The sequence below is a fragment of the Solanum dulcamara genome, chromosome 11, assembly GCF_947179165.1.
Source record: "Solanum dulcamara chromosome 11, daSolDulc1.2, whole genome shotgun sequence".
NCBI classification, from domain to species: domain Eukaryota; kingdom Viridiplantae; phylum Streptophyta; class Magnoliopsida; order Solanales; family Solanaceae; genus Solanum; species Solanum dulcamara.
This window is the reverse complement of record NC_077247.1, coordinates 55,314,548-55,555,347: the sequence shown is the minus strand read 5'-3', so window position 1 is coordinate 55,555,347 and position 240,800 is coordinate 55,314,548. Positions and strand designations below refer to the sequence as shown.

Below are 240,800 nucleotides of genomic sequence, written 5' to 3'. Positions count from 1 at the left end.
AGGATTTTTCCAGACTTTTCAAAAACACTTTTACAAAATGTAATGCAACACAAAATATGTGAAAAGATATTCCGAAAACTTTACCCTCATAAAGTTTTATTATATTTAAAACAGAAACTTACATTTAAATTTATAACAATTTGTTTTTATGCTATATTTAGAATGCTATTACTTTCAAATTTAGAGTTTCAATATACATTTAACATACTACATTGATAATTGAATAATTTAATAATTAATAACTTGTTAATTTGTGAAAGCTTTACCGTCTGAGAGAAAAAAATGCAGATTATTTATTGAAGAATATATGTATTTAACCCAAATTAGAATCAATTAAAGATTAAATGTATCTAATTCAAATTATAATAACTAAAATTAAAATTTATCAATAGCTAAAAGTGTAATGTTTCATAACAAAAAAATGATAGCACGTTTTCTCCTTTTCTGTATTAGTCTGTAAAAATATAATTTTTTTCTAGACATAAATTTATACTTTCATATTATAATATTTTTAAAATTATATCTAACATGACTTCAACTTTTAAAGAATGACCAAAGGCAAAACATAGATTTTCTGTGCTCGACCCATGCTAGGGCGGATTTTCGAGCGCAATGTCAATGTATAAAAATTAAAGTCATGTTACCCATAAAAATTTATAGATTGACATTGCGCTAGACCATGCTAGCGGGGGCTTTATCTCATCTTGTACCTGTACGCATAACTTGTAGTATCCGATAAAAGAAGAAGAAAATAATATAATCTTTGTCTACAAAATAATGATTGGCAGCATTACCCTGTTTATCCTATGCAGTTAGGATTGATATCTTTGTCTTTTCTTCCTAACTTTTTAATGTTATCAACGAGATATTCAAAAGCATTGAATGATGAACCTCCTTCTCCAACACTAATTTTTGCCAACATAGATAACTTGTCAACCGATTTCTTGAACTTATCCTTATTTGTTACCATCAAATCTTTCACCACCTTCTCAATAATGTATCTGTCACATATGTCTTTCATGTCCAACCCAATTTTCCACACCTCACCCACAAATCTACTTGTGACTCGCTGGTCCACATAAACAGCCCAACAGATCATTGGCTTTCTTTCGACAATACTTTCCATAGTCGAGTTCCATCCACTGTGAGTTAAAAAACCACCAATAGCAGGATGGGATAGTACTTTCTCTTGTGGAGCCCAAGTCACTATGCAAGCTCTTCCTTTGCATCCGTCCGTTAGCTCCTTCACAAATTGGTGGCTAAACTCCTCTTCCCTTAATAAGTTGGACCTCATGACCCACAAAAAATTGATTCCACTATTTACTAACCCATGCCAAAACTCCAAGATTTCCACCTTTGTCAAAGTTGCAAGACTTCCAAAACTTACATAGATTACTGATTCTATGGGCTGTGCATCGAGCCATTGAATTGAACTGTGATCTTCTTCCCACAAACTATTTGAAGAGGACATTCTTTTATCAGGAAGCCTAGTTTTGAGTTGCAAGTGTAGTGGCCCAATAGCATACGTTTGTGGACAATGAGAGCGAATGAGAGAGAGTAACGGACCGTCTAAATCTTCAAATGTGTTTAATATGAGTCCATGGGATCGAGGTATACTTTGAATTTCCTTCAGAGCAAGTTGGCAATACAGGTCCGTTGCACAATTGGTGAGGCGATAGAATGGAAAATCGCGACGCCTTAGAAGACCTTCCATGCCAGGTACATTTTCTATCAACATGTCCAACTCATTTCCTTGATAACATAGGTAAATTTTTGCTTGTTAGCTGGGTCATAAATCACTAACATAACTCCAAATATAATACCAAAAGTTCATCCAAGAAGATAAGTAAAATGAAATTGTTGCATCTTTTTCGTTGATGTTTTCTACTTCGAAGAAGCTATATATTGGTGTCAAGTGTAATAAAACATACTAGATGTATTACTAAACTCTAGATTTTGCATCAAATTTTGAAAATATATTTTCAAATATATGTTGTCTTGAAAAAAAATTCGAAGTTCCTGAAATTAATTTGGGACTTTCAAATCCAAAATCTATGTCAAATGGGAGAAAAATTTTATAGTTCTTTTACCTCCAATGTCAAGTGTATTTAACTGAACTTCCATCAATATATTACTCGGTCCATATAAGCAGATCATCCGTCCATTCTCCGATCAATATGAGACTTTTTATAACCTCCCTTCACCCTCAGGTCCCCCAATTGGAGCATAGAGCAGCAGCCAAAACAGAAAATGGATCTGGCTTTGATACCATGTAAATATCACCTGTGCCTAACTAAACCCCAAATCTAGCTGAAGGAAGGATTGACTAAGTCGATACATGCAGACCACCATTGGCCTATCACTTTTTACCCACTCTAACAATCAGTTGCAATATGATATAAAAATTTGATGTAAGAAATGAAAAGTACCTTTGAAGGGAATATCTCCAGCTTGAATGAGTTTGGGGAAACAGAGGTAAACCCAGAGGCAAGAGGGACTAATAGTATCAAAGGAGATAACTGAAACTCCGACCTCATTACAAATATCGACTGCATAATAAAATAAGCCATCTGGTATAACACACGTGACAGCAGGCTCTGTAACTCCGAGTAACATTTCTCTAAGGAAAGGCTCTGCCACAGCTTGCAAGGAACTAATAAGCTCTCCAAATAGAAGAGACGACCGGGGATGATCCTTTGGAAGGCCATCAGAAATTGTCCGGAATTGAAATTTGGGATATTGCCTGAATCTTGATTCGACATTGGTGTGACGGTAGAGAAGCTGTTGATTGTGATTTGTGTTGAGGAAAGTGACTTGTAAACCGGCGAGGCAAAAGAGCTCCGCAAGTTGAAGCATGGAGTTGATAGGGCTTTGTATTGGAAGTGGGAAGAGGAGCACATGAGGAGAGATTTTTGCTTCTACTGTGTTGTTGTGATGCTCCATTACTTCTAAGTTCTTGTGAGGAATGGGAGATAAGATAGAGATAGATAAATATATAGCTGCTCCTTGCTTTTTACTACTAGTAAGTTTTTAAGAATGACGACAGAAAAAAGATTTGTCAAAGATACTCAGCCTAGGATTTGTTCCATTAATAAATGGAGTTGGTGCAACTTTCCTTGTTTCTAGTTCAATTCATTAATTCCACTTATCTACTTTTTCCTCATTCAATCAATTTGCAAAGTTTTCTATTCTTTTCTAAAGTGTATGATCATGAAAATCTATTTACTTTACCATGAAAAATGCCTTTTCTATGGTTTAAAAATAGACATTTTTCGTTATACAAAATGAATTGCACTACTCTATCGTCAGGGATTTTATTTTTTTTGGTTAATGCAATCTAGTCAAGGATTTTTTAATTTTTTTTTGGGTAATACAATCTAGTAGGTAAACAAAAAGGATCTGAGTCAAATTATGGATTTCAAATTACAATTAAAAAATAAAATGAATTATCTTCAGGATGAAGCACAACCCATTCCAGCAAATTTTTTCACTAGTCCACCAGTACTTCTCTTAACTTATCCCTTGGACAAGAGTCTAAAGCTTCACAAAAAGAACACTCATTTCAACTAATAACAACTCTTTTTTTTTTTTTACTAATTTTATGCACTCTATATTTTCTTATTTTCAAATCAAAGTAAAATCATCACTATTTAAATAGTGAGAAAGTCTTCCTTACGATGAATAGGAAGATAATAAAAAAATAAATGGTTTGAGGTTACTTCAAGATATAACGGTAGAATAGCAGAAAGAAATAATGAGTGTAAATGCCACCAACGGCTAAGAGACTCTGCAAGGAATGGATTTGTAATAACAGAACATAAGCACTAATTACTCCAAATGGAGTAAAGCTGGAGTAAAGCAGCAAATAAATGTCCACTAACGGGCAGCAGAGGAATTGCTATTACTCCCAACGTTCTGCAGCATAGCATAGTTAAGGCAGAATGCCAAATTAAGCCTAGGACATTATGAGACAATTTAATAATAAACAAATATTAAAATGCTCAAAAGACTAACACCTTGTAATACCAAATTTAGTTTGTTTTTATGCATTCAGTACTCAGTAGATTCCAACAAGTTGTGGTAATGGCAACAACACCAACAACAAATCGAGAGTAATTCCCAGGTGAGATCTGAAAGTGGTAAAATCGAGAGTAATTCCCAGGTAGGTAAGATCTGAAAATGATAAAGTGTAAGCAGACAATAAATTTTAATACTCTTTAAAAAATAAAAATATTATTTTTTAATAAACTCTTCGCTCAAAGTTACGGCAAAACTGAAAAAGAAAATCCACGTAGTGACGCTGGTGCCAGATAAATTTGGACACAGAGAAAAAAACAAAAGAGAAGTGGCACGGATAAGGGCTACAAGAATATAGCTGTCATCCTTGACGAATGGTCTGAAATGATCTCAATCCTCAGCTAAACCACCAAATTATCCATCTTATTTTTCCTACACACTTAATCCTCTTGTAACAGAGGGAAAAAAAAGTTAAAACACAAAAGACAAAAAGTGAACAAAGAAGATCAATACTTATAACAACATTACCAGCAAATAAACAGTTGTGTTTTTTAAAAGAAAAAAAAAACAAGCAGAAGTTCCTGTAAAACTATATGCAATTCTTGAAACTAAATTTGACCCTAGAGCAAACCAATTAAGCAAAAAAAAAAAAAAAAAACTAACAGTCATAACTGGAATTGGGCATACAAAGATCCATAATTTTCTCAGCCACCTCTGTTTCATCTCTGCTTTCTTCAATCAACTTTTGTACTACACTTCTCGGCAGCTTCATCTTCATCTGAACTACAGCTCCATTACTACTCGGCTTCGAAATCGATAAATCCGAAGCCGATCTTCGGCTCAGCATAAGGCATTCCAGCCGGTCCTGTGCGCTCATATGAACAGCAGATTTCACCCTTCTTGTAACCTTACTAGTAGTAATTTCCTCTTTAGGAAACATAGGCAATTCTACAAGAAAATATATTTTGCTCGGCTTCAGCTGTTGTTCTGGCTCTAATGGCTTAGCTCTAATACCAAATTTCTTCACTTGTTCATATTCCAATAAAACATGACCTGGGTAATCTTTAACTACGTCTGAGGTTGTTATTGGTGTGTTCAGTTTCAAGATTTCGCCGTTCATCTTCATCACCTTTGTCTTCTTCTTAATTCCTCCTATGTTGTTCCCCATTCTCTTTTCTTTTTTCTCTTGATTATTTTTTTTTGGTTCCATGCTCCTCCACTTATATTTTGGTATAATTATGTGGACCAGGAACTAACCTTTTTTGTTAGTGCGTGTGGGTGTGCGTGTGAATTTGTGGAAATGTACTAGAAAAGGCTTTATTTAGTAGTGTATAATTAACCGGTTTAACTGAATTTAAACATATTAAAATTTGAAGTCGTAATTTTAAAAAAATAGTTAAAGTCATAAGGTTTGTTTTTTCTTCTTCGAAGTTCACTTGTGAAATCACATGTTGTTGATATAGTTAAGTGGTAAGAACTTAAAAATTGATAATGGAGAAATCAAAAATTTCAAAGTGTTCAAGATTTTAAATTAAATGTATAAAAACATATTATTGAACTATATACATGGTCTAATTTTCGAAAAGATGTTCAATTGATCACCTCTTCATCTCTAAAATTGAACCTATCAATTTTAAATATGAACGCGCCACGAATTATTTAAAATTACTATTAAATTCATGATACGACATCTTTTTATAATACTATAAAAAAATTATTTGACATGCAAACTAAATTATTCTGAGTTTATAATTTTTGGATTAATTTATTTCATGTGATCATGCCTTATAAATTCAATCTTGAAATATTTAACTTTTATCCTGCGTACCAAATAATTGGTATTGTAATATGTGTGTGTGATGATATGGACCTTATTATGGCAAGATAAATATTTTTCTAAGACGAAGTGGGAAAGGGGGTTATTCAATTCCATCACGACAAAATTCTATCTGGCTCTGAATAGAAAGCAAGAAAAGGAAGCCGACTTTTGTTGTAAAATATTCACATTGGAGGCAATGGGAGTTGGGATAATCTAAGGCTAGTGGGACTGGGTTTTTTTGGCGTGGTCTGAATACGATTTATGGGAAGATTAAATATTATATGTATAGAATTTCAAGTCTAATTTAGTTACTTGTAAAATTGGCAACTGTATATAGTAAACATTATTTGATAACGTAAGAAATGTATAAGTAAATAACATGTTATACGCCATGTTAAATAAATTGTTTGTATATATGACTTAAGTATAAACGGCCTTAAGTTTAAGATTATCACAAAGTCCCAACCAAATTGCTATCTAGATGTCGACAGCAGAGCGTTTCCAAACTCAAAGTCGTAATCATCATTTCTGTGCGTTGTTTAAAGAAATGTTTGCTTCTGTCACAAAGAATTTAAAATTTAGCATGTTGTTTTTTCATAGAAAAGGTCCAAGGAGGATAAGATTTTTCAGTTAGACTTGCAATTGCTATTTAAATGAAAGTATCAATTGATGTTATTTATAAGTTGACGCCAAAGGAGAAAACAGGCAAAACAAACTTTTCACAATTATTTACTGCATCACACAAAAGAGTGGTGATGCCTTGCCTTTGGTGATGACGGAGATAAGCTCTCTAAAATAAGGCCAATGGGCATGTTCAACTCCACTCTATTATTCTATAAAAAGGTGTTAATACAATCTTATTAGTCTAAAGATATGGGCTGACGTTTGTGGTGATGCTTGAAAATTCTGTTTAGAGTATTCAAGATTAGAATGAGCTTGGCCTGAAAAAGTACATCCCATTTTGGCTCTCAAACAAATAATGTACTCTCTACATCCCATTTTATATGACATTGTTTGATTTGACATGTTGAAATTTTATTTTTTTTTGAAACTTTAGTTAAAACAATTTTTAGATTTTTGTGTGACATCATTTCATTAAGGTTAAAAAAAAATATTTCTAATTATAGTAAGATAATATTTTTATCTAAGGTTACAGGATAATATCTACGTACTTCTCACCCTCGCAGAATTTTCTGAGTATGTTGTTGTTGCCAGTTGCCACGGAAATTCACAATACCAAATTGAAGTTGTGCGAGAAAAGCCAACAACAGGATAAAGAGACTGGTTTCCGACAACCACATCCCATGGAATGAGTTTATTGAAACAAGAACAGGAAAGGGTGAGAGGTTAAGTTGGAGATGCCAGGAGAATTAGATTTTTGGTCTCCTATTTGGACTGCAAAAGTAAAGCCCCGGGAGGGATTCCCAGATTTATAGAGATCACAGGGAATCATGAAACTAGGATAGCTGAGAATTATGAATAAACTAACAGTCATAAAGTTGGGACAAAACATTTTAGAAGAGAATGTAATGATTGTGAAGTACACTAGATCTATGATCAGCTTGCTTTAATCTGTATCAAGTAAGTGATGCCAAGACAATTGTGGGGATATGTTCATGGAGAAGTAAATCCTAACCCCCTTAAGCAACTCCTATTAACTATTGGTAAATGGCAATAAAGAACCTTACTTTTTTAGAGTCTTTTATTTAACTATGACACGGAACTACTTTCTTGACCTTACAGAGTTTGAAATATCAACTCAAATGTGATGCACTTCAAAGTCCTACTATAGAAACCCATCTCCAAAGGGCTAACCCCGTGTGCGGACCAGCCTTCATGACTGTAAGAACAGTTGCGGGGATATGTTCATGGAGAAGCCACTCCCCTAACACCTTTAGCAGCACTTCCTATTAATAACAATTGGTAATAAATAACCTTATTATTATCTTTTTGATGACCATGGTGTCCGGTAATAAATAACCTTATTATTATCTTTTTGATGACCATGGTTGTCCGGTAGTAAAGAACCTTATTCTTAGTGTCTTGCATTTAACTGTGCCACAAAACCACTTCCTTAATTTTGCAGAATTTGAAGTATCAACTCACGTGTGCTGCACTTCAATGTACTCCTATATAAACCCAACTAAAGGGCTTTCCCCGTGAGCAGACCCACCATCATTATTGTAAATGACTTGCAAGCCTACTCAGCATACTCTAATACCTGAAAGAAAAACATGCCAACTACAGCTTTCATCTATAGTTTTTATCACGTTTCAATCTTTAAGCATCATATTTGCATTTCTACATTCAATACCTATTGATCTTCACATAACTGGAAGAGCTGTAGCTGTGACAAACTGCATAAGTTGCAAAAAAAAAAGGAAACAACACATAACTTTCAACAATGTTTAAAGAGCATTTCATTCACTTATGAAAAGATCCCCATCAATTATTTTCACAGTAAAGCACATCTACTTAAGACTTAAGAATAAATAGGAGCTAATTACAGTCTACAAAAACTCGGAAGGTGAAGGAGCATCTGGCTTCCCACTATCACTCAAACCGCCGGAATGCTGCAAGTTCTGCAAAACTTGAGCTGACAATGTCCCCAAACCACCCCCTAATCCATCATTGGCCGAGCCAAAAAATTGACAGACCAGTCGAGCCATGATCCCAAGCAAATTCGTTTGGTTCTGGCAAGCATCAGCATGCATTTGCATCATTTGCTTTTCATGTTCAATCTGCATATTCACCAAACGCTGCCTCCACTCCATTTCTTCCTCTTCCCATTTCTCCTCCAACTTCATTCTTCGCCTCTTCTCCTCATCAAATTCCATCTCTAGCCTCAACCTTTTCTCACACTCCCTCTTTGCCCACCTCATCTGTCTTTCTTCCAACATCAATCCCTTCATCTCTATATCCTCACTCCTCTCATCATCTCTTCTTTCCTTACACAATTCCATTTCTTTTCTTCTTTCTTCTCTATCGAACATACCCTTCTCCCTACTCCACTCTCTCTCCCTCTTCTTTTCTTCCCTCCTCAACAAAACATCCCTCAATTCCGAAACTTGCCCACCTACCATCCTAATCCTCCTACCACAAAACCCTTTCCTCATTTTCCTTCCACGCATCCAAACACTATCCTCAGTTTCCTCTCCCTCCCCACTTCCACCATCTTCGTCATCTTCCTCATCATCCTCCAATTCCTCACTGTCGATCCCAAATCCCAAACCCAATACACCATCATCTCCATAAAGCTCAATCATATCGTTATTGGGGGAATTCTCTTTGATATCCAATTCAACATCCCCAAACACTTCCTTATACTTCAAGAAATTTTCCCAGTGGTTTTCTCCATCTTTCCAGGTGAAGTCGTTGCTTGAGGTTCTGATTTTCTGCTTGACACCCAGATACTGATGACGCATGTTTTGAACTTTGATGGATACATCACGCCATGACCATTTGAAGGGGAAGTGAAGTGGGTCTTGCAAGTGATGTACGGAATTGACATGGTCAGCAATGGGTTTGAATTTTTTCTCTCTGGTTTTGAGCTTGGCTAAGGTGCCGGAATTGAGGAGGTCTGAGTACTTTGTGAGCAGAGTTTGTTCTTCCAATTCAGACCATTTCTTGCGCTTCATCTTCTTGATCAACTGTAAACGGGTTGGGAGTTAGGGTTACGCCTACATTCGGGTCATTTGTTGGACAAGAAATGTAGGTAAAGTTTACACTTTTTGGGTCGTTTTGTATTCTGGTGTGCAAAATTTTATTTATTTTATTTAACTTTGCTTTTAAAATCAAATTTTTCTTTTAATTTTGATAATAATCAAACTCCTCCTTTATCATATACATTGTCCATTTTACATTTGTTATATCACATATATTTAATATCTCTTTATATTATATATAATTTATTTTTTAACATGTATATTTATAACTTTTTCTTTAAGTTTTTTTAACATTATAAGTAGAATAATATTTTTTTCAGAATTTATCACAAAATTTAATATTATTCTTATGACCGTTATTTCAATATAATATGCATTAAGTGTGTGTTTATGTATGTATACATATATTTTTTCTTTTCTCCAATTGTTTACTCCATGCATTTCATATTACTTGATTCTTCTTGATATATATGACATCCCGTAAAAAAATTAATTAGAGGTGTATTTTACTAAATTAACATTATTAATAATATTTTGAAATCTTAAGTGTGACCATTACTGCTTTATGCGGTTATTTAATACTAAGGATAAAAATAAAAAAATATTTAAAATTTCTTTAATTTCATAAATTGGATAATTAAATTAAAACAACTATTTTTAGAATGAGAGACAAGTAATATAAATGGAGGTGGATATTCTCTTCCATATAAATAAACAAGTTTTGATTGACATTGATGGAATATTACGTAAATTATAATCTAAAATAATTCAGAATCTAAATAATACAATCTTTAAAAATTTGCCCTTGATTAAATTAATTATTTGTATTTCCTACATTGAAATATATTTGTATAATTATTATTCTCTGTTATTTTCATTTGTATAAATAATATATTAGAGTTTTGATTATTATTAATAAAATTAATTTTCTCGTAATGTTAGTTTACTTCATTATAGAACATCATTAATTTATATACTTAATTAGTATTTTTACTTTTTTTGTCCAAAAAATAATTTTTATGTTTTTATGAGAAATTCATTACATTAAATAAATAAATAAAAATATCATGACTTCTAAAAAAGTAAAAAAATAATTAATAATGAAAAGATATAATAGGAAAAAAATTGATAATGAAAAGATATAGAGCCCGTTTGGATGGACTTAAAAAAAGTAACTTTTATGTATGAAGTGCTTTTAGAACTTTGAAGTGCTGGAAGTTATTTTTATAAATAAGCAGTTGAGTGTTTGGATAAAAGTGCTTAAATGAGGAAAATAATGTAAATTTTAGGGATTAAAAGAATAAAAAGGGTAGTTTGGAAATTTAGTTAAAATATAAGAGATATAAAAGTAATTTTCATGATCAAAGAAAATGACTTTAAGCACTTAAAAAAAGTTAGGAATCCTAACTTTTCATTTTTGACTGACTTTAAGAACTTTATGGCTTAAAGTTAGCATTAGACAAACACGTCCAAAAGCTAAAAAGGGGTTTTAAGTTGATTTTGACCAACTTAAAGCCAATCCAAACAGGCTCATAATAGGCATTTTAAAATCTTAATTAGAATAAAGAGGGAAATTTGATTATTGTTCAAAATTGAGAGAAGTTTTAATTTTAAAAGCAAAGTTGGGGGTGAAAATAATTTTCACCCTTTTATTTACATTTGGAAAAAATTATAATAAATACTTGTCTTTAAATTTATCCAGAAATCTTTCTTACCCAATATTCCTCATATCTCAATTTGTATACGATACACTTTTTATTTTCGTCGATCTAAAAAAATAAAAAATAACATACTATTTTCCTGTTTGAAAAATATTTAGCGATACTATCTAAGAGTGAAGCTAGAATTTTCACCTTATGAGTTCTAAAATTTATAGTGACAATTTCAAGCTTCGCCTCTAACACTCGTACCCACACTTTTAGCTTCGCCTTTGACAATGTCAATTTTTTATCCATGTTGAGTCTCATTTATTTGGTAAAAAGTCCACAAATGTTTACTCTCCCATTTAAAAAAGAATGACTTACTTTTTTTTAGTTTATTAAAAAAGAATGACCATTTTTTTTGCAACACTTTAATTTCAGCTTTACACATTACATATTCAAGGCCACAAGATTAAATGACATTTTGATAAATTTCACATGACTTTAATTTAGGATCACAAGATTGAAACTTCTTCTTTATTTTTCTTAAATTCTCTGTCAAATCAAACTGGATTTTTCTTTTTTAAACAAACATTTTTCTATTTAAAATTTCATTTATTGTAGGGATAGTAGTTTGAAACATTGTAAGGTTTTTGTATATTTCGTAAATTTTACGTTGAGTTAAATTATATCGTGTGCTTGATCAAATTTTTAAAATTAACTTATTTTAAAAAATATTAATTAAAGTATTTTCGGCAGTAAGCAATTAGTATTTGATCAATACATTTAAAAAAAAAATACTTTTGAGCATCAATTAATGTTTGGCCAGAATTTTAAAAAATACTTTCAAGTGTATTTATTTTTCATATTTTTATGAAAAAAATAATTTTTTTTAGTTTTTGAAAAACAGTTCTTACTACTCTCCAAAAACATTATTTTCTCTCTAAAATTTGGTCGAACAAAATTAATTGTTGCATATTAGAAATTATCAAGTTGGCTTAATTGGTAGACCGGACGCAACCTCTGATTTCCACCTTCCTATATTTGCCGCAACCCTAAAATATATTTGATTCGTTAGTCATCTCCATCTCAAATTAAATACTGATTACACCAATTCAGATTCACACTCACCTAACCGAGTCGGTCAGAAAATCTACCTATCATCAAATCTCCAAGTCACATTAATTTAATCCAAAAAAATACTAAGAATTGCAAGGTGTTGGAGACTAATACAGTATTAATTTAATGCTAACAACATTGAATTTCAAAGCTTAATCTTCGTTATATATATGTTTGTTTCTCCACTTGTCGCTCGAATTGGATCCAGTTCAATCCGAAGCTTGTCAAATTTCATGTGAAGTTCATACCCTGAATATATGTTTGTATTACTAGTGTGTTTGATTTTTGGGGAGATTAATTTTAAGTATTTTTTGCAGACCCAGGTGCTCAAAGCAATTGCTCATGGCCCAACCACCGATCCTTGCGTTAGCACTGCCATCGGACACCGGTCGTGTCCTCAGCATTCAGTCTCATACTGTTCAGGTACCTCCCTCGATCCCAAATTTAGTTGGAGTTAGTAGACTAGATGGAGCCATGTTCATCGCACTAGGCTTACCATTATTTCATTTCAAAGAACATATACATTAACTAAATGATCAGCTATACCACGCCACGTATCATCCACTTGAGCCGAGGAGCGCATTGCTCAGATTTTAAACATAACTTATATTTCCTACAGCTAGCTAATGTGATATGTACACCAATTTCTGTTATCAGCTCTTTAAATAGGTGAAGTAGTCTAGGATATTGCTAGAAACTTTCACCCTTGTTTTCAGTGGCAGATTCAGGATTTTCATTAAGTGGGTTCGAAAAATAAAAATGTAGTGCCTGCGATTTGAACTTGGAACATCACTGTGACCCCCTTAACCACTGAGCCAACTTCTGCCCTTTTGTTCGAGGGTTCAAAATTTCTATATATACACTAAAATTTTAAAAAATACTATTTTTTGCCGAGGGGGTTTGGGTGAAAAAATCTCTCCCCCTGCTTGTTTTGTACAATTACTTGTCTGTGCAATAACTGGATCTCGATTACTTCCGTGAAAGTAACTGAATGTTGAAGTTTGTCATGCACGAGTATCATAGCTTGCATTGCAGCACATGCTACCAGTCTTGAAGCCAATTTTTGTACATTATGATATCTTATTGTTGAGATGATTACTTAATTTTGTACACTGCATTCTATGTGAACTAAAAGTCACATTGTTCCAATGTGAATCTGTATCGGTTATTTGTCTTGACAGGTTTACATGATTAATATTGTTGCTTGACGAGCGCAAACACAGTATAAGTTATGTGCTCTGCTAGCCAAATATAGTATAGTATTAAAATCATATCCCCATGGATTAGCTCAAATAATTTATCAAACAAAACTTGCTAACTATTATTTTGAGGATAAAAACTTGAATTTATGGTGGTTGAAAACCATGATTAATGACTATTAATGTAAAATAAGACAATCGATCACAAGAGCAGCAATTACTATCAATCTGATAAGTAAGGGTAGTAGACAAGACAGATGGAAGACAATAATTTGGATATGATTTTGTTCAATATTCATGTCTACAGTCCTATCGTTTCTCACAAATTCGATTGTTAATTAGAGTATTTCTTAAGGTTCAAATTTCTCTTTCGATTAAATCTAAACTATAAATAAGAATTAGTTAAAGCACAATGAATTTAGATATGCATGAACACGGGTAAGGTTTAGTCTTAAGGAAAAACGTCTTTCGAATATTTTTCCTCTTGATTCAATCAGCGATTTTAACAAGTTTTTTCGATTACTTGGAAGAAATAATAAATCAACCAAACAAGATAGTGCAGATATATTCACTAATTTATTCCTCTTTCGATCAAACAAAATAATGAACAAAGCCGCAATTTAATTCTTCGGGGTAGCCCAGTGGTTTGGGCTTGGGACTTCCATGTTGGAGGTCTCAAGTTTGAAACCCCTTGCCAGCGAAAGCAAGGGTTTGCCTTCTAGGTCGAGCTCGTCGCACTGAGCTTGCCTAGTGTGGGTTATCTCTCCTGTGTGGTTTGCGAGCTGTTGCATAGGAGTGGAGGTTTTACTCTGTGCACACACAAAGGGTAGAGCTGTGGGTTGCCCTTTGTCATAAAAAAATAAAAAATTCAACTCCAATATCGAGTTCAAGCATAAAAACAAGAATCAAAATCTACAATAATTTAACAATACACCATATCTGTCAAAACCCTACAGTAAGCTACTCCATAATAACAGAAAAGAACATAGAAGAATAAGTATGAGTAAACATTACCACCAACGGTTGATCCAAACTTCTGTATTGAATCGAATCGTGTTGGAAAGTAGTGACTTCCGGAAAAATCAGTCCAAATTGTCCTGGTGCAACACAGGCCTGGTAGCATGGCCGTGTGTTCTAGTAGTCTTATTTCGCTGCTTCAGATAAGTCCTTTTTCTCACAATTTCAATTGTTGCCATCTTCTATTCATGACACGTAGACAATTCCTGAATTGTTAAAATTTTCAAAGTTCCAACTAATCATCAACACAATCGTTATGTTCCATCTTTGTCCTCTCTTCTTTTTCCTTCTTTTTCTTTCTGTTTTAATTCGTTTTTGCTCCTAATCTCTCGATCTTCACATGCTTTATTCATCAACGATCCCGATTAAATCCTCTTGGACCTCTACTCAGACTTCAAAGTGCCAAGGCATCTATTTTAGCTTCAAAATTGCTCAAAAAACTTGGAAACAAGTCCTACAATCAAAACACATGTAATAAGGATAAAGCATAACATTATAGTTCGAACACAACCAAAGGGCAGTAAGGCAAAATGTAGCTAAAAACTCATATTTCTGGACTACCATCATTACCTAAATCTCTTTTTATGTAAGCTTCCACCTAAAGGTTTCTATGAATAGGATTTTAGTTCATATGGTGTTTAATTGAGACTCCTTTAAGTTGGAGTGGGCCTGAGCTGGTAGTTTTTTGATTTTCAACAGGTATTCTCTTTCTCTGAACTGCCAGAATTTGAATATAATTGATTACATAGCACAACGTAACATAAACTCTAAACCAGTAAGGTTCCCACATCTCTGCCACAGTAAAGTGGGGCCATCTAAAAGAATCATTTGACATGGAATCTCCTTCTGTTTCATTCTTCATTTGACATGGAGTCTTCTTCTGCTTCATTCTTAGTGATAAGTAAGATTTTGGTATTTCATTTTAATGTTTTTGCTCAAGCAATGAGTAAGCAGTTCTCAGAATGCATCTGATTCTCTACTAATTCAGACGTCTGCTTGTTTACAGCTATGCATCTTTAGGAGCCATTTGGTCATTCTAGGAGTTTGACCTTGACATCCATTTAGCCTCCATATCTTGCAAGGTGTTAATTAAACACCTGCATGCTGGTTGATTTGTTAAATTGAAATGTCGCTCACAGAAGAATAGAAACTCTCTTTTATAATTATTGTAGTACTTATCATCAAAACTTTACCTCATCAGAGAAAAAGAAAAGAAGAGAAGGATAGAAAACCTTGATCTTTTAACTATTGACTATGAGTCTATGATGTTAGATTATTGATACTCTTTTGGTACATAATTATGTATATTAATATTTGATCAGGAGGTTATTTTCCAAAATTTTCTTTTAATTAGGGATATGTGGGCAACAAGTCAGCAGTATTCCCCCTCCAACTGTTGGGCTATGATGTGGACCCAATCAATTCTGTACAGTTCTCAAATCACACAGGCAAGCTGCTTATATCACTTTCAGTCAAAGAATCTGAGGCCTTAAATACGGTGCGAGGTCATCTGTTAACCTGTAAAATCATGTTAACTGGATTATGTTGTGGTTAATTAGCTCGAGAACTCTGCAGGATACCCAACCTTTAAGGGCCAGGTTTTAAATGGAGAACAATTGTGGGAATTAATAGAAGGTCTTGAAGCCAATGATCTATTATATTATACTCATCTGCTGACAGGTAATTTGAATGAGTAAATATCCTGCTCCATAATGTTTTTCTTGACATACATTCATGCTTATGCTTGAAGACTCTGATACCAGAACTTACAATGTCAGCAAACTTTCAAATTTAGCAGTTAAAAACATGTCTTCTGCTCCTTCATCTATAGCTTCCAGTGCGTATAATATGAACTTACAAAAAGAGTTTTGGTTACCTTGCATAGACTAGTTACCTGCTATGTCTTGTGTCAATCCAATGATCTGTCATGTGTTTGGGCTGCATTTATTTACCATTATAAGAATTGGGACTGCTTTTAGTTTGATCCTTCTTCTTTTCTATTGACAGAAAATTTTCTTTTCTTTTTCTCATAGTTTTCCCTCTTTTGTTCGTATGAAATGCTTTGTTGGGATCAGATGCTTATATTGACTCACTCTTGTAGGTTATATTGGTTCGGTCTCCTTTTTGAACACAGTACTGAAAGTCGTTGATAAACTTCGGTCTGTCAACCCCAAACTTAAATATGGTAAGCATTTAGGAAGATAAATTCTTTCAAAATTACTGTATTTACCATGTAGTCAAGTTTCTCCTTATTTCATTGTTATTATCTTACGGCTTTGGAGAAGGTGCATTTCAATGTTGTAATTGTTGGTGAGGTGCAATGCTATTTTAGGTAGCTACTAACTAGGCTGTTATATCAAATTGCCTCGCTTTCTAGATTATGTAGATAGATGTATACATATTTCTTATGTTTGTCCCTTCCAATTCTCTGTATAATTAAGTTTTCTTTGTCAGTTTGTGATCCTGTGATGGGTGATGAAGGTAAGCTATATGTCCCTCCAGAACTGGTGGCAGTATACCGTGAGAAGGTATTTCTTTTTAATTTCCTTAAAACAACATCAATGTGGATAGATCATAACTGGCAGTTAAAAGGATCCATCCATAAACATTGTCTTGATCGACCAGGGTTAGAAATGGATGAGGACCCAAACATTTTACTGCTCAGTCAATCAGTATGCTCCTAGCTGCTTTGTTGTGATAACTTCAGCATGTTAAGGGACTGAGCTTGTCTTATTATTAATAGTTTGTATCTCGTGACAGTATATTGCCCACAACATTATATGACTGTCTTCTTGCAAAGGCAATGAGTTTTCTTTATTTAATGTTTTATAGCAGACAATAAACCCTTGTGGCCAGCCCTTCCCCGAACCCCGCGCATAGCGATAGCTTAGTGCACGTGACTGCTTTTTTCAAAAAAAAATGTTTTATAGCACTATTTTGTGTTTGTGGACCTTTTGACATTTATAGCTTGTATCATTATGGAATTTTCTTACTTGCATTGGGTTGGTGAACGTTGATGATAAGACTTCTTATGGATGAGAAAAAATCCTCCTTTTCTTCTTTTTAATTTTTTGACTAGACATGCCGACTTAGATCCAATTATATACCTGCATTAAGGATCGGAACGTGAGGGTGTCTCCAAATAATGAATTGGTGACTGAATAAGTGATGCTGTGTGTGTTTCTTTAACTAGGTTGTCCCTGTTGCTTCAATGCTGACGCCTAACCAGTTTGAAGCAGAGCAGTTGACCGGGTCCAGGTAACATTTCTAGGCCTTGTTACTTATCCCTAGTGGAAAATAGCATTTCCAGGGTGTTTCAGCTGAATGAACACATGTAGTCTTATGATGGTAGACTTGACTCTCAAGTGGTATGACATTTGTTTGGGTGGGGTGGGGTGGGGGGTGGGAGTATGTCAAAAAGTGCTGATTATAGAGCTATAGGTCTGTAAAATGTGAAAGGTTCATCTTTTATTTGAAATAGCTATCTTGTCTAGGTTTGCTGGTTAATCTACTTATTCCCGACCAGCTCCTCTCTTTCATGCACTGCCTCAGGTGTTTTAAGGTTTTGGAAGCTTTAACTTGAAGCTTGCTTAAATGATGTATTTTTTTCTTGTGAATGCACATGATATGGAAGCAAGGTTGATTTTGTCTTATTCTTAATCTTATCATATAGATAGAAACTTTTGACCGAGTAATATCAGTATTATCCTGACTCTTACTAGTTTCAATTGACTATTGTTAGTTCTATAATGTTATTGGAAGTTGTTAAAGAAGAGTGAAACTTCACTTTGCGAAATAGAGAAGAATGACTTAATCTTTTGCTTTTCATTTATTTTCTTGCAATACTTCTCCCTTCTTAAGAAGGATTTTCTTTTTACAGTATCACTTCTGAAAAAGATGGGCAAGAAGCTTGCAACATGCTGCATGCTGCTGGGCCATCAAAGGTATCTTGACATACTTGGAGATCTAAATACTCTTAGAAAGCTTTCTAATGCAGTCGTATTTATAGCAAGAACATTTCCCAGGGAAGTTTTTCTGTTGCTTATCTAACTTTTGAAATTACTTTTTCTCCTTAGCGCGTCCCTTAACCGTAGTGCATTAATCACTATGACGCACCCCGAGGTGCTACTTAACCTCAATGCTCGTTGCCAGTGAGAATCACCTAACCAAGTAACTTATGTTTAGCCTTGGATTATTGATTTTGGAGCACTTCATGGGAGTCTTCTTGTGGGGAACCTTGTGTAATAAGAGATGAACATATATCTGATATTGACTTCCTATTAAGGATTTGCTCCTAAATTCAAACTCTGTCAATGCTGAATGTATGGTCTAGAGGATTGCTGAACTAATTGTCCCAGATAGTGCAAAGAGGAAACTAACTAAAATTGGAATCAAGATTTTCAGTCCTTGTACGTCTAGTCTGATAATTTTGGAGTGGTCTTTGGATCAACTGCTTTATGCTCCTCGGCAACTTACAAGTGAAACATTTTTTTTTTACTGAAGCATGTTAACTTTTGATCATTTAAATAACTTCTCCTCCCCCTATCTTTTTATCTCTTTCTGAAGCTTTCCATGAGTGGTAAAAATGTCTGCTACACAATTCCATCATCACTTTTTTGATGACCCACTATGTCTTTTCTTCAATTTTGAATTTGAGTTACCTTGAAACTTGTGGAGGATGGGTTCACTTTTTGTTATGCTTAATCTCAATTGTTCCTTCCCAGGGTAGAAGGGGGATGTGGCATCACCTGAAATAGGTTGATGAGCCTTAAGGGTTAATACTTAGGCTTTTGACTCTAATCACTTTTTCCTGGAGCTCACGCGCAATTGCCACTCATTTAAACTTGCCTATTCTGTTATTTAATATGGTGCTCATAGTTTCTAACTCGAACATGAAAAACAAAAGCTCTAGAAAAAAGCATTTTGGAGTCGGATAAAAGTAACGATTGGTTTTTAAAAGAGAAGAAAAGGAGCAGTCAGCAGCTCTGACTGTTGGATAAAGCTATTTATATGCTGGAATTCTACAGTTATACATTTTGTAGTCTTTTATGTGGAAATGCTAGTCACAGAAGTTCACCTTAGTTCCAGTGACTCTAAATATATATTTTTCCAAAGACAAGTGCATCATGCATGTATATTCTGTTTGTGGAATGAAAAGGGCCTAAATAGAGCGTAATAGATATAGATGATGGTATAGCCCTTCTCCAACTTGTTAGGGATTGTTGAGGAGGAGTTGACTGATTCATTGTAGTTCTATTTTGTATATCTTATCTTTAGTTAACTGTTGATGACATTAGCAAAGGGTTAATCAATCATAGTACTATGCTAGTGCTGTTACCAAGGTGACTGTCCTCTGTTAGTTTCATGTTTAAACATTCGTTATATGAAGAAAATGGAATTAATATCAAGGGAAAAAATAGGGAAAATTTGTTCCCATTTTTTCCTTAAAAGCTAAATAGATGTAGATGTTGTAGTATTGCATTTTCTGTAATCTTACTTCGTTCAGGCCTTTGTGCTTTTGTTTTGCATGTAATTTGTATCATTCAGGTCTTTGTGATCTATGTCAGGTTGTTATTACTAGCATAAACATTGATGGCACTCTTCTCCTTATTGGCAGTCACCAGAAAGAAAAGGTAAATGACATGATTGCATATCATTTGATATTGGGTACCTTCCTAGAGTATATTCTTTTATGGAAGTCCCAAAAAATAGTGTCCATTTCCTTATAAGATCAGCTTTTATTACATTTTTAAAGCAAAAGTCTTGTCGATCCAATTTTATTTCTCTCAATACAGTTTTTCCTCTGTTGTATTATTCAACAGCAAAGTTGACATGTGATTCTACATTGTTTCCCAAATAATAACTAAAGCACTCAGAGTTCAAGTTTCCCCGCTTAATACTCTCTCCGTTCACTTTTACTTGTCCAGTATAATAAAAATAGATGCCAATTTTTTACTTGTCCAGTTTAGAAAACCAAGAGATAATTTATCACCTAGTTCCTAATTTACCATTATTATTACAAGAACTATAGTCATTTCCCAATGCATTTTTCAAGCATTGAATTTATTGTAGTGAAAGGGCGATATAGTAAAATTGTCTGAATTAAACTGGGACTGAGGGATAATATTTCACATTGGATTTAGATTTGTCATTTGATGAGCATTTCTTCCATTCTATGAGGTCTTGCAAATTGGACATAAAATTTGCATGTGAACTTTCTTAAGATTGTGATGCAGTTAGTTTATCCCTACTATTACTCCCATGAAACTGGTTAATGAACTGAGTTTTAAGCATCACTGCTCTTTTTTTATTTAGGAATGATTTTGCCACTCATTTTTATTTTTGCTAAAAAGTTACATGATACGGATATCTAATTTGACAGGGTCAATCTCCTGAGCAATTCAAGATTGTGATACCGAAAATTCCTGCATATTTCACGGTATGTGTCTTGCAGCTAAATAATTAAAGAAGTTTGGCTTTGGAGGGAAAATTTTTGCTTTGTTTTTCCTCGAAACTATTGTATCACATAAACCAGTGCTTTGTTGGAATAATTGATGCTTATATTATCCTTTTCTTTCTGGGGTTCAAAGAGAAACATCCCCACATAGATTACAAGTAGTGTCACCAACATGTACCTTCTCAAAAGAAAATGTCATCAACATGTTTCTCGTTTTTCTGTTGTGGAATAAGTTCCATGGAGAAACATTGAAACGACATTTGTTACTTTGCAAAAATCTGAGCATCCAATCCAAAAATTTGAGTTAATCATTGGAGCGGCCCAAGACTCTTATAAATTCCTTTGAAATCTTTAGACAATTTATGCGGGATGATTTGTTACTCAATCCCCCCTCACACGTGTAACCTGGTCTTACACTTCACAAGTGAACTTTAATGCGTACTTACGGGTGGAGAAGGGACTTTCCAAATCTGTCACGGTGTGAAAGATATGTGCATCCAACCCAAACAACTCTAAACAATGGGTAGAACGGAAAATCTTCATAAATCCGTCAGAAGCCCGTACACAATCCATGTAGACAATTAGTAACTTCACATTTCCAACTTCTTAATTTGTCAGAAATCCTAGGTATGAAACTTTAGTTTGTCCAAGCATTCTTTCATTGTTTAGGAGTTCAATGCTTATTTTTTTAGTTTTTGGGTGATGTGAGCTCCTGCTAAGAGGGAGGAAGGGAGAGAGCTGGCATAGAAGCTATGCATCCAATTATTAGATACGTCTTATTGTGCTGGCGTCCAACATGATTATTCCTGTTAATTAGATATACGAGGATTATGCCTATTTATTAAATGGTATCTGGTCTATCAGATCATTCAATTTTCAGTTTAAAAAAAATCATTTTGTATGACAAGGTTGGTGGTGTGCACTTTTTTCAGCAATATAGAAATGCTAGAAGTTGTTTTTTGTTTCTTATGTTAATGCTCATTCACCTGCAACAGTTTCTCTATATATATTTGCCCTTGTATATTCATTCAATGTGCATTGCATGCTTGCAGGGAACGGGGGATTTAACGACTGCTTTGTTGCTTGGATGGAGCAATGTAATGTTTGACTCATTTAAGACAAGGTTTGAGCTTTATTTCCCACAATAATCTGTTCTGATCTTAGTTTTTTATCTCATACAGAAATATCCCAATGACCTCGACAAAGCGGCAGAGCTTGCTGTCTCAAGCGTACAGGTACTAGTGTGCTTCCCTGTTGTTTGTGAACATTCACTCATGTAAGTCTTGGACGTGGAGACTGAATCAGCATGTTGAATAAGTTATTATGATGGCATCCATAACTAGTTTGATTGCATTGTCATGATTTAAGAAATTTGTTTCATAAACCTATGCATTATCAGCTTTTGCACTTCATTAGTACCAGGAAACAGCTATGAGCATTCTGTCGGATACACTGAACAAAAATATATGCACATGCTGTTATATACTTGAAGGTTAAAACAGCTGCTTGTCTTGACTTGTGCCAAGAAGAACAAATATATTGGAAATCTTCCTTCTTTTTTTTTTAATGTATTTTGATGCAACCTAGTAGTTTGTTTAATCAAATTTGGGTACAGTGTACACTGCACATTCAACTGTCCAGAATGTTCATGCTGTGATGAACATTAGTTGTTTGCTCTTTTTCTTAAATCAACCAATTTTGTTGCTTGATGCAGGCACTTTTATTGAGGACACTGGCAGATTATCAAAAGTCTGGCTATGACTGCCAATCAAGCAGTTTGGAAATCCGGTTGATCCAGAGCCTAGATGACATCCGCAACCCAGAAGTTAAATATAGAGCTAAAAGATACAACTAAAATTCTGTTGTTGTCTGGTCCATTTATTCCTTTAGGATAGTGTCAGTATAATATGAAAGAGTTTCATTTGTACACAATGTAGAGTGGACCCATTTAGCTCTTGTTTTAACTTGTAATCAGACGGCAACAGATAATACTGAGGAGCATTTTGGGAAAAGAGGGTGTGGCCTGTGGCTGAAGGCTGTGTGGCAGTTCTCTTCCCTTTGCTTTCATTTGTTTGTCTTTATCCTTTTGGCTATTCTGCAACTTGAGAGGGAAACACTTCTACTCATTATCTCACCTAAAAGTCATAAAGGAAAAATTACAGAAACAGGTTTTGGTATTTTGATTATATAGACGCCTTGCTCCGTTCTTGCAGCCTCTTGGATCAACGAACTGAGGCACGAGTACCTAATTGGCTGGAACAAAGCAATCATTTCCATGTTATGGTGGGTTTAATCAACATCAACCTTCACTGATTTCGAAAATAAAGAAGATCACCAAGTCGACCAGTTGGGGGTAGATCATCCATTATGGCAAGCATTCAAATAGGACGAGTAGAAACCCTCTCAATAAGGGGTTTGTTTAACCACAGTAGCTCAATTACACACAAGTTGAGGTGACTCTATATATACTCTACGTGACCTTTTTAATCTAAGTGGTGTTTGGACATAAAAATTGTAAAACTTGAAGAAGAAAAAAAAAATGAAAATTGGAGTACTAGGGCTTTTGAGTAAGGGATCTAAAAAACCCCTATGTGTTTTTCAATTGAGCTTATCACACGCTTACCTCTTTTGTATGATTTGCAGGCTATTACATTAAAACGAAGTTTATTTTGTGCGAACCCAAAAACTAGCAATCACAGTTCCCTTGTCATTAAAAAAAAAAAGTACTAGGCCTTGATCTAAACATTGATATCTGGACTCGATTGGAAAAGGTATACGTACTAGTTTTCCCAAAAAAAGAACTTATTGTGATGGGGCTAATTAGAATTTGGCGGACAATGAAGGGTAAGTCGCTGTAAATTGTAATTACTTTACTCATAATGGTCAATAAGCAATTTTGACAAGATTGAGGGGTAGAAGTTGCAATTTTCGCTAAACCTCGTCGGAACGTTTAAAGAGGATTCTCGAACGTGGGCTCGCGGGAAAGCCCGTTTCAGTAACAAGAAAGAGAAATAAGCGAAGTTTTTTCCAGAATAGCTTGGAGAGTACCCAGACTGCGAAAAAAATAATGGAACCTGAAGCAGCGTTAGGGCTAGTCAAGCATGGCGCTACCTTGCTACTTGTAGATGTTCCTCAAAACACCCTCATCGGTATTGATACCAAGGTCTGTTTTAATTTTTGTAATTTGCTGTTCGATTTTTCCTAATTGATTGATTTCGTTTAAATTTTAAGTAGTTTCGTTATTTGCAGATGTTTTCCTCTGGGCCTTATTTCAAAGGTGTGAAGATGATTCCTCCTGGTGTTCATTTCATCTATTACAGTTCATCCAACAGGTGCTTTTTGTCCCATAACATCTCGTTTTCTTCACGAATTAATTAAGCTTCTAGGGTTGTGGAGTACGAAGTACTTAATTATAAGTTAAAAGTGCTGGAAATATTAGTAAGCTGCTTATTTACTCAACTGATTTTCAATTTCATAACTGTAGATTATAGCTTAGAAATGTCAAATTCTGTACTCCAGTTTTCTGTTTCTAGCACCCACTTTCCTTTTAGCATTTTAGGTTCCTGCTTGTTCCATAAGAATCCATTGTTGTGCTAAACCTTTTTACTGATATAGGCTACTCATTTCAATATCATCACTATAAAGTTTAGACCTAGAAAGATCCAAATAAATTCTCCTTGTTTCAAGTGAATGAGCAGCTCTGACCTTCCTCCTGACAGCTTATCATTCATTTGTGTTGTAAGACTCCTGTTCTGTTGCCAGACCTTTTAATTTTTGTACCGTATTGCTCTTTTTTGCCATTGTTTGTTGCTGTTTTGGTTTCTTTCTCTCTGTAGTAAACAATATGATTAATCAACAACTACTGTTGTCTTTTCTTCTTCTGGGTGCAGAGAAGGGAATGAGTTCTCACCAATAGTTGGTTTTTTTGTTGATGCGAGCCCTTCAGAGGTTAACAAATAATCTCATTTGTCACTTCTGCATTTATTTGTTGATCCAGTCATGTTTATGATTGTTCGGAGCTCTTCTAATGTTGATAGCTAGATAGTGTTTGTGTCGTTTTATGTTGCCAAACCATAGACACAGATGCAATTATATTATCATAGATTCGTTATATGCTATTCTCTTGCTTTTTTTGCTGATTGCTTTTTTTTTCCCATGTTTGAACAATTGTTCAATTGCCATTGATGTACTAAATGCGTCTTCTTTTCTTTTATGTCTAAGTATGCTGAAAAAAAATGTCAAAATATGTTGGGAAACTTAATCTTTTCTTCCAACCATACTTGAGCAGGTAATTGTTAAGAAATGGGATTCAAAGGATGAGCGATTTGTCAAATTATCCGAAGAAGAGGTGAGTTCTCCGAAGAATTTTCCTTATTCCTCTTTCTCTCTTTTCTTTTCCTTTTCTTTTTTTTTTCCTTGTTCGTGATTAGTTATGTGTGCAGAGAAATCTTCTCTGATCCAGCATGTTAAAAGCTAGCCCATAACATGTTAGCTAATAAGGTGGAGCCCATAACTATTTTGGATGTTATTGGAATTATTTCCATGGTTACTTTCTTTGCTAGATAAAGGTAATGTAATTGTTTCCATGGTTATGAAAGTAAATAAATTGATGAAGATTACTGTCTAAATTAAAGAATTAATCTTCAAAATTAAGAAATACTAATACTTTCCCATTCCTACCTCATGCAAAAACTTGGAGACGACTTGAGAGGGATGGAATCTGTTAGCTGGTTTCTTACCTCTGTTAGTCTTAGTGAGCATGTTGTCCATTAGTTCATCCTACTCAATTAGATGAACTTAGATGCACATATAAGAGAACAATTCTTTTTCTGACATGATTTTGATGCATAATTTCACTTGCATATTAATTTATATTTTCTATAGAACAATTCTTTTTCTGACATGATTTTGATGATAAGAGAACAATTAATTATTAAAGGACTAGTTTTTTTTTATTGATGAAATTAGTAAGGGACTAATTACTGACTTGTTTGACTGGATAACTGCAAACTGTTGGTGCTATAGTGCAAGGTGAGCTCTTCCATTAGTTACATGTTGATTTTCTGTGTATTGGTTAATAGGGAGTTTTCCGTGACCGTGATCCTATGTTGGAACTGATTTTCATTTAATGCAACATTATTCTTAAACATATCTATGGTGTGCATTTTATTGCTTTAGAAGATTTGTTTCCTTTTCAAAAAATGATTATTTCCGGTTTGTTTGAAGGAAGAGAGATATGCTCAAGCGGTGAAAAAATTGGAGTTTGACAGACAACTTGGCCCTTATGCATTGGATCAGTACGGAGATTGGAAGCGCTTATCTAACTTTATTACGAAGAGTACCATTGAAAGTATTGGTAAGTATGTTACTTTTCACATTGTCTCTTAGTGTTTTGACAATGAGAACAGAGGACAGCATCTGAGCCAAAGTGTGGGATCCTTGGTTGAGTTGATTATAAAAGAGTTGCCAGCATAAAGAGGTAGCAAGTTTGAGAATATTTGGGAGCAATGTCTCACAGCCCTTGTGTTTTTTGCAATTAGATGGTGCCTGTTATATGATGACACTTAATCCCATTAGTTGTGCGCCTACCGGCCTAGGGATCCCATTGGTAATGTGATAACATAATTAAGCCCATTAATTGTTACATGATGTCTCAATCCCTCCTAACGTGAGATAATGATACTTGAATTCATATTAAAATAAAGAACCTTATTGTGAGCCCTTTTTTCTTTTCTTTTGAGATTGTTAATTGTGAGCCCTTGGTTTCTTTGACAGCTAGTAAGCTTCATGTCATGGATAATTGGTTATCTACTTATCTCTCCCCCAGTAAATCAAAACATGAGTTACTCTTGTGTGTGTGATCGTTGCTCTGCTTGTTATCCTTTTGATATACGCTTCACCAGTTTCATCATTTGGCAGAACCAATTGGAGGAGAAATCACCATTATTTCTGAATCTGAAATGGTTGAGAATCTTCATAAGACAGCCATGGAGAAAGTCTTGGCTGAGCAGTTGCAGAGTAGCAAGTTCTCGAAGCCTGATAAGAAGTCGCCAGGTAACGATTGTTATTACACCCCAATTCCTCGTGTTATGAAGCTAAAGGGAGCTGCAGGACAAGATCTTACTAACATGAATCTTGACAAGGTAGATGCTTAAATCTGCGTAGTTTCTATAAAATGACTAGTCTTTCTATTTTTCTTTTCTTTTACTTTTGAGAATAACTTTAGTTTTTACCTTCAATGCAGACACACATATTGGAGACCATTCTGACGAAGCAATATGGTGGTTCAGAAGATTCACTTCTGGGCGAACTACAATTTGCCTTTGTAGCGTTTCTGGTATCAGCCAGCAGTTTCAACTTTTCTTTGCTCTTAAGTTCTTTATGTGATGAACCAACTTAATTGAGAAGACAGTTGTTGAAGTTTAATATGTGAACTATTTACAGATGGGACAGTCACTTGAAGCTTTTCTGCAGTGGAAGCATTTAGTCAGCCTATTACTTGGCTGTACAGAAGCTGTAAGTATACATCAATCTCTTTGCTTATATGTGGCTAGGAAAATCTTCCTTTCTACTGGCATTTCCATATGCAATAGGGACCTAGATAATACAACACACCCTCTCTCTCTCTTATTTCTTGTGAGCAGTGTTGATACTAATATGCTTTCAGATAAATCATAAAACTCTAAGTTGCTTTTGACTATAATTTCCATGCCCAGTTTATGTGGATTTCTTTAACAACCTACATCATAATCCTAGGTCTACTTTAAAGTCAAGTTTATGTCTAGTCTGACCATTAATTTCTTTGCAGCCTCTCCACAAGAGGACTCAGCTATTCACCAAGGTAACTTTCAAGTTTCAAAGAATATATCCTTTCTGTGCATGCTATCTTATAGAAACGTATGTAACTTCCAGCTCTGTGTCGGGAAGCCTGGGCCTATTGAATAATACAATGATTTTATCATTGCATTTCTACAACTCCGTCCAACATAAGATGAAAATGAGAAATCCTATCAGTTAATATGGAAGGTGAAAACAAGAAATCCAGTATGTCTATAAGGATTTATTTTGTTTCACTTTATAAGGAGTTCCTTTATCGTAAGATTGATCTTATTGTAGAGGCATTTTAAGCAATGCATGGCTTATGAGTTATGTGATCTTTTTACTCTGGTTAATGAAAAACGAGAATAAGTGTGGCCAATGGTTTGGTACTATGCTTCTTGGTCTGAAGTTGGGTAAAAGAACGTAGTGAACGTGTGGTTCCATCGTGTTAAACTTTGTATTTAGCATCAATAACAATGTGGTGCTGCATGTAACGGGTAAATTATGGTACCTGCTTTCTCTAGTATATAGGGTGAAGAATAGTGTGTATCATTTATTTTGATTTTTTTCATCCTTTTAGATTCATACATACTGACTCTTGCAATCTGTATTTATCATCAGTTCATCAAAGCAATATATTATCAGTTGAAAATTGGATTTCAAAAGGATAGTAAGGATACTAGCAGGGCAGAGAAGGGTGCAACAACATTGTTGGACGAGTCTTTGTTGTCTGCTGATAACTTCATGCGCCACCTTTGTAAGGTAAAATCCAGTTCACATAGCAGTGTATGGTACTAGAGTGTAGGTAAATGATCTTAATATAACTCCCTGGTTTGTTTCGAAACTGACATGCTCACTAGATGTAAAAACTTTTTGACACATCTTAGAAATGTTGTTTTTAATGGTGAATGTCCATGCCTGCTTGTGCATCTCGACTATTCCAAAAGGGACCTGCTACCTCTAAGCAGCACAGGCTTTCCACCAAGGCTTGGGTACATGGGAAAAAGTCACCTATCTTATTGAGCCATCTTTACAATTGGTTTCAGGATTTCTTCTCATTGGTGCTTGATGCCCCCATGGTTGATGGAGACCTCCTGACTTGGGTATGCCTCCAGACTGTTTGATTCCTTTTGATTCTTTGAAATAAATTTAGGATTTATTTTCCTAACGCAAACGCCAGTGAATAGAATCAGAAGCATTCCTTGTAATGGACCCTGCAAGTCTTTCTGCAAAAGTATAGGTTTATGCAAAAGATTACTCTCAACTCAAATGAGAGTCTATATCTGTCCTGTTTTGACCATGTCTCCAGTGAAATCAACTAGTGAAGATATCTACTATCTTAAAGTGGATTACTTCTTTGTCAAATAGGCAAATGGGATGTCAACTTCATACTTCAATTTCTTCACTAGGAAGAATAATCAACATTTCTTTTTGTCCTTTTTCCTTTATGTGTGTGTGTGTATATATATATATATATATATATATATATATATATATATATATATATATATATATATATATATATATATATATATTTATTATTATTATTATTATTTATTTATTTATTTATTTAGTTATATTGTTGTATTTATTCCTATGTGGTATATGGAACGTGCGCAGTTGATGTGCATTTATTTTAAGTATTCTATAAAAATCTTTTATGCATTTCTGTTCTTAAGCATTCATGGTACTGTTTTGACATTGTTTTCTTAATAATCTGCTTGAGTTAATATTTCATGGCAAATGTAATCCACCTTCTGTTCCTTTAAACGTGCAATTCCAGATTCACTGAACAACTGATTGAAATGCAAGTAAATGAGCGTTTCTTTTTAATTCCCTATCTTGAACACATTACAAATTGGTGGGTTTTTCTTCTTGTTTGAATGATAGACTAGAAAATTGAGAGAGCTGCTTGAGCAGACTCTTGGATGGAACTTCCAGCTGAACAGTGCAGTTGATGGAATGCATCTTGAGGAAGATGATGAGGTTTGGAAAAATCAGATGCTGGTTCTCTCTTTTTCCTTTTTATTTTTGGCTTCTTCCTTCTCATTAGGTCTTTCGACTTCTGCAGTTTGCTCCAGTGGTGGAGATTCTAGACGATCCAGATCACTGAAAAACACAAGCAACATGAATATGTGACGTGATCCAAATGTAATTAGCCGTTTGTCAATACTGATATATCCTGATTTCGAAGAGCTGCTGTTGAAAGATTCTGATCCAATAGGCTAACACCTTCTACTTATGTGACAGCTCAATTAACATGAATGGTGTATGCGTTCAGGCATATATATGAAAGTCAAATGTTGTATCAGAAAGTGGTGTTTTGCTGCTCTATGCTAAATCATATCAAAGTATTGAGATCATGGAACACCATTAATTTCGCCTTGTGTAAACTTATCATTACAGAATCATGTAACTATTAATCTGTACACAACTATAACCACTAGAAAGGGCAGCTACTCGTTTTCACATGTGAAGATGAGCATGTAATGAGTATGAGAACTCTGAACATGATGGAACTGAATGACGTCTTATTTACTCTTTAAGTTGTTTAATCTCAGAGATGAGTACCTTTATGTTGATGTTGAACACTCTGTCATGCAGCAGCGGCTCAAGCTAATTAGTGGCCTAAAATCAAAAATAAATCGGAGGCCTTAAACTTTTAAATTATATATGCAAAGTTATTTTTTTTTAATTTAAAACTTTACTTTTTCTATAAATAGTATTCTATTCGTTTTAATATTTTGTCCGATTTTGACTTGACATAAAAAAAAAATTAAAAAATTAAATCTTATGATCTTAAACGGATGATATATATACCAAGATGTCTTTTAATCTTGTGGTCTTAAATATGTTAGGTGAAAAGTTAAATTTAAAAATTGACAAAAGAGAAAAAACATTCGTTAATGTTTTTTAAAAAAAGATTTTAGAACCTTATGATCTCAAACTATATATATATATATATATATATATATATATATATATATATATATATATATATATATCAAGATGTCTTTTAATCTTGTTGTCTTAAACATGTTAGGTGGAAAGTTAAATTTAAAATTGACAAAAAAGAAAGACACATTCTTTAATGTTTCGAAACGCACAAAAAAAAAGTAAGAAAAATAAATTAAAACACACAGTATAATTTTTCCTTAAAAAAATTTATAATAATTTTATAATTATTGAAAAACGGGATCCCTAAAATTTGGTGCCTAAGGCGGATACCTCATATTTAAAGGCATTGAGCCGCCCTTGACTCTAGTCCATATCAATTGAATTGTTGGGGTTAAGCACATTTGTCAAGAATATATTTAAGGACATAAATTAATAAAGAATACTTTTCACTATTGCCCTTTTGATTATTTACAAACTATTTTATTAGAAAATGTAAAAGAGTTAAGAACCTCATTAAAAGAAGGATAAATATATATAAAAAAAAAAGGTCCTGACAATTTACTTAAACTTTAAAAAAATCACTTATTTTGAATTATAAAAAAATTTCAACAATTCACTTAATATGAACTAGAATGAGTACTTGACAAGTAAAATAAAAAATATCACTCTAAAATATTTACATGTAATCCTAATGAATAACGAACTTGGTAAGAAGTTTATTTTTTTCTACTATTTTGATTACGACAATCATATTTTTTTGTCATTTTCAAGCCATTTAATTAAATGCCATGTAACTAATTAGTGGATCAGACATATCCCATTGAGAGGGGAGGGTCTATATAAATCACTCTTCCTCTTCCTTTTTCAGTGACTTGAGTCTTTTCTAAATACAATAATTTTTTTGTGTTTTTCGAAATAGTAAAGAGAGAAAACGGGAATGCGGCGGCGGTGAGGATAGTTGTACTCCAAATGAGTTACGTTACAGAGGTGTAAGTAAGAGGCGATCTGGGAAGTACTCAACTAAAATTACAAACATCCACTGGCTTGGGACATTTGATACGGCGGAAAATGCTGCTAGGGCTTATGATAGAGCACCGAGGATGTATCGTGGCCATGAGGGTAACCTCGAAAATGCTAATGATTTTATCCGCGGCGGAGGTGGGGTTCAGGATCAGCCACCAACCAACAATGCGGAGGCTCTCCATCTTGAGCTCACCCTTGCCCCGCCAGGGAGCATGTGAAATAGTATAGCATTTCTTAGAAGAAAAATAGTTTAATTTCTCTTTTAGATTTTTATAAGGAAAAAAATATATATATAGGAATCTTTTCTCATATCTCCTGATGATAAAAGTAATGGAGTAGTATTAATTTAGAGAATTTTAATAATGTCTTGTTCCTAGTATCATTTTTCTTTCTTTATTGAATTCAGTTGAATGAAAATTTATTTGCTTGCATTGTTTCTGTACTCAGTTGAATAGATTTGATACAACGTTTATTCTGTTTGCAAGTACATATATAATATGTGAAGTGATATGAGTATAAAGAAGTCAGTATTGGTCAAGAATGTGGTTATTATTGTTTCATTCTTTTGTTTCAGCAGTGACTTTAGCATAAAAGAGTCTCTTATATGTGAGCATTTGATACGCAAGTTCTCATCTATACACTCTTCTTTGAGGATCATTTTGTTTGTTTATAAGTTATAAGTTTATCGAATGTCAAATGATCAACTCAAAACCCTTTGGAAGTTTCAGAATTTATATAGATCGTGAATAGAGCTAGATAGGTAGAAATGTAGGTCCAGAAATATTTTAATAATCATATATATATATATATATATATATAGGAGCGGTTCAAGCTAATCAGTGGCCTAAAATTAAAAATAAATTGGAGGCCTTAAACTTTTAAATTATATATGCATAGTTATTTTTTTTAATTTAAAAGTTTACTTTTTCTATAGATAGTATTCTATTCATTTTAACATTTTGTTCGATTTTGATTTGACGCGAAATTTTAAAAAACTAAAAAGATTTTTGAAACTTATAATCTTAAACGAATGATATATATACCAAGATTTCTTTTAATCTCGTGGTCTTAAACATGTTAGGTGAAAAGTTAAATTTAAAATTGACCAAAAAAAAACATTCGTTAATGTTTTTTTAAAAAATAAAAAAGATATTAGAACCTTATGATCTTAAATTAATAATATATATATATATATATATATATATATATAATCAAGATGTCTTTTAATGTTGTTGTCTTAAACATGTCAAGTGAAAAGTTAAATTTAAAATTGACAAAAAAGAAAGAATGTACACACTAAAAAAAAGTAAGACAAATAAATTAAAACACACAGTATAATTTTTCCTTCAAAAAAATTATAATAATTATATTATTATTGAAAAACGGAATCCCTAAAATTTGGGACATATGAATAACTTTACTTTTAACTAGATGTATCGAATTTGAAAATATAAAAAAAAAATCATATTGGAAGCATCACCACACGGCGCCTCTATAGCTTGCAATTGTTTCACCAAATTATATATATATATATATATATATATCAACTTATGTAAAACGGGACATGAGGAAAAAAAACTACAATTATTTATTATTTCAAATGATAATAAACAACTTAAATATTAATGTTCATGAGAAGCAATTTGTTTCATATATCTACAAATAATATTCTCCAATAATCAATACAAATTCTCCTGAATTTTTGTTTTACCCTAAATCATATTTGGAAAATACTTATATAGGAAGTGTCCCTAAATGATATGTAAGAATTTCCCATTATTTCCTCAACAATATATTTTAAAAAAATTAATAAAAGACAACTGACACTATATCACTATATGTTTGGCTAATTAAGCATCAAAATGAAATTGTAAGAGGGGTTGCATGAAGGAATTGATCTCATTAAAGACCAGATCCTCTCCTTGGTCATGACCAAAGTTACCAAATTATTGAGTATCAAAATAAGTTTTTATATCCTCAGGGAAGCTACTGTTTTGTGGTGGATCCGGGTCGGATAATTCGACCCGTGCAGGCGCGCCGCTAAGGTCATTTTCATCATTTCGTTGAACTTGGTAGATTGGAGCAGTAGTCGATGTGGCAGAAGATGAGACATCGTGAATAGGGCGTGTTTGTAGTAAGAATAAACAAGAGTCGCAGAGGATGAGGTTGTTGTCGTGGTCAATCCATTTGGAGTAGGGATCTTGTTAGTTTCAACACTAGGGTTTGATTGATTCTTATTATTATTGTTGTTAGGTTTTAGCAAATATTTTGATTTCAAACTGTATTAGTTTCTCCTTTAAAGAAGCTGACCCGGAATTGGGGTTGAGTTGTATGGTCTTTTCCCTGCACAAATCGGGGAAATGGCTCGAAGGTTTTCTCGTCTTTGTACGGTTGCCTTCATGTCCAGATCAATTACTGGAGCCATGTTACAACCACCAATCTTACCCAGCACATTCCAGTCTCATCCACACACTGTACCCCATGGCTATTTTTATCCTATGCTCCAATTGCAAGGTTAGTTTTCTGCACGCCTGTCAATCTAATTGGTAAAGTGATAGGGCTCGAAGCAGACTTTACCTTCCTATTTTGTATTACTGGTGTTTGTAAGGCACCACTTTGGATATTCAAGAGTATTATAAGTGGTGGAGATGAGGCTTTCTTTTCATGTGGCCAATCTGTTTGTAAGAGTTCTCAAGGACAGGATAAATTATCAGAATTTTAGTGCTGGATCAGATTCTGAATAAGGGTTGCTCAGTTGTAGGAGTAACAGTTTCAAGTTTAAGGACTTTTTGAGTTATGGGTGGACTTTTTTCTTAAGTTTCTGTCCTGTTATGCAGTGTGTATAATCTCCTATCAAGTGAATCAGTTTTAACCTAGCATTGAGTTGCCTAGTGAATATTTGTTGGTTAATATTTTTACAACACATCTATGTTTCTACCTCAATATTTGCCTCTTTAAGTGCTACTACTTCTGCCTCTGCTGTTGAACCATGGCCCTGGACAAGAATCTGTGTTTTGCCTTTCAGAATTCTTCTGAACTGTTTTTTCTTTCGACTAGTCTGCTACATGTATGTGTATGGGATTGTCGCCTGTAATAGACTTCTTCATGACCATTCACACCTCTGGTTTCAAGATAATTTTCCCGAAACTAATTCGCATGCCTTTCTTGTGATGGGGTTTTGCAGATACTCTATCAATTGATATTTGCTGATGATAATCACATGTTCAGTCGTAAAAAGACCCTTAAATTCTAACATTTCTATAGTTATCTGAGAATCTTTGGGCTGTGTTTCCATTATTGCTATCTTTTAGGCAATCCATACTTCACCTGTTGATAAAATTGCAGCTCGCCTTAAAATTTACTTGCTTTTATGTGTCTGCCCCAGTGCTTGAGCACTTCTCCTTTCATAAGTGCTTTTCAGTTGGGCAGTCTGATTGTTTCTTGGAGTTGTTTCTTCTGTTCTTTGAATGAAACTAAACCATATCAATTTGGAAGATTTTTGTTAATGATTCGTTTTCTAGGTTTGTCTTACATTGATAGAATATATTAGTGTTTGTGCCACATGATTTGACCTCTTTTTTCCCCTGAAATTGCATCCAATTTTTAAGATTCATCTTTCCCTGAAGTGGCCACAATTTTTTTAAAATTTAGTCCCTGGACTTGATTTGCATCTAACTTCTTGATATAGGCCAGAAGTCAAAGCATCTAGTTTTAATACTGTAATACAGAGTACTTTATGCACACAGCATTTTGGCTTTTTTCTTCTTGCAAGTATAATAACTTGCAAACAAAATTCAAGAGGTGCTATAATTGGTGCAGCTTTGAGATCATATGCACATAACAGACGTTCCGACTATGATCTATTTGGCGGTGGTATACCTAAACCAGATGAGTTTAAGAAAGCGTGGGCAAAACAAATGGATGACGAAGAGAGCCGTCTTTGGACAGCAAGTGAAGATGAAAGCGACTCCGATAAAGGTGATAGTCATCGCCGTCTCAGAAAAGAGATTAGGAAAGCCAAACAGCGAGCAAAAGAGCAAGATGGTCCTATTGATGCAGATGATAGTGACGAACTGAGAAGTCTGTGGTCTGAAAGTGATGATGAGAAGACATTATGGACTGGTAGTGAAGGAGATGATGACGATGATATTCCGACTGACCCATACCCAAACAAAAAGAGTGATAGTTACATTGATAAACTGTTTGAGTTTGAGGAAAAACCTAAATATAGAACACTCTCTGAAGCCTTGAAATCTGAGCAGGAACCTGAAGAGTTATCTCCGGGAAAGCAAGCTAGAAAAATTGCAGTGGAAAATGCCCTTAAGAAATTGAAAAAGGGTCCTGATGGGCGTTTCATTAATGTTTGGGAGGTTATGAGCGATTTGGACATTCTGATTGGTGCTTTTGAGAACATCATTTCCGGACCAGAATATGCTGAATTGAGACAGGGAGGACCTAAGAAATTGAATATGCAGTTTTTCAAAGACATACAAGCTCGTATGAGAGATCCAAACTTTGAGTTCTCTCCTGAAATAAAACTGAAACCAAAGAGCAAATTGGTACGTAGAAAGAAATGGCAGAAAACAGAATCTAGGCGTAGGAAAGCACGGAAACGATAGCTTCATGATGCCGCCTTTCTTTTTTGCATCTAAACACTGTACCAGTAGATTTGTTTCTTAGTGGCTGATTCCAAGTTTCTTCGACTATTGGATCCGAGATAATTCATGTCCAGAAGATGTGTCAACTGTTGATGGACTTGCTTACTGCTTTCTGTAAATTATTTATGATTGCTTTAGGTAGACCATTTACTTTCGATTACTAATTCTTGCTATTGATTACTGAATGGGAACTAAGATTTCGTAACTAACACTTTGAGATAAGTTAATTGCTCTATACCTACTTTTTGAGTTTCACATTAATGCATGTTTACTGCAATTGTGATTTCTCTATAATCTATATTGCAAAGCAGCTATCAGGAATAAAGGCTAAACAGTAGCCTTTAACTGGAATTTTGCCTTTGTCTGAAATTAGGGAGTACCGCTACAACGTTTGAATGCATATAAGGTAGACTTAGTAGCTTGGCAAATAAAGCATGTTACCTATTAGGCTATTACAATAGGTTATAATACTAGGATAGTGTTAACAAAGTTTTACAACGTCATGTATAAAAGTGAATTTACTCGTAACAAAGAAAAAACACAAGAAATGAAAGTCGTTTATATGTGAAAGCTGAAATCTAAACTATATATATATATGTAGGTACGAATGGTAAGTTTCTCAATTGTTATAGTTATTCATGTTCCAAGTATGGCTGTAATTGGGTGGGAAGACACCATAGGGTGTCTGATAGAGAATCCTTCCTGGTTGATATGTGTAAATATCACTGGTGAAGTTGTCAATGCCATTGCCATGGCTGTTCTGCCTGTAAGAGTTCATCATTGTTGAAGGATAATCTAAAAAAGACGTCATTGTTGAAGCTGGATATTTGTAATGGTAAGCCTGCCTGTCATTCATCTCACTGAATGGCCTTGGTTGATATCCATATGCCCCTTGACCAGTGTGTAAGTTTTGTAGTACTGAATCTTCACTTCCCAAATCAGCAAAACGGGAATTAATACTTCTGAGACCTTGGTTTGGAGCAAAACTAAGATTATTGTTTCGGAGACCTTGAAAATCAACCATTGAATTTCTTCTACCTTGTAGACTTTGGAGATCTCCAAATGAAGAAGTTCTTCCGAAAACTGCATTGTTAATGATGCTTTCTTCCTGAACATTATATGGATAATCCATGTTTCCTAGTGCACAAAGGTTCTGATTTGCCTCAGCTGAGAGAGAGTCAATTCGGATACTTTGGTCCAGAAACTGTTTGTTGTTCCAATGATCGAAGCCTCGTTCAATAGGGGCACACATAGGACTTCTCTTGGAGGTTCCAAGAGAGTTGTATGATCCGTACATTTGGTTTTGATGCTTGTTATTATTGAGCCAGTTAAGGAGTGCTCTGTTTTGAGTCTTCTCATCCTCACACCAGTTTAGAGCTCCCTCGTTTTGGTGAAAGTCATCATTGAACCAGTTATAGAGTAGTTCTGCTTTTTGGTTTTCCATTGGGTTCTCTGATAAAAGCTCTGCATGTTTCCCAGATTTGCTTAGCTTCTTGATCAGTGTTGCAGAGTCCACATTCCCAGATACTATGACAACTTGTTCATCAACATCCATTTTCACTTGATAAACCCCTGAAATCAAATGTTTTAACATTTTATTCTGAAGTATGAACTTTCTTTGTTCTTTTGTTGAAAGTACATAAATGGTTTGATACTGATTTTTATTTTTCCCTGGTGTGCATGTTGGAGAAAGGTGGTGGTAGATATTACTAGTATAACTTATAGTAAGTGAAAAATGAGAGTACCTTCAATTCTTTTAAGCAGTTTCTTCACCTTCCGCATGCATCCATGACAGTTGATCTGAACTTTAAGAACATGAGTCTGTAAACAAAGAATGCAAAGCATTAGTTAAATAAGGCAGAAGACAATGCTAAAGAGAACAATACTAAGCAAAAATGAGGACCAAGTAAATGACCTGAATTCTCACAAGCTCAAAGTCATGGGCAGTAGCAGACATTTTTCAGGTAGGTAGCAGTGTTTTAAGTTTGTTCTCTTTTGTCAAATGAAGTTGTAACTTATTTCTATTTTAAGGCTTAAGAATAACTTACCTCAAAAGGATCACCCTACAAATGGCTAAATATCAGCCACAGTAACACTAGTAACAGAGGCACCAAATACATGACTCAGAAACAGCTGCAGCAAGAACATGGGGCACACTAGCTAGCTAGTCCTTTCATCTCAGTACAAAACACAAAAGACCTCCAGAAATGTCAGTGTGTGGAGTGTTTTTGTGTTCTTTAGATAGGAGGTTTGGGGTGGGGGGGTGTAAGAGAAGTGTGATTTGACCAGTTGAGTACTTCAGAGAAATGAGGATTGACAGTTCAGATAAAGACAGTAAGGCAAAGTATATCATTTTTCCATATAGAGGCAACTGCCAAGTAGTAGTGTCAGATTCTTTTTATTTTAGTAGCATGACTATGTGCGTGGAAGTAGTATGATTTGATCCTAGTCAGAAACTTTATTTTGAATCTGATATTATAATCTGAAAAATAGGTTCGAGTATAGAAATTTTTACACTACACATTACTTAAAACTAATGATTTTATACAACATTTTTTTTACTACAAACTAAAGAAATCAGGACAATAAAGGGCCTGACTTTGCCAATATCAATCTTTCATTTAGGCCCAACAAATTTTCATGAAGCCCATGGTTGGATCATTTTTGCTGAGTGTTACAATTTTGGTCCAGATAGCCATGAGCCATCTACAGGCAATGCATATTCCTTTTAAGATTATTTGTTAATTTTGGGCCTCAAACTTATGTTGGGAATGCAGGAAATTACGCCCAATTACTTGTCTCAATCCAACCTTCAAGGTCGAAAGTAAATATTTGAAATTTTGTTCATAGGGCAAGTGAATGTAAAAATTCAAGGACATTATTGCAAATCAACATGATGGATCGTATTTGGGAGGCAACTGGCTCCAATATGTAATATTAATTAAGGGAAATCACAGTTAACATAAGAGTATCTGCAAATGACATGTTATGTTTTACATTTCGGAATTGTAAATAAATAATTCTTTTTAAAATAAACTGTGTGTTAAAAGAAAATGGTCGTTGTTGATTTTTATACCCAGACGACTAATGTATAGCCAAAGCAGGGACACTTGAAAATTTTATGTAGACTCCTTACACTTTAATTTGACACTCCATAAATTCGCTTTTTCTTTATTTCTTTCTTATATTTAAATTAAAAATGAATAAAGAAGGATCGTGATTAATAAAGGTCTTTTTCTATGTTTTTGTTTCAATAATGCCTTATTTTAAAAATATTTTTGCGGTTAATGTGGGGCAATTTTTTCCCAAAGACACACAAATCATGGTTAAGGTAATTGTCATTAACTGATATAAACGGCGGAATTAACATAAAAATGTTCACAATTTTTGTTTTATCCAATCACTCAATTTCTAAAGCACTTAACATTGTCATTTTCTCTGTTGTCAGGATTTAAATACATAAATAAATAATAGTGGGATAAAATTTCTATCTTTTTTAATAAATTGGTCGGTGTTATAGACTTGCTTTTTTGAAAACTTGACCATGTAATGATGGAGTACCTAATTTTTAAAATTTTACTTTGTTTCTTTTCGTTAAGATTATGTTGCCCCATCTTTGTTGTCACTGCTCAACTTTTTAAAAAGAGAAAAATTGATGAGAAGATTTTTAAGGACTTTAAACTACAGATTGAAAATTGAAAGATGAATGAGGAAAAGGTAATAAGAGTAAATAGTTTATTATATTCCAACATAGTGGTAACAGGTAACAATCTACTAATCAAGATTTATTAGGATAAGATATATCATAACTTAATCATCAGTACGAATTAATTTTTTTATATCTAGAGCCTAATTCTTAATAAGTGGGATTACATTGATCACTTTTGTCATGTTAAAAGCCAGAAATTGAGGATACATCAAAATTCAAAAGTAGTTTACCATCTTGATTAGGTTAATTAATTGCGAATGGCTCCTAGAAATTTTAACAGTTTTAACGAATACATGATATTTTTCTTCTGCTGGTAATCAAAGCCTACTTTTTCTTCTTCTTCTGGTCCTTAATTCTTGTAATCTTTAAGCACTTAAAAAGCAACATAAATTTCGTCATCATTCATGCAACTTAAATTTGTGGGTCAAAATTTAAACTTTCTAATGAGGTAGCAAATTTATTAATTTGTAATTTCAAATACACAATAACAAGGGGGATATCCAGAGGCCAGAGTTGCAACAACTATAGAGGTATCAAGCTTCTAAGCCATACAATAAAAGTGTGGAAAAAAGTGGTGGAGATGAGGGTTAGGAGAGGCGTCTATTTCAGAGAATCCGTTCGGATTTATGCCGGGACGCTCAACTAAAGAAGTCATCCATCTTATGAGGAGACTGATGGAGCAGTATAGGGAGAGGAAGAGGGACTTGCATATGGTATTCATCAATCTAGAAAAGGCTTACGATAAAGTTCCACGAGAGATATTATGGAGATGTTTGGAGGCTAAAGTTGTACCTGTGGCGTACATCACCAAAACCAGGGTTAGGACAGTAGGAAGGGACTCAGAGCACTTTCCAGTTGTGATGGGGTTGCATCAAGGATCAGCCCTTAGTCCATTTTTATTTGCCTTGGTGATGGATGGATTGACGCGACAAATTCAAGGTGAGGTGTCATGGTGTATGCTTTTTGCGGATGACATAGTCCTGATTGATGAGACTCGTAGTGGAGTTAAAGCTAAGCTGGAGGATTGGAGACATACCTTGGAGTCTAAAGGGTTTAAGCTGAGTAGGACCAAGACAGAGTACTTAGAGTGCAAGTTCAGTGAGACACCTCAGGAGGTTGGCGCGGAAGTTAAGCTTGGTGACCAGGCCATCCAAAAGAAAAGTAGTTTCAAGTACCTTGGGTCTATCATGCAAGGCAGCGGAGAGATTGACGATGATGTCACACATCGTATTGGGGAAGGAGGGATGAAATGGAGGCTCACTTCTGGTGTGCTATGTGACAAGAAGGTGCCACCACAACTTAAGGGCAAGTTCTACAAAGTGGTGGTTAGATCAGCTATGTTATATGGGGCGGAGTGTTGGCCAGTTAAGGTCTATCATGTTCAAAAGATGAAAGTAGCCGAGATGAGAAAGTTGAGATGGATGTGTGGGCATATCATGAGCGACAGGATTAGAAATGAGGCTATTCGAGACAAGGTAAGAGTGGCCTCGGTGGAAGACAAGATGCGGAAAATGCGACTGAGATGGCTTGGGCATGTGAAGAGGAGAGACAGATGCCAAGTGTGGAGGTGTGAGAGGTTGGCCATGGATGGTTTCAGAAGAGGTAGGGGTAGGCCGAAGAAATATTGGGGAGAGGTAATTAGACAAGACATGGCGCAGTTACAGCTTACCGAGGACATGACCTTAGATAGGAGGGTGTGGAGGACTCATATTAGGGTAGAAGTCTAGTACATAGTCTCGTTATTCTTCCGTATTAGTAGGCCCATTAGTGCACTATAATTTCTTGTGTTCTGAATTTTGTTATTATCTTTCTATTACTTTTTGTACTTTGATTACTCTATTTTATCTGTGTTGCTTTCGTTATTGGCGTTATTCGTTATTTGCTTTTCCATAACGCTTTGAACTTCTTAGCCTTATCTGACCTCTTTTTATGCTTTTTTTGAGCCGAGGGTCTCTCGAAAATAGTCGTCCTGCCTTGGTAAGGTCTGCGTACACTTTACCCTCCCCAGACCCCACGTTGTGAGATTTCACTGAGTTGTTGTTCAAATACACAATCAAGTGCATAACTTTGAAGGAATTAACTAAGGATTGGGAGAGTTGTTAATTGTTATATATTTTATGATGCCTTCTCCCACCGAAGAACCAGGTTATTCAGTATTTAAACAAGATTTTAGGTGAAAAAACTCTTCTTCTAGAAATAAAAAAATCACGTCTCTTTATTTTAATTTATTTATCTTTCCTTCTAAACGTTTAAGGTGGTAAATTAATTCGCTCGATAAAAGATTTAAAAAAGAAATACTACATAGTACTTAAAGAAGCAAAAATATGATAACTTTATTATGTAAAATAACTTGTACAAGACCCTTGTGCTCATCACACGCCATTTCACGAGCGGATGACAACTTTGACGACTGGCTAAATTCCAAGAGACTAAATTGGAGGTTCCTTAATTTTAGAGATATATAGAAAATACCTATGAGTTCAGAGACGAAGCTATGATTTCAATTTTATGGGACGTTCTCTGAATTTTACTGACGATTTAAAGTGATAACAATTAGATTTTAAATGTAATATTTATATATATTTAATAAATTCACTATTTCAGTAAAAATTTACGCCAAACCGCTTGTGGGCTACTAGCTCTGCCCTGCCTATAACATTAAATAAAATGCCGCAGTAAAAGGCTATAATTTTAAAAATGTTATGTAAAGTGCTATTGTGATTATTTAGCAAAATTTAGAAATAAAATGAGGGTATATATACAATAATAGATATTTGCTTCTTCAAATTCAAGCAAGGCACAAAAAAACGTTGTGCTCGTTACACAAACTTAATTTCCCATCGTTGAAGCTATTAGTTCTATCTCTTAATTACATGAGACAAGCACATAATATAAATTCCTAAAGACCAAGAGGAAGAAAAAAAACATGATCGATGTTGGAAGTAGGTAGGTAAAAAAGAAATGTTAAACATCACATAATAGAACAAGCATTGGGATTATCATCACTAAAAAGATGAGTAATCCTTTCTTCAGTAGCATTAGGGGTAATTTGTGCCTGTGGTACATTTTTAACAAAACCAGCAGGTGCCTTTTTGTCATATGCCTGAGCTACATATGGATAAGACACCAAATTATATGGAACATATGGCCACATTTCTGCTCTTTTTCCAGTGCTTTTTATTCTATTCAACACTCTTTGTGGATCAACATACCCACTCACTATCACCCTGTTTTGTTTTCTAATCACTTCCAATGTTTTCACACCTGAAAATAAATTAAATTAAATTAAATCACAATAATTCGCGGTCGAAAATAATATACGTACATCCAATGTTATATCAAGCTCATAAAGTGATGAATATAATGTTATTTCACTTAACTAAAATAGTAGTAGCATTTCCATTACTATGCTTTTATTACAAAATATTATTCGTCACCTTTCATCATTTATCGACTATTGATTTACTCTAAAAAAAAATAGGTGTTAACCTCATAGAGTTATTAATAAAAAGAAGAAGTTCGATAACTCCACACATGGGAGTACTTAATTATATATATATATTAGTAGGAAAATATGATAGTAAAAACCTTTCATGCGTCTAACTGCATTCTTGACTCTTCTTTCACATCCATCACAGTCCATCTTCACTTTTATCTCCACTGTCTAACAATTTCACCAAAAATAATATCGTCAATGCCAAGAAAATAATATGCGCAAAATTAGGTTATCAAATTAATTAAAGAGCATATATATATATATATATATATATATATATATATATATAACATGAATTAGAAATTAAAGTACCTGCAATGGTCTCCTTTTGGTACGTCGTCTTGTGCTAGTAACGGTGCAAAAATTTGATAAATAATCAAGAACACCCATATTATAAAATTCTCTCTATCGAATTTCACTTATCTTTGGGAGAAAGCAAGTAATGAACAAATATATAAAGAGAGACTTGTGTTGTGAGTTTTATGGGGAGGGGGAATATTATAACAAGTTGGTTAGGTGGATATGGGACAATGACAACTAAAGCAAGACACTATATATCGTGTCTATGAAAAAGGAGTTTAACTTAAATATATTTTCGTTATAGTATTAGTGTAATTTAGTTACCTATTTACTATACAATAACTATTACAATTCAGTTCGAAATAAGTTGAAGTCGACTATAAAAAAAAAATTAAAAAAAAGTGAAGTAATGGCGGTAGATTGTTTGATTTTCATTCTGCTAAAGAAATCGTCCACAAAAGATGCAAGTGTGCCAAGAAATGATGATTCTTTATGTAACTCCTTATTTGTTTATTGTGATGTGTTATTAGTAATTGGAAAATTGTTGTAAAGTACTTTTATGTCTTCCTTTCATTTTTGTTCAGTGGGTGTGGCTTTGCCTTTTTCATTTATTTATCAATTAACGCCCCTAATTATTGCCTTCCAATGTCCCATGATCCTAAATTCGTGCACAAAACATCTGGATTTCATTTTGGACTATTTCAGTTTCCTATTTCTTTCTATACAATAATAATAAAAAATCATTCCTCCAAATTATATTTTGTTGGAAATCCCAATATAAATATTTGAACTTGGGAGTTCATTACTTTTGTTTTATTCTGTATTTAATCTCAGACCTCACTTGTGAAATTATATTTCTATTATTGTATGTAAATACTATTTTATCGGGTACATATCTTATTACTTAGTATTATAGAAATTGTCATGGACGAAAACATAAAGAGTATGAAGAAACTAACATGCATGTTAACGTTTAATCTGATTAGTTAATCAAGTCAAGATTATTACACTATTAGAAATATAGTGCAAACTTTGGTATACATTAAAAGCATCAATAAATTGAGACAGTTGGTACATAAATTCAATTTTTGGGTTGGAGAGTTTGGAATATTTTCTTGAATTTTGCTCCATGATTGACAAACGTCCTTTGAGACCTTTCTTCTATGTAGGGCAACCTATTTTTGAGTTGGAAAAAGTTATTAAAAAAAGAAGGAAAGAAAAGTAGGTTCATAGAATATTTTTTTTATCCCCACAAGTAAAGAGATGAAACTAGTTATAATTGGACTGAAATTATTTATCTAAAAGAAGAATCCCAGGTCTCAAGGCATAACGTAAATCATTATGGTGCATCAACTTTTAGTATCGTTAAATTAAAATTTAGGATATATATATATATAAAGTATAACTTACAGTTATGAAAAAATCGTAGTAAAAAGACTAATATTTAACTATCTGGTATAATGATACTTTTCAATAAAAGAAATGATGAGTTCCAAACCAATTATAGGATATTTATGTTGTCCTCTTTTTAGTTTGGGAGTCAAATTGTAGGCCATGGGAACCTTATTAGTCACTTCAGCTTCAAAAATAGAATCATATTTTGGTGATTGAAGAGAATACATGTATCAGTTCCAACTTATCTGCAAGAAAAAGGGGATTTTAGCCATACAAAAAACAAAGGAAAATTTGTTTTTTTTCCCACTAAATTCAGCTTTACATATCAGTTCAAATCCACATAAGCAAATTCAATTATTTTCTTGAAGCTGGAATATCTTGTATAACAAATGATTTCTTTTAGGACACTTCCTAGAGAGGTCAGAACTATCCCGAAAACAGAAAAGATACCGACAGGAATCAGAAGCATCCAGTCATGTATTCTGTTAGCTTTGCATCATATGATCAGATAATGTAATGAACTCTCCAGAACAATGACATTTGGTACAACTTGTCGAGTGGCTGCTGCAATCAAAACAAAAGCATCAACTTTTCTATTATGCTCTATGGATAATGCTTTAACATGCTTTTTGATTGCCAAGTCCTTTGGTTTACACACTGTAAAAAGACTAAGGAGCATATATTCCATATACCACCAGTTTGTGCCTTTTGGTATCTCAAAAGCAGCATTTGTCATCATTCCAAATCAATTCATCCTAACGTTGTGTATGTTTTTACACATTTGCCAACATACTTCAACTGAATTAAACTAGCTTACGATCACAGAAATAATTCAAACAATTCCATTTTTCTAATAAGTTTCCCCTTTACCACATGCTAATCTGCAGCCTTAATTGTTCCTAGTTGTCGCAGAAAGGTAGATGACTCGTTTTTCTATAATATAGGTCTCTCCAGAAGTCAGTGATAAAGAACACCTGAATAACTCTAGATCATGTATTATAAGCTGAAAGGGAAGAGGAAGAGGGGTGGGGAGGAGTGTTGGGCTAGGCCAGCCTATAGATACTATTAATATGGAGAGATTTCGGGCCACAACCTGCATGGTTTTCCCAGAAGTCTTCACAATGTCCCTACACTTTATATGTAACTTCTTTTCCTTGTTAACTTCCAATGTGGCACTTTGTTTTCACACCCAACAATTTCCCCCTTGAACCAAGTGCCACTGACCAATCACCAAAAATTGAGGAACAAGACAAACAAAAGGAACATTTTCAAAAAGAACACAGATAATCAAGTTAATTACTAGGGATGCATAACAAAAATATTGTCATTTTGGGAATTCCATTGAAGCATAAAAAGAAAAAAAAAGGGGGGGGCCATCAAGAGAAATGCACATGTGGCAGCCGCTCCGAAATCCATTAAGACATAAGAAAGTGATGAAGGACTTACAGAATATTTCAGTCTTACATTTTGATGTCGTTGACTGGCTTAGTGATCACAACTTTTTCAGCATTTGGCCTCTTAAACCATTCCAAAATGCAGCTGCATTAACAGCTCTCTTGCCAGGAAGTTGAATTTCCAAAACCTGAAATACCAAAAAAAAAATTAGCATTATAAAGATTTCAAAATCAGTGTAACATACCAAGAAAAAGAAGATGCAGTCAACATGAATATCAACCTCTAATATCAGAACTGCCCATTTTAGAAGATCTATCTACAGAAAAAGAAGTGTCCATGCTTTGCAGACAACTAATCCTCCCCCCCCCCCCCCTCCCTCCTCTCTATATCTATCTCTCTCCACAAAAGATTCAAGACAAATAACATGAGGAAATCTTGAATGGACTCAGATAAATGTGTATGCACACAACCAATGTATTGATAGTAGAGCTGTTAATTTAGATGAACAAAATCATACCCAACCCTCAGTTTACTGGATAACCAAGAAACAACAAATTTTAATTTGAGTCATCATGGAATATTAAAGGTCATTGTACATACATAGAAAGCCGGCGTCAATGGTGGATCTCGTGTAATTTTCCAAATTTAGGACAATATGAAAATAGGACTATAAACGCTGATAGACCTTGCAGCTTAAATAAAAAAATACTCATGAATTTTAAGGTACAAAATCTTCTCACCTCCAGTGCCGTGCCCCCACCACAAGGAATTACCAGCGAACCTTTGGTGAAAAGCACATCATTGGCCTCTATATCTTGACTTCTGATACCACCATAAATCCGAGTAGTGATAATTTTAAGCTCTACAATTCTGCTCTCGCTGCTGCTAGGGTCAATAACATTAAGTCTAGCTCGGGTTCCTGGCCATCCTGCAAATGCCCGAACCTAAAAGCTACTGTGTCATGATCACTCAGCCTGATTAAAAGACAATGAGAAGAATACCTTGTTATGAAGCATTTGAGCATCTTCATCAAAGGATAGCCATGACTCCTCAGGAGTTATCTGCAAGAAGCGAAAATCAGAGTCTTATTGCCAGAATTTGATTGAAAGGTTTATCTGAATTTTGATTAGCCAAGTCGAAACATAAAATCTGCATAAATGCATTGAATGGTGTTTGAAGAAAATAATTATTTAGAGATTGTACAAAAAGAACTATCTTGTGCTACAGTTGAGACCCATTATTGGTGTCACTCCAACAGTGATGTCTCATTTTTTAGATGGACTCACTTCTCATGTAAGCCTACCTACCCATTGATAGTGAAGCATGGAACAAAGTTTCAAATTGGGACGATCTTACTTTCAGGAGCACTAAACATTTAAGCAATGGAGGAAATATGTTTTGTGAAATAGGATCCACTGTATGCCTGTGATAATATATGCTTAACCTTCATTCGACTATTCTCTAATTATTTTAAAAAAAAAAAACAATGATTTGTCTGGTGAAATATGCTGACAAGCAAACAAATATGGCTAGCAATATGAGGGGAAGTGAATCCTGAGTTCCTTATGTTTCATGAACAGGATATGCAAGACTTTTCAATTTTGAGCTAACTCCTCCAGTGAAAATGGACCTAGGCTATTTCAGCAGTATCCGGCTTATGGTAAACGAAATGGTGAATAAATCATAGAGGATATGTGGCCACCAATCAGGTTCTAACATGTGTCATTGTGCTCCAGAAGTTTACCTTAGGGCACCAATAATTGGATGCTGATTTAACCTCTGTACTGTAAAGGATCCACCCCCGGGGAATACAAATGCTACCCTTCATTTATATTTCATATCTAGGTTCTGAATTGAAACGTGGCATTCGTTACTTCAAAGTTCGAACTAACTTGACCATCAGAGTAACATGTTTAGTGCCCATCTCGGCCCTATTTATCTCCCAGATACTTTGAAATCCTTCAACTAGACTCCACCCTGAACCCCAAGCACTGATCCTTCAAGGTAACTACAATCAATATAAGGTGTATTTGCACAACATACCACGAGACTATTCCAGAGTCATATTCCATCCATAAGCAGGGCCTATTATCTTCCTTTGTTTTTCGTGAAAAGGTAATAAATTGTATTTATAAACAGCACGAAGTTCGTGCTGGAGTTTATGTACAGTGAGAAAAGACACCAAACGTATGGCCCTCTTTTAATCCTAGAGAGCCTTTATGAGTTCTAGCAAAGCTTCTGCCTTTTCTTCTCGATAACCATTGTGTCAAGGTCGGCTTGCGTGCACGACTAATTCTACGGAGTACCTGCTAGTCTGCTACCTCCCACTAGCACAGATACAGGGTGACTTTGTCCACTTAAGCTTGGACAAATGGGAAGAAATCACCTGGTGTTTTTGCTTCCATTTGGATTCGAACCTGAGACCTCACAGTTGTCAACCTTTTTCATTGACCAGATACATAGCGAAACTTCTGCCTTGTTTACATAGTCCTTCTTACACCAAAATTGAAATAACATAATACACTCTTTAATTAATCCACTGGACTGATATATGTTTCTCTTCAAAACATCTTGAGTTTCTTTCTATCCAAATCACCTACAACGGGCAAATGGAAGCTAACACCTTTAAGTAATACACTTTCTGGTACTAATAATTATGAGAGGTTTCTAGGTAGATAACAGGCATATCCGTCCTGGCTATAAAATGTCCAACCATAAAACTTGAAATGTTTGTTATGCAGGCCTGTGCTTAAGCCTTCCCTTAAATTCAGTATACAATACTGGGGCATATATCCTGGCAAGATGGCTAATATCTTAACCTTCTCAGGACCTCAGAATGTTGCTGATACAGGAAAATTTGTGTTGAACGCCACGATGTTCTATGCACCCACCTCTCCATTTTGTTTAACATTACACTTAAAACTGAGAAGAAATGCAACAAACGGAGGAAACACTGTAGGGGGATGATTTTTACCTTGGGAGCCAGGGTAGCTTTAGAGTCATCTTGCTCTTCTGCTCTTCCACTTGCAGACCCATCAAATATGGATGGAAGTTCACGAATTAGAAGTTTAGAACCTGAATGGAATAAAAGGCCATGAGCTATTGAAAAACGGAATCTGAATCTTGCCAAATATTCGACATCCCAATATCTTCACATAGCACAGACAACAACACTGATTCTAATTTGGTCACATGAATTTCGAAAGAGCAGAGTGACAATATCACACTGGAATACCACCTCTTTAAACCCTGCCAAAGATTCTCCAACTATTACACAAATAACTTGCAGTGACCAAAAATAAAAGCTAAAATAAATTATGTTCTCCAATTCTACAGGCCAAACAATACATTCAATATCACAGACAGAAAAAAAGGTTGCTGTTAAACTAAGAATACACATTTCATCCAGGAAGACAAGCATTATAACACTGAAATTTGCAGTTAGTAAAGAGCAGGGAGTAGAAGATAAGAGTAACAAACCTAGATCAAATAGTAAGTCAAGTAAATCTGGAGCCTGCAAAAAGATATTATAATATCAGTCAGAAATTTCATTAAAAGATGAGGGTACTTCCCAGAAGTGGGCAGTTCACACACATATATCTCCCAGGGTACAAATAAGTCAAGGAGCAACTATGTGGTTTAATTAGTACTCTGACACATTTTCATGTATCTGCGTCATTATACACCAACCATAACTGTTTGACCTTACCTAGCAAGGAAAATTGAAAAAATGGAATAATCACAGGAATTTTTTACCAAAAATAGCAAGCACTGGGAATCAGTTTTTTGCTGCATCCAGAACAATGGACTTGCAGAACTTAATCAAGCATTTACCCATGATGAAAAAAAACAATCAAAAACAACATTTCTGGAAGGAAATCATAAAGACCTTTATTTGATCATCAATTGTTACTCTTTCACGAGCAATAACTGGTCCAGCATCCAATTTACGAACTGTGTAAGCTAATGACACCCCTGTTTCTTTAACATCATCCTGAAATTATTTATATAATTCCAAAAATCATAAATCCATCGGACAAGTAACTCTCATAATTTCCATGAGCTTTCAGGAGAATGAAACCTGCAATGCTCTTTGTACAGGAGCTGCACCACGGTATAGAGGCAGTAAACTTGGGTGTATATTAACTGTTCCTGCTTGATTGGATCAAAAAGACTAAAGCGCATTCAGATAATTGAGCTTAAGCAGGAAAAAAGTATTTGTAAACAGTTGCATGATGCGAGGGAAACCCCTATAATTAGTGCTGCCATCCTCTTGGTTTTAACTCCAAAATATGCAGTTAATCATTTTATGCGTCAGCTATTCAGAATCCCTCTAGACGGCTAAGCTTTAGTAATTAAATTACATTGACATCCTTTCTTTCTTAGTGTACAATTTTCCACTAAGAATGTTAAAATGTACTGACACCCAGCGGCTGTCGTAGATTCTCCATTGTGAATCACCAAGGAAATGCACTGAATATAAATATTAGAATTCCAGGCTTTCACCAGCAAATTTCCCTGACTTAATTCTGTAGAAGATTCTTTAGGAAAGGTCTTCTTAAAACAAAAGAAATGCCAAATACGAGAATGATGTGGTTAAAGTATATCATGAGCTAAAGTAAGAAACTAAGAACTCCCCATCAAGTGAAAAATGGTTCTAACTCTGATAACTCCCAAACTCCAACACTTGAAAATTATGAAAATGCAACATTAACAAAGAGTTAGGGACCTACAAAATAGAATTGCATAATAATTAGCAGTCTATTGCATAACCTTTTGATGGAATATTCAGAAACTTTGTGGGTAAAATATTCCCATATGCAGCAGTAACACAAAGCTCTGGCTCCAAAGATTTAAAGTTAAAAAGAAATGCTTCCTGCACTACAATAACACAGTTAATAAGATGCATAATGGAACCAAGTCACTATAATTTTACAAACTTCTGAAGATTGATCAGCACAATTGACATTCAGACATAGGATCTTTCAGCAGGCACAAAAGCATAGAAATGCATCAAGGAAGCTATTTGTTTTTTTTCATAGTTTCATAACTAAAGCATCATTTTAACTTGTTACGAAAAATCACTGGTCATCAAAAGAAACATCGCCTTCTAATTTTTTACTTTTCTCGCTACCCTAGAGAATGTATCTGATTTCATGTCCTAAAGAATTATAACCAAAGCTTGTGTTTCTACAAACAAAATGATTACAGTAAAAACGCACCATGGCAATTTGTCATAAGGAAGACATCATAATAGTAAGTAACTTAGTTACCTCACCAGCCTTCACAGGTGTGAAAATCAAATCAGAAGGGAAGCCTCTGTCAAGAGCATGTTGTGCAACTGGTGAAGGCATTACTTTTCTTCCTCTATCCCTTCCAGAAGGTGGTTGTGTAACAATGGCTGTGACCTACGTTAAAGTAGCTCAGTTTCGCACCCCATCCACAATGTTTAAGTGCAATCAAAAACTGAAAAGTATACCAAAATCATCTACTGAAGATTATCAACCCAATCGGACAAGAAATCTTCAGATTGCAAGAACGCAAAATCTATATGCACTCCAAAAGATTTAACTTGCATAACACTTCACGAGGAAATAAGACGACTTGGTTCACTCAAAGAAGAAACATAAGCAATGTGATAACTTTAATAATACGCCAAAAAGAAACAGACTGTTCAGTAAACTTAAAAGAACAAGTTTATATGTCACATTAGTACAAAGATAAATTACTTGAAGGAAAAAGAGAAAGAAAAGAGAGAAATGAGTGTCAACTTCCTATTTTCACATTGAATAAACATGTGAACAAAATTGATTTGGGGGACTAGTTAAATCCTGCTTTCAACTCAAGTACACAATAAAGTTAAAAATCAAGTCTTTCCAGAAATTCTAGCTCACAGGCATCCCAAATGTCCATACACACATACATCTAACAATATTAGGTCTATGCCCGGATGAAAAAGAATACACCTCAGTTGGAATATAGAACAACCATATAAATCAAATATATCTATTCCACTACATTTTGCACCCATTTCATTCCAATGCTCAATAATTTATTTCTCTTATAAAATGCACTACTGGTGCAAGCAATTTCTGTTACCATACCTCAAAAAGAGAATCTGGGACAGCAGAAGCATTGAATAAAGCATCAAGTACTGAAGCAGATACCTACAATAATTATGCTATTAACAACAAGGTCTTAATAAAAGTTTATGTTTTTGTGTAAATCAAGAAAGGGGAGATTGGAAGCAATGTGCCAGATAAACAAACCTGAGGAGAACCCAAAAAGACAAGACGCTTCTTCTTGGAAGTGGAAGTGATATTAGAAGAAGAAGCGGTGACACTAAAGCTGCAAAAGCGTCGAATCATAAGTGAAGACGATAACATCCTCTTTTTTTTCCCTCTGAAGGACTACTTAGGAATGAGGGTGAGGACTGAGGATGTTTTTGTTTTGAGGAATAGTAGTGCACTTAATTTCTTCTCAAATTTTGTCGCCTTTGCAGTTTTTATAAAATTAATAATAATAATAATAATTTAAAGGACATGAGGTATTTATTTAGAGAAAATGACATAAATAATTACTTAACGATAGAAGTAGGTCTAAAATAGAAAAAACTTACATAAATATGCTATATTAAAAAAATATTTACTATTTATAATAATAATATTTTTTTCGCGAAACACTTATAATACATATATAATACAATTTTAATATATATTACAAAAGAGTACTTATAAAACACATATAATACAAGCATTATTCATGGATTGTACGTTTATCGCACATTTTAATACATTTCTAATATATTGTGTCAATTTCTTACCAAACAAGCATAATATATTTTAAAACACTTACAATACATTTTTAATTATATGCATAATTCACTTTTAATACATAACAGAATTATCATAGTATTGTTATGTATTGCTATAAATGATAATAAATAAAAAAAAGTATCGCTAAAATCAATAATTATTTATTAAAAAATGTTCACCCAAATAATTTTTTTTCTAAAATAATCATTTAATTATAGATCCATTTACTTAAATAACATAATATATAACATTAATTACGAACTTTAATACCTATTTCATTTTTACTGAAAATGACAATATTTTTCTTACCCGAAATAGCAAAACAATAAAATATCTTTCTTTTTCTTTTTTGTCTCCCCACTTTTACATAAATGAAGCTTTCTCTCTCTCTTCTGATTTTTCCATTTATTTTTCTCTTTCTCTTTTCTCTCTCTACTTCTTCTCTTCTTCTTTTTTTGTCTATGTTTTTCTCTTTCTCCATTTTTTTAGAAATAATAATTAATTATTTTAATTTAAAACTTAATTTTGAATTATATATTATAGAAATGATGTTTTTACTAATTTTTAAATTAAATATTTTTTTATATAAATACATATATAATGCATTTCTAGCACAATAAAAAAAAATATAAATGATAAGTGTAATATATTTTGAATTCAATATACTATATTTATTATAGAGGTGTTTAAATGCACGTAGTGAATATATAACTAAAATATTTTTAATACAATAATATGTTCTCTTAATAAGAGAAAAAAATAAAAAAAATTATAAAAAAATTAAATTCAATATATTATAGGCATGTTTCAATGCACGTGGTGAATATAATTAAAAATATTTTTAATACAATAATATATTTCGTTAATAAGAGAAAAAAATAAAAAATATTATAATAGATTTTGAATTCAATATATTATAGGCATGTTTCAATGCACGTGGTGAATATAATTAAAAATATTTTTAATACAATAATATATTTCGTTAATAAGAGAAAAAAATAAAAAATATTATAATAGATTTTGAATTCAATATATTATAGGCATGTTTCAATGCACGTGGTGGATATATAACTAAAATACTTTTAATACACTAATATATTCCGTTAATAAGAGAAAATAATAACAAATATTATAATAGATTTTGAATTTAATATATTATAGGCATGTTTCAATGCACGTGGTGAATATATAATTAAATATTTATAATATAATAATATATCTTAGCATCATTAATAAGAGAAAAAATAAACAATAATTAAAATACATTTTGAAATCAATTTATGATACATATTATAGGTATCTTTCAATAAATGTGGTGAATATATAATTAAAATATTTTTAATACAAATACATTATAAGTATTATATGTGAATTTCAAGCACTTCGGTACTATTTAAATTAGTTTTAAATTGGAATAATTAATTATTATTTAAAAAAAGGGAGAAAGAAAAAGAGAAAAAGAAAGAGAAAAATAGATAGAAAAAAAAAAGAAGCACACAGAAAGGGGGGGGGGAGAAAGAAAAGAGGGTAATGGAGTGATTTTAATTATTAATTAAGATAAATATGTTACAGATCGTAATTAAAAAAATATAAAAAAGGTAATTATTAATCTAAAAGAGTTCATTTATGTAAAAATTCATTAATTATACAATTATAATCTTTTGACTATTCAAGAACTTTTCAGGTTTAGAACCCATTTGGATTAACTAATAAGTTAGTTATAACTTATAAGTTATTTTCAATTTTTTTGAGTGTTTGGTTGGCCAACTTAAAATTATTTGTGCTTAAAATGGATCCCAATAAATAATTGAGTTTGTTTGAATAGACTATTGAGCAAATTACACCCAATGGCCATTCGACCCTTTTTTTTAAAAAAAAATAGCCACGCTTTTTTATCCTACCAAAAAATTATCAATGGCCACTCGGCTGTGAGGTTATTTTGAATCAACAAGTACGCTAATTTGTTTTTCAAAATTTCAGCCGAAATTCTTTATTTTTTTGAAGTCAAATATATCAAGAATTTTGAAATAATTGTGCTATAAATAAGTTGGATATTTTTTTTAATTACCACTATTTCAGCCTATTTGGCTTTTGTTTAATCAGTTAGGTTCTGAAATAGTAATTAAGAGACCAAAGTATCAAACCCCCATTTGCACATTAATTGTCGATAAATAAATGACTTTTAGATCAGATTTGTGTACTTGCCCGATTTAATTTTTTAACGGTAGCTTAAAGTAATTCAATATACTTTTTTTTTTAAAAAAAAATAATTGCTTGGTATGCTATCTAATTATTTATTAGCTCCCCCAAAAAAATTGTTGTGCTATTTAAAAAAAATGTTGATTTAATTTATTTTTTCCTCCTTTTTTATTTTTTTCTTTTATAATTGTTTTACTTTTTTTGTGGAAAAAATAAATATTCATGTCGTTTTAGTTTTTTGTTTATTCTTTTATTTATTAAGGTGGGAATGCATGATAGTCAAATAAATATCGATACATTACATAATTATTTACATAATATCGATACATGATTATACACATTTATACAATATCAATATATTACATATACACTACATAATTATTTATACATCATATATACATGTTTATATATAATTTATACAATATTGATACACCTTTATACAATATCGATACATTACATATACACTACATAACTATTTATACAATACTGATACATTACATAACTATTTAGAAAAATCGATACATTACACATACACTACATAATTGTTTGTATATTATATATATACATGTTTTTACACTATTTATACAATATTGATAGATGGAAAAAAATCCATGAAAAAAGTTTTTTTAAAAAAGAGGATATTTTTTATTTTAAAAAATGCAGCAAAAAATTAACAACAGTAAAATAATTTTTATCTTAAAAAAATCAACACGGCAAAGGAAAAATGAAAAAAAAAGAAGGAAAGAAAGCAAAAAAGGCATAATGATATTGAGCCAAATTGAGTCCTATAGTATTCAGCAAAAAAGGCCTAATGACCTTGGTCAGAATTGAGCCATAGTGTTTAGCCCATTGTCTCTTTTTGGCTATTTTTTGTGTAAATAAAAATATGACTATATTTTTTTGTAAACTAATAACTTTTTGGTACATATATGAAATTAGCCTAAGATTTTTTTAAGCAGCTTATAAGTTGAAAACAACTTATAAATTACTCAAAATAATCCCATTCAAACAGGCTCTAAAACCGATAAATGTATAATTAAGAAAGCTTAACTATACACTTATCAGTTTTAATCTTTAAGTATTCAAAAAATTATCAAATTTAGTCTTTATCTATTTTTTATACAAATAACTTAAATTTATATTAATGAAACTCATGTCTTGGTGAAATTAAGTCTTTTAACCCATTTTATCTGGTGTTTTTTCTTCAAATTAGCATTATAAAAAGAATATAACTGATTAAAAATTAAATTAAGGAGAAAAATTATAGTATGTTATATAGCGTGCCGAAATATACGATAAAGAAGTGAAAAAATCAATGTTGGGAGCTTGTTAGCCAAAACCCCTAATAGCAGAAACAGAGAAAGAAGCAGAAGCAGAAGCAAATGGAGGGATGTTGTCTAACATTCACAACAGCCAGACCTTCAACATGCCTTCATTACAATTCTACTTTTGTCAAACAATTTCACACAAATACTATTAAACCAAGAAGAGGATTATCTGTAAAAGCATCGACCCACAACTTTTCTACAGCGAAGACGACTTTATCGAGGAACTGGGATGTTTCCAGTTACTCAAAAGCTCCTTCTTGGATGCCCAGATTTGAAGAACTTGATACCACCAATATGCTTCTTCGTCAAAGGATTATCTTCTTGGGTTCTCAGGTTATCACTAATTTAATTAAGATTTGGGATTTTGTTAATTCACCCTATGCTGATTATTTTCTCATTGGTTCCGTATCATTTAAGATTTGTGTTTTCTAATTCATTATGGGTAATCAGGATTTTAACTTTGTATGTGGTTTATTTAATTGGTCATGTATGAATTAGTTTTGTTTTCTTTTTCAATTTGTTAATTTTGCTTGGTTTAATTAGTATTGCTTGGAGAATGTGTCACAGGCTTAGAGTTTGGATTTTTTTCTTAGATGGTCTTTTTGTGTTTGCTACTAATTCACACTATTCTATTGACCAAACAGATAGCTTTTCGTTCTGCATGAACGTTCTTTCATTTGATTTCTTATTGAATGGTCTGTGGATGATATGTTATTTATGGTTGATTGCTTTGTGTTTAGAACGCGGCAGAGAGAAACTATCTTATAGTTCAATCTTAGAACTGTGGAGTTGTTTCTAATACTTGGGGAATTATTTGATGACGAACAGGTAGATGATATTACTGCGGATTTCATTATAAGCCAGCTATTAATTCTTGATGCAGAAGATGATAAAAAGGACATCAGATTGATCATTAATTCACCCGGTGGTTCAGTAACTGCTGGTATGTGTACATGGTTCATTTATTTTGGTTGCATCTGATGCTATCCTTTTCGTGGCTTACTCTCAAAACCTTGGTATTTGTAAAGGTGACATAAAACTGATTTAATGTATTGTTAGCTTGAACAGTGAATTTTTCTCCATTTTTGTTTCATAATTATGAACAAAGTGCCAAGTAATTGCTTGTTAGAAACTTTTTTGGCTTCTGAATGATTTTAGATAGAGATTAGAAGGAGAATAACACCTTATAATACCTTTCCACTCTCCAACACTTCTTGCCCACTGCGCTTATAGAAATTGAAACATAACTGATTTGTTTTGATAGGGATGGGAATATATGATGCCATGAAAATGTGCAAGGCCGATGTTTCTACTATCTGCATGGGACTGGCTGCATCCATGGGTGCGTTTCTCTTAGCTTCTGGCAGCAAGGGAAAGAGGTACTGCATGCCAAATGCAAAAGTGATGATCCATCAGCCACTTGGAACTTCTGGTGGTAAAGTATGTGCTTACACTTTGATCTTCTCAACAATTTCATGATATCATACAATAGTGTTTTGCTTTTGGTTAACACTTTTTTGAGAGAAACCTAATTTATGCAAGGGCTGGTGATGGTTCAACTTTGATTTGTTTTTATTTATTTGCTCTAATTGAACTGATTTTCTGAAGCTTTTTGAATTTTCTTATGATACACAAATATCCAAACGCCCAAAGGCGTTTCTTGCCAGAAGACTCTCTATCTGATGATAGAGGAGACTTTCTTGCCTGAAGGGTTCTAATGGAAAACACTGTTCTCTTTTACGCTGACGCATCACTGCATCCTGAGTTCCTGATTCTTCAAGATCTTTTACTCTCTGATTTATGAACAATTTTCAACATTGGAAATTGGTCATCTCTGGAGACAAATGTTCTTTTGATTTTTTTTATTTTTTATTTTTATTTTTTATGACAAGGGAAACCGCAGCCGCTACCCTTCGGGTGCATTCTTCTGATTTTTTTAACGCTCTGTCTCATACTATAGAGACCAAAAATCATTCTGTTATTCCCCCTCCTGTCCTGCTATTCAATAAGTTAGCTCTATAAAAATTTGAAACATCCTTATTTTTTAGACTGACTGCTCACTAGTTGTCCTATTTGTTAGTATGATCTCATTCTATTCAATTTATCATTCTGGAGCATATCAAAAGTCATTTCTCACCGACGTCAATGTGTTATGTCTGAGATCGCTACATCTTACATTTTATATGCTCATTCAATTGATCGTGGCCTTTCCCTGCAGCATTTCATTTGTTGGGATGGATTGCTGTAAAATCTGAAACAATATGTAATAGATAGTTAAATACCAACTTGACTGATTGAAGGATTGCTTCTAAAAGTGTTTAGCATATAGTTAATAGTTTATTGGTCTAACTAACTCATTCCCCTAGATGCAAAAATATGTTAGATCCCTCTCTCACTCCCCTTTTGCCTCCCCCCTCTCTCTATGCCCCGCAATCAAAATGTCGGTGGTTGTGCACTCAAAATGGAGTTAAAGCTTTTGCTTTACATTTTATTCTAGTAATGGGCGTGTGCACATACAACATGCATGATATGGTCAGTATTCAGGCTTAATGTTGAGCTTTCATTGGTCATGTTTAAATTTAGACATCCAAGCTAGTCATCCACTGTATGAGTATGACTCAAGTTCAGTCAAATTTATCCTGATGTCTTGAACTTCTACCCAACTTTGAGTTGGTTCTGTCAGATTCTTTAGCAGCTTCAGGACTTAGTGGGTTTACTGGCTATATTGTCAAAAAGGAAGACAAAGCATAAACCTCGTGTGTGTTCTGTAATTATCATTTTGGCTAGCCAGGCTAATGGTATTTAATAATTTAGATTCAGATCCACAGAGAGTAGTGATGTGATTTACAGATTCATTTGCTAATTTCATAGTGTTTGTGAATAAATATTTGTCTTAGCTCTATGAGTACTTTGGGCCAGTTTGATGGCAGAAGCTTGGCTGAGTGGTATTGAGGGACTTCTTCGGCAAGTCTCATTCTTACAAGACATCTGAGAGAATGAAGTCATAGGAAGCCTGTCAATTGAGCTAGGATTATAGTTATCCTGTTCATGCACACTTGTTGCTCACAAAAAGATATGGGCAGTGCTAAGTTTAGGAGACTCTGATTTTACACTTCATACAATTCCCCAAAACTAAATACTGAAATTCATTCAACTACTACAACAATTTATATAAAAGTTCTAGTAGTGTCAATTATGTCTACCGAATTTCTGTGAATTCCGTGTTCAGTTCATCTGAAGTATATTCAACATGCCATACCTCATTTGAAGGCTCGATTTCTTTGTTTGTGAGAAGCACGTGAAAATTTGGTATTGGTTACACCCAAACCAAAGTAATGTGCATGATTTGGTTTCATGTTGGGTTTGTGTTGTTCGGTCTTGATTTCCTTCGGACATGCAAATTACACACTGGTCAGTAATATTGAGTTATGAGTTTTGATCCAACAGGGAGTTGATGCCAATTAGTGTTAACCAATGTAAACATCCTTTGACAGGAATTAAATTAATTAACAATTTAATTAATATCTCAGTGGTGGTGATTTTAATGGTTCTGAAATTCAAGTGAGTCAAGCCGTAGACTACGATTTACTTCAATATTGTTCGCAACCAATTGCTGCTTCCACATTTTATTTACTTGAATTATTAACCCAGGTAAGTATCTTTCAAGTTGCTTATAAATCCATCTTAACCTATTCTGTTTATGTGTGTGAAGATGTTGCTAAATAAGATGCATCAAGTTCAAAACCTAATTAGGGTTGCATAAGGCAACAATTAGGTATGTGTCTATCCAAATTGCAACTTTGCAAGTGAGTCCACCTAGTGAACTCAGTGACCTGATCTTATGCTATTTGGCTTAGTTTTAACCAGTCATCTGCTAACATTTTGATGCAACAATAATTTATTTGAATGATTTATGCCAACATGCATCACATCAATATATGTTACTAATAAGCTAATGTTTCTTTGCTGTATGTGTTTCAAGAGCATGAATTTTTCCTAGTTTAATAACATTTTTGTTCTGTTTTTCCCTCATTAATCAAGATACTCTTCGTCTAATTTCATCTTCGTCATTAGCACATTGGTATGTGTCTTTCCAATATTTTTCACAATACTGTTTATATGACTTGTTATTCTAGTCAACGGAGATGAGTATACGGATCAGAGAAATGGGATACCACAAGATGAAGCTTAACAAAATAATATCAAGAGTTACTGGCCAGCCTTTAGAAAAGGTGATTATTTTAGATACCGTTTCTTACTGTAAATGAATTTTGTTTGTACAAGTTAGCTGAGTTAACTCTGATGATATTTCTTTATATCCTTTGATTTTCTTTTTGTAGGTTGAAGTGGATACTGATCGTGATAATTTCATGAATGCTTGGGAGGCTAAGGAATACGGGTTGGTTGATGCTGTTATAGATGACGGCAAACCAGGATTGGTAGCACCCATTACAGATAACACGCCGCCTCCAAAAACACGAGTTTGGAGTCAGTGGAAGATCGAAGGCACCAAGAAGGCAAAGAAAAATTTGCCTTCTGAGGAAAGGTTATTTGAAAATGATGAGCAGAGCAATGAACAGAAAGATGAAGCTCTCAGTCCTTTATAGTGTATTGGGATACATGTGGCCTTGAACAGATCTAGTCCTATTGAATTTGAGTTGTTGTCTTGAGGATTCATTGTAGATTATTAATTTTTCTATTATGGTCGACGTCAGTTGAGCCTTCTGTTGTACCAGTGTCACCTTTTAGTATTTGAATTGGTCCTTTATCAAAATAGAAAACATTTGAATTGGTAATTTTGTTGTGGATTTACATTGCATATCACATCCTTTAGGTCTATTGATAGAAAACGGAATTGCAAATTGGCCGTGTTACGTTAAGAAGTCTTTGGAACCAACTCCATTCACCTAATTAATGACATGAAATCTTCTATAATTAGCCAAGAAAGAATGATTAGATGAGCTCACATGCACTAACTATATTGATATTCCTTGAAAGGAAATTCTTTGTACCATCAACTAACGAAAATGAAGGTTTACAATACAGATACAGTAATAATCTTTTCTGTCATACAAACTTCTTCACTTTTCTGTAACTGTTACATAAAAAGTCCAAAAATGAGATAAATAGGAGCATAGCAGAAACGGGAAAGTTATACTGCAAGAACAGCAAAATAAGAGGACATGCCAACAGAGCTTTGGCCTGATCCTATGACTGCATTTTCAATCAACTGAACCTAAAAGCAATGTAGTGGCTTCTCTTTGAATTATTCACCACCCAAAATATTTCAAGTTCTCAGATAGAGTTGACCGTGTCGCTGCTTTCATTGTCACTGCTGCTGCTTGCACTATCACTTCCACTTCCACTCCCACTCCCGCTCCCACTCCCACTTCCACTACTGTCACTTCCACTACTACTGCTAGAACTCGAAGTATGATTCTCTTTCCCCTCTGCATTTACCTGAGCTCTAAGTTCTTCTGCGGCATTGCGACCCTTAACCTCATCATCATCACTTACATCTACATCAGCTATCTCATCATCTGAATAATTCTGGTGTGGGATATTAATATCAATGTCTGTTTTGAATTCTTCCACAGTAACATTCCCACCATTGGCTGCTGTAGTATCATCCTCGTCATCATTCAGTATATCCAATGGTTCTTCTAGGTCATCATACTTCATGTCTGGTGATGCGGTTGACTGATTTGCATGTGAGGATGGATATTCAGCAATCTTCTCATTTTTGGGTCTTGAATCTAGAAGAGAGAAGAAGAGTGTCAATACAGGAAAAGGCATGAATCACGGATATGCAATCAGAAATTTCAGGGTTCCTTTGACAGGGAGCTCGCCTATCTCAAAAATGATGCAGATTGAGATCACTGAACAAAATGAAAAGAAAGCCACTGATCAATCGGAACAAATGCAAAATCATTTCCTAGGTACAAACAGATGAGATGTGTGCAGTATAATTCAATCATACTACTGATTATAAACATGAATGATATGATGTAACTTAGCCTATCCTAAACTGAGAGAGTCAAATGGTAGAAAATCGACCCCAGACAGAAATCCCAAAGGTATCTTCTTGGTCAAGCTAGGCTGTTGAGTCATTAGGTCCCATCCTAATAAATCTATTAACAACTGCAATTCAATTCCAAGTTGAGGCCATATATGCAGTTTGGTTGGTGTTAAGATTAAAAATAATTCCTGCAACCTGAGTGATCTTTTATAAACATTTCATCTCATTCTTCTTTCCCCCCTGCCTTTTCAAACCGTGTCTAATAGCAACTTAGACTCCTCCATTGGAGATTCAACCAAACATAAGGTAAAAGCCCCTTCCCTTTTTTTCAGCTTAACCCCAGCATACAGAGCTCACTTTGAGAAAACATACCTGAACTTCTAAAGTCACCAACTTCGATCCTTTCCACCTCAACCTGAACAAACATTAAACAGAAGTTTGAGATATTGATGTAATAGTCAAAACTACAAAGAATATGGAAACAGATAAACTAATCATTTTTCCCCTTTTCATGAAGGGCAAAAGGAAAATATAAATGCTGAAAATTGAAATATAGAAGGCAGCTACATAATATGAAAAAATGAGAGGTTGATAAGACACATCAGAAGCAGCGAGACATGAAAGGAGTGAAAGACTATTTTATTGGAACATGATTTATTATTTCAGGAGTAAGACATTTGCAACCTGTAAAATTCACATCAGCGATTACCAAATGAATGACATAAAATAATACTAGCATTTCTGGCAATACAATCATCTATAGTCTATAGATAATATCAAGAACTAAGTCACACAAATTCAAGCATGACTTAAACAAGAAAAACCTGTCACTTTAACGTGCCAAGACTGCACTTTTAATTAATGGTGATACAGTTGTTTGGCAATAGGCAATGCACCCATTGACTCCAGACCCCACATTTTCTGTTTGTTAAGTTGAAACAAGAAGAATGGGTGGAGAGAGGATACCAACATGTGCAGTGATAATGACTTTCCAAAGTACTAGATGTGACAATAGGAACAGCGCACCAAGGACCAAGCATCTAATGCTCAACCAAACTGCGTAACTACAACCACACACCCACTCATGCAGACATATATACATAGCCATGTGTCATATTTTCTGCTATGCAGAAGAACCATAGTAGGCAACAGTGCAAGTAAGGGTAAAGTGTGCTTTCATTCCATCCGACTCAGTTTAGCATTTTACAATTATGGGAAGTCTCAACATAAGAACGGAAGTTGGAGAATCAATCAAGTAATTCTTTCACTGATCTAATCAGTGGCTAACTTACTTTCATCTTTTATCACATTGTAATTAAGTTTGAATGGACCAAAACCAAGATAAAACTTGCTTTTAGCTTCACTCTGAGATTGAATCAAGGGTACAGAGAGAACATGTGCATAACTGAAGCCAACCCACCTAAGGAGTGCATTCCAATAGGAACTACAATGCAACAAAGGATCTTCCATTTAAATTTGATCTATTATTGAGCAAACTTACTTGTTGGTCTTCATACAGAGAAGAATATCTCATTGAAAATTGAGAGTTGCAGAGTAGGTGATCAAATGACATCTGCTGATTGGACGAGAGACGGGAAAAGGAAGCTGCTGACATTGTCAACTTTGGAATGAATAATTAGAAATTAAAATGGAGATCTACTGATTGGGGTGAGGTTTAACAAGGAAATAAAAAATGGAATCACTGTCGAATGCCATGGTTAGTTATGGCCCAAATGGTATAGACTTCTGTATATCATCCAAATATTGAAGCATCCCTAATACAGCAGTTTTATCTGGAACAACCTATTAATTGGACTATGGATATAAGTGCAAATTAAGCTTATTCTATTTCTTCTCGATGAACTTGTCAAAAGATATGATCCACGACACCTATCTACCCAAGTAGGTGTTTTTATCAGTATTTTATAATCTTGGAAATCCCATTTAGCTTTGCAAGTCATCTAACTTCCTTGAAATCTTTTACCAGAGAATAGGAACATTATTTCTTCAAATTGTAAGCATACACAACAAAAGTCGTGTGCAGGAAATTTTCAAAATGTCATATTGCACTAAATAAGCTAGAAGAAAGTGAATGTAAGTTTGCAAAGAACTCACTGGTACCGCAGGCGCAAGAACTGCAGGCTTATTAAGAGATTGAAATTTAGCCCCTTTGGCAACTGGTGGTGAACTCGTCTCTGCAGGCATTCCAACTGGAGCAGGAGCAGGTGCTGATGCGGGTGTGGGTGAAGGTGCTGCTGCCGCAGCGGATTCTCCGGGGAGTCGATTATACCTCAACCGCTTAACTGCCCTATGTAACCGCTCCAACCGAAAGGACTCACCATCAAAGAAAAGAACAGCATCATTTTCCTTGTAATCCTCACTACTTCCATCAAAGGCGACCTTAGGTTTACCAGGCTGGTTATTTTGAAATTCAACAGAAATTCTATTGTCCTTGGTCTTGTGTAGTTTTCCAGGTTGGTTTTTATCAATTGAAGCAGGTTTAAATTCATCTGGAGAATAGAAAATAATTGTGATGTTACAAGAAAGATAAAATCTAACTACTAAAACAACAATAACATCAGGATGGCACCCCAAAAAAATAATGTTTTAGGGGAAAGTTGCAAATCTCATCTTTTCGCCATTCATAATAATATCAGTTAATGTCAGTATGACCAACTAAAACACAGCTCACTAAACATTTTCTCCACTTTTGGCTTAGCATAAGTGTGTATTAGATTTTATATACACATAAATCTATAAACACATACATACAAACCCACTGCACCTAACTTAAATCTGCAACTTTTCTCAACTTGTCTTACACAAGAATGAGCATAATCGCAAATTAAAAAATCAAAACACAATTGAAATAAAATTATAACCTGCACAGTAAAAAATAGAGAGAGAAAAAAAATTCGTTCCTCGTATTAAGATAGAAGACAAAACTATGATCTAAAAGCAGCATGAGAAAGATAGAGAGATCTGGAGAACTTACAGCGTAAAGTACAGAACTTGGAGGAAGGATGGTGGTCTTTAAAGGAAGAACCTAGACTCAAATTGTACCACCGATCTGGCTGTGGCGCTGTACTTGGTTCATCTTTGCTGTTTATGTTTGCCATTCTCAGTCGACACGAAGGTCGGAGAAGAAAACGGAAAACGGTGGGCTGGCCAAATTGTGTTTTCAATTCTCCGAAATCTCTAGGAACAATTAGGGCTCTAACTGAAACAAAGGTGAAACTTTTTCCGCACTAATATTTACACCAAACAAATGCTGTAATTAATTGTAAGATATTTATTTTCATACACAGATAACAGATTTATTGATTAATACGGCATAATTTGAACCATATTTTTCACTATTACCTTTTATAATTGATTTGATTTAATTTTTATCTAAAAGAAAATTATTAAGTTGGTTTTAAAATTGCACACTTTCATATAGTATAAGGGACAAACCTATCTGACTCCTAAGAAGTTGCTGGCTTTTCATTAGCCGTTGCGCGCTACTTCTTGTTTCCGAGGCGAATCTACCAAATTTGGTCAATCATTAACGAGTAATCCTAATGTAGGCAGATTTAATGCATTTGCAGCAAGTAATTATCAAATGGTGGAACATGGAGGGTAATTCTTTTGTGGAAGTTTCACCTATCAGTGAAGTATGGCAAAGATAGCTTATTCTATGCCCGTGGAATTATTGTCAATGGTTTACTTTTTGGGAATATGAAAATTGACGAAATAAAATGAAAAAAAATCCAATTTCATGTATGAAATTTGCATTTTCCTTTTATAAAAAATCTCATGTATTTTAAAGTTACGCATAATTGAACCAACTTTATAATGATAGGAATATATTTGACCCCGGTGAAGACAAAACTTTAATTATTTAACAAAGTTCAAGGCAAATAATGGACTTCTCCTCCTTTTTTTTATAATTATCTATATTTGAAATTTATTGATACGACTAATTCAGAGGTTTAGATTTTTATTGAGTAGTGATCATTAAATGATGAAGTATTTTTTATTAAAAAATTTTTATTCATAAGATTCAAAATCTCTAATTTTGTAATAAGAATGAGGATATTGTCACACTCCGAGAGGGTACCCTAGGCGTGGCCGGCACTCAAAAACTATTGTTAATCTCCAAGCGAACCACTTGACCTGTTCACACAATCATTCAATCAACTCTCTATTAGCGGAAGACTTAACTCATCGAGATGATCAAATAACTACTTATAGAGTAAGGCCAAAGGCCAACAATCTGTCTAATCCAATCAACTAGACTAGTATGGATGAAACTAGCCAAAAGACAATCTCGAATTAACAAGTCAACAATCTAATCTATTAAGCCTTTATCACTACTATCTAAATAGTGTCAATGACAGGTCTATGGCTACCTCAATTCAAATGAAGAAAATTAAACTCAAAAGCTAGAAAGATAAATGTGGCATCCCCGAAAGCAGAGAGGACTCACTAATTAGCTGAATACGAATAGATCTTCAACGAGCGTATAGTACCTGTCTCTGTATCATGAAATGATGCAGGTCCAAATGGACGTCAGTACGTGGAATGTACAAGTATATAATATGGCAGGATGAAACATGCATAAGGTAGAATGCTATCAACTCAGATAACTTAAATCAAGAAGTAAGAAGCTCGATCAAGGTGTCATAAGTCTAAAGAAAGAGTAAGGTTTAGACAGAGACCAATCATATACAATTCAATCCAATCCAATCAAATCAGAATACTATCAAGACCTATGTGTGAGTCTCTCTTATCCGACAACAATCACTTATGAGTCAGTGATCGTACAACAAGTTCATTGTTGTTGTCATAACCGACCAATACTTTGCCAAGGTAAAGGACAAATCTACCAATCTGGATTCAACAATCAATTAAGTCCTATCTTTTCAGGACAATAAAATAGAGAAACATCCGAGTTTAACTGTTCAATCATTTTCAACTTTTGGCGACGTAGTTATTAACTTTGAGTTATTACTTACTCTTACCCAATTCGGTGCTCGATACTACTCTTATAACTCAATGCTTATAAGACAATCAATCCTAATCAAACCAATCAACAAGTCTCATATGGACTTTAATCAGTTCATCAGTTCTATCCAATCAATCCTTTCAACCAATCAATCATCTAATCATTCCCAATCATTTAAGAGTAACTGGGACACTAATTTATGACAATATTCAGTTAAGACCATTCAGTTGGATTCAATTATGAAGATATGAAAGACTATTGTTGAGATGGAAAAAGAAGTTAGAAGTATTAGTTAGAATCAAGGGTAGTGTGGTCATTTTACCTCCTATATAGTTAGAAATAACTAACCAAATTAGTTAGTCAGTTAGACATCTAATTTGGTTATATGTAGAGGTATGCCAACTATGTATGATAACTGTTAGGGCATTTGTTGAGCAGCCCCAAAAAATGTAAACTCTCTTCCTCTCTCTATTCTAACTTCTATCTTCATTCTCTCTATCTTCTTCATTTCTTCTTCTTCCTTGATCTTAGAAGTAACTGAGCTCAAACAAGCTCATGGTATCAGAGTAGTGATCACTGCAAAAAGGCTCAAACGGCTGATTCAAAGACTTGAAGATTAGAGTCAAAGAGTCAGTCAAGTTTCTATCTCGTGTTTACAGATCTAAGCTCCATCGAAGCACAAACTGTAATCAACACTAATTTTCGCAACAAAGAGCTCAAAACTTGAAAAAATGACAAGCGAAGCCACTGGTTTAGCTCAACGAGTGGATATACCAAGTTCAGCAAGCTCAGCAAGGAACAATAGACAAGGTATTGACTATAATCATCCCTTATTCCTTAGCCCTACGGATGTGAGTGGTATTAGCATCATATCGTTTCAGTTGCAAGGTATTGAAAATTATACTCTGTGGAATTGGTCAATCAAATTAGCCCTACTAGGTAGAAATAAATTAGGGCTTGTGGATGGAACATGCAGAAAAGAAATGTATGGTGAAGAACTATGAGGCCAGTGGGAAAGAGTAAATGCAATTGTGTTGTCATGGCTTATGAATTCAGTTTTGAAGAGTTTGCTGAGTGGAATTGCATTTGCTTCAAATGCTTCGAGTGTGTGGACTGACCTGTAAGAGAGGTTTGACAGAGTTGATGGGTCAAGAACTTATAGTTTACACAAAGAGATAGCCACTTTGCAACAAGGAACAACTTCTGTATCAGCATATTATACTAAGCTGAAAGCATTGTGGGATGAGTTTGAAGTGTGGGTGCCCTCACCTTGTTGCAATTGTGATAAATCCAGAGGTTTTGTAGCTCACATGAATAGACAAAAGCTATATCAGTTTCTAATGGGACTAAATGACATGTATCATCAAGCTAGGAGTCAAATTCTCATGATAGATCATTTGCCTAATATCAATCAAGCATATGCTATGATAGTAGGAGATGAGAGTCAAAAGGATGTGGTTACAAGCATCAATAATTTGGGACTATATGCATCAAATTCAGAGTCAGTAGCTATGTACTCTAGAGTTGGAAATAGTTCAGGCATTGGCAATAGGTTTAAAAAGAATACCTCCTTAATCTGTGAGTTCTGTAAGTGTAGAGGCCACACAAAAGAGTCCTGCTACAAGGTGGTGGGGTACCCCCCAGATTTCAAGTCAAAAAGGAGGGTTCAGAGTGCAAACATGGTCCATACAGACACTAATAGTCTCACTAGTCAATCTCAGCAGTCAGGTCAGGCTAACTTTTCTTATGGTCTAAACACAAATGTGTCTGATGAAACATTGTGGGGCAGAAGTAGCACAGTACAGCACACTGCAGACAAACTAACAACAACTACTCCTAATAAAGCAGCTGAGAAAGAGGTCAAGCAACTACTTCAAGGGTGTACATTCACAAATGATCAGTATGAGCAAATTCTTATGATGATGAACCAACAATCTTATCCAAGAGCCAATGCACCTGAGTGCAATAAGGCAAACAATGCAGGTAAGGCCTTATTTGTGACTGAAAATAGTGATGTGTGAATTGTGGATACAGGTGCAACAAACCATATGGTGTCTAAGCTGGAGATGCTGCTAAAGGAGTCTGTACATAAGTTTGACACTCCTAAGGATGTGTGTTTACCAAATGGTGGTACCACTCAAGTAACTCATGTTGGTTCTTGTAGTCTACCATCTAGAAGTCTGATCGCAAATGTATTCCATATTCCAGAGTTCAAGTATAACTTAATGTCTGTTAGCAAAATAACCAAGGAATTAGGCTATTTAGTCTCCTTCTTCCCTAATTTCTGTGTTTTCTAGGAGCTTTACACTGGGAAGGTGAAGGAAGTTGGTAGAGAAGAGGGAGGCTTGTATCTGCTATGGAGTCAATTAACTCAAGATAATGCAAGTAAGACTAAGGATTTTGCCTGCTATGTTGATGCTGTTCATCCAACAGACAAGGAATCAGATATGGAGCTATGGCATAAAAGGCTAGGACATGTATCTTCAATTGTACTGTCCAAGATGTTCACTATGAATAAAGTTAGTAAGTGTAAGGTGTCAGAATGCTTAGTGTGTCCATTTGCAAAATAAACTAGACCTGTATTTCCTTCTAGCATCATCAAAAGCAGTAGCTGCTTTGATTTGATACATGTTGACCTTTGGGGACCTTATAATACAGCTACCTTTGATGGAAACAAGTAGTTTCTTACAATTGTTGATGATTTTTCAAGAATGACTTGGTTATTCTTACTTAAACACAAATCAGATGTCTGTGTCTCTTAAATTTTTCCTGCAGTATACTAAAAATCAGTTTGGCAAGGTGGTCAAGGTCCTAAGGTCTGATAATGGTACTGAGTTTGTTAACTCAGTATGTGATGATATGTTCAAAGCACTGGGTATTATACATCAAAGATCTTGTCCATACACTCCTCAGCAAAATGGTGTGGCTGAGAGAAAACATAGACACCTGCTAAAAGTAACCAGAGCACTCAGATTTCAAGCTAAAATACCTATCAGGTATTGGGATCACTGTGTACTAGCTGCTGCCTACCTAATTAACAGACTTCCTAGTAGTGTACTTGAGTTCCATACTCCTTATGAAAGATTGTATGGCAGAAAACCAGACATATCTCATTTGAGAACAATTGGCTGTCTAGCCCTAGCCAAGAACCTCACTAAACATGACAAACTCAAGCCTAGATCAAGATCAACTGTGCACATGGGATACTCTGAAGTGCAGAAAGGCTATATTCTGTTTGACCTGCACAATAACACATTCTTTGTTAACAGGAATGTTTCCTTTAGAGAAGACATATTCCTATTTGCCAAGGATGATGGTTATGCAACACAGCATCTGTTTGTGGATAACCTGCAAGACCTAGGTGAGACAGCTCCACAACTTCATCATCTGTCTCCATTCATAGTCTCAGGTACTTCTCCATCTGTATTATCAGAAGAGGCTACATGTGTGCATCCAGGTGGTGATGAGCAAGGCTGTGTGCATACACAACCACACACTGATGTAATTGAGTCTGATGTGTCTGATCCAACTATCACTAGAAGATCTACCAGGTCTAAACATCCTCCCACATGGATGAAGGATTTTGTCTCCTTAAATGTTAAACAGGATGTCCAATATCCTCTGTCCAACTATGTAAGCTACTCTCACCTCTCACCTTCTCATCAGAACTTTATTGCAGCTGCATCTTCTGTGATAGAACTTACCAGCTATGCTGAAACTGTCAAACATCCCAGATGGATTAAAGCTATGAAGACAGAGATTTAAGCACTAGAATGTAATAATACCTGGGTAATTACTTCCTTACCTGCAGGGAAGAAGCCCATTGGTTGCAGATGAATCTACAAAGTTAAATACAAATCCACAGGTGAAATAGAGAGGTACAAAACAAGACTAGTAGCAAAAAGATACAGTCAACAAGAGGGAATTGATTACAAAGAAACCTCTTCCCCTATTGTGAAGATGATAACTGTCAGGGCCATTCTTTCCACTGCAGCATCCAAGAATTGGCACATTCATCAAATGGATGTCTTCAATGCCTTCCTACATGGAGACCTAGATAATGAGATATATATACAGCTACCTCAGAGATTTGTCAGTCAAGGGAAGAAGGTATGTAGACTAACAAAGTCCCTTTATGGGCTCAAACAAGCTCCAAGGCAGTGGAACCACAAACTTACTGAGTCTCTTACATCTCTCAAGTTTAAACAAAGCCAATATGATTACTCTTTGTTCATCAACAAGTCAGCAAAAGGTATTGTAATTATGATTGTATATGTAGATGACATGTTGGTCACAGGCAGCAGCCTAAAGTTGATAGAAGAGACAAAGAAAGCTCTACAAAGTGCATTCAAGATGAAGGACTTAGGGGAGCTCAAATACTTCTTGGGGATTGAATTTTCAAGATCCAAAGCAGGAATACTTATGCATCAGAGAAAGTATACTCTTGATCTGATAACAGAAGTAGGGATGACTGCAGCCAAGACACCATGAACACCTATAGATGCCAACATCAAGCTTACATCAAAGCTCTATGATGAGCATGTAAACCAAAAGCAGGAAGAGTCACAGGATCCTCTGATAGAACAGATAGCCTATCAAAAACTCATAGGTAAACTTCTATACCTCAACATGACAAGGACAGATATAACCTTCAGTACCCAAACATTAAGTCAGTTCCTGAACCAGCCAAAGAAATCCCACATGAATGCAGCCCTAAGAGTAGTCAAGTATTTGAAAAGACAACCTGGATAAGGTATACTATTGTCAAGTAAATTAGTTAATCAAATCACAACATTCTGTGATGCAGATTGGATAGCCTGTGCACTTACCAGGAAATCAGTCACAGGCTACTTGATCAAGATGGAAAAATCTCTGATATCATGGAAAGCCAAGAAACAAACCACAGTGTCCAGAAGTTCAGCTGAAGCTGAATATAGAAGCATGACATCTACTGTTTCAGAACTTGTGTGGCTGCTGGGAATGTTAAAAGAAGTTGATGCTGAAATGAAGGTACCAGTGCAGGTATATAGTGACAGCAAAGCAGCTATTCAAATTGCTGCTAATCCTGTGTATCACGAAAGAACAAAATATATCGAGATAGATTGTCACTTTATTAGAGAGAGGTTGCAACAAGGCATGATCAAAATCGACTACCTGTCAACCCAAGAACAACCAGCTAATTTGTTGACAAAGGGACTGCCCAGAGCTCAACATGAGCACCTTCTATCCAAGCTAGGAGTTTTAAACATTTTTGCACCTCCTAGCTTGAAGGGAAGTGTTGAGATGGAAAAAGAAGTTAGAAGTATTAGTTAGAATCAAGGGTAGTGTGATCATTTTACCTCCTATATGGTTAGAAATAACTAACCAAATTAGTTAGTTAGTTAGACATCTAATTTGATTATATGTAGAGGTATGCCAATTATGTATGATAACTGTTAGGGCATTTGTTGAGCAGCCCCAAAAAATGTAAACTCTCTTCCTCTCTCTATTCTAACTTCTCTCTTCATTCTCTCTATCTTTTTCATTCCTTCTTCTTCCTTGATCTTAGAAGTAGCTGAGCTCAAACAAGCTCAACTATCAAGTTTTATCAAGACTATCATCATGTTCACATCCAATCACAATCATCCATTCACGAGTTCAAGGTTCTAGACTCAATCTTTAGGCATATACAATCAATATTAGTCAAAATACTATTAGGGTTTATGAAATAAGTAGTTCAAATCATTTATTCAAAAAAAAAGTTCGTAGAAAAGCATCAATTTTGCAATAGTAGGTAAAATATGTAAATTTAAGGAAAATCTCTTGAAACACAATCATGGGGACTCAAATCATTCACAAATCAACCTATCACAATCATGGGGCACATGGAAGAACAATGTCCATGCTTTAGTTTAGCCTTACATACCTTAAAAGATCCACAAATCTTGATGACAAATCTTAACTTGAAGAAGAACAATCAAGATAACCTTTTTTGAAATTTTTGGATTTGTTTCTTGGAAACCCTATGGTTAGGATTTAAGACTTCTCTCAGAGATTCATGTATATATGAAGAAATTTGGGTTGGAAAGCTTGAAATCTATAAAGAAGAACTTACCTTGATGAAGAACCTTGAAAGAGAACCCTAACTTGATGTTTTCTTGAAAGTTCTTGAGCGTTAAAGTTTAGGAGTGAATGAGAGGGTTTTCAATAAGGAAAACTGATTTCTACACGTTTAGGGACATTAAAATAACTTCCCAAAGGGTTATAGGACAAAAATACCCTTAAAAAAATAAAAGGTGCGTCATTTGGCTTAGGCAGTGGAGTCCGCGTCGCGGAGCCATCACGGACTTCTGCTAGGATGGAGCGTCTTTAGTAAAACGGTCATACCTTTTTATTCTGAACTCCAAATGAGGCAAACTTGGTAGCTTGGAAAGAGGACACACAGATATTTAATTTTATAGGTCATAAGCCACCTAATTATTAATATTCTAAGAAATATGATTGTTTAAAGTTGACCCTTATAAGATCTTGTATGAAAACTTAATCGGTAAAGATCTTTCAACTCGACTTAGGACTAGAGGTTCCTTATGACCCTAATTTACCTCTAGTATACTTCAAATACTTAGGAATTGATCCTAACTCAGATATACAATTAGAATTCATTGAGTTCGAGTCTATACGCATATAAAGAATGGTTCGAGTCTTGGCGAAAATTTTTGGGGTGTTACAGATATTTTATCCATCTACGGACCATACTCTATATTGGTTCTTATACTCTCTCTAAGTTTACTTAGGGATCATTTCGTTGCTACGATAAAAATAATAATTTTGAAATATTTTATGAGATTGTTTTATTCTGCATTTGATAGTAAATATTATTTAGTTCGTTCTCTTATTTTATTCCATCATCTCAATATAATTAATGCATAAGTTATCTCATATTAAAAATAAAATAAACTAATTTTATAAATATCTCAAATTATGAAATATCCTTATATAGCTCATTCCACCGATCGAATGGCCCATTAGTCTCTTAATAGTCTTTTCAGGGAATTTAATAGCAAAGACAGTTAAATTTTCATATACCGTTGTGTGGTTATTTTGGGGGAAATTGCTACTATGTACCAAATCAAAATAGAAAATACACTTTAGTACTAAAGCACACTTTATATTATACTGCACATGACAATCTGACATTATTTTGTTTATTACATATACAACCCATAGTTGACAATTTGGTGCACCCGATGTTAGAATCTAAACCATTGGTACAACTAACCAAAATAATGTTAGTTTCCCATAACTTGACTCTTACTATTTTGTTTTCAATTTTATTATGAATTGTTATTTTTTTTATTTTAATTATTATAATATTTATTTTGTCACTATTATTTTTCTATTATTTTCAACATGACTTCTTTATTATTATTTTTTATCCCTGATTTCATAAAGTGAAAGTTCTTCAGAAATATTGCTTTCAATTTTATTATGAATTGTTATTTTTTTATTTTAATTATTATAATATTTATTTTGTCACTATTATTTTTCTATTATTTTTGACATGACTTTTTTATTATTATATATTTTTTTATCCCTGATTTCATAAAGTGAAAGTTCTTCAGAAATAACCTTTCTACGATTTGCATTGTATATCATACTTAAAAAAAATTACACTTAATATGTTTTCATCTTTATCATGGACTGAGTTTTCCCGCAAAGTCAGCACATTTTATCCATATATATATATATATATATGATTAAAAAAATTGAGTAGTGTAAATGATGACCGACCCCTTCTTAAAATATCCAATAGGTCGGTTTCGAATGTTATTAAAACAGTGTCAACCTTGAATAGGGATCTAAAAAAAAAGGCTCATGCATGCATGTGGCAACCACTACCAGGTACTTTCTTTTTCCTTTTTTAAATCATAAATGTTGAAACTACCTTCATCTTATAAATAGCCAGCACAAATTATACACACATATGACATATTCATTCGTCACTCTCAACTCTCAACTCTCAAGTACTCTTAAATAATTAGCCTTTGATTATATATTTGATATTCAAAGAAATGGAAGATAGGTAGATGGTTTTATGTTGATGCTGTGATGGTACATGTGGTGAAGCTATAGCCTATAAGGTTTTGGGTATTTTGGGTAATGGTGTAAAAAAAAGGATCACTGTGGTGAATTGATATGTCATGTGAATAAAATGGATGGAGTTAATGGAGAAGGAAGCACATTTTTATGATGATCGACTATATACAAACTAATAGTATAATGAAGAGTAATATGAAACCTTTTTCAATAAAAAGAGAGCAAATAATATATCATGTTGTCACAACGTATGTTTTGTGCATGTGTAATTAGGGGTGTGGGTGTGGGTGGGGGTGGGGGTGGGGAGGGGGGCAGCAAATGCATAATCAGAATTTGAATTATGTGGGTTATAAATTTGGAGATGGTAGCATATAGTAACTGAGTTCTGAATTTATCTTTTTGTATTTATGTACAGTAAAAAAAAATTCTTACTATAAAAGTAGAGTTTGAACTAATTAAAATAATTAAGTTAAGTCAAACAGTGTGGTGAGTTTGCAATAGAGTATCTATCATCCTTGTCAAAAATAACAACAAGTCCAGTATAGTTTCACCAAGTGGGGTTTGGGGAGGATAGAGTGTACGTAGATCTAACCCCGCCTTGAATTAGTTCATGAATCTTAACTATTGGCTATCTTTTCCCTATTATCTTTAATTAGTTCATGAATCTTAACTATTAGCTATCTTTTCCCTATTATCTTTAATTAGTTCATGAATCTTAACTATTAGCTGCTAATTCCATCAAATCGAAAATCCTTTCACTAGATCTTTACACCAACTATTTTTGTACTATATATGCTTTGTTAAAAGAAAAGTGGAAGGCTATTGTTAGATGATGATTTTGTCGCCAATTTAATTAAATGTCGACGACACTTTTATATACGTTCATACATGTAATAAGGTCGAAATCTTTTTATGGAGAAATTACGCAAAATAGCAAATATTTAATGGGTTATTATTTACTTAAATTATAGTTTTAGTTAATTATTAAACACAGTTAAAGTTTAATTAATTTTGCTATTTAATTTGTATAATCGATTCTTGATTGTATAAATTCAGAATTTGTATAATTCGATTCCTAATTGTATAAATTCAAAATTTGTATATGTTTACCCCGGCTATTTGTATACGATTTGTTGATACATTTGTTTTAGATAAGTTATGAAAGATTCATAACTGTATAGATTTAAAATTTGTATATAATTATCCTATTTGTATATGATTTGTTGATAACATCCGATTTGTATAAGTTCTAAAAAATTCTTAAATGTGTAAATATAGAATTTATATATACTTACTCTATTTGTATATTGACAAGCGATATAAAAACGATATATATATATACTTACCATGTTTGTACATGGACAAACGAAATATATAAAACAGATCGGAATTCTGATTTTTTTTTCTAAATGTATAAATATGGAATTTGTATATATACTTACATTGTTTATATATTGACAAACGAAATATACAAATAAAAATATCCATAGCAAACAAAACTATAACTATAGAGCGTAATAAGATAAATTGTAGCTAAAAAACATAATTAAGATACTTATAGTAGTTATTTGTGAAATTTTCTATTATTTATTAAGCAGTTTAAAGTTTCTAAAAACATGCATGGTTTCGTTGCCCCTGATCATTATACTCGTGGGGCTTTTTTTTGTTAATATTAGACCAGAAGAATCACAAAATAGTAATTTGCTCATAAGTCATATAACATATATTCTTGGTTATAGGGGTGTCAAAATGAGCTCAAAAAGTAATTCGTCTAATTCGTTCAAATTTTTTTGGGTTGGACTTAAGGTAATTTGTATTGGATTCAATCTCAACTCATTCAAGCCTCAACCCCCTTTAAAAGAATCTTCAATTGAGCCCAATTTAACCTCCAATTTCAACCCGTTTTAATGCTTTTTATTTACATTGTCATATAAAAGGTATGAATTACTATCTATTTTATATCTTTTAGGATTAATTTATCAATTTGTAAATTTTTATTTTTATTTTGTTGTGTTGAAATTCAAATTGTGGTTATAAAAGATAAATAATAATATATTAAAATTATTGAGATTAAGCGGATCAAATTGAGCGGGTCATGATCCAACCCAAATTTTAGCCCAACCCATTTGAGCCCAAAATAAATTTGAACGAATCATAATCTGATCCAATTTTTATTTCAACTCATTTTAATATTCTCAATTTCAATCAATCCGTCCATTTGACACCCCTATGATTACATTTACATAGTCTTCCTGGTGTATATCCATTTATATTGCGGCTACCCGCTACCCTTACGTATTGATAGAGTCGCATTAAACTTGTATTTTTGTCCATCACGAAATTTAAGTGTTAGTATAGAATATCACTATTCATTTCTCCTCAAATTACGAATTGATAGTATATATTTTTACGAAAGATCACAAGTAATTTTCTTACACGGTCATGAATAAAATTCATGTTCTTAATTTAATCGAGAAGAACCTTAAACAGTACAACACGTACAAATTCAATTAAAATGAAAATATTGATCTCTGCATATTAATTAAAAAATAGAAGAAATAATTCAAAAAATAATGAAATAGGAAAAAAATAACTCAGTTCAACAAAACGAAAGTGAAAATGAAAATTCAATCTCGTATAATAAGCGCATGACACGAATGTCAGCAAGTTATTGATCACAAGCATCAAAGTGTGCATTTTTAATATGTCAAATTTCTAAAATCTAGAAGCAGGAAGTTCTTCTAGTAAATGAAAATGGCTAAAATAGGAAATTTATCTAGTTTAATTATTTCTTCCGACCCAATAAACAGTGTCTTCGATTATACTTTTGACGAAATTCAGTTTTTTTTCCTGGTAAACCCACTAATGCCATATTCAGCACGTTATTCAGCCTTCGTAAGATTTGGGCTTACATTATCAACGTCTAATGACGGAATTCTTCATCAACTTGACCTAGCATGTATAAGCAATCAAGTCATTAATTATTCTATTCCGTGACGATCAAACAGTATTACGCAATCTTAATTTAATCAATATTTAAGTAACCAAATAAAAATGATAATTAACTAATAATTTCCTCAGTTTTAATTTGTTTATCCTATTTTTTTTAGCCCGTTTAAAAAAAATATCTTTTTTCCCACTTTAATAACTCTTTAGTTAATTTCAATTTCTACGTGTGATATGTCTAAGACCACAAAATTAAATGACAGGCGAGACAAATCAAAAGAATCAATCCTCCTTAATTATCAATCAAGTTACTATGTTGTGTGCCCGTCCCTTTCTTGCGGCTACGCGTACAGTCCCACGCGTTGGGCCGACTCTATAACGGAGCCTTCACTTCTAAGACAAAGTAGTTTCCATGCGTAAACACAACACCTTTGTTCCTTCCCCCCTCTATATATGTTCTTCACAATACACAAAATTCCATCGATCATATTTCCCGTAACAATAATAATTGTGCCTCAATTCCAAATAATTATACGTACAAAATGACTTCATTGATCTCTTCATGTTCTAATCTTTTTAATTCTAGTAAGTCTTTTGGGACAACTCCTCCGGTAGGCATGAAATTTATAAAGGTACCTAGGAGAGTGGTGAATGCAAGATTTGATCGACATAATCGTGGTGGAAGCAAGAATATTGTGGATGAAAACATGATTATCCTACGAATGCGTATTAAAGATATGAAATTGTTAGAAGCTGGACAATCAGGACCACCTTCAAATTGGATGGGATGGGAGAAGAAGTACTTTGCGCATTACAACGAGGACGTTTGTGAAGTTATAGGATTGTTACAAATGTACTTGATGGAAACTAGGCCAGCTTTGGCTCTAGGGATGTTAGCGCTTATTTGTTTGAGTGTGCCCTTCTCAACTTACTTTATGGTCCTGCAAGTCATGGAAATGGCCAAATTTATTCTTCAAGTTAATTAACACAGTGCATGTCATATGTATGTGAGATATTGTCCAGCTAGAGACGAATTTCAGATTTTGAATCTATGTAATTTTATTATATGTACGTAGATGGTTTTTGAATATATATAATTCAAGACAAGAGCAACAAATCAATTGAACTCGTACGTAGACTCACCCTCCACATAATTCGCTTCGTAAAAGACTTTCCTAAAATTTCCATTATTGTTGGAAAAAATGCAAATTTAATTTTAGTCCATCTGATATGTAAATTATTAGGGTTGCACATTAAGATGCTTTCCTATTTAAGCTTACGCATTTAATGTTTTTACTACTTGTGCCAAAATAATCAATACTTTGGAAGGAACCAGCTAAGAAATCATGTCTCTACTTCCCCCTCTGGTCCAATATAATTACGTACGTCTTTTAAGAAAAATATTTAAAGTTATTAATTAAAAGATAATTTGTCAATATTTACCTTTTTAATTCCTTCTAAATTCTTTTGAAAAGTAGAGATAGTAATTATTTAAAATTTTAAAATAATTGAAAACCTCATTAAAAAGAAGGATATATCTAAAGAAAAAAATCAATACATTCTTAAATTTTAGAAAATTCATTCATTTTGAATCATAAAGAATATAAACAATTCATTTATATATGCTGAACCAAAAAGAGTGTATAAATATTGTCCAAGAATAAGAGGGAGAACTGTTCCATGGCCAAAGGAAAACAACAAGTTCACGGATGTAATAAGAGTATATAAATATTGTCCAAGACTAATAAGTATAGTTTTGCTAATTTACCTCATAAGAAACTCTTGAAATTTTACAAATTTATTTACACTTTCAAAAGTAACTAATTGTAAGAGTAAAATTTTAAAAAATAATTAATTTTATGAATTAATAAACAATTTAAGACAACTAACTACGTAAAAGTACTAAGTTCAAAGTAAAGGTGAAATATAGACAAAATTAAATGCACTACTTGTACGAATTTGGTATGATTGAGAAGTCAATGATGCATTTATCTCTTCCATTGCTCTTGGTTTTAGCCTTATATATACTTGATTTCCTTTTTAGAGAGATATTATAATGAAACAAAAAAGAGGGTTAGTGTTTTCTATACTAAGTAAGAATTTAATCCGCATCTAATGTTTACGCCAAATCTAATAGTATATGCATATGAAAATACAATAATAAAAATATTGAAGTATTTAGGTTGAATATATCTATAGCCACTTATATTAATTGTCAATAAATTTTACTTAAACACTTGAGTTATTATTTGTTTTAATTGAATATCTAAACATATGATCAAAATGTTCCTATTATACATTTCCTCCTCAAAATATAGAAACAATTTTGTTCATATTTTTTAGTGTCCATTACAAAATCACAAAATATATGTCCGTTTCTTTAATTATACGCATTAACATGTATTAGGACATGCCTAAGATTTTATGACTTATCGACTTAAAGTAAGTCTCAGATCAACCTATTTTTAAACTGTACTCATAATTATTTAATTATGGGTTGGAGGTTAGCCCATAAGAAATGCAAAAGGTTTACATTGGTCCTCTTAGGGTGGGCTTCATTATAGTGGTAACAATTCTCAGTGGTCTCTTTCCCAAAAAGAGATTGAACCCAATACACCAAATAGTTGTTTTGGTCAAGATATGTTATGTTAAATATAATACGACTTCAATCAACTTGTACAACTTAAAACCACTTTTCTGTTGTTTGTATATATTTTTTTCTAATATATATCCATATATTTGTCTTTTTTCCTTCCAATATTTTTGCCAAAATCTCTTTAACGAGTTGATTTGGCTACTAATAAAGCTGAAGTTGTCTTTTGAGTGTCTTAAAGGCCATCTTTTTCCAATTCTTAGATGAATTTATCACTCTTGAAATTTGGAAAAATTATACAAATTACATTATGATTTATGCTTCACTCCGATGATATACGTGAACTTCAAATAATTATTCCCTCCTTTTTAAAAAAAAAATAGTCAGTTACACTAAAAATAAAATTTCTTATTTTAACTTGTTTATTTTAGTATTTTAAGAGATTTTTAAAAAAAATTAAAATATAATTAATTTGAATAACTTAATAAATAATATTTTAGAGTGTCAAATCAGTATTATTAATTTTTTCATAATTATCATATCAAGTCAATAAAGAACAAGTTAAAAAAAAACGAAGAAAGTACACGATTATATGGGAATTTCTTTTGTAATCGTTTCAGTTGTGTGTCACCCTTGTTTAATTTCATGTCCCCCTCGATCAATTGATTGCCAATATTAATTTAGTACATGTTCTTCCTTCCAAGAGTAAAGAACCCCTTCACTAATACTAAAAATAAAGTATAACAAAATTGGACAACTCACTTAACTCCCATATATATACATGACAAATGATGGGAAAATTCATGTGAAGTTTCTTTCAATTTTTTTTTTTTTCATGGGCATGTGGGTCGTGGTGGGTTATAATTAATATATATTCCTTTCTTTTTTCAAATAGTTTTTCTTTTTGTCCAGCAGATTCAAGAATATTTAAGTGGGCCACGCTGATGTTATCATTTGAAAAGGTCAGAATTTCACACGGAGGCATTTTAATTTTAAAATATTTATTTTATTTTTAATGAAATAATTTATAAAAAAAGGTAGGATGCAAAGATAGTCACGAAGTTTGCCTAGAAACAATCACTCTTTTGCTTTTGCCTCGAAAATGAATGGGGCTAACCGATCTATTAAAGTCGTAGGATATAGAAATATATTGATAGGGGAGTGTTCCGCCTTAAGAAAAAGCCTCCGCACGAGTGGTGGTGAACAAAGTGGAAGCGAGAATATTGACTTAGTAACGCAAATATGAATGAGAATTTAAAGCTCAAAGAATTTAAAAATTACTCAAATATTTATGATTTAAAAATTTAAAAATTACTCAAATATTTATAATTTATTTTAGATCATAAATATAAGTCAAGCTATATTATATAGATTAGGATGCATGTGTACCGGTTATTAGTACTTTTTGGAAGATAACAAGTAGCTACTTTCTTGTTCTCTTCAGTGTTTGGAGAAGGCTCTCTCTCTTTCTATACCAGCGAAAAGGTTCCATCCGCAATTCAGCTTAGCAGTTGCTGCTTCATATTGCCTAAGACAAGTATTTGTCTTCTTAAAACATAATTTTTTTCTTTCTATTTTTTCCACTTGTTGATTTGGTTTTTTTTTTTTTTGCTACTTACTATATATTTTAGCAGTTCGACTTTTTCCAAAAAGAATCCTATTTTCCAATTTCTTGGATTTAGGCTGTTGTAGTTTGGATGCTAGTAATCATTTGAATTGAGTGCTTTTTAAATTGTTACCAAAATTACTATTGGTAACTTGTAATTATCTGAATTGGGGTTATCTGGATTATTCAAATCTGAAGGTCTTTCTGAATAAAGATTCAATCTTGACTACAACTTCAACTGATTTGGGGGTTTTGATAGAGGTTCCTTTGTGGTTTCAAGCTAAAAAATGGAACCCCCATTTTCTGAAAGTCAGGCCAATATGTATTATAGTAGTCATTACCTTGTATATGCTGTTCTGCCATTGTTGAAACTCCTATGTTTAACTGTTATTGGCCTGATTCTTGCACATCCAAGAACCCAATTAGTTCCTAAAGCTACTTTTAAGCTCCTTAGCAAGCTTGTATTTGCTCTCTTCTTGCCTTGTACTATTTTTATTCACCTTGGTGAGACTATTACTGTCAAGAATTTTATGCGCTGGTGGTTTATACCAGCTAATGTACTTCTCTGTACTGCAATTGGTTGTCTCTTAGGGTACTTGGTAGCGAAAATTTGCAAGCCACCTCCAGAGTACTTTAGGTTCACTATCATCGCCACTGCGTTTGGGAATACCGGCAATTTGCCTCTTGCCATTGTTGGATCAGTGTGTCATAGTAATGACAATCCTTTTGGTCCAGATTGTTACACCACTGGTGTGTCTTATGTATCGTTTGCTCAATGGGTGGCCGTCCTGCTTGTTTACACTCTTGTTTACCATATGATGGAACCCCCAATAGAGTACTTTGATGTTGTTGATGGGGGTGGTGAGATTCAGGAGCCATTACCTAGTAATGATCTAAGTAGGCCACTTCTAGTGGAAGCTGAGTGGCCTGGTATGGAAGATAGAGAAACTGTGCATTGCAAGACACCCTTTATTGCACGGGTTTTTACAAGTGTCTCAACCCTTTCACATACTTCCATTCCAGACCCTGATAGTGATAGTTTGGAGGAAGCGCCAGCTCCAGGGAGTCCAAAATCTATTAGATGTTTAGCGGAGCCCCGGATGGTTAGAAAATTAAGAATTGTTGCTGAACAAACTCCAGTTCGACATGTTCTCCAACCTCCAATGTTTGCTATATTGTTGGCTTTTATTGTTGGAATGGTTCCACCCATTAAATCTGTTGTTTATGGTAAAGGTGCTGCTCTCGAGTTCCTCACGGACAGTTTAAATATACTAGCTCAAGCTATGGTGCCTTCAGTTATGCTGATTCTAGGAGGAATGCTTGCTGAGGGTCCAAATGAATCTGAACTTGGGGTTCGAACCACTGTTGGCATCACCGTTGCTAGACTTTTGGTCCTTCCTTTACTGGGAACAGGGGTGGTCTATTTGGCCGATCAACTGAACTTTTTAATTCCTGATGATCAGATGTACCGATTCGTTCTTTTGCTGCAGTACACAACACCAAGTGCCATCTTGTTGGGAGCAGTTGCTAGCTTGAGAGGTTATGCAGTCAGAGAAGCTTCAGCATTGCTGTTCTGGCAACATGTGTTTGCTCTATTCTCTCTTTCTATATACATTATTGTCTACTTCAAGCTTCTACTTTCTTATGTCTGAGGTTTGTTCCCAATATTCATGTCAATTTTTAGAGTTTCTATGTAATAAGTGGGGAGGCATTAGTGCTGTGCATTATTTAATCAACTGATGTACTAAACTTGTTTGTCAAGGGTCTCAAAGTGGTGTACTTGATTACCTATGCCAACAAACAGTGTGTAAACAAACTACTCATATGTAGTGTGTGCCTTAGCTTTTCTATGTTTTATTACTATCTCTGTCACACCGACGCAACGACTACTTTTATGAAGCATCTATCCATTGTAGAGTAGACATTGTCTGTTAACCATACATGTTAAAGGTTTTAAGTTCCCAGCAAAGAATTTTCAATATAGAATTTATATGTTTTATAAAACCTGTGGCTATCAAAGTTCGAGTTTTGGCCAAGTTACACTATATGCTCTTTCTTGGGAGCTTTGAAGGATGGAGCTGAGGCTCATAGTATTTTTTGGATATAATCTACTCTTCGAATTAACTAGCATAATGAACGAAAAACTGAATTAAAATACCAGAATTAGGGACATATATGTACTTGCTTTTGTGTCTTCATTTCTCGAAGCCAAATTTGTAAAGATATGACACCTAGGCATAACTCAACCCCAAAAGCTAGCTCATGCGGGGAGGATTGCCTGCCATCTAACACCCCTTATGCCCAACTGGAGCGTGGACCGGGAGCCCAAACGGGAGTGGACCTGGCTCTGATACCATGTAAAGATAGGTCTTAGGCCTAACTCATACTCCAAAAGCTAGCTCATGAAGGTATGATTGCCCAAGCCTTATAAGGAGTCCACAATGTGGAGCTTTTGGGATGTGAGTAAGGCTTAAGACCTAATTTTACATGGTATTAGAGCAGGACCCATCTCACTCAATGTTGGGCCCCTGAAATTAAAATTTGCCCACTCACCAGATGCTAAGCACTGGGCGTGAGATGGGGTGTTAAAGAATGACAAAAGTCTCACATTGGTGGTTAATGAGATGGGTAGATCCTTATAAGGATTGAGCAATCTTCCTCCCTTTAAGCTAGCTTTTGGGGTGTGAGTTAGGCCTAAGACTTAATTTAACAAAATCATGTGAAATGGAACCTTGTAGATCTCCACTCGTATTCAGTGGGTCGTGGCAACGAGGTCATTATGTCACTATTCATAGTATCCCGTCATGTATTTAAGTCATGATCTGCAAATGTTCTATTAGTTGTTTGATGAAAATTGTACTTGGATGCAGTTACTACAGGGTCTTTGCGTAGAGTGCGACTAAATGAGCATATCATGTATTTAAGTCATGATTTGTAAATGTTCTATTAGTCGTTTGATGGAAATCGTACTTGGAGGCAGTTACTACAAGGTCTTTGCCTAGAGTGCGACTAAATGAGCATAAATATCACAAGGCAGTGCATCTTGAAACTGAAACATGCTCAAAATAGGCCAATGACATTATATCAAGTTTTCTTGTTTGGAAATGTGTGTTTGTACAATTATTTAAGAAAAAGTTCTGAAAACTTTCGTTTGATTAAAGCAGATTTGACACACTTTTGAGGAGGATATAAAACTTTTAAAAGCAACAATTATCTAAACACGTTCGTTAATTCCGTTTCATTTGACATAATCATTCTTTTCATTGTCTTCCATCATTTTATTGGTTCTACTTTTTAAAGGAAATACACCAAAAATAAATAAATAAATCTATGCCCCTCAAAATTACTAAAAAAGGAAATATTCGAAATTTGACCTTTAACATTGGAGACCTCCAACTTGTGTATGCTAAAAGGCTCATGACTAAAAAAAACCCTTGCTTTATCCTTAAACCATAGTTCTTGAGAAACCCAACTCTGAAAGATTTGGACTTTGAGAAAATTGGGAAATTGTAGAATGGGAAATAAATCAAAATGTGTAAAGGAAGCAAAGAATGAAGTGAGGAAGGAATAGTGTTTAATTTCTTCTCTTACAAAAATGCCATCCCATTCTTGTAAGTTTTCCTCTTCTTCATAACACATACAATCACTTAATTCTCTTTCCCATTCTTCGACGTATCATCTGTTTTGCTTCCTCTTGGCCTATTCTGGTAAAAAAAAAATTCACAATTTTAATTTCATACTATCTAGGATTTCATGTTACATTACTTGTGATTAATATAACATAATCATGCTTATAACTTATGTACATGTCGCTCTTGTTATAGTTGATCCTGTTTTCTCTGCTCATTTTGAGATATCTAAAGTAATACAAGTGAGCTGTTTTGGGACCTGCAAATTATTTGTGCCAAGAGTACTTCATTTGAATATGTAAGTTCATACATCCGCCCCTCCCCCGCCACCCCCCACCCCCACCCCCACCCCAAAAAAAAACAAAAAAAAAACGAAGAACTAGTATATTTTATTTGAAAAATGTGAGATTATTTTGCTGTATTGGTGGAGGGGTTGCTAACAGAATCCACCTAAGAAGGTACTATGATTAGGAAAAGGGAAAAAACTAATTGCCAATGTTTACACCAAATGAATGAATATATGATAAGCGTCTTGCATAAAATCTTTTGTCACTTAAACATATGCATTCTCTATTTTGCTTGGTTAAGTGTGGAAACACCGGATGTTGGAAAGCATATTCCAAGCAAACGCGTTGTTGCAGAATGCCTTGCCTGGTGAAGTGAAAGAATGAGAAAATTTTGCTTTTTATAGGATGAACATCCATGTTGAGTCTGCATCAAGGAAGATGGAAGAATGTAGGATTTGCCATGATGGGGATGATGATTCTAACATGGAGGTACCCTGTTCTTGCCGCGGAACCCTCAAGGTTAGTTAATAGGACCAGCTCTTAGTAAATTGTTCTCTCTACTAGAGCTTTGTAACGAAAAACATTTCGGATTCCTATTAGTCTTGTCACTTTCCTTTTAGGGTTCATAGTATCTTGTGCTGTCTAGTGAAAAAAATAATCCAGAAATTGTGGTTTCTAGGAAGGACATTTTTCTGCATAGAAATCCAAAGATGAGGATAGTATAAAGCTTGATTTATGCCTATAATGAGCTTTATGCTATCATTGAAACTTTGCGGTTAAAGATGTGCTATATCTGTTGAGACAGAAGCTGTATATGTTTTCTGATGTAACAAAATTTTCATGATTCTCAAAATGTCCTAACCGCTTGTTCTGAAGTAACAATGTGGACTTCATCACATTAGCCAAATTATAATTGCTGCCAAGTCGAGCTGTTTCTTGCATCCTTGCATGCTTAATTGTTTCTTAGTGATTTGTTCTTGATGAAATTTTTTGTATATGCAGTATGCACATCGCAAATGTGTACAGAGGTGGTGCAATGAGAAGGGGGACATCATCTGTGAAATTTGCCGCCAGGTCCAATTGTGGTTGCACAGTTTCTTCTAATGTGTTCATTTTTTAAGCCAGGACCTATAAATGTTGCTATTGTGTATTCTGTATATGCTGCTGAAAGCCTGAAAAATGGTTGTTCTTAAGTCTTAACCATGCTTCTCTTTAATGTGAGATTGCAGAATTTTATGCCATATTATACAGCACCAGCTCCTCTATTTGGCAGATTCCTAATGAACATGAGGTAATTTTACCAGATGAAAATTTCGCTGGTTATTTTCTTCACAAAACTGTTCTTTACCATTCCAAATAATAACTACTATGGCTGTTTTGCTTGGTTTGTCTTTGCTATCACAGAGGAAACTGGGATATTTCCATGGGCAGGGTTGATTATCCTCATTTTGCTGCATTGGTTTCTGCAGACCATAATTTTCTTGATTATGAGTCAGATGAGTATTCAACATCTTATCCAAGAAGTTTAATATGCTGTCGTATTGTTGCCATAACTGTAAGCTCCCTCTGCATGTATCGTGCTTCGTACATAGGACTTGATAAGAATTCTAAAATTCGAGAAAAAGAACCAATTGTATATAAATACTTCAACAAGTTAGATAGGAATCGGTATCTTATATTGCAAAATAGAGCACCCACTCTGCATAGATTAGGCGTACAAAACATTCCAGTGTGTTATTTGTTTACATCCATTAGTTTGTTTGTGGGTGTCTTCAGTTGTTATCTACACATGATATCAAGAATATAAGAGGGGGTGGCTAAATTACCTAAATAGTATCAGTCGTTGCCTCGATATTATAATTTTTCTTGTCAATAAAGGTACATTCTTGTCTTGTCCATGCAGTTTGTGCTTCTTCTGATGTTGCGTACAATGCTGCCAATAATCTTTGGTGTTGTTGGAGATAAGTCGGTAACATTGGTCATGGTTAGTGGCAGAGTTAAATTTCTTTTGAAAGTGAAACTTGTGCCTTTTCCTCGGAGTCGTTTATATATTCATGTTTATAGCTATTAGTGTTGAAAGCTTTTGGAATGGTAGTGGCAGTCTATGTTTTGGTGAAAGCTTTTACTGCTGTACAACATTGGAGGCATCAGCAGGTGGGTAAAGCATAAAAAGTCTTGTATACTAGTGAGATATTGATATGCCCGAAATACAAGTTAAAAAGACCTGAATCAAATATTATTTACAATATGTTCTCTTTATGTTTGTTTTAGGATCTTCATCATCCACAGATTGCCTCATCAGATGAAGAAAATGAGCTGCCATTACAACAGCATCAGCACGCTCCATCAAATGATGAGAATGAACTACCACTACAGCCACCTCAGCCGCATTTTATACATGTCCAATGAACATGAACCCCTGCCTAAAAAAAGACATCATCTCAACAACAACATTCTTTAGACACATTTCTAGCTTGCTTTTATAACTTGTACTCCATCCTACAATACAACGGATTCACTATAACAATACAAGACAAAACAGCTTGCAGAAGACTAACAAAATAGTATACCATTGTTAGATTTACAATCGATCCTGAAATACGGAGTGAATAATTCCCACTTTCCCACATTGTAAGAAGAGAAAACCCAAGCTATTTTGTTACCTGTCAAGTATTCACTCGCTTCATTTGTTATCTACATGTGAATAATTTATCTAACTTGCTCTAATACGATGCTTCATCCTCTTCGATCTCCCCATTTCTTTGGTTTATTGACCCAAGATATTTGAAACTTCCTCTCTTGAGAATAATGTGCGTATCAATTCTCACTTTTACATCCGTCTCATATGATGATGTGCATGAACTTGCACTCCATATTAGTAATTTTAATATTGGGAAAAGGTATAAATTCCTCTTTGAAGTTGTACCGAAAAGTCACTTACATCCTTAAACTATCATAACGAACTATTACACACCTAAACTACCTAGAAGTAAAACTATTACACACCTGAACGCATAACACCATTTTCATAGTATGTGGTGTATTACACTCGCTGCCATGTGGCGCCACGTCATCGCCACATCAGAAATTATAATTTTTTATATATTTTTTCTTTCCTTTATTAATTAACTTTTCTTTTATTAACTATATTTTATACTAATTAACTCCTAATTAATTATTAACTATCCATTCAAATTTTTTATATTTTTTTCTTTTCTTTTCTTTATTAATTAACTTTTTTTTATTAACTATATTTAATACTAAGTAGCTCCTAATTAATTATTAACCACCCATCCAATTTTTTATATTTCTTTTCTTTATTAATTAACTTTTCTTTTATTAACTATATTTTACACTAATTAAATCCTAATTAATTATTAACTACCCATCAATTATTAACCACCCATCCGATTTTTTATATTTATTTTATTTTCTTTTCTTTATTAATTAAATTTTCTTTTATTAACTATATTTTTTATACTAATTAACTCCTAATTAATTATTAACTACCCATCTGATTTTTTATATTTTTTTCTTTTTTTTATTAATTAACTTTTCTTTTATCAATTATATTTTATACTAATTAACTCCTAATTAATTATTAACCACCCATCCCCTCCCCCCAAACCCCAATCGTCTTCTCCACCAAAATGGAGAGCAAAATTCTTCTTCTTCTTAATGGGTTTTGAAAGAAAAAAATCAAGATTCAAAATGGGAGTAAATAGAGATGGGCGTAAAGAAAAAGAGGGTAGGTGGGTATGAAGAAGAAAGGACGTGATGCTGGGGTGATTTTGTTTTTTAATTTTTTTTACTTTAATGAGGTTTGAAAGAAAAAAAATTAAGATTCAAAATGGGAGTAAATGAAAGTGGGTGTGAAGAAGAAGAGGGTAGGTGGGTGTGAAGAAGAAAGGATGTGGGGGTGGGTGATTTTTTTTTTTTTTTTTACTTTACATCTGACGCGCTGCTCCTTTTTTTTTTTTCCCACGTCAGTTTTAGGGGGTAATTGTTTCACTTTTAGGTAGTTTAGGTGTGTAATAGGTCGCCATGATAGTTTAAGTGTGTAAATGACTTTTCGATACAACTTTAGAAGGGAATTTATGCCTTTTCCTTTTTAATATTATCAAATAAATTATTATATAGTAAAAATATTATAGATTTTCTTGTGAAAATAGAGTTTAATCAATATTTAGATCAAATCAACACCGAAAAAAAAAACTAATGCAAGGCACAAGCCCTATTAGGTAAATTATATTCAAATTTTAATCAACAATGTGAGTGGTTTTATCCCCTAAGGTGGGAGGAATTTTAGTATTTATTTCAAGAAAATAAAATCAACTTTTAAACTAAATTTTATTATCTAGAGTTGAAGTTTAACTATTTTAGAAGGTTGTTAAAGTAGCTAGTAATAAGTTATCTCAGGGATTTTTTGGTGAAAAAATATGTGACAAACTAAAGTATTAAAACATTATTGCTAAGAGAGTAAATGTGAAGGGGGATGAGGGAAAGAGGGTTGGGATACACTCCACTGGGTAGAAGAGAGCACAAAAAAGGGAGACTCACACAAATAGGAAAGGCTTCCTTTTAATTCAATAGCGTAACGGTAAGGCGCAGCCCCTGATACACCTTTATCCTTTTATTTTAATCTCCATTTCTTTTGCTGTCTTTTGCCATTTTGAAATTTTTGCTCAACTTTTTTGCCTTTTTAGCTCCGGACTCTAGAACTTATCTCATGAATTGAAATCCTAAGGTTCCAAACAGCAAGTCTCAGTTTCAAGTGAACTCTATGTATATACATGTAATCGTCAAAAAGTACAGCTTTTCAAAATTGTACCCACATTGACGAATGTGGTGACATGGTAAAAGAGAAATACTTGGAAGGAATCAAAATCTGAATCCTGAAATGCATTTGTTCGGAAGTCGAATTATGGTTTGAGTTTACACACTGTAAATCTCCAAGTATAAAACACCAATGATTTTATCATCTCCACTTCTCATAGGCACGCCTTTACCCAAAAGGAATAATTGAAAAAGGATGATGTGGATTTTAGATGTTTTAACATAACACAATCATCATCATACTTTTCTGAAGCTCGTTTAAAACAAAAACATCACCACAATAATATTTTGCTTATTCAGGAAAGTTGCTACTGACTTGAATAAGCATTTAAGGCTTAAGCTCAAAACATTCACCCACAACAAGAACAAATAGGTCCCCACAAGACTTCTTATTGGCCTTAAACCATCAAAAAGAAGACAGACACAGATCCAACAACAGAAGTACCAAGAAATAAAAAAGTACAGACCCAAAGCAAAACCATAAATGAAGGAGAAAACATGAAAATACCATACTAGTAAATAGTCTCTCGCAAAGCAGCACATGCCTAAAAGAGGACAGAACTTAAGCCTGCAGAGAAGAGTCTAAATAAGGAACGACAGTTGTGATCTCAGTCCTCCTCGGACTCAGACTCAGCACTCTGCAGCCAGTCAATAAAGGGTTTAACATTCTTCCAAATTTTGGAGTCCTTTTTAACCCCAGCAACACCCTCTTGATACCACTGCACTATAAACTCCTCCTCCAACACATCGTCATCATACAAAGCTTTCAAAACAAGTGCTACTTCTTTCACAGCTGCCGGGTTAGATTTCCCACAGAATTCTTCCAGTGCTCTGAGCAAATGTAGCTGTGACCCATCCTCTTGACCAACAGCAGCAAGAAGATAACCTTTTTTCTTAATAAGCTCCTTGGTGAAAGCTTTCTCCACACCATCCAAGAGTGCCTCATAGACAGCAGTAACTATGTCCTGAGGAGATCCAGAGAGTGAACCCAGGAAAGATCGAAATTGGCTGGCCGTAACTCCCTTCTTTAGATGTACTTTTACCTCCTCAACAAGTGTCTCAAATGTTCTCTCTCCATTCTCAGCTTTGGGATCATCCTCAGATGGTGCAGAAACAACCTTGGAACGTTGGCGCGCTTGAGTAGTAGCTGCCTTGGGCTTCTTCTCTGTCTCATTTGTGGAGAGCATAACCATTTCAGCTGTCACAGCACTCAACTGTTCCTGTATGCGCTTCTGCGCAGCTTCCATTGATGTATCAGTTTGCCATTGAACATCATCATCTTCTTCGTCCTCTTCCTTGACATTCAAATGCCTTTTGGGTGGGGACGCATGATCCTCATCAGAGCCACTGGCTTTCTTTTTAGAGGTAGGTTTTGCACTGGCTTCCTTGGAAGAAACCTTTTTCTTTGTTTCTTTCTTCAGCTTCTTCATTTCTTCATCAGCAACCTCACCTTCCTTTAGATGCTCCTTGTCAGCTCTTCTCATTGCTTTCTTGTCCTTGGCACCCTTCTTAGACTCAGGTGGGTTTTTAAGAATAAAGGTTGTGAGCTTGTCTCTCATGTCTACATCAGAAATAAAACCACATGCAGCACACTTCAGTTGGATCATCTGATTTTTAGTGATAAGGATCTCAGTTTCAGGGTTTCCACATCCATAGCACTGAACATATTTCTTGATGAAAATCTCAAGAAGACCAGCAAGCTTGACAGTATCATGAGCTCCATTGACAAGGGAAGTTCCAGTTTTTTCATCAAACTTAGACTGAGCTCCAAGCTCACAACCAAAATGTTTTGTGGTGTAAGATGCTGGCCTTGCCAGAGCTTTGGCAATGTCAACCATGTTGACCACGTTTGTCTTGATGCCATTCCCACGCCCCTCTATCTTGGTTATCATCCTCGGCATCTTGTACCTGTAGAAGGCATCATCACTGTTGCCGGCTCCAATATTCTGCAAAGCCATTTTTGATTCAGTGAAAGTGTTAGGGGTTTCCAGATGATCCTTTGACCCAAAATTTGTTGAGAGAAGGTTGTGTCTGGCTGCTGCCACTAAGCTCTAAGTGTCCTTCCTGAAATAAGTCAAGATGCATACAGCCAACCCTATCAGAAATATGAGGACACTTTTTTCTTGATGTCGGACAATATTCTCCAAGCAATCCAACGGATCCCAAATAGAGGGTGGCTTGTTTGGACATAAAAGAAGCTTCAACTTGAGAAACTACAACTTGAAACCCACGAAGATAAGATGCCCACAACCTTCAGAAAGAAAAGCCACATCAAAAGATAAAGAGTAAGCTTTTGTAATGTTACCTTCTCAAATAAGAAATAAGTTGTAAAAGAAAATTTTAAGAACCTGTTACTAAATATAAGCAATGTAAAAATAATAAATAATAAATAATAACAGGTTGATGATTGAGCTTCCACCTTAGAGACAAGGGAGATCTAAGATCTTTAACCTAATTCCTAGAAAAATTATGTATATTGAATAAATAGAACACCATAGGTACTGTTCTTATTACTTGGGCAATTTACATATTGCATATAGCTGAGTTTCTGAATTGTAAACTACAGTATCACTTGTTTTAAATGACCCATAGTTGTAAAATTATAGAACCCAAAAGACAGACCTCTAACATACCATGTATCTGAGCTTCTGAATTGCAAAATACAGTAACACTTGCTAGAAGAGAAACCCAATTGTAAGATTTTGGACTGGAGAGACATGCTGTTCACTAATGACCTAGTCTTAAACGAACTGGACATTGTTAATATAACCTACTAAACCTGCTAATCGCAATAGATTAATAATTTAGGGTAAACATCCATTATAGGATGTTCAATGCTCCTACAACCTAAAACTTCATAAATTAAGCATCAATCATTACATATTAATATACCTATCAATTTCTAGATACTCATAACCAGCTTATATAAATCAGAGAGACACAGAACAGAACCATCGATAATGGCTATACATATAAATTTAGTACTAATTACTCAATTATACCAAAATATGTGGCAGAAACTAAACCATTGACATTATACAGCGAGAACCGAAAACTACACAAGTATAAACACATTGACAAATCATAATAAAACCTATGTATTTTGCATTAAAAAAACACGAAAACGGCATTCAATCAACAGTTCTGGATGATCAAAAGCAATTAAAAAGTGCAGAACAAACAGTAGTAAATAGAAATCTTACCGATTGAAGAACGCAAAAGAATATTTTGAATGAAGAAAGTGGAGGAGTTTGGTAAAGGAAGATTAGGGTTAAAATAAATAAAGGTGAATAGAAAAGGCGGCGTAGCGATTTCTTAATATATAGGGTTTGAAGGAATTGGAGAGAAGTAAACCCAACCAGATACTTCTCCGAGCCTCTAAGAAATTTCAAATTCTATTTGATAATTTTTCTTTCTAATTTTCTTTCTTACCCTCTAAAAAAAATCCACGTTTTTTCCATCTTAACCGTACATTATGCCTATCTCTAGTTGATAGGATTCAGCCACGTATCAACCCCACCACGAGATTATTTTTTTTTTGTTTTGCCACTTTGGTGTCCGGTAACTATTTCAGATGCAAGATCTCATTTGGAGAAAAACGATTCCTACTAAGAATTTTTTCATATTCAAAATTCAAACACGTGATCTCTGATAAAAGAATAAGCAGTCAGCCTCATTCACTACACCACATTCTTTGGTGGTCACCCATAAGAAAATCTACTTGGCTGTTTTCATATTTCTCTTTGACAAAAATCACAAGATAGCATATTCACTATTTTACCATTACAACCAACGACAAAAAAAAAATTGGGTTATATTGTTTTAGGGTTCAGCTCTCTTCAAGGAGGCACAAAATTCATATTCACGATTTCATATTTTATTGCATTTATTATTGATTTATTAATTGTTTATCATCCAGTTATTGCATTTTATTTCTTTATATTTATACTTATATTATTAGGCCAATTAAATTTACATGCGTTTACATAACACTAACAAATTCAATTTTACCTTTTTAAGGGTAAACAAATTTAACCTTCAAACAAAATTTAGATATTGATATTTCAAACTTTTACCATAAAAACACAAAAAGTTATAGATTTACTTCCTCCATCAAAGGGAAATAGTGAAATTTCAAGAATATAATGATTAATATGTCTAATTCCCAAAAGTTGCTTGGAAGTCAGATTGTTACTAAGTACATATTTAATAATTTAACCTGCATGTTAGAATTGCCATAAAAGTAAAAAAGTAGTACTTATTAAATCTAGGTAGCTTATTGTGTGAACATTTTTAACCTTCAAACAAAAAATTATTGAATCCCAAAATAGTTGTAGTAATATCTAGATGGACCAGGAAATTTAATTTTTTGTGATGGGAATATTTGAAAAAAATATTTAAAATAATTATAAAAATTGTATTAATCGTGATTTGAAAATATGACCTGTTTTTTTTGGATATATCTAAAAGTTTGAGACAATTAAATCTTATATTTTACCTACCATAATTTTCAAGGATTACAATGATTAAATAATTCAATTTTTAAATTTTGATGCTTTTTTTTAGGAAAAAATACTTGATTGAGTGCTTTTTAAAAAATAATTACTAATTTTAGCGATATTTTTTATTTATTATCATTTATAGCAATATATAGCAATACTATGACAAATCTACACTTGTATTAAAAGTGAATTATGCATACAATACAAATGTATTATAAGTTTTTTAAAATATATATTATGTTTGTGTAGTAACAAACTAACATAATGTATTATAAGTCTATTAAAATATGTGATAAATGTATTATCCATCTATAAAACTTGTATTATATATGTTTTATAAATAGTTCTCTGCAATATGTATTAAAACTGTATTATAAATATATTATAAATATTCAGTAAATTTTTTTTTATTGCTATAGATGGTAAATATTTTCTTAATATTGTATATTTATGTAAGTTTCCCTTTTTTTTTGTGAAAATAAATTTTCGTTTAATTGGGCAACAAGCCTGGTCCAGGACCTGGTCGGCCCACTTGAGGTCTCAAAGTCCAAAGTGTATAACTATTTTCGGCTCGTTTAAGTAACTCTTCCTTTTCTCTGTCTTTCATTCTTGTTCATTTAGCTACCATTTTATAAAAAATTATCTAAATACTCATCTTATTTTATCATAATTTAAATTTTCTATCATTTAAAAATTTTTCAAAAACTTCCTCTCGAATAAATCACTCTCCTCTCGCTGATATATCCTATCCCCCCTCTCGGATACATCCCTCCTCTATGTATCCAAATGTCCTATCCCCTCTCTAATATATATCTATCCCATCTCTGATACATCCCTCTCCCCTCGAAATACCCCCCTCTTCTATGTATCTGGATGTATGCTAATGTATTCGAAAGTTCAGTGATATATTCGAAATTCATAAATTTTGAAAAAAGTGGTGAAATGATGTAATTAGCTCTAACACTATGAAATTTATGTCAATTACATACAATTTTACTATTTTATTCTATTCTGACTTAGCATGAAGTTTAAGAATTTTTTTGAATCTTGTAATTTTAAATTAAATATAAGCAAATGTACCAAAATAACTTTATTAGGGTGTGTTTGGTATGAAGAAAAATAATTTTTCTAGAAAATATTTTCTTGAAAAAACAACAATGTTTCTTACTGATTTTCTAGTATTTGATAAATAATCAAAAAAAAAAATATTATCCAAAAGCATTTATATGTTATTTAGCAAAAAATAATATGGAGGCGAAATGGGATGGTCAAGGGGTGAGGGTGGGGGGAATTGGATGTGTGGGGAGGAGACAATAAACTGAGAATTATATTTATGCAATATGTTTTTCCTATTTCTATTAGGAAAGTTATTTTACTCATTTTTAAGGAACTTATTTTCCTACAAAAAATATTTTTCAAATATTTTGACCTACCAAACGTGAGAAAAATTGAAAAACATTTTCCTTCATATGAAATGCACTATTAATCTTATAATTTTAAACATGTCACGTAGAAAATTAAAATTAAAAAATTAAAAAAAGTAAGAGACATTTTTGTGATTAAATCAAACTAAATAAGAAAGTAGAATAGTCAAATTAAAGGGTAGTGTAACTTTATCTTTTAAATCAAACTAAATAAGAAAGTAGAATAGTCAAATTAAAGGGTAGTATGACTTTATCTTTGTTGTACTAGTTGGATTGTTCTAATATTCCAATAATTGGCTTAAATTAATTTGTGATTGTTGTCATCATTTTGCAATAGAAGCAAATGAGATGGATTTGTAACTGAAACACCTATTGGAACGAGAAGACTACCATGAGGATACACAATCAAGTATAAAGTTACAAGTAAACTTCTATAATATATATTAGTCGATAACCAAGTAAAAATAGTAACTAATTAACCATTTATAACATATTAAAGTATACTAATAGTGGGGACGGATGTAGAGTATTACTTACCAATTCAGACAAAAAATTTCAAAATTTCAACACGCACCTTTTGTTTATGAGGTAATGTATTAAGAAACCTATTATATATATATATATATATATATATATATATATATATATATATATATATATATATATTTGATTGCATGCCAGTTTCGTAACTAAATGAGCTATGCTTTTGGTGACAAGTTAATCGAACCATAAATTTCGTCTTTGCTCATTTTTACTTGTTTATGATAGACTTTTTTTTCTCCGATTTTTCACTTAATGTCCAAAATTCGTGGAGTCCCAACCAAATTCAAATCATGCATTGTAGGGCCCATTTGGGGGTGACGCTCCCAACATAATTTTTCCTATATTCAAAACTCGAATGTGAGACTTTTAATTAAGGACGAAGCAATTCCGATCCACCACTGCACTACAACTTATGTTGGTTCCATGATGGACTTTACATTTCCTTTATATCAAAAATGAAATGAATATTTTACTATATGATACTCATATATATAACTATTAGCATTCCAAGAAGTATTGGGAAATAATATGGAGGATTGATTAATATATAGTTAATATTATGAATTAAACAAAAAATATATATTTCTCGTTAATGAATAAATAAAAATAAAAAATTAATTTTTAATATATAGTAAACAAATAAAAATAAACAAATTTATTTGAGCGGAAGAAAAACGTGGTTCAATTTCCATTTTAGCTCTATTTGTATAGGCATCACATCCCATTAAAACTTGCCGAAACGATCATATTAAAAAGTAGGCATTTGTTTCTCATAAGTTTGAAAATTAATTGGGCGTAGTCAAAACAAGATTAAAAAAACGTGGTTCCAATTTTCCGGCTCCTAATCATCTCGGCATTACCCCACCCCCAAATAATAATAATGGTTAAATAAACAGATAATACGATATGGTTGTTGAATAAAACCTCATATATAGTTTTTGTTACTGTCCATGCAGTCTCAAAAGTCAGCATGCATATGGTTGATGCATGTATTTAATTACAACATATATTAACTCTAATATTGACTTAGTAAATCCAGAACCAGAAACAAATTAAATTAAATTGTAAGAGTAGTAAAATATATATGATATTATTAAATCCAGATTCAAATTCCCTTTATTTTCTTATTGCCGGCGCACCAAAACAAATTTTGTTTTGGTTCAAAAATTTCAACTTATAATATCGTACTTAAAACGCCAAAGTCCATTGATGAGTTTTATGTTGTCTAATATGTGTATTCATTTTGACTCACTAAGCAAAAACCAAAACAATAAGGTTTATGTAGTTACATGCATTATCATATTCATAAATTAGGAAATAAGAAAATTATGATATATGTACATAGGTCAGAAGAATTTCTATAAATATATCTCTTATTTCATGAATTAGGAAGGTTAATATTGTATTAGTCTTAGATACATGCATTGTTCTATTATCATGAAACTAAATAAGGAATAGGAAACGTTTAGAATTAAATTATGATAAAATATATGTACATATGTTAGAAGATTCCTATAAATATTAGGTACGTAGTACAATATATAATTAATTTCGTCACTCTTCATTATATATATGTGAAACGTGAAGCATACATTTAAACATGCGATTACTACTATCATAATTCAGAATTAAGACTTTCCATAAGGGAAATTTATTCTATACCGCCCTTAAAATTTGTATATTTTATTATCTGGTTTCAAATTAAACAATATGTCTTCTTCATCACTTGTTTTTTTTCCAACTATGATCATGCCATCTAGAAAGTACAAGTATACCCCACGTCCCCAAATCAGAGCTCAGAGTTATAGTCATGATGAAGGCATGTGTGTTATTTTCTTTCATTTTTGCTTTGATTTTACACTTAACGTAATTTTACATTATTAGATCACCTAAAAGAAAACTCAGTACGTACCTAGCTGAGTACAACAAGTTGAAGAACAATATTGATTATGTAATTGTCACATCAATTAAATCCTAGCTATTTTTAAAAACTATTTCCACTAGAATAAGGAAAGAATTAATTTGTTGGTTAGTAATTTAATTAAGTGAAAATTGTATTGCAGGGAAATCAAGGAGGAGGCATGTTGTTGATGCAAATTTACAAGTATTGATGGGAAGGATAGAAGTATTGAAGATGAAAGAGAGATTAGAGAAATGTTTGGTATGTAAGCAAGGTTGGAATTACACACCTACAAATGCAAGTTTATACTTCCAACACAAACAAAAGAAACAATTGGATCAATTTGTTGAACTTTTGTTGTTGTTTGGTGGTACTACTGGATTTACTATTCTTGGCTGCTCTCTTTGCCTCTGCCTTACTTCCCTTTTTATTCATTTAAATCTTTATTTGTAACTAATTAACATGGTTGTTCTGGCTTCTGTATGTTTTACGAGCTATTGCATAGGAGAAGAGATTTTATCCTGTGCGCATCCAAAAGATAGCGAATGCGAATTTGGGTAGAATTTTTTTTTTTACTCCTGGCGGTTAAATAAGAATATAAGTACATATTTCATTATGTGCGTAGATTTCAAGGAATAACATCCCCCACCCCACCTGTGAATTATCATGGATATGTTTGTTGTTGCTATGAGCATATACAAGTATTTTTTATGTTTCAATTTGTTTGTCCGGTTAATTTTAATTTGATATGAAATTAAAAAAATAAATAAATTTTTTAAATATTGTGGTTTTAAATTAAAAATATATAGAATCGAGAATGTATCAAAATAACTTTTAATCTTGTGATCTCAAATATGCCAACTAAAAAAAATTAAAATTAAATGATTATAAAAAAAGACTTTTTTTTAAATGAATTAAAAAAAACAAGACGAACAAATTGAAATCTCAAGGAATAATATTTAACAACCTGAGTTCTATTGCTTAAATTAGATTGCTATTTTTATAGATTCATTGAGTTATATATTTTATAAGTTTTGTGTTTTATATATGTCATGTGAAATGTCCGCATAATAAAAAAAGAATTACGTCTATTTATGCTTTTGTTTTATCTTTCCGAGTCGCGTACTACACCTATATTTTACGTGAAAAAATTAAATTAAGATATATTCAATAAAAAATATTTGGCATGTGCATGTTGGTGTATAAAAGTTAATTTTGGGGTCAATATGTGTCTATATTTTAGTTACGTGTATAAATTAAATTAAGATATATAAAATTGTTACTTAAATAGGTGTATTTTTTTAATTTGGTCTATAAAAGGGAAAGAAAGACGAGTCCACGCTGTGACAAAGTTGGGGCTGCTTAACATTAAAAAAAGAATATGACTACTTGTACGAGCATTTATTTGTATGGAATATTGTTTATGAAATTGTCAATAATATAACTATTATTAATTTTGTTTATGTTGTTGAGCTAGATAATTTGTAGCAGGAAAACTAGGTCATGTTAAAAAACTTGAAAAAAATAAAATGTATCAAAATACTCTTAATCTTATGATCTTAAATATAACACATGAAAAGTAAAATTAAAAAAAAAACATTCTTTATTTTTTAGACTAATTAAAAAATAAAATAAGTCAAATTGAAAGGAGGGAGTATTAAAGATGATCCACGAAACAAGACAATTTATACATGGTAAACTAAATATAAACTTGAGTGGAAGAAAAACGTACGTTATTCAAATGTCGATCATATTTAGGTTTTAGCTGTACTTGAGCTGTCCTTTTGTTGAAAGCCAAAATTAACTTGAATATCCTCCCATATATGACAAACTTTGTGATGCCTTCCTAAAAGTTGCCATTTATTTCAATCTTCTTTATTTGCCTTTTAATTGTCATGTGTAGCGGTGTAAAAAGAGTGGATTGAATGGATTAAAATTGACTAATCGAGTTAATATAAATGACTTGTTGATCAGTTCAAAAGTTATTTAGGATGTGATAATAGGTAAAAAGTTAAATAATGAGTCAATGTTCTACCCGTTCAATTTTTACATAATTTTATGTTTTTCTTGTTTGTTTTCTTATAGTTTGCTTAACTATCTAATAAGAAATTCATTTTTAATTTATTGTGATTATATAAAATATATCAAATAAAAAAAGTTAAAAATATTTTAATAAGGTTTTTCAGGAATCAACCGTGACTACATTTTAAGCTCAAATCAGTGCAACTTTTAGATGAGCTTAAATATATTGAGCGGATAAAAGGAGGATATATCTTCTTTTTTTTCGAAACATAACACTTTATATTATTGCATTAACGAACTACATAGTTTAAACATATTCTTAGCATCCTGTATGATCCAACTTGGGAATACATTCTCCCAAGAAATTTCCTTCAACAAGGAAATAGAAAATCTAGCTAAACTATCAGCTACTGTATTCAAACATCTAGGAATGTAAATGAATTCGATATGATTTAACATGTTTGAAAGCTTCTAGATGTCGTCACACATCACTTCTATCTCCCACGACGTAGCCACTCGTTTCTGCAGCATATCAACAACATTTTTAACATCATATAAGATCTTCACCCTTTTCCATCCCTTATTTATAGCACATTCTAAAGCTTTCCTAATAGCAATCGCTTCAGCGGTCATGGCTTTCCCAACATATTAGATTGGGGATCCATGGGCATGAAGCAGTTTTCCAAGGGTATCCAAAGCCACCATGCATACCAATACTTGCCCTTCTATCATCATTCTGCAATCCTGCATCTGTAAAAAATAAAATGTCATCTTGCAAACTTAATAGTTTAATCACATGATGATTTCTAGAGGAACAAGAAGGAAGACTTTTCGTTAATAAATTTTTATATTCTTCGTACTCGAAAAGAGATTCAGCAACAATATCTCTAGGTTCTAACCTTTCCTGATTAAACAACCATACATTCCTACCTTTCCAGATTTGCCACATAATATTAACACTCAGGTTTAGCAATTCTATAGATTCAGGTTACGATTTCGTATTCAAGAACAAGTCATACCACCATATAGAAAAGTCAGTAATATCCAGCCAATTTATAGGACATTGCTTCCACGCAAGTTGCGACCGAGGACATTTAAATAACATATTTTCTATATCTTCAGGCTCTAGTCCACTAATCTTACATGTATTATCCACATTGTTAAGTCTTTTTACTAAATTACTATGGACGGGTAAAGAGTTGATCACACATTTTCTCAACAAGTGTTTAAGCTTATTCTTAATTCCTAACTTCCACAGGAAATCCCAAAAACTTTTAGGAATTGAAAAGGGGGACAACTTCATAACTTTCTGTTTTTATATGGTGTCATATTAACCTATCATTAGCACCTGTAATAGAGAACGGGATAGACAATATATCATCAACCTCAAAAAGAGAATTTAGCTCTTTTATTTTCTATGTATCCATATTCTCATCAATTAAATCTGAAACCTTTAAATCTAAATTTCTATGCCCATGGATACTTTTGGGAATAAAACCACTATTATTTGGTATCCAAGGATCGGTCCAAACACTAATGTTTTCCCCATCAGAAATCCTCCGCCTTAATCTCTTAGTCAAAAGATCTCTTCCCCACAAAATACTTTTCCATATCCATGATCCAGAGGAACATGTTGAAGCTTTAAGAAATGTTGAGTTTGGAAAGTATTTGCTTTTAAGAACTCTTGCTAGTAAAGACTCCGGCTGCCATAGAATTCGCCAAGCTTGCTTTGCTAATATATCCATTGAGTAAAAATGAATTATAATTGTATAAGTAATCCTAGTGTTTATCTGCTATTGGTGAGTTTGAAACAGTGAACAGACTATCTATGATAAGCCGAAGGAAGGTGAAAATGATATCAAGTCATAATGTCACTTATACTGGACGACACACGTGTTACAATGCCAGAACAAAGAATCGAACTAATAAATAAGTGGATCACTAACCCATTGGAGGTACTCGAGTCATATTATCATGGACTAGTTTTATCAATATCCAAATAGTATTATATTCAATGATTAAGAATAATTAAGTAGCATTATCCAAAAAAAAAAACTATAAGAAATAAATTAAGGTTAACTAAACAGATAATACGACATGATTGTTGAATAAAACATCATTTCTACTCCTGGTGCTATCCACGAGTGCAGTCTCAAAGTTCGTCATTTTTACTTGTCACGTTTTGTTTTTCTTAAATTATTGATTAAAATTCATATGATTTAATTTTCAAAAAATGAAATATGACAGATAAAAGTGAATCGATAGAATTTTTACAACAAAATATATCGTATTAACAGATGTGATATTGAGGGTATTGACTATTGACTTTGCGTCCGGTAGGAAGAAAAATATTTTATACTAAAAAATGGTTTCTTATCTATTTTTTTTATTGGATAGATAAGTAAAAAAAGATATAATCCTGAAATTAAAAGTATTTGTTTGTAATCTACAAATACTAAAATATGAGAATATTAGTCCAGATTCAGATTCTGTTTATTTTTCTTATTGCCGGCGCACCTAAACTATATTCTGCTTGGGTTCAAAACTTTCAACTTTTTATCATTCCTCATCACCAAATCTTAATTGATGATTTTTATGTTGTCTGCTATATGTATATGTGTTTAATTAATTACAATTGACTCGCTAAGAAAAAAACCAAAACAACATTAATTAGCTAATTAAATCAAAATCAAAATAGAAATTAAACTACTCTAATAATTAATTAATCACATTACGCGTTGACGAAGTTATATATATATATGTCTGAAAAGTGAAGCAAGGAATTAAACATAAGATTTTCCATTTCTTATAAACACAATATATATGGCTTCTTCATCAATTGTTCTTTTTCCAGCTATGATCATGTCATGTAGCAAATTCAGAATCCCTCAAAAGCTACCCAAAATCAGAGCTCAGAGCTATAGAGATGAAGGTATGTATGTTATTTCCTTTCATTTTTTTGTTGCTTACATCGGTTTTAATTACACGACGTAACTTTTACATTATCAGATTATCAAAATGAAAATCCTAGCTATTTTAAAAAAGGAAAAGTGGTCACCTCTTACTTTCATACCTCATGTTTTTAACTGCTAAATTCGCGTTTACTGCTTGATACCATCGGAGTAAATATATACTTTGATGGTATAAAAAAAACACTACTCAATTATTCCTTAATACCATTAGAGTATATATATATATAACAGACAGTGTTTCAATAAAAAGACTACTCAATTACTGTTTGATACCATTAAAGTATATATATATATATATATATATATATATATATATATATATATATATATATATATACCATTAGAGTGTGTATATATATTCCGGTGATATCAAGAAGCAATGGTTCAGTGAATAGAACAAGGAGGAAAATGGGTAAATAATTTGGGCCGCGGGTCCAATCATGGTAAATAATTTGAGTTGGATCCAATTTGTGTAGTTTTTCCTTTTAAAAAACTATTTCCATAAGAAACTTAGAATAAGAAAATAAGTAATTTGTTTTTTTTTAAAAATAAAAATAACTTGGGGTAGAGGATTACACGATGGGGGATCAAATTACTACTAACAAGGTGAAATTTATGTAGTCAACCAACTGAGTTACTAGTGATGTTAATTAAGTGAAAATTTTATTGCAGGGAAATCAAGCAAACATGTTGTTGATGCAAATCTACAAGTATTGAAGGAAAGAATAGAAGAAGTAAAGATGAAAGAGAGATTAGAGAAATGTTTGGTATGTGAACAAGGTTGGAATTACACACCTACAAATGCAAAATTATATTATGACAAGAAACACAAGAAACAAATGGATGAATTTGTTGAACTTTTTTGGATGGTTGGTGGAACTATTGGATTTACTATTCTTGGCTGCACACTTTGCCTCTACCTTACTTCCCTTCTTATTCGTTTAAATCATTGAAACTGAGCATTCTGGTCATGATTAATCAGTGTTGAATTTACATTTGTAATTATAACTATAAAGTATTATTATTTTCATTTACACATTTGTAATGGCAGAGCTTATTTTTAGACTAGCCTTGCTATATTATCATCTCCATGACATTTGAAATTCATTGTAACGTATGTTTTCTTTCTTACAAGTCAAAACAGAATAAAAAGCTTTGCGGAGAAATTAACTCTGTTGATTCATATATTCCTAGTTGCCAAAACGTCAGCTCAAATTTTTTATTTGTGTTTGAAAATCGCTATTTACTATGAATAAGTTATTTATCAAGAATTTAATAAGTTGTGCTTTTTAGAATCCAAAATACTAACTTGACTCTAAGTTGCATAGAGACTATGTTTAAGAAATATATTTAACAAGAGTTCTACTACCTAAATTAGATTGCTGCTATTTTTATAAATTCGTTAACATAAATAAAAAAAAGATCACTTTCGTATGTAAAAGTTAATTTTGGGGTCAATATATGGGTCCATATTTTACGTGTCAAAATTAAATTAAGATGTATAAAAAATTGTTAATATGTATTTTGGTATAAATTAAAGGGAAAGAAAAAGACAAGTCCATGTGATAGGTTGAGGGTGCGTAACATTAAAAAAAAAGATGATTTCCTTGTACGAATCTAATAAATATTCAGCAAAAGAACAAAAACAGCTTTATCTTTTCTTTTTTGTTTATCTATTTGTCGTTATGAAGATTACAGTTTAGGCTGCGTGATTAATACCTGTGTATCATTAAGAATTATATTATGATTTTGATGTATAAATTTAAATACTTTATACATTTGAAAATTAAAATATTGTATTAAATATCTGAATATTAAATAATTATGATTGTTTGTTTTTTCAATATCTGAATGCATAAAATTTATTTTTATTTTAAATTTAATAAAATATCAAATTAATCTAATATATATCAACAATTTTTTAATTATTTTTTTTGAAAAAATCATGCGGCGGTTGATAGTAAGGATGCTAACTAATGATTGATGGTGGTAATTGGCGATAGAGGCTGATAGTTATGATGGATGATAGTAATAGCTAATAGTGATGGTGATGATTGATTGTTGTGGTGAAGGTAATTGATTTTGATTGGAGTATTTTAAACGGTGGCTAATAGTTGTGATGGTTGATTGTAGATGAGGATGGTGGTTGTGAGCGGTAGATAATAATGATGATCGGTGAAAAGGATAGTTAATAATGATTGGCAACAACGATAGCGGTGAATGGATGAGATGGGCGAAGTTTCATCTTTGTTTAAATTCTTCACATGTGAATAATATTCATGCAGCATTCATTAATTTTACTCAGTTTAATAATTCGCTTTCCGCAGTACCAGTTTTCACGAGTTTCGCTCCAAATCATAAATTTGGACCGAATATCTTCTTTCAGTTTGGTCCATTTTCACATAGAAGAGTCCTCAGTGAGCTAAAGAAGTGTTCCGACACACAAATCCCAATGACATTACATTGACTTAAGAAGCAATATTTCCATCTAACACGGGTCATCTGATGATCAACACTGTTAACATAGCACTGACATTACCCTGTACAGAAACTAGATCAATTAATCTTCACCTTTGCATAAATCAGAACTTGTCTTCCCAAAGCAATCCTCCACGGTTGCACGACGTTACACAAAAACTTTTGGAACAAAAAAGTGCAGTAATGCACCCCAAATGATGAGAAAGTAATAATTCAGTTCCTCAGGAATGCTACAGTTGCTACACGCGAGCCTACTGATCCTCCAAATGTGAATGTAGGATATGTGCGAATGTGATCAAGATAGCGGAAAGGAGGAGGATCTACTGAAGCTTCTTGGCCTTCAACTGCTCCTGGTTCTTGACAAGCAACCCTTCTTTGATTGAGTGTATCCACTTCTTCTACCAATTCATCTTTTGTACTGTTACATGATGTAATTACCTACAATAGGTCACCAGTCAGGTGAAAGAAGATGTAACGGCTAATTATTTATCATGAACTCTCTCCACAAATAAATACATAACCACGTGCGCCTTTTTATCAGAAAAGATCAAGTGGGAAACAGTCGATTAACAGCAAGAAATGTCAATAGAACAGAAGTATATGATGTAAACTTGTCAGAGAATGTTTCTAATAGGAATATAATTCTCAGGTCCAACATAGTGGGTCTCTACAATGTCTCTGCATCTGTTCTTTTTGATACTAGTGGGGGCATATGGTGGTATTTAATCAGAGCATGTATCAAATTAATAGCAGCAATTGGAGAAGGATTGGCACTGAAAAATTATAAACAGGACAGAAGCTGGATGGACTCACCAATAATCCACCAGGAGCGGTAAGCCTTGAAACAGAGTCCCAGTAGATAATCCTGATATGACCACACAATAAGATGTGACATAGAATCGTAGCATTATAGGTAAAATAATCAAGGAACACCTAACTGTATGAAAGGAACCACAGGAGAAATATAATAGTGCTCATCTTTTAGGGAGTTTAACCCTTTTAGAGAGTGACATCTTTAATTATTCATTTGTTTATTTTAGGTCTTGGACGAAGCACAAGAAAATATTTTGTTGATGAGCAACATTAATACATGAATGGATGGATGGCAGTATTACTTGAACTTGAAATCTCTGCCTACTAGATACCATACTTAACATACAGGATTTGCTACCTTTTGATAGGACCGTCAGGATGCAATCCAATGGCATCTAACGTCCCCTTATCCACAACTAGCAGAAACTTTTTATCCAATTTTGTCTCAAGAATGTCATCAACCTGTTAGCCAATAGAAATAGAAATTTATTTAACCGCAAGATTAAAAGAAGCCATCTCCAGCAATGAGCACAGATAAATAAGCACACATGACAAGGACATGAAACTAATAAAACCATTGATCACAATTGTAAGACAGGTTCTACCCAATGCAAAAATTCGGTGTTAATTTAGCACCTTGTTCCTACCCTTGATCATTGAATATATAATAAGTGCTATATCTTCCAATACAGAAACATAATAAAGGTTCATTCCATGCGGACATAGTCCCGAAAATCTCAGGATTATGGGGAAAGACTCACAAGTAAAAGTAACTTAAACTTGCTGCTATCCATATATGCAGCCACCAGACAGTAACCAACAACGACGAATAACAGACACTGCTTAACATTTAAAACACAGTAGAAAGACAGTTATTTGCCACAAGATTTTGAATGCAATCTAGAGAAGCACTGTGTTTCCTTTTCTTTTTTACACTGGACTCAGATACTGCTGTGGATACATTACACATTTGCTAAATTGAAAGACAAAGGCAAATTTTACCAAGAACTTGACATTGGTAAAACCATCACGATCAGCAAGGCTTCTTGCAAGATCAACTGCTCCTTCACTATAGTCGGTTCCAGTGAGATCAGAGAACCTAACGCCATAGTTAATGAGTATTAGTAAGTAATAATCTTCAGCCACCCCACCCCTCCCTCCCCCAGAAGGCATATACATCAAGAATGTTTGACACTAATAATTAAATTAAATTTCTTAACAGACAAATACTCCCAAGAAACAACCGGTAGGTTTTAAATATAACAAGACCTGAGCACTTGTATAAGCTAAAATATGTAGATGTGATAAGAAAGCCGTAAAATCTCCTAATCTATATTAGCCGCAAGAGGTACTGAGATGTTTCCACCCCAGCACAAGACGCAGGAATGCACATGTTAATTGAACTGCATGATGCAATGTAGGTATAATACCATTGAAACAACATATGCTTGTTCTATCTCTAAGAATTAAAATATATCTGTATTACCTATCTAGGTTTTTGTGCCTGCAGTTAAAGACCAAAGAACCTCTAAACAACGACGTATTGGGATTGGAAAGAAGTAATGGCAGAGTGTAAAGCCAATATGGGAAAAGAATCATTTGATTTGAAGGAAAAAATTCATAATTCATCGTATTGCGGATTTGTTCTTCTGTTAATCATTGCCAGACAGTCTCAGTTTTTCTTGATACTCTCTCCGCCATCCACTTCTTAATTTATGGGGGCTCACTCCATCTTGGATGTCCTAAATTTGTAAATAGTAGACTAAAATATCATGTAATACAGCTTTACTGAGATCTAGAGTTTCATGAATTCAAATTCATTTAACTAATCAAATTTACACTTTATATGATTTTCACTATCAAACTAACTTTTCAACTATTTCTTTCACTAACACTTAATCATATAAATCAATTACAAACATTTTTCTTTTAAAAAAATAATATCTTACCAACTGTTAATCTCCTTAGTCAAATGGCGTCACAAGAAAGAGGAAGAAAAGAGTATATTTCTTTATACCTTCCATTGAATCTCGAATAGATAAGTTTATGGTGAAAAAGTTGATCATCTAGCAGGTCATGTGATAAATGGAAAAATCGTAAACAAACCTTCACAGCAGCTAGCTGCTTAATACTCTGTAGCTTCCATTGAATCTCTAATAGTAATATATGTTTAAGGTGAAAAAGTTGATCATCTTGCAGGGCATGTGATAAATGGTTAAAATATTATAAACAATCCTTCACAACAGCTAACTTCTTAATACTCTAGCATAAAAAGCATTATAGAGAATATGTATCAAAAGCATCCCGCACAAGAAAGCTCGCAAATAGCTGCTATAGATGTATTGCTAGCATAAAATTCAAATTTACCCTTGTTTAGCAAGCTCTTGGAGAAGCAGACCATTGCCAGTCCCAATATCAAGCACACTCCAACCTGACATGTCCTTCTCACGCTGCCCGACAGGCTCAGAATTGGCATCAGCTACGTGGTTTGGAAAATGACTCTTGCAAATTTCCATGCACAAACCTTTGGTCCAGGAGACAACATTTTCCATGACATCACCCCCAAACCTATACATATACAGCAAAAATAGATGCATCAACAAATCTACTTTGACCAACATAATGATCCAGTGGTGCAAGCACCACCTCTCACTTCTTTTCCTGATGACATTGAGAATTTTTGCATGGAGTTTTATCCTCGAACTATAGTCAAAACCTTAATTGAGTTTTGGTTTACCAAATTCATACGTAGTGTTGGGCTTTAAAATACATGCAAACTAACAGATCAGAAAGAAACGAGGAAAACTACTTTTTACTGGACTACAAGAGAACTCAAATCCAAACTGATGTCCCCCAAGAAGGGACATCTAGATAAACTTGAAATATGGTTTCATCAGCTAATCCTATATATCAGTACTGTAGAGCTTACTAGATCTGCATTTTCAGTGAACTGACCATCAGACCTTTATGCAATATCTTTGAGCAAGAAAACATGAGTTGTTTTTCTTATTCTTAAATATAGTACTCACTGAGTTTCAGAAAAAGATGCCGGGATTCAGTTAGAGACTTGTATGCTATTGAACGAATAAGTGTGATTTACAGAATCTCACATTTAGAGAACTCCTAACTTGCCTTAAAAGGCATAATTGTTTTATGTAACATAGTATATGAATGATTTGGATCGAGATGGCATAGAATAGCTCCCAAGGATTCATATAGGGGACCCAACTTTATTTGAGATGGAGGGATAGTTGATTGATTTATGCCAGTGTCACAAACTCACAATTAAAGGAAAGAGGATAACATAATACTTAAGTGGATCAATAAAAAGGGAAAAGATTGCAAGCTGACGTCTAGCTAATCCATACCAAACTTCACCAGTGTGGCCATGCTCACGAAAGTTTGCCAATTCATCCGCGTAAGCAGCATCCCAATAGCTTTGGAAACCAAGCATTGATGAAACTCCTTCACCTTCCTGCTCATCCTTGTCAGAACTGCTTGTATACAAAAAATAAGAAATAGAAAAGTTTGTAAATATTTGCACAAACAAAAAAACAGAATATTATATGAGTGGGTTTCTAATGGATAAATCTCTTTTTACAACTGCATACAGAGCCCAACAAACATATGAAACATGCAGTTTGGGTACCACTTTATTCACTTAAGCTTTACAAAGTGCACTCAACAGATATATTGACCCCTAATTTCCACAACTACTTAGCTCTGCCATAGTGTTCTCTGGCTCAATAATGGATAAGAGAAAAGTAATCACGATTTGACAAAGCTACACCTTCATGCAGGTTAATTTTCTCTATCCTAATTTATACAGCACTTCTTTCATTTTAGAAGTACCAAATTATTTGACATCATTCAAAATATAATACTATTATTCTACATAATCTTCACACAACTTTCAATTATTCAAGTTCGTTTAACTATACAACTTCTTAACTTTAAATGATTTATTTTACTATACTAATTTTAACTAGCAGTATCTTAATGTTTTCCGGTTCAATTAATATAATCCATAATTTAATTTAACATCTTAAACCTCATGTTCATTAAAGCATAGTGACGAGTCAGAGTTATATGAATAAGATTAAAGTTAACGCTCTCCATATAAGAACCTGTAATCGGCTCGATAATTAAGAGCTTCAGTAGCATCAGCGTGGCGCTGCTCATCATCGAGAGTACTTCCGTATTCGCTCTTTATGGACCACGAATCGGCCGCCACCGAGCGGTCGTCGTCGGAAATCAGGTCGGCTGCTGCCGTTGGTCGGACCTGCGTGACGTCGGAATCCTCCGGCAACAGTTTCATTCCGGCCATGTGTGATGTAATCGAGATGAAAAACCCTAAAGAGAAGAACAAATTAAGAATGGCAAAGTGGGAGAGAGGAGTGTGATGTACGTTTGAGGAGTTGACAAATATGGAAATGACATCCGATGCAAGCGTGCCACCACGTCGGACACAGGGATATTTTTGTCTACTTATAAACACTTTTAAAATTTGTAAACTAAAATAAATTTTATGTATGTTATAAATTATTTTAGGATAAAAGTGAAATTGAAAAGTTAAAGTTATTTTCAATTAAGAAATGTGACATCTTTTTTAGATAAATGAAAAAAAACATGTAGCGTCAGATAAAGAGATTATTTAGCACGAAAATATTCTATTGTCCATTAGTATTTTTTAAAATATTGAATCTGAATATTTATTTATTTTAACTTTTAAGTGTATATATATTGAAGAATGAAGAGTTAGTTTAAAGGTATATCTCAAATAGAATAGCAGGATTTACTCATTAAATTTTTAATCTTTACAGTTTTTTTTATATATGAACTTTAGATTCGTAATACAACGGTCCAGAATATGATGTTTTGATCATTTAATTATTCAAAAATGAATAAATATATTATGAATTTTGCTTGATGTTTTATTTAGCTTTCTCTAAATGTTGATTATATTACACTCGATGCAAATGTTCAACTTCAAAGAGAACTTAATCAAAAAGCCTAAAAAGTCTCTACGTTGATAATTGCTTAAAAAGTGACAGAATGTACCCTTGCTTTAATTCGGAGATTAGCCAGATCGCTTCTTAATTATAGTATTAGGGGTTGTTTGGTAGAGTGTATTAAAATAATGCTAAATAGAGTGTATTAAGAATCTCAAACCACAAACGTTATCTGTCCTACCAGTGAGCTTGCATTGGTTATGCTTACATTAATTATACATATAACATTTCTTATGCATTGTTTGGTTTAGTGTATTAAAAAATAACATGCATTGCATAAAAATATTTATTTACAAAAATATCTTAAATAATTATGATGGAAAAGATGTAAAAGGGGTTTTGAGGTGTAATTGGGTCTTTAATTATAAAAATGCAAGCATTAAATCATATTGCATTACTAATACCTAGAAATCCATGGTATTAGTAATGCAAACCTTAATACACAATAAAGAGTTATACATGCCATAAAAAAGTATATCAAACAAGATACTATTAATACACCTAGTTAACGTATATATTATTTTGGCGGAACCCATCAGTGGCCTCCTAAACTTGGCACCAACTTTCACTTAGACACCTCAACTAAACTTTGTTCATTTTAGACACCTCAAGTAAGGTTCTCATGTGTCATTTTGACACTTTTTTTACAATCACCCAAATATCTAAAGTGCGTGTAATACACTTGCCGATGATGTGTCAAAGTGACTAATTAAATGAAGACACGTGGCATATATATAAAAAATAATTTTAAAATAATAACTTTTGAGTAGAAAAAAAAGTGAGTCATTAACTTGATGACATGTGACATTTTTTACCCAAATAATAATTAAAAAAATGGGTCCACGATCCTTAACGGCACCCTTGCACGTGACTTCTCCTTTTTTGGCTTGAGAATTGGAAATCTCATTTCTTCAAGTTTCTATGTTTTGCCCTTTGCAATGCTTGTAACTTTACGGCATTTGCAAGATAATAGCAGCTGAAACCCAGATCAAAGAATGAAGCTTTCTTGGCGAATCGCAGTTTTCTACACCTTTCTTTGCTTTTTTGCATCTGGATCATATTCTATTGAGAATTTTAATCAAGCGTAGGACTTTCCCACAAATTTTGTACATAGCCTTTTAAAAAATCAGTTACTAATTAACAATAGAAGAAAAACAAGAACTAGATCAAGGCAATGACAATGAGATTACAAAATCAAGGTCCAAAGTTACGGAGGAAAATATCTAGAAAATGGAGAAGAAGAATAACAAGAAAAAAATATATATATATATATTTTTTTAAAAAATGGTATTCACGTGCTCAAAATGGGTGCAGCACACACAATGTGCCAAGTCAGCACAAAGTGTCAAAATGACACATCGAAACCTTACTTGAGGTGTCTAAAATGAACAAAACTTAATTGAGGTGTCTAAGTGAAAGTTGGTGTCAACTTTAGAGGGCCACTGATGGATTCCGCCTATTATTTTTTGCTAACACACTCTGCCGAACGACCCTCGGTGATTAGGATGTCATTATCTTCTGAAGGAATGAGCTGTAGAATGCACCAACCAAGTCATTTCTTGATTTTTCCCTTCATTCAACACATCAACCTTTTCAGAATATCAGTTTCGTAGGAAAGAAGATACCATGAAGTCGTGTTTTTTTTTTAAAGAGCATTTTATTTATTTTGCCATGGATTGCTAAGCGGACTATCTTGTCAGGTCTAGTGGCAAGAATAACGTTTAAAAGATATTTATGGTCCAAAACATAGACGGCAAGGGTAGTTTTGATTTCCAAAAATAAATGAAGGATAAATGTGAGATGTTTTAAATAGTTCAAAAATAATTTTGATCCTTTTGCGTATTTTAAAATATAAATAATGATAAAATAGTCAAACACTCCTCATAATTATTGTTTTTTAAGAGCGGTAAATTAAAAAAATACCACAAGTATTTCGAGAGAGAGATGGAGTATATCATTTCTCAAGGGATCCAAACACAATACTGTTTTCTTCATGCTCTAAAATTTTCCACAGAGTTAGTTACAAGTTATGAAATTTACAACTACCATAGACTTTCTTTATGCTCCAATACAAAAGTTCAGCTCTCGATCCTTCAATCTTAGCCTCACTCAAAAAACATCAATTGAATAAAAATAACAAAATTTGTGAATTAAATGATACAATTTTCCTTTCATCTGAGACTATATATAATGAAGGTAAATCATAAACGAATTGTATTATATTCTAATCTTTAACAAAAGAATAGTTTCTCCTTACTAAAATTCAAAGAGAAGTTGAATTAATAAGATTTGTTCAAAATCTTCATCTTGAAGAAACTGGTTCTTCAGCAATAGTTTCCAATAATGGTTTCTTTGACCTACACATAGACAACCTATGCTTAAATTCTTCACTTGAAAACTCTTCAATATCATCCAAATTCAACTTGGGCAAAGCTGTTTTTTCATAATAATTCCCCTGAATCTGTTCAGTTTCCACACTAGACGACTCTGCACATTCAGGCAAGATTCTGAAATTTCCAATTGACACCCTTTTAGAAACAGAGTTAGCAGTAAGTAACAACGCACCCATATCACCTGCTGAGACAAAAGAATTCAATCTTTTCATTGGAAACATAACATAAACATTTCCCATTTCAAGATCTTCATCAGCATTCAATGCAGAAAATCTCCTTCCTATATGAAGTGACCTGGTGTTTACAAGAAAGAAATTGGGAGTTTCCATCATAAGCTCTGCTGCTTTGATTGGTTGATAAAAATGACTGATATCACCAGTTGGTAATATGACTTTTACCCCTCTTGATTGTTTGTTGCCTCCTGGTCCTGATAAAGTGCAAGAAATATAGTTGCCCATAATAACAAAACAAGATTGATTTTTTATGGATTTGGTTGTAGATGAGTTTCTTGAATTTGATTGTTCGTTGATGATGAGAAATTGGGTTTGCCATATATATAAATATAAATGAGAGGAATGTTGGTAGAAGGAAATAAGGAAAAAGTTAAAAATAAAATATAGAATGAGTAGGAGACAGTTGTTGTACAAAATAAAAGGACATATGACAGTTGACATCCGCGTCTGGTGATATATATAGATAATATACATGTGTATCCGAAGTCGAAAGGAAAGTGCGTTTATCTATTTGGTATATATGATTGAAGGAGGGGAGGCCACTCATCTTTGGTCTTCCTTCACCTATTATTTTTACCAAATTTTCCATGTATGATTTATTTTAGATTATAAATTTCAAAAGTTTTTTTTGGAATTTAAACTCATGTCAAATCAAACGATACCATATAAATTGGGATGAGGGAGTAACATACCTAGTGTTGTTTCATAAATGAGATCTGAAAAGGGTAATATGTATGTAGCTGTACCCAATGGATGTGATATAGTAGTAAATAAAGTGGATTGAGAATCATAAGATTTCAGTTTCAGTTTTAATAAAGACTAAAATTTAAAATATTTTTTTCTCGTTTGTCCAAGCCTTGATATATAAAGTTACTCAATATATATGTTTGTAGAAAATAATAATTATTATGTAAAAATATTTAAAAAACGCACAAAATAATTCGAACATCAGAACACACACAAAAAAGTTAGTTTGCGTATAAGCCCTCAAAAACGTGTAAAAAAAAAATCATTATCATTCCCATTAACATATTGTATCTCGCAATAAATGTATGTAAGACTTTGACTAGGATGAATATAGGCACAACTTATTCTCATAAGCGGAAGAGGGTAGAAGGAGTTCATCATAACATCCTTTCGCCAAAAAATTGCACCGTCTATCAAACTATGATTTATATATGTTATATTCTGAATCATCTTAACTTTTTTGTACGTTTAATTAATTCTTTTATTCCTCTAATGGAAATTTTGTCTCCCACCATATATATATATATATATCATCATCATCATCACGCTGCAGGTGAAATTTTATGTGGGGAAAAACTTACCTTTAAGTAAACCTAAAGTAGAGTTTAGTTACAATTATAAGTAGTAGTATTATGTTTGTTTATTCATTTAATATACATTGAACATCCAATTCCCAAGAAAGAGCAATTCCGAGAATCGTGACGGAATGGTAGCATAGTATAATTAATCTTCTAATTACCTGATTAAAAAATATTAGTACTAATTGTTTTTGGAAATTATTACTATATAGTTTGTCGATAAGTAGTTAATCATTGTTCCTGTACTAAATCATTGATTTTTCCATCTTACTATTAAATGGCGTTGTTGAGATGAGAAGCCATCTCATATTCACACACACATATATATACATACTGATCGGACCTGCGCATAGCGAAAACTTTAGTGCATCGGACTGTCCTTTATTTATATATATATCCTTAACTCACCGTCCTCTTTTGCCGTACAGTCATGAAATCTGCTAATGTCCTGGTATTTTCCCCCCAAAATATCACTTTTATAGTAAGATTCCAGAAATGTACAATAAATACAGCTATGGCTGGAAGTAAACCTTAAAAATTGTAAAAACAAACAAAAAAAACGTTTCTTTATTTCTCTTTCCTTGTATGAAGTACTAATCTATAAGATCATCCAAGTCAAACAAAAAATTTTCTTTCCCACTCCAATAATTTTTAGTAGTTCTAATTTTAATATGTGCAGGTCAAAGCTAATTAATACCAAAAGATAAAACAAAGTCAAATAGATGAAAGTCAACTTGGGAATTATATTAAACTCATTTGCAATTCATCATTCATGAACCAGAATGAGATCAAGTGTTGTTCACCGACTTTTTCCAAAATTATAGTATATCAAAGCATATCCATCACTAGGAAATTTATTTACTTGGGGCTTTTGCTTTTATTACACGGCGGGCAACCTGTTTTTCTTGATAATAAAGAGACTTCTTCTAGGATTTCTATGACTGTAGCAAAGGATGGCCTTGTAGAAGGAACTGTACTGGTGCAGTCCTCTATTAACCTGAACAGAATAACAATATGTTGTCAACATAGGCAGAGCCACAACTCAAGCTTATGGGTTTGGGATTTTAGTCCTTTTGAGGAGTTATTGAAATCCAAATTAATAATTTGTACATATTAAATGAATTTCTTAAGACGGATACTGGCTTCTGCAGAACCCACTTCCTACATTCTATTTCCAGCTCCGCCCCTGGCGGTCATCAATGTGATTATAAATCCTTGACCTATATTTTCAAAATCACCTTCTGACAACAAAAGCATCAAATGCGTAGCAGCAGCATAGACATGTGACTTTGACACTAGAATCCTTTTAAGGATTCGGCCTGATGACTTCTACCAATACTTCTGCCCTATCAGTTTTTCCCTTCTACCAATCTTATAATGAAAACATTCTATAATTTCTAGCTAAAACTACAAGCTTTTATGCACGTTCGAGTTAATAAGTAGCCTATATTCTGGCAGTACGATCATATCAACATATAGTGATTTGCTCTAACCAGATAGTCTAGTATCACTAAACCTCTTATCAACATGGATCCTAATGTCTTTCCTTTTTCAGTAAGATGAGAATTATTCATCAAGGCACAAAAATGAGCTAATCGACATTTTCTTCATTTTGTATGAATTACTTAGAAGCTGTAAACTAGCTAACATGCATTTCTGTACAAAAAGGAAAAAGAAATGAATGAGCTAATTATATAACATGGATACTTGGACCAAAAAAGAACACAATACTATAAAGAAAGAAGGAAAGATAGGGACCAAGACGGATTACAGTTTAATAAGCAGTGGAAAGAAAAGAAATGGAGAGCTTCTGGTGATGTGGCTAGAACTACTTGTAAACAAAGTTAGCTCAGTGCAAGACAATCCATTCAGGCATTAACAGAGCGATTAACGAAGAAATTAAAAGAAAGCTTCAAGATTGAGTGTATTGACTTACTGAAGAATTCTACTCGGGTAGCGACCAGTATACAGCTTTTTCTCCAAATCTACAGACTTGATATGCATGGGTTCAGAACTCCTGTCAGTTATTTGTCTTCCTTCCAGCATCTGCAGCATTTCCAATGTTAGCACTGAATCTTAATGGAAATACAAGTGATAACAGTCAAGTCAAGTAAGAACTAGAAAACAGAAAGATGACTTACTCAATATTCAACACAATTTTTTTTTACTGGCAATGAACCAAGGATAAAGTTCTACCAGTACAAGTGAGAGCAAACTAACATGTGGACTACATCATGTTGAGTTTACGCCAACTTTAGATCATGCTCATTTTGTCACTATTTTTCTATTGGTTTGAACTTTCGCTGTGGGAAAAAGAACTTCCATCTAACAAGAAGTAAATGTGGCACACAAATGAAGGAAAGCTAATGCCAGAGACAATTTGGAATAGAGAGGATCCAAACTCATCCTTTTGAGTACCCGACCAAAAAATGAAATTCAACTTAGGCTAATTCTAGGTATTGGGTGCATCCAGCTAATCCTTCTCCAGCATATATAATTAAAGTTGATGTTCAGTTACCCTTTTCATTACGCATAAAAGAGGTCACGATCATCCAGTTCCCATCTTTAAGTAGTGGAGAGACTTTTTAATTATAACAGCAAATGAGACTTAAAGGTCTGATCTCTCCAATGAATGTCACCAAGTTCATTATAAGATACTTTCAATTTTCTTGTAGTTTTTCAAGTTAGCGATCTATATGATGCTCATCAAACTAGTAATAGGCCGAGAAAGATTGGCTGAACTAAGTAGCAGCATTAAGTGCTAATAGTAAAAATGAGTGAAATTCCAAAGTTAAGCTAAAATAACAACCAATTGTTCTAATTTATCAATCTATCAACATTTTGTGAATTTTGTTATTAGTTTTAAAAAGATCCAACGAATTCAAGTTAGTCCAAAAGTTGGATCAGTTTATGCAATACATGTTGATAACTGATATGTTTTAAATCTCAATTGTTTATAATGATTGTTGTTCAAATATCATCAATATGTGATAACTAGATATAGTGCACTCTTTAGAGAAGAATTATGATTCTCTTCTAATACTAACACATACGCACCGACAATCAAGGGATAAACTAAGTGATCAACGCCCCATTGGCGAAACTTCCCCTCATTTATATCTAAAAATAGACAATCTTGTTTGAATTGCAGATGGCAGTCCAACATTCAATCACTTAAAGAAGCTTATTTATTAAGTTGACTAATCACACAATGGAATAGTAAGCCCAAGAACTTTGAGGAGCAGCTGGCCTATAGTCAATGCAGCTACCTCATCAATCTACTAATATATGCTCTTGACAAAAAAAAAGTAAGAAAAGAGAAGAGGATTATTTTCATATACTGATACATATAGGATAGGATAACTCCTTGAATCTACCTGGTAAAAGATGAGGCCAAATAAATAAATATCTTTGCTAATGTCACGACACAAATGGCTGACTAAGTTACATCCGTTGTTTAATTGACCTGAAAAAGAAAGAGATTGATTGTAAGCTGCAGAATGTGACTCAAAATAAATGAATAAACAAATAAGCAAGAACCAAAAGGACTTCGTACAACAGTCTTGATTTGCATATATTTGATTATCCAATATTTGAACCCAATATTCACCAATCTTCAAGTGCCCACCTTCATCTAGTAGCAAGTTCCTGGACCAAATTAACAAAAGACTTCAGTGAAGATGAAAGCTAATAGCTTGGGAGGACATATTCTATATAACTACTCTACATTATTAAGAAATTGCTTCATAAACTAAACAAATTAGTTTCCATTTCAGCATAAATCACTTTGCTGACTTGTCAGTTGTCACACAGATAGAAACAGCGTAGTCAAGTGGGTTAAAATGCTTTGATAGGCCAGCAACACCTTGACATGACTACACCAACATATTTTTAAAAAAATTTTGAAGAGATGCCAACTTGAGGCATTCATTCAAATGACCAACGTGTAAGCTAAAACCTTGACATCCAGTTGCATGTTGACTCAAGATTTTATTGATAATTGGAATTAGTTAAAATAAAGGCAAATTCATGCCCTAGATAATGGAATATTCTGGCATAGAACGTGGACATACCTAAATGCTCTGAGTTATGAAGTAATAAACCAGTTGAACATTCAAGAAGCTAAAAAACTTGAGTCAGCTTAGCAAGACACATATTGCAGAGATGTTAACGACCTGCTGCTTGACAATACTGTTCTCTAACCACTATCCATTAAAGTGATTAAACACCAAGATACAGATACTAGAATATCATAAGAATTCAGCATAAAGATTTAAAGTAGAAGTTAGCTATTTTCCCTGATTCTATGATTGGAAAGCGCACTCTGGTACAATTCCAAACTATAGAAGATAATTAATTAATTAATAAATAAATAAATAAATAAATAAATAAGAAATTGCAGAGAGATGTTAATAAGCATAAACTGAATAGACATACTTCAGATGCAGGTTATAGTGAACAATAGGCAAGGGCTTGTGCCGATGGAGGTAATTCATTCCCCTGTGTTCAATTTGAGCACTAATGTGATTTGTTCTTCACATAATAAAACAAAATCAACCTACACAGGAAATAAGTGAAATGTTGTACCTAGCTATGTCAAGTGCATAGCGCAATGCAGTTGGGGGGTCAAGACGCTTTCTCAAAATATCTTGCAAGTTTCCCTTAAATACAAGGAAAAACAGAATAAGAAGTATATCATGTTTAGGGACTATCATTAGCCACTTTAGCAAATCACTGAAAGATATTGGGTGAAATTTTTTGAAGATCAATGTTTAAATTTAATACAGAGTCATAAGTTCCATAACAATTAGCACTTAGTAATATTAGGTGATAGTGCTTTGGCAAGTATATCTATTACTAGTACAGCATAGTCAAGGCTACAGAATGCACTTATTTCTGCATCATGTCTAACAAAACGATTATTGAGGTGCTCACCTACAAAAAAATAATCTGAACTGTTTCTGTCATTATTATTGATGGAAGGAACAACATACTTTTGGCAAATACTCGGTGATCAAGATCATTTCGTCACCATGCACAATTGATCCAAGAAACTGTAAAATATTTGGATGTCGAAGTTCCCTCAGTAAAGTATTAACCTTAGCAGAAAACACCCTGCAGCAAGTATATTGAAAAAAGACAAATAATAACTAATCCAGAAAGTCTTTTTGAATCATTAAAGTAATAACATCTAAATTGAATGCCTTTTGATTACTGTTTTGACCACCCATGTTCCACGCCATTTGACCTTTTCAGACTCCCCAAATAAGCCCTGTAAAAATAACAAAAGAGTAAGTTCCTTGAAAATTAAATGTTAAGTAAAAGAAACATCCGTTGTTCTGATAGAATTCTCGTTTCGATATGTTTGAAACTTGTTTCCCAACAAGCTGTATACACATTCTTTTGAGGAAGTTTCCTAGAAGATACTCAGCACCGTGACATCCCAATCTTTGGATTTCCGTATTAATACCTGCTCAATAATTGATGAATGCTGCAAGTTCAGTTCGGATATGTCAATATTCACTTCAATTGAATCCTCTTCACGCCGAACAGTCTGCATGTCATAGAATTCAACTTGTCATGTCAACGGACATTTTCTTACTCAGATTGATTAGCAAAGACAACAAAGGAGTAAATGGAAACCACAGTTTCATGAGTAAATTCTGCTCATAAAAGCTTGGAGCTTTTATGAGTGAAAACTTATGGTTATTAATTGACTTAACAGGTGCTTGTGTCCTTGTATTTGGAAGTAATTTCAAGTATATTCCCAATATGGTGGTCCTCTATTCATCTACTCTCTGGAAAATAAGCAGTTAATCCTTCAACAGTGAAACTGACAGGGCTCAGAATAAGCATACATTCTTAAATTCTGCTACCTTAGCCCCTTCTCCATATCATCGCCCAAATTCACATTGCCAGAATGGAGTGATCTTCCAAGGTAATTCAGAAAGAATTGTATGGCTCTAGGAAGGGATGAAGGGTTGAAAAGTTTATGTGAAGTAATTTGATTGGTTGCTTTGTTCAACATGCAACAGGTGAAAGTTAGCTATATCCCGAAGCAATGACATAGGACCAAAAACAAGTACTATGCTTATTTTGTACGATAGAAAGTGCAATTTTGACATATACCTTTATAAAGGAAGACTCAAAAGTTCATATTTTTCCATAAATTGTCAACCAAGGTGACTAAACCTACAATGTCAAAGGTAGAAGTTTCCATTCGCAAAGTTCAACCGAACTTCACTTTGACAAGCAGTCTGTGTAAACAACATTTATAGCTAGAGCTACACTCTACCAAAGTAAGTCAACCATGTATGTCTCAAGTATGTTTTCAGGTGCAGAATTCATAAGATGATATGTTATGATATATAAGTATGGTAAAAAATTGATGCTCGCACTGAGTAAATGAAAATTAATAGGATCTGTTCCATATTAGAAATTCATAACATCAAATTTTAAAGGATGATCACTGTTAAGGATGAAAACTTACCAAAGGATGATCACTGTTGGAATCCTTGCCACCACAGACCTCAAGGATCCTGCATATGTCACGGTGCCCGTACAATTTTGCATCTGTTAAGGGCTTTGCATCCAATCGAAAGGAAAATAATGATGGTTAATTCCTCATCCTATCAAGCAATTGAAAAACATATGCTTTAAAAAGCAGAGAGTTTAAGTTCTATGCATTGTAGCGTAAAAACATATGTATACAATCAGGTCACTTCTACCGTAATTACAAGTTAATCTATATAATAAGCATCAATTGATCATTTGATAAAAATGGTAACTAAGCTACCATCATGATATTGCACTGTCAGTGTTTGATTTTTACTTAAATTTTATTGTATGGTATGGCTAAATCTATTGAATGTGGTTACTGTATCAAGAAAGACAAAGGGTAATATATGAAAGGGACTCACAGTCCGGCGCCACCTATCTTTGAGATTAACATCAGCCTTGTAAGCCAAAAGAAGCTCAACAATAGAGGCGTGTCCTTCACTGGCTGCAAGATGGAGAGCAGTTCTTTTATCATAGTCCTGCACATTGGGTGAAATTCCCTGCCTCAACATCTGGTTCAGACCAACTCTGTCGCCCCTTGATGCGAAACTCAAGAAAGTGCCTATCACCTGCATGTCAAAATGCCCAGGTGAAGAATCTTTATGCCGCATCAATATTGAAGTCTCCATATCTCAAGAATTGGAGTTTCAAAACTGCCTGATGAAAATTAACATAAAGAGGGACGTTTCTTGTCGTCATGGGTGGCGATTCAGTCGAAGAAATGGGTTTTGGGTTTTCACGAACTTCGCTTAGTTCTTGTATATTCTTTCCACGTTTCTTGTTTTTCCTTTTCTTTTAAATGTCATGGTATCAGTAGACGTATGAATTTTATGGAATTACTCGCTCTGTCCAATAATTCCTCCGTCCAGTATTACAACAACACACGCAGTGAAAGGGTGTTTTGGAAAGTATCGGTCACATAAAAGAAAGATCAACCGTATATATACAAATCATGCAAATTTTATGAGATAACAAAATCAAAAAGTAAAATAAAGTGGTAATCAAATGGCAATAAAAACACAACTACATCGGCCTATACCTAAGATCAACCCTAAACTGTCAAAGGGTAAGACACTATTTTACCCATGCTATTCTAATAAGGGACCTCCGTCCAATATTAATAGAAATAATTTTATCAAATTATTCTTATTAAATACAAGTCATTTAAATATTAAAAAATAAATAGTATTTAATAGCAAAAGCAAAATAGATACATTATGGTAATATATTTATTGATTTTATAAATTAGATAAATATTATTATTGGACATTCTAAAATAGTATAGTGGTCAAGTAAAAATGAACAGAAGGAGAGAGTAATACAATAACTACTAATTCATCAGCTAAGATATTCCCGAAAAGTCAAAAACTAAGTGATAAAGATTTTGTGAAATCTTTTAAGATGTTAATGGGTAAAAGAATTGGGGTTGTTGAATATATTGTCCTAAATAACTTAATCCCTTTTTTTTAAGATCCACATAAAAATCTATATTAAATTTGGATAAATCCTATCATATAGGAAATATCAAGTCTAAAACAAGATTAAATATTTAAGTTTGAGACACAAATTTATATTAAAGACCAATTTTATTGGATTAGTTCGTTAAGTTGATATTCAAATAATAAGTTCTTTCATTATTAGCCCAAGTTTCATGTACCACGTTCGAATGACATAGCACACCGATTATGTCAAATCAAGGAATGACAAGACTCCTAGTCATACCGAACATCAATCAAAGGCTGTCAAATGTCCTTTGATTGAGCAATTAATGATGTGGTTAGTAGAGTTTTACAACAAATATTTTGAAAAAAATACTAGAGAAAAAGGTCAAAAATTGATTTTAAAAAAAATAAATACCAACGATGAACTAAGAGAGGTGAATGCATCACCTACTAAATGTCCAGAATACGAAAATTGAAAATAAAATATATAAAAAAAACAGAAAACATATACATTTTGCTTTTTGGAAGGTGAAAATATACTTAATAGTAAAATTAAAATACCAAAAATGAATAGAAAACATATACTTTTTTTTGGGTGAAGAAAACGTATACTTAATAAGAAAAATAAAATGTGAATATGAATAACAGAAATACTTTCAGCTGTCCAAAATTATTTCCGTTGAAAATAATAATTGTAATTGTCGTTTTATTATTATTATTATTTTATTTTCATGAATTTGTGGCCTTCGAAGTAAGATTAATTGAAATAACAAATCATAAATTAAAGTGAAAGAAGAAAGGATGAAAAAGGTCTAAAAAGAAATATATTTTTATTGTTGTTTTGTTTGGTTGTATACCATTGTTTTTATTGGAGTAGTAGTATTTTGTTGTTTTGTTTGGTTGCATGTATACCATTAAATTAGGGATAATAGAAATTCATCATATTGATAGTACACATAAGATTGAAAGATCGACACCACACAAAAGAGAAGAGGCCTAGGCACTGGATTGCATCCCCACTGTATATTAGTAATTAGATGTGTTAGAAGTATATAGTAGATATAAATGTAGCATCATTCTTCAGCTTTGGAAATTAAAGGCTAAAATAGCAAAGTATGAATAACCAGCAAATTCACACCAATGGAGGTGTGATGGTCCTAAGAGCTATGCTAAGAATTCTAAATTCCAGGCGACTTAATTACACAATTCATTTTAATTTATTTGTTTGACATATTTATAATCACAAGATTATTAATTATATTTTGATATATTTTAAGTATTTTAATTAGTTTACTTTCTTACTTTTTGTTTTGGGTCAAATCAATAAGCCAGTTGAAACAGGGGGGAGTCTCCATATATCTTGTATGTCAAATCCAGCATTAGTATCGCGCTATGCTATGTTAACGAAGTGGATGCACCGCAATTCATCCCATTTCATTTATTTGGGTGAAAGGGAGGCTGTGAGTCACCTGGACTAAGAATTTTTTCGTTGGTTGATTTTCGAAATTGAAAAAAAAAAATTGGATCAATGGAGATAAGACAAGAATTGTGTTGAGACCCAGAGAGCTTTTGACTATAAGATGCTAAAATACTCCCAAATATACAAGACATAAGGGCGCTAACGCTCAAAAAGTTACCAACTGACTAAAGATAGAACCCGAGCCGAGTGCGTATCCCCTGCTATTGTCAGATTTCATTTCTGGGTTCAATTGAATCCATTCAAATTGTATCAAAAAAAATTAAAATGCATGCGTATATAATTGCGTAATAACTCTGAATTTTGTTATTGCTGCAGAAACAAGTAGTGGGACATTCAAAGAAAGTACTGACCGAGTTGGTTGAGCAGGGAGCTTGATGTGGGAATAATAAACCCTCATTGTAACTCAATTCGTGTAGCAGATTTTGGGTGCTCTGTAGGGGAAAACACCTATCTTGCAATTCAAAATATTATTGAAGCAGTGGAACAAAAGTATAAATCAAATGAACAAGACCCAGAGAACCAAGACCCAGAATTCCTTGTCTTCTTTAATGATGTAGTCCAAAACGATTTCAACACTCTCTTCAATTACATCCATAGCAACAAACCCAGCTACTTCACTGCAGGAGTCCCAGGTATATATATTCATGATTATGTAGGTTCAACATTGTATGCAGATAAAAAATGTGAAATTAAACCCCTACGATTATTGGACGTAGATTTATAATAGGATCAAGGATTTATCAGGAGACGTCGAAGAAATATTGTGGAGACATGAAGACATATCACAATTTCCGCTAATCAAGGACCTGAACTTAGAGGAAGTGTTAAACAGAAAGTCAGAAGCATGGAACAAGGGAAGGATTCATTACAGTTGCAGTGGAGCAGCAAAAGAAGTAGAGGCAGCATATGCAAATTGTTAGTGTGACATTTTAATATTTTATTAAATTATAATTTTATATTGTCACATTTTCTTTTTTGTTTCTGGCTATTGGCAGTGAAAGTAATTGCCTTAGCAATTGTCATTGATGGTATCTAATGTCATCTTTGTTCTATTTTGCATTAATATATATATTACTCAATTCATTATTTTTTTTAAAACATAATTATCTCTAGTAAGTAGTGCACTAAATGATAATTTTTTTTAACATAATTATCACTAGTAAGTGGTGCAATAAATGTTAATGATGACATTCCATTATTTTTTCATCTTTTGAATGTTTTCCTCTCCTATAAATAGAAAGGTTTTCTTTGTTTTGAAATGCAAGAAAACATTAAGTGTATTAAGTTTGTCAAAAAAGAGAGTTTTTATTAGTTGAAGGGAGGTGTTTATTTTTTTTGTGGAGCTTTAAACTCAACTTTTGTCCAGAGTTTATTGAATTACAATTTGTAATAAGTCTGTTATATCATGAAAGGGACAAGTCAAGAGGACAACTGCTAGATCGGTGAAAATTTGTTGCAGTAGGCTTGAATCTCCTTAAAGAGAGCGAGATATCTGCACCTCAACTAACAAGTGAATTTATTTTTTTATTTTATTTTTCAATTATAATTTGTAATCTTGATCAAGTTTAGAAAAGATATATAAAAATCAGTTTAGAAAAGATATATAAGCCTTTTTAGATGCAAGGGCTCAAGAGCTGGTTCCAGGAGGATTAATGGCCATCACTACTCATACTATCCTTGATGGAGTGCTTCGTTCCGACTCTCCCATGGGCATCACTTTCACCATGCTTGCATCTTACCTACAGGATATGGCCAACATGGTAAGTATTTCATTTTAAGTTTTTGCCATTCCCCTCCACGGGAACTTGGAACTTGAAAGGTGAAATGATGAAACATTCAATGCAGGGCATTATATCTGAAGAGAAGTTGGATTCGTTCAACCTTCCATTCTATTACACATCTCCAATGGAATTGGAAACACTGATAAAGACACGTGGATGCTTTGACATCGTAAGGTTTGAGAAGCTGCCAACTTCCCTGAGAATAGTTTTAATTGATGCCCAAACTGCAATTTTATCACTTATGCGAGTAGTAACAGAGCCACTGTTTCAGCAAAACTTTGGGAAAGACATCACAGAGGAGTTGTTTCAACGTTGTACTGAAAAATTAGAGTTACATCCAGTTATATACGACGATAAATATCAAACAGATGCCAGCTGCTTTGTCTTTCTCAAGCGTTAAAACTAAACATCCAAACCAGGATCCTAGCTTGGTTCTTAAAACTTTATTATGTGCCTCAATACATTGTTATTGTGCACCTATTTGCAGAGTGTGACCTTCTTCTATGTGTGCATTTTGATTTTTTCCTGCACATGAATAAATAGTTCGAGCTGAAAACAAGGAGTTCACTTAAACTCACAAAATCTGCCTTTGCTTCTGAGTATATAATGATGGGAGATAATCCCCTGTAGAATTAAAAATTTATATGAGAATTCCAACTCTTCTCGAATTAAAAACAGAAAACTGATACACTGTCACGGGAGAGACCAACTCTGCCACCCCTTGATGTGAAACTCAAGAAAGGGTCTATCACCTGTATGTCAAAATGCCCAGTTGAAGAATCTGTATGCCTCATCAATATCAAGTATTGGAGTTTCAAAACTGCGATGATGAAAATTAACATAAAGAGAGACGTTTCTTGTAGATTTGCCTGATGAAACAATCCCCTTTCTCAATTTACATGGCATTTTCATTTTCAGATTTCTAACTCGAAATCCCAACGAGAGAGAGCGTGTAGTACATTACTTTCTTGTATATAACGTTCATTTTGCGACACTATCTTTTCGGAAATCTCTTTGTTTTAATTTGTGTCCTCCTCTTCTTTTTTTTCCAAAAATATGTTACATATTTGAAAAAAAACGTAAAGTTTTAATCATAGTAATTAACAATTTAGAATATTTTTATAATAAAGAAAAAAATTAATTGACTCAAAATTTTATTTATACCACATAAATTGAAACAAAAAACGTAATATATTTTGGGCCTATATTGACACGAGTTTTGTATCTAGTGCAACTTATAAGCGTCGAAACTGATTATATATATATAGTGCAACAATGTGCATTAGATATTATATCTCTTATCACCAAGCATACCTGCTGCTATAGTAATAAACTCTTCTAATTTCACCTTTTCATCATAACTACCTTTACCATATTGCACTTTGCAATGATTTATTGCTTCGATATGCTTCTGAACTGCCGCAAACCTAGTGAAAGGAATCAAGGATGGCATCTACCATTGCAATATAGGCACATATAATACCTATTAACCTGAGGACACATATAGTCTTTTGCTTTGTTATTATCATCACTCATCAGTTTTCTGATTAAATAAAACACATAAAAATATCTATATATAGACAATAAAGGATAGTATAAATATATATTTATTATCTCTTATTAGTACTTCGTCAACATATAATAGTCCGTATATATAGGTGGCAGTGACATATAATTTACGGCAAAAATTAGATTAGTAGTAAAATATATATATGGAATTACTGTAATTATAAATGTCAGGGCACTATGATCTGTAGTCCGTCGAACAGATAATAGGCCGTATATTATTACCTCAAGGGATAGCCCGGCCTTAGTCCGTAACATTGCAGAGTTTAAGATGTTGATGTGTTGCAACTTGCAATAGGGTAGTGTGCAGATGTAAAATAGAAGTGAGATTACGCATTAAGTAATAGATGAAAACTTACAACTCGTAAACGGAGTGAGAAATTAATTTCTCCAAAGCATAAACCAAATTGTAAATGTGATTCACGGGTTAAAGAAAATTACTTTTGCGAATAATCTGCGTGTATAGAAAAAAAGATTGAAATGGTGAATGAGAAGGTTAGAGTTGTTAAGTTAGTACGTTTGAATAATTGGGGTGTAAGGGTGCATACCTGTTGCTAACTGCATGCAGTTGCTAGGTGTTTGATGAGAAACAACATCTGCGTTTGGTTGCTATAAAAAGAGTGGCAATCAAAGGTTACGTCTGTTTGGAAATAGTTGGACGTTGGTGCCTGTTCAAAGGGCAGGAGGTGGAAGAGGCGATGCTTGTGAAAGAGTGCGATGCTGTAGGATTGGGCAAGTGCCTGCGCATTAAAATTTGGTAAAAAAGGGTAATTTAACATTCACAATTTTGAAGTTCATGCTTTTGAGATAATATATATATATATATAGATAGATATAAATATATATAAAAAAATTAACTATATATAAACAATGTAAAAATAATTATGCTTGTATTCGATTAAATATTAAAATTTTGTATCAATTTAATTCCGAATTACAATAATGTTTGATTTTTTCTTGATAAGTAAAACATCATATACTTATACGCGTGATTTGCTTATAAATTGATTCATTTTGGTTACATTTCATATTTAGATACATATAATTAAATATATTGCTTAGCATGTATCCGATATACATGTATCTGAATGTCTATATACATGTATTTGAGGATCGAAATATGGCATGAATTATAAATCGAAAATTCACAAAAAAATAAGTAATTAGCCTCTAAACTAATAAAATTTGTGTTGTTTATCCAAAAATATTTGTCTAAGCATGATTCATGATGATCGTAACGTATAAGCCAACTTTGTATAATAACAAATGACGTGATTTACTTAATATTAATTAAGGATATTAACTATATATTCTTGACAAGTTGAAAATGACATCTGATCAAGCATGTAACTTAATTACACACTTTTTGTTGGCTATATATTATTTTTTTTATGAAAAAATGTCCTGATATACTCCTCAATTTTATCATTAAAATTGATATATCTTCGTTATGAAAGTGGCTCATAAATATCTCTATCGTTACATAAATGGCTCATACATGCCCTCATCGTTACAAAAGTTACTCACATATGCCCCCCACCCTTATAAAAATAACTCACATATACCCTTTTCATCTTAAGAAAGTGAATTTTTTTTTTGAAAAAAATCATGTATGAGGTATATATTTTTTTTGAGAAAGTAAAAAAATAATAAATAATATATATACCCATACATGTGAATTTTTTTAGCAAAGTTTAGGGGTTTATATAATTTTTTTCACGCATGAATTATTTTTTGACTTCTTTGATTATCATTATTTGAGTTTCTAATTCTTATTTTATTTTTATTTTTTATTCTTGGGTGTAAATATAGGAGAAATAAAAAAAAGTGTGAATGGAAAAAGAGAAAAAAAATAAGAAATAAATTTTAAACTATTTTTTGCAGCTATATTGTAATTTAAAACTAATTTTTCTACTACTATATTGTAATTTAGTTTTTGTATCTATAAAAAAAAACTGGGGCACGTATAATAAATTTTACAATAAAGTAGCGAGAAAAAAAAATTTAACTATCAAAATAATAAATTCAAATTAGCCTTTGAATCAAAAAAGTCAAAAAAAATTATGTATGAGAAGGATCGAATATACCCTTATATGTATTTATTTTTTTAATAAAGAACTTTAAAAAATAAATTTAAAATTATTTTTTTCACTTCCGCTAGAAGAAAAGGGTATATGTGAGCTATTTATATAGCCGTAGGAGTGTTTATGTATGAGCCACTTTTATAACGAGGAATATATCAGCTCTAAATGGTAAATTTGATGGGTATAAGGATCTTTTCCCATAAAAATAATGTATAGCCAACAAAAAGTATGTAATTAAGTTATCTGCATGATCAGACGTCATTTTCAACTTGTCAAAAATATATACTTAATATCCTTAATTAATATTAAGTAAATTACGTCATTTGTTATTATACAAAGTTGGCTTATACGTTACTATCATCATGCATCATGCTTAGACAAGTATTTTCGAGCAAACAAAACAAATCTCACTAGTTTAGAGGCTAATTACTTACTTTCTTGTGAGTTTTCGATATTACAATGCCATATTTCGATTCTCAAATACATGTATATCGACTACATGCTAAGCAATATATCTAAGTATGTGTATCTAAATATGAAATGTAATAAAAATGCATCAATTTAGAAGCAAATCACGCATATAAGTATCTGATGTATCACTTATCAAGAAAAATCAAACATTATTATAATTCGGAATTGAATCAAACATCAAAGTTGAGGGATATATTTTCTTAAATGACAAATCATGATGTATCAATCGTGTAATAATTTATTTCACACATATTTGATATGTAAAAATATATAAATGTTTGTGAACTATGAACCATGTTTTAATTTGTTTAAACATTAATCATTTGTGGTCCTATAGTACCTAAATTAAAAAAAGAGTAGGGGTTCGGGGCTCAAGAGAGAGAGTGAAGACGAAAATTTTAAAAAATATAATATTTTTACAAAATATAAATACAAGATTACATTACAAAGATAATAAAATAAAAAAACAATGTTAAAAGAAGGGTGAGAGAGGAAAGACTTTGGACCATCAATTAATCATTCCAATTAATTAATCATAAAGTTTGTGATTAATTGTGTATTGGTATCTACTAATGGTCAAAGCAATAGCCTAGGTGAAAAGTAATCGCTGATATAACAATGAAATTGATTGATCTCGTATATCTTTTTGACCAATTAGGAGCAATTAAGTTGTTATAATAATTCAATATTTGTAAGTGGTAAAATATCCATCAAATTCATATATAGTGGAGTAGTACAGTTTGAATTGTGACATATTAATTATTAGTCTGTGAAACTCAACGTCAATTTAAACATGAAACAAAATTTCACGGCATATATATTGTTTTTATTTGAGGCCAGATACATAGATAATTATTTTAATTTGTACTCAATTTTTATTTTGACACTTAAATCTCAATTTGAGGCCAAATACATAAGCTAGGGAATCTATTTCCCATACGTGGAAGTTCACAAAAAGACAATTAGATTGAGTCTTAGTCTTTTTTTCAGTGAACTTCTGTGGTCCATCTCCTATATATAAATATAGCGTGGTTCTTCAGCTTTGGAAATTAAGCCAGTGTTCGAACCACAAAATTAAAGGCTAAAATAGCAAGGTATGGATAACCAGAAAATTCACATGAATGGAGGTGATGGCCCTAAGAGCTATGCTAAAAATTCTGAATACCAGGTGATTTTGATTAATTATCTTGTATATATGTTAAATCAAGGATTAGATGATATATATGCATAGAGGATGCACCTCTTTAATCCCCATCTGGTTAAGTGTTAAGTGACCAATAGAGACTGTGCTGGGGCAGCACTAAGACACTAACATATTTAGGATTTATATTGAGGGTGTTTTAAAAAATAAAATTGTTAGGATTTGAGCTTGAAAACGTCGAGTAAATTTTAAACTCCTGAATTACTTAGTCAATTTCTAATATTGTGTTTAAGAAATTCAAAATATATAGATATAGCTTGAGTGAACACACTCGAGCCTCTTACATCCGCCCTTACTAAGGTTCAATTGAGTCCATTCAAATCGTATAATTTTTTTTAAAGATGCATGGGTATATAATTACGCTATGACTCTGAATTTTGGATTCGATTTGTTGTTGTTGTTGTTGTTGCAGAAACAGGTAGTGGGATATTCAAAGAAAGTAATGACTGAGTTGATTGAGCAGGAGCTTGACGTGGGAATAATAAATCCTGATTGTAGCCCATTTTGTGTTGCAGATTTTGGGTGCTCTGTAGGGGGAAACACCTATCTTTCAGTTGAAAATATTATTGAAGCAGTGGAAACAAAGTATAAATCAAACCGAGAGAAGCCTCAATTGCAAGTACCAGAATTCTCTGTGTTCTTTAATGATTTAGTCCAAAACGATTTCAACACTCTTTTCAGTTACATCCATAGCAGCAAACCCAACTACTTCATTGCAGGAGTCCCAGGTATATATATATTCATGGTTAATTATGTAGGTTCTACACTGTATGCAGATAAAAAAGTGAAATTAAACCCCTACGATTATGTGTAGGTTCTTTCTATGGACGAGTATTTCCAAAAGCGTTCCTACACTTTGCCCACAGCTCGATGGCACTTCTCTATCTGTCAAGAATTCCAGAGGAAGTGTTAAACAGAAAGTCAGAAGCATGGAACAAGGGAAGGATTCATTACAGTTGCAGTGGAGCAGCAAAAGAAGTAGAGGCAGCATATGCAAATCAGTTCAGAAAAGATATACAAGCCTTTTTAGATGCAAGGGCTCAAGAGCTTGTTCCTGGAGGATTAATGGCCATCATTACTCTTACTATTCTTGATGGAGTGCATCCTTCTGACTCTTCCATAGCCATCGGTTTCACCATTCTTGGATCTTGCCTGCAGGATATGGCCAACATGGTAAGTAATTGATTCTAAGTTTTTGCCATTCCCCTCCACGGGGACTTGAACTTGAAAGGAGAAATGATGAAATATCCAATGCAGGGCATTATATCCGAAGAAAAGTTGGATTCGTTCAACCTTCCATACTATTACACATCTCCGATGGAATTGGAAACGCTGATAAAGACGCATGGATGCTTTGACATCGTAAGGTTTGAGAAGCTGCCAACTCCCCTGAGACAAGTTGTAATTGATGTCCAAACTGCAATCTTATCTATACGAGTAGTAACAGAGCCACTATTTCAGCAACACTTCGGGAAAGACATCACTGAGGAATTGTTTCAACGTTTCACTGAAAAATTAGACTCACATCCAGTTTTAAATGATGATAAATATCGAAAAGATGCCAGCTACTTTGTCTTTCTCAAGCGTAAAACCTATACATCCAAACCAGGATCCTAGGTTGGTTCTTAAAACCTATCACATGCCTCAAAACTTTGCTATTGTGCACCTATTTGCAGAGTGTGATCTTGTTATATGTATGCATTTTAATTTTTTGCTGCATATGAATAAATAGCTCGAGCTGAAAACAATGACTTCAGTTAAACTCACAAAATCTGCCTTTGCTTCTGAGTATAGTGATGGGAGATAATCCCCTAAAGAATTGAAAATTTTATATGGTAATTCCAACTCTTATGGAATTAAAAACAGAAAACTGATACAAGGCCACAGGATGCTCATGACCAAACTGAGTATGTAATGTTTGGAGAAGCTGTGATTAAAAAGGACATGGAAACCATATATTGACTTGATTTTTCTGCAAGATAGTCAAATACTACAAAACACATTTTGAGCGCGTAGTCAAAAAGGGAACAAAACGCGTTCTGAACGCGTAGTCAAAAAGGGAGGTGCAATACGCGAATTTTACGCATTTCTAGTTTCCTATAAATAGAGAGCCTCTTGCCCTCATTTATATTATCCCACAAAAACAAAATACAATTTAAAAGAGTAAAAACACAAACAGAGTTATACACCAAGATAAATGTCGTAGTCTTGAGTGTACTCTTTAGTAAGTTGTTCCTTTTACAAGAGAGAAGTGTTAATTGTTGTTTTCTCCTTGTATTTGAAAGTAGTGTACTCTCATATTATCATAGTAAGATCCTTCTACCCCGTGGTTTTTCCCCTCTATCTGTTTGAGGGGTTTCTACGTAAAATTCTCGTGTCCAATTTATTTTCATTATTTATTATCATATCAAAGTTTAGTTGTAGTGCTTCCTCCCCCAAACAGTGGTATCAAAGCCCACGGTTATTCTGTCTGTTTTATGCGAAGATACTATTTGTGAATAGTAATTTTTCGTGAATAGTAAATTCAGTGATTCACGTGAATAGTAAATTTCAGTGACGGTACAGTTTATCACGATTGTTCGCAAAAATATTCAGAAACAATCTAGAAGGGTGTGAATCAAATAGCAATGTTGAGTACAACAAAGTTTGACGTTGAGAAATTTCATGGGACTAATTTTCTCATTGTGGAAAAAATGAAAATAAGGGCGATATTGAGAAAAGACAATTGCTTAGCTGCAATTGAAGGCAGACCCACAGAGTTTACTGATGACAGCAAGTGGAACGACATAGACAGCAATGCAGTTGCTGATCTACACTTTGCACTAGCTGATTAAGTGTTGTCTAGTATGGCTGAAAAATGGACGGCGAAGGAAATATGGGATACTTTTACAGGATTGTATGAGGCCAAGTCTTTGCATAATAAAATCTTCTTAAAAAGAAGATTGTATACTCTTCGAATGACAGAGTCCATGTCGGTTACTGAACACATTAATATTTTGAATACTCTGTTTTCGCAACTTACAACAATGGGTTGCAAAATAGAGGGGACTGAACGTGCGGAGCTTCTGCTTCAAAGTTTGCCCGACTCGTATGATCAACTCATCATCAACTTGTCAAAAAATACGGATAGTCTAGTTTTCGATGAAATTGCAGCCACTGTCTTAGAAGAAGAAAATCAGCGCAAAAATAAGGAAGACAGATAAGAAAGTTCGCAGCAAGCTAAAACTTTGATGATGGTGAGAGGAAGACCAACGGAACATGGCCCTAGTAGGATTCACAATCATGGTGGATCTCAATCAAGAAGTAAGAAGAATATCAAATGTTACAACTGTGGCAAAAAGGGCACTTCAAGAAAGATTGTCGGTTCAAGAAAAAGAGTGAACACCCTGAGTCATCAAATGCTCAAGAGAATGTTGCAAGTACCTCAGATGATGGCGATATTTTATATAGTGAAGCAATATCAAAAGGCAAAAAATGTTTCACTGATGTCTGGATCATGGACACAGAAGTAACATGGCACATGACTTCCCGGAGAGAATGATTCCACCAATATAATTCTATCTCAGAAGGGTCTGTGTTCATGGAAGACGATAATTCTTTGGATGTTATTAGTATTGGGTCCATCAAAATAAAAATGTATGATGGCACGGTACGCACCATCCAGGAGGTACGACATGTAAAAGACTTGAGGAAAAATCTATTATCTTTGGGACAATTAGATGATAATAGATGTTCATATAAGACTCATGGTCGAGTCATAAAAATATCAAAAGGAGCACATGTAGTGATGAAAGTAGAAAAACTAGTTGCAAATCTATATGTGCTTAAAGGTGAAACACACCAAGAAGGAGAAACATCAACCAGGTCAGCAAGTTCATTTGAAGAATCAACGATGATGTGGCATCGTAAACTTGGTCATATATTGGAACGAGGTTTGAAGATTCTTGCTGAGCAAAAGCTTCTTCCAGGGCTCAAAAAGGTTTCACTACCCTTTTATGAGTATTGTGTTACCAGTAAACAACATAGACTGAAGTTTAGCAGTTCCTCTATTAAAACCAAAAAAATATTAGATTTGGTCCACTCTGATGTCTGACAAGCACCAGTGGATTACCTAGGAGGAGCGAAATATTTTGTGTCATTTATCGACAATTACTCCAAGAAAAGTTGGGTGTATCCAATCAAAAGAAAGGCATATATTTTTTCAGTTTTCAAAGAGTTTAAAGCGCGGGTGGAACTTGAATCTGAGAAAAAGATCAAGTATTTGAGGACAGATAATAGAGAAGAATACACTGGTGAGAAATTTGATAACTTCTGTAAACAAGAAGGTATTTAAAGGCAGTTCACGATGGCATATACTCCACAGCAAATGGAGTAGCAGAGCGGATGAACAGAACCTTGTTGGAATGGATAAGAGCTATGCTGGCAACTGTAGGGTTGGAAAAACCATTCTGTGCAGAAGTAATAAAAACCGTCTGTTATGTGATCAATCGGTCACCATCAGCTGCAATTGATCTGAAAACGCCAATGGAGATGTGGACAGAAAAACCAGCTGATTATTCTCGCTAACATATATTCGGAAGTCCTACTTATGTTATGTACAACACCCAAGAAAAATCGAAGTTTGATCCGAAATCTAGGGAATATATTTTCTTAGGGTATGCTGATGGAGTCAAGGGGTATCTCTTATAGGATCCCACTGCGCGCAAGATGGTAATCAGCAGGGATGTTGTATTTTTTGAAAATAAGATACAAGCAAAAGAAGGTAGCATTTTAAAAGAAAACCAGAGACTACTACAGTTGAAGTTGAAGAAATAGAAGAAGCTTCAGTTTCTTCTGAGGCAGCACCAGAGCACGAAGAACAAGAGCAAGATGAGATTAAAACTCCACAAGTTCGATGGTCAACTAGGGAGAGAAGAGAACCAGCTTGGCACTCAGATTATTTTTATGGAGGGCAATGTTGCATACTGTCTATTAACAGAGGTTGGAGAGCCTTCTACTTTTCACGAGGCTATGAAGGGCCAAGAATTATCTCTGTGAATAGCAGCAATGCGAGAAGAAATTGAAGCTGTTCATAAAAATAAAACATGGGATCTTGTTTAACTATAAGTCAATTTCTACCCCACTTCCTATTAACTTCAATTTATCCTCAAGAATCAGTCTTAGTAATGAAGTAGAGAGGATAGAGATATCTCGAGTACCGTATACATCAGCAGTAGGAAATTTAATGTTCGCCATGGTATGTACAAGACCTGACATTGCACAAGCAGTGGAGTGGTTAGTCGATACATGGCTAATTCTGGTAGAGAGCATTGGAATACTGTTAAGAGGATCCTGAGATATGTCAAGGGTACCTCAGATGTTGCAATATGTTATGGAGGATCAGACTTTACTGTTAAAGGTTATGTTGATTCAGATTATGCATGTGATCTTGATAAAAGCAAGTCTACCACAGGTTATGTGTTTACTCTTGTTGGAGGAGCTGTAAGCTGGGTTTCAAAACTGCAATCTATCGAGGCTATATCTACAACGGAAGCAGAATATGTAGCAGCTACACAAGCTAGCAAAGAGGCAATATGGATGCAGATGTTACTGGAGGAGCTTGGGCACAAACAAGAGAAGTTTGTTCTGTTTTGTGACAGTGAGAGCGCTTTGCATCTTGCAAAGAATCCGACATTTCATTCAAGGACAAAGCACATACGAGTTCAGTATCATTTTATTCGTGAGAAGGTGGAAGAATGCAGTGTGGATAGTTAGAAACTTTGCACTAATGACAACCTAGCAGATATGTTTACGAAGCTGATCAACAGTAACAAATTTATATGGTGACGATCTTGTGTTGATATAGCAGAAACGTAACATTGCAGTAATTGGGTAGAAAGGATGGTGTGAAGACTTAATTGATTCTCAATTAAATCTTCAAGTGGGAGAATGCAAGATAGTCAAATACTACAAAACGCGTTTTGAACGCATAGTCAAAAAGGGAGGTGCAATACGCAGATTTTACGCGTTTCTAGTTTTCTATAAATAGAGAGCATCTTGCCCTCATTTATATTATCCCACAAAAAAAAATACAATCCAAAAGAGTAAGAACACAAAGAGATTATACACCAAGATAAATATTGTAATCTTGAGTGTACTCTTTAGTGAATTGTTCATTTTACAAAAGAGAAGTGTTAATTGTTGTTTTCTCCTTGTATTTGAGAGCAGTGTACTCTCATATTATCATAGTAAGATCTTTCTACCTCGTGGTTTTTCCCCTCTATCTGTTTGAGGAGTTTCCATGCAAAATTTTCGTATCCAATTTATTTTCATATCAAACTTTAGTTGTAGTGCTTCCTTCCCCAACATTTTCTACCAAAGCTTTAATCAAATGACGATTAATTAAAATTTCTGCAAATATTGGGTTCGTACAATCCTAAACAGTTAGATCAAGGAGGATATACTCAATCGTCCCCAGAAAAATGCTACAGGTTAGACTTCCTACATAGATCATAGATGTTACAAGAGCATTATTCAGCAGGCGGAAAAGGTCAACACAAAGTGATCCATGGTATTGAATAAATCATGAAAAAAGAAGCAATTGACTTTTTTGACATCCTGTAACTCATTTCAATTAACTTAGCTAGAAAACTACGAGGAGAAGAGAAGAAAAACAATGCTTAGTATAGACTAACTTATAAGAACTAAAAAGCCGTTTGAACATCTCCAGTCTCTCTGCCATTTAATGAGCTATCTACCAAATAGGAAAAAACAAAGAAAACAGCAACAGGAAACTGCAGCTAAATAATCAACTAGCTGACTCCTTTGCTATCTTCTCAGCCTTAGCAATGACTTCTTCTATGCCCCCAACCAGGTAAAACGATTGCTCCGATAAGTCATCATATTTCCCGTCCAGGACACCCTGGTCAGAATGAAAATCCAAATAAAAATGAAGTTTAAAACTATATACAGAAAGAATTTCTGCTCAGTGAAGACAACAGCAAATGATGGTTAAATTTCAGCAGAAGAATGATGTAGATACACATGTTTGTTCCAACATTGGTACTTCATGTGAGCGGTGACTCATTAAGAAAGTGCTCTGGGTTACCTGAAAACTTTGGATGCTCTCTTTCAACTCCACATACTTTCCAGGGGCACCCGTAAACACTTCTGCAACGTGGAAAGGCTGACTCAAGAACCTCTGAATTTTACGGGCACGAGCAACAGTTAATTTGTCGTCTTCACTCAGTTCATCCATTCCCAGAATGGCAATAATATCCTGGAGATTCTTGTAGTTCTGTAGAACCTTTTGTACACCTCGTGCAGTGTTGTAATGATCTTCACCTAGGATATGAGGAGAAAGCATACGGGACGTAGAATCTAAAGGATCCACAGCAGGATAAATACCAAGCTCAGAAATCTGCTTTGGGAGAAAAGGAATGTTGTTAATAAAAATAGGGCGAGAAGTGTTTTTCTGAAACATAATTGCCAATATAAGAAACTAACCTGCCGAGATAACACAGTTGTAGCATCAAGGTGAGCAAAGGTGGTAGCAGGGGCTGGATCAGTCAAGTCATCAGCAGGCACATAGATAGCTTGGACTGATGTGATAGACCCCTTCTTGGTTGTAGTAATCCTCTCTTGAAGTCCTCCAAGATCTGTAGCTAAAGTTGGCTGGTAACCGACTGCAGAGGGAATACGACCAAGCAAAGCAGACACCTCAGAGTTGGCCTAGAGAAGTCCCAGAGAAAAGAGGTAGAGAATCAGAAATCATTTCACCAAGTTTAAGCAATTGAAAAGGTAAAATAGAATTAAGGTATCTGAAAAGATAGCTCACTTGAGTGAAGCGAAAAATATTATCAATGAAAAGGAGCACATCTTGCCCTTCAGCATCTCGGAAGTGTTCGGCAACTGTCAGCCCAGTGAGCCCAACACGAGCACGAGCACCAGGAGGTTCATTCATTTGACCATATACCAAAGCACATTTGCTTTCACCCTGCGGATGAATACAACAACAACAACAACCCAGTGAAATCCCACAACGTGGGGTCTGCGGATGAATGTACATGCAAAATCAGCAAATTGCAAGAAATGTCTGTCCTATGTATAGAAAGGCAAATGTCATCAACCGAGACCTGCTTATCACCAAGCTTAATAACACCACTCTCAATCATTTCTCTGTACAAATCATTACCCTCCCGAGTACGTTCACCAACACCAGCAAACACTGAGAAACCACCTGAGGACGAGAAGCGAATAAAAAATTAAATTAACTTAAAGAAAGAGAATACATGAATATTCTTTTTTACTCCTAGTGCAACAAGTAACAAACCATGGGCCTTTGCAACGTTGTTAATAAGCTCCATAATAAGCACTGTCTTTCCAACACCTGCACCACCAAAAAGTCCAATCTTTCCACCTCTTTGATATGGAGCAAGAAGATCTACCACCTGTCATCAAAAGCAGGTAAATCATACTACCAGAGACAGTAGACAACAACAACATGATTTATGCATTCAAAATGATTTGTATATCATCTTCCAACAGCATTTAGTAAATTGCACATGCTAATCAAATATTTGCTATTCCTGTATTGCTTCCACCAAAAGTATAGAGACGAGGACAGATGACTTGAAGCTGTAAGATTGCGACGTGTTCAGCTCCAAACATATATACAAATAAGTATCATGTACCTTGATTCCAGTCACAAGGATCTGTTGCTCTGTTGCTTGCTCAACAAAAGATGGAGCTTCACGGTGAATTGGGAGATAATGTTCCGTTTCTGCAGATCCACAGCATCTCAGTAAAGCAAACATTAAAAAAGAAAGGACAGTATAAAAAAGTAAAGGCTCATCCAAATCAAGATGAAAAATGATATTAGGAGAAAGCAAAGCTACATATTACATAATTAGTGCCAATTGACAGGAAAACAAATAATTTTAGCTAATGCACAGATTCTTACTTAGATCACCCCTTTCATCAATGGGCTCTCCAATGACATTTATAATACGACCAAGTGTAGCCCTGCCAACAGGCACCTGCCATTTCAAAACCAAGGTTAGAATAACTATGAGCCAGCCAAATTAGCAAACATATCCTCTTCAGAGAAAAAGACACTATATGAATTATGAAATCAAAATTACACTATTTATATAACATCCATCAATATTATGTTTTATGTATATATTTTAGATATTGAATTCCCTTGCTTTCCTAACGTGAAAAAATCATGATTCCGCAACTGAATGAAGTATGTCAATAGAATGCAATGTCAAGCTTAAAGGGAGATAAGGAAAGTACTCTAATAGGTGAGCCAGTATTGAGGACTCTTTGACCACGCACAAGCCCTTCAGTTCCATCCATAGCAATAGTCCTAACCATATTTTCTCCCATATGTTGAGCAACCTCAAGTACCACTCTGATATCATGGTCCAACACCTCTAAAGCCGTCAGAATCGGCGGCAGCCCTTCATCAAACCGAACATCCACAACAGCCCCGATCACCTGACATACGCTCCCTAGGGCACCGGCTCCAGTGTATTCATCGGTTATCTTACTGCCGGTTTCCTTAATCGTCGTCGTCGGTTTTTTCTGAGGCGCCGGCGCCTCCTTGGCGGCCGCAGCGGTAGCGTATTTCACGGCGCGGTGGAGAAGGTGGCCGACAGGGGAGGGGCGATGAATATAGCTTGTGAGTGAGGATTTTGAAGAAGAGTGACGTATGGATGAACGGAGCATGGAGGAAAGGAACCTTCGAGAAGCCATGGCTAGTTGTGGGAATGTGAGTGATAAACCAGTAACGACGTCACGATACAGCTGAATTCACATTTGTATAAAAGAGAGTTCTGTTTGAAGACGAACGGTTTCTCCTGCGTCCGACGAGTTCAAACAATGTTGGAACACCACGTGTTCGTACAATGGCCCGTTTATTCGCCGCCGTTTTTTCCTTTTTCAGTTTACACGTGCTTTTTCATTCTTTTTCTTTTGCTTACCATGAAGACATTTAAAGGGATGGAAATGGATAAGGACGCCGTTTGGATCGACTTATAAATCTTTTTTTTTTTTTGAGTATTTGGCTGATTAATTTAAAGTTATTTATGCTTAAAATAAGCCTTAATAAATAGTTGGATTTATTTAAATGAACTTATTTTAAACAGTTTATAAGTTGAAAAAAGCTTATAAGTCAAAAAAGGAAAATTGTCCTGTACCTATTTTTAAAAAAAACTTATAAGCAGTTTTCAACTTATAAGCTGTTTAAAAATAAGTCAATCCAAAAAAGGCTAAAAATCATTTTCCCTTTCAATAATATTTTCAACAGCTCTCTATGGATTTCTCTTGTTGCCATTGTATTATTTCTTGTATATTTCTGTTAGCTATATAGACTTACAGCTAATTAAGTTGCTAGGTTGGACATTTTTACTGTTCTATAGACTATAATGTTGTAGTATTTGTTATCTTTATGGAAAAATAAAGGTAACTTTGAGTTGCTCATTAATATTTAAGTTACTTGATATGTATGATAGATTATATTATTGTCAATAATGAGAAATAGACACATTCTAATCAATAAATTAAGACTTTTCCCCGTCGTTGATTTTCAATCTTCGATGGACAAGGCAAAATTTAAATACAAAAAAAGTATAACAACTAATAAAATCATCATCTATAAGGAACAAAAACGAAGATATACTAAATTCAATAATAAACGAAAAAAACATGACACTATGCAAGCATAATGGAGAATTGAACACCAACAACACACAATATAATAATCAAAGCAACAAAAGCAATGAGTAATACAACAACAATCCAGTGAAATCCCACAACATGGGGTCTGGGGAAGGTAGAATGTACGCAGACCTTACTCCTACCAAGGTAGGACGACTGTTTCCTGACCCTCGGCTCAGTAAAAGCATAAATGCATAAAAAAAATGTTAGATAAGAATAGAAAATTAAAAGCTTTATGAGAAAAAACAAGATAATATATGAGTAATGCCTAGCCCACACTAAGGCGAGGCACGTCTTTTTCAAGGTCGAATATGACAACTCGTAGTTCGTCAGCTTATTTCTCAGGTAACAATAACAATACTAATAAGAGAGACTAAATAAAGTTCGACTATCTTCTAACATTTTCTCCTAATTCTCAACATTAATATTTTACTATTTAGAATCATGTCTTTGATAAATTGCCAATATGTCCGATCTTGTTTAATTAGCTCTCATCCATACTTCTTTTCCTACCTCTAACTCTCCTTATACCCGCCATAATTAATAGTGACGGAACAAAAAATTTCACTAAGATGGTTCTAAATATGAATAAGGAAATATAGAAATTAGTTGAAGGGATTCAACAAGTATTATATAAGATAGAAAAGAATTAATCATTCACATATAAATAATATGATTTTTCGTCAAAGAAATTTCGATGACCCCCTAAGCCCAAAATGGCCCAGCCTCTGATAACCAACCTATGGCACCTCATCACCGGGACGTCAATGCATCTCCTTTTTTAAGGTTCTGTTTGAAAAGACACGTGGTAGTTGGAATTGGTATAATTACTAGGACAGTAATTGCACAATCTAGTAATTACGATGACTTGTTTGTGTTGCCACAATGTAATTATAATATAATTACAAGTGTACTGTTTGGTTACACAAGTGTAATCATAAGATTATATTAAATTACAAAAATAAAAGATAATAATCTCTAAAATTAAAATTTTTTATTAGACAAAATAAGGGCTTTTATAAATGATGTTGAATTAAAATTTTAAGATATATATTGTCTTTTGAAAGTAAATTAATTAATAAACATATGTTCTTAACTAATATTATAAAAAATAATTTATATTTTTTAAATTAGCATATTTTAGTTAAATTAATCATAAAAATTAAAAGTACAAGATTTTTATGAACATCATGAAATGCATGTTTGCCAGAAAAGATTAATGTTATAAATATAATGTCATACAATTATTAAAACATTTGGCAAAAAGATAATTTATCAAGTCTGATTAATAAATAAATGGCTTGCAATGTAAACTATCAAATCAATATTACTAAAACAAATGAAACTGAAAATATAACATAAGTCTTAATTCAAAACAAAAAATTTAACGTAATGCTTTTATGTCAAATTTCACTTGGCATGTTGTTATTGTTATTATTGCTCTTGTGTATTTCAACATAACTTACATATATATAATTTAAAAGAAAAGAAAAATAAAGTCTATAACCATAGAATAAATAAAATAATATGAAAAATTACATGGAACAACATGAAGTAAAGGTTGATAATAACTAATAAGAAAGAAATAAAATATAAAATGAATAATATATTTTTAAAAAATATTAAAATAATAATAATATAAAAAATTTAAAATAAAAATAACCAACTTGTAATAATGGCCGATAATTGACAGAAAATTAGAGAGTATGGAGAACCAAATATACTAAACAATACAAACCCAATTACATTCCAAGTGCCGCAAAATTCTTACTACTAATCTATGTCCCACAGCCGTTGTCATAATTTATATTCTCCAAAGGGTTAATTTCTTATTTCCGCAAGACAGTACCAGTTTCCAAAGAAACCTTCTTCTTGGCGCCGTTTCTATCATGCTCCGCCTAGTCGTACAATTTCCACTGTAACAATCGTTTTCGCCGTCGGCCATGTCCTCCGACGCCGGAACCCTAACCCTAGACTCAACCACTCTGTACATAAACGCTCTCAACTCCCTCTCCGGCAAATCCTCATCAAATTCAATCCCATTATCCCTCCCTCTCCCCCCAATCCCTTCTTCAATCCCCCGACCAAAACTCATCCCAAGAACTCGCTTAATCATAGACGGTTTCAAATATGCCGGCGATTTCTCCGTTTCGTACTTCCTCTCCCATTTCCACTCCGATCACTATACTGGCCTGTCCTCTAATTGGTCTAAAGGTATCATTTTCTGTTCCTCCACCACTGCTAACCTTCTCATCGAAGTTCTCTATGTTCCCGCGCAGTATGTAGTGTCTTTACCGCTCTCCGAAGCGGTTTTAATAGACGGTTCTGAGGTTTTTCTCATCGATGCTAATCATTGTCCTGGCGCTGTGCAATTCTTATTTAAAGTTCCAGTTAGTAATGGCAAATTTGAGCGGTACATTCACACAGGTGATTTTCGTTATTGTGATGACATGAAATTAGAGCCTGTGTTGAATGCATTTGTCGGTGCTGATGCTGTATTTTTGGATACAACTTATTGTCATCCGAAATTTATATTCCCTAGTCAACAGGAGTCAATTGATTATATAGTTGGAGTTATAGAGAAAAGTGGAGTTGAGAACGAGGGTTCATTGAAAAATATCTTGTTTGTTATTGCTACTTATGTTATTGGGAAAGAGAAGATTTTAATGGAGGTTTCACGGAGGTGTCAGAGAAAGATCCACGTTGATGGCAGAAAAATGTCAGTTTTAGGAGTATTAGGTCATGGGGAGGATGGGGTGTTTACTACTGTTGAATCTGAAACTGATGTTCATGTTGTTGGGTGGAATGTATTGGGTGAGACTTGGCCATATTTCAGACCTAATTTTGAGAAAATGGATAAGATCATGAATGAGAAAGGATATTCCAAGGTGGTTGGTTTTGTCCCCACAGGTTGGACTTATGAAGTGAAGCGGAGTAAGTTTTCTGTGAGAAAGAAAGATTCCTTTGAGATACATCTTGTTCCGTATAGTGAACATTCAAATTATGATGAGCTTAGACAATATGTGAAGTTTTTGAAACCAAAGCATGTCATTCCAACAGTAGGTACAGATGTTGAGAAGCTGGATAGCAAATATGCCAATGCCATGCGGAAGCATTTTGCTGGCTTGGTTGATGAGATGGCCATCAAGCAAGAATTTCTAATGGGTTTTCATCGTTGTGTCCAAGGGAAGGAGGACGTAGATGCAAAAGAATCTGGTCTTTCCTTAGTTAGTATCACCGAGCAAGAAAACACAAACGAATCTGTTCATACTTTAGTCAGTATCATCAAGCAAGAAAATGAGGATACTTCATCAGATTCTAAAAGCTGCAATGCTGCTGATATGGATGCTGTTATCCGTTCCTCATTTCCTCAAGGAGAACCTGTGTCGCCAGGTTTAGAAAAAATAAGTGAAGGTGATATAGAGGAAATACTAAAAGAACTTCAAGTCTGTTTGCCCTCTTGGGTCACTAAAGGTCAGATGTTGGATTTACTTAGTATTTCGGGTAAAAATGTTGTTGATGCAGTCACAAACTTTTACGAACATGAAACAGAATATCGTGAACAGGCCACTTCCAGTAATTCTGTTACCTCTTCTTTTGAGGCAAACTCAGCAAATGGGTCTGCATTGCCTTCCAAACCATGTCTTGGTAAAAGCCCCCAGCAGGGTGAGACAACTGCATCAAGTAAAACCGTTAAACTATCCATCATGGACAGTTCCAGTAAAAAAAAAAATTCTCCTGGTAAAAGGAAGAGAAGTACTGGAAACAAGTCTTCTAAGAAAGCAAAAGGACATGCAAGTATGGAATCTGGTGGACCGAAGCAATGTACTATAACAAAGTTCTTCAGTAAAACGGTGCCTCTTTCTTTGCAGAATGGAAACAGTGACGCTGATAGTAAAAATTTCCATGATGATAACAGCATGCCACCAAATGCCTCTATTGAGGCTTATAAAGAAGAAGCTGATCAGTTTATTCAGATTGTGAATGGAGATGGGTTATTAAGAAGTTATGCTACCACAGTACTAGCGAAGACGAAAGGAAACATAAGTATGGCACTGGATATTTATTTTTCAGATTGCAAAGACGTAGGAGAGACTAACGTAGATGGTATTTCTAAAACAAACAAATTGGTGCAATCTCAGTGTGCTAAAGAGGTTTACCCTTCTTCTGAAGATGATAAATTGCCCAAAATATTAGGAGATGATGATGCCGATTTGTCGTTGTGTGGAGTTCCCTTTGCTGATAATGCTGTAAATTATGTATCACTTCCCCCTGAGAAATACTCTCCTGTGGAACATGGTTGGTGTCTTGTAATTACTATTAATTATGTAATTTTTGGATATATTCCAGCAGTCCAACTTTTATCACTAAGTGAAATTTGTTCACTAGTAAGATATTTCTTTTTTTTCCCGTTTCTTTTCTTTCATTCTATTCCCCAGCTTGCTGGAGTAAGGGGCAGGCTGCTCCATACATACATCTTGCACGAACTTTTGAATTGGTAAAGGAAGAAAAAGGGAAGATAAAAGCAACATCAATGTTGTGCAATATGTTTCGGAGGTTTGTTGCTTATATTTCTCTTTTTAATCTCTAGTCTGTTGTAGGTTTATGGCTCAGTATATCATGTTAGATCCACAGCAGCATGTTGACAAGATTATCCAGTATGGTATTATTTTCTTTACAATAGGTTGTAAAATTGTCAGGTTATGGTGAGGGTTATTTGTTAAGGGTTTAAGCATGGAATGTTTTGATAGCTTATGTTCTACATTTGGTTTATTGGGTTAAGAACTGACTTCTTTTTGGGTTGAGCTTTCATACAACTATATTTTGCTGTCAAAGCAAATTAACATCTCAAAACCGAAAAGGAACATTGCTCTATTTTTTGTTTGGGAAAAAGGTGGGGGAAGGGGGAGGGGGAGGGGAGTAAAGACGGCAAGATTAATGCGGGTTAAAATGGTAGTTTATGCCTAATTTGGAGGTTCTTCCCCCTGCAGCACCACTGGAGGACAATAATACAATCTTACATCTCTGTAGTCTTTTTTTTGGGGTGGGTGGGTGCGGATAAGAGCTATCATTGTCCGCCCTCTAATCCAGAAGAAAGTGTGTGGTTTCCCCTGAGAAAAATGAACCCTCTGAAGTTATTGAGCTGTTTCAGTTGATGAGTTACTGCTCATTTGCAGCTTGCTAGCGTTGTCTCCAGAGGATGTGCTTCCTGCAGTGTACTTGTGCACAAACAAGATAGCTTCTGACCATGAAAATATGGTTAGTTTAATGATTGTCTATATGATTTTTCTTCTCGATCACTGCTCGAGTTGTTGCAAAAATAATGATGCAATTTTCTTTTTACTATTTTGATTTTACCTAGTGATGCCCAGGAGTATGTATTCATTGACTACTTCTGTGGCTTAACAACCTTAAGTTCTGGCCCATGGCTTTATATTTTCATGTGTTAACACTTTTAAATTGTCTTCTTCTACTGCAATTCTCTCTCTCTCTCTCTCTCTCTCTCTTCCTTTTTCCTTCTTTGATAAGCAAAATAATATTCCTTTGATGAGTTCAAGTTTTATTGGAAGAGTACCAAGTTGGTACAAAAGGATACAAAAATTCATTCAGAGACCAACCAACTAAACATCTACTCTATCCTTCCTAGCATCTCCAGAAAATCCATGCTTGTCTAAAAACATCAATAAAGATTATCTTGTTTATTTTGAGAATAAAAATAATATTTATTGATGTTTGTAGTACCAAATGGTTACTGTCAAAGCTTCAAAGGTATCTTTAGAATACAGTCCTTCAAACATGTAACCAGTCCGTGAATTTCAGTGCTTCATCTAATTAACCCATCTATAATTTCCTGTTTCCTGAAAGGTATAAATATACGGCATGGATTATCTTCCTATAACTCTATGGGTTTTCCCTTAGCACAGTCACCCTATTAAAGCTTGTTTCCGGAAGTGGTATTCGGGTCACACATTTAATGAGTTCATGATGACCACCTTTGGAATAAAAAAATTAAGAAATGCACAAGCTATTACTTTCGGTATATGTTATAAATTGGAATTTGGAAGTTACAAAGGGATGATTTGAAAATTAAACCCAAAACAGATAATAAAAACCAAAGTGGTTATTTTTTTGACAAATCAAAAAAAATCATTAGTATTACACCAATTTGGAGGAAGGGGAAAGATGATTGAGAGGGGCTAAGGAAACATGAGAGGGTGTGTGTGGGATCCAATTAGTTGGATTTGCCCTTTTGAAGATTGCAGACAGCTTTTTGATTTTATTTGCCTTTAAATTTTCAGTAAATAATTCTCTGTTGGAAGGTAAAATTGTGCATCTTGGGTTAGATCACTAGCACGTAACTGTCTTCAACATGGGTGGCGACGGTAGCACAGGCCCTTCCAACAACATTAAACTAAAGGATGATGTACTCTGCAGTTTTCACAGTGAAGGGAATTTCCATTTAGTTTCATCAACTGAATGGGAGCCTAAATAATTCACCATAATTAAAACAGAAAAAGGAATATATAGGTTTTCTCTTTTATACTTATGTTCCCCTGACATCATCACATTATTTCTTGATGAAGATTTTCCTGCCATAGCTTCCTATCTTATTGAAAATTGAAAAATAGTTGTATACTTGAACATTTATCAGCTAGAAAATAACCTATTATGAAAATGCAGGGCATTTCATAATCTCACATCTCAATAGTAACTTTTTTCTTCTCCTGATAGAAAAAATAGTAACTTCTTGCTTTCTTGCTCTGCGGAAGAGGGCAGATTTATATGTGACATTAACAATCACATCAGTTAGTGTTATGCTCGTGTGCTTTGTTGCATTCTACAAATTTCTTATTTTTGTGATTAAATTCGTTGTATATCTGTGCATGATCTTACTAATCAAAAAAAATTCTGTGCATGATCTTACTAATCAAAAAAATTTCTGTGCATGATTTTATACATCATGTTGTTTCTTCTGTCTGTTTTTATTATTTCAATATTCAGAGCACTGTTTCGATTCTGATCTTATCATGACCCAGGAATTGAACATTGGGGGTAGTATTGTTGTAGCAGCACTAGAGGAGGCATGTGGGACAAAGAAGTCGAAATTACGAGAACTATACAACAGCCTCGGTGATCTTGGTAGGAGCATTTATCATTTTAGGTTACTGGACAATTGATTGCATACATTTTCACATTTCTCCTTTCTTTGGTTGGTTTGGATGCTTCCATTACGGGGTTGGACCTTGTTGACTGTAATTTGTATTAGGTGATGTTGCTCAACTTTGCCGACAAACACAATCATTACTTGCTCCTCCAGTGGCACTTACAGTTAGGGGTGTGTACTCTGTTTTAAGAAGGATAAGGTATTATTTTGACTCTTCTTTCTGGTTCTGACAGTTGTCTTTACTGATCTTTAGATGAGAATGTATAATCTTTAGTTATTCAGGATAGGTTCTTTTTATTGGTTTGACTCCTAGATCAGAGCCTATTCCCCCAGCCACATAATCTCTTTTGTTATGTTAGCTTAAGACTTAATCCTTAAAATTAGAAAGGGAGAAAAAGTACACAACAAAAATACAGAGTTAACCTCAGCAATGGACAACACCACTACTAAAAGTACTCGACGGACTGCATTTCCTGCACTGTTTTCTTATCTTCTCTTTTTATGTCATGCGAATCCCTTTCTTGAATTTCAGACCATGCTATCCTTCTTTTATGGCAAGCTTCTATTTAGTATGCTTTTGAATTTTATCTTTTTCAGGGGATGAAGTCTGTGTAAGATGAAAAAGAATAGTACATTAAAAAATGTTAGAAGTAAATGGTTGGTATTTATGGTCATGGAACTCATTATTTGGTTCTGATCATTGTCTTTGTGACTTCTTTTTCTTTGTTTCGGGACTGGGCTGCATATCAGTTGGACTACTTTTTTTTTCTTTTAGATGTAAGATTGACTTCATATATTTGGAATTATCCACCTTTTGCTGTCTATATTCTGAAAAGTACCTCATCAAGATTCTATTGTATTGAGAGGGAGATGCTATCCACTTACAAGCATATTTGCAATTTTTTTGTTTTACTTTTAAATGTACAACTAGGATAGTTTATCTTGAGCTTACAACAACAACATCATACCCAGTGTAGTTCTACAAGTGGGGTCCGGGGAGGGGAGAATGTACGTAGACCTATCCTTATCTTTGTGGGTTAGAGGTGGTGTTTTCGGTAGACCCTCGACTCAAGATTCGATATTTTAATCCAAGTATTTTTAATCTCTACATTCTTATTCTACATTCTATAGTGCATAAAGTAACACATACATTCTCAATTAACTTATACAAGTATTAGTTATGTGGAAAAGAAAAAACAGAAGCAAACACCATATGAATACTGCTAAGTTTTAAAATTAGCTTACCAAAAGAAATGGCAAGTTTTATGTGGAAAATAAAAATGGAACCAAATAATGTATTAACAATATTGAGCTTATTGTATTGAAAAGTACCGAATTTTATCAATTTACCTCAATAATACATGTTTACCAAACCTTTGTTGTTGTGCTGCAAGCTTTCTATGACAACTTTAATTTCCATATGCAATCCATCAGCTTGCAAGCAGGTAGTGGGAGCGCCATCCGAAAGAAAGGCCTTATTGTCAATCTCATGTGTTCATGTAGAGAGAAGGAGATGAAGTTTCTCGTGAGAACTTTGGTAAGTTCACGGTTCCCGTCTTCAAGGAATAAACATCCCTTCTTTGGTGTTGTAGGCTCATATCTGTGTAATAGGAATACTGATAAGAGCACTTCCCAAAGTTTTATCAAATCCTTTAATATCTCATATTTAATGGCGTAAGCTAATAAAGGATAACTTGCTAGATCTTTTTTTTCCCCTTGTTCCCCTCAACCAGTTGCATTTAGCTTATTTTAACTTGCTCTTGTTGGCAAACTCAATCTAATAGAATAGTATAATCACTGGAGTATTGAGCTTTTAAGTCCAATATCTGTCCCAAATCCATGTATAGGGCAGTAGTTTCTCTTCCCTCATTCTCTGTTAAAGCATGGTAGAAAGTTTGCTTCCTTTATGCTCTCCATATAGCTTCAGGTTATCGAAAAAAATTAAGCATCTTTAATAAAACTGTCTACCATCCATAGTTCTTGATTGGTATTAATTCAGTATTGGCTTTAGGAGAGCATGTAGTTTTGTGGATTAAGCGCCCAGGTCTTTGGTAGTGGTAAAAGTGTAGAGCGTGATGTGTGGGTTAGGTGCACGTCATGAGTTCTCGAACCCTACCAAAAGCCTGAAATTTAAGTGCAGAAGGGTAGAAGCTGGCTCATTATCCACCATGTTTAGAACGTGCCACTGGCTCTAGGGGAGTTCTCTGTTATCAAAAAAGAAAAAAAGGTACAGTTAACATGATTTCGAACTAATGTTGAGTTAGCTACCTTTGGAGAACACTTTAATCTAAAGAAAGACCTAAACAAGCTCCTTTTCTTGTTCTGCAATTTCAAAGTTACATAATTTGTTGACTTGTTGTGGAAGATGATGTGTGGCAGATTCTTGCCTTTTTCTGGCCCTACACCTTTATTTACCTTTACTGTTGCAAGGTAGGTTCGGAATTTGCGCATTGGAGCCATGATGAGAACTGTTCTTCCTGCATTAGCTCAAGCTGTTGTGTTCAATTCTACTCCTTATGAAGGACTGGTCGGAAACCTGAAAGATTGTCTGCAGGTTTATATTCTATTCCTCTGGAGGTTGACAGGATGCCAACAGTAATCTGTCTTTTATTTTATTCTGTAAAAAGGCCCATTCTTCATGGATGTTTTCACCTTGGGTCCTGTGTTATCCTTTGGTTGACTACACTTGAAGATGGTGCTCTTTCTAGGACATTAGTAAAAATTGTTGGCAGTTGATGTTTGGTTGACTTCTGATCTGCTCTATTATTGATTGAAGTGGGAAAGGGTGTCTTGATTCTTTAATTTATATTTCTACTGTCCATATCTTATGCTTTTCCCTTTAGTTTCTAACTCATTAATTTTGCCTCAGTGGCTTGCCTACTAACTAGTAATTTTTCATTTCCTTGCTGTTAGCGACTTTCAGCAGAAGTAGTTGAAGCATATAACATCCTTCCTAGCTTGGTAAGCTTCACTCATTAAGTCTCTAATGGTTTACTGTCAAGAGTCAAGTGGTATTCTTTTGTTTTAAGTGTGTATGAACTTTAAAGTTGTGATATATGTTTCCAATTATTGTTGAAGTGGTCGACCTTTTCATCTAAAAGTTTAATTTATTAGATAGAGTATGCTTTTATTTACTTTTAGATTAAAGTGTTACTTTTACTAACTTTAAAAGTTTAATCTAAAAGTGTGCTCTCTATAACCGCTTATAAAATCCATGTCTATTGGAAGTTGTTCTTTTTCTATCTTCAGTTGGGTGGCATGATTTTATATTTATTTTTGCGAAGTCCATGGTAAGTTAGAAAAAGAACAACTTTCAAGTGAAGATATTAGATACTCATGATACAACTAATATCCGGGCCAGGCAGAAGTTACAACAGAAATGTGTTTTAATAGGGTGATGAAGGCCTTGTTCGCACCCTAAGCATTCACTAGTTCTTCTAGTGTTAAGCCCTTTTAGTGCTCTATTTTTATTACTCACCAGGCTGGCTCAACGTTGCCACCTTGTTCACTGCTTCATGTTGGTCTCTTAAATCCTGTATCACTCAATTTGTATTCCAAATATTGAAAACAAACAACTATTATTTTCTGTCTTTGTTCTTTGATAATTCTAAATGTGCTATTTTAAAATAATGAAGTGTTTCAATTCTCACTTATATCCTTCTCCAGGAGCTTATTAATATTTGAGTATTATTTGTCTGGACTATGTAATGATTGTCATTTGAGTTTAATTTATGTAGTCTCTGTTTCGATCAGGATGTACTTGTTCCTTCCTTGATGGAGAAGGGGATTGAGTTTTCTTCAAATACTTTGTCAATGGCTCCAGGCATACCCATCAAACCAATGCTTGCAAAGTACATATATTATTGTGTAGTTTATTGTACTGTTGCTGTACACACTTCATCCTGCTGTTTTCCTTATGGAGCCATCTCTAATACTTTCTCAATTTTTGCTTATGATAGGATTACTAATGGCGCCCCTCAAGTGATGAAGCTCTTTCAGAACAAAGCCTTTACATGTGAATACAAGTAACCGCTAACAAAACCTGTTATTTGCTCTTATTTTCTTGAAAAAAAAATTAAAATCACTTTTAAATCTGAGTCCTTGGGCATGTTTGCTAATTGTTTCATTTGCTTGGTAATCCCTCGATGTAGTGAAATGGACATTGTGGGAGAATGAAATTACCAATCTAGAGGAACTGCTGGAAACACAGGTTTCTTGAATTGTGAAGGATCTCCTTTGGGATTTTAGCGAGTTAGTCTTGTTTTTAAGTAATTATCATGAAGTATGTCCCTGTGGAACTTCTACTTTGTTGGCATCACGCAACAAAGCAATTCTTTTTCCAAGTACAATTTTAAGAACTCTTTTATTTTTCTCTACCTTTTTAGTTTTGGCTAGACACTATTAAAGAAGTTTGGCTGTCTTCATAAACTTTTGGGGGAGTGGTTGTAGGGTTATTTGGAGTTCACATTCTTTTTGAACATGTGAAGAGGAGATGCGTGGATGCACCGAGGAGAAGGTGCGAGTGGCTGGTTATAGAGGGTACACAGAGAGGCAGAGGTAGGTCGAAAAAGTATTGGGAAGAGGTGATTAGACAGGATATGACGCAACTGTAGATCACTGAGGACATGATCTTAGATAGAAAGGTGTGGAAGACACGTATTAGGGTAGAAGGTTAGTAGGTAGTATAGTGTTGTTTTGCTTAGGGTGGTTGGTGTTTGCCTTTGTACCAATTGTATTACTATAGTTCTTGATTTTGATATCCATCAATATCCTAGTATGTTGTTTATTGTGTTTCAATTATTGCACTATGTTGCTGTCGTTGTTTCTCCCTTTTGGTAGACTTTGTCATGTTTCCTTGTAACATGCTATATTTCTTTTTGGTATATGGAATTGCTGCATTTGAGTTGAGGGTCTTTTGGAAACGTATCTACCTCCACGAGGTAGTGGTAAAGTCTGCGTATGTTCTACCCTCCCTAGACCTCACTTGTGGGATTTACTGGGTATGTTGTTGCATTCTTTTTGAGAAGTTCCTCAGTTATATCATTGGGGTACTTGTTTCAAAGAGCTTAGTGATCGTCTTCTTTATGTTTTACTGTTTGATGTGGTAGAGTTCTCTTCGTATTTTATACTCCGTTTCAATTTGTTTGGCCTATTTTGATTTGACACAGAGTTTAAGAAAATAAAGAGAATCTTGTGGTCTTAAATTAAAGAGTCAAATGTACCAAAATGCCCTTTAATCTTGTGGTTTTAATGCCACGTGGAAAGTTGAAATTAAAGAGTTAAAAAAGGGAAAGAGTAATTCTATTTTAAACGGACTGAAAAGGAAAGTAGGTCAACCAAATTGAAACGGTGCGAGTAGTCATCTTTTGTTTTTTGTCCAAACCTAATATTGTTATTCTCTCTTGTCGTGGTGCAAGGAGAGTGGTGATGGCTCCTTGTAGTATCACAGTCCTCTATTTAGCAGCCTATTGTCTTTTACGAGTCAATTATGTTCAAAAAGCCCAAAAGAGATGCCACTTTTAGTGCTTTACCTTTTCTGTGCTTCCATTTTAAGTAAACACGTGCGTGCCTGAGTTATCACATGAAATTCTCGCTTTAATGGGTTATCACACAAATTTGCAAAAATCAACAACACATACATAATGTAATTCCACAAGTGCGGTTTGGGAGGGTGGTATGTGCGCAATCTTGATGAACAATTATGCATTAAAGATCAATGAATGAATTGACAGACATCTAAAGAGATAGTTTCTTACAATATGCTTTATCCATGTTGAACTATTTCTTTTTGATGTTGAATGTTGGAATATAATTATATCTTCGAAGATCTCTATTTGCAGATATGATGGTCAGCGAGCTCAGGTTCATAAATTAGCTGATGGTTCAGTCCGTGTATTTTCAAGGAATGGGGATGAAACAACATCTAGATTCCCGGATTTGGTAAACATAATTACAGAAACATGTGGTTCCAGAGGAGCAACATTTATCTTGGATGCAGAGGTATTTCTTCAGAATTCCACTTTTAAGTAGAAAGATCTGGGGCTATCGGAAACAACCTCTCTACCTCCCAAGGTGGGGGTAAGGTCTACGTACACACTACCCCCATACCCCACTTGTGGGATTACACTGGGTATGTGGTTGTTGTAAGTAGAGAGATTTGGAAGTTGTCACATAGCCATGAAATTTTTGAAAAATAGGGATGCTATACAGAAGACAAGATATTATATTTTAAAAGGATGTAATTGGACCTAAAACCTAATTAATAACATTGCAAGCAGTTTTAAGGCTGTCCCAAAAAAATGCCCAAGAAAGAAAAAGATTGATGGTGCTTAATAGAGCATCCAAACATCTAATACTAAATAAATCATATACTAGGACACAGCAAAAAAGTTGTATCCAGCTAAAAGAATAATAATACAGCAGTAAAAGAAGAGAAATTAGCATATAGGAATAAATAAAAACAATGAATCAGCATAAGTCAGAGAGTGAAAGAAGTTCAGAATAAAAAGAAATAGACGAAGAGAAGACTAATTTTGAGACGCAACAATAATTAATTAGGAGGGAATTTGAAGGTTGGACCATTTTCTTTTTTTTCTTTTTAGATTAATGGTTGTTCTTTAAGGTCGACTTTTTGCTTCTAGTCATTTTTCAGATCTGAAAGGTGGTAAGCTGAGAAACTTGGCATGTACGAGGCCTTAAGATTTTTATTTCAAAAATCTGGTTGAAGACAATGAGGATCCAATATTCTTGTCTAGTTATAAGTATATGTAGGGTGTAAAAATGGAAATTCGTGTCCGAATCAAGGGGCACTTGTATCCATATTAAAAGATACCTTTATCCTATGACGAATGAAGTATCTTGGCTCTATTATCCAAGAAAACTGGGAGATTAATGATGATGATGCACATCGTATTGGAGCGGGGTGAGTGAAATGAAGGCTTGCTTCCGGGGTTCTATGTAATAAGAATGTGTCATTAAGACTTAACGGTAAGTTCTATGAGTGATCGTTAGACCTACATTGTTGTATGGGGCAACGTGGTGTCCAGTCAAGAATGCACGCCGTAGAAGATGAAGCAGAAATAAGGATGCTTAAATGGATGTGTGGGCATGCTAAGAGAGATAAGATTAGGAACGAAGTTATACAAGACAAGATGAGAGAAACGAGATTGAGATGGTTTAGACATGTTAAGGAGGTGCGCAGATGCACATGTGAGGAGGTGTTAGAGATTGACTATAGCATGTTTTAAGAGAGCTAGAGGTAGACTGAAGAAGAATTTGGGAGGTTATTAGACATGATATGATACATTTTCAGCTTACTAAGGATATGACCCTACAGTCTTAACTAGGAAGGTATGGAGGTTGAGGATTAGGGTACAAGAGTGGTAGTAGCCGGGTGTTGTCATACTTTTAGGTGGGAGAGGCAGGGTGTCAATCTCCTTTTCTCATTTTTTAGTAGTATTAGTCAGTAGTCGCGTACTATCTTATTCTTCAATTTTCATCACTACCTATTGCTTCACTTGCTCTATGTATCTTGCTATTTTGCAGCCGTTATTTTTCTTTCAATCATGCTTGGATTACACCTCTTTTGAGCCAAGGGTCTATCGGAAACAACCTCTCTACCCCACAATGGTAGGGGTAAGGCTTGTGTACATCCTACCCTCCCCAGACTTCACTTGTGGAATTACACTGGGTATGTTGTTGTAATTGCTATTGATGAACTTTTGGTGTTTATGGAGTGATCTCCATTTTTTTTCCAGGTTGTTGCAATTGATAGGCAAAATGGTTCAAAGCTCATGGCGTTCCAAGAACTATCTTCACGTGAGAGAGGGTCCAAAGATTCCATCATTGCGTTAGATAAAATTAAGGTGATGTCAATATTCTCAATTATGAGTTTTCTAGCCTTCTGATATCTCCATAAATTGATTTATCATCAGGACATTGTGTATGGAAGGATGATGGCTTACCCTCTTTATCCATGTCTGCAATTATCATAGCAGACTGGCTCCTCATTTTTTATTGTTTCACATCCTAAAGAAATAAGAAGTTTCTTTGCATGTTTTGTTTATTTATTTAATTTAATGGAGTAAGTATCTTATTGAACACTAAATCAGTTAAGTTTTTTTCTCAGTGCCTATGGTGCACTCTCCCTAAAAGATGTTTTCTCTGTAAAAATATCGTCTTTGGTATCTGACATCTCTTTCTTTTTCCATTCTTTGTGCAGGTTGAGATATGCATTTTTGTTTTCGATATCATGTTTGCAAATGGAGAACAGTAATTACTATAACGATTTCTCCAATTGTTTTTGGATCTCTATGCCTGCTATTACACATTGTCTATCCTTTACACTGCTACTGATACATATAATCTTTATTTTTGTGTGTGGATAAACACTCACCAGTTTTGATCAATAAGAGAAACATCTTGTTAATGAGTTAGGGGCAGTTTGTTAGTCTAGTTAAGCTTTGATAGATGTGTTTGATGACTGATAAGTCACAAATGTATGTGAGTGAACAGAAGGTCTATAAATTTTAATACGTTCAAGGTCTCACTGAAACATTGCACCAGATTTTGACTGGAAATCCTAGGGATTATCAATCATTTACTTTGTGACAGACTAGCAATAGTGATTCTCATTGCCTCTCTATCCGAGTAGAATCAGGTGAAAACATGTGGTAAAGCTACTAGTTTATAAATAACTCTGAACCAAATAGCCAGTTTGTTTGTGGTATTACTTGCTGCATATGAAGAAATATTATGGATTAACTTATCCAGTTCAAGGATGCCAATGCCCTTTAGTTGTTTTTCGGGTTTTTTTTGGTGGGGAATGATGACCCTGAAAATGTCATCTTATTTCATTAAGAAGACCTTAATATTGGACAATTAGACTTCCAAGTTACACAACTCAGGGGGCTCTAATATTTGTAGAAATAGATGGAGTTAAATGCAATCCTAAAGAAAAGTGATATACCAAAAGATTATTGGAAATGGTAGAGATTATGTGAAGCTAGTAGAAATGAAAACATACTCCTTCTATCTGATTTATATGGCTCTTTGTATCTTCGGGATTGGAGTTGGCAGTCTTCTTTAAGATAATTTCAATCTGATACTCATTATGGATCAACTCATGTTTGGTACAATTACAATTCAAAGAGCTGAACAACTTTTTTCATTGATTACATTGTTCTTAAACATATTAAAAATGTTTTAGTTTCTAAGTTATCTGGTTCTGTAGTAATATTTATGTGACTGCTGGTATGACTTTAGTTAGTTGTGTTAGTGTTTGTTTGATACAGCTTAAGCGTTTTGATAATGATTATTCTTCTGATTATTTGAATAAGCTTTTCGATAAGCGACTCACTTAAGGAAACAACTTATAAGATGAAATTGATAATGATTATTCTTCTCATTATTTGAATAAGCTTTCCTTTCAATACTTGATGTTGATATGCTTTACTTGAGCCAAGGGTCTATCTGAAACAACCTCTCTACCTTCACCTTCAGAAGGTAGGGGTAAGGTTGTATACACACCACCCTCTCCAAACCCTACTTGTGAGATTATACTGGGTACGTTATTGTAGTAGTCATATATATATGATTTTTTATGTAGTCATAAACTAATTTTGTTGTGAGAAAAGAAAAGAATTAAGGTCAAGTCAACTTGAGTCGAATTTGACCTTGTGCTATGAACCGTGTCATTTGGATGGAGTATAAGATTTCTTAACTATATCAAGAGTCTCGAAACTGGTGCATGATCTTAATTGTACATTGTGATGCTGCAATATGAAAAGTACGTATTTCTACTTCAACCTGGGAGTGAAGTTTTAGGAGACTTTTACACGTGTCCGCTTCTTTCAAAATTTTGCTGATCAGGCAATGTGAGGCTTTCATGATTAGATAGACTCCTTCAACAATGATGTACATCTAGCTGATTCTCTTTCTTTCTTTTACTGTTTCATTTGGGACATTCACGTCTTTTTTTGGAGAAGGCTATTAGGAGCCTTTAACTATTAGATCTCTGTGTGCAGATTGTTGAATCTGCCGCTCCGTCAAAGGCGAAAATGTATGCATCTTTGTTTCTTCCTATAAGTGTGGAATTTTAGTAAGTGATATTACTATCCTCTTAATTCTTCAAAGTTTTGCTGTCTGAAAATAGATTTGAAGGATTTATTTGGTGACGGCAAAGTAGGTTATTTCGAGTACGCAACTGAAATGACTGTAAGCTTCTTTGTGGTTTTCATTTTTATTTTATTGGTTAGTATGTGACATGGGCATTTTGGTGTCAGTGTTTCAGTAATTTTTTCTTCTTTAGGTAGAGTACAATGATGCTTGTGCAGATGATGAAGCCACACTGGTTAGGATGAAAAGCTTTCTTAATGATGCACTACTCTCTTCGTGTGAAGGGATCATGGTGAAATCCCTTGATGTAGATGCTGGGTACACACCATCAAAGCGCTCTGATGCATGGTTAAAGGTGTTGCGTCTAAACATCATATGTTACATCAACAAGATGAAATCTCTAGTTCTAATCCTGGAACCTCTTTGCAGGTGAAGAGAGACTATGTTGAAGGATTAAATGATTCCCTGGACTTGGTTCCAATTGGTGCTTGGCATGGGAATGGAAGAAAAGCAGGATGGTATTAACCAATTTTTCTTTCCTTTTTGGTTTCTTCGATGCAGACAGTTGAGGAATCAAACTGCAATTTCCCATGGATTTGAGCATTTTTTGACCTAGAAATCGTAGGTTTTTGAGATAGCTTAGCAGGAATGTCTATTCCAAAGTACTATGCGGACAGTTAAGGAATCGAACTGCAAATCCCCACGAATTTGAGCATTTTCACCCGGAAATCTTATGTAATTGAGATTAGCTCGGTGGGAATGTCTATTCTAAAGATGATTTTGCTGTACAGAAATTTTGACAGTTGGCTTTGTTTAACGATATATAATATTGTTACCTTTTTTTGTTAGGAACTGTATTACCTTTCTCCCCCAAAAAACTAATTCTAAACCATGTGAATTTGTATTGCTATATGTAATGCGTATATTGTATGGACAAGTAAGATAACATCACCCTCCCCTTTGTTGCTTCTCTTATGACTGCTGATAAATTGCATTGGATTCTGGTGCATGAATGCTTTCATGTGATTAATGCATTCATTTTTTTAATTACAGGTATAGTCCTTTCCTTATGGCCTGCTACAACCCTGATACAGAGGAATTCCAGAGTGTCTGCCGGGTCATGTCTGGGTTTTCTGATTCCTTCTACGTAGAGGTGAGTTCGATAACGACATAACTTGATTAATTTCTCTTCTGATCTTATAAAAATTGTCTTTTTATAGCATGAGGTCTAATTTAATCCCTTTCCCTCATGTTACTAATCAAGTTAAATTTGATATAGGAGTTCAAATTACTGGACCTTCATCCCATCTCTTATGCTTGGTGAATTTTATTACTTCGAGTCATTTTGGTCCATAGAACAGCCTATTGTGGCTTTATGAAATTTATTCTTCTCTAACCTTTTATATGGTTACTCCCAGTAAGTCATATTCTGTTTTTGTATGAATTTCGAGGATCATTGGTTGGTGATATCTTTCATTTTGAAATCTTGAGGTGTGCGAAGTTATTGACTTGACCTTGGTTCACAAATTAATAGATAAATACAAAATAGAGACACAGGTCACTACGTGAGTGGGAATTTTTCTTTTGAAGAAGCTCCATCATTTAGATCATATGTTTCTTTGTTTTGCTGAAATCTTGAGGTGCACTAGGATTTTGAGTTTGATTGTGGTTCACAAATTTAGTGATAAACACAAAATAGAGCACATAGATCACTACAGCATAGGGAGTTGGTTATCTTGTAAAACTGTTACAGCATTTATGCCACCTTTTTTTTAGGTGATAGGCGGGGTTTTGTATATTCAATGTCTCTAGCCCCTTCTGCGAGAAGATAGCTTATTGTTGAGGTATAGCCAGAACTCTGTTTAGGCTGGATGCAAAATATGTTGTAGCAAATTAATAGTTGATAGTGGCATGGTCAATGAAGTGGGAGGATAATTGTGAGGTTTCAGGTTCAAACCTCAATAGGGAAAAAAACACTAGGTGATTTCTTCTCATGTGCTTAAGCCTTAGTGGGTGGAATTACCCGTTGCCTGTGCTGGTGGAGATAGCAGGTAAACCTGGTGGAAGCTTAGCTAGTACTCCTGACTCGGGACTTTCTGTTCACTTGCCCATGCTTCAAGATTGAGATTTCACTCTCTGTAAAGAGTAAAAACAAAGAACGTTGTAACGAGATTGTATAGGTCCAACATAATCCTCCTGAGTCGAGGTGGGTTCAAGTTGGACTGGACACCACCATTGGGGGGGAGGGGGTGTTGTGGGGTGGGGGGACGAAGCTACCTTGGAGAGTTGATAACTATAGGACAAGAGAGTTGCCCAGAAGTATTGACTTATTGATCGATGAAGTGGTGTGTACCTTGGAGACCAGAGATCTAATCTTAACAGTTTTTCCCTTCTGCTTAAAGCCTTGGGTAGGCATAGTTATCTGGTACCTGTACTGATGGGAGGTAGCAGATTGCCATTAAAATAGTCGAGGTGTCCACATGTTGGCTCAGACACCACCGTTATTGGATAAAAAAGGAAACTATTGGACAAGAGAGCTTAAGCAAATGGAAATGTTTATGGGAGTCCCGAAGAGCTCAAGCAAAAGAAACACTCTATGGAGTCCGAAAACTTTATGTTTCATTCAAATGCTTGTGAATTAAGTAAAGTATTATAGCTGGACAAGTAAATGAAAACTCAGCAAGTCAATGTTGTCTTTTGAAAAATATCTAGCTACTTTCACATAGAAGGATGCTTTTTATCATTGTCTTGTATCTTAAGTTTTCTTTTGTTATCATTTGTGTACTAATGTGTCAGCATGTATCCATATATCAAGTTCTTATGCGTGCATTTAGAATGGTGGTTGCAGTAGGTCTTCATCTCTCAGCAACACATTTATTATAGTTATTATCATCGATGTGGATCTCTGAGTTGGGGTTAATGACCATTGTAAGGAAAAACTAAGAATACTACTAATAGAGAATCTTTAAGAAAAAGAAATATTAAGAATACTAACAAAAGATGATCTTTAAGGAAAAGAGAAGGCACTCAGTAGAACTAATTGGGACTTGCTGACTTAACTTTTTCAGATGAGAGACTTCTTCGATGGGGACAAAATCTTCCAGAAAAAGCCACCCTACTATCGAACTGCAGAAGTGCCGGATATGTGGTTTTCTCCAGAAGTTGTGTGGGTGATACGGGGTGCCGACTTCACAGTGTCACCAGTGCATCACGCAGCCATTGGTTTAGTCCATCCATCTCGTGGTATTTCTGTCAGATTCCCTAGGTTCATCCGGTGTTTGTCAGATAGAAAACCTGAGGAATGTAGCACATCTGCAGATATAGCTGACATGTTCCACTCTCAGACTAGAAAAATGGATGTGAATGTTGAAAAATAGTTGTAAATATTGGTTTATTCTCAAGGAATCTCCCCCCCCCCCCCCTCATATAAATGCTTACTATATAGAATGGTTGACAGACAGTAGTGTGTGATCACTTTGTGATGCTGCATATACTGTGGAGAGAGCTGAACCTGCTTGGGTTATGATCGCGATGCTGTACAGAAGTGTGGGATGCCATCCTATACTGTATAGAGACCCAATGTTCAATATGCGTTGTTGGAAATTCATTCAGATTGTTTAACAAGCTGAAACACTGTCATAGGTGTGAGTCTGGACTTGTGTATCTTACTGGAAAGATTCTGAGATTCAACTTTGCAGTTGGCTTACCCTAAAAGGAGAAGTGGAAGCTCTCATGATCCAAATTAGCACACAATGCAACTGCTTGCAGCCTTGCACATGACATGAGAGATCAAGGAGGACTTGAGAGCGGTTTATACCTAAAAGTGACTGGACCATAATGTTATCAAAGACCCTAAAAATGCTGCTCACGAGATGTAGTGCTTTCCGAGATTAAGATGTCAATTTCTTTCCCACCGGTATCAGAGCCCTCTTTTCATCTAAACTGAGATTTCGATATAGAAGGATCTCTTTATTTCTTCGCCGCGGATTCACGCATCATTTTCGAATCATGAGCTTCATCACTAGACTCTAAACCAAATTAAAAACAGATGATTTGGAGAAGAATTTATTCCTCTCCGAGCAGCGAAGTTTTATTATCAAGAGATACTGTCTCTACAATTAAAAGTTGCATAATTACTATAACAAAGACGGGTTTTAAATATTTATTTATTTATTTACTGAAAAATTAATAAATATAAATTTTAATTATAATAACACTTGTTTAACTTTTGACATAAAGTATAAGAAATTAGAGAAATTTTTGAATCTTGTGGTATGTTTCAAAATGTTCTTTAATATTATGATTTTAAAATATTATATAAAAATTTAGAATTTAAGAGTTGTTAAAAAAGAAAAGACATATTTTTAGAATGGATTAAAAAGAAAAATACAGTATTATGTTACATAATATTAGAGAAGGTACTATTTTGTAATGGTGTAAAAATTGTTTGTTTGATGAGAGTGCACATTAGGTGCCGTTTGATCTCAGTATTTTTTAGAAAAAATTTGAAAAAAACTAGGGAATTAATGTTTGGTCATATAATTTGTTATTGCTTGACAAATATATTTGGCAAACATCCAAGTTCCCAAGTATTATAAAAAAATAGTATTTGGGCCAAGTTCTAATATTTGAGAAGTTTTAAATTTTTTAAAAATTACTCCAAATTTTTATATTTTATTAAAAACATCCTCCATTTATTTATTTTAACTAATATTTGTGCACCTTCCCGAAAGAGTTTGAGTTATAATTTGAGTGACAAGATTGAGAAAAAAATAATTTTTTTTAATGGATTATAATTCCAACTGAATTAGTGACAAGTTTAAATATGCGATTAATGTAATGCCCTTGACCATATTGTTATTTTGTTGTTGTTGATTATTATCAATTATGTTATAATGAATAAGTTTATTATCAAATGATACTACAAACTTATGAGTATTTTTAATAATTTTTAGAACTTAAAAATATAAATCATATATTTTAAAATAGTCAAATATTTTTGAAAAATTTATGACCAAACACATAATAAAAATTCAACAAAGCTTTACCGAAAAAAAACTTGGCCAGAATATTTGAAAATTTGGAGCTAAACGCTAAGGGGCCAGCTGGGAATGACTGAGAACTCCCGCCAATATTAAAAACCTGCTATACCCGGTAGCTGGAGAAACAGCCGGTCATAGAATATAAAAGAAACAAGCATCCCCAAAGTAAATTGAAATAAAGCAGCTACTTCCTTCTATGGGCTTATCAGTTCCCTTTTTTTACTTAAAAATAAAATTGTTGGCTATGGCGGTGAGAAGAAGTTGGTCTCTCCGACGGAGATTTTAGATTTCTACTTTTTCTTCTGCACTAGATCCGACGCCGCCCAGGGTTGTTCTCACTGCTTACAGCTATCGTTAGCTTTGATAACAATATGAGTGCGGTGAACATCACGAATGTCGCCGTATTAGACAATCCGGCGTCGTTTTTGTCTCCTTTCCAGTTTGAAATATCTTACGAGTGCGTCACTCCTCTCCAAGATGGTACTTCTTCTTTTCCCTCTTTTGCTTTCTTTTGCATGTTGTATCTCCGTCACCTTTTTTAGGGTTATTTTTCATATAGAAAGTTGACTGGGGCGGAATTGTCAGTGTAAATTCCTAATTCAATTGATTTGTTTACATTTTGTTCCTATTATAGGAATTAGTAGTATTTCATTGAAGGCCTTAGTTTAGCTAGGCTATTGTAAGATTGTGGAGTTAGAAGGTTCATTTTCTGATTGTTTTGAATATCTTCAAGTGTGTGTTGATGTCACAGAAATCCAAGGGCCAAATATTTTAGTGTCTGAGGGCAACATACTGATACAATCTGGAATATGGGGATCACCGAACTTAGTAAAATACAGCTTGGAAGTGTAAACAGAGGAGGAAATAAGAACTAAGCTAGGGCTAGACGAAATTCTTCAAAGAAAGTTACAATGAAATAAAAAAGATTTGATTTATAGACCTAGCTAGCTATACTAGAGAAGCAAAAATGCACCATTAATTAAAAGTAATTTTGGTAAGATCAGCTAAACAACTTAGGCTAAATGGCTATTCGCGTGAGTAGCCACGTGCTAAGATTTCAGATCACATCATATACAAAAAGGCCGTGCATAAATTGGTTGATTTTCTTGAAGTAGGGTTCTTGATAGTGAGGTAATTCTTTCAGTCATAAACATCAATTGGCTGACTTTGCTCATATTTTGCTTATTTGGTAGCATTATATAAGCGAAGTTATGTATTTCCAAATGCTCAGAGGAAATCGAATGGAAATTATGGGAGTAAATCAAGCGTTGGAGCTGATAAAATTTGTGGTTTCTTCAGGTTGGAGTCTTGGCACGCTTTGTACCTGGATTGAGTCTGAGTTTATGAGTCACCAGGGAAACTTAACATGACTTGTGGGAAAGATTAGGTGTGCAGAGAAATATTTTTCAGGCTATTGACCAATTTAATCATCAAACTACTGGACACTTATTGTCTATGGCAATATGTATCTGCTGTGCTTCCCATCTTCTCACAATCTCAAACTATGCCAGTTTGATAAATGAAATAATCATTCTATGGTTTTCTGGGGAATCTGGGTTTTCCATTTCATTCTAGACTTCAGTATTAAATCATTTCTAGTATAAAAGCAGAGTTTCTGACAAGACTTCAAGTCAGCTTGTTTATTCTTCCATTTCACTTGTGAGCAGAATGTATAGGAGTTCCTTATCTTTCCCTCTGTCCAGGACTGTCTATGTCATGCAGCTCCTCTTAACCAAATGATTTGTAAATATTTGTGAAGCTGTCCTCCAAATACTGCTGATGTTATGCTAATTCACATTGCGGATATTTGGATTTTAAGAATAAACTCATTGTGACCTTGTTCTTTTATTTCATTGCACATGCTGTAACTGGTCTAACTTGATGATCTTAGATTATTTGCATGTGTGCCTAAAAGCAATGAACCACCTTGCAATGTCCTTGTAAAGTATGCTTTCTAGTTGGTTCAAGGTGGGGGAGGTGGTGTTTCAAGAAAGGGAACCTTAGAGTTCAAGCATTCCCTTTCTAGAACTGATAAGTACATACTAGATACTACTATTATCATTTGCTGATGACCTGCAGCTAAAAGATTTCTAATACCGGTATAAGAATTTCATAGTATAATTAAGCATGGCATTCAACAGTCCTCTTCCATTTCTGTATCCTAATCATGCATAAGATGAACCAAATAGCCTATTTTGCATTATTTCCTTTGGGGATGTTTGGTTCGTTGATGAGATTTGACGGTAACTTAATACAATCAAACTAGGGACTGGATTAGGATGAAGTTTTTTCATGAAATGGATTGTTGTGATGGGATATAAAAATGCTTATTTGGGTGAAAACTGTATATGGGATTTAAAAAGTTTTTATTTATGCTTGATTCATGGGATACAGGGTGGAAACAACTTTTGAACCCAGGTGTTCATCTAATTAATTGTCAATTAAGCTCTAAATATAAACATAACGCCATAAATTTATTTGTAGAAAATTCATAGGAGTTGGTCTCTAGTAGCATGATAGCTGGTGGAAATTGGAAAAACTATGGAAGGGGATGGATTAGATTATGACCCATGGTATGAGTAATTTCTCTCAATAATCTGCCAGGAGCCGGACATCAATTATCAATTCAAAGAACAGATAGAGGATACTGTAGTACAGTTGCTTGCTCACCCCTAAAATCAAAACCAAAGGCGGATATTTATCCCCCTAATCTGATTGAGCATTATTTGGTTCTATGTCAGAGCAGCAAACGATTATTAGGACCTCAAACATCTTTCCCAACTTTTAAGACTCTTTAGGTAACTAGGGAAGAGAATGGACTTAATATTTTTTGCATTTCAGGGCACCTTCTATCTTACTCAGGAGCTTCTGTCAATTTTATTTTGTGATTATGTCTGTTGCAAATAGTGATGATTTTTGGAGATGCATGCCTTTGTTGAATTAATTGAGATAAGTAGTGTTGTTATATGCTAAAATGAGGGGGAACAGAGCCTACTGTTGTGCATTTTCTATTTTAGATGCATACTTTTCCAAGTTATGTGGCTTCTCTCATGTGCTATTGCATATAGTTACACCTGTTGGGAGATCATATATTCACTTAATAAGGCCACCCTATTTGGGATCTGTTTGTTTTGTTAACACAGTTCGCTTTTCTCTTTTGAGGATCAAAATTTTAGTAAAATGATCTATAAATTGGTTGAATCGTTGAATAGAAGCTATATTCTTTGCAGATAGAAATTCTCCCACCAAATTGACTTTTTCTCTTTTTTTTTATTTTTTATGTTGGATACATTCTGGCTGTTTTTCAGGATTTAAACTACCAAGTGTTTCACTTATTTTCTTTTTATGTATTTATTTGATTGATATGGGTCTAAATGAAGCGACATGGTTAGTGAGGATTTATGTAGCCGACCCTAATTAGCTTGGAATTGAGGCCTAGTTGTTTCTGTTGATGTCGTTGTAATTATGATTTATTTGATTTTGGTTGCATCCAATAATCTCTTTGTCATATGCTCGTGCAGATTTGGAATGGAAGCTCATCTATGTGGGATCGGCTGAGGATGAGACATATGACCAACTTCTAGAAAGTGTTCTTGTTGGCCCTGTAAATGTTGGAAATTACCGCTTTGTCTTGCAGGTAGTATCTCCTGGATTCCAATTGCTCCTTGTGGTGCTAATGCTTTGTCTGCCTCATTGAATTTATATTATATTTTCCGAACTTTGATGCTAGGCTGACCCTCCAGATCCTTCAAAAATTCGTGAAGAAGACATTATTGGTGTAACTGTCCTCTTGTTGACGTGCTCATATTTGGGGCAGGAATTTGTACGAGTTGGGTACTATGTGAACAATGATTATGATGATGAGCAGCTGAGAGAAGAGCCTCCACAGAAAGTCCTAATTGATAGGGTTCAAAGAAATATATTAACGGACAAACCTAGAGTAACAAAGTTCCCAATTAACTTTCGCCCTGAAAATAGTGAAAGAGAGGAGCAAGCCCCTCCACCTGATCAAGTGGGTGAAGAAGAAGACCGAAACGAAGGGCAATTGCCTTTGCCTAAGAGTAAATCAGATGAAGATGGAGCCTAATATGAAGATGTTAGCTTTTTTGTCTAATGCCTTCTGTCTTGGTTTTACAGTATTGTCCGGGAAGATATCTCATCCTGGCTTCTCGTGGATGATATCTGATCATCAAAACCTGTTCTTTTCTTCTTTTTTCGTTTTTCTTTCTTTCTTGTGATATATGTATCTAAGTCCAGTCGCATTTTGAAGCAGTTAACCAGGCTGGTTCTGGGGGTTTAGATGAAACTGTACGTAAAACTAGATGTCAATTTTGGCTTTTGTATTTTGGTCCAAAATGTTTATATGCAGACTCTAGTGACCATATGGTACGGCTGATTCTGACTTTCTTTTTGTGCATTTGAAGTACAATTAGCAAGGTTCCGCTTTAGGCAGATGATATCTCCATATAAGGAGACCAAGGACCGTTATCCTACCGATGCGGCACTACAACAAAATGCGTATTTCGTTTCTATTGGCTTTCAATGCATTTCATCTAAAATTGTATTCTATTCACCAACACCAAATTATCTAGGATCTCTTAAGTCGTGATGTGTTTTATTTTACCCCCCAAAAAAAGGAGTAAACAAGACATAATTATGCAGATTGGTACCTATTATGTTGATTGAAATGGTTTTATCTAGTTGGGTCACATATCAACCTCTGGACTCCTATTTTGGACCGACTTTCTTCGATTAATTTTGCATTTACATTATATATATATTGGGGTGTAGAAAGTAGAAACCTTCAAGAAAAAGATAGGGAACATGGCACAAAAATAAGAAATTGGTTACTTCTTTGTGTATCATTTACATTAACATGTACCGAAAGTAGTGAATCAGTAGACAAAACCAATTTCGTCATTCCAAACACTGCCTCCGACAAACTAAAGCCGCCACGCCAGTATCTGGGGTAGGCAGAAACTAATATTCTAATGTTAAACAGAAATCCCTTTATATAACCAAGCACTGCCCTTTCCAAAATACTACTGCATCCCAAATTGATCTTCCCTAAAAAAAGTGTCCTCTGTTTATAAAACTCCTCAAAATGTCCAACTCCGATCACCAAACCCCATCAACTGTCGACGGCAACACCTTCGTTTCCATGTGCCTTGCACGTGCCGGAGTCGACCGGATGTTCGGGGTAGTCGGAATACCAGTTACTTCCCTTGCGAACCGGGCGGTCGGGCTCGGAATCCGGTTTATTGCTTTCCACAATGAACAATCTGCCGGTTACGCTGCTTCGGCTTATGGTTATCTTACCGGTCGACCCGGTATTCTTCTCACCGTCTCCGGTCCAGGTTGTGTTCATGGACTCGCCGGACTTTCCAATGCAACCGTTAATACCTGGCCCATGGTTCTGATTTCTGGTTCATCTGACCAGAAAGATATGGGCCGGGGCGATTTTCAAGAATTGGACCAAATTGAAGCTGTGAAACCCTTCTCTAAATACTCAGCTAAAGCTACTGATATAACGAAGATCCCAAGCTGTGTTTTCAGTGTTTTGGATTGGGCGGTCTCTGGCAGGCCTGGTGGTTGTTATTTGGATCTTCCTACTGATGTGCTTCATCAGACTATTAGTGACACTGAAGCACAGAAATTGATCGATGATGCTGAGAATTGCAGGAATAAAGAGGTCATTGCTAAACCCATTGTTCAACATTCGGAAATTGAAAAGGCGGCTGCTTTGTTAAGGCAAGCGGAGAGGCCTTTGATTGTGTTTGGAAAAGGGGCTGCATTTTCTAGAGCTGAAAATGCTTTGAAGAATTTAGTTCAGAGTACTGGAATACCCTTTTTGCCAACACCAATGGGAAAGGGTTTGTTGCCTGATAATCATGAGCTAGCTGCTACTGCTGCAAGGTCACTGGCAATCGGAAAGTGTGATGTGGCGTTGATCGTTGGTGCGAGGCTTAATTGGCTTTTGCATTTTGGAGAGCCACCAAAGTGGTCTAAGGATGTGAAGTTTATCTTAGTTGATGTAGATAAGGAGGAGATTGAGCTTAGGAAACCATGTTTAGGGTTGGTTGGTGATGCGACTAAGGTTGTTGAGAGGATACATAAGGAGATTAAGGATGACCCTTTTTGTTTAGGGAAGTCTCATCCTTGGGTTGAGGCATTAACAAAAAAGAGTAAGGAAAATGTTTCAAAAATGGAGGCACAGCTGGCAAAGGATGTCGTGCCATTTAATTTTATGACACCGATGAGAATTATTAGAGATGCAATACTGCAATTGGGCAGTCCTGCTCCAGTTGTTGTGTCTGAAGGTGCCAATACTATGGATGTGGGGCGATCAGTATTAGTTCAGATGGAGCCAAGAACCCGGTTGGATGCTGGGACATGGGGGACAATGGGAGTTGGTCTGGGGTACTGCATTGCAGCTGCTGTTGCCTCACCTGATAGGCTTGTAGTTGCTGTTGAAGGGGATTCTGGATTTGGCTTCAGTGCCATGGAAGTTGAGGTGTTGTTTTTCTCTATTTCTTATGTCTTTTTTTCTTTATATCCTCTATTACTAGCATCTGACTGACTTTAGTTGTTTCTAGTGCTGGCAATCCTAACCCATTTTTTGCTAACCCGCCCATATTTAAATGGGTTGGGTGAGTGACTTTCAATAATGGGTCAAATATGGGCTCTACCCATATTCAACCCGCTGAAAATGGGTAAATCAGGGGTAAAATATGGGTAATATGGGAAGGCTCGAACCATTTCTTCCGACTCTTTTTTCAAATTCGATAAATATTGGTTGATCGTATATTTCATTGTAGTTCTATGATTCAGAGTATCCTTTCCTATTTGATCCCTTTGAATTCCATATTCGAAGTTGCGAAAAGAATCGATTTGCCCCTCTGTTAGAAGTGTTCCAGAAATGTTTGCGATCGAGTAAATAACTCTACGAACGAATGGATCGGATCGACTTGGAAAATGGAAAGATTTGTACAAGTTATACGTTTCGTCACCACTTTGTGGAAAATCGTTAGGTATGAATATGTTAGATAATTTGAATCCCGTCTCTCAACCAATTTTTGGGAAACTCTGTTTCTGATAATTGAATACCATTATAAGTACATTTAATCTGCATTTCTCGATTCCTTCTATTCATATTGGGTATCCAAACTTACTAGACATAACATTTCTTACAATTAAATCTCCTTCACCACGTAAAGTCTAGCCCACTTTTTAACTTCAGATATTATTTGTTTATTTTTTACTGTTATATTAATTACTTTTATATATAATGTGTTTTATGGTAAAAAATGGAAGTATATATGTTTGAAAAGTTGTACCTCTGTCAGCCTTTCTATTGCACAATTTTATCTACTTTTCTTTTTTACTGAATTACGAGTTTTATAAATTACTCTTATGAAATTAATCAAACATAAAAAATAAATTTATTTTATCTTTTCACATAAATTATATTCCAACAATTAAACAAATGTTACCCTCAACAAACTTAAGGTGGACATGAAGTGTGTATATATATACACTTACTTTCGAGGCATGACTGATAAAGTGAAAACTAAAGTATAATGCTAGTGCTAAATAAACAGTATATATATCCGGCTATTCTTATTGGTCATTTAAAATTGTCATATCATTAAGGATGGAATCGAAGAAAATAAATACTTTCTTCATTTTGTAAAATGATAAATATTCTAATATTTTTTGGTTGTTGCAAAAGTAATAGATAAAAAGGATAAAAAAATTAATTAACACAACTAAACCACCAAGGCAACTCTAATCTTTCTTGAAATTCTTACAATTGTTGAATTGTTTTTCTTATAGCAACTTTGAGTGAGAGACATAATTAAATCCTCTTCCTAAAGCTACATTCCCTTATAAGTCACTAATTTGCTTTAGGAGATCATAAAAATGGGTTATAATTGTAATTTACCCGACCCATTTTTTACCCATATTAATACCCGCCCATTTTTGTCTAACCCATTTTTAACCCGCCCAAATTTGACCGAACCAGCCCATTTTAATCCTAACCCATTGTTACCCTAGAAAAGCATTGCTGATCTTCGACATATGATGCTTTTCTTTATTGGTGATCAGAGAACTTCATTACTCTTGTTGCTTGTTAGTCTGTCTAAATGTCTTGTTTAGTAAATCATTTACGTTTGTGAGTAATGATTCAGCCCAATGGAATAGATTTTCCTCAGCTATATGGAGTTGAACTGATTAGTGCTTCAGCTTAGACTCTGATGAAGCTCAAAATGCTATTTTTCCTGCTACTTAGAGAACTGCTGTAGGCAGTTGATGTTAGTTAGATTTAATAGTCAACAGCAGTTGCTATCTTTCTGAGTAGTTCATTGATTTTCAGGAATGTGATTGATAAATGGAATAATTTAGACTTCTTGACAATGGACTAATTTTTATATGGCGTCTTGATGTTATATCCCATATTAGACACATACTAATATCTCCTGTGGAAATTCTGCATAGATCTTAAACTGTTATGAACCACTAAATACAAATATGTACTATACCATATCTTGCAGACTCATGGGGTTGAATATTATTAGGTTCTCTGCTGCAACTTTATTAAGTTAAAACCCAACTCATTTTTCGATCACATGATAATGTAAAGTGGATTTGAATGGGTGCAGAATTTTCTTGAGTTAATTCATTAAGCCCCTAATCTGAATTGCTTCCTAGCTCAGCCGATGGAGAAACCTTCTCAAATGCATGGATCTCATCATTTTTCTGGTTGAGAAGATACTTAAAAGGGAAATTAGGCATTTAGGAAGTGATGCCTTGATCTGCTGGCTGCGGTGTAATGCAGTGATGTTATAAGTTAGGTCACTTAAATATTGTGGTACATCACAGAACTCAACTCGATGTCATAAGTCAGTACAATTACTTCCCATATACTAGAAAGCTGCTCAATAGGTCGTTGAATCAACCAATGGTTCGTCAACCAGCAGTTATAATGACTGGAGCCTAGGTCCCTTACCTTGATGTGCTGGTTTATGATGTTGGGACCATAATACCTCCTATTCAGTACTAGTACCCATCTTGTGCTATCCTATTAGACCAGTTCTGGGGTGATTCATGATTTTCTTATCTATTTGTTAACCCTTGTAATATTACTCGTATAGCTTTTTTCTCTTGTTACCTGTGGTGGTAACCTCTTACAATTATGAGGATTTCGTTCCTTAAGGTTACCATGATCTCTTTTTCACTTTTTTGTTTAAATTTTATAGCATTGATCACACTCGTTATGATGCAATATTATGCTCGGGAAGACATTCCTTCTGCTTCTAAGTTACATTTATTATTTAGAGCAACTTACCTATGGCACCGTTGGCTCCCATATATTTCTTGGTTAACTTCTTTTAAAGTCTAATTTATACTCCTAATTCAGAGTAATTTTACGTTCTGCAGACCCTAGTTCGCTATCATCTCCCTGTTGTGGTTATAGTCTTTAACAATGGTGGAGTATATGGTGGTGATAGGAGGAACCCCGAGGAAATTACTGGGCCTTACAAAGAAGATCCAGCCCCCACATCTTTTGTTCCTGGTGCATCGTATCATCTTCTAATTGAAGCCTTCGGAGGAAAAGGATACCTTGTTGGAACACCTGATGAGCTTAGATCTGCACTTACTGAATCTTTTTCTGCTAGGAAGCCTGCTGTTATCAATGTGACAATTGATCCTTATGCTGGTGCTGAAAGTGGGAGGCTGCAGCACAAAAACTGAGGTTGGGGGTGATGTAGATCAAAATGACACTACTTCAAGGACCTTCAAGCATTGCAAGTTTTATGGATGAAGATGCCAACATGGAAGACTTGAAGATATTTAATATATTAAGTGCACTACCATTTTAATTACCTTGTAATTCTAGTGAGGGGCAATTGGTTCTTTCTTCACTATTTTTAGGCTTTAGTATAAATAGTAGATATTAGGGTTTCATAATTAGTTATTGAAGATAAGAAAAATTGTCTCTTGTGAGTTTGGAATCCCTTGTTGAATTTCAACATCTCTTAGTTACTACCTTCTTGAGGATTCTAATAGATTAGCTGTTTTTATTTCTCAATTAAGTGGTGTTTTGGTTAGTTTCACCATTACATCTTTTAATTGTTTGAATTTAATTATGTCTATCTCTCTTTAATCTATCTTCCAATTTCTACTTTTATTGTTTCATCTTCTTGTTTCACATCAGGGGGTTTGATTATTTATGTATGGATATGCTTGCTGAAGTTCAGTTGTTGTCTGTCATTCGTACAAAAGAAAAACAGAAGAAGAAAGATTGCTGTTGTGACACGGTATTAACTTCTCATCGGTGGAGGGAAAATAATAGCGAAGGGAATAGCATAAGTGAATGTCTCTCCTTAGTGATGGCATATTCTTAATGATTGTATGATCTGTATTTATAAGTCGCCAAGTTCATAATCTATGTTCAATTAGTGTCGTCACTGATAGGGGATGGTCTTGAATGAATGAATTTCCGTATACATAGTAGATGAAAATAATGTATTTTCAACAACTATTTATGCTTCAAATTTATGATCTTAGTTTCTCTGGTGTTTTGTTGAGTTCCTTGTTATGTCTCTGTTAAATTATTATTTCGTCTGGCCCTTTCTATCACTTGTCTAAAAAATAAAAAATAGAAATAAATTCTAATTTCTTTCCTATGTTGCCGCTACACAGACACCACATTAAACATCGTGATTTGCAAATCATCTTAAATGGTTTGTTTAAACTCGATTGAGTCATCAAATAGCAGACTTTTGATTAAATAACCTTATGTGTCTAGAGCATTAATTGATGGCATAACTAATACCATTATATTATTAATTGTACAATACAATTTTAAACAAATTGAAAGGGACTATAGATGTGACACTTGATACAAAGAACTTATGAGTTGGTATCTACAGTCCAATTGAAATCACAGCAGCTGCAGCATATATCTGTAGCTAGTTTAACAAATTTAATCAAGGCTGAATCCATGGAAGATCAGTTGCTGGAAAATGGAGGGAATAGAAGATGGATAATAACAACGGAATGGGAAACTTACTGTCAAGAACTGAAGAAGTTGAGCTATATAGCAGCACCAATGGTGGCAGTTTCAGTGTTGCAGTATCTATTGCAAGTTGTATCCATGATGATGGTGGGACATCTTGACCAGATTTCACTCTCAAGTGTTGCTATTGCTACTTCTATAACCAACGTTACCGGCTTCTCTCTTCTTGTAAGTCCTCTGATCACCAGTTGCAATATGCTGTCTCCCTTTCTTGATAAATCCAACTGATTTCTGAGACTAAATTTCCTGTTTCAAGAACCTAGGTGACTGTCATTCCTTTATTGATTTTTCATTTCAGCCTCACATATGGTCATGGAATCATCCAACTCCTTAACTGGCCATGAAATACTACAACAGCAGCAATTATTAAGCAATTTTGAATTGTCTATATAAATCCTCATTGATCATTTCATTTCATTTAAATTCATCCCAAACCAATATTATATAAAAGAAACGAAAAAGGTATGAGAAATTCCCCATATTTTCGACTGGCATATAACTCTGACACATGGCTAAAAGAACTCTTGGAGAACACAGGACATAAAGCAACATATTAACATGTCTTGAATATATTCTCAATTAATTGGTATGGCTTGTATATATCTTTTTATTTCATTATGCTCTTTTTGCGTCCCCTATTAACACCTTTACTCACCATGGCTTCACATCTAATGCATATAAAGATCCACTAGGATATAACCAGACCATCTCAAGCAACATTATCTCAGTTCATCCCCAATTTGTGCTACTATGTAATTTTATTCTTTGTGAAATATTTTAGTAAAATCTTATATTGTTTAAGGGTTGAATATTGCAAGTATGAAATAGTCAGGGTTGGTTGGTGGTTTGGAGACTCTGAGTGGGCAAGCATATGGCGCAACTCAATGGCAGAAAGTCGGTACTTATACTTACAGTGCAATAATATCTCTATTTCTTGTGTGCATCCCAATCAGTATCTTGTGGCTCTTCATGGACAAGCTGCTCATTTTAATGGGACAAGACCCTGTAATTTCAGTTGAAGCTTCTAACTACTCTATTTGGCTTATCCCTGCACTCTTTGGAGGTGCAGTTCTTAGGCCCCTATTCAGATATTTGCTGATTCAAAGTTTGATTATTCCAATACTCCTAAGCGCCTTTCTGGTTTTATGTCTCCACATATCTCTATCCTGGCTTTTCATATTTCAGTTGGGACTAGGAAAATCAGGTGCAGCTATAGCCTTTAGTTTTTCAATCTGGACTTTTGTAGCATTACTTGTGTTTTACATCAGTCGATCGAATTCTTGTGAGAGGACTCGAACTCGCCTGAATAAAGATGCCTTCCTTGCTATCGGACAATTCTTTCGTTATGCAACTCCATCCGCTTTAATGGTTTGGTAAGAAGTAATGCTTTTGTTATTGAAGAATCTTAAGTAGTCTTATCACATTTGTGATTAATATTTGTGCAATGGAAATCATCACAGCCTTAAATGGTGGTCACTTGAGGTGCTTACTTTGCTATCTGGCCTTTTACCAAATCCAAAACTTGAAACATCAGTACTATCAATATGGTATGTATCTATGCACCAGTACACCATAACCTATTTTATGCTCCATTCATCGTTTGTGTATAGTACCAATCCTCCTATTTTTGCTGATCAGCTTAACAATTTCTGCATTGCATTTTGCTGTACCTTATGGATTGGGAACTGGTGCGAGGTTAGTTTAACATTCATGCTTTTCTTAAAACTTTAAAAACATCACAAAATTATGCATCCTCGCTATGTCTTCATGACTAAATTTTTTTTGCTCAAATATAGCACGAGGGTGTCAAATGAATTGGGATCTGGTAATCCTCAGAAGGCTCTAGTGGCAGTTAGAGTTGCAATGTTTCTTGCAGTTGCAGAGACAGTAGTGGCAAGCACAGTAACATTCTTATGCCGCGGAGTTTTGGGTAAAGCCTATAGCAATGATCAACAAGTGGTGGATTATGTTGCTGCAATTACCCCTTTTCTGTGTCTGACAATCATCACAGATAGCTTACAAGCAGTCATCTGTGGCAAGTCTCCTAACTAGCTCTTTATATATATATATATATATATATATATATATTTCGATGATCGTTAAGTAGGCGTTTAGACAATATTTAGTTGAAGTTTGAGAAAAGAGTATAATTTCGAGGGCTGTGTTGGAAATAAACAGGAGTAGCTAGAGGAAGTGGATGGCAGATAATTGGTGCATATGTGAATCTAGGAGCATTCTATCTAGTTGGAATCCCAGTTGCTGTTGTACTGTGTTTCCTTGTAAATCTGAAAGCGAAGGGCCTATGGATTGGACTATTGGTTGGTTCTGTAATACAAGCAACTAGTCTTTCTCTCATACTAGCTTTCACTGATTGGCAAAAACAGGTCCAATTTTATCTATTTCTCCTAATTTGATCTGTTCATCTTATTTAACCATCAATGATCTTTCGGAAACAGCCTCTCTACCTCTATAAGGTAGTGGTAAGGTCTGCGTACATTCTACCCTCCCCAAAGTGGAATTTCACTGAGTATGTTATTGTTGTTGTATTGTTTCACTCATTGTTGCAGGCAATAAAGGCTAAGAAGAGGATATCAGAAAGGAGATCATCAGAAGAGAATGATTAACCCAAGACTTCAAATTTATTACTCCACCATTTTAGTTTCTTAAGTGTTTTACTGAGTTCCTTGTTATGTCTCTGTTAAATTATTATTTCGTCTGCCTCCCTCGCCTAAGATATTTGTGCTGGGGCTGTAGGAAACACGTACTGGCATTTCATATTTATACCAATCTACATTAGTTATGACTAAGTAATGAATGGTTTTTTTATATAAAGACATCATTAATACTTTTATTGGCTTGGTAGAACATTGGGTGCAATTTTTTTTCCCCTCTAACGAATACTCTATAAATTATTCATTCGGGTTTCAATTTTTTTGTGTGTGGTTTTGGACTTGACACAAAATTTAAGAAAATAAGAATTTTTTTTTGAATTTTGACATATAAATAATAAGTATTAGTTAATTTTAATTCAAAATTTGATTACCTTTAATAAAATTCAAGAATGAGTAAAGGGTAAAAAAAAAAAGTTGCTTATAGAGACATTAAAAAAGCTTTAATTGTATTGTTAAAAGACTTTTTGTTAAAAAATAATAAAATAATGTGACATGTCATCCCACTAGAAGAGAGAAATATATTTTGAGGAAAATAAAAATAATTGGATGATATTGTGTTCTTAAAAAAATCATAAGTAATATTATAAGACAAATTCTCAAACATGAGTGGCTATCTAAGAAATTTACTCCTTGTTATTATAAGCATATCTTGTGTACAAGCGAAAATACAATAAAAACAGTAATTATTTTTAAAGAAATGAAAATAACTGAATTACAACTTAAAAGAAGAGAGATTTTGTAGTCGTTATTAGTTCATCTTAAGCAGAGACAAGAGTGTGAAGAAGATTACAAACAGAAGTCTAGATACATATACATATAGAAGTGGAAGCCAGCAACACATTAACATGTACCAATTCAACATTTTTATCTCTTGCAGATATCCTTTTGAGGTCGAGCCTTCTCTAGACCTCACGCATAACGGAAGCTTAGTGCATATTATGCTGTCGTTTTTTTAGATATCCTCATTCCTATTGGCACACAATTTTCTGAGTGTTCTTGAAATTGAAGTTAATCAAGAAACTCCCAAGATGTATAGGCCCTCCTACATGAATTGATCGAAGTGAACAATTAATATTCAAGGAATAATATACTACACATCTATACGATCAAGTCATTTATAAGATAATTACATAAAAAAATTCTACATCATTAAGCACTATGTTGATAATCTGATTAAAATGGAGTAACTAATTAGTTACCACATCATGTTAATTTACTAGAAATAACTATATGACCTATACTAGTCGGTCTAATCATAGCTTCACGATAACATGAAATCATTTTTCTCTATCTACATAGTGTAATTTTCAATGAAGGGGTTCAATTGACCCTCTTACATCCCTCTAGCTCCGCCCCTGACAACAGTACCATTATTCAAGGCAAGTAGGTAGGTTTCCAGCTTACTCGAATACTAATTATATGCTTTAACACTCGACGTGATTCCCAGACTATGAATAAAATAGAAAATACTTTTATCTGGTGGGGACAAACTTATAAGTAGCTATATATTCTAATATAATTACTGACTCTAACAATAGTAATTACTACTCTTTAAGGCAAGCTCACTATAGTCAGAAATTATTTACAAGATAAGTGCATATAAGTTAATTAAAGTGGTGCTGTGGCAAACATCTTTGCTAATTTTGTGACAGTGTTTGATGTTATGTTTAATTTAGCCTTGGGATTTGTTTATATTAAAGGTAAGTGTCACAAATACACATAAATTGTCTTTTTTTTTTAATTTCATATCTAAACTATTGAAGTGTGAGTTTCATACCCAAACTATTACTTATTAGTTTGAGAAACAAGCATCTCTCTTTTATTACACTCTCATCATGATGTGTGTACTACATTCTCTCTTTTATTGTTAAAATACTTGCCACATCACATTCCACATGGAGAAAACATTATCTTGACAAAAATTAAATAAATTATTAGTATTAGTTAAAATTAAATATTAAAGTATTACTATCCAAAAAAAATATTAGAAAATAAAATATAAAATATTTTTCTTACCTCATTCCACCACTTCCTCTGACCGTACCCCCCCCTCCAAATATAATTTTCTTTGTAAAAAGTTTAAAAGAAATTCTTATTTCATCCCCCCCCCCTCCCTCCCTCCCTCCCTCCACTTCATCTAATAATTTAGATATTGTTTTAATTTTTTAAAAAGAAATAATTTTATCCCACCTACCTAATCTTTCGCTTTTAATTTCTTTTCTCGTTTTATGTTATATATATATATATCTTGCTTGCCTCAAGACTTTTTTAAAAATAAAATTTATTTTTGTTATATTCGGTATGCAAGTAGAAAAAATATTTTTCTAAAAATATATGTACATATCTAACACAAAAAGAAAAAATTATTATAAAAAAAATTAAGAATGAAGGGTTAGATGGGGTGGTAGAATTGGGCGTTCCGATCGTAATGCATGACTACTTAACGGGGGGATTCACCGCAAATACTACCTTGGCTCATTATTGCCGCGATATTGGTCTACTTCTTCACATCCACCGTGCAATGCATGCGGTTATTGATAGACAGAAGAATCATGGTATCCACTTTCGAGTATTAGCAAAAGCTTTACGTATGTCTGGTGGAGATCATATTCACCCTGGTACCGTAGTAGGTAAACTTGAAGGTGAAAGAGACATAACTTTGGGCTTTATTGATTTACTGCGTGATGATTTTATTGAACAAGATAGAAGTCGCAGTAATTATTTCACTCTTGTATTTTTAATCTTTGAACTTTCGAACTTGACAGACTCGCAATTGTCTCAGGGAAAACATTTTACAGCCAAAAAAGGGAAATAAAAACCAAGTCCAAATCACATAATTGAGTATCACCAGTTTGAATCATAAACTCTGTACATACTCATCAACTACTTAGTGGGGCAGAGTTAATTTACTGATCAATAGAATAAATTCTGCCCATACTAAAACAGATCCAACAGCTCTAATTATATCCCATTTTCAGATGCACCTTCATACATTAATTATCTTCTAAATTGGAGATAATATAAATTATGGCTAGTCAGATTTGATTTTGCAGGCAATAGCAAATAAATAAATAGACAACCAAGTGTTCATTCTCTTCTAATGACCTCTTTTCTGATACCCTCTTCTTAGCTTTTATTGCCTGCAACAATGAGTGAAACAATACATAAGAAGAATTGTTGGGATGTTAAGCATCTTTCACGTTCAATTCTAAGATTGTGAGTTCGAGTCACCTAAGGAAAAAAAAAAGGGTAGGAGGTCCAAAAAAGTAAGACTTGCAGTAGAAAAAATTGATAGATGAAGCAAAAACAACATGTTTGACTTATAAATCCACAACTTTGGATAAACAAACGTGATTGGTGAAAATCAACATGTTTGGCTCATAGTTTTTTGTGCCAACTAGAATGAGTTTTATAATATAAGTTTTTATTTTTTAAAAAATAAATTATTCATGATGGTGATTTGGTGTGGGTAGTGGGGATGGTATGACCCTTAGGCCGTCCAATAGACGGTGACATATAGGTTGTGATACACATTGATACTCAACCCACTGGGAGTAAAGAAAGTTTTCTCCATTTTTTTTTGACATGCAATTTGGTATTATATGACCATATTATTTATTTTATCTTCCATAAAAATAGATAGTCCAACTTTGGGGTCTGTGTTTGAACGCAAAAACAGGTACAACAAGGACATAAAAAAAACCTTGAAAAAGGACTCGTTAGTAGTAGACGAAACATATTTCAAGAAAATCACATTTATAATGGCTAATGTTGGTGTAATGTACCACAAATATAATAAATTATAGTTGAAAATAAAATGACAAAAGTGAATTAAAAATGTATTCAGGTTGAAGCACGGATATCTCGCTCTCTTTTATACATTGAATTAGTTGAAGATTTAGAATATTTTTCATAGTCTCAACTCTCTTTTCACTACACTAACCTCACTACATACTACAATATTTTTCCACACTTGTCATCTTTTTTGACATACACTTCACAAAGGATGAAGTACCATTATTTATAGGTAAGTAATTCTTCTTTGTATTGAATAGAAATAATGTGGATAATAATGTAGAGTCAAAATATTACATAAGTTACAAAAATAACTAGGTAGAATAATGAATGAAATAATGTGAGGTTTCAAAAAGGAAACTATGACGGCTAAAATAGAACGTAGGGAGTATCTGACAAACCAAACAAGCAAGCATATCTTTCTAATTGTGCATATTATAAGGGTCTTCGTCTGTTGAGGTGGAAACAGGTAGAATTATCATGGAAGAGGAGTTGCCTCAGAGCTCGAAATTAGAAAAGAGATGGAGGACAAGTTGGGATGCTTTATCTCAAGAACTAAAGAAGACGAGTCGAATCATTGCTCCGATGATAGCAGTCACAGTATTTCAGTACCTCTTGCAAGTTGTATCGATCATGATGGTGGGACATCTTGGAGAATTAGCCCTGTCTAGTGTAGCCATTGCAACTTCTCTTACTAATGTCACTGGTTTCAGCCTACTTGTAAGTCCTCTCTGTATTTTAGTCCACAGGCGAATTCAAATTTAGAGTTAGAGCCCGTTTGGATGGGCTTTAAATGAACTTAAAACTCTTTTTTTAGCTTTTGGACGTGTTTGACTAATGCTAATTTTAAGCCATAAAGTTTTTTAAAGTCAATCAAAAATGAAAAGTTAGAATTCCTGACTTTTTTTTTCTAAATGCTTAAAGTCATTTTCTTTGATGGAAATTACTTTTATATCCCTTATATTTTAACTCAATTTCCAAACTACCCTTTTTATTCTTTTAACCCTAAAATTCACATCATTTTCCTCATTTAAGCACTTTTATTCAAACACTCAACTGATTATTTATAAAAATAACTTTCAGCACTTAAAAGTTCTAAAAACACTTCATGCATAAAAGTTATTTTTTTAAGCCCATCCAAACAGGCTCTTAGTTGATTCAGAGTGAGTGTGATTTTATTTTATATTATACGTTTTAATTTATGCATGAGACTGACTATAAGGTTTGTGAATATATGGAACAGTCAGGGTTAGTTGGTGGTTTGGAGACACTATGTGGACAAGCTTATGGAGCTCAGCAATACCATAAACTCAGTACATATACTTACACTGCTATAATCTCTCTGTTTCTTGTATGCTTACCGATATGTGTGTTGTGGTTCTTCATGGACAAATTGCTTATATTGATTGGACAAGATCATGAAATCTCAATTGAAGCGCGGAAGTATGCAATATGGGTAATCCCTGCTTTGTTTGGTGGAGCAATTTCTAAACCACTAGTTAGATACTTGCAGACACAGAGCTTCATCCTTCCCATGCTTCTATCTTCCTTGGCTGTTTTATGCTTACACTTACCGATAAGTTGGGCTTTCATATTTAAATTGGAGCTTGGAAACATTGGAGCTGCTATAGCTTTCAGCATATCCACTTGGTTATATGTACTATTTCTTGGATTTCATGTCAAATTTTCTAGCTCTTGTGAGAAGACTCGAACACCTTTCTCCATGGATGCCTTCTTAGGTATCAAGGAGTTCTTCCGTCTAGCTGTCCCTTCTGCTGTGATGGTTTGGTAAATATTTGTCTTCCTGATCGAATAAATCTCTCATGCCTGATTATCACTTTGATGATTTATTTGTTGTTATCTCAATGACTTATTTTCCAATTTGGTTACTTTTATTGTAGTCTCAAATGGTGGTCACTTGAAGTGCTTACTCTGCTATCAGGCCTTTTACCAAATCCAACACTTGAGGCATCAGTGTTATCAATATGGTACCATATTTTCTGATCCACAACCTATTCAAATTAATGAATTTGGGGAGAATTTCAATAGAATTGCTTCTGATATATCATTTGTTCATACTCAGCTTAACAATTTCCACTTTACACTTCACTATACCATATGGCTTTGGAGTTGCTGCAAGGTTTGACTCAATCAGAGAAAACTCATACAAAATAGTCTTCATTTCTTTTGTGTGTGTATGTCTTATGATTATTTTTGTTTTAAAGTACTCGTGTTTCGAATGAATTGGGAGCTGGGAATCCTCAACGAGCTCGAATGGCAGTTCAGGTAGTAATGTTTCTTGTAGTAATAGAGACAGTAGTGTTAAGCACAAGTATGTTCGGAAGCAGGCATATTTTGGGAAGATCATTTAGCAATGAAAAACAAGTTGTGGATTATATTGCTTCAATGACTCCTCTTCTATGTCTGTCCATTATCACAGACAGCTTACAAGCAGTCATCTCTGGTTAGTTTCTAGTGTTTGGTAAGTAACTTTACATTTTTCTAAGAAATTTTTTTGACAGAGATTATTTTTGTAACAAAAAAACAGGTATAGCAAGGGGAAGTGGATGGCAGCATATAGGGGCATACATAAATTTAGGGGCATTTTATTTGATAGCAATTCCCTTAGCAGTGGTGTTAGGATTCATTCTACATATGAAAGCAAAGGGCCTTTGGATTGGAATAGTAGTTGGTTCTACTATACAATCCATCATTTTATCTATTGTTACATGTTTCACAGACTGGGAAAAACAGGTTACTTTCTGTTTTATATATTTTTAATTTTTTTGGGTTGCTTTTTCTCGTTTGATCTCTTTTAATATTCTAGTAATTGAAAATTTTGGGAATGGACAATGCAGGCAAAGAAGGCAAGAGAAAGGATACAAGAATGAAGAAATATGCCTTTAAGCGAAATATATTGTACATCTAGAATTATAAACTTTGTATTGAATCATCTGGTTAAAAATAAAGAAATGATATTGACTGAAAAAACATGAAGGACTAAATTTGGTATAAAGATCGGGAAAAAAAAAAGAATTATATGGAGGATTAGAGCAATTCCAAAGTTGAAATTGAAGAAAAATTTTTACCATTAAAGTTATGGAACAAATTCAAGAATACTTACATGAACATGATGGTTCACTTGGCTGGAAATCATGTGTTTGGAGGGGAAATGATTCCATATGAGACTAAATTTTGGAAACATGCATTGGACGTTAATCTCTAATTTTTAGCTAAATATGTATCACAAAATATTGGACGTTAATCTCTAATTTTTAGCTAAATATGTATCACAAAATAGTGAATCTAAAAGATACTTTAATTGAAAGCTATATCACTTAAGTGAATATTTGTCATTACCAAAATAAAGAAGTTGATCAATTATTTCTTGAGTTAATAGTTAAAACCTCCCTAAAATTTGATACATTTTATTAAATGCACACTTAAATTAAGAGAAGTCTTAATATCACCCCCCCCCCCCATCCCCCTCAAACATGGATTTTTGAAACTATTTACCCTCTAAATTATGAGAAATCTTAATTATGCCCTCAAACATGAATTTTTGAAACTATTTACCCCTAATGTGTCACAAGGCACAAAAAAAATTACAGAATAGATCAGAACCCCCCTAAACTTGTTGATTTTTATTTGGTGTACATCTAAATTTTGTGTTGGCTTAATTACCCCCCCTAAACTTGGTAATTTGGTAGTCATGCCCCCCTGAATGTTGATGTGGCAAAGAGCGTGAATGCACTCTCTTTTTAGTCGCGTGAGAGGGAAGAAATCTGGAAAAAAAACAACTTCCAAGTGCGTATTTTCAACTATTAAATGCCACACAATTAATATAATGATTTATTTGTTTCAATCGTATTTCTCCATACTTTTTTTTAAATATACATTGCATATTTTATTCTAAATGTATTTTAATTCTTTTTCAGATGCAATAATTATTTGTTGATATATATTTCTTTTATTTTTCAAGACCCAAATTTACAAAATTTAGTTGGAACCTTATTTATTTTATTCATATTAAGAGAAGGTTTAGCCAAAATAAAGAAATTCAAACAAATATTTTCAACAAAAAAAATTGTGTATTTTCTTCATGCAAAGTTTATTTATTTCAATTGTGCATTGTTCCGCTCCATCGAAAATTCCCTCTGCCCCTACCGTACTCCAGCGAAATTCTCTCTATTGTGCCCCTTTGGGCCAAATAAATAAAATATTTTGTTGAAATTTTATTTAGTTCTTCTTTAGATACAACAATTATTCTTTCTAATTGTGTATTTCTTTTTCTTCCGGTCTTGATTAAAATATCATTATCTTTAGTCAAAAAAAAATATATAGTCAAAATATCATTGTTTCAATTTTTTTAATACAAAATTGGCCTTGAAAAGATGATTAAATAATTAATGAACTTCAAAAGGTAAAAATATATATTTTATTCTAAAAAACCCACATGGACAAAAAAAAATCATGTGGCAGCGCATGTATTACACATCCATGAGTTGTCGGCATTCAGGGGAGGCGCGACTATCAAATTACCAGGTTGAGGGGGGTAATTAAGCCAACACAAAGTTTATGTGTACACCAAATAAAAGTCAACAAGTTTAGGGGGGTCATGATCTATTCTGCCTTCAAAAAAATTACTACGTCCAATTTATATAACTCACTTTCCATTTTAGACAATTTCTAAAGAAATGGCACATTTCTATATTGAGTAAAAAATTAATTTTCATTCTTATTTATATAATGTAGTTTAACTTGAAATGAAGTTTAAGAAAGATATGGTCTAAAATAAGTCATAAATATTTGTGTGACAATAATTATTTCATAAGGGATAAAATAAAAATTTTAAAGTTAATTCTTTACCGAATATAAAATGTGTCATTCCTTTAGGGATTGACTAAAAGAAAAGTGAGTTATATAAATTGAAACAGGGTATTTTTTTTTTAATCATGTGGCATTTTAGGAGGGTAAATAATTTCAAAAATTCATGTTTGAAGGGATAACTAAGACTTCTCACAGTTTATGAGGTAAATAGTTTCAAGAACCTATGTTTGAAGAGATAATTAAGACTTCTCATAATTTAAATGTGCATTTAATAAAGTGTATCAAGTTTAGGGGGAGGGGGGTTTAACTATTAACTCATTATTTCTTCTAAGTAACCTTGAATTAATTTCATTTGATAAATTTGGGTTGGTTTAATATAAGCACTTGAGTCTAGAAGTTGAAATTCACCCTAAAATGCCACCAACAATACGTTATTCCTATTCAGTAAAGAAGCCTCCCTTTGTCAACAATAATATATACATCACTAATTAATGTAATTATATCAACCATAATAGACAAGCCAATTAATGTAATTATATTTAACAAATTTTGTGTTGAGTTACAAAATAGGAACAAAATTATTCATCACTAATTCACTACTTCATGATGTGAAAGTTAATGGAACTACTAATTAATATCTCTTTAATTTATGATAAAAGTTACTAGAACTATTAATTTTTTGAGATCAATAAAAATAAAAGTATATGGTATAAACTGGCACAAATGTAAATAAAGTATGTGATATAATTTTCCCCAATGTAAATAAAATACAAATATAAAACGACCGAAAAGTGGAGGGACACATTTCTTGTCCACCAAATGACCCGAATGTAGGCGTAACCCTAACTCCCAACCCGTTTACAGTTGATCAAGAAGATGAAGCGCAAGAAATGGTCTGAATTGGAAGAACAAACTCTGCTCACAAAGTACTCAGACCTCCTCAATTCCGGCACCTTAGCCAAGCTCAAAACCAGAGAGAAAAAATTCAAACCCATTGCTGACCATGTCAATTCCGTACATCACTTGCAAGACCCACTTCACTTCCCCTTCAAATGGTCATGGCGTGATGTATCCATCAAAGTTCAAAACATGCGTCATCAGTATCTGGGTGTCAAGCAGAAAATCAGAACCTCAAGCAACGACTTCACCTGGAAAGATGGAGAAAACCACTGGGAAAATTTCTTGAAGTATAAGGAAGTGTTTGGGGATGTTGAATTGGATATCAAAGAGAATTCCCCCAATAACGATATGATTGAGCTTTATGGAGATGATGGTGTATTGGGTTTGGGATTTGGGATCGACAGTGAGGAATTGGAGGATGATGAGGAAGATGACGAAGATGGTGGAAGTGGGGAAGGAGAGGAAAATGAGGATAGTGTTTGGATGCGTGGAAGGAAGATGAGGAAAGGGTTTTGTGGTAGGAGGATTAGGATGATGGGTGGGCAAGTTTCGGAATTGAGGGATGTTTTGTTGAGGAGGGAAGAAAAGAAGAGGGAGAGAGAGTGGAGTAGGGAGAAGGGTATGTTCGATAGAGAAGAAAGAAGAAAAGAAATGGAATTGTGTAAGGAAAGAAGAGATGATGAGCGGAATGAGGATATAGAGATGAAGGGATTGATGTTGGAAGAAAGACAGATGAGGTGGGCAAAGAGGGAGTGCGAGAAAAGGTTGAGGCTAGAGAGGGAATTTGATGAGGAGAAGAGGCGAAGAATGAAGTTGGAGGAGAAATGGGAAGAGGAAGAAATGGAGTGGAGGCAGCGTTTGGTGAATATGCAGATTGAACATGAAAAGCAAATGATGCAAATGCATGCTGATGCTTGCCAGAACCAAACGAATTTGCTTGGGATCATGGCTCGACTGGTCTGTCAATTTTTTGGTTCGGCCAATGATGGATTAGGGGGTGGTTTGGGGACATTGTCAGCTCAAGTTTTGCAGAACTTGCAGCATTCCGGCGGTTTGAGTGATAGTGGGAAGCCAGATGCTCCTTCACCTTCCGAGTTTTTGTAGACTGTAATTAGCTCCTATTTATTCTTAAGTCTTAAGTAGATGTGCTTTACTGTGAAAATAATTGATGGGGATCTTTTCCTGAATAAATGAAATGCTCTTTTAACATTGTTGAAAGTTGTGTTGCTTCCTTTTTTTTTTGCAATTTATGCAGTTTGTCACAACTACAGCACTTTCAGTTATGTGAAGAACAATAGGTAACAACATACGGCTTTGAATGTAGAATTGCAGATGTGATTATTAAAGATTGAAATTTGATAAAAACTTAGATGAAAGCTGTAGTTGGCATTTCTTAAGCCCCTATTCAGATATTTGCAGATTCAAAGTTTGATTCTTCCGATGCTTGTGCCTTTCTGGTTTTATGTCTCCACTCATCTCTATCCTGGCTTTTCATATTTCACTTAGGACTAGGAAAATCAGGTGCAGCTTTAGCCTTTAGGTTTTCAATCTGGACTTTTGTAGCATTACTTGTGTTTTACATCAGTCGATCGAGTTCTGGTGAGAGGACTCAAACTCCTCTGAATAAAGATGACTTCCTTGCTATCGGACAATTCTTTCGTTATGCAACTCCATCCGCTTTAATGATTTGCTAAGAAGTATTGCTTTTGTTATTGAAGAATCTTAAGTATTCTGATCACATTTGTGATTAATTTTCTTCATCTGTTTGTGCAATGGACATCATCACAGCCTTAAATGGTGGTCACTTGAGGTTCTTACTTTACTATCTGGCCTTTTACCAAATCCAAAACTTGGAACATCAGTACTATCAATCAATATGGTATGTATGCAACAGTTCATGACAACGTATTCTATGCTCAATTCGTCATTTGTGTATAGTATTGGTCCTCATATTTTGTCTGATCAGCTAAACAGTTTCTTCATTGCATTTGCTCTACCTTTTGGATTGGGAATGGGTGCGAGGTTAGTTCAATATTCATGTTTTTCTTAGAACTTCAAAAACATCACAAGCATTATGCATTCTTGCTGTCTTTAAGACTTCAATTTCTGGATCGAGTATAGCACGAGGGTGTCGAATGAATTGGGATCTGGTAATCCTCAGAAGGCTCTAGTGGCAGTTAGAGTTGCAATGTTTCTTGTAGTTGCAGAGACAGTAGTGGCAAGCACTGTAACATTCTTATGCCGCGGAGTTTTGGGTAAAGCCTATAGCAATGATCAACAAGTGGTGGATTATGTTGCTGCAATTACCCCTTTTCTGTGTCTAACATTCATCACAGATAGCTTACAAGCAGTCATCTCTGGCAAGTCTAATTCTAACTAGCTAATATATCTTTCAATGATCATTAAGTAGGCGTTTAGACAATATTTAGTTGAATTTTGAAAAAAGAGTATTGAATATGAAGTTGAATTTGGAAAAAAAAGAAAAAGTTTTTCATGTAGTGTGATTTTTTTGGCTATGTTGAAAAAATAGAGGAATAGCTAGGGGAAGTGGATGGCAGATTATTGGTGCATATGTGAAGCTAGGAGCATTCTATTTGGTTGGAATCCCACTTGTATTTCATGGATAACCAAAAGGGCGATGGGATAGATGCGCTAGTCAGTTTCAGAGAGAAAGACATGCCATTTTTGAAAGTAACAAAGAGATCTCCAGTTTGCCTCCCCATCATATCAGCCACAAGAGTAGCTATCCAACTTATTTCCCGATTCATTCTCAGTGATTTTTCGTTACTGTGTATTTTGCGAGTGTGCTAATTTGTTATTGCTATATATGGAATTGCTACTGTTACAATTGAAAAGTAAGATATCTTATTTTATTTAAGGAGATTCAAGCTCACTACAACAATTTTTTATCAGTCAAGCAATAATATATTGAGTCCAAAACTCCACCTAATCATGAACACATTTCTTCAACTAAATAAAATTCTCTTTTTCACTCATGGCTTTTTCACGCATTCTGTATTTTTCTTCACCATGAACACAAGATAAGACCATGGTGTAGCGATTCTCCCAAATAGTGAATGAAATCTTTTAAAATCACATTTGCCCTTATTTTTAAATTCAGCAAATGAAAAATCCAAAAGATTTACGGAAAAAGGCAAAAATATTCTAACCCTTAAGTCCTGATTACCTCCATGACTACATCTTCACCAGTAATCTTCTCCTATTAAGACTTGAGGTGTTTGTCTTCCATCTATTCGATTTGGCAGAAGATAACAAATAAAAAAATCTACCCCAATTATTTTAACTAATATTGTTCTTTGATTGAGCACATAATTTGGTGTGGTGGTGGCGGCGTGGGGTGGGGGGGTGGGGGGGTTTGATCCGAACGTGCCTTTTTTTTTAAGTGACTAAAAAGATTGTGTAAGGTCTAAAATGTCTTTGAATTATTGAAAATTGAACAAAAATGCTCATTATCTATTGAGTCTAAAATACCTGATATAGGTCCAAAAATAATTTTTTCTTTAATGGTAAAAGGCATTTTAGGCTCAATAGATAGATAAAGCATTTTTGTACCATTTCCAATGGTTCGAGGGCATTTTAGATCCTTTCAACATAATTTTAATTAAATAATTTTCTTAAACACGTGGCGGTCATTTATTGGTTATAAATTAATTATTTCAAATTAATTATAAATTAATATTTATTTAATAGAATTTTAATTAAATAATTTGAATAATTTTTTAAAACATGTAGCGGCATCTACTGGTTACAATTTAATTTTTAAAAATTAATTATAAATCAAAATTTATTTAACAAATTCTAATTAAATAATTTTTTTAAACAAGTGACGGTCATCTATTGGTTACAATTTAATTTTTTAAAATTAATTATAAATCAAAATTTATTTAACAGAATTCTAATTAAATAATTTTTTTAAACACGTGGCGGTCATCTATTGGTTACAGTTTAATTATAAATCAAATTTATTTAACATAATTTTAATTAAATAATTTGAATATTTTTTTTAAACACGTGAAAGTCATCTATTGGTTAGAATTTAATTATTTAAAATTAATTATAAATTAAAATTTATTTAGCAGAATTTTAATCACGGAAAAGGGCCCTCGAACTATTGAAAATGGTACAAAAATGCCCTCATCAATCTATTGGGTTAAAAATGCCCTTTTCTGTTAAAAAAATGTTATTTTTGGATCTAAAGGTAAATGTCAAAGGCATTTTAGATCCAATAAATGAATGAAGGACATTTTTGTACCATTTTCAATAATTTGAAGATATTTTAGACAATTTGCTGATTATAAAATGAAACAGAGGAATACTTGTTTGATACATTGTGCGCTGAATCAGATTTGCAGGAGAGATATATTATACTATTACTTGAATCAGATTTGCAGGAGACATATATTATACTATTACTTTTGTACCCAAATTTATACAACAGTTCAGATTTCACGAGTCAAACAAAGAAAAAAATGAACACGATTTTTTGTAAATATTTAAAGTTGTTAACTTCCCATAGAAATGTAGTTTCTAAATATATAACTTATTTTTAAAAAAGCTTTAAGATTGTAGATCGGAATGCACATTGAAAAAGAAATAAAGTTTTGACTGTCGAAATTAGAAGTATGATATATAATGGGGACTGAACCACTAGTAATAAATTAAAGCTACTCCTGAATGATTGTATAGATATGGCGTAAAGGCTAATAGGTAAGGAGATGGAAGAAGCCCTGTTGGGGGTAAATTTGAGGAGAGAAAGATGGGATGTGTTTGTGGAAGAGTTGAAGAAGGTAAGCTATATAGCAATACCCATGGTGGTGGTCAATGTATCACAGCACCTTTTGAGGGTTGTGTCTATGATGATGATTGGCCATCTCAGTGAGCTTTCCCTTTCTGGTGCTGCTATTGCTACCTCTCTCACCAATGTTACTGGCTTCAGTCTACTTGTAAACTTCCCATTCTATGCTTTTTTACTTCCTTTGCTTTTTATAACTCCAATGTCAAGTTTTGGTTCTCAACTTTATTATTCTTCCCTTAAACAGTACTGTTCATTTAGTAGACTATCCAATATAATTCGATAACCAGGAAATGTAATGAGGCTGATAATTGTAACTATGTTAGGTGGTTGATGAATAAAAACTAGTTAAACTTAGTATTTTTCCATGAGATCAAATAGCATTTTGAGTTTAGGTAGCTAAAAATTGAAGCTAAGTTACAGTGTGTTGCTTGCTCTTGGGCAAGTGCCATCTGGATTCTGGGTCAGGCCAGGGGCAGGAAAACGTTAGCTAGAATACTGAACCTGAAATTTAAGCCATCAACAAAGGTAGGGTTAAGGTCTGCGTACACTCTATCCTCCCCAGACCCCAATTGTGGGATTACAATGGTCTGTTGTTAACAATTTATAGCTCTTGGTAGAATAGCATGTGAGATCTATTAGACTCGTCAAAGATAAGAACAGATCAAGGTAGCTGAATATTTGCTATCTCATCTTCCGTATGGCATATTCCATTTCAAAACTGCTTAAGTATAAGTTTTGGATGCTGCAATGCAGTTTGGAATGTCTAGTGCTTTAGAGACTCTCTGTGGGCAAGCTTATGGAGCTGAAGAATACCGGAAGCTAGGAATCTACACGAATGGGGCCATTATTTCTCTCCTTTTGGTTTGCATACCGATATCTGTCCTATGGCTTTTTGTGGACAAATTTCTTATACGCATAGGTCAAGACCCTCTTATTTCCATAGAAGCAGGCAAATATTCAAGTTGGCTCATCGCTACTTTATTTCCTTATGCTATCCTTCAAGCATTGGTACGGTACTTGCAGGCTCAAAGCTTGATTCTTCCAATGCTTATAAGCTCAATTGTAGCTCTCTGCTTTCACGTGCCTCTCTGTTGGGCGCTTGTATTCAAGCTAAACTTGGGAAGCTGTGGAGCTGCAATAGCAATTGGTTTATCTTATTGGTTCAATGTGCTCTTGCTTTGTTTATATGTGAAATACTCTTCCTCTTGTGAAAAGACTCGTCTTTGTTTCTCGAAAGAAGTTTTGCCTAGCACAAAGGAATTCTTCCATTTGGCTATCCCTTCCTCTAGCATGGTTTGGTAAACGTTCTCCTCTTCCTTATATCAACAAAAAATGAATGTGGTTTTATGCCTTTATTCTCTATTCTTATCAAAAGAACGCCGTGTTGATGATCACAGTCTTGAATGGTGGACATCCGAGATAGTGATACTGCTTGCTGGTCTCTTGCCAAAACCTCCACTTGAGACTTCAGTGCTTTCAATATGGTAAAATTCTACTATAGTCTTGGAATTGTTGGCATTCTGTTTAAGAATATATCACAACTGATCTGTGCTGTTTTTTCTGACAGCCTCTTAGTTTCTTCGCTTCATTATTTCATACCATTTTCCATTGGTGCTGGTGCAAGGTTTGCTCAAATGTTCTCTGCTAACTTCTGATCTTCATGCATATTTTACCTACCTCTGGGTATAAATATGGCCTAAAAAGAACATTCTTGCCCTTTGTAGCACTAGAATTTCTAATGAACTAGGTGCTGGGAATCCTGAAGCAGCTAGAATGTCTGTTTTGTCAGTAACTGTACTCGGAATGGCAGAGGCCATCGTTGCAAGTATCGTTCTTCTTTGCTCCTGTCGCGTTCTGGGATATGCATTCAGTAACGAGAAGGAAGTTGTGGATTATCTCAGAGACATGACTCCACTTCTCTGTCTCTTGATTGCGACAGACTGCATCCAGGCTGTACTTTCTGGTGAGTTCCAATTCTTGTTAGTTACTCTTTACCTTAAAAATTTAGCGCACAATATGCAATTTCATTAACATTATCAGCCCTTCTATTGTCATAAAAATAAGTTGGTTCACAATGTTCGTGGCCTAAGTACTTTGATGTTCAGAGCTATTTACATCATCATCGCTCTCTATATCAACGTTTCATGATAGTTGTATTTCACTTGTGCGAGACCTTCCTTATAGTTACTCATGTCTTATACTATAGGCGTTGCAAGAGGAAGCGGGTGGCAGCATTTGGGAGCCTATGTCAATCTTGGTTCATACTATTTAATTGCAATCCCATTAGCCATATTGTTGGGTTTCTTTCTCCATTTAAAAGGGAAGGGACTCTGGATTGGACTCAATGCAGGGTCATTAGTGCAATCCCTTCTATTTTCCCTTATAACATGTCTCACGAATTGGCAAAAACAGGTTATCACTCAACAAATCTAATTACTAAGCAATTGTTTCAAGATAGGATGACTTTTGTGGTAAATAACTTCAATTTCTTGTTTGCATTACAGGCATCAATTGCTAGGGAAAGAATATTTCATTCAAGAACTACTAAAGAGTGAGAGCGTTTACTGGCCAAGTGAAAACACCAAACTTTCAGATTCTTGCTCGAATTCTGGAGGAAAAAATTATATAATGAGGGTTGATGAAGAGGTCCATTGGGATTCACAAAAAATATATCTATATGAGAAAGCGACTCAAAGAATTAATTGTTGTCTTTTTATATGATTCATCTCATGATGAGCTAACTAACGTCCATTTCTTTAATTATAATTAGAATATCGTTTTAACTGTTATGGGTCGTTTAGTTGGGTGGGGTGGGATAAACAAGGATATTCCACCATTTACCCTAAAATGGTGGGATTCGATAAAATAATCTTGTGACTAAATAATACTCATTACCAAACGTAGAATAAAATAATCACATGAAATTTCGAGATTATTATCCTTATCCCACCAGTCAAACGATTTAGTTCTCTTTGTTTGTTGTTAAAAGCAGCAAACCGTAATTCAAAAAATACAAATTTTTTATCTGTGTATCTCGCTGCATTATACAAATTGGACTTTCAAAGAGATTGTATATATATAAATATAAATTTATTTTAGAGATTTGCATATGAGCCCCAAAATTCACTTCTAGATTTGTATAATAGAAAATTTCATTAAACTGTAGCCACAATTTATAATTATGTGAAATTATTGTTATATTAAATTATATATTAGTAATATTTGTCGGTTCGTGTAATTTTTCCTTTATTAAACAGCTTAGTACAAAAAGGAAAATCAGTGAAAATTTCAGTGGGTGCCTTGAACACATGAATACATGATTGTGTTCATGTACAGTAGTAAAATGGGCCAGCTTTCATGAGAGAGTCCGTAATAGTATTTAAGTAGGCTCTCGCACTTGAAGATGTATTTATTCTAATTAATTTATTTTATTCTAATTAACCCTTGTTTGATGCTTATTAGTCCCTAAGGAAAGATAGCTCATCTTATAACTTGAGTGTCCCAACAACTACTTTCGAAAAAAATCCTCCAAAAACAGCATCAGCTGTGTAGATCTAAGTTTAAACAGAATTAATATCTTGAAACAATAAAATGTAGCAAACCTTATGATAGAACTAGAGGTGGACTTAGCTTACACTATGGAAAATATTTGGTAAGGTATCTTAAACTTTATTTGTTATAGAGTTGGTTAAAATTCTAATTCATAAATTCGAAGTTTATATCTATTTTTGTAGAAATGTATGTGTTTCAAATCAACGTAAAGTTGTGTGCAAGCAAGCGTTTCCCAAAGTAGGTCCTTTATATACATTCACACGTTTTATAAACGAAGATAATAGAATATTTGAAAAACAAATGGTTACGAGCAACTAATCAATAAAAATTGATAAAACAGAATTATGGTAACGTAAAGATTATGATCAAGGACAAATGTGTTGTTGACTCTACAAAAGAGCAAGTATGACAAGTAAACGGGTACAACTAGACTTTAGGCGTAATTCAACTCCAAAAACTAGTTTATGAAGAAATTGAAGATTGTCCACGGCCATATGAAGAGATCTCTCATTCCTATGTGAAAGACGATGTGGGACTCAACAAATCCCCCTTACGACAAGTAGATTTACGTCGGGAGAAATTAGTTAGTACAAGAAGCTCTGGAATACACTTCTTGATATGATTGAATCGGGGGACAACCAACCGGGCAGAGCCAAGAATTTAGCTACAAGTGTGCAAATTTCTTCCCAATTGTGTTACGGGTGTACAAAATTAAATATACACTAACATTTAACATCTATACACCATATAGTTTTTCGACGAAGAATGTGCACCGGAGCATCCTTTGGCAAAGGTGGCTCCACCCATGCAACCAACGAGGAATGGTCGTAATAAAGTTTACAAATCATTTTCCTGATGTAATTGAAGGCAAAGAAGGAAGATTTTGTGAGTCTCTGCTTGACAAACAAGTAGATTATTTATGACGTTTTGGACTTTCGTCATTGTCATGGGTCTTTTACTTTCATTATATCGATGTGGATTGCATCGTTAAATAGCTATAAAAATTTTCTAGTTATTTGTAATTTATGGTCTAACTAGACACACACGCTCCATGACTGAATATCTGAAGCATGATGATACTCGTAAGGAGAGCATTGTCCCGGATCATATAGAGAGACCTCTCATCCCTAAGCGAAGCTAGCCAACGTGGGACTCAAGACTTAACACCTATTTCTAGCTACCAACTTCGAGCTATTAAAGGCGATATAATTAACTTGTTCTTAAAATTAGTCCAGAAGGTTTTTCTTTCTTCATTATTATTTTTTAGTGTTTTGAAAGGTTTTTTTGAAAGATTTGCCTTTGAAAAAAAACTGTCAAGATGCATTTGACTAGCTAGAAGGTTATGACCAATAAATCAAGTGAGAAATAATTAGAGAACAGAGCGCTTCCTGGAAAATTAGGGATAGAAATATATACTGTGAAGAATACTTAATCAATACATGAAGGGCAACAACTAAGAATAGCAAATTAAAAGAATAGAATTTGGGTGTTTTTTAATTTAAAAAATGGGTTGTGAGAAACCAATTAGAGGCACGCTCCACTGCTAATTTAGTGCAAATATTAATGTGACATCCTGCTCCAATTATACAACAAACCATTTAAGGATCATCATTTAATTTGCATTCAAATAGAAATTCAGAAAACTCTTCACTCTTCAACATATAAGCTACTAAGCTACTCCCTTTTGAAGAAACTAAGAATAAAGATATCAGATATTTTTGAATTAAGGGGAGTTAAAGATCAATTCAAGCATGAAATTAAACTTCTTGTACCAACAATAGGTACTCTTCCATTCCTTTTTAGTTGTCATGTTACGTTTTTTGAAAGTCAATTTGATTAATTTTCAAAACTAAATTGAATTAAATTACTTTGATATTTTAAAATAAAAATTTAGGTATTTAAAAGCCACATGACAAGTACTATAAATTGCAATTTTTTTCATATCAATATGCTAAAAAAATATATCTTAAAATGTTAGCCAAAATTTATACCGTTTGACTCTAAAAAGGAAATTGTGACAAATAAAAAAAATGGAGGGAGTACTTATATATAGGGGAGTAAATTAACCATCAGCATCATACCTTTATTTCATGAATAGACATATTTTTGTATGATTAGATGTCCCTAATTAAAATGATGTCGATCTCTATTGAATAGCTCAAAAAACTTTGCAAATATATATATATATATATATATATGTATGTGTGTGTGTGTGACTTAATTTGGAGTACAATCATTTGATGTACATTTATCACAAAGTCTCTTGTCTTTCAAACAAGAGGCATGCAATAAGTTAAACTTTGAGTCACTCAAAATTAAAACCCACATATATAGCACAAAACGCAGCAGGTTCAATTTCCATGATCAGTTAATTAAGTTACGTTAACAAATTAATATGTCCCGTTATTTGATTTTGAACAAAAAGGAGAAAATATGCCCCTAAAAAAAATATAAACACATTTAAAGTAGTAGAAATAAATTAAGGTAGAGAGGGCGGTAAAGGGCTGAGGATGATGACAGAAGAATAGAGAGCACAAAGAATTAAGGTGCAACTTCCAATTAGCACCTCATTATTCGTGCTCTCTATCTTCTGTCAACAACATCTCGCCTAGTACTTGTCTCCTCTCTTTGAAATAGTTTACACTTACCGTTATAAGGTTCTGCGGAACAAAGTACAACATAGCATACGCAGCGTTGGACCTACGTTCATGAATTTGGAAGAATTTAGTGCGCTTTGAGGTCGAAGATAATAGAGTGAGACGATATATATTTCTAAACCCCTCTCTTAATATAACTCATGATAATTAAATTTTGAATTCATCACTAAATATACGCCATTAGACGTTTGCTCATGAGAATAGGAGGCTAAAGGAGGTTTATATATAGCTTAGGATGGTTTGAGTGTGTCCCAACATGTCGATCTATTTATAGATCGACGAGAAATTAAATGTACAACTAGTAAAGTTAATTCACTGCTTATTCTATTTCAACCTAAATTAATTTTATAGAATTTAACTTTTATATACATAGACAATACAAAAGAATTTTACTCTGTCTATCCTATTTTATTTACTAGTAAATTGTTCCACTTATACATATATTGGTAATTATTTTGGTACCGTCTTTTAGGTAACATGTTGACGAGAAAAAAAATTACTCCGGTTCCATATTATATGATATTTTTAACTTAAGCACACATCTTAAAGAAACTCACTAGTTCCTAAAAAGTAAGATTATCTTCACTAAAATTCTCTTAATTAAATAGTAAATACTTATTTAAAAAAAATAGCAGGGAGAACACTTTTTTTTAATAAATCATTACTGATTTTAGCGATACTTTTATTTATAACCATCTATAGCAATACATAGCAGTATTATGATATATCTGTTATGTATTAAAAGTGAATTATGCATTCAATAAATGTATTATAAGTGTTTTAAAATATATTATACTTGTTTGGTAAGAAATTAACACAATGTATTATAAGTGTATTAAAGTGTGTGATAAATATATTATCCATGAATAAAACTTGTATAAAATGAGTTTTATAAATTATTCTCGCTAATATGTATTAAAATTGTATTAAAACTATATTATAAATGTATTATAAATGTCCAGTAAAAAAATTATTATTACTATAAATGATAAATATTTTCTTAATATAGTATATTTATGTAAGTTTCCCTGATTTAATATGATTTCTTGATTATGTTAAAAACCCATTTATCAAAATAAGAGTAAATTTGGAAGAAAAATATTACTAATAGCTTTTTTATTACGTAAAAAAAATATTATTTTGGACTAAATATAAAAATTACAAACACCGTATAATATGGATGAGGGGGAGTATATATATTATTAGTGCATTTGTTAAAAGTGAAGCATTAGCTCAAATCAGTCAAAACACTTTATATCTGTGGGGTTAAGAGGAGTATATTAGTGGATTAATAAGAATAACAACCATCAGAGAGAGTTTGTTGGTGTCAAAAAAATTAAAAAAATTACATAGAATAACTTTTGTTATGAATTAACTAACTTGACAATTTTATAAAGGAAGAAGAATAAGAGAATATGTATATAGAAAGTATTAATAGAGAGAGTAGTAATATAGAGAGAGTAATAGTAATTCTTTCTTTTATGTGTTTGTGTGTTTTTTACATTGAAGTTTAAGGCTATATTTATAGCCATATTTACAAGTGGAGGAAAATATTAGTGGGCATTTTACCCACTTAAAAAGTAAATGGACTATCCACCATTTTAAGTGGACAACCATTTTACTTGGTTGATAATAACTTTAACCTTATCAATCATGAAGTATTTTTTTCTTTTTTAAGAAATTTGCCTTTCGAAATGCAATTAAAAAAGATTATTCCGAATAAAAGTATTTTTTTTCGAGAGTTAATTCATAAAAAAAATAATTTAGTGCATAAAATATCTTGTGTTTATGAATGTTCAAATAAGGAACGGATTTAAATAATATGATATAAGTAGCTTAATTACGTTGACATAATTACTAGTGATTGGTACTGGCTAAAAATATATTAACCATAATTGGGAGGGGCAAAATAAAATAAATTGGCGTAATTAGTAGCGATTGATAATGGCTAAAAATATATTAACCATAATTGGGAGGGGCAAAATAAAATAAAAGAAGCATGAAGTGGGACTAAGGGTGTAGCGAAATGAGTTGAAGTTCTGCAGATCAAAATGAGTTGAGTAAATAAATGAATGATATTGGTCATTTGACTCCGTCAAAAGTTATTTGAGCGAAAATGAACGTAAAAACGCATGAATCATAACATAACCCGCCTAATTCTAACTAAGCTTTAATTTCTTTGTTTATTCTTTTATATTTTTTAAAATACATATAAAAATCTTTATTATAAATATATATGTTATAGCAAAAAAAAACTTCTTAAAAATATTTGGACATAGTTTTTCATGTGTCAAATTTGAGCTACTTATCAATTTATTTTTGATGAATTTAATTGGACGGATCAAATATATTAAATCAACAAATGAATCATATTTTCATGAGTTAATTTTACTGCTCACAGGGGCGGATCTATGTTCATTTCAGGGGGTGCTACGCCACCCCGTGGTCTCGATTAAAAATTTGCATATACATATATTTTTATATATATTTATAAGGAGAATATAAATATTAAATGTGGCATCCTTAAAAATAATTAGTTTTGTAGTATTAGTGGTTAAAGCTCAGGTTTTTGGGATGCAAATTCGAGCTCCGCTATGGAGTGTATTTTTAAAAAACTTTTTTTTACCATGCAAGATATCGTTAACAAATTTATTGTAAAAAGAATTGTAAATAAATATATAAGAACTCTAAACCTCTTTTAAGTAAACTCTTAACTAAAAATTACTATTTAAAATAGCGTGGCACTCAAAGATTCAAAAATCTTAAATACACCTCTGACTGCTCTAAACGGATTATATTGTGTGAGCGATTAACTAGGCATAAGAGATGCATTGCAAGTGGCCAGGAAAAATGGAGAAAAAAGTGATGTTGAAGATTAATCCCCCATCACAAATTTCTTATCACTGATCCATCTCTATAATATTCCAATTTTTGGCTTTTATTCCTTTTCTCTTTTTTGGTCATCTAAATGAGCATGGGACATATATTCCACCTGTCTTCACCCCAAAAGCTTTAGCATTATTCTTGTTTTTAGTCAAATCACAAGAATATAAATAAATATATAGTATATATAGGTAACGGGAATTTAGAATTACTTATTAATTAAGAAAAAAAACTTTTGCACTTAAAATATCTCTGCAATATCCGATTCATACATATATGTATAGTGCATACGCCACCACGGAAAAAAAGTTATTCCATTTCACTATGAAAAAAATAACTTTTAGCGGCAATAAATATGTATTTTAATAAAGAGTGTTAAAATTTTTATCGACATTAGTTAATTGTTATTGAATTCAATATCGCTATAGGTTTTACGGATATTTACAAAGAGTGTTAATTCCTCTTCAAAATATATTTAGCGACAATTAAGTTATTATCGTTAATTAATTACCGTTTAAAATCACTTTTGATATAGTGCTTGTTTATAATTATATTACGTTCAGAACTCAACTTATTTTGAAAAGATTTTTTTTAAAAAAAAAAATAAGTATTTTTATCGAGAAATAGTTAATGTTTGATCAATAAATTTTAAAAGTACTTTTGAGAAATAATTAGTGTTTGATCAAGATTTTAAAATTGTTTGTACGTATATTTTTCTCAAAGTATTTTTCAAAAAAGTGTTTTAAAAAAGACTTTATTACTTTTAACTTCTAAAAAAATTAACTTTTGTAACTTTCCAAAAACACTTATTTTCTTTCAAAAAATTGATCAAGCACCTTACTTTAAAATTTAAAAAATAATTTTAAAAAACCTCTTTCGACTATAAACGAAATTTAAGAATAAAAAAAAACTTTTGACATATATCAAAGTACTTTTAAGATTCATAATTTTAAAATGTTATAACATTTTTAAAGTTGTATGCATAAATACAATGAAGAATTCTACTTTAACTTTTGTATTTTAGAACGACTACTTAGAAACAATTAACCAGGCAAAAACCTCCGTCCATTGTTCCTATAAAAGCATGCTATATTATTGGTTGAAGAGTCAAAAGGGAACAAATGTCAGGTAATAATTTATAATTATAAATAAATGGAACCAAAGCAAGTAGCTAAAACAGGAAAGATGTATGTGTCAGTACCTCTCTATAGAGTTTGTACCATTCTTGGACTTTCCCTTTTTGGAATTGCAGCCATTTGCCCATTTTAAAGATTCTATTTTTATACTCCATCTGGTTTTATTTAATTATCAAATATTTTTTAATTTGATTTTTCTTTTTACTTATCAATTTTAATAAATCAAGAATTTTTTTATTTTTTTTTATATATCCTCAATTTATTAATATTGAATTAATGTCTTTAAAAAATATAGTATTGAATTAATATCTTTGATAACATGATTTGTCATTTTTATTAATTTTATAAGTTGGATTTAAAGAAGATAGTATGTATATGGTCTTAGAAAGATTGTTTTTTTTTAGACCATCGTTTCTTCGTGAATAGACAGATTATTCAAAGTTATATTTTCAAGAAAAAATAAAATTACGCCTCTAATTTTAGCTATACCAAAATTAAACCGTCAGTGCTTACGCACTATGACAGAAAACTCGTAAAAAGAAGATGCATATGGACTTTAAACGCCATCAGTGGGAATTTTAACTTTTATGGAGGAATTTTAGAATATTTGAGAAGCATAGAATTTAGTAGTAAGCTTTTGGGCATCTTAATTTACTCCAATCCAACGACCTCTTAGCTTTAGTAATGACCGTCTATCATTTGGTTCATTTAGAAATTAGAGCTCCTGTTGACACCTGTCCTGCCATATGCATTTACAATTGGAAAATCCATTTATCAATAATGACGGAATAACATTTTTAAACAAATTATGAAATATAGATATATAAGCATCATCTAGATTAATAGCAAGCATATTTCATCAACAAGAAGAACAAAAATACTTCATTGAAGAGTTTATTTATTTAAACATTGAACAAAAGCAGTGCATACACCACTTAACACAAACACTGCATTTTTTCAGCAGTATGTCTTAAAACACACAACAATCTTTTATTTATTTATTTATTTATTCGGCCAATTAAAGATGGCCTATTGAAAAGGCTAAAGAGAAATTAGTTAACGTCCCCCTCCTCATAGTCCATTAAAAAATCATCGACGTTAAACTCAGCTTCAGGAGATAAATTAATCAGAGGTGATGGCATGACAGGCGCTGGAATTCCTTGGGTACTGATGAAAGAAGCCTACATAAATAACATCAAAAATTTATTAGTCTTCAATTTATTTTTTTCCGTATGAAGATAAGGAAAACCACCAAATTAGCCTAGACTACTGATGATTAGAATGAAGCTTTACAAGGCAGTTTCATTTGCGTCTTCTTCTACCTGAACTTGGTTCTGTAGCTAGTGTTATTTTACTACTTTAAACTATAAGGGGTAGTTTGGTGTAAGGGATTATCCCACCTTATCCCAGAATAATTAATTGTTGGATAACTTGTTTCCAACAAAATGACCCCTAAGATAATTAAGAGATGCTCCAAAATTCAAGGCAGGATTCAAATACAAGGACCAAAATAAATAATTATCCATGTGAAGTTGAAAATTGACTCCTCATTTAGATCCAAATAAACATTTTAAGACAACAAAAAAGGCAGTACTCCATAAAATTAAGATTACACTATTTTAGGATTCAAAATAGGAAAACAGGAAAAGATCGGTTTGACTTTCTAAATAGTTATAAAGTCATATAAAATATATAGAGGAAGTATTTTTGCTGGATGCACAAGTACGACTTTATGAAGTTTAAATCACCTAAGAGTTTTCTAAGGATAAACAACGCCAACAAATTAGCCTGTATAAACAGCACTCACTGGAATGTTATTAGGTTGAACCAATTGATAAGCTGGGTGAAGTTCATTTCCTTGTCCATCATTTGCCTCTTGCACCTGATATTGGCACTGTAGCTAGTGTTATTTAGTACTTTTAAAGTGTAACATAACTAGCATATTACTAGTTTCAAAAACAAAAAATAAGTGTAAGATAACTACAAACGTTCCAAAATTCATGGAAGGATTCAAATACATGGATCAAAATAGGTAATTATCTCTGTGAAGATGAACACCGACACTTCATTTAGATCGAAATAATATTTACATATTTTGACACTACAAAAAGGAACTACGCCATAAAATATAGATTACAATATTTAAGGATTCAAAATAGGTTGACAGGAACAGATTGGTTTGACTCTCTGAATAGTAATCGTGTTGTATAAAATATATAGAGGAAGTATTTTGCAAGAAGTATAAGTACAACTTTATGAAGTTCAAATCACCCCATAGTTTTTTATTTTAGGATATACAACACCAACAAATTAGCCTGGATAAGGAACACTCACTGGAATGATATTAGGTTGAACCATTTGATAAGCTGGGAGGTCAGGAATGTTATTAGGTTGAACCAATTGATAAGTCGAGAAGTCAAATCCTTTAGTAAGAGCTTCCGATAATATTTTGAGTTCTCGTGCCGGAAATTCATTTCCTTGGCCATCATTTGCTTTCTTCTGCACCTGAAATTGGCACTGTAGATAATGCTATTTTAGTACTTTAAACTTTAGGATAACTAATAAACGTTCCAAAATTCAAGGCAGGATTCAAATACATGGACCAAAATATATAATTATGCATGTGAAGTTGAAAACTGACTCCTCATTTATATCCAAATAAAATTTAAACATTTTAAGACAACAAAAAAGGCAGTACTCCATAAAATTAAGATTACACTATTTTAGGATTCAAAATAGGAAAACAGGAAAAGATCGGTTTGACTTTCTAAATAGTTATAAAGTCATATAAAATATATAGAGGAAGTATTTTTGCAGGATGCACAAGTACGACTTTATGAAGTTTAAATCACCTAAAAGTTTTCTAAGGATAAACAACGCCAACAAATTAGCCTGTATAAACAGCACTCACTGGAATGTTATTAGGCTGAACCAATTGATAAGCTGGTTGAAGTTCATTTCCTTGTCCATCATTTGCCTCTTGCACCTGATATTGGCACTGTAGTTAGTGTTATTTAGTACTTTTAAAATGTAACATAACTAACATATTACTAGTTTCAAAAACAAAAAATAAGTGTAAGATAACTACAAACGTTCCAAAATTCATGGAAGGATTCAAATACATGGATCAAAATACGTAATTATCTCTGTGAAGTTGAACACCGACTCTTCATTTACATCGAAATAATATTTACATATTTTGACACTACAAAAAGGAACTACGCCATAAAATATAGATTACAATATTTAAGGATTCAAAATAGGTTGACAGGAAAAGATTGGTTTGACTCTCTGAATAGTAATTGTGTTGTATAAAATATATAGAGGAAGTATTTTGCAAGAAGTATAAGTACGACTTTATGAAGTTCAAATCACCCCATAGTTTTTTTTTAAGGATATACAACACCAACAAATTAGCCTGGATAAGGAACACTCACTGGAATGATATTAGGTTGAACCATTTGATAAGCTGGGTGGTCAGGAATGTTATTAGGTTGAACCATTTGATAAGCTGGGAAGTCAAATCCTCTAATAAGAGCTTCCAATAATATTTTGAGTTTTCGTGCCTGAAATTCATTTCCTTGGCCATCATTTGCTTTCTTCTGCACCTGAAATTGGAACTGTAGCTAATGCTACTTTAGTACTTTAAACTTTAAGGGGTTGTTTGGGTGAAGGATAACTAATAAACGTTCCAAATTTCAAGGCAGGATTCAAATACATGGAACAAAATAAATAATTATCCATGTGAAGTTGAAAATTGACTCCTCATTTAGATCCAAATAAAATTTAAACATTTAAGACAACAAAAAAGGCAGTATTCCATAAAATTAAGATTACAATATTTTAGGATTCAAACTAGGAAAACAGGAAAAGATCGGTTTGACTTTCTAAATAGTTATAAAGTCATATAAAATATATAGAGGAAGTATTTTTGCAGGATGCACAAGTACGACTTTCTGAAGTTTAAATCACCTAAAAGTTTTCTAAGGATAAGCAACGCCAACAAATTAGCCTGTATAAACAGCACTCACTGGAATGTTATTAGGCTGAACCAATTGATAAGCTGGGTGAAGTTCATTTCCTTGTCCATCATTTGCCTCTTGCACCTGATATTGGCACTGTAGCTAGTGTTATTTAGTACTTTTAAAGTGTAACATAACTAACATATTACTAGTTTCAAAAACAAAAAATAAGTGTAGGATAACTACAAACGTTCCAAAATTCATGGACATGGATCAAAAATATGTAATTATCTCTGTGAAGTTGCACACCGACTCTTCATTTAGATCCAAATAAAATTTAAATATTTTGAGACTACAAAAAGGCACTACACTATAAAATTTAGATAACAATATTTCAAGATTCAAAATAGGTTGACAGGAAAACATTGGATTGACTCTCTCTGAAAAGTAATCGTGTTACATAAAATATATCGATGAACTATTTTGCAAGAGGTATACGTACGACTTTATGAAGTTTAAATCACCTCAGTTTTTATTTTAGGATATACAACACCAACAAATTAGCCTGGATAAGGAACACTCACTGGAATGTTATTAGGTTGAACCATTTGATAAGCTGGGAGGTCAGGAATGTTATTAGGTTGAACCATTTGATAAGTTGGGAAGTCAAATCCTCTAACAAGAGCTTCCAATAATATTTTGAGTTCTCGTGCCTGAAATTCATTTCCTTGGCCATCATTTGCTTTCTTCTGCACCTGAAATTGGAACTGTAGCTAATGCTACTTTAGTACTTTAAACTTTAAGGGGTTGTTTGGTGTGAAGGATAACACCAAATAATTCCGGGATTAAATTATAGTGGCATACAAGTTGATGTTTGGTTGGCAAGTACGGGATAATAAGTTATCCTTCCTCTTGGGTGGTATACTAATTTCGGGATAACTTATCCCGGGATAAAATAGATAAATGACAAATATATCTCTTTAAATGTTTTTTATACCTCACTTTTCACATTTATATATATTTACATTATTTTTAATACCATATATAACAACATTCACTCCTTATTTTTATGATAATCTTTCATATTTTTTCTATTAAAAAATTACTCTATATAATATAATTTTTATTTATAAATTTATTTGACTCATTCTTATGTTTATTTATATTTTGATTTCTCATAAATCCATTTTTACTTTAAAAAATTAAAAATGAAAATTCTATTTTTGAAATTAAAGAAGAAGAAAGTTTTACTTTTAAATACATACAGACATCATGGAAATGCATAGATAAAAATATTTAAGGTAAAGAAGATGAAAGTTTTATTTCAAGAATGGTGAATAATTAAAGCTTGCAAAGAAAATATAAAAAACTAAATAAAGTGAAGGGTATTTTTGTAAACAAACAACATATTCTTAAAATTTATGCAATACATATTATTTTGAATACAACAAACCAAATAATTTCAGCATAACTTATCCCATCATAACTAATCCCAACATAACTTATCCCATCAAAACTAATCTCATCATAACTTGTATTCAAACCAAACGACCCCTAAGATAACTAATAAACATTCCACAATTCAAGGCAGGATTCAAATACATGGACCAAAATATATAATTATCCATGTAAACTTGAAAATTGACTCCTTATTTAATAAAATTTATACATTTTAAGACAGCAAAAAAGGCAGTACTCCATAAAATTAAGATTACAATATTTTAGGATTCAAAATAGGTAAACATGAAAAGATCGGTTTGACTCTCTAAATAGTTATAAAGTCATATAAAATATATAGAGGAGGTATTTTTGCAAGAAGCACAAGTACGACTTAATGAAGTTTAAATCACCTAGTAGTTTTATAAGAATAAACAACGCCAACAAATTAGCCTGTATAAACAGCACTCACTGGAATGTTATTAGGTTGAACCAATTGATAAGCTGGGTGAAGTTCATTTCCTTGTCCATCATTTGCCTCTTGCACCTGATATTGGCACTGTAGCTAGTGTTATTTAGTACTTTTAAAGTGTAACATAACTAACATATTACTAGTTTCAAAAACAAAAAATAAGTGTAAGATAACTACAAACGTTCCAAAATTCATGGACATGGATCAAAAATATGTAATTATCTCTGTGAAGTTGCACACCGACTCTTCATTTAGATCCAAATAAAATTTAAATATTTTGAGACTACAAAAAGGCACTACACTATAAAATTTAGATAACAATATTTCAAGATTCAAAATAGGTTGACAGGAAAAGATTGGATTGACTCTCTCTGAAAAGTAATCGTGTTATATAAAATATATCGATGAACTATTTTGCAAGAGGTATACGTACGACTTTATGAAGTTTAAATCACCTCATAGTTTTTATTTTAGGATATACAACACCAACAAATTAGCCTGGATAAGGAACACTCACTGGAATGTTATTAGGTTGAACCATTTGATAAGCAGGGAGGTTAGGAATGTTATTAGGTTGAACCATTTGATAAGCTGGTAAGTCAAATCCTTTAGTAAGAGCTTCCAATAATATTTTGAGTTCTCGTGCCTGAAATTCATTTCCTTGGCCATCATTTGCTTTCTTCTGCACCTGAAATTGGCACTGTAGCTAATGCTACTTTAGTACTTTAAACTTTAAGATAACTAATAAACGTTCCAAAATTCAAGGCAGGATTCAAATACATGGACCAAAATATGTAATGTTATCAGGCTGAACCATTTAAATCACCTAATAGTTTTTTAAGGATAAACAACACCAACAAATTAGCCTAGATAAAAAGCAAGCTACTATCAATTGTGATGAAGATTAGGTAGTTTGCAGATGTAGTGTTGAAAGTCATTATAACTCAACTGGAATGTTATCAGACTGAACCATTTGATAAGCTGGGTGAAATTCATTGTCTTTGCCATCATCTGCGTCCCCTTCCACCTGAAATTGGTACTGCTGCTTCAGCTAGTGCTATTTTAGTACTTTAAACTATAAGATAATTAAAAAACGTTCCAAACTCATGACAGGATTCAAATACAAGGATCAAAATATGTATGTAGTTGAAAATTGACTCCTAAATTTTATTGAAACAAAATTTACATATTGTGAGACTATTTAAAAAGTGCTACTCCTTAATACCTAAATTACTCTCTGATTCAATTTGTTTGCCTGATTTTAACTTGCCACCAAATTTAAGAAAGTAAAGAAGACATTTGAATCTTATGGTTTTAAACAAAAGATATGTAAATGTACCAAAATATCTTTTAATATTGTCGTCTTAAATATGTCATGTGGAAAGTTAGAATCAAAGAACTGTCAAAAAGGGAAAGAGACATTCTTTTTGGGACAAACTAAAAAAGAAAACTAAGACAAGCAAATTGAAACGGAGGGAGTACAATATTTCAGGATACAAACGAGGTAGACAACAATATATCGTTTTGACTTTCTGCGTAGTAATAGTATCATATAAAATATATAGAGGTCGACGGGAAGTACAAGTATGACTTTATGAAGTTCAAATTTCTTTTTTATATATATGTGTCTGTGTGTTGAGGGGGTTCACCAAGCCTGACTTGTAGTGCAACGCTTAGGCGGTGGACCAAGGTCCAGGTAGCTAGCTATCTTAGCGAGCCTTCCCCCTAAAGAAAATGTTAATATCATGTGAACCAATGGCCCACGTATCAGATATTAAATTGATAAGATCAGATATTGCACCTCATTGTTTTTTAAGGATAAACAACACTACAATCACCCAGGATAAACAATATGCTACTTTTATTTGGAATAAAGTTTACATGATATTTTACACATGTAGTGTTGAAAGTCACAATCACTCACTGGAATGTTATGAGGCTGAACCATTCGATTAGCCAGGTGAAATTTATTTCCTTGGACATCATTTGCCTTTTCTACCTAAAACAGGTATAGCTAGTGCTATTATAGTACTTTAAACTTTAAGCTAACTAACAAATGTTCCAAAATTCATGGAAGAATTCAGATACATGAATCAAAATATGTAATTATCTGTGGGAAGCTAGACATTGACTCTTAGACATTGACTCTTCAATCTTCATTTGGATTGAAATAAAATTTACATATTTTGAGACTACAAAAAGGGTACTACTACATAAAATTTAAATTACAATAGCTTAGGATTCAAAATAGGTAGACAGGAAAAGATCGGTTTGAGTAGTAATCGTGTCATATAAAATATATAGAGGAAGTATTTTGCGGAAGGACAAGTTCGATTTTATGAAGCTTAAATCACTTCATAGTTCTTTTAGGATAAACAACACCAATAAATTAGCCTGGATAAGGAACACTTACTGGAATGTTATTAGGTTGAACCATTTGATAAGCTGGGAGGTGAATGTTATTAGATTGAACCGTTTGATAAGCTGGGAGGTCAAATCCTTCGATAAGAGCTTCTGATAATATTTTGAGTTCTCGTGCCTGAAATTCATTTCCTTGGCCATCATTTCCTTTTTTTGGGCCCTGAAATTGGCACTGTAGCTAATGCTATTTTAGTACTATAAACTTTAAGATAACTAACAAATGTTCCAAAATTCATGGCAGGATTCAAATACATGGATCATAATATATAATTATCTGTGTGAAGTTGAACATTGACCTTCATTTAGATCGAAACAAAATTTACATATTTTGAGACTACGAAAAGGGTACTACTACACAGAACTTGGATTTCAATATTTTAGGATTCAAAATAGGTAGACCGGAAATGAATGGTTTGACTCTCTGAGTAGTACCAACACCAAAAATCTAGCCTAGATAAACAGCATGCTACTGTCAATTGTGAGGAAGTGCACATGTAGTGCTGAAAGTCAATATAACTCACCAGAATGTCATTAGGCTGAACAATTTGATAAGCTGGGACAAACTCATTGCCTTGGCCATCATTTGCCTCCCCTCCAGCCTGAAATTGGTACAGCTGCTGCAGCTAGTGCTATTTTAGTACTTTAAACTAAAAGATAATTAAGAAATGTGCCAAATTCATGACAGGTTCAAATACAAGAGTCAAAATATGTAATTACATGTGTGAAGTTGAACATTGACTTCTAAATTTAATTGAAACAAAATTTACATATTCTGAGACTATTTAAAAATTACTACTCCATAAAACATAAATTACAAGGTATTTTACACATGTAGTGTTGAAAGTCACAATCACTCACTGGATTGTTTTGAAGCTGAACCATTTGATTAGCCAAGTGAAATTTATTTCCTTGGACATCATTTGCCTCTTCCACCTGAAACTGGTACTGTAGCTAGTGCTATTTTAGTACTTGAAACTATAAGAAAATTAAAAAGATGCTCAATAATTTGTGATGGGATCGATTTAAATAGGACTACGAAAATTTACATATTTTGAGACTACGAAAAGGGTACTACTACACAGAACTTGGATTTCAATATTTTAGGATTCAAAATAGGTAGACCGGAAATGAATGGTTTGACTCTCTGAGTAGTAACAACACCAAAAATCTAGCCTAGATAAACAGCATGCTACTGTCAATTGTGAGGAAGTGCACATGTAGTGCTGAAAGTCAATATAACTCACCAGAATGTCATTAGGCTGAACAATTTGATAAGCTGGGACAAACTCATTGCCTTGGCCATCATTTGCCTCCCCTCCCGCCTGAAATTGGTACAGCTGCTGCAGCTAGTGCTATTTTAGTACTTTAAACTAAAAGATAATTAAGAAATGTGCCAAATTCATGACAGGTTCAAATACAAGAGTCAAAATATGTAATTACATGTGTGAAGTTGAACATTGACTTCTAGATTTAATTGAAACAAAATTTACATATTCTGAGACTATTTAAAAATTACTACTCCATAAAACATAAATTACAAGGTATTTTACACATGTAGTGTTGAAAGTCACAATCACTCACTGGATTGTTTTGAAGCTGAACCATTTGATTAGCCAGGTGAAATTTATTTCCTTGGACATCATTTGCCTCTTCCACCTGAAACTGGTACTGTAGCTAGTGCTATTTTAGTACTTGAAACTATAAGAAAATTAAAAAGATGCTCAATAATTTGTGATAGGATCGATTTAAATAGGACTACGAAAATTTACATATTTTGAGACTACGAAAAGGGTACTACTACACAGAACTTGGATTTCAATATTTTAGGATTCAAAATAGGTAGACCGGAAATGAATGGTTTGACTCTCTGAGTAGTACCAACACCAAAAATCTAGCCTAGATAAACAGCATGCTACTGTCAATTGTGAGGAAGTGCACATGTAGTGCTGAAAGTCAATATAACTCACCAGAATGTCATTAGGCTGAACAATTTGATAAGCTGGGACAAACTCATTGCCTTGGCCATCATTTGCCTCCCCTCCCGCCTGAAATTGGTACAGCTGCTGCAGCTAGTGCTATTTTAGTACTTTAAACTAAAAGATAATTAAGAAATGTGCCAAATTCATGACAGGTTCAAATACAAGAGTCAAAATATGTAATTACATGTGTGAAGTTGAACATTGACTTCTAGATTTAATTGAAACAAAATTTACATATTCTGAGACTATTTAAAAATTACTACTCCATAAAACATAAATTACAAGGTATTTTACACATGTAGTGTTGAAAGTCACAATCACTCACTGGATTGTTTTGAAGCTGAACCATTTGATTAGCCAGGTGAAATTTATTTCCTTGGACATCATTTGCCTCTTCCACCTGAAACTGGTACTGTAGCTAGTGCTATTTTAGTACTTGAAACTATAAGAAAATTAAAAAGATGCTCAATAATTTGTGATGGGATCGATTTAAATAGGAGGATCAGATAATTAACTATCAGTGAAATTTGAATATGGACTCTAAATTTTATCAAAATAAATTTACATATACTGAGACTACGTAAAAAGTACAGAATAGAATCAAATGAAAATATTAGGATTCAAAAAGGTAGACTGAGAAAATCTGTTTGTCTCTCAGCAATGATAGTATCATATAAAACATATAAAGTACAAGAACAATTTTATGTGTATTTTTAGGATAAACAACACCAACAAATAGTCTAGATAAACAACACACTACTGTTCTTGTGAATGGAGGTTTACAAGGTAGTCTACATATGTAGTGTCGAAAGTCAGTATAACTCACTGGAATGTTATTAGGCTGAATCATTTGATAAGCTGCGTAAAATTCATTTCCTTGGCAATCGTTTGCCTCTTCCACCTGAAACTGGTTCTGGAAGTAGTGCTATTTTAGTACTTTAAACTGAAAGATAATTACACATTATGGGATTCAAATACAAGGTTAAAAATATGTAATTTATCTGTTCGAAGTTGAACATTGACTCCTCAATTTCATTGACATAAACTGTACATATTCTGAGACTGCATAAAAGTACTTCTCCATAAAATTTTAGGATTCAAAAATATTGGAAAGACTAGTAGAGAAAAATATTGACTCTCTAAAACGTAATAATATCATATAAGCATATAGAGTAAGTATTTCGCAGGGAAGTACCAAGTACAAATTTATGAGTTTAATTCACCTCATAGACTTTTAGGTCATTTTTCTTGTATTCAAGTTCTCAAAGTTTTCGAAATAACAAATGAAATTACTTACTAAGAACAATTAATTCATCTTGGGAAGTCATAATGGATGATATACTAATATATAAACCAACCTTGTAGGTCTGGAGTGGCACGATGTCAGAGAGGAAATCGAAAAGCTCTTCATCCCTTATGGCCCTAGCAAAGTCATGACGGTTCAGAGTTCGATGTTTGACTTGATCAGCTTGCATCCAAGCACGAAGGGTAAGCTCAAGAATGAACATCTCGATTGCTTTAGAAAGCAAAACCGTAGAATGTGCGCTAACCATCTGAATTTACTCATTCCCAATAGAGGTAAAAAAATTTAAGACCCCCTCTCAAGTTAGAGACAACAGAGATCAAGAAAAGCTAATAAGACAAGTAGTAACTCAAATGCTTCAAGTTCCAACTAATAGCAAATGGAGAAAATAAAATAAATTAAAAGATATGACCGTGGCTAATGTCAATGGAATAAGTCAAAGCCACAAACATACCTTTACTTGATCATTTGACTTCATGGCCCGTCTGATCCTTGAGATGGGAAGCTCATGTTTTCTCTTTGGATCTACAGATAAAATGAAGTGGCTGCATGAAGGTAAAATCAACAGGAAAAAACAGCAGCAAAGTACACAAACCCCACTATTTCTAAAAAAGTAACAAAGATTTTTCACTTGCACTATGTTTCACTGATTTTTATGATTCTAGTATTGGTTTTAGGGGTCGTTTGGCAGGATGCATTATAAAAAATATGCATGTATTAGCTTTGTGTATTACTAATACCTTATTTGGCATACTTGTCAACTATGTATAACCAATGAAAACATTAGTTATACACTCTATTTGGTATTATGCTATGTAAAATTAATTCATGGCAAATCATAGTATTAGCAATGCAAGGATTTTTAATAAATGAATTAGCATAGTTAAGGACACACATGCCCCTCAAAATCTTTTCTACATCCTTTCTACAATATTTGTGGAGGTATTTAAAAAACAAATATTTTTTTAGAAATTGTGCAATGTATGTTACACTTTAATACATCCTACCAAACGACCCCTCTTAAAGACATGTGCATATGAGTGTGTCATGACCGGTGGAAGAAAAAAGACTAAAGCCATCCACGGCCCCTTAAAGCTGTTCATGAAATTCATTTAGACACCTCAACCCAACCTTATACCTACTAAACACTTTTACTAGTTAGAATTGATATCTATTTGACAATTTTTGACAACCATCTAAAAATATGAATTGTGTGCAACACTCTCGCTGATGATGTGGCGTGATGACGAATTAAAAGAGGACACTAGCAGATGTCCAAAATAAAAAAAATTCTCTCGCTGATGATGTGGCGTGATAATTAAAAGAGAACGCCTAGCATTTGCCCAAAATAATAATTAAAAAAAATATAAGGTTAAAACAAACATTATAAGCACAAAAATAAATCTAGTTTATAAAACCAACACCATCTACCTTAGCCTCCCTTCCCCTTTCTCCTCCTCCAAACCCCACCACTTTTTTTTTAATTTATTTGATTACGCTTTATTTAAAATTTGATTTTTTTGTTTGTTTGGTTTAAAGATCTAACTATTTTTTGGCATATATCAATATTTTTCTAATATAAGAAAGGGAGGGAGAAAGTGGAGTGGTGGTGTTCTCCATTATTTCGGGCGAGCAAGGTAACAATGATGGTGATATCGAATTTAAAGAAAAAAGACGAAATAATAGGGCTGATAGTTTCCGGATCTAAAAAAGATGAAGAAAATGGTTATTGAAGTGTGGAGGCATCGACGGCGGTGACAGCGGTGGGTTGGTAGTGTGTGTTGGGCCTTCACGTGCATGATGATATGTGTATTAACACACACTATGTCATGTTAGAGAAAATGTCTAAGAGAAAGTATTTTTGAATAGTTAAAAAATGTTCAATAGAAATAAGATTGGGTTGACGTGTCTAAGTGAATTCTACGGAAAACTTTAAGGGGCCGCATATGATTTGAGCTAAGCAAATATGTTGAGTATATGTATTATTGCAAAATTCCCATATATGACATATCTTTATGCAATGATTGGAGATAGTTCTAACAAAATCAATATATGTGAGGACTGTGGCTAGTCTTAAAATGGCCCACAGCTCAAGAATATCCTTAGATTACTCATGAATGGAAAATATCGATGGTCTATGTAGGTAAACATGTGTGAAGAGCCAAAAAACACCTGAACGCAGAATTTCTTCCTTTTGTCGCTTCCAGAAACAGAAGAGGTTTTCTTTTAGCAATTGCGTAAACCTTGGGTCCCTTTCATCTTCATCCTACATATACAAGGAAACCAAAGGGAAAAATCTCAGCTTATATCAAACGGTATCTAAATGTAAAAAGTTTCTCATGAAAACTAAACTTTATCGAATTGATTACCTGATGAATTTTGTTGTTACTTGATATGGAGCTATGCATACGAACCGGTCTTTGCAATTCTGAAGGTAGTGCTGATGAGGATTTTGGGAGTTTCATTAACGAATTATTGAAATCCATGTCTTCTCCATATTGAACATATCAGGGGAAGAAGGGCCTTTAAATAGCAGGAACACCATGTCGTAACTCCCTTTTCTTCCTTGCCCCCACCCCTAAGAGAGTTACTAGGCATTAATTTTGAAGTCATCGCTAGTTCCCTATTTATTAGGAATAGTTCTAAGATGTGTTCATCATTAATACGGAAATGATTCTTCATTTAACCATTGATTAGATTTCTTAATGAAGATGTGAGAACAATAAGTGTTTATTTGTCGTGCTCTAGATGTTTGACCTCAGGAGTACCTTGAAAATAGAATCACACATTTCAACAACAAAATATCCAATGTAATCCAATAAAGTGGGTTCTATAAAGGGTAGGGTGTACACACACCTTACCCCTACTTTAGGGGTACAAAGGATGTTTCCAATAGACCCTCAGCTCGAGAAAAAATAGTTCAAAGCAAATCGAAAAAAAGAAAATACCAGAAATGAAGAAACAATGGAAAAATACTAGAGAAAGTATGATAAAGCATTCTGAATATTAACTACAACAAAATAATTCGATGGTCAAAGTACAAAAACGGTAGATAGTAACAGAAATTGGGGACAAGAAATGGCAGGAGCAATGCTATGACTACTAGTATGAAAGGATAAGCAAGATCAAGCTCAACTACTTGGTAACCTTCTAACCTAACTTGTGTCCTCTACAACCTCCTATCTAAGTTCACGTATTCGGTAAGCTGAAATTGTATCATGTCTTTCTATAATCATGGGACCATCTATGATATGTTTAAGCTAAGGATTTTTAACGTTAGTTGTAAATATTGTTTTTTAGAATTAATAAAACAATATTTACTTTGTTGTTTGCCGAAAGAAGTGGCATCCAACACCCAAGTTGATTGATCATACTCTGTATAAAATTCCTGTAAATATGGTGACTCTCCCACCAATGCTTCAGTGTATTGTTAGTCACTATTCTTTTTCGGTTTTACCTGGCAACAAAAGTTTTCATAATCTGGGGGATAATAGTTCACAGACAACAAATTTCACATGGAAGTTATATTACCTTCCACAAAATTACGGAAACAGAATTCTACTCCTGAAAAAAGAAACACAATTCGACTCCCAAAATATTAATATAACATACCCAGTGAAATCCCACAAGTTGGCTATGGGGAGCGTAAAGTCTAGCACTAGTCTTTGTGGTCAATAAGCAATAAAATCATTGAAATCAGAATTAAGAAACAAGTCAAGAACTAAACAAAGGTATAAGAAAATATATATATATATGCTTATACTGTTGCTCTGCCTCAACATCACTGCCAACTAATGTTGGTGCAAAAAATGTAGAATAAATCACTTAATTAATCTACTTTAACAAGCTTGATAAACATGTTTAGTGAAATATTTTGATGTCTAAAGAATGTCCATCAAAAATCATAATGACAATCATACGAACTTGAAGAAACAATGATAGCAAGGGTAAAGCACATCAAGCTTAGATTTGGACGTACCAATTTATCATTGAGCATCTTCAGAAGGACTGATTGAAGGATTGTGCAGCTCTCTAATGTAATAAAGTGATCTCAAAATCAAAATGACAATCATACAAACTTTTGAAATATATTATCAAAGAAATGAAATAGCAAACTTAAATTTGGACCTGTCCAAGTTGTTCTTGAGCATCTTCCACAAGGAGAGCCCAAGGAATGTATTATTCTCCAATGTGATAACATAATTTTCCTTTGTTAAGTAGCAAGTTGGATCAGCAAGCACATGTGTTATGCAGCAGATGGCAATAAATAATAATGTTATTAAGGAAAAGAATATCAAGATCATGAAAAATAAGATAATAAATATAGCAGTCACACTAATCAAATAATATGAACTCTCACAATAGCAATATTTGAAAATAAAACCACCCCTACTGGAGTTCAAAGTACTTAAAGAGTTTCAGATATCTAGAAAAGGATTATCAGGTGGGTCATGGGGCTTTATTCAGTCATCCCAAAAACGAGTAACGTGTTCCAGGATCTTGGTTTTTGAACATAAAATTGAAATGCAACAAATGGAAATTGGGATTTTCTTCTTCAAGAACATTGTATTTAGGTTTGGAGCATACAATTACGGTAACAATAGTCAAAGATTTTACTAGTACTATATTTCTTGCTTCACAAAAAGAAGAAGCAAAACCTAATGCGAACGAAGCAGTTTTCTTCATGCCGCTTGACGTTAAATTTCCTCCGTCGATTCAACGCAAACCCATTTGTCTTTAAGTTAATCATCACTAACAAGTTCAAGAAAGCACCAAATTATTTTTTATTGCAAATTCTGGGCGAATTTTGCGGCAAGGTATCATCGGACGATTTCAAGAACACCATTCAGGTGACTTGTGTGGCCATTTTTTCCTGCAGTTACCATTCACGGTTTTGAGAGGGTTTAATTAAAAATTAATCGTTTGGTTCTCCTAGGAATACTGAATAGGCCTGAATTAAATAGATTGTTTCCGTAGTGAATAAATAAAAAATATATGTATAATTGTTACATTATAAATAATAATAATATATAAAATACTATGTAAAATTAATTACTTTGAGGAAATATTTGTAGTTAAATACTTCTTCTATCTTAATTTATATGACACTTTTTGAATTTTCATATTTAAAGTTCAAACATGTTTTAGTGCACACAGCGGGAGCTTTAGTGCACCGGACTGCCCTTTTTTAAAGTTCAAACATTTTTTTCTTTGACCACAATTATATATATATATATATATATATATATATATATAGTTATCAATTATTGTAACTTATACTGACTTTTATGAATTTTCAAATAGGTAAATTTTATTTCAAAAAACTTAAAGATTTCCTGATTGAATATACAGCCAAAATTAAATTGATTGACTCTTGAAATTTGAACGATGTCACACAAATTGAAATAAATTAAATGATTTTTAGACATGTATAGTTTATTTTGTCGAAAGAAAAAAAAAATATTTTTCAATATTCTCTTTAACCTCACCACCAACTAATCCACTCAAATGGCACTCATAACCCCTCCTCACCCCACCTTCCGCTCAAACCCACACTTTTATCTCTGACCTCCAAATTAGGTTTCCATCCTAATTTGAGATTCGAAACGAGATCCGACATGACTTGTAATCCAAACCTAATTTTGAACCCAAACACTTGACCTTAACCCTAGCACAAGACTCAACTCACTCTTGAACCAGGACACCAATCTAGGATCCAACTCCAACCTTGACTTGAGACTCTACCTTGACCAAGGACCTTTAATCTTATCCAAGACTCAAGCCTAACCTAGACACAGGGGCGGAACTACAGGGGTGCGAGGGGTGGCGATCGAACCCTCTTCGTCGGAAAATTGCACTATATATATACTGCGAATTTTTTTATTCATGTACAAATATTATTTTTGCATCCCCTTAATAAATGAAGATTATGGATTAGTGGATAAGGTGCCTGGGATTGAGCCCGCAGTCGTGGTTTCGATTCTCGGCAATGACACATTTTTTTTTACTTTTTTTATCCGGTCCCTTATTTTTTAATTTTCTTGAACCCCCTTATCAAATATTCTGGTTCCGCCCCTGCCTAGACACCTTGACCAAAGATACTATTGTTGACACTCAATATTGCCACTCCCCTTTCCCCTCTAATTAATTTCACTATACTTCACAATCTTGTATAATTTACTAAAATAAGTTCGCATATAATTAACACTAATCTATATTACTTTAAAAGCATAAACTCCAAAGCTTAAAAGTTAAATTATAAAAATATCCTTCTTAAGTAATTAAAAGTTACATTACAAAATTCACCCTCCTAAAAACCTAAATATCTTACTTCTAATCTTTTTAAAATAATTACTCTTAACAACGGAAACACACCATTTCAATTTCAAACCAAAATTTGTGCTCCTTCCGACAAATTATGTTACGCCATCATATAAAATACGTGCTTCAGAAATCAATTTGCTTCAATCCTGATTAAGAATAGACGCTTTGAATAATTATTATTTTTAATCTAAAATAGGTAGAAAGGAGACACCATATTCCACGGCAATTTCTGGAGATCCCCTTGTCGCTCTTCAACATGCAAATGGCGGTATAACTGTTAACATAGAATTTATCATGTGTTTGCCCAATCAAGCCTGCAATATCTTTCCAGCAAAGCAAACTATTAGCTTTAATTTTGAAAGGTAGCAACTCTTCACTATACCTTTACCAAATTGCAGAAGAATGTTTAATTTATTTTCCTTTTGTTTCTCATAGAAGAGTCTCCAATAATTATCTAATGGTTGAGAAGAGGGATAGGAGGCTACGGTTATGAATTGGGTCGGTGTATTTACCTAATAAGGCTGAATTAGGGGGGGAAAACAGGTACAAAAGAGAAGAGGGCACACAATTAGTGAGCTGGATCTTTTTTTAAAAAAAAAATATTATAAGTTAGTTAGTTAGGTTTCAACTAGGATGGTGAAGACATAACATCAAAGGAATGAAATAAAATGAAAGAACAATAAAAACGGGTTCAATATTTCTAACCATTCTCTTTTATGTATTATTTTACACCATCTATAATTTTGGGGAATTTGATTTCTAAAAATGTTATCATAGATCTTTTAAGGACGATCTCATAATATTGTCGCAGCCCAAGCTACTTCTTTGACGTGATACGGCGAATAAAATTTTGAAAGACCCTAAACAAGGCTCTTGATATAAGCATGATATTAAGATAAAACAACATAAGCAAGTAACTTAAAGAGCGGAAGATAAGTCTCAAAATAGCAATCTCAACATAAGGAGAAATCTGAGTACAACAACTGAAGATGCGAAAATCATATTAAGTCACAAGGCTCTACTATCATAAGTGTGGCATACTGGCATAGGACAAGCCCTAGCTCACAAAATAAATCTGAAACTGAAACAAGTATGAAAATGACATAAAAGAATGTGGCCATGCCCTCGAACTATAAAGACTCACCAAACAGTGTACACTTACAGGATCTGATGTCAATTGCGAGCGTGAAATAGAGCGTCGTGACCTATATTATAAAACAATATAGGCAAAAGAAGTATGGTATCAGTACTATGGAATGTACTGAGTATGGAATGTGGAATATATGACATAAAATGTGATAATGCAATGATCAAGCTGCTAAAGTATATATGACATAGTCTTTTTAAACATCGTTAGAAACATGAAACATGGTCAATGCAAAACTCGTAATAAAATCATAAGGTTGACATAACATAATTGAGAATCACAAGATTTCACCTTCAGAAAATAAAGGGTATTCTCAAGTTCATAATTTGAAAATAATTTCTAGACATTAGTGCTTTGCAATGACAATAAATATTAATTCAATAGACTAATCATTCATGAATTTGCACTTATATTTTTCTCCTACAAATTTCACCACATACATACTTCAATATTTATGTTTTCAGGCGTTCCCTAGAAAAATTTGGCTGAACAAATTTGGGAAGCAATTGGTTCAATGACCAGTAGAAGAAATTGAAAAGCCTATTTATATCATTTAAGAATACTAATACGAATTATAATGAGATACACGTGCAACACACGTGTTTGAGAACTAGTTTCAATAAAAATTTGAAAAAATTCTGTCCTCTACCTTATTTTCAAATATATTATACTTAAATACAATTAATTGCTTTTCATATTAAAATTACACAAAGACGTGTTGATTCTTCGGTATCAATATGGGCATCCATAATTTCTTCTTTTAACTCTATTATTATTACTCAGAATAATTTAATCATTTTCACTACTTTTTTAAAGCCAAATACGTATACTAAAATAGTTATATAGTTCATATACATATATATTTTGAAAGATCAATTGGAGACAAAGAAGCAATCTTTGATTAATTTTTTTTTAAAAAAAAAAATGAAAACTTCGGATTTACTCTTAACCAATCCAAAATCCAGTCATTTTCAAATGAAAAAATTACTTGGGTGAGTACTTTTTAATAAATAATTACTGATTTTAGTAATATATTTTTATTTATTATAATTTATAGCAATATATAATAATACTATGATTAATCTGCACTTGTATTAAAAGTGAATTATGGATGCAATATAAATATATTATAAATATTTTAAAATATATTATATTTGTTTGGTAAGAAATTGACACAATGTATTATAAGTGAATTAAAGCGTGTGATAAATATATTATCCATCAATAAAACTTGTTTTATATGTAATTTATAAATTATTCTATGTAATATGTATTATAACATTATTATAAATATATTATAAGTGTTCAGCAAAAAAGAAAATATTAGTGATATAAATGATAAATATTTTCTTAATAGAGAATATTTATGTAAGTTTCCCTTTCAAATTACTTTTTGGGTAATTTTAAACCTTTTAAACATAATTCCCCCATATATAGTTTCCCTAATTACTTATAATGACATACATAAATTTGCCACTATACAAACGACGTAGCGAATTATATAAACGCTATACCCACAAATTATTTGTATATCGATATATATAAACACTGATATACATATATATTTGTATATCTGACAAACAAAATTGAGAGAGAGGAGGAGAGAGGCGAGCGAGATAGAGAGAGGAAGGAGAGTGGCGAGCAAGAGGCGAATTGTATATGTATATCTGTCGAATTATATATGTATATTTGTCAAAAAATTGTATATATGAAATTGGTATACATATGTATTTGTATATCTGACAAGCGAGATTGAGAGAGAGGAGAGAGAGGCGATCGAGATCGAGAGAGGGAGGAGAGAGGCGAATAATATATGTATATCTATCGAATTATATATGTATATTTGTCAAAACAAATTGTATAATAGTAACTGATATACATATATATTTGTATATCTAGCAAGCAAAATTTGTCATACCGCGTAAATAGATAGCTATGTTTGCTGCAAGCCATAATTATTTTAAACTATATCCTAAACACGTAATATAGTAGTAGGTTTGCCACACCGCATAATTTTTCCCTTACTTTTTTACTTTGACACCTCAATTTATTCTTCAATTTCGAACCAAGAATTGACCCAATTTGACTCAATACCCGGCCCAAATACAGACCCAATTCAATCCAATCCCATCCAACTGAACAATCCTCACCATGCCTTTTTCTCCAACCAGAATAAGCCACGTCATTAAAAAAAAAAAACAATCCATGTGCCCCTCATTCACAATAACACAATCAATCTCAGCCTTCAGATTATTTTGATCCAACGGTTCACAAATTTCCAGCCTTTAAACCATTCACATATATTTTATATAATATATACCCGTTCGATCAAACGTTCAGGCTGCCCAAAATTAATTTTAAACCAAATCAGATTTTTAATTACCAAAACTCTAGAATCTAATTCATTTCCAAATAAAAAAATGGCTTAACACCTTTTCTAAGTACAAATAAACATGCCTTAGACATTTTTCATCTCAGATAGGTTGGTGCATATTTTACTTTGAAATGTAAGGTAAACTATAGAGTTTAAAAATAAAATGAAACTAGTGCTTCATTAAACTGTTGGACACTTTGGCTAAAACAACTCCAATAATGTCTACATTACAGAGATTAGCATATATCATGCATACATTTGTTACTAATAGTTAGCAACAGATGATTAATTAGAAATACTTAAGCAGTTGCCTTGGGTTCAGGACTCTCTCCTTCACAGACAAAATCACCATCTTGATCGAAATAGTAGCAACCCTTGTAGCCAGTGCAACAGGTGGTGCATCCGGTGGGTTTAATTATCATCTTTCCTTCAGAACGGGGACATTTTGAATAAGCAATTTGTGTATCACATTCGAAGGTACAATCATTTGGGTTTCTGGGGTCAGATTCTCCTTCACAAATCAAATCTCCTTTAGCACTGTAATACTTGCAACCCTTATAGCCTGAGCAACAGTTGGTGCATATAGGTTTTTCGGGACTTCCTTCAGATCGTGGGCATAATCCATAGCCAAAATTACCACATTCTCTGGTACAAGCCTTGGCATCAACATGTAGAAACACCCCTACAACAAATATAGATCTTTAATATTAAGAAAAAGCAACACTACATTTGTAATGTATCAAAGAAGAAAAAGGAAAAAAAGAAAATGTTACCGAGAACAAGTAGGTAAGCAAGGAAGCTAACTTTGTGAATAGCCATTATGAATGAATGCTCTCTCCACCTTGTTTTCTTTGTGTGTGTTTTCAGGGTGAGGAGCTCTATCCTTCTCCACCTATTTATACCAAACAAGTTACTTCTTCCTTTCTTCACTTTTATTTATTTATTTTACAAAAAGTAACATTTTCATTTTTTAAGCTAGTTAATATGAGTATCATAATATCAATTCATTTATTATTTCTAAAAAAAACTTACAAAGTCAATTATGGATAAATAAAAGTAAAAAGAATATTATTTGATGTGAGACACGGCCAATACAAGTTTGTGTGACGCACCTATAGTTATTTAGAGAGATTTTATTTGGTGTGAGAGACCACCGATAAAAGTTGTGTAAGACATTTATCTATATTACTTTAAAAATATGTATATTCTTAAAAATGTTGATTAATTTTTTATTTTTTATTAAAAATTTGATAATAGATAAAATTATTATTTATTATTTAAAAAAATATTTAAAATTTTGAATACGCTGTCATTTAAGCTACTTTGTTAATGATTATAATTTAAATTTAATTTAAAGACTAGTTATTAAATAGTTCTTTATTTGAGGTATATAAGACTTCCTAATTTGTAAAACTTTTTCCTATTTGCCATTCAAGTTCATGCGGCAGCAGAGTTAATAGTAGACAAATCCCTCTTAAAATCCTAATATTTAAGAATTTAAAATTTACTAAAATTCGACCTTATATAAATTATTTCCTTAATTAACTATTGTATCTAACATAACAATACTACCTTCTACAGTAACTTTTATAAATATTTATTACTTTGAAATCAACTTTTTACTAAAAGAAAAAAAAAGTTCTTATGTAGTTTAAAATTGCTTTTGCAATTCAATATGTGAAATGATTGTCCAAAATTTACAATTAATGTTAACTAATGTACATGTATCAGTTTATTTACCTTATTCAATATTGACAAGTACACCCTACATTGGTAGGAGTCAGGTCTGCGTACACTCTACCCTCCTTAGACCCCACGATGTGGGATTTCACTGGGTTGTTGTTGTTGTTGTTGTAATATTGACAAGTACATAGTAAATGATGATATTATTAATACAATGATTATTAATACATAAATAAGTATTATTAAGGATATACTTCCTCCATTTTAAAAAGAATTATCCTTTTTTTTAATCTATTTGAAAAAAATGACATTTTTCCTCTGTTTTAAAAAGAATTATCCTTTTTTTAAATCTATTTAAAAAAGAATGACATTTTTCTTGTTTGGATAACATTTTAATTTCAGATAAAGCTGTAAAAGATTAAAGGAATCAAATTTTTTTTTTTCAAAAGGACAATCAAAAGGAATCAAAAGGACAAAATGATGGCAGCTGTTTTCTGTAATTTGGTACCAAATAATGAATAATCTGTTTCTAGCACAGAGAAAAGAAAGATTTTTTGGAGGAAGAAAAGATTTTAGTGGATTTTGCTTTTGACATGAGGGGTATTTACTTTTCATGAAAATAAATAACAGAAAAAAGATTACTTTTTCTCGTAAGGTTTTTGTTGCATTCTACGGATGGAATTAGTCATCGTTTGGTAGAGTGTATTAGTAAAAAATAATATATATATTAATTAAGTATATTAATAGTATTTTATTTGGTATATTTTTTTATAACATATATAATTAATATATTTTATTGTATATTAAGATTTGCATTACTAATATCATGAATTTTTAGATATTAGTAATGCAAAAGAATTTAATATTTGCATTAAAAAATATTTTTATAAATAAATAAGTACTTAAAATAAAATAAAAAAGTACACCCCCTAAAAAAAGAAATTTAAAAATAAAATAATATTTAAAATAAATCAATTCAAACATTCTGTAATAGTATTCCCTATTACGAGGAAAAGGACTTCTCAACTATATAGAGAGTCCATACACCAACTAAGTTTATATAGGGGCTATTTGTTTTTAGTTTGATTTTGAAAAGTTGCTCAAAACTTCAAAACAAGTTCATTGTTTTCAATAAAAGTAAAGTAACTTCATCCTCTTTTCTTTTTTTTTTAAAAGGAAAAAATCACAAATTGTTTCTTGTAATCCAATAGATATAGTAAATTTTAACATAATATTTTTTAAGTTTATGTTTAAAATTTTAAATAATTTGAAGTTGTGGAAATTTTTTTATCATTAAAGGAGGTTAAAGTTTTAAAACTTTAAAAAAAAATCTAAGTGTGTCTTGTTGGGTTAAGTTGAATTTAAGCTCTAAAGATATTGAATTTTGATATCTAGCACGGAGCGATACTATTATTGAAATTTGAGATAATTTCGTAAAAAAATGAAAAAATTGAAAATTTGGAGTTTTTCATGTGTTCTTGAATAAAAATGAACAAAAAAAGCATATTTGATTTAAAACTTCAATGAAAAAGTGTTAAAAGTTATTTGATTGGTTTTGCAAAATTGGAGTTAAAAATTAATAGTATAGATGAACTTTTTCTCAAACAGCAATAGCATAAATGAATTTTTTTTCAAAATTCAATGACATATTTAAATCTTTTACTTTTTTTTAAAATAGACTGAATACTGATTATTTTTTTTAAAAAAAAAGTATTCACATGTAAAACGTGCAACTAAAGGGCGATTATAGCTAGTCAAATGTGTTGATTGTTCATAAGTGGGCCTCGGTTGTCTGGCTCTCAAGTATCTCCGATCCGCTTTCTATTTTCTCTCTCTAAATATAGAGAATAGAGAGTATTTAGAGAGAAGCACTTCTAACTCAACAAGACATAAATTGTAAGCAAATATTAAATAATATATATATTAATGGATAATTTAAATAAAAGTGTTATCATTAATGAAATACAATATGTAAATATTCCATAAATATTCAACTTTCAAGATTATTACGTTGCTCCCATTAATGTCCTATTAATGCATTACGGAGTTCAAAATGAATATATTTTTCCTTATTTTTTTTTATGTCTAGCTAAAAATTGTTCAAATCGGAGATTTTCATCTATCGCTATTTCTATCGTTGGAGTTGTAGCCTCTAGATTATATCATTTCATAGTGAAAAGTAATAAAAATTCTAAATTATATCAGTTAAATATTTGATGAAAAATAAAAATAACATATTTGAAATATTTGTGTTTGATTTGCCAGAAGAAGGAATAGTATTGGTATATGTGTTTGATTCGTAAGAAACACTTTTTGTCCAATGATATTTCTAAGTTTTTCACGATACAAAATGGTACAATTTTGAAAACATCAAGTTAGTAATTTTGATGTTTAATTTTTCACAATGTTATATCATATTCGGCATAATCCAATCCTATCGAATAATATATTTGAAATATTTGACGAAAATTAAAGTAACAAAAAAAATTTAAAAATATTATTAATTCGGAATAATAATATATATTAAATATTGTATTACATTAAAAAAGAATTACGAATATTAGAGATTTAATTAATGGCATTATATGATTTATAACATGTTAATTATAAATATTGTATAATAAAAAGTAGAAATGTAATATAATAATGAAAAAATATTCAAAAAGTGAAATAGAAAGTTTGAATAGCTAACCAACGGTGATGTGTCCCTTCTCTATTTTATTCTTCCAATAGAGAGAATAGAGAGTAAAATAGAGATGTTCTAACCACCTTTTTTTCTTTTATTTTCAACACAAGAAAGTTCACAAAACTCATTCCTTTCGTCCTTTATTTATTCAAAGTGTTAATTTCATACTTGTTAAAAAGTAATAAATAAAAAATAATACTTTTACTATAGCATTCTTGTGGCATGGGACAAGGTCTGCCGTCCAAAGAAATTTAAAAACTGTAGAAGCTGGATTGTTGCTTCTGTTAGGAAATTACTTTGGCACTTGTCAGAGAAGGAGGATATTTTATGGGTGAAGGAGGATATTGTAGTTAGTATAGGAAGAAGATTAATGCATTGAAGGAGATGGTGAAGGGATGGTACACACAAGAGAGGTATAAGTTAACTCATAATGGCCATTATTCCATTACTGAAATAGGTTGGGGTAGAAGAGAAGACTCAACATTGTATGGCTAGCTGTACCTCAACATATTCCAGTGGATGATGCTACTTGGTTAATGATAATTTACAATTTTACCAAAAAAGACTTTAAAAGCACATCAAACTTTATTGGGACGTACACCGATTAAAGGATTGTGCAATTCTCTAATGTAATAAAGTAATCTCGAAAATCAAAATGACAATCATACAAACTATTAAAATTTGGACCTGTCTAAGTTGTTCTTGAGCATCTTCACAAGGAGTGTCAAAGAACTGTGCTATTCCTCAATGTGATTTAAGTAAAAACACCATTTTCCTTCGTTAAGTAGCTAGTTTGTTCAGCAAACACGCCTATATTATGCAGCAGACGGTAATATGTAATGTTAATAAGGAAAACAACAAGATCACAAAAAATTAAGATAACAAATACAAACACTAATTAAATAACATAAACTCTCACAATAGCAATTTCGTCTTCAGACTATACAATTAGGGTGAAAATTGTACCAGGTCAGAGATTTTCCAAACTTTGATTCTTATGTTCTTATTTGATGCTACTACTTTTCCTACTAACCAGAGAAAAGAAAAGTTACAAAAGAGGAAGCAAAAACCTACCCAAGAACAATGTGCCGCTTGATGTTAAAATTAACCTGCCATCTCCTCCCTCGATTCAACGCCGAATCATTTGAATTCGACCTCTCCAAGTAAATCTTAGTTCCAGAAAGCAACAAATCGTTGGTGATTGCTAACTCCGGATGATTTTGCGGTAAGCTATCATCGAATGATTTCAAGAAAGAGACCATTTGGTATATATTCGCTCTAGTTTATCATTCACAGTTCTCTGAGGGTTTATTCAAAATTAATCGACTGCTATATTATTTATACTGTTTAATTGGAAACAAATGAGGTTTAATTGATGGGGCTCGTTTGGTTCGCCTACGAGTACTAATTATGCCTATTCAACTGTGATAAATACATTGTTTGAATGTTTGTGTAGTGAATAATAATGTAAAATTTATTACCAAGAATAAAAAATTATATACTTGTTATGTGACAAATAATAATTATTTCTAATGCATTTGAACCTTTTCCGTATAGAAACTAATTACTTTAAAAAATATTTATAATTATTAAATAGTTTTTAAGCTAAAAACATGTGATGCACTCATCATGTTTTTGTTTTTTTCCCCTTGGCAAAATCCTTAAATGATGCTCTTTACATTTCCTTTTTGTTGACTTAGTCAAAATATTAGCTAATAAACACTATTACGCTAATGAATTTACAATTCTAAGAGTGTGTATTTATGAAAGGCATCCCAAATTTTAAGTTACTGAATTATTGGATTCATTAAAGATGTTTCAAATTTTACTAAATATTTAACTAAGCTTTGGGGCTATTATGTAAGGACTAAAAAGTGTAGCACAAAATAGTCAAGTCCAATTGGAAATCTCCACAAACTCCTCAGAGGCAATCAAGATGATTAAACATGGGTGTGTTATTTATAGTTCAATCAACCGTGAATACAGGTCATTGATGTAATTACTAAAATTTTCAGCCATAAAGTAACAACCATTGGGAGCAGAAGAAAGTAATAGATCTCCTAGCTAAGGAAGGAGCCAAGAAAGAAATATTTGGTCATATTAGAATGTTGAGTTCCTCCTGCGTTTACAAATAATGCGGTTATGCGAAAATATTCTATAAATTACTTTTAGAAGAAAAATATTTTTATAGATGCAAATTGGTAGCACACAGTAACGAACTATCAGGGAGCTCAATGCTCCCATAAGCTTGTTTTTGTTTATATATACTATACCTATCCAATTTAGCGAGAGAAATAAAGAAATTACTCACTACATATTTCAAAAGTTAAAATAAGAATGAATATATTGATAATAGATTTTGATTTATAGATCAATATACATGTTTTTTCCGCAACAACTCTTTCATTTTAAATTGGTACAACTTTTTTTTGTTTGCAAACCATACAAAAAATATGGAACTACTTTAATAATTGAATTTATTTTAGAAGTCAATATATTTACATATTGTCAATTTGTTGCTTCGATTTTCTTAGTTTTTCTATCTGAATCAACAGTGGACCAAATTAAGAGGATAAAACAGAAGCAAATCAACCTTGTCAAGTCGGTTTAATTAGACGTTTAGTCAAGTGGATTTTTTTCAATTTTATTTGAACACCGTAAGTCTCTCCTTCATAAACCAAGTTGCAATTGGAACCGACAACTGCCTTAAACAGTTTATGATCATTACAAGATTTTAAACACCTAATTCTCCTGCACCATGCCCTTGCCACAATTGGTACACGAGTACTTGAAATATTAGCTACAAAAGGATGTTGCAAGTTCCTCTCCACCGCATCCCCAAAATAATAGAACAACCAACAAAAGATTTTGACTTCCCCTATATGTGTCTCCAGTTCCGGAAATCTACTCCACATCTTTCATATATTTGCAGTGTGAATGCGTTGTGACTTGGGCAGGTGGCCAGGTTTCACCTCCAAGGTAATCCTAATCACATAATTTCCTGTCTGTCCAAGTATTTTATACACGTAATACTTGTGAAGATGTGTCCATCTTATTGCTATTGGGGGAATTACGAATATGCGAAATTGAACATACGATTGCAGTTTTACACCTAAAAATCAATTGAAGATATATGGAGCCATCAGAAAAGGCCAGGACCTGTTCGTCGTTCTTCCTCAGTGAGAGAGTGACGGAAGTGGCAACGGTGACCATAGGGGCACATATCACCTGCTAGGACCATCCGACAGACCTCTGTCTTGTAGCGTGGATGCCTAATCACTGGGCGCAACTCTGTGATACCGTGAGCGAACTGACAGTTTTCTCCGTAAGGGCAAGTCCCAGTCTCCTGCCATTTGTTGCACAGCTCTGTCTTCAACATCCCTTGGTTGTAAACGTCAAACTCTACTGCCTCCTCTTCCTTCTTGCCTCCAGGAACGTACACTCTTTGTTGCTGCAGCCACACCCAGAAAAAAAAAAAGGGCAAACAAAAAAAGAACCAAATTATCAATCAAATTGCACTGCACTGACTACTAATGCAAAGATTATGGATTACTATTAATTGTTTAACAATTGACAAATTAGATGAAACTGAAATCAAACCAAATACGTATCAAGAATTCATATGATCACTCAGATTTAATCAATTATACTTGGAAATGAATAAGAAAGGGGAATGAATATTTTCGCTCACAGATTCGATTAGGGGTGGAACCGTAGATTTTTGCCGAGCTTTTGCCTGGCTGGGACCTCCATTGTTTCCACCTTGTGCTTTCAACTTGAGATAACCGCTCGAGCGGACAGAAATGCTCTTTGGCAGCGAGACTCGTTCGACGTTCCTTCGCTCAGGCCGGTTCGTTTCCACGACGCTCCCCTGCCTGGTGTTCGAGGGTCTGGAATCAGATATTTGATTATCTCGGTTGACTCCCATACCAAAACGATTGAAATCAGAGAGAAGACAGTTTTGTATGGTGGCCTGCGTGAGGACGCTCAGGCGTCGATCCAAATCGGTGTTAACAAGTCGGAGAGATTCGTTCTCCTGGTGAAGAGCTTCGACTTCTTTGATAGATTCCTGCAGATGAGCGAGGCAGAGAGTGTACCGATTGTAGAGTTGCTGGTACTCGAGAATGTAGCTAGCTTGGTGGAGGCGGCGATCATTGACGATGTCATCAGTATCGTCGTCAAAGGAGGTTAGGGAAGGGGAGTTTGAGCTGCGAGAGAAAGTTGAGTAGAAGTTGGGGATGAATTCAGAGGAATCGAATTGTTGAGTTGAGGTAGGTGAGAGAAATGGATTGTCAGCCAAGTGTGGTGAAGTTGCATCACAGAAAGTATAATTTTTGTTGCCGGACGGGACTGTAGCTGCATCGGCGGTGCTGGTGTTGAGGCCATCACTTGAAGGATTCTCGTTCTGCATTTTGCTGAGAACAGAGTATAAGTAGAAAATGATCAGTAATTACAAATAACAACCCAACACTGAATAGTGCCAGAAAATTTCAAGCACATTTGATTCTAGTATAACGAATTTTCTAAATCGCACAGAGCAAGTACTCAAAAATAACGGAGATTTGCAGAGATGTTGAACCTACAAAACACATAAAACCTTCTCCACTGACAATCACATATAACTAATGGAAGCATAACAAACACCAGAGACGTAAAAGTAAAACATATGGCTTATTCACAACTGCCATGAAATCACGAAGAGGAGAAAATACATCTCGCCGCAATTTGATAACAGAAATGATGAGTAATTTTTGGAAAAACACTTCAAAAAAGTCAAGAATAAATTTCAAGCACGTTTGATCTTCTGTAGTTCAATTTTCCAGAATTACACAGAACAACTACTCAATTAACAGCGGAGATTCAAAATCCTAGGGATCACAAAACATTTATTGAACCAAAACAGAGAGAGGAGCGTTAGAAATAATCAAATCGCATCAGACGAGAATTCTAGCAGATGATATCACAAAGAGGAGAAAAAGCATTTCGCTGCAAGTTAAAGTAGAAAATTATCAGTAATGTCAGAATAACATTCCAAAACACTAGCCAATACCAGCCTTCAAGCACAGTTCATCTGGTGTACTGAGTTTTACAGAATTGAACAAAATAATACTTAAAATCAACGGAAATTCACATAGATAGAATCTACCAATCACACAAGACAAATCGAAGCATATAAAACAAAGAGACGCAACAAGTATGCAAATCACATCGGATAGAAATGCTAACTGAAATCACGAGGAGTAGAAAAGGCACCAAAATCCAGCAATAGAGAATTTCACAAAATTGCAGTGAACAAATACCTCAACAAAAGGAGAATTCACATAGATAGTCAAACTAGGAATCACGATAACACTAATTGAAGCAAAATCAAATGAAATAGGCAAATTGCATCAAATGAAAGTGCGAAATGAAATCACGAAGAGGAGAAAAGGCACCAGAAAATCTACCTGAAGATAGTCGTGCTAGTAAGATGGAGCTGCGTAATTCAGAATTCTAAGACGGAAGAGATGATCCGATAGTTGAATGAAAGTAGCAGAGAAAGCAATTAAGGTCTTCGTTGAGTTGTTGAGACAAAGCATAACTCGTGCTTGGGGATTCAATATTATATATATATATATATAGATGGGGTAGCAAGAACTTTGCTTGCTTAGGTCACAAGTTGTTCAAGTATATACTACGGCATGGAGGTGAACTTTTGGCGGGGAATTTGAGACGGTCAAATTGGATTTTAAGATGAGTTTATTTTATTTTTGATCGGAATAAAATTTTGGAATAATTTATTTTGAGATTAGTTATTTCTGAATTATAATATTATTTTTATTCTACTTTGAAGATAAAATAATTATTCTGAAATAATTAATCTCAAAATAACTTATTCCCTAACCAAATGAGCCCTAAATAATTTACACTATCATCCATAATTAGTGAGATTAATAACCTGAAATTCTAGAAAATAAATCATGTTATTTGCTACGATAATGTAAAAATACAAATTATCCGTGTATAAAAATTAGTCCTCTTTTGTTAATACTTTTCTTTCTAGTCGGTCTATTTTTTAAAAAAATATCTTTTATTTGATAACTTTTTAACTTAAATTTTTCATATGCAAGACATATTTAAGATCATAACATTAAATGATATTTTGAAATAACAAAATGCAAAATTCTTTTTTTGTTACTTAAATTTTATATCAAATTAAAATAAAAAATAATATAAATCGTTTTCAAAACCGTTATGAGAGAATGAATACGCAAGGGGACCCCACAAATTTGGTTGTATAATATACTCTCCGAGGTTTAGAAGTTGTTATGGAAGGCTAAATCAAATATTACGAGTTGGTTATTCTTTAAAAATAATGTTCCCCTAATTTGATTATAACTGCTCAACTAAATTAGCTAACTAATTTTATTTCTTTATGACTTTATCATATGGTTGTGTATATGTTAATTCTCACTAATAGTCAACTCCTATGTTGCTGAAAATTACTTATTATTAACGTTATGTCACCAACCTGTTATTGTCAATTTTTGGATAAAGGCATTCAGAACATACATTTCTTCTAATTAATTTTTGTTTACCAAATTCATTTGTCACTATCAATTTTCGTCTAATTATTACTATTATTTAGTGAAAAAGAGGGCAGGTAATGATCCAAATTAAACATGAAGCATCTTCACTACTACCTTGTCCCCAATCCCCATATATTAACCTATCTTGTGTTATATATATATTCTCTCTATAACTTAGAAAATGAAAATTTAAGATATAAAATGATTTTTTGAGAGTTCATCTCAATGATTTCAACCGAGTTATCAACTTTTCATTTGTATAAAGCAAGTGATTTACCAGGTGGACATTCATCTTTATGCTGGACGGATGTTAGTGGTAGCCTATAGTTTAGGAATAACAAAATCAATTCATATGTTAGTCTGAAATAGTGAAATATAAAGAAAAAGGCCTCCTCCCTTTCTGCTCGATTTGTCTATTGAATCAGCTCTTTTCGAGGAGTAGGCAAAAAGAAAATTTTACTTAGTCTGCCTCCCCCATGACTTTCCGGACCAACCAACCCGGATCTGTCCATCCCTAGTCGGGTACAGTTTCCTTTTGTTTTTTCCCTTGTAGCCGTTATTCGAATTTGCGCATTTCTCACAAAATTCCATTCGATTCAAAAAGATTTAGCCCTTCGTTCCGCCAACGAAGAAGTCATCCTTGACGATTTCTCAGCCATTTGCAATGCCGCATCAAAGATCCCCTTCCATCGGACTTCCCATTAAAAAAATGAAACTCGAAAACTAAATTAGTAATAGATTTGGGCTCTATTTCCTCTTCTCTCGTATCTGATAGCATATAGTTTAAGAATGACAAAATTAATTCATTAATATAAGATTCACCCAACTAATTTAAATTTGGCAGATTAATGATTCATTTATTTATTAATTCAGTCAATCTATCCTAAAAATTGGACTTATTTTGTAGTAAATATATAGCTCATAATATTGACTTGTGAGAAAGTAAAACTTAAGAAGTAAAATTTTGCTTCTTCTATTGTACTTTAATTAACTAAAATTATTAAGAAAGAAACATTGGTAAGGACTGATTGAGTTATGATTCATAGTTTAGTCTATTTTGATCTAACATCTCGACCCAATCGACTTTGAGCAGGGTTAGGCGATAACTCTTTTTTTATTCGACTCATTTTGATTCCAAATTGCTCATTTGTCGCCCCTTTCATAATTAATTAACTTAAGTTCGACCTTATACATATATTGAAAAATCAATCAAATAATTCATTAGTTATTTCTTTCCATATATCCAAGCGAACAAAGTTATCTGGTACTTTGATGGTGAGAAGTAGTGCACATTCATAAAATTAATCGAGGTATGTACAAAATAACTCGAACAGTATATTTATAAAAAAAAAACTGAATAAGTACAATTATATATCTCAAAATCTCTCATCTTTCATGGATATTTGTACTTTCATTTAAGTATAAGAAGCTATCATATGATAATTAATGAAAGTTGCAAAAGTATAATCACCACACTAATACTAAAAAAAAATCTCAATAGACCCACACAAAGAAACATATTAACTATTAGCTGTTGGAAATGGAAAGAGGAAGCAGGGTGGGTAGTCTAGTAATATTGGCGTGGCATCAAAGTATAGGAAGGTGAAAGAAGAAGATTTAAAGCTCAAGGAATATAGCTAGAATTATCTCAAATAATGATGTTCATTTTTGATTAATTAATAAAGTCTACTTTGGTTAGTTTCTAAGGCTATTTTATTTTGTAAGTAAGCCTCGATTTCTAACTACTCCCTCCGTTTCATTCTATTTTGATTATTATATTAAAACTAATTATTTTATTTTACTTGTCTATTTTATTAAATTAAAAAAAATCCTCATACTATTCTTAGCATTAAAAAAAATTAAATAATTATACTTAATTTAGAATTTTAAAATATCATTAATAAAATCAATATACTAAAATATATTTTTAATTAAAATGTTTTTGAAGGATGTAGGAGCAATAATCAAAATCATTACGGCCTCTGGAGTTGCTTCCTTGTCACAACTTTAACTAACTTTGTGGTCCTACTTTTAGTTTTACTCCCTTCCTGTCCTTCTCATCCTATTTCTTTCTTCAACAATCAATTGGTCCCATTCAATTTTAAAATTAAATACTCATCGTAATAACAAGGAAAAAGGGTAATAGTTTGATTCATAAATATCTTTATCGTTAATATTTTGGTTCAGAAATATTTTTATTGTTATTTAATAGGTCAAACTATTCTTATTGTTATTTAATAGATCAAAAGTATCATTTTCCGAATAAATATGTTTTTTTTTAAAAAAATCTTGTTCCTTATAAAATTATTATTTTAAGGAACTATATTCTTGATTTCTTTCTTTTTAAACCACTTTAGTAATAAAAATGTAGGAAATTATTTTATTCTTCGTAATCTCATTTTATCAATTAAAATAGAATAATTTCATGTACTCTAAGTTTTAACGGATAATATATGTCATATATATAAGATCATAATAAATCTATCATTAATTTTTATTCAAATAACAGTAGAAAATAATTATAATAAAATAAGAAATATTTTTATTTTTTTTCTAATTGAAGTAGAATAAATATTTGCTAATAAAAAAAATATTATTAAGAAAAAAATGTGTTCAAAAAGAAAATAAATAATATATTTATTTGAAAAAAATCATTTTTGACCCATTAAATAACAATAGGGGCATTTCTGGACCAAAATATTGACGGCAAGGACATTTTTGGATCAAACTATAAACGGAGGGCATTTTTATTCATTTCAAATAGTTTAAGGGCATTTTTGACCTTTTTCTCATATTATTATTATTAATAATATTATTTTTATTATTGTTATTATTATTATATTCACCACACTAACACAAAATATGTTTATATATATAATCAGTTTTCACTTTTACTTTGTTCTTTTCGACCTTCCCTATTCTTTCACATTTCAATTGTTTAT

General features: G+C 33.4%; 30 protein-coding genes, 1 long non-coding RNA gene and 3 pseudogenes across 71 annotated transcripts; 18 read left to right on the top strand and 16 right to left on the bottom strand.

Moving 5' to 3' along the window:
* Nucleotides 1–704: 704 nt before the first annotated feature.
* Nucleotides 705–3,277, bottom strand: LOC129873306 (7-deoxyloganetic acid glucosyltransferase-like). Its single transcript, XM_055948376.1, has 2 exons — nt 2,430–3,277; nt 705–1,752 (listed from the first exon to the last, which is right to left on the bottom strand). Exons 1-2 carry the CDS (start codon nt 2,941–2,943, stop codon nt 800–802), a joined length of 1,467 nt encoding a protein of 488 aa, XP_055804351.1. The 5' UTR covers nt 2,944–3,277; the 3' UTR covers nt 705–799.
* A 522-nt stretch (nt 3,278–3,799) lies between these two features.
* LOC129873307 (uncharacterized protein At1g66480-like) lies at nt 3,800–5,294 on the bottom strand. Its single transcript, XM_055948377.1, has one exon. The coding sequence runs from the start codon at nt 5,225–5,227 to the stop codon at nt 4,676–4,678; it is 552 nt and encodes a 183-aa protein (XP_055804352.1). The 5' UTR covers nt 5,228–5,294; the 3' UTR covers nt 3,800–4,675.
* Nucleotides 5,295–12,128: 6,834 nt separating this feature from the next.
* On the top strand, nt 12,129–23,014 carry LOC129872940 (pyridoxal kinase). Of its 2 annotated transcripts, none has more exons than XM_055947898.1 (13): nt 12,129–12,357; nt 12,578–12,683; nt 15,831–15,924; nt 16,052–16,156; nt 16,578–16,661; nt 16,931–17,004; nt 17,670–17,734; nt 18,357–18,420; nt 20,044–20,109; nt 20,859–20,915; nt 21,986–22,030; nt 22,115–22,168; nt 22,648–23,014. In XM_055947898.1, exons 2-13 carry the CDS (start codon nt 12,603–12,605, stop codon nt 22,786–22,788), a joined length of 930 nt encoding a protein of 309 aa, XP_055803873.1. In that variant the 5' UTR covers nt 12,129–12,357; nt 12,578–12,602; the 3' UTR covers nt 22,789–23,014. The 2 variants fall into 2 exon arrangements, with proteins under 2 accessions (XP_055803873.1, XP_055803872.1); XM_055947897.1 differs by having other exon boundaries at nt 12,129–12,495.
* Nucleotides 23,015–23,863: 849 nt separating this feature from the next.
* On the top strand, nt 23,864–30,312 carry LOC129872939 (uncharacterized). 3 transcript variants are annotated; one of them, XM_055947895.1, is made up of 14 exons: nt 23,891–24,096; nt 24,183–24,265; nt 24,824–24,881; nt 25,222–25,281; nt 26,160–26,289; nt 26,853–27,076; nt 27,178–27,270; nt 27,378–27,449; nt 27,742–27,774; nt 28,374–28,514; nt 28,799–28,855; nt 29,643–29,738; nt 29,824–29,903; nt 30,003–30,312. In XM_055947895.1, the coding sequence occupies exons 1-13, from the start codon at nt 24,001–24,003 to the stop codon at nt 29,863–29,865; spliced, it is 1,185 nt and encodes a 394-aa protein (XP_055803870.1). In that variant the 5' UTR covers nt 23,891–24,000; the 3' UTR covers nt 29,866–29,903; nt 30,003–30,312. The 3 variants fall into 3 exon arrangements, with proteins under 3 accessions (XP_055803871.1, XP_055803870.1, XP_055803869.1); XM_055947894.1 differs by having other exon boundaries at nt 29,824–30,312; XM_055947896.1 differs by lacking the exon at nt 28,799–28,855 and having other exon boundaries at nt 23,864–24,096; nt 29,824–30,312.
* LOC129872731 (ethylene-responsive transcription factor ERF095-like) lies at nt 30,017–31,891 on the top strand. Its single transcript, XM_055947647.1, has 2 exons — nt 30,017–30,033; nt 31,570–31,891. Exons 1-2 carry the CDS (start codon nt 30,017–30,019, stop codon nt 31,889–31,891), a joined length of 339 nt encoding a protein of 112 aa, XP_055803622.1.
* A 1,633-nt stretch (nt 31,892–33,524) lies between these two features.
* LOC129872938 (uncharacterized) lies at nt 33,525–36,495 on the top strand. The gene is made up of 2 exons (XM_055947893.1): nt 33,525–34,187; nt 35,493–36,495. The coding sequence occupies exons 1-2, from the start codon at nt 34,034–34,036 to the stop codon at nt 36,290–36,292; spliced, it is 954 nt and encodes a 317-aa protein (XP_055803868.1). The 5' UTR covers nt 33,525–34,033; the 3' UTR covers nt 36,293–36,495.
* A 437-nt stretch (nt 36,496–36,932) lies between these two features.
* Nucleotides 36,933–38,477, bottom strand: LOC129874439 (uncharacterized). The gene is made up of 3 exons (XM_055949727.1): nt 38,247–38,477; nt 38,077–38,152; nt 36,933–37,903 (listed from the first exon to the last, which is right to left on the bottom strand). Exons 1-3 carry the CDS (start codon nt 38,286–38,288, stop codon nt 36,951–36,953), a joined length of 1,071 nt encoding a protein of 356 aa, XP_055805702.1. The 5' UTR covers nt 38,289–38,477; the 3' UTR covers nt 36,933–36,950.
* Nucleotides 38,478–42,799: 4,322 nt separating this feature from the next.
* LOC129873967 (heavy metal-associated isoprenylated plant protein 21-like) lies at nt 42,800–44,122 on the bottom strand. Its single transcript, XM_055949166.1, has 3 exons — nt 43,849–44,122; nt 43,629–43,704; nt 42,800–43,304 (listed from the first exon to the last, which is right to left on the bottom strand). Exons 1-3 carry the CDS (start codon nt 43,924–43,926, stop codon nt 43,012–43,014), a joined length of 447 nt encoding a protein of 148 aa, XP_055805141.1. The 5' UTR covers nt 43,927–44,122; the 3' UTR covers nt 42,800–43,011.
* Nucleotides 44,123–44,918: 796 nt separating this feature from the next.
* LOC129874348 (uncharacterized) lies at nt 44,919–53,079 on the bottom strand. Of its 8 annotated transcripts, none has more exons than XM_055949613.1 (12): nt 52,896–53,079; nt 52,731–52,793; nt 51,900–52,034; nt 51,400–51,502; nt 50,708–50,778; nt 50,516–50,620; nt 50,107–50,140; nt 49,601–49,701; nt 47,628–47,687; nt 47,367–47,570; nt 46,696–46,813; nt 44,919–45,011 (listed from the first exon to the last, which is right to left on the bottom strand). In XM_055949613.1, the coding sequence occupies exons 1-11, from the start codon at nt 53,010–53,012 to the stop codon at nt 46,724–46,726; spliced, it is 1,083 nt and encodes a 360-aa protein (XP_055805588.1). In that variant the 5' UTR covers nt 53,013–53,079; the 3' UTR covers nt 44,919–45,011; nt 46,696–46,723. The 8 variants fall into 8 exon arrangements, with proteins under 8 accessions (XP_055805588.1, XP_055805585.1, XP_055805587.1 ...); XM_055949610.1 differs by lacking the exon at nt 44,919–45,011 and adding an exon at nt 45,339–45,476 and having other exon boundaries at nt 46,678–46,813; XM_055949612.1 differs by lacking the exon at nt 44,919–45,011 and adding an exon at nt 45,340–45,476.
* A 3,856-nt stretch (nt 53,080–56,935) lies between these two features.
* On the top strand, nt 56,936–61,764 carry LOC129875121 (ATP-dependent Clp protease proteolytic subunit 3, chloroplastic). Its single transcript, XM_055950550.1, has 5 exons — nt 56,936–57,301; nt 57,797–57,911; nt 58,233–58,408; nt 61,105–61,200; nt 61,309–61,764. Exons 1-5 carry the CDS (start codon nt 57,023–57,025, stop codon nt 61,573–61,575), a joined length of 933 nt encoding a protein of 310 aa, XP_055806525.1. The 5' UTR covers nt 56,936–57,022; the 3' UTR covers nt 61,576–61,764.
* A 164-nt stretch (nt 61,765–61,928) lies between these two features.
* On the bottom strand, nt 61,929–66,263 carry LOC129875119 (uncharacterized). The gene is made up of 4 exons (XM_055950549.1): nt 65,983–66,263; nt 65,103–65,497; nt 63,360–63,402; nt 61,929–62,724 (listed from the first exon to the last, which is right to left on the bottom strand). Exons 1-4 carry the CDS (start codon nt 66,104–66,106, stop codon nt 62,264–62,266), a joined length of 1,023 nt encoding a protein of 340 aa, XP_055806524.1. The 5' UTR covers nt 66,107–66,263; the 3' UTR covers nt 61,929–62,263.
* A 2,445-nt stretch (nt 66,264–68,708) lies between these two features.
* LOC129872729 (uncharacterized) lies at nt 68,709–71,742 on the top strand. The gene is made up of 5 exons (XM_055947646.1): nt 68,709–68,865; nt 69,103–69,960; nt 70,012–70,118; nt 70,275–70,454; nt 70,753–71,742. The coding sequence occupies exons 1-5, from the start codon at nt 68,709–68,711 to the stop codon at nt 71,740–71,742; spliced, it is 2,292 nt and encodes a 763-aa protein (XP_055803621.1).
* An 11,266-nt stretch (nt 71,743–83,008) lies between these two features.
* LOC129874371 (protein PIN-LIKES 2-like) lies at nt 83,009–85,055 on the top strand. Its single transcript, XM_055949648.1, has one exon. It carries the CDS (start codon nt 83,486–83,488, stop codon nt 84,848–84,850), a length of 1,365 nt encoding a protein of 454 aa, XP_055805623.1. The 5' UTR covers nt 83,009–83,485; the 3' UTR covers nt 84,851–85,055.
* Nucleotides 85,056–86,854: 1,799 nt separating this feature from the next.
* On the top strand, nt 86,855–89,836 carry LOC129873872 (uncharacterized). Its single transcript, XM_055949059.1, has 9 exons — nt 86,855–86,905; nt 87,023–87,125; nt 87,519–87,633; nt 88,117–88,188; nt 88,344–88,405; nt 88,519–88,669; nt 89,018–89,098; nt 89,179–89,268; nt 89,386–89,836. Coding segments are annotated over exons 2-9 (711 nt in total). The 5' UTR covers nt 86,855–86,905; nt 87,023–87,123; the 3' UTR covers nt 89,524–89,836.
* A 2,484-nt stretch (nt 89,837–92,320) lies between these two features.
* On the bottom strand, nt 92,321–95,360 carry LOC129873616 (eukaryotic translation initiation factor 5-like). Its single transcript, XM_055948745.1, has 2 exons — nt 95,154–95,360; nt 92,321–94,201 (listed from the first exon to the last, which is right to left on the bottom strand). The coding sequence occupies exon 2, from the start codon at nt 93,906–93,908 to the stop codon at nt 92,559–92,561; it is 1,350 nt and encodes a 449-aa protein (XP_055804720.1). The 5' UTR covers nt 93,909–94,201; nt 95,154–95,360; the 3' UTR covers nt 92,321–92,558.
* A 9,780-nt stretch (nt 95,361–105,140) lies between these two features.
* Nucleotides 105,141–106,381, top strand: LOC129874553 (uncharacterized). Its single transcript, XM_055949851.1, has 2 exons — nt 105,141–105,273; nt 105,986–106,381. The coding sequence occupies exons 1-2, from the start codon at nt 105,165–105,167 to the stop codon at nt 106,264–106,266; spliced, it is 390 nt and encodes a 129-aa protein (XP_055805826.1). The 5' UTR covers nt 105,141–105,164; the 3' UTR covers nt 106,267–106,381.
* A 1,365-nt stretch (nt 106,382–107,746) lies between these two features.
* Nucleotides 107,747–113,044, bottom strand: LOC129873213 (uncharacterized). Its single transcript, XM_055948258.1, has 7 exons — nt 112,732–113,044; nt 111,973–112,098; nt 110,972–111,172; nt 109,607–109,703; nt 108,963–109,066; nt 108,605–108,656; nt 107,747–108,229 (listed from the first exon to the last, which is right to left on the bottom strand). The coding sequence occupies exons 1-7, from the start codon at nt 112,929–112,931 to the stop codon at nt 108,005–108,007; spliced, it is 1,005 nt and encodes a 334-aa protein (XP_055804233.1). The 5' UTR covers nt 112,932–113,044; the 3' UTR covers nt 107,747–108,004.
* Nucleotides 113,045–115,738: 2,694 nt separating this feature from the next.
* Nucleotides 115,739–116,610, bottom strand: LOC129873695 (uncharacterized). The gene has a single exon (XM_055948833.1). It carries the CDS (start codon nt 116,465–116,467, stop codon nt 115,919–115,921), a length of 549 nt encoding a protein of 182 aa, XP_055804808.1. The 5' UTR covers nt 116,468–116,610; the 3' UTR covers nt 115,739–115,918.
* A 1,680-nt stretch (nt 116,611–118,290) lies between these two features.
* LOC129875022 (integrin-linked protein kinase 1-like) lies at nt 118,291–125,046 on the bottom strand. Its single transcript, XM_055950454.1, has 11 exons — nt 124,488–125,046; nt 124,058–124,150; nt 123,038–123,121; nt 122,772–122,839; nt 122,562–122,682; nt 122,155–122,228; nt 122,005–122,067; nt 121,124–121,215; nt 120,945–121,033; nt 119,504–119,613; nt 118,291–118,564 (listed from the first exon to the last, which is right to left on the bottom strand). The coding sequence occupies exons 1-11, from the start codon at nt 124,752–124,754 to the stop codon at nt 118,426–118,428; spliced, it is 1,200 nt and encodes a 399-aa protein (XP_055806429.1). The 5' UTR covers nt 124,755–125,046; the 3' UTR covers nt 118,291–118,425.
* A 2,265-nt stretch (nt 125,047–127,311) lies between these two features.
* On the top strand, nt 127,312–129,742 carry LOC129872728 (loganic acid O-methyltransferase-like; annotated as a pseudogene).
* A 4,233-nt stretch (nt 129,743–133,975) lies between these two features.
* On the top strand, nt 133,976–135,921 carry LOC129873104 (loganic acid O-methyltransferase-like). Its single transcript, XM_055948110.1, has 4 exons — nt 133,976–134,117; nt 134,563–134,878; nt 134,965–135,323; nt 135,408–135,921. The coding sequence occupies exons 1-4, from the start codon at nt 134,046–134,048 to the stop codon at nt 135,765–135,767; spliced, it is 1,107 nt and encodes a 368-aa protein (XP_055804085.1). The 5' UTR covers nt 133,976–134,045; the 3' UTR covers nt 135,768–135,921.
* Nucleotides 135,922–140,521: 4,600 nt separating this feature from the next.
* Nucleotides 140,522–144,081, bottom strand: LOC129873991 (ATP synthase subunit beta, mitochondrial). The gene is made up of 9 exons (XM_055949198.1): nt 143,430–144,081; nt 143,092–143,167; nt 142,823–142,911; nt 142,462–142,579; nt 142,265–142,368; nt 141,967–142,125; nt 141,636–141,860; nt 141,238–141,549; nt 140,522–141,051 (listed from the first exon to the last, which is right to left on the bottom strand). Exons 1-9 carry the CDS (start codon nt 143,889–143,891, stop codon nt 140,938–140,940), a joined length of 1,659 nt encoding a protein of 552 aa, XP_055805173.1. The 5' UTR covers nt 143,892–144,081; the 3' UTR covers nt 140,522–140,937.
* Nucleotides 144,082–146,674: 2,593 nt separating this feature from the next.
* Nucleotides 146,675–166,048, top strand: LOC129873912 (DNA ligase 6-like). Of its 5 annotated transcripts, XM_055949104.1 has the most exons (19): nt 146,676–149,153; nt 149,294–149,411; nt 150,032–150,113; nt 151,892–151,994; nt 152,122–152,218; nt 153,454–153,556; nt 154,454–154,573; nt 154,933–154,980; nt 155,773–155,870; nt 155,979–156,044; nt 157,860–158,019; nt 159,777–159,884; nt 160,241–160,290; nt 162,045–162,079; nt 162,173–162,234; nt 162,329–162,490; nt 162,565–162,653; nt 163,189–163,288; nt 165,204–166,048. In XM_055949104.1, exons 1-19 carry the CDS (start codon nt 146,798–146,800, stop codon nt 165,510–165,512), a joined length of 4,266 nt encoding a protein of 1,421 aa, XP_055805079.1. In that variant the 5' UTR covers nt 146,676–146,797; the 3' UTR covers nt 165,513–166,048. The 5 variants fall into 5 exon arrangements, 4 of the variants coding, with proteins under 4 accessions (XP_055805081.1, XP_055805080.1, XP_055805082.1 ...); XR_008762809.1 differs by lacking the exons at nt 163,189–163,288; nt 165,204–166,048 and having other exon boundaries at nt 146,675–149,153; nt 162,333–162,490; nt 162,565–162,652; XM_055949106.1 differs by lacking the exons at nt 160,241–160,290; nt 162,565–162,653; nt 163,189–163,288; nt 165,204–166,048 and having other exon boundaries at nt 146,675–149,153; nt 162,333–162,462.
* A 1,318-nt stretch (nt 166,049–167,366) lies between these two features.
* LOC129873236 (probable histone chaperone ASF1A) lies at nt 167,367–171,598 on the top strand. The gene is made up of 3 exons (XM_055948286.1): nt 167,367–167,657; nt 170,699–170,814; nt 170,908–171,598. The coding sequence occupies exons 1-3, from the start codon at nt 167,549–167,551 to the stop codon at nt 171,262–171,264; spliced, it is 582 nt and encodes a 193-aa protein (XP_055804261.1). The 5' UTR covers nt 167,367–167,548; the 3' UTR covers nt 171,265–171,598.
* A 417-nt stretch (nt 171,599–172,015) lies between these two features.
* LOC129872273 (2-hydroxyacyl-CoA lyase) lies at nt 172,016–177,363 on the top strand. The gene is made up of 2 exons (XM_055947196.1): nt 172,016–173,691; nt 176,619–177,363. The coding sequence occupies exons 1-2, from the start codon at nt 172,282–172,284 to the stop codon at nt 176,931–176,933; spliced, it is 1,725 nt and encodes a 574-aa protein (XP_055803171.1). The 5' UTR covers nt 172,016–172,281; the 3' UTR covers nt 176,934–177,363.
* Nucleotides 177,364–177,801: 438 nt separating this feature from the next.
* On the top strand, nt 177,802–181,078 carry LOC129872275 (protein DETOXIFICATION 2-like). The gene is made up of 7 exons (XM_055947197.1): nt 177,802–178,428; nt 179,089–179,633; nt 179,721–179,807; nt 179,899–179,955; nt 180,057–180,295; nt 180,439–180,644; nt 180,828–181,078. Exons 1-7 carry the CDS (start codon nt 178,186–178,188, stop codon nt 180,882–180,884), a joined length of 1,434 nt encoding a protein of 477 aa, XP_055803172.1. The 5' UTR covers nt 177,802–178,185; the 3' UTR covers nt 180,885–181,078.
* A 4,004-nt stretch (nt 181,079–185,082) lies between these two features.
* Nucleotides 185,083–187,666, top strand: LOC129874247 (protein DETOXIFICATION 14-like). Its single transcript, XM_055949507.1, has 7 exons — nt 185,083–185,447; nt 185,971–186,515; nt 186,629–186,715; nt 186,811–186,867; nt 186,953–187,191; nt 187,276–187,481; nt 187,586–187,666. Exons 1-7 carry the CDS (start codon nt 185,208–185,210, stop codon nt 187,616–187,618), a joined length of 1,407 nt encoding a protein of 468 aa, XP_055805482.1. The 5' UTR covers nt 185,083–185,207; the 3' UTR covers nt 187,619–187,666.
* A 4,040-nt stretch (nt 187,667–191,706) lies between these two features.
* LOC129872727 (protein DETOXIFICATION 12-like) lies at nt 191,707–193,261 on the top strand (annotated as a pseudogene).
* Nucleotides 193,262–195,113: 1,852 nt separating this feature from the next.
* Nucleotides 195,114–198,015, top strand: LOC129874228 (protein DETOXIFICATION 14-like). Its single transcript, XM_055949486.1, has 7 exons — nt 195,114–195,421; nt 196,027–196,571; nt 196,671–196,757; nt 196,841–196,897; nt 196,998–197,236; nt 197,480–197,685; nt 197,778–198,015. The coding sequence occupies exons 1-7, from the start codon at nt 195,194–195,196 to the stop codon at nt 197,826–197,828; spliced, it is 1,413 nt and encodes a 470-aa protein (XP_055805461.1). The 5' UTR covers nt 195,114–195,193; the 3' UTR covers nt 197,829–198,015.
* Nucleotides 198,016–206,382: 8,367 nt separating this feature from the next.
* LOC129872842 (uncharacterized) lies at nt 206,383–222,003 on the bottom strand. Of its 27 annotated transcripts, XM_055947758.1 has the most exons (25): nt 221,734–222,003; nt 221,204–221,283; nt 221,055–221,107; nt 219,445–219,653; nt 219,248–219,341; nt 217,530–217,600; nt 217,131–217,325; nt 216,599–216,685; nt 216,098–216,190; nt 215,761–215,862; nt 215,375–215,467; nt 215,038–215,139; nt 214,652–214,744; nt 214,315–214,416; nt 213,786–213,971; nt 212,322–212,399; nt 211,890–212,072; nt 211,373–211,459; nt 210,048–210,230; nt 209,533–209,619; nt 208,939–209,127; nt 208,413–208,499; nt 207,836–208,018; nt 207,309–207,395; nt 206,383–206,682 (listed from the first exon to the last, which is right to left on the bottom strand). In XM_055947758.1, the coding sequence occupies exons 4-25, from the start codon at nt 219,559–219,561 to the stop codon at nt 206,554–206,556; spliced, it is 2,628 nt and encodes an 875-aa protein (XP_055803733.1). In that variant the 5' UTR covers nt 219,562–219,653; nt 221,055–221,107; nt 221,204–221,283; nt 221,734–222,003; the 3' UTR covers nt 206,383–206,553. The 27 variants fall into 27 exon arrangements, with proteins under 27 accessions (XP_055803733.1, XP_055803753.1, XP_055803750.1 ...); XM_055947778.1 differs by having other exon boundaries at nt 207,309–207,383; nt 221,204–222,003; XM_055947775.1 differs by having other exon boundaries at nt 208,413–208,487; nt 221,204–222,003.
* LOC129875348 (U2 spliceosomal RNA) lies at nt 213,011–213,194 on the bottom strand (annotated as a pseudogene).
* A 5,076-nt stretch (nt 222,004–227,079) lies between the features above and the next one.
* On the bottom strand, nt 227,080–227,803 carry LOC129873420 (wound-induced proteinase inhibitor 2-like). The gene is made up of 2 exons (XM_055948514.1): nt 227,694–227,803; nt 227,080–227,602 (listed from the first exon to the last, which is right to left on the bottom strand). The coding sequence occupies exons 1-2, from the start codon at nt 227,737–227,739 to the stop codon at nt 227,220–227,222; spliced, it is 429 nt and encodes a 142-aa protein (XP_055804489.1). The 5' UTR covers nt 227,740–227,803; the 3' UTR covers nt 227,080–227,219.
* Nucleotides 227,804–231,855: 4,052 nt separating this feature from the next.
* On the bottom strand, nt 231,856–232,711 carry LOC129874459 (uncharacterized). The gene is made up of 2 exons (XR_008762898.1): nt 232,364–232,711; nt 231,856–232,099 (listed from the first exon to the last, which is right to left on the bottom strand). It is a non-coding gene; the product is annotated as an uncharacterized LOC129874459 (long non-coding RNA).
* A 1,611-nt stretch (nt 232,712–234,322) lies between these two features.
* LOC129873605 (zinc finger CCCH domain-containing protein 14) lies at nt 234,323–236,896 on the bottom strand. The gene is made up of 3 exons (XM_055948730.1): nt 236,737–236,896; nt 234,981–235,704; nt 234,323–234,740 (listed from the first exon to the last, which is right to left on the bottom strand). The coding sequence occupies exons 2-3, from the start codon at nt 235,698–235,700 to the stop codon at nt 234,432–234,434; spliced, it is 1,029 nt and encodes a 342-aa protein (XP_055804705.1). The 5' UTR covers nt 235,701–235,704; nt 236,737–236,896; the 3' UTR covers nt 234,323–234,431.
* Between the last annotated feature and the right edge of the window lie 3,904 nt (nt 236,897–240,800).

Coding starts and splice junctions, on each gene's coding strand:
- LOC129875119 (XM_055950549.1), bottom strand. CDS start 66,106: ATGGCAAACATAAACAGCAAAGATGAACCAAGTACAGCGCCACAGCCA. Junction 65,498..65,982: donor CAAGTTCTGTACTTTACGCT/GTAAGTTCTCCA, acceptor TCTATTCTCCAG/ATGAATTTAAACCTGCTTCA. Junction 62,725..63,359: donor TGGTGACTTTAGAAGTTCAG/GTATGTTTTCTC, acceptor TCTCTCTTCTAG/ATTCAAGACCCAAAAATGAG.
- LOC129874228 (XM_055949486.1), top strand. CDS start 195,194: ATGGAAGAAGCCCTGTTGGGGGTAAATTTGAGGAGAGAAAGATGGGAT. Junction 196,572..196,670: donor CCTTCCTCTAGCATGGTTTG/GTAAACGTTCTC, acceptor TGATGATCACAG/TCTTGAATGGTGGACATCCG. Junction 196,898..196,997: donor TCCATTGGTGCTGGTGCAAG/GTTTGCTCAAAT, acceptor TGCCCTTTGTAG/CACTAGAATTTCTAATGAAC.
- LOC129873306 (XM_055948376.1), bottom strand. CDS start 2,943: ATGGAGCATCACAACAACACAGTAGAAGCAAAAATCTCTCCTCATGTG. Junction 1,753..2,429: donor TGGAGATATTCCCTTCAAAG/GTACTTTTCATT, acceptor TATGTTATCAAG/GAAATGAGTTGGACATGTTG.
- LOC129873967 (XM_055949166.1), bottom strand. CDS start 43,926: ATGGGTGTTCTTGATTATTTATCAAATTTTTGCACCGTTACTAGCACA. Junction 43,705..43,848: donor CCAAAAGGAGACCATTGCAG/GTACTTTAATTT, acceptor TGAAATTGTTAG/ACAGTGGAGATAAAAGTGAA. Junction 43,305..43,628: donor TGCAGTTAGACGCATGAAAG/GTTTTTACTATC, acceptor ATTTATTTTCAG/GTGTGAAAACATTGGAAGTG.
- LOC129872939 (XM_055947895.1), top strand. CDS start 24,001: ATGGAACCTGAAGCAGCGTTAGGGCTAGTCAAGCATGGCGCTACCTTG. Junction 24,266..24,823: donor TATTACAGTTCATCCAACAG/GTGCTTTTTGTC, acceptor TTCTGGGTGCAG/AGAAGGGAATGAGTTCTCAC. Junction 29,739..29,823: donor ATCTTGAGGAAGATGATGAG/GTTTGGAAAAAT, acceptor CGACTTCTGCAG/TTTGCTCCAGTGGTGGAGAT.
- LOC129873695 (XM_055948833.1), bottom strand. CDS start 116,467: ATGGGCAACTATATTTCTTGCACTTTATCAGGACCAGGAGGCAACAAA.
- LOC129873991 (XM_055949198.1), bottom strand. CDS start 143,891: ATGGCTTCTCGAAGGTTCCTTTCCTCCATGCTCCGTTCATCCATACGT. Junction 142,580..142,822: donor TCCTTGTGACTGGAATCAAG/GTACATGATACT, acceptor TTTTGATGACAG/GTGGTAGATCTTCTTGCTCC. Junction 142,126..142,264: donor TTAAGCTTGGTGATAAGCAG/GTCTCGGTTGAT, acceptor ATTCATCCGCAG/GGTGAAAGCAAATGTGCTTT.
- LOC129873616 (XM_055948745.1), bottom strand. CDS start 93,908: ATGGCTTTGCAGAATATTGGAGCCGGCAACAGTGATGATGCCTTCTAC.
- LOC129874439 (XM_055949727.1), bottom strand. CDS start 38,288: ATGTCTGCTACTGCCCATGACTTTGAGCTTGTGAGAATTCAG. Junction 38,153..38,246: donor TTGAGCTTGTGAGAATTCAG/GTCATTTACTTG, acceptor CTTTGTTTACAG/ACTCATGTTCTTAAAGTTCA. Junction 37,904..38,076: donor ACTGCTTAAAAGAATTGAAG/GTACTCTCATTT, acceptor ATTTGATTTCAG/GGGTTTATCAAGTGAAAATG.
- LOC129873236 (XM_055948286.1), top strand. CDS start 167,549: ATGAGTGCGGTGAACATCACGAATGTCGCCGTATTAGACAATCCGGCG. Junction 167,658..170,698: donor CGTCACTCCTCTCCAAGATG/GTACTTCTTCTT, acceptor ATGCTCGTGCAG/ATTTGGAATGGAAGCTCATC. Junction 170,815..170,907: donor ATTACCGCTTTGTCTTGCAG/GTAGTATCTCCT, acceptor CTTTGATGCTAG/GCTGACCCTCCAGATCCTTC.
- LOC129874247 (XM_055949507.1), top strand. CDS start 185,208: ATGGAAGAGGAGTTGCCTCAGAGCTCGAAATTAGAAAAGAGATGGAGG. Junction 187,192..187,275: donor CTTACAAGCAGTCATCTCTG/GTTAGTTTCTAG, acceptor ACAAAAAAACAG/GTATAGCAAGGGGAAGTGGA. Junction 187,482..187,585: donor TCACAGACTGGGAAAAACAG/GTTACTTTCTGT, acceptor TGGACAATGCAG/GCAAAGAAGGCAAGAGAAAG.
- LOC129872729 (XM_055947646.1), top strand. CDS start 68,709: ATGACAAGCGAAGCCACTGGTTTAGCTCAACGAGTGGATATACCAAGT. Junction 68,866..69,102: donor CATATCGTTTCAGTTGCAAG/GTATTGAAAATT, acceptor CTGACCTGTAAG/AGAGGTTTGACAGAGTTGAT. Junction 70,119..70,274: donor CAAATGGTGGTACCACTCAA/GTAACTCATGTT, acceptor TGTGTTTTCTAG/GAGCTTTACACTGGGAAGGT.
- LOC129874348 (XM_055949613.1), bottom strand. CDS start 53,012: ATGTTATCGTCTTCACTTATGATTCGACGCTTTTGCAGCTTTAGTGTC. Junction 52,794..52,895: donor TCTTTTTGGGTTCTCCTCAG/GTTTGTTTATCT, acceptor TAATTATTGTAG/GTATCTGCTTCAGTACTTGA. Junction 47,688..49,600: donor AAGCTACCCTGGCTCCCAAG/GTAAAAATCATC, acceptor CGCTTCTTGCAG/ATAACTCCTGAGGAGTCATG.
- LOC129872273 (XM_055947196.1), top strand. CDS start 172,282: ATGTCCAACTCCGATCACCAAACCCCATCAACTGTCGACGGCAACACC. Junction 173,692..176,618: donor TCAGTGCCATGGAAGTTGAG/GTGTTGTTTTTC, acceptor TACGTTCTGCAG/ACCCTAGTTCGCTATCATCT.
- LOC129872275 (XM_055947197.1), top strand. CDS start 178,186: ATGGAAGATCAGTTGCTGGAAAATGGAGGGAATAGAAGATGGATAATA. Junction 179,634..179,720: donor CCATCCGCTTTAATGGTTTG/GTAAGAAGTAAT, acceptor AAATCATCACAG/CCTTAAATGGTGGTCACTTG. Junction 179,808..179,898: donor ACATCAGTACTATCAATATG/GTATGTATCTAT, acceptor TTTGCTGATCAG/CTTAACAATTTCTGCATTGC.
- LOC129873872 (XM_055949059.1), top strand. Junction 87,634..88,116: donor CTTGCCGCGGAACCCTCAAG/GTTAGTTAATAG, acceptor TTGTATATGCAG/TATGCACATCGCAAATGTGT. Junction 88,406..88,518: donor AGATTCCTAATGAACATGAG/GTAATTTTACCA, acceptor TTGCTATCACAG/AGGAAACTGGGATATTTCCA.
- LOC129872940 (XM_055947897.1), top strand. CDS start 12,431: ATGTTTGTTTCTCCACTTGTCGCTCGAATTGGATCCAGTTCAATCCGA. Junction 15,925..16,051: donor ACAGTTCTCAAATCACACAG/GCAAGCTGCTTA, acceptor AGAACTCTGCAG/GATACCCAACCTTTAAGGGC. Junction 18,421..20,043: donor ATGCTGCTGGGCCATCAAAG/GTATCTTGACAT, acceptor GATCTATGTCAG/GTTGTTATTACTAGCATAAA.
- LOC129873104 (XM_055948110.1), top strand. CDS start 134,046: ATGGATAACCAGAAAATTCACATGAATGGAGGTGATGGCCCTAAGAGC. Junction 134,879..134,964: donor CTTCATTGCAGGAGTCCCAG/GTATATATATAT, acceptor GATTATGTGTAG/GTTCTTTCTATGGACGAGTA. Junction 135,324..135,407: donor TGCAGGATATGGCCAACATG/GTAAGTAATTGA, acceptor TATCCAATGCAG/GGCATTATATCCGAAGAAAA.
- LOC129872842 (XM_055947758.1), bottom strand. CDS start 219,561: ATGGATTTCAATAATTCGTTAATGAAACTCCCAAAATCCTCATCAGCA. Junction 217,326..217,529: donor AGTCAAATGATCAAGTAAAG/GTATGTTTGTGG, acceptor GAGTAAATTCAG/ATGGTTAGCGCACATTCTAC. Junction 208,019..208,412: donor TTCAGCCTAATAACATTCCA/GTGAGTGCTGTT, acceptor CATTATCTACAG/TGCCAATTTCAGGTGCAGAA.
- LOC129873605 (XM_055948730.1), bottom strand. CDS start 235,700: ATGCAGAACGAGAATCCTTCAAGTGATGGCCTCAACACCAGCACCGCC. Junction 234,741..234,980: donor TTCCACCCCTAATCGAATCT/GTGAGCGAAAAT, acceptor GTGTGGCTGCAG/CAACAAAGAGTGTACGTTCC.
- LOC129873912 (XM_055949104.1), top strand. CDS start 146,798: ATGTCCTCCGACGCCGGAACCCTAACCCTAGACTCAACCACTCTGTAC. Junction 159,885..160,240: donor TTGCGTTAGATAAAATTAAG/GTGATGTCAATA, acceptor TTCTTTGTGCAG/GTTGAGATATGCATTTTTGT. Junction 163,289..165,203: donor CTGATTCCTTCTACGTAGAG/GTGAGTTCGATA, acceptor TAACTTTTTCAG/ATGAGAGACTTCTTCGATGG.
- LOC129874553 (XM_055949851.1), top strand. CDS start 105,165: ATGGCTTCTTCATCAATTGTTCTTTTTCCAGCTATGATCATGTCATGT. Junction 105,274..105,985: donor TCAGAGCTATAGAGATGAAG/GTATGTATGTTA, acceptor ATTTTATTGCAG/GGAAATCAAGCAAACATGTT.
- LOC129874371 (XM_055949648.1), top strand. CDS start 83,486: ATGGAACCCCCATTTTCTGAAAGTCAGGCCAATATGTATTATAGTAGT.
- LOC129875022 (XM_055950454.1), bottom strand. CDS start 124,754: ATGGAGACTTCAATATTGATGCGGCATAAAGATTCTTCACCTGGGCAT. Junction 122,229..122,561: donor TCACCGAGTATTTGCCAAAA/GTATGTTGTTCC, acceptor CTTGTATTTAAG/GGAAACTTGCAAGATATTTT. Junction 122,068..122,154: donor TATGCACTTGACATAGCTAG/GTACAACATTTC, acceptor AATTGAACACAG/GGGAATGAATTACCTCCATC.
- LOC129875121 (XM_055950550.1), top strand. CDS start 57,023: ATGGAGGGATGTTGTCTAACATTCACAACAGCCAGACCTTCAACATGC. Junction 57,912..58,232: donor CGGTGGTTCAGTAACTGCTG/GTATGTGTACAT, acceptor TTGTTTTGATAG/GGATGGGAATATATGATGCC. Junction 61,201..61,308: donor CTGGCCAGCCTTTAGAAAAG/GTGATTATTTTA, acceptor TTCTTTTTGTAG/GTTGAAGTGGATACTGATCG.
- LOC129872938 (XM_055947893.1), top strand. CDS start 34,034: ATGGCTCGAAGGTTTTCTCGTCTTTGTACGGTTGCCTTCATGTCCAGA. Junction 34,188..35,492: donor TCCTATGCTCCAATTGCAAG/GTTAGTTTTCTG, acceptor TAATTGGTGCAG/CTTTGAGATCATATGCACAT.
- LOC129873213 (XM_055948258.1), bottom strand. CDS start 112,931: ATGGCCGGAATGAAACTGTTGCCGGAGGATTCCGACGTCACGCAGGTC. Junction 112,099..112,731: donor AATTATCGAGCCGATTACAG/GTTCTTATATGG, acceptor GTATACAAGCAG/TTCTGACAAGGATGAGCAGG. Junction 109,704..110,971: donor CAAGAGCTTGCTAAACAAGG/GTAAATTTGAAT, acceptor CTATGGCGTTAG/GTTCTCTGATCTCACTGGAA.
- LOC129873420 (XM_055948514.1), bottom strand. CDS start 227,739: ATGGCTATTCACAAAGTTAGCTTCCTTGCTTACCTACTTGTTCTCG. Junction 227,603..227,693: donor TGCTTACCTACTTGTTCTCG/GTAACATTTTCT, acceptor TATTTGTTGTAG/GGGTGTTTCTACATGTTGAT.
- LOC129873307 (XM_055948377.1), bottom strand. CDS start 5,227: ATGGAACCAAAAAAAAATAATCAAGAGAAAAAAGAAAAGAGAATGGGG.